The sequence below is a fragment of the Ranitomeya variabilis genome, chromosome 4 (assembly GCF_051348905.1).
Source record: "Ranitomeya variabilis isolate aRanVar5 chromosome 4, aRanVar5.hap1, whole genome shotgun sequence".
Classification (NCBI taxonomy): Eukaryota; Metazoa; Chordata; class Amphibia; order Anura; family Dendrobatidae; genus Ranitomeya; species Ranitomeya variabilis.
In genome coordinates, this window is record NC_135235.1 from 609309118 (window position 1) to 609582703 (window position 273586).

General features: G+C 45.2%; 1 protein-coding gene and 1 pseudogene across 1 annotated transcript; one reads left to right on the forward strand and one right to left on the reverse strand.

Annotated features, from left to right (window-relative positions):
- The first annotated feature begins 40511 nt into the window (after positions 1–40511).
- On the forward strand, positions 40512–239411 carry LOC143766021 (alpha-N-acetylgalactosaminide alpha-2,6-sialyltransferase 2-like). Its single transcript, XM_077253351.1, has 9 exons — positions 40512–40923; positions 156638–157028; positions 158907–159072; positions 159352–159517; positions 159603–159741; positions 169616–169719; positions 172266–172349; positions 213555–213654; positions 238224–239411. The coding sequence occupies exons 1-9, from the start codon at positions 40778–40780 to the stop codon at positions 238392–238394; spliced, it is 1467 nt and encodes a 488-aa protein (XP_077109466.1). The 5' UTR covers positions 40512–40777; the 3' UTR covers positions 238395–239411.
- Positions 166760–168730, reverse strand: LOC143769242 (ATP-dependent (S)-NAD(P)H-hydrate dehydratase pseudogene; annotated as a pseudogene).
- Positions 239412–273586: the final 34175 nt, after the last annotated feature.

The following is a 273586-nucleotide window of genomic DNA, read 5'->3' on the forward strand; positions in this document are numbered from 1 at the left end:
GGAGAGGGAGGTTATTGGTTAGGGCATTGGTCTGATAAACAAAGGGATTGTGGTGGTCAAACAATAAAGACTTTCCTTGTTTGGTTCATTTTATTTTGAAAGTGATTGGCAAAGTCCTCAGCAGAGATGAGGGAGGATGGAGGGGGCAATGGAGGGAGCAGGAAAGTGAAAAGTTTTGAATAACTGTTTGGGGTTGTAGGCTTAGGAAGAAACGAGGGTTGTGAGGTAGGCCTGTTTAACAGAGGTAAGTGCTGCTTTTAATGCGAGTGTTGCTTGTTTTAAAGCAGTGAAGTCATCCTACAAATGTGTTTTCTTCCAATACCGCTCTGCAACCATGGACACTTTCTGAAGCTTTTTAGTGAGGCTATTGTGCGAGGGTTGTCTATTGACTCATCGCACTCTGCCATGCCTGAGAGGGGCGACCCCGTCACTAGCTGATGCGAGAGTGGCATTGTAGAAAGCAGTGGCATTGTCTGTGTCATGGAGTGAAGATATGGACGTCAGTGGTAGAATAGAGTCGGAGAGTGCGTGAGTGTCTAGATGTGCGAGGTTTCTGTTGGGGTGTGCTAGTTGCTGGACATGGGTGGGAGGTGAGGAGGACAGTGATGGTGGTCAGAAAGGGGGAGAGGGGAGGTTGTGAGGTTAGATAGGGAGCAGAGTTGGGTGAAGATAAGGTCAAATGTATGTCTGGGTAGCTGTGGAGGACCACTGAGTAAGTCCAAAAGATGAAGTAAGCGACAGGAGTTTGAAGACTTTTCATTGACAAGTGTCAGTGGGGATGTTAAAATCAACTATGATGATGGTGGGAATGTCAGTAGAGAGAAAGTGAAAAATCCACGTGGAGAATTGGTCAATTAAGGCAGTGGCTGGGCCACTTGGAGATTGGAGGGAGAGTAGATGCGGACAGCGTTGACTTCGCATCTCGGCTTCAGGAAAATGGCCGCCGCGATCTCCATCTGCGCACGCGCGGCATCCCGCAGCCATTTTCCTGAAGCCCCGGGAAGCCGAGCACTACCATCTGCGCACGCGCGGCCTCAGGAAGATGGCCACGCCCACCGATAAACCGCTGAATAGCGCAGATCGCGCTCTTTTCCTTCAGCTGCACAGTGGATTCGCCTGTTGGGCATGCGCACACCACTACGCCACCAACGAAAAGATGAGCAGGATCTGGGGGAGAAACAGCGATGTCACCACGCCCATATGACCAGACCAGACCAGCGTGAGTGACAGCCCAAAACGGCGACTTTGCAAAGGTATTTCGGCAGCATAGGTGGGGAATAAAGGCACAAAAAATACACTAATGTAAAGCACAGCTCTGCCCCTATTTAACGCTATTTTTATCTCATCTTGAAAAAACGGGGTGACAGGTTCCCTTTAAAAATGTTCTCGTTTCACATATATATGAAGTCTTATTACACTCCAACCCTGTCAATAGATGCGTAATATGTCAGCTATGGTGGAAACAAAATGGAGATAATCCAGTCACGATTTCCTTTATCATGGTCCAATAATTGTAATGCCATAAGCATTATGTATAGGTGACCTGTCATTTGTTACACGGTGTTCTGCAGCCATAATAACTCCTGATTGTCAGATATGATTATGTATGATACTGTACATGGCACTTGTTACATATGTAAGAGGTCGCCTTGCACTTATTGTTCCTTTATAAGTTTCTGGATCGATGGAGTGAGCAGAGGCAGACATGTAGTAAATTCTGCCCTCTGGTGGTGGGGTTGAACTGCCTCTATAAAATACAGGCGGTGTAACCATAGTGGGTGCAAAAATTTTTAACGCACTTAGACCCCTGAGGTGTAATGTGGGCCATATATGACTCTGTACTGAAGAATACACCAGTATTAGGAAGGAGCCATGGAACAGATTTTACTTTGGGTCCAAAAATTACCCATTCCAGAAGTTTCCAAAACAATCGAATTTGACATGTCCCAGCCAGAAACGGAGGAGGGTTTAGGTAAACTCTGCAAAAAAGTCTCCCTTCTATGGGTGGTGATTAAATGGAACCATTTTAGTATGTCCACGGTGAAACCGATCAGTATTAGTTCAAAATCCAATTTTCAGTTCAGTTTTGTTTGTGCTTCAGAGCTGCTATTCACAAATGTACACAAAAGGCTATGGTCTATAGAAATCTGTATTTCGTTTTATACATATTGTAGTGAAGTGGGGTTGGTGCAGTGACAGGGGGTGTTACAACAGTCTGCATCCGAGACCGGTTGCTGAGGGCGACTGCACCACCATATCACGCTGTGGGGTGCCAGGCGTTCACTGCTTTTGGTTCTGCGTTACCTCACACTAGCTGGACGCTGCAGAGCCACCTACTCTGCTACTTGCAAAGCAAACGCTGACACAAACAAACCCTTTACTGCAGGGTTTTAACTGGAAACTGTGACCATGGGCCACTTGTAAGACCTGGCGTGGAGGGAATGAACTGCCCAAACACCATCCTGTGGTTCACTCCAAAAATAAAAGTCTTTTATGGGTTTTCCTGAACACAGCCTTGGCCAAATAGCTTGATCGGGTCCACACTTACTTTTATTTAGCCTTGTGATTCACAGGCGTCCTGCTGTGGACACAAGGCACTCCAGCGGGTCTAATAGAACTCCTTCCGCATCCTGGGGGATACATATCGATATAATGTTCCAATAAATGTGACGTTTTAACACCCCATATTTTTTGTGACCACTGGATCACCTTCTATACTTTTTGCGATGCTAGACCCAAGAACTGGAGTCACCGTGCACAGCACCCATTATGGAAAACCTCCCATACTGGTGAGCTGGTGTCTTCGCCTTTTTTTCAGCATATTTTATATGTACATGTATATGTGAGCGGAATGTGTAAATGTTTGTATTGTGTAGCCATGTGTTTAATATATAATGTATTTTTCGGAGTATAAGACGCACCGGACCATAAGACGCACCTAGGTTTTAGAGAAGGAAATTAGGGAAAAAAATTGAAGCAAGAAATGTGGTCAATTCTGTACTTAATATCCCCTATCCTAGTACATATGGTCCCCTAATTCCCATCCTGATACACATGTCCCCCTCATGCCTATCCTGGTATGCATGGCCCCCGTCATCCCTACCCTGGTATACATGGCCCCCTCATCCCTATCCTGGTATGCATGGCCATAATCCCAATCCTGATATGCATTCCTCCTAATCCCTTTCCTGGTATGCATGTCCCCATTATCTGTAGCTTGGTAGGCATGGCCCTCTCATCCTATCCTGGCAGGTATGATCCTGGTATGCAGGGCTCTCATCTCCTAGTATATATGGCTCCATCCCTATCCTGGTATGCAGGGCCCCATCCTTAACCTGGTATGATTGGCCCCCATCTTGGTCCTGATATGCATGGCCCCATCCTTATCCTGGTATGATTGGTCCCCATCCTGGTATGCATGGCCCCATCAGAAAACATAAAAAAAACCATTACACTTACCCTCCCGGTGCTCCATCGCAGCATCCTGCTCCGGTGCCAGAAGCTGATTTATGCTTGTGCTTGCACAGACGTCATGCGCTGCTTGCAAGTCGAATCACATTTGCTGAATTACTCAATGCTCTTGACGTGGGGACTGTGTGTGTGGAGAGCAGTGAGTATTCATTGCTCTTTAATAGCAAGCACAGTGTCAGCCGGAGCCTTTCTGCAGCTGCCGGCGGTCACGTGTGCCCCTACTTAAGATAAATGAACTTTCACCTCACTCCACTCCCATGGGCGTGCAGCGAGGTGAATATTCTTTTCTCTTAAGTAGCGGCACACGTGACCGGCGGCAGCTGCAGGAAGGCTCCGGCTGACACTGTGCTCGCTAGAGAGCAAGGAATACTCACTGCTCTGTGTGCACACAGTCACCGCATGCAGAGCATTGAGTATTCCGGCAGCTGCCCTTTGGCTTGCAAGCTGCGCATAACTTTTTTGCCATGCGCTGCTTAGGCCTCTTTCACACTTCAGTCGTTTGGCGTCAGTCACTTCCGACAAAGTGACGGATCGACGGATCCGTCACAATTGTTGAAAAAACGGATGTAACGGATCCGTTTTTTTGACGGATCCGTTACTCGGGGATTGTATATACTTTTTGGAGCATGCGCAATTGAAAAAAATTGAAAAAACGGATTGGGGCGACGGATCCGCCAAAAAACGGATCGCGACGGATCCGTCGCCCATAGGTGGCCATTCTATGAAATGACGGACACGACGGATCCGTTGCGATCCGCCATTTCAACGGAGACAAAAAACGTCTAGATGAACGTCAATGTCTAAATGACGTCCGCTAAATTTTGACGGATCCGTCGCATGACGGATGGAACGGACGACCATCCGTCGCAATCCGTCGCTAATGCAAGTCTATGGGGAAAAAAACGGATCAGTCAAAAAAAAAACGGATCCGTTTTTTGAGGAAAATGACGGTTTTAGACTGACGTCAAACAACTGAAGTGTGAAAGAGGCCTTACAAGCATAAAGCAGCTGCTGGCACTGGAGCAGGACGCTGTGAAAGAGCACTGGAAGGCAAGTGTAAAATGGGTTCTTTTAATAGGGCCATGCATACCATGACTGGGATATGGTTAATCATACCGGGATGCTATTAAATAGATATGAATATTCATTGCCCTCCACGATCATTGGTGTGGAATGCAGTGAATATTCTTTTCTCTTTAGCAGCGGGCACAGGAGTTAGCTGCAGCAGCCAGTTCCTGCTTCTGTGACCCGCTGTTCCGCCGATACTGCTTCTCCAATTCCCCACCACAGCCAGAGCCGGTACATCACATTTTAACTGAAAAAAAACAGAAATTTAGAAATTTTTGCTAATTTATTAAAAAAGAAAAACTGAAATATCAAATGGTCACAAGTATTCAGACCCTTTGCTCAGACACTCATATTTAAGTCACATGCTGTCCATTTCCTTGTGATCCTCTTTGAGATGGTTCTATTCCTTCATTGGAGTTCAGCTGTGTTTAATTAAACTCATAGGACTTGATTTGTAAAGGGCAACACCTGTCTATATAAGACCTCGCAGCTCACAGTGCATGTCAGACCAAATGAGAATCATAAGGTCAAAAGGAGTGGCTAAGGAGCTTAGAGACAGAATTGTGGCAAGGTACAGATCTGGACAAGATTAGAAAAGAATTTCTGCAGTACTCTAAGTTCCTAAGAGCACAGTGGCCTCCATAATCCTTAAATGGAATAAGTTTGGAGCTACCAGAAGTCGGGATAGGGGTGTGTTTGGGTTAGGGTTTCAGTTAGAATTGGGGGTTTCCACTGTTTAGGCACATCAAGGGCTCTCCAAACGCGACATGGCGTCCTATCTCAATTCCAGCCAATTCTGCGTTGAAAAAGTAAAACAGTGCTCCTTCTCTTCCGAGCTCTACCATGCACCCAAACAGAGGTTTACCCCAACATATGGGGTATCAGCACACTCAGGACAAATTGGACAACAACTTTTGGGGTCCAATTTCTCTTGTTACCCTTGGGTAAATAAAAATTTGGGGGGGCTAAAAACCCTTTTTGTGGGAAAAAAATGATTTTTTATTTAAGGCTCTGCGTTATAAACTGTAGTGAAACACTTGGGGGATCAAAGCTCTCACAAAACATCTAGATAAGTTCCTTGGGGGGTCTAGTTTCCAATATGAGGTAACTTGGGGGTTTCTACTGTTTAGGTACATTAGGGGCTCTGCAAACGCAATGTGGCACCTGCAGACCATTCTAAGTCTGCATTCCAAACAGCGCTCCTTTCCTTCCGAGCTCAGCCTTGCACCCAAACGGTGGTTCCCCCCCCCACATATTCGGTATCAGCATACTCAGGACAAATTGGACAACAACTTTTGGGGTCCAATTTCTCCTGTTACCCTTGGGAAAATACAAAATTGGGGGCTAAAAAATAATTTTTAGTGAAAAAAAAAAAGAATTTTTATTTTCACGGCTCTGCGTTATAAACTGTAGTGAAACACTTGGGGGTTCAAAGCTCTCACTACACATCTAGATAATTTCCTTAGGGGATCTACTTTCCAAAATAGTGTCACTTGTGGGAGGTTTCAATGTTTAGGCACATCAGGGGCTCTCCAAACGCGACATGGTGTCCCATCTCAATTCCAGTCAATTTTGCATTGAAAAGTCAAACAGCACTCCTTATCTTCTGAGCTCTGCCATGCGCCCAAACTGTGGTTTACCCCCACATATGGGATATTGGCATACTTAGGACAAATTGCACAACAACTTTTGGGGTCCTATTTCTTCTCTTACCCTTACGAAAATAAAAAAATTGGGGGCAAAAAATCATTTTTGTGAAAAATTATAATTTTTTATTTTTACAGGTCTGCATTATAAACTTCTGTGAAGCACTTGGTGGGTCAAAGTGCTCACCAGACATCTAGATAAGTTCCTTAGGGGGTCTACTTTCCAAAATGGTATCACTTGTGGGGGGTTTCAATGTTTAGACACATCAGGGGCTTTCCAAACGCAACATGGCATCCCATCTTAATTCCATTCAATTTTGCACTGAAAAGTCAAATGGCGCACCTTTCCTTCTGAGCTCTGCCATGCGCCCAAACAGTGGTTTACCCCCCATATGGGGTATTGGCATACTTAGGACAAATTGCACAACAACTTTTATGGTCCAATTTCTTCTCTTACTATTGCAAAAATAAAAAATTGGGGGCGAAAAGATCATTTTGTGAAAAATTATGATTTTTTATTTTTACGGCTCTGCATTATAAACTTCTGTGAAGCACTTGGTGGGTCAAAGTGCTCACCACACATCTAGATACGTTCCTTAGTGGGTCTACTTTCCAAAATGGTGTCACTTGTGGGGTTTCAATGTTTTGGCACATAAGGGGCTCTCCAAACGCAACATGGCATCCCATCTTAATTCCATTCAATTTTGCACTGAAAAGTCAAACGGCGCTCCTTTCCTTCCGAGCTCTGCCATGCGCACAAACAGTAGTTTACCCCCACATATGGGGTATCGGCATACTCAGGACAAATTGTACAACAACTTTTGGGGTCCATTTTCCCCTGTTAACCTTGGTAGAATAAAACAAATTGGAGCTGAATAAATGTTTTGTGAAAAAAAGTTAAATGTTCATTTCTTTTTAAACATTCCAAAAATTCCTGTGAAACACCTGAAGGGTTAATAAACTTCTTGAATGTGGTTTTGAGCACCTTGAGGGGTGCAGTTTTTAGAATGGTGTCACACGTGGTTATTTTCTATCATATAGACCCCTCAAAATGACTTCAAATGTGATGTGGTCCCTAAAAAAAATGGTGTTGTAAATACGAGAAATTGCTGGTCAACTTTTAACCCTTATAACTCCCTAACAAAAAAAAAATTTGGTTTGCAAAATTGTGCTGATGTAAAGTAGACATGTGAGAAATGTTACTTATTAAGTATTTTGTGTCACATATCTCTGTGATTTAAGGGCATAAAAATTCAAAGTTGGAAAATTGCTAAATTTTCAAAATTTTCGCCAAATTTCCATTTTTTTCACAAATAAACGCAGTTAATATCAAAGAAATTTTACCACAATCATGAAGTACAATATGTCACGAGAAAACAATGTCAGGATCATCAGCATCCATTTAAGCGTTCCAGAGTTATAACCTCATAAAGGGACAGTGGTCAGAATTGTAAAAGTTGGCCCGGTCATTAACATGCAAACCACCCTTGGGGTAAAGGGAAAAAACAAGGACATTTTTTTAATTTACCAAATGGCTGCAATGAATCAAAGAGTGAAAATTTTAAAGGGGTCTGAATACTTTCCGTTCCCACTGTAGATAAGCGTAATGTGCAAATGTGTGTTTAATGTATAAATATATTTGTATTTTATTTGTGTATATATGTGGGCGTAATATGTAAATGCATGTGTAATTTAAAAATGTTCCTATTTTATATGTGTTTGCCTGTAATATGTAAATGCATGTGTAATTTATTTAATTTTATTTTACTCACTTAACATATATAGCGCCATTAATGACCTGGCCATTTTTTGCAATTCTGACCAGTGTCCTTTTATGAGGTAATAACTCAGGAACACTTCAACGGATCCTATCGATTCTGAAACTATTTTTTCGTGACATATTGGGCTTCATGTTAGTGGTAAATTTAGGTCAATAATTTTTGCGTTTATTTGTGAAAAAAATTGGAAATTTGGCGAAAATTTTGAAAATTTCGCAATTTTCAAATTTTTAATTTTTATTCTGTTAAACCTGAGAGTTATGTGACACCAAATAGTTAATAAATACCGTATTTTCCGGCGTATAAGACGACTGGACGTATAAGACGACCCCCCAACTTTACCAGTTAAAATATAAAATCTTCTTAAAAGTCGGGGGTCTTCTTATATCTTATACACCCTATGTCGTCTTATAGGGCCGGTGAATATGTGCCTTTTGGGGGGGGGAGTGGTCCTGATGATGACGAGGGGGCGTCTCACAGGAAAGTGAGTATCCCCCATTACCTCATCATAGCGCTGCAGCGTGGGGTCTCTGTGCTGGGAGCGGCGGCTCCTCTTCTGCAGTGTGGGGCCTCTGGTGCTGTGGGGCGGCGGCGGCGTATCTTCATGCAGTTGGAGACGAGATCTGAATCTGAGCAGCGGCCATTTTCCCGGAGGCAGCTCAATAGGTGCGATGCGGTGGCCTCCGGGAAAATGGCCGCTGGGGGCGGCGCATGCTCAGATTCAGATCTCGTCCCGAGATCTCGGGACACGAGATCTGAATCTGAGCAGCGGCCATTTTCCCGGAGGCCACCGCATTGTACCGATGGAGCTGCCGGGGCCTCCGGGCTTTATGGAGATGCCGGAGGAGCCCCGACTGCATGAAGATACGCCGCCGCTGCCCCACAGCACCAGAGGCCCCACACTGCAGAAGAGGAGCCGCCGCCCCACAGCACAGCAGCCGCCGCTCCCAGCACAGAGACCCCACGCTGCAGCGCTATGATGAGGTAATGGGGGATACTCACTTTCCTGTGAGACGCCCCCTCGTCGTAATCAGGACCACTCCCCCACCCACCATATACACCTGGCGTACAAGGCGATACCCGGCGTATAAGACGACCCCCGACTTTTAAGAAGATTTTCAGGGGTTAAAAAGTCGTCTTATACGCCGGAAAATACGGTAACATTGCCCACATGTGTACTTTACATCAGCACAATTTTGGAACAATTTTTTTTTGTTAGGAAATTATAAGGGTTAAAAGATTACCAGCGACTTCTCATTTTTACAACAAAATTTACAAAACCATTTTTTTAGGGACCACCTCACATTTAAAGTCAGTTTAAGGGGTCTATATGGCTGAAAATACCCAAAAGTGACACCATTCTAAAAACTGCACCCCTCAAGGTGCTCAAAAGCATATTCAAGAAGTTTATTAACCCTTCAGCAGCAGAAGAAGATGGAAGGAAAAAATGAACATTTAACTTTTTAGTCACAAAAATCTTTTAGCAACAATTTTTTTTATTTTCCTAAGGGTAAAAGGAGAAAGTGGACCCCAAAAGTTGTTGTCCAATTTGTCCTGGGTACGCTGAAACCCCATATGTGGGGGGAACCACTGTTTGAGAGCACATTACGGCTCGGAAGGGAAGGAGCGCCATTTGACTTTTTGAATTAAAAATTAGCGCCATTCGTTAGCGCACACCATGTCACGTTTGGAGAGCCCCTGTGTACCTAAACATTGGAGCTCCCCCACAAGTGACCCCATTTTGGAAACTAGACTCCCCAAGGAACTTATCTAGATGCATAGTGAGCACTTTGAACCCCCAGGTGCTTCACAAATTGATCCGTAAAAATGAAAAAGTACTTTTTTTTCACAAAAATTTTCTTTTAGCCTCAATTTTTTTCATTTTCACATGGGCAACAGGATAAAATGGATCCTAAAATTTGTTGGGCAATTTCTCCTGCGTACACTGATACCTCACATGTGGGGGTAAATCACTGTTTGGGCGCACAGCAGAGCTCGGATGGGAAGGAGCGCCACTTGACTTTTTGAATGGAAAATTAGCTCCAATCGCTAGCGGACACCATGTCACGTTTGGAGAGCCCCTGTGTGCCTAAACATTGGATCTTCCCCACAAGTGACCCCATTTTGGAAACTAGACCCCCCAAGAAACTTATCTAGATGTGTGGTGAGCACTTTTAACCCCCAAGTGCTTCACAGAAGTTTATAATGCAGAGCCGTGAATATAAATTTTTTTTCCTCAAAAATGATATTTTAGCCCACAATTATTTATTTTCAAAAGGGTAACAGGAGAAATTGGACCCAAAAGTTGTTTTCCAGTTTGTCCTGAGTACGCTGGTACCCCATATGTGGGGGGAACCACTGTTTGGGCACACGTCGGGGCTCGGAAGGGAAGTAGTGACATTTTGGAATGCAGACTTTGATGGAATGGTCCGTGGGCATTATGTTACATTTGGAGAGCCCCTGATGTGCCTAAACAGTGGAAACCCCCAATTCTAACTCCAACCCCAACACACCCCTAAGCCTAATCCCAACCCTTCCCACAAATCTAACCCTAGCCCACCCCTAATCCCAACCCTAACCCTACCCCTACCCCAAATCCTAACCCTAACTTTAGCCCCAACCCTAACCCTAACTTTAGCCCTAATCCTAACCCTAATTTTAGCCCCAACCCTAACCCTAACTTTAGTCCAACTCACTTTAGCCCATCTCTAACCCTAATGGGAAAACTGGGGCGGGAGAAGGTGATCACTGGGGCAGGGAGGTGATCAATGGGGCAGGCGCGATCACCAGGGCAGGGGGATCAGTGGGGTAGGTGGTAGATCAGCAGGGCAGGGGGTAGATCATTAGGGCAGGGGGCAGATCAGCGGGGCAGGGGGCAAAACAGCAGGGTGGGGGCAATCAGTGGGGCAGATCTGCAGGGAAGTGGCCAAATCTGCGGGGCAGGGGGAGATCAGCAGGGCAGGGGGCAGATCAGTGGGGCAGGGGGCAGATCAGTGGGGCAAAACAGCAGGGTGGGGGCAATCAGTGGGGCAGATCCGCAGGAAAGGGGGCAGATCTGCGGGGCAGGGGGAGATGAGAGGGGCAGGGGGGAGATCCGCAGGGCAGGGGGCATATCAGCAGGGCAGGGGGCAGATCAGCAGGGCAGGTGGGAGATCAGCAGGGCAGGGGGTGATCAGGGGGCAGGGGGTGATCGGGGCGATCACTGGGGCGGGGGAGTGATCACTGGGGGCAGGAGGGGGCTGTCAGGCGCGGGGAGCTGAGGAGATGCAGCAGCAGATGGAGCCCGCAGCAGCAGCAGGGGGGTGATCAGAGGGTGATCACCGGGGCAGGGGGAAGGGAGCAGACTGTAGGGGTAGCAGAGGGGAGTACCTGGCGATGATGACAGCGATGATGGCGGCGGCGATCGCAGTGAGTATGAGCAGAGCAGCAAGCAGGCACCTCGCTGTTCAGCTCCCATGAACAGCATGTAGGTGGACAGCGAGGCAGCCATCATTTACTCCACCCATCCACACCTGAATGGAGATAGCAACACATGGATGCTAGCTCCAATCAGATCTGGGGGGTGGCAAAGTGGTCACCAGAGCGATTGAAGCCACAGGGGGAGCAAAGCCACTCCCCTCCCGGCCTCAAGTACAAGTCCCCCTGTTCCTGCGGGTTGGGTGAAATTTCAGTTGACCCTGTCACCCGACCCACATGAACAAGATCCCACCGTGACGCATACGCTGCGTCACAGGTCAGATTGGCACCGACTTTCATGACGCATACGCTGCGTCACAGCAGTCAGTAAGGGGTTAAGGCTGTGGTCACACTATCAGTATTTTACGTCAGTATTTGGCAGCAAAAACAAGGGGCGGGTGAAAAATACAGAAGTGGTGACGTGTTTCTATAAGGCTAAGTTCACACTGGGCGTTTTTGCTGCGTTTTTTCTGCAGCAAAACCTGAGTGCTGGGCAGGAAAGAAGCTGCGGCATAAACGCATGTTTTACTGCATTTTTGGTGTGTTTTTTCATGCATTTTTTTTCCATTTAATTCAATAGGTGAAAAACGCTAAGAAACACTGAAAGAAGTACGAATAAATAGATAAACTCGTGCACTGCCTTAGTATTAGTGGTGCTCAGGTAGGTTCCAACACCATAACCATATGTAAATAAACCTGGCACTCAACTTTCTTATCTGGAGATTTATTTTATTATCAGCAACAACAAAACGTTTCGGTCCCAAACTGGACCTTCCTCAGTTACGTGCTATGCAGAGGTTAGAAGAAAAAATGTGCCCATATAGGCAAATGATTGATAGTTTCCATGAAGATGCAGAGTATTGGTCTGTAAACTGCTGACTAGGCAAAGCCCGTGCAGGGATGGTGTGACCGACGCGGTGTCCACCGCTAGAGACTAGCGGTGGACACTGCGTCGGTCACACCATCCCTGCACGGGCTTTGCCTAGTCAGCAGTTTACAGACCAATACTCTGCATCTTCATGGAAACTATCAATCATTTGCCTATATGGGCACATTTTTTCTTCTAACCTCTGCATAGCACGTAACTGAGGAAGGTCCAGTTTGGGACCGAAACGTTTTGTTGTTGCTGTAATAAAATAAATCTCCAGATAAGAAAGTTGAGTGCCAGGTTTATTTACATATACACTGAAAGAAGTGACATGCTCTACATCCAAAAAACCTTGCAAAGCACAAACTACCGGGGGTAGCCGAGACCCCGGAGAACATGATCAGGGCCGGATCTTCCGCTGTCTGATCTTGTGATCACCATTATCACCTGCCAAGATCTGCCAGCCAGTACCCAGCAACAATAGGTAATTTTTCCTATTGTTTCCTTTTGATCCATGTTATAGAGCACCCGATGCAAACTGGAGAGATGGCATTTTTTTACTATATTTTTGCTATAAATAACATAAATATATTAATTGTTCATTCTGCAAATAAAAATGCCAGATATCTATTTAAAAGGTACATGTGTTTTGGCGTTTTTTTGTGATGGTTTTTAATGTCTGACTCTAACTAAAAATGTCACATGTATACACACATTCACTTATTCACATAAATGCAATGCAGACACACACACACACACTGTACTTTTCTAGATAGTGTATATATGTGATTTGTGTATACACTTTATACACACACAGAAATAAGATAGCAATTTCTTCCATTAGCAATTTCTTCACTGCTAGGCTAGCAGTAGCTTCAGCAGTGATTGCTCAGCTCTCCTGGCTGCATGCTGCAGCAGTCTCACCTGTCTGTGCTGGTGGGCGGGGCTTACTGCTGTCAGGCTCTAGGAGCACTGAGTGCAGGTCAGGGAAATGTCTGTGCTGAGCCTCCCTCCCCTCATCCTCACCAGAGACTCTGGGAGGGAGAGAGAGGGAAGAGATCCAGCCCGCACTCTGCTCTCTTATGCTGCAGTCTGAGCCAAAGATCCCCACCCTACATTGTACCAGGCAATATCATATAACTAAGGAGAACTGTGAGTCAAAAAATTGCCAAAAAATAATCTTAAATAAATTTTATTAACAAAATTATGCACAAAACAATAAAGACATGTACCATAATATGTAAAATCATGTGACAAATCCGTGAATACATCCAATAAACCAGAGATCACGGAACAGGACACTGCAGGGTGTACCAAACATGAATATCTGTACAAAAATGTGCGACTTAGGCTACGTTCACATTTGCGTTGTGCGCCGCAGCGTCGGCGCCGCAACGCACAACGCAAACAAAAATGCAGCAAAACGCATGCACAACACTGCGTTTTGCGCCGCATGCGTCCTTTTTTTCATTGATTTTGGACGCAGCAAAAATGCAACTTGCTGCGTCCTCTGCGCCCGGACGCGGGCGCCGCAGTGACGCTTGCGGCGCAAAACGCAAGTGCGACGCATGTCCATGCGCCCCCATGTTAAATATAGGGGCGCATGACGCATGCGGCGACGCTGCGGCGCAGACTGCAAATGTGAATGTAGCCTAATACATTGTCATCAAGTCTATCCGAATGTAGATAGGCTGTGGCACTTCAACAACAAAATATGACTTGTGCATTCAATGCCAGTGTACCAGGCAATGCAGGAGCTCAGCTTTTCTCTCCTCTTCTGATGGGTGGGGAGAGGTGGAGCTTAAATCGGGCAAGCAGCGATGCTGAGAAGAGAGAGACTGTCGGAGTCAGTGGCGCACCAGGGGATCCACCGATTCCCTGGTGGGCCAGTCCGAGCCTGACCATGTATTGGTACTTTTGGCAGTGTGGACAGGTGCCAAGTCCTGCTGGAGAATGAAATTTCCGTCTCCAAAAAGTTTTTCAGCAGAGGGAAGTATGAAGTGCTCCTGGTAGATTGCTACGCTAACTTTGGTCTTCTTGATAAAACACAGTGGACCTACACCAGCAGATGACATGGCTCCCCAAACCATTACTGATTGTGGAAACTTCACACTAGACCTCAATCAGCTTGGATTGTGTGCCTCTCCACTCTTCCTCCAAACTCTGGAACAGTGATTTCAAAATCAAATGCAAAATTTACTTTCATCTGAAACCAACACATTGGACCACTGAGCATCAGTCCAGTTCTTTTTCTCCTTGGCTCAGGTAAGACAATTCTGACGTTGTCTATTGGTTATGAGTGGCTTGACACAAGGAATGTGACACTTGAAGCCCATGTTCTGGATACGTCTGTGTGTTGTGGCTTTTGAAGCAATCATTCCAGCAGCAGTCCACTCCTTGTGAATCTCCCCCAAATTTTTGAATGGCCTTTTCTTAACAATCCTTTCAAGGCTGCGGTTATCCCGGTTGCTTGTGCACCTTTTTCTACCACACTTTCTCCTTCCACTCAACTTTCCTTTAATATGCTTGGATAAAGCGCTTTGCAAACAGCCAGCTTCTTTAGCAATGACCTGTTGTGGCTTACCCTCCTTGTGGAGTGTGTCAATGACTGCCTTCTGGACATCTGTCAAGTCAGCAGTCTTCCCCATGATTGTGGAGCCTACTGAAACAGACTAAGGGACCCTTTTGGGTTTTCATTGGCTGTAAGGGATAATCATCAACATTAACAGAAATGAACACATGAAATAGATCACTCTGTTTGTAAAGACTCTATATTATATACTGTATGAGTTTAACTTTTTGTATTGAAGAACTGAAATAAATTTACTTTTTGATGATATAATTTTGTGAGAAGCACCTAAAATCATAGAATCATAGAATGATAGAGTTGGAAGGGACCTCCTGGGTCATCTGGTGCAACCCCCTGCTCAAAGCAGGATTCACAAATTCATCCCCTTGAGATATTTGTAGACAGCTATTAAGTCTCCTCTCAGTCTTCTTTTTTGCAAGCTAAACATTCCCAAATCCTGCAACCGTTCCTCATAGGATATGGTTTGCAGACCGGTCAACATTCTGGTTGCTCTTCTCTGAACTTGCTCCAGTTTGTTGATGTCTTTTTTAAAATGTGATGCCCAAAACTGGACACAGAATTCCAGGTGGTCTGCCCAAAGAGGAGTTAGAGGGCAATAATGACTTTGTGTGATCTAGACTGTATGCTTCTGTTAATACATCCCAGAATTGCATTTGCCTTTTTTGCTGCTGCATCACACTGTTGACTCATGTTCAGTTTATGATCTATTAGTATACCCAAGTCTTTTTCACATGTGCTGTTGCTCAGCCCTATGCCTCCCATTCTGTAAATGCTTTTTTCATTTTTATTGCCCAGATGCAGTACTTTGCATTTTTCCTTGTTAAAAACCATTTTGATAGTTGCTGCCCACTGCTCCAGTTTATTTATATATTTTTAATCTTCTCTCTCTTCTCTAGTATTAGCTATCCTTCCTAGCTTTGTGTCATCAGCAAATTTAATTAGTGTACCCTCAATTTCTTCATCTAAATCATTGATAAAGATGTTGAATAAAACAGGGCCCTGGACAGAACCCTGTGGTACCCCACTTGAGACATTCTTCCAACTGGATGCGCAGCCATTTACGACCACTCTTTGGGTCCCATCACTAATCCAGTTATGAATCCACCTAACAGTTGCCTTGTGCATTCCATACTAATTTTTTCAATAAGGAAGGAATGAGATACTTTGTCAAATGCTTTGCTGAAGTCAACATATACTATATCTACAGCATTTCCCTGATGCACCCAGTCAGTGATTCTGTCATAGAAGGAAATTAAGTTACTCTGACATGACTTATTAGTTACAAACCCATGCTGATTCTGGTTAATCACTTTATTCTTATCCAGGTACGTGTGACATAAATTCCCCTTAAAATCTATAAACTTTAATCGAATATCTTAAAAATACCACTTCCCAGTGAAAACAGAAAAACTAAAAAAATGGGATACAGAGATACTAGGTGCACCTACCCTAGTAGATGGCCCTCCACTATCCTGCTGTCCCTGCCTAGCAGTGGAGGTTGGCACCCTGATAGAGTATTTGGCGCCCCCACTCCGCGGCGGCTGTAACCTGCTGGCCCTGTTAAATACCTATCCAGCTATAGGTGAGAAAACAATGAGCGGTTTAAAGATATGAAGAAAGCAGGAGTAGAAAAACTAAGGTGCACACTAGGTATAAGCAATGTCAACCTCCTTTTATGAAAGCCCACTAGAGGCAGTGTTCTGGGGACATATAGCCAATTGGGCTGTTTGAAATATTGATATAATCGTCCTCAGTACGGTTCTAAAAACAAAAGATAAGACATACAAACTTTGTGCATAGCTAGTGGGAAAAAGAAGATAATCATCTTTTCATTTTAAGGACAATAGGAGGAAAAACATAAAATGTAAATGACCTGGTTCAGTCCAGACAATAGACTGTGCATACCCACACCATCTAGCAAAGGTTACACATAATTTCTGATGACTGAAAAAGAGGAGGTGTATAAACACTATTGCATAAGTACTTACAGTCAAACAGAACACACTATAGGTGCCAATAAACGAACTTAGCAGGTGACAATAAATTACACCTGACGCACAGTATAGCGGACTATAGACATAGATGATAAAGAAAACAGCCAAAAGCAAAAAGATGGGAAATGTTCCCCAAAAATTAGAGCACTTAGCTGTAAGTAGAACGCCCCGACGCGTTTCCCCGTTAAACAGTTCCTCAGGGGGCAGAAACGGATGCAATGAACCGGAGGTCAAAGATGTGGGTGTCCTGATGACGGGACAGACCTGACTGAATCCCTGGGGAGGGGACCTATATGGTAGAAATAACGCCCCGCTGACCAATCAGCAGGATATTGAAAGTCCCACCTCTCCCCAGATTTCCGGAAAACACCAGGTATGATACAGCCCAGAGATATGGCCAAATGATATATGTAAGCCAATAAGAACATGTCCATATAGACAGGGAACTCCCACCCCCAATAGTCAACGGATCATTAATAACAGAAATAAATAAATATCGCACCAGATACTGAGTCCCTGATGAGTTTCATGCCACATGGAGCACAGCGGGCGCCGCCATTACACACGCACAGGCACTGGACAGCACATGCGCACGATCCCAATGAAGGTCCAGGAAGGCGGCGTCTGTGCGCCAGTGCTGAAACACTAGAGCACAACTCAAACGCCGCCATCTTTGGTGTGTTAGATTCCTATGCGCATGCGTCCGGTCACAGTGATGTAATGCCGCCGGCAATGAGTGGACCAGGAGGTGAGATAAAGACGGCCAGTGTGCATGAGTCGTCCGAAATTAACAGACCGGTGCGTGCGCTATCTGGACGCTATAAGGAGTGAAGACTCCGCTGGCAAAAGACAAACAAATAAAAGTGGCAAGAATAAAAATAGTAACGGGAGTATATGTGCGATAATAACAATAGGGAGATAAATAAATACAATTAGATATTAGTCATAATTGACCACTACAGAAACACTGTAGAAACATGGTATGGCGGTACGAAATCCAATAACCTCAAGGAACATGCACCGTGGGTCAGGCGCAGTAAATAGCATCTATGAACGTAAAACAAGTGTCAGGAATATGCTGTCCTACAGAAAACAGGAATAAGTAAGGGATTCATTCAGGCCTTTCGGTGACATCGATTGCATCCGGAATATCCATTCCGCCTCACGTCTGAGGAGGGCTTGATCAAAATTGCCTCCTCGAGTCCTGGGTTTTAACAATTCAATCATGCACAGAGTGATCCCTTTCAGGGTACCACCATGTGCCTGATTAATATGTCGGGCAAGCGGGGTATCCCTGTTGTGCCTGATGTCACCGAGATGTTCTCCAAATCTCGTTCTCAACTCCCTTTTAGTTTTACCGATATAGTCCAGGGGACAGGAACAAGTGATCTTATATACTACACCCATGGATTTACAATTGCCAAAGTCCCTAATGTCAAACCGTCTGCCATTAGCCGCACTTATGAAGTATTTAGTCTGTGTAACATACTGGCATCTAGAACAGTTTCCACATTTAAAGAAGCCTACTGGTCTCCTTTCAAGCCACGTGCCCGGTGTCTGCGGTCTTTGATAAAGGCTATGCACCAAGCGGTCCCCAATTGATCTCCCCCTTCTGTATGTAATGCTAGGTGTAGCAGGAATAAAATCCTTCAGATGAGGGTCAGCTAGGAGTACACCCCAGTGTTTTCTGATAATCTGGTAGATTTTATCAGACTGGTTGTCAAAGGTCCCTATCAGTCTGACCAGATCTGAAGTCTCCCCAGGTTTTTCCCGAGTTCTCAATAGGGTAGACCTATCACTATCAAGTGCTTCCTTATAGGATTTGAGGAGAACTTCAGAGGGGTATCCTCTCTCTCTGAATCTACGATGTAGCTCGCCAGCTTGCTTTTTAAATGTATCTACCTCGGAGCAGTTCCTGCGAATACGCAGAAACTGCCCCTTGGGTATGCCGCGCTTAAGGGGGGTCGGGTGATGACTGTGCCACTGTAGGAGACTATTTGTTGAGGTAGGCTTGCGATAGGTGTTGGTACTAATGCCCCCATTCTTGTTTTTCGAGATAGTGAGGTCCAAGAAAGCGATGGTGTGTTCATGATGTTCAGACGTGAATCTCATACCGATGTTATTATTGTTAATCTCTCTCACAAATCTCTCAAACTCGGCCCCTGGGCCAGACCAAAGAACGAATATATCGTCAATGTATCTGGCCCAGAGGCCAATGTAGGGCTGCCACCACCTCTCCTCATCCGGAAAGATAAATGTTTCCTCCCACCAGCCCAGGAACAAGTTGGCGTACGTGGGGGCACAGGGGCTCCCCATCGCTGTGCCCCTGAGCTGGTGGAAGTACTTACCATTAAAGATGAAAAAATTCCGGGTAAGGGTAAAGAGGAGAAGCTGCTGGACAAATTCGTTATGTTCAACACATTCAATGGCTCGTGTCCTCAAGAAATGGTCAACTGCCTTAGTGCCAATATCATGGGGGATGCTGCTATACAGCGCCTCCACGTCGATGGACGCTAGTATCATGTGAGGTTCCATAACAACATCCTCCAGCAGGCCCAAAAGGTGCAGGGTATCCCTCACATATGAGGGAAGTGATAAAACAAAAGGCCTGAGGATTTGGTCTACATAGATACCAATATTCTGAGATATTGAGTCAATCCCTGCTACAATCGGGCGACCTTTTAATGGATCCAAGCCCTTATGCACTTTTGGAAGGGCATAAAAGGTAGGTACACTAGGGAAAGTAGGAGCAAGGAAGGAGTATTCATTTTTAGATATCAATCTCTTATCCATAGCTTGATCCAAAATAGCCATAAGCTCATCAGAGTAATCTTTTGTGGGATCCCCAGATAAAATTTCGTAAGTTTGATGGTCACTAAGGAGCAAACCACACATCTGAAGGTATTTTGAATGATCTAAGATGACAAGGTTTCCACCTTTATCAGATGCTTTAAAGATAAGGTTGGTATTTTTTTCCAAACTTTTTAAGGCAATAGACTCTTTTACTGGTAGATTATGATCCCTGCACAAATGGCTATTGGAGATTTTGCACAGATCAGCTTCAACGAGTTTAACAAAAATGTCCACACTCGTAAGATCACTAATAGGTGGCATTCTCTTGCTCCTCTTCCTCAGGGATGTGAAGGGTCCTTCCCCCCTTCCCCTCTCATTTTCGTGTAAAAGACCTACCAGGGCATTATATCCATCAAATTCCGGATGCAATCGATGTCACCGAAAGGCCTGAATGAATCCCTTACTTATTCCTGTTTTCTGTAGGACAGCATATTCCTGACACTTGTTTTACGTTCATAGATGCTATTTACTGCGCCTGACCCACGGTGCATGTTCCTTGAGGTTATTGGATTTCGTACCGCCATACCATGTTTCTACAGTGTTTCTGTAGTGGTCAATTATGACTAATATCTAATTGTATTTATTTATCTCCCTATTGTTATTATCGCACATATACTCCCGTTACTATTTTTATTCTTGCCACTTTTATTTGTTTGTCTTTTGCCAGCGGAGTCTTCACTCCTTATAGCGTCCAGATAGCGCACGCACCGGTCTGTTAATTTCGGACGACTCATGCACACTGGCCGTCTTTATCTCACCTCCTGGTCCACTCATTGCCGGCGGCATTACATCACTGTGACCGGACGCATGCGCATAGGAATCTAACACACCAAAGATGGCGGCGTTTGAGTTGTGCTCTAGTGTTTCAGCACTGGCGCACAGACGCCGCCTTCCTGGACCTTCATTGGGATCGTGCGCATGCGCTGTCCAGTGCCTGTGCGTGTGTAATGGCGGCGCCCGCTGTGCTCCATGTGGCATGAAACTCATCAGGGACTCAGTATCTGGTGCGATATTTATTTATTTCTGTTATTAATGATCCGTTGACTATTGGGGGTGGGAGTTCCCTGTCTATATGGACATGTTCTTATTGGCTTACATATATCATTTGGCCATATCTCTGGGCTGTATCATACCTGGTGTTTTCCGGAAATCTGGGGAGAGGTGGGACTTTCAATATCCTGCTGATTGGTCAGCGGGGCGTTATTTCTACCATATAGGTCCCCTCCCCAGGGATTCAGTCAGGTCTGTCCCGTCATCAGGACACCCACATCTTTGACCTCCGGTTCATTGCATCCGTTTCTGCCCCCTGAGGAACTGTTTAACGGGGAAACGCGTCGGGGCGTTCTACTTACAGCTAAGTGCTCTAATTTTTGGGGAACATTTCCCATCTTTTTGCTTTTGGCTGTTTTCTTTATCATCTATGTCTATAGTCCGCTATACTGTGCGTCAGGTGTAATTTATTGTCACCTGCTAAGTTCGTTTATTGGCACCTATAGTGTGTTCTGTTTGACTGTAAGTACTTATGCAATAGTGTTTATACACCTCCTCTTTTTCAGTCATCAGAAATTATGTGTAACCTTTGCTAGATGGTGTGGGTATGCACAGTCTATTGTCTGGACTGAACCAGGTCATTTACATTTTATGTTTTTCCTCCTATTGTCCTTAAAATGAAAAGATGATTATCTTCTTTTTCCCACTAGCTATGCACAAAGTTTGTATGTCTTATCTTTTGTTTTTAGAACCGTACTGAGGACGATTATATCAATATTTCAAACAGCCCAATTGGCTATATGTCCCCAGAACACTGCCTCTAGTGGGCTTTCATAAAAGGAGGTTGACATTGCTTATACCTAGTGTGCACCTTAGTTTTTCTACTCCTGCTTTCTTCATATCTTTAAACCGCTCATTGTTTTCTCACCTATAGCTGGATAGGTATTTAACAGGGCCAGCAGGTTACAGCCGCCGCGGAGTGGGGGCGCCAAATACTCTATCAGGGTGCCAACCTCCACTGCTAGGCAGGGACAGCAGGATAGTGGAGGGCCATCTACTAGGGTAGGTGCACCTAGTATCTCTGTATCCCATTTTTTTAGTTTTTCTGTTTTCACTGGGAAGTGGTATTTTTAAGATATTCGATTAAAGTTTATAGATTTTAAGGGGAATTTATGTCACACGTTGTTGATTTCCCTTTTGTACTTATTAGTTTTTTATATGCTCTACTGACTTTATGGTATGGCGGGATTCCTCTCAGGTCCAATTGACACCAACGTGTGGGCACAGGATGCAGATATAGTTTTCTCTATTGGTAATGCGTCCCCTCTGAATACAGCTAATCCCTCCCTCCAGAACCTCTTCAAAGATATTTTTCTGTGCTACAAAGATAATATTAGATCATGGTGGGAGATAAAGGGGCTGGAAAATTATATTAAGAACAAGATTGTGCCCAAGGGATTGCGTATTCCAATCAGACCCTCCCCTCGCACCACTAACCCCTCCGTGTTGGCAGCCTGGACAAAGGAGTCGATTGACTCCTCTATTCGTTTCATGCAGATTATACTTGCGGAGGAGAATAGACTTTTTGAGGAATCTAGTAGCAAATTGAACTCATTAATTGAACAGGTCCAAAAACAAAAATCAGATCCTGAGTATACCAGAAGGGAAAATTTTCTACAAACATCTTTGGAAAAATTTCAGAATAGGCTTAAAGAGAGGAAGCACTCACAGTTCTCTAGAGATTTAAACGAATTTAAGGACAATAAGGCCTACGATTATCAGTCTCAGAATACTGTTGATATCTCCTCTTCTGATATTGATACGTCCGACACAGAACGGTCAGAACAAGGGGTCCCCCCTTTTCACAAATGGCGGCCAAACAAGAATCAATACAGACAGAGGGGAAGGGGTGGAAGGGGAAGAGGTGCAAGGGGACCCTTGGGCGGTTCTGGTTCTACACACCAGGCGTCCTCTTCCTCATCTTTTGGAACACCGTCTTTTTTAGACAACAGACCCTCAGCGAAATACGATCTGAGGAGACGACCCCAATAGCACAGGGTCAGATTATCAATTTGACTTCATTTTCATTTACGAGGGAGGAATATGCTGTCCTACGAAGGGGTTTGAACTTTGTCCCTACAAATACTTATAATTGTTTTAATTGGGTCAAGGATGTCAATCTCTTTGGCCGAAACCTCAAATGGAAACTGTTTTTCCAAAAAAACGATCTGGAGAAATGCAGGGAGTTGGGCCTGAATGAGGAGGACCTTGATGGATATAATGCCCTGGTAGGTCTTTTACACGAAAATGAGAGGGGAAGGGGGGAAGGACCCTTCACATCCCTGAGGAAGAGGAGCAAGAGAATGCCACCTATTAGTGATCTTACGAGTGTGGACATTTTTGTTAAACTCGTTGAAGCTGATCTGTGCAAAATCTCCAATAGCCATTTGTGCAGGGATCATAATCTACCAGTAAAAGAGTCTATTGCCTTAAAAAGTTTGGAAAAAAATACCAACCTTATCTTTAAAGCATCTGATAAAGGTGGAAACCTTGTCATCTTAGATCATTCAAAATACCTTCAGATGTGTGGTTTGCTCCTTAGTGACCATCAAACTTACGAAATTTTATCTGGGGATCCCACAAAAGATTACTCTGATGAGCTTATGGCTATTTTGGATCAAGCTATGGATAAGAGATTGATATCTAAAAATGAATACTCCTTCCTTGCTCCTACTTTCCCTAGTGTACCTACCTTTTATGCCCTTCCAAAAGTGCATAAGGGCTTGGATCCATTAAAAGGTCGCCCGATTGTAGCAGGGATTGACTCAATATCTCAGAATATTGGTATCTATGTAGACCAAATCCTCAGGCCTTTTGTTTTATCACTTCCCTCATATGTGAGGGATACCCTGCACCTTTTGGGCCTGCTGGAGGATGTTGTTATGGAACCTCACATGATACTAGCGTCCATCGACGTGGAGGCGCTGTATAGCAGCATCCCCCATGATATTGGCACTAAGGCAGTTGACCATTTCTTGAGGACACGAGCCATTGAATGTGTTGAACATAACGATTTTGTCCAGCAGCTTCTCCTCTTTACCCTTACCCGGAATTTTTTCATCTTTAATGGTAAGTACTTCCACCAGCTCAGGGGCACAGCGATGGGGAGCCCCTGTGCCCCCACGTACGCCAACTTGTTCCTGGGCTGGTGGGAGGAAACATTTATCTTTCCGGATGAGGAGAGGTGGTGGCAGCCCTACATTGGCCTCTGGGCCAGATACATTGACGATATATTCGTTCTTTGGTCTGGCCCAGGGGCCGAGTTTGAGAGATTTGTGAGAGAGATTAACAATAATAACATCGGTATGAGATTCACGTCTGAACATCATGAACACACCATCGCTTTCTTGGACCTCACTATCTCGAAAAACAAGAATGGGGGCATTAGTACCAACACCTATCGCAAGCCTACCTCAACAAATAGTCTCCTACAGTGGCACAGTCATCACCCGACCCCCCTTAAGCGCGGCATACCCAAGGGGCAGTTTCTGCGTATTCGCAGGAACTGCTCCGAGGTAGATACATTTAAAAAGCAAGCTGGCGAGCTACATCGTAGATTCAGAGAGAGAGGATACCCCTCTGAAGTTCTCCTCAAATCCTATAAGGAAGCACTTGATAGTGATAGGTCTACCCTATTGAGAACTCGGGAAAAACCTGGGGAGACTTCAGATCTGGTCAGACTGATAGGGACCTTTGACAACCAGTCTGATAAAATCTACCAGATTATCAGAAAACACTGGGGTGTACTCCTAGCTGACCCTCATCTGAAGGATTTTATTCCTGCTACACCTAGCATTACATACAGAAGGGGGAGATCAATTGGGGACCGCTTGGTGCATAGCCTTTATCAAAGACCGCAGACACCGGGCACGTGGCTTGAAAGGAGACCAGTAGTGTTGTGAATTTGGATTCTGGGCTCCCCCGGTGGCTACTGGTGGAATTGAACTGGTGTCTTCATCTTCTCTGTTCACCTGTTCCCATCAAGATGTGGGAGTCGCTATATAACCTTGCTGCTCTGTTAGTTGCTTGCCGGTCAACAATGTTATCAGAAGCCTCTCTGTGCTTGTTCCTGCTCCTAGACAACTACTAGATAAGTTGGACTCTTGTCCATGTTTGTTTTTGCATTTTTGTTCCAGTTCACAGCTGTAGTTTCGTTACTGTGTCTGGAAAGCTCTTGTGAACAGGAATTGCCACTCTGGTGTTATGAGTTAATGCCAGAGTTTTAAAGTAATTTCTGGATGGTGTTTTGATAGGGTTTTTAGCTGACCATGAAAGTGTCCTTTCTGTCTTCTGCTATGTAGTAAGTGGACCTCAAATTTGCTATACCTATTTTCATACTACGTTTGTTATTTCATCTTGATTCACCGCCAATACATGTGGGGGGCCTCTGTCTCCTTTCGGGGTATTTCTCTAGAGGTGAGCTAGGACTAATATTTTCCTCTGCTAGCTTTATTTAGTCCTCCGGCTGGTGCTGGGCATCTAGAATCAACGTAGGCATGCTACCCGGCCACTGCTAGTTGTGCGTTAGGTTTAGTTCATGGTCAGCTCAGTTTCCATCTTCCAAGAGCTAGGTCCTATATATGCTGATGCTATGATCTCTTGCCATTGAGATCATGACAGTTTGACCGGCCCACTAAAGGGTTAAAATCCTTGGCTGAGAAAGGAGAGAAATAAGTAGTCTGCTGAAATTTTTTTTTTTTTTTTTTTTTCTCTCCTTTGAATGGCTCTGTGTTCACCTGTTTGCAATGGATCTTCAGAGTGTAACTGCAGGTTTGAATAATCTCGCCACGAAGGTACAAAATTTGCAAGATTTTGTTTGTCATGCACCTGTATCTGAGCCGAGAATTCCTTTGCCGGAATTTTTCTCGGGGAATAGATCTGGGTTTCAGAATTTTCGAAATAATTGCAAATTATTTTTGTCCCTGAAATCTCGCTCTGCCGGAGATCCTGCACAGCAGGTCAGGATTGTGATTTCCTTGCTCCGGGGCGACCCTCAAGACTGGGCTTTTTCATTGACACCAGGGGATCCTGCATTGCTCAATGTGGATGCGTTTTTTCTGGCCTTGGGGTTGCTTTATGACGAACCTCATTTGGAGCTTCAGGCAGAAAAAACTTTGATGTCCCTATCTCAGGGGCAAGATGAAGCGGAAATTTACTGCCAAAGATTCCGTAAATGGTCTGTGCTTACTCAGTGGAATGAGTGCGCCCTGGCGGCGACTTTCAGAGAGGGTCTCTCTGATGCCATTAAGGATGTTATGGTGGGGTTCCCTGTGCCTGCGGGTCTGAATGAGTCCATGACAATGGCTATTCAGATCGATAGGCGTTTGCGGGAGCGCAAACCAGTGCACCATCTGGCGGTGTCCACTGAGAAGTCGCCAGAGAGTATGCAGTGTGATAGAATTCTGTCCCGAAGCGAGCGGCAGAATTTTAGACGGAAAAATGGGTTGTGTTTCTATTGTGGTGATTCTACTCATGTTATATCAGCATGCTCTAAGCGCACTAAAAAGCTTGGTAAATCTGTTTCCATTTGCACCTTACCGTCTAAGTTTATTCTATCTGTGACCCTGATTTGCTCTTTGTCATCTATTACCACGGACGCCTATGTCGACTCGGGCGCCGCTTTGAGTCTTATGGATTGGTCCTTTGCCAAACGCTGTGGGTATGATTTAGAGCCTTTGGAGACTCCTATTCCTCTGAAGGGGATTGACTCCACCCCATTGGCTAATAATAAACCACAATACTGGACACAAGTAACTATGCGTATTAATCCGGATCACCAGGAGATTATTCGCTTTCTGGTGCTGTATAATCTACATGATGATTTGGTGCTAGGATTGCCTTGGCTGCAATCTCACAACCCAGTCCTCGACTGGAAAGCTATGTCTGTGTTGAGCTGGGGATGTAAGGGGGCTCATGGGGATGTACCTGTGGTTTCCATTTCATCATCTATTCCCTCTGAAATTCCTGAGTTCCTGTCTGACTATCGTGACGTCTTTGAAGAATCCAAGCTTGATTCGTTACCTCCGCACCGAGAGTGCGATTGTGCCATAGATTTAATCCCGGGTAGTAAATACCCAAAGGGTCGTTTATTTAATCTGTCTGTGCCTGAACATGCTGCTATGCGAGAATATATAAAGGAGTCCTTGGAAAAGGGACATATTCGTCCATCGTCATCTCCCTTAGGAGCCGGTTTTTTCTTTGTGTCAAAAAAAGACGGCTCTTTGAGACCATGTATTGATTATCGGCTTTTGAATAAAATCACTGTTAAATATCAATACCCATTGCCGTTGCTGACTGATTTGTTTGCTCGCATAAAGGGGGCCAAGTGGTTCTCTAAGATTGACCTTCGTGGGGCGTATAATTTGGTGCGAATCAGGCAGGGGGATGAGTGGAAAACCGCATTTAATACGCCCGAGGGCCACTTTGAGTATTTAGTGATGCCTTTTGGTCTTTCAAATGCTCCGTCAGTTTTCCAGTCCTTTATGCATGATATTTTTCGCGATTATTTGGATAAATTTATGATTGTGTATCTGGATGATATTCTGATTTTTTCGGATGACTGGGACTCTCATGTCCAGCAAGTCAGGAGGGTTTTTCAGGTTTTGCGGTCTAATTCTTTGTGTGTGAAGGGTTCTAAGTGTGTTTTTGGGGTACAGAGGATTTCCTTTTTGGGATATATTTTTTCCCCCTCTTCCATTGAAATGGATCCTGTCAAGGTTCAAGCTATTTGTGATTGGACGCAGCCCTCTTCTCTTAAGAGTCTTCAGAAATTTTTGGGCTTTGCTAACTTTTATCGTCGATTTATTGCTGGTTTTTCGGATATTGCTAAGCCATTGACCGATTTGACTAAGAAGGGTGCTGATGTTGCTGATTGGTCCCCTGATGCTGTGGAGGCCTTTCGGGAGCTTAAGCGCCGTTTTTCCTCTGCCCCTGTGTTGCGTCAGCCTGATGTTGCTCTACCTTTTCAGGTTGAGGTCGACGCTTCTGAGATCGGAGCTGGGGCAGTGTTGTCGCAGAAAAGTTCTGATTGCTCCGTGATGAGGCCTTGTGCCTTCTTTTCCCGTAAATTTTCGCCCGCTGAGCGGAATTATGATGTTGGGAATCGGGAGCTTTTGGCCATGAAGTGGGCTTTTGAGGAGTGGCGCCATTGGCTTGAGGGGGCCAGACATCAGGTGGTGGTATTGACTGACCACAAAAATTTGGTTTATCTTGAGACTGCCAGGCGCCTGAATCCTAGACAGGCGCGCTGGTCATTATTTTTCTCTCGGTTTAATTTTGTGGTGTCATACCTACCGGGTTCTAAGAATGTTAAGGCGGATGCCCTTTCTAGGAGTTTTGAGCCTGACTCGCCTGGTAACTCTGAGCCCACAGGTATCCTTAAGGATGGAGTGGTATTGTCAGCCGTTTCTCCAGACCTGCGGCGGGCCTTGCAGGAGTTTCAGGCGGATAGACCTGATCGTTGCCCACCTGATAAACTGTTTGTTCCTGATGATTGGACCAGTAGAGTCATCTCTGAGGTTCATTCTTCTGCGTTGGCAGGTCATCCTGGCATTTTTGGTACCAGGGATTTGGTGGCAAGGTCCTTCTGATGGCCTTCCCTGTCACGAGATGTGCGAGGCTTTGTGCAGTCTTGTGACGTTTGTGCTCGGGCCAAGCCTTGTTGTTCTCGGGCTAGTGGATTGTTGTTGCCCTTGCCTATTCCTAAGAGGCCTTGGACGCACATCTCGATGGATTTTATTTCAGATCTGCCTGTTTCTCAGAAGATGTCTGTCATCTGGGTGGTGTGTGACCGTTTCTCTAAGATGGTCCATTTGGTTCCTCTGCCCAAGTTGCCTTCTTCTTCCGAGTTGGTTCCTCTGTTTTTTCAAAATGTTGTTCGTTTGCATGGTATTCCTGAGAATATCGTTTCTGACAGAGGGACCCAATTCGTGTCTAGATTTTGGCGGGCATTCTGTGCTAGGATGGGCATAGATTTATCTTTTTCGTCCGCTTTCCATCCTCAGACGAATGGCCAGACTGAGCGGATTAATCAGACCCTGGAGACATATCTGAGGTGTTTTGTGTCTGCTGACCAGGATGATTGGGTTGCTTTTTTGCCATTGGCGGAGTTCGCTCTCAATAATCGGGCCAGCTCTGCCACTTTGGTGTCCCCGTTTTTCTGTAATTCGGGGTTTCATCCTCGATTTTCCTCTGGTCATGTGGAATCTTCGGATTGTCCTGGAGTGGATGCTGTGGTGGAGAGATTGCATCAGATCTGGGGGCAGGTGGTGGACAATTTGAGGTTGTCCCAGGAGAAGACTCAGCTTTTTGCTAACCGCCGTCGTCGTGTTGGTCCTCGTCTTCATGTTGGGGACTTGGTGTGGTTGTCTTCTCGTTTTGTCCCTATGAGGGTCTCTTCTCCTAAGTTTAAGCCTCGGTTCATCGGCCCGTATAAGATATTGGAGATTCTTAACCCTGTTTCCTTCCGTTTGGACCTCCCTGCATCCTTTTCTATTCATAACGTTTTTCATCGGTCATTATTGCGCAGGTATGAGGTACCGGTTGTGCCTTCCGTTGAGCCTCCTGCTCCGGTGTTGGTTGAGGGTGAGTTGGAGTACGTTGTGGAGAAAATCTTAGACTCTCGTGTTTCCAGACGGAGACTCCAGTATCTGGTCAAGTGGAAGGGATACGGCCAGGAGGATAATTCTTGGGTGAATGCATCTGATGTTCATGCCTCTGATCTGGTTCGTGCCTTTCATAGGGCCCATCCTGATCGCCCTGGTGGTTCGGGTGAGGGTTCGGTGCCCCCTCCTTGAGGGGGGGGTACTGTTGTGAATTTGGATTCTGGGCTCCCCCGGTGGCTACTGGTGGAATTGAACTGGTGTCTTCATCTTCTCTGTTCACCTGTTCCCATCAAGATGTGGGAGTCGCTATATAACCTTGCTGCTCTGTTAGTTGCTTGCCGGTCAACAATGTTATCAGAAGCCTCTCTGTGCTTGTTCCTGCTCCTAGACAACTACTAGATAAGTTGGACTCTTGTCCATGTTTGTTTTTGCATTTTTGTTCCAGTTCACAGCTGTAGTTTCGTTACTGTGTCTGGAAAGCTCTTGTGAACAGGAATTGCCACTCTGGTGTTATGAGTTAATGCCAGAGTTTTAACCCCTTCCCGACATGTGACGGTATAGTACGTCACATGTCGGGACCCCCGCTTTGATGTGCGCTCCGGCGGTGAGCGCACATCAAAGTCGCGACATGTCAGCTGTTTTTTACAGCTGACATGTGCGCGCAATAGCGGCGGGTGAAATCGCGATCACCCGCCGCTATTAACTAGTTAAATGCCGCTGTCAAACGCAGACAGCGGCATTTAACTACCGCATCCGGCCGTGCGGCCGGATATGAGCGCATCGCCGACCCCCGTCACATGATCGGGGGTCGGCGATGCTTGTACATTGTAACCATAGAGGTCCTGGAGACCTCTATGGTTACTGATCGCCAGTGGCTGTGAGCGCCACCCTGTGGTCGGCGCTCACAGCACACCTGCATTTTAGCTACATAACAGCGATCTGATGATCGCTGTTATGTAGCAGAGCCGATCGGGCTGTGCCTGCTTCTAGCCTCCCATGGAGGCTATAGAAGCATGGTAAAAGTTAAAAAAAAAAGTAAAAAAAAATGTGAAAAAAATAAAAAAAATATAAAAGTTTAAATCACCCCCCTTTCGCCCCAATCAAAATAAATCAATAAAAAAAAACCCCAACCTACACAAATTTGGTATCGCCGCGTTCAGAATCGCCCGATCTATCAATAAAAAAAAAGCATTAACCTGATCGCTAAATGGCGTAATGAGAAAAAAAATCGAAACACCAGATTTACGTTTTTTTGGTCGCCACGACATTGCATTAAAATGCAATAACGGGCGATCAAAAGAACGTATCTGCACCAAAATGCTATCATTAAAAATGCCAGCTTGGCACGCAAAAAATAAGCCCTAACCTGACCCCAGATCACGAAAAATGGAGACGCTACGAGTATCGGAAAATGGCGCAATTTTGTTTTGTTTTGTTTTTTGCAAAGTTTGGAATTTTTTTTCACCACTTAGGTGAAAAATAACCTAGTCATGTTAGGTGTCTATGAACTCGTACTGACCTGGAGAATCATAATGGCAAGTCAGTTTTAGCATTTAGTGAACCTAGCAAAATAGGCAAGCAAAAAACAAGTGTGGGATTGCACTTTTTTTGCAATTTCACTGCACTTGGAATTTTTTTCCCGTTTTCTAGTACACGACATGGTAAAACCAATGATGTCGTTCAAAAGTATAACTCGTCCCGCAAAAAATAAGCCCTCAAATGGCCAAATTGACGGAAAAATAAAAAAGTTATGGCTCTGGGAAGGAGGGGAGCGAAAAACGAAAATGGAAAAACGGAAAAAGCTCCGGGGGTGAAGGGGTTAAAGTAATTTCTGGATGGTGTTTTGATAGGGTTTTTAGCTGACCATGAAAGTGTCCTTTCTGTCTTCTGCTATGTAGTAAGTGGACCTCAAATTTGCTATACCTATTTTCATACTACGTTTGTTATTTCATCTTGATTCACCGCCAATACATGTGGGGGGCCTCTGTCTCCTTTCGGGGTATTTCTCTAGAGGTGAGCTAGGACTAATATTTTCCTCTGCTAGCTTTATTTAGTCCTCCGGCTGGTGCTGGGCATCTAGAATCAACGTAGGCATGCTACCCGGCCACTGCTAGTTGTGCGTTAGGTTTAGTTCATGGTCAGCTCAGTTTCCATCTTCCAAGAGCTAGGTCCTATATATGCTGATGCTATGATCTCTTGCCATTGAGATCATGACACAGTAGGCTTCTTTAAATGTGGAAACTGTTCTAGATGCCAGTATGTTACACAGACTAAATACTTCATAAGTGCGGCTAATGGCAGACGGTTTGACATTAGGGACTTTGGCAATTGTAAATCCATGGGTGTAGTATATAAGATCACTTGTTCCTGTCCCCTGGACTATATCGGTAAAACTAAAAGGGAGTTGAGAACGAGATTTGGAGAACATCTCGGTGACATCAGGCACAACAGGGATACCCCGCTTGCCCGACATATTAATCAGGCACATGGTGGTACCCTGAAAGGGATCACTCTGTGCATGATTGAATTGTTAAAACCCAGGACTCGAGGAGGCAATTTTGATCAAGCCCTCCTCAGACGTGAGGCGGAATGGATATTCCGGATGCAATCGATGTCACCGAAAGGCCTGAATGAATCCCTTACTTATTCCTGTTTTCTGTAGGACAGCATATTCCTGACACTTGTTTTACGTTCATAGATGCTATTTACTGCGCCTGACCCACGGTGCATGTTCCTTGAGGTTATTGGATTTCGTACCGCCATACCATGTTTCTACAGTGTTTCTGTAGTGGTCAATTATGACTAATATCTAATTGTATTTATTTATCTCCCTATTGTTATTATCGCACATATACTCCCGTTACTATTTTTATTCTTGCCACTTTTATTTGTTTGTCTTTTGCCAGCGGAGTCTTCACTCCTTATAGCGTCCAGATAGCGCACGCACCGGTCTGTTAATTTCGGACGACTCATGCACACTGGCCGTCTTTATCTCACCTCCTGGTCCACTCATTGCCGGCGGCATTACATCACTGTGACCGGACGCATGCGCATAGGAATCTAACACACCAAAGATGGCGGCGTTTGAGTTGTGCTCTAGTGTTTCAGCACTGGCGCACAGACGCCGCCTTCCTGGACCTTCATTGGGATCGTGCGCATGCGCTGTCCAGTGCCTGTGCGTGTGTAATGGCGGCGCCCGCTGTGCTCCATGTGGCATGAAACTCATCAGGGACTCAGTATCTGGTGCGATATTTATTTCTGTTATTAATGATCCGTTGACTATTGGGGGTGGGAGTTCCCTGTCTATATGGACATGTTCTTATTGGCTTACATATATCATTTGGCCATATCTCTGGGCTGTATCATACCTGGTGTTTTCCGGAAATCTGGGGAGAGGTGGGACTTTCAATATCCTGCTGATTGGTCAGCGGGGCGTTATTTCTACCATATAGGTCCCCTCCCCAGGGATTCAGTCAGGTCTGTCCCGTCATCAGGACACCCACATCTTTGACCTCCGGTTCATTGCATCCGTTTCTGCCCCCTGAGGAACCGTTTAACGGGGAAACGCGTCGGGGCGTTCTACTTACAGCTAAGTGCTCTAATTTTTGGGGAACATTTCCCATCTTTTTGCTTTTGGCTGTTTTCTTTATCATCTATGTCTATAGTCCGCTATACTGTGCGTCAGGTGTAATTTATTGTCACCTGCTAAGTTCGTTTATTGGCACCTATAGTGTGTTCTGTTTGACTGTAAGTACTTATGCAATAGTGTTTATACACCTCCTCTTTTTCAGTCATCAGAAATTATGTGTAACCTTTGCTAGATGGTGTGGGTATGCACAGTCTATTGTCTGGACTGAACCAGGTCATTTACATTTTATGTTTTTCCTCCTATTGTCCTTAAAATGAAAAGATGATTATCTTCTTTTTCCCACTAGCTATGCACAAAGTTTGTATGTCTTATCTTTTGTTTTTAGAACCGTACTGAGGACGATTATATCAATATTTCAAACAGCCCAATTGGCTATATGTCCCCAGAACACTGCCTCTAGTGGGCTTTCATAAAAGGAGGTTGACATTGCTTATACCTAGTGTGCACCTTAGTTTTTCTACTCCTGCTTTCTTCATATCTTTAAACCGCTCATTGTTTTCTCACCTATAGCTGGATAGGTATTTAACAGGGCCAGCAGGTTACAGCCGCCGCGGAGTGGGGGCGCCAAATACTCTATCAGGGTGCCAACCTCCACTGCTAGGCAGGGACAGCAGGATAGTGGAGGGCCATCTACTAGGGTAGGTGCACCTAGTATCTCTGTATCCCATTTTTTTAGTTTTTCTGTTTTCACTGGGAAGTGGTATTTTTAAGATATTCGATTAAAGTTTATAGATTTTAAGGGGAATTTATGTCACACGTTGTTGATTTCCCTTTTGTACTTATTAGTTTTTTATATGCTCTTCTTATCCAGGTACTTACATACATGTTGTTTAATAATTTGTTCAAAGATCTTTCCTGGTATGGAAGTCAGACTCACCGGCCTATAGTTCCCTGGGTCCACCTTCTTCCCCTTTTTGAAGATAGGAACGACATTTGCTCTTCTCCAGTCTTCTGGGACTTCTCCTGTTTTCCAAGAATTTATAAAGATTATGGAGAGTGGTTCAAAAATTTCTTCTGCTATCTCCTTCAGTACTTTGGGGTGTAATTCATCTGGACCTGGAGACTTGAATTCATTTATGTTAGCTAAGTGTTTCCTCACTATCTTTCTGTTTATAGATACCCTGGATTCTTCTACTCCTTTAATAGGACAGTGAAGATCAGTTGATGTTACATTTCCTTTCTGAGGGAAAACAGATGCAAAATAGGAATTTAAAAGTTCGGCCTTCTCAACATTATTTCTTACCATTTCATCATTTTCATCCTGTAAAAATCCTATAGCATCTTTGACTTTTCTTTTACTTTTGACATATCCCCAAAATCCTTTTTTACTGCTTTTGACTTCTCTTGCAAGCCTTAATTCATTGTCAGCTTTAATAATCTGATTGGTGCCCTGCAGGTTCTGCAGACAGCATTATATTCTTCTTTAGATATGCCTCCTTTCGATTTGATAAACATTTCTTTCTTCCTTTTTAGCATGTGTTTAAGTTCCGTGTTCATCCATCCTGGTTTCCTTAAATGCTTTGTATTCTTCCCTCTTTTTGGAATTGTTAACGATTGTGCTTTAAGAATCTAATTTTTCAAGATTTCCCAACCTTCCTGGACATTTTTGGCCTTAAGGATATCCAGCCATTGGATCCCTGCGATTCTCTTTCTGAGTCCCTTAAAATCTGCCTTTCTGAAATCTAACCTTGAAGTCTGAGTCTTCACAGGTCTTCCTCTACTTATCCAAAATTCTAAAACAGCATGGTCCCTTCCTCCTACGGTCCCAGCCACTCTTACCTCCTCAGCCATTTCCTCCCTGGTTATAAGGATTAGATCCAAGGTAGCAGATCCCCTTGTTTTCTCCCCTACCTTTTGGAAGTTGTCAGTAAGAGAGGATAAGAATTTGCTTGACCTGTAAGTTTTACCTGAGAGAGATTCCCAACAAATGTCTGGATAGTTGAAATCTCCCATGACCACTATGTCACATTTTTTGGAGAACTTAGCCAGTTGATGCATAAAGAGTTAATCCATATCTTCAGCTTGCACAGGCGGCCTGTAGTAAATGCCTACAATGGTGTCCTTTCCGCTGTTCTCTCCTTGTATTCTTACCCAAACAGTTTCCACAGAACTCCCAGTCTCTGAAGCTTCAATCTCTGTGCAGATATACGCTTTTCTAACATGCAATGCTTGTTTGTTGCCCATGCGTTGTACATTTGTATAGAAACATTTTAGTTTGTGATTGGTTTCTCTTCCTCTAATATTTGTATTATTTAGATTTTTTTGTCTTTGTTCTTCCTTTCCACTTCATAATACCTGTATATGAAGAACTTGATACTCAAGTGTAATGGGAGAAAATAAATGTAATTGCAATCCACAGTAAAATATGACGTTTCGATCTGTTATAGACCTTCTTCAGACTGACAGATTACCAATAAGTATAAGATGCTGAAAACTTGTATGAAGTAAAGTGCGAGGTAGTAGTATAATAATTTGGTACGCAGTACATTATATATTATAGTATGTTATGTAAATGCACAGGAGCCCAAATCTGTCAGTGTCCACCCCTGTTCTAAGGTGTTTGCCAGGTTAGTTCATCGACAACACTTTCCTATGGCAACTGGGAACCTAACAAAAGCCACGAGTGTGCAATTATTAGGAAATGGCGTAGCTGTAACAACCCATAGAATAAAGTTAATTTAAAAGTAAAAAAAAATACTGCAGGGTAGCAATATTCTGATATTAGCCAATAGCTTACAGTCTATAAATGGCTTGTTCTCCTTAAGAGTGTCAGACTTTCGCAGTGGCAGTGACTAATGAGTTAATCATTGCATATTTCAAAAGATATATTAGCCTGCCCTGTAATATGCATTAATTAAATCTTGTACCTTGTCTCTTTAAGAAAGATGAGATGTAGAGAATTGTGGGTAGTTACAGAGAGGAGGGGGAGAAGTTACTTTCACTTTGTCATGCATGCAGAGACAAGCTTATGCAACCTGCTAAAGAGAAATAAAGATAATGAAGATTTACTAGTGTGGATTACTTACAAAGTGTGGACATTACAACTGGCGACGAGGATGGGATCGAAAATCTTCTGCTGCAGTGAGTACTAATCCCTATTTTACTGATCCACACGGCTGCACCACTGAAAAACTTCATCATGGCTGAATACTTACACAGTTTCCCACAGTTTGATATGACTGATGTCACTAATCTCTCCCATAACTGGAGAAAATGGTTGAGCAGATTTGAGAACTTTCTAGAAGCCATAGATATAAAAGAGGAGAAAAGAAAGAAAGCATTACTTTTACATTGTGCAGGCACAGGAGTCTATGATATCTACTGCACATTACCTGCATCTGAGACAGATACATACAGCGATTGCAGCAAAGCTCTCACTGATTACTTCAATCCCAAACAAAACATCAGATATGAGAGATACAAATTCAGAATTGCTAAGCAGCTTCCCGAAGAATCCATAGACACCTATGTCACACGACTGAGGGAGCTGGCACATGGATGTGCATTCACAGATATAGATGATGAAATCCTAACTCAGGTAATCGTCACCTGCTCATCTAACAAAATAAGGCGCAAAGCTCTGCAGCAAGATCTCTCTTTACATGAATTACTCAAAATAGCCCGTGCTACGGAAATAGCAGATCATCAGGCTACTACAATGGAGAATGGGGAAAAGTCACAGGTACATAATCTCGTGCATAAAAATACACAAGACAAGCAAACCCCGAAACAGAAAAAATGCTATAGATGTGGACAGGAGTTCCCTCACCGCCTGGACAGATGTCCAGCTATAGGACAGACATGCAATAAGTGTGGAAAAGGGAACCATTTGGCAGCTGTCTGCAGATCAGCACAATACAAGCCTTCTCTGCCTATGACACGGCCTGCAGATGTAAAAATGGTAAATCAGGATACAGAAGAAGCATCTGGAGCAGAAAACTATGTGTTCACCACCTCTGCCACTGGCTCTGTACAGTCCCCCTGTATCACACTCCCAATCTGCGACACCAATATCACGTTTACAATAGATACGGGAGCGTCAGTGGACATCATAGACAGCACTACCTATGAGCAATTGAAGACAAAGCCAGTTTTGCAGCAAGTACATACTAAAATCTTCCCATATGGATCTAAAATACCTCTAACTACCAGAGGGCAGTTTGATGTTGAACTGAGCTATAAAGACAATAAGCAGAGAACTACCTTTCATGCGTTACAAGGATCAGGAGGCTGTCTTCTCAGCTATCACACTGCCTTGAAGCTAGGTCTCATCCAAATTATCCATACCATAACTGATCCTGCGGACATGGATATACAAACCATGGTGAATAATTTTCCCTCCCTATTTAGTGGCTTGGGGAAACTAAAAGACTCTCAAGTACATCTTCATGTGGACGATAGTGTTCGCCCAGTGGCCCAGTCACATAGGCGCATTCCATTTCACCTGAGAAGGAAAGTAGAAAAAGAACTCCAATTCCTCATGGACGAGGACGTTATCGAAACCGTTACTGGGCCCACTCCCTGGGTCTCACCACTGGTGGTAGTTCCTAAACCAAAGGCTCCTGACCAGGTGAGATTGTGTGTTGACATGCGCCTACCCAACACTGCCATTCAGAGAGAAAGACATATCTCACCCACAATTGATGACATCATTCATGTGTTAAATGGAGCGACCGTCTTTTCAAAACTCGATCTCAATAAGGGCTATCACCAGTTAGAGCTGAGTCCAGAATCCAGATATTTGACAACATTTTCCACACATGTGGGCCTCAGAAGATATAAAAGATTGACTTTTGGGGTCTGCTCTGCAGCGGAAATTTTTCAGGATGCAATAAGGGGCGTTATTCAGAACATTCCAAATGCCTTTAATTACAGTGATGACATACTGGTGTTTGGCAAAACTCAAGCTGAACACAATCGTGCTCTATATGCCGTCTTTGAATGCCTCCTCTCTGCTGGACTCACCTTAAACAAGGAAAAATGTGAATTTGATAAAAATTCATTAGAGTTTTACGGTCATATTTTTTCGGCAAAAGGGGTACAACCTGATCCCAAGAAAGTGGAATCCATTAAATCAGCCTCAATTCCACAAGATGCCAGTGAAGTACGCTCGTTTCTTGGAATGGCCAGTTATTGTGCTAGATACATTCCAAACTTCTCAACAATTAACAGTCCATTAAGGGAACTTACAAAACAGAGTTGTGTTTTTCAATGGTCTCCAGACTGTCAAAATGCATTTGGAACAATTAAAACTGAACTTTGCTCAACAACCACAATGGCCTATTTTGATCCAGCTCTCCAAACTGAGCTAATTGTGGACGCCAGTCCCGTGGGGCTGGGTGCCATCTTAGCACAATATAAAGATAACAATCAAAATCCTCAGATTATTTCTTATGCAAGTAAAAGCTTAACAAGCACGGAACGGAAATATTCACAACCTGAAAAAGAAAGCTTGGCAGTTGTCTGGGGATGCGAACATTTTCACTTATTTCTGTATGGAGCTCCCTTCACTGTTGTCACAGATCATCAAGCACTCCTTACGATCTTTGGAAATCCCAGAGCTAAAATGCCTGCACGCATAGAACGGTGGGGTCTACGTCTACAGGACTACAACTACAAAATTGTCCACAAGCCTGGAAAATTCAGCAATCCCGCTGACTATCTGTCAAGACATCCGATGACTGATGATCTACCTGAGCATTCCGCCATTGAAGAATACATATGCTTCATTACAGCCCATGCAGTACCAAAAGCTCTTTCCATTGATCACTTTGTGAACGCCACAACAAGTGACAAGACACTACGTGCTTTAATACAAATCATCCGAAATCGAAGGTGGCATGAAATTCAAAGAGAAAAATTTCCCGATCCTGAGATTGATCTGACAGAATTAAAACTATTCTCAAGTGTACGGTATGAACTATCTGTCACTGAGGAATGCCTCATCCTTCGAGGTACCAAATTGGTTGTACCTAAGACTCTGCGCAGCTTAGTAATACAGATAGCGCATGAAGGTCATCTGGGAATTGTTGGCACAAAGAAATTACTCAGAGAAAAAGTGTGGTTCCCAAACATGGATCAATTGGTGGAAGAGAAGGTTAAACACTGTTCCACCTGCCAAGTTATCACTCCATCATCACAGCTGGAGCCTTTACAAATGTCACCTCTACCCACTGCTGTCTGGGAGGAGGTGGCAGTCGATATATATGGACCGTTACCAAATGGCCAATACATTCTAGTAACAATTGACGAATATTCCAGATACCCTGTCATTTCTTTTATCTCTTCAACATCTGCTACTAGTGTGATACCAGAACTGGATAACATATTTTCAGCATATAGCATTCCAAGAGTGGTCAAAACGGACAATGGACCTCCATTCAATGGACACGTGTTCACACAATTTGCTGAATACTTGGGGTTCAGTCACAGAAAAATCACACCGTGCTGGCCGCAAGCAAATGGAATAGTCGAACGCTTCATGCGCACCATGGGGAAACGAATCAAGGCAGCTAGCCTGGAGCACACCCCACTGAAACAGTCATTGTACAAATTCATGCGCAATTACCGCAATACGCCACATTCTACTACCAATGCTGCTCCAGCGCATCTAATGTTTGGCAGAACTCTGCATATACGAATCCCTGACATAGTCAGTCGTCCTGTACCAAGTGACTCCTCTGTGCGCTTAGCAGACTCTTCCAACAAACAAACCATGAAACACTATGCAGACAGAAGGCGAAGGGCACAGCCAAATGCTATCAAAAGAGGTGACGTCGTTGTGGTGCGTCAGAGACCAACCAACAAGACTTCAGCTGCATATTGTCCCGCAAAATATAACGTTATTGACAAGAAAGGCAGCATGGTCACGGCTGAGAGGGATGGACACTTCATAACTCGAAACTCTTCACATTTCAAAATTATTCCTCAAAATAATGACAATGGACATTCTCTGGGGGAAGATTCGGCACTCAACAGTGGAGAGAATCACCAGGAGGCAACAAGTTCTTCATTAATGGACACCATCGCTGAGCCCAGACGTTATCCATCAAGAGAGAGAAGGGCTCCATCCAGACTTATTGAAGAAGCGTGACTTCTTTTCTTTAACAGGGCAAAATGGACATACGTTTTCTTGGACATTTTTCTTGTTGCATCATTAGTTCATGTTATTTTATTTTAGCTTTATTCGTTTAAAAAAAAAAAAAAAAAAAAAAAAAAAGGGGATGTTGTAATATGCATTAATTAAATCTTGTACCTTGTCTCTTTAAGAAAGATGAGATGTAGAGAATTGTGGGTAGTTACAGAGAGGAGGGGGAGAAGTTACTTTCACTTTGTCATGCATGCAGAGACAAGCTTATGCAACCTGCTAAAGAGAAATAAAGATAATGAAGATTTACTAGTGTGGATTACTTACAAAGTGTGGACATTACATGCCCCAAAACACAGTGCTGTAGTGACCCGCCTTCCGCATAAGTGTCTGACACAGCTGCCTCTGTACTGTCCGGGAATGCTCTGCAGAGACTCACATCTTCAGATTACACACATGCACACACTGTATGCACACGCATGTTAGGACCTGTCATACACCACTGAGTGCGGAGCTGAAGAAGGGCAACACTACAGCACTACCAGTCCTGAGCTCACACCAGTGCCCTCACCTATGTACTAGGAATCCCACTGATAAGGCACTCACATGCTAAAAACTGAATCAACACGGTAAAAGCTGGAAGAATAAAAAATAAAATCTCAAGATGATCCCCTGCGTGAACCTACGATCGAAGTCCTTAATGAAGATCCTCCTGGCACTATGTCTGGTCACTATGGTAGGACTACTTCTTTCCCGCAAGGAACAGATAGTTAATAATATATCGCCACTGTGGCCTGCCTATTACAAGAGGTAAGAATGATAGGTGGGTGGTGGTGACCCTATACACTCTTATTGGACTTTTTTCCAGTTTTGATGGATTGAACACTAGGGCAGTATTTGTAATGCTGGGTATCAGATGGGTACCTGGTAAACTTGAAACTTGTGCTTCTAAGGGCTCAGAGACTGTGACCTTTAGGAAGTGAATGTGAAGAAACAGTAGCTGATGGGGCTTGTAGTTCCTCTCCGCTGTCTCAAAGTAAACAGTCATCTGTGCATCTTTGTGTTTGTGATGGGTTATGAGATTTTTTTCTTTTTTTTGTGATTAGCTGTATTTTTCTCTGTTCGTGAATGTATGTGTATGTTTTTTGTATGTGTGTGTGTGTTTTTTACCATTTATGTATGTGCATGTCAGTGATTTTTTTTAGTATGTGTACCTGTGTATTTTCTTGTATGTGTCTTTATTTTGTATGTAGATATGTATACATTTGTGTATTTGTGACTTTTTGTAACTGTATTGTATTTGTGTACTAGTAGAATAACCGCGGCTTCGCGGAAAATATGTTAAATTGTTGGTTATGGTAGCTAAAGTTAAATTTTCAGTGTCACCCTGAAATTTACATTTTCAGAGTGCTACAGTAATTTTTTTTTCCACTTTAAATTTTTAGAATTTTGGCATTTTACTAATTTGTCGTAACATTGATATGAACAACAACTTTTTTATTTCAACATTTTTATTGATATTACATATTCAATACATATTATGTAGTATAAACTATTACAACAATTTTTTTAACTATTTCTTTTATCAAAAAAGAAAATTTATGCACCTTACACAAAAATATAAAACATTTACACCCAATTATCAACATAGCGCAACCCTACCCCCTTCCCTCCAGTGTAATCTATAAGTAGTTCACGGACAAAAGAGTAAAATTAGTTTAGAGTTAACAACTATCTATTGTAGTGCTTTTTAGTAAACAATGTTTCTGGTTTTACCTTCAGGTGCATATATGAAAAGATTTTGGGGGTTACCCACTCTAGAGCAAGCAACGCACAAATGTCCATGTAAAAGACATGGGCTCTCTAAATTAATGCCGGCTACTTTAAGTGATTGACCTTCTGCTTTGTTTATAGTCATAGCAAGTGCAAGTCGAATTGGGGACTGCAAACGCTTAAAATTGAAGGGCATGTCGCTTGGTAGCAAAGGAATACGCTGAATGAAAACATTTGCTCCCTTAGAGTTTCCCATAAGAATAGTGGGTTCAATAACATTGGGCATGAGACTCTTAATGCACAATCTTGTGCCGTTACACATTTTTGGTGGGTCAAGGTTCCGAAGCAAAATTTTTTTGGCTCCTATTTTTAAAGTGAGCTTATGTGGTGGCATTCCGAGAGGCTCCAAAGAACTCAGGAACTCCAATGGATACATTATGGCTTGTTCACTCACCATGACTGACTCAATGGACATGTACAGTACAGACCAAAAGTTTGGACACACCTTCTCATTTAAAGATTTTTCTGTATTTTCATAACTATGAAAATTGTAAATTCACAATGAAGGCATCAAAACTATGAAATAACACATGTGGAATTTTATACTTAACAAAAAAGTTTGAAACAACTGAAAATATGTTTTATATTCTAGGTTCTTCAAAGTAGCCACCTTTTGCTTTGATGACTGCTTTGCACACTCTTGGCATTCTCTTGATGAGCTTCAAGAGGTAGTCACCGGAAATGGTCTTCCAACAGTCTTGAAGTAGTTCCCAGAGATGCTTAGCACTTGTTGGCCCTTTTGCCTTCACTCTGCGGTCCAGCACACCCCAAACCATCTCGATTGGGTTCAGGTCTGGTGACTGTGGAGGCCAGGTCATCTGGCGTAGCACCCCATCACTTTCCTTCTTGGTCAAATAGTCATTACACAGCCTGGAGGTGTGTTTGGGGTCATTGTCCTGTTGAAAAATAAATGATGGCTAAATGTAAACCGGATGGAATAGTGTTGTGGATTTGGATTCTGGGCTCCCCCAGTGGCTACTGGTGGAATTGAACTGGTGTCTTCTTCTTCTCTGTTCACCTGTTCCCATCAAGATGTGGGAGTCGCTATATAACCTTGCTGCTCTGTTAGTTGCTTGCCGGTCATCAATGTTATCAGAAGCCTCTCTGTGCTTGTTCCTGCTCCTAGACAACTACTAGATAAGTTGGACTCTTGTCCATGTTTGTTTTTGCATTTTTGTTCCAGTTCACAGCTGTAGTTTCGTTACTGTGTCTGGAAAGCTCTTGTGAACAGGAATTGCCACTCTGGTGTTATGAGTTAATGCCAGAGTTTTAAAGTAATTTCTGGATGGTGTTTTGATAGGGTTTTTAGCTGACCATGAAAGTGTCCTTCCTGTCTTCTGCTATGTAGTAAGTGGACCTCAAATTTGCTAAACCTATTTTCATACTACGTTTGTTATTTCATCTTGATTCACCGCCAATACATGTGGGGGGCCTCTGTCTCCTTTCGGGGTATTTCTCTAGAGGTGAGCTAGGACTAATATTTTCCTCTGCTAGTTTTATTTAGTCCTCCGGCTGGTGCTGGGCATCTAGAATCAACGTAGGCATGCTACCCGGCCACTGCTAGTTGTGCGTTAGATTTAGTTCATGGTCAGCTCAGTTTCCATCTTCCAAGAGCTAGTTCCTATATATGCTGATGCTATGATCTCTTGCCATTGAGATCATGACAGTTTGACCGGCCCACTAAAGGGTTAAAATCCTTGGCTGAGAAAGGAGAGAAATAAGTAGTCTGCTGAAATTTTTTTTTTTTTTTTTTTTCCTCTCCTTTGAATGGCTCTGTGTTCACCTGTTTGCAATGGATCTTCAGAGTGTAACTGCAGGTTTGAATAATCTCGCCACGAAGGTACAAAATTTGCAAGATTTTGTTTGTCATGCACCTGTATCTGAGCCGAGAATTCCTTTGCCGGAATTTTTCTCGGGGAATAGATCTGGGTTTCAGAATTTTCGAAATAATTGCAAATTATTTTTGTCCCTGAAATCTCGCTCTGCCGGAGATCCTGCACAGCAGGTCAGGATTGTGATTTCCTTGCTCCGGGGCGACCCTCAAGACTGGGCTTTTTCATTGACACCAGGGGATCCTGCGTTGCTCAATGTGGATGCGTTTTTTCTGGCCTTGGGGTTGCTTTATGACGAACCTCATTTGGAGCTTCAGGCAGAAAAAACTTTGATGTCCCTATCTCAGGGGCAAGATGAAGCGGAAATTTACTGCCAAAGATTCCGTAAATGGTCTGTGCTTACTCAGTGGAATGAGTGCGCCCTGGCGGCGACTTTCAGAGAGGGTCTCTCTGATGCCATTAAGGATGTTATGGTGGGGTTCCCTGTGCCTGCGGGTCTGAATGAGTCCATGACAATGGCTATTCAGATCGATAGGCGTTTGCGGGAGCGCAAACCAGTGCACCATCTGGCGGTGTCCACTGAGAAATCGCCAGAGAGTATGCAGTGTGATAGAATTCTGTCCCGAAGCGAGCGGCAGAATTTTAGACGGAAAAATGGGTTGTGTTTCTATTGTGGTGATTCTACTCATGTTATATCAGCATGCTCTAAGCGCACTAAAAAGCTTGGTAAATCTGTTTCCATTTGCACCTTACCGTCTAAGTTTATTCTATCTGTGACCCTGATTTGCTCTTTGTCATCTATTACCACGGACGCCTATGTCGACTCCGGCGCCGCTTTGAGTCTTATGGATTGGTCCTTTGCCAAACGCTGTGGGTATGATTTAGAGCCTTTGGAGACTCCTATTCCTCTGAAGGGGATTGACTCCACCCCATTGGCTAATAATAAACCACAATACTGGACACAAGTAACTATGCGTATTAATCCGGATCACCAGGAGATTATTCGCTTTCTGGTGCTGTATAATCTACATGATGATTTGGTGCTAGGATTGCCTTGGCTGCAATCTCACAACCCAGTCCTCGACTGGAAAGCTATGTCTGTGTTGAGCTGGGGATGTAAGGGGGCTCATGGGGATGTACCTGTGGTTTCCATTTCATCATCTATTCCCTCTGAAATTCCTGAGTTCCTGTCTGACTATCGTGACGTCTTTGAAGAATCCAAGCTTGGTTCGTTACCTCCGCACCGAGAGTGCGATTGTGCCATAGATTTAATCCCGGGTAGTAAATACCCAAAGGGTCGTTTATTTAATCTGTCTGTGCCTGAACATGCTGCTATGCGTGAATATATAAAGGAGTCCTTGGAAAAGGGACATATTCGTCCATCGTCATCTCCCTTAGGAGCCGGTTTTTTCTTTGTGTCAAAAAAAGACGGCTCTTTGAGACCATGTATTGATTATCGGCTTTTGAATAAAATCACTGTTAAATATCAATACCCATTGCCGTTGCTGACTGATTTGTTTGCTCGCATAAAGGGGGCCAAGTGGTTCTCTAAGATTGACCTTCGTGGGGCGTATAATTTGGTGCGAATCAGGCAGGGGGATGAGTGGAAAACCGCATTTAATACGCCCGAGGGCCACTTTGAGTATTTAGTGATGCCTTTTGGTCTTTCAAATGCTCCGTCAGTTTTCCAGTCCTTTATGCATGATATTTTTCGCGATTATTTGGATAAATTTATGATTGTGTATCTGGATGATATTCTGATTTTTTCGGATGACTGGGACTCTCATGTTCAACAAGTCAGGAGGGTTTTTCAGGTTTTGCGGTCTAATTCTTTGTGTGTGAAGGGTTCTAAGTGTGTTTTTGGGGTACAGAGGATTTCCTTTTTGGGATATATTTTTTCCCCCTCTTCCATTGAAATGGATCCTGTCAAGGTTCAAGCTATTTGTGATTGGACGCAGCCCTCTTCTCTTAAGAGTCTTCAGAAATTTTTGGGCTTTGCTAACTTTTATCGTCGATTTATTGCTGGTTTTTCGGATATTGCTAAGCCATTGACCGATTTGACTAAGAAGGGTGCTGATGTTGCTGATTGGTCCCCTGATGCTGTGGAGGCCTTTCGGGAGCTTAAGCGCCGTTTTTCCTCTGCCCCTGTGTTGCGTCAGCCTGATGTTGCTCTACCTTTTCAGGTTGAGGTCGACGCTTCTGAGATCGGAGCTGGGGCAGTGTTGTCGCAGAAAAGTTCTGACTGCTCCGTGATGAGGCCTTGTGCCTTCTTTTCCCGTAAATTTTCGCCCGCTGAGCGGAATTATGATGTTGGGAATCGGGAGCTTTTGGCCATGAAGTGGGCTTTTGAGGAGTGGCGCCATTGGCTTGAGGGGGCCAGACATCAGGTGGTGGTATTGACTGACCACAAAAATTTGGTTTATCTTGAGACCGCCAGGCGCCTGAATCCTAGACAGGCGCGCTGGTCATTATTTTTCTCTCGGTTTAATTTTGTGGTGTCATACCTACCGGGTTCTAAGAATGTTAAGGCGGATGCCCTTTCTAGGAGTTTTGAGCCTGACTCGCCTGGTAACTCTGAGCCCACAGGTATCCTTAAGGATGGAGTGGTATTGTCAGCCGTTTCTCCAGACCTGCGGCGGGCCTTGCAGGAGTTTCAGGCGGATAGACCTGATCGTTGCCCACCTGATAAACTGTTTGTTCCTGATGATTGGACCAGTAGAGTCATCTCTGAGGTTCATTCTTCTGCGTTGGCAGGTCATCCTGGCATTTTTGGTACCAGGGATTTGGTGGCAAGGTCCTTCTGGTGGCCTTCCCTGTCACGAGATGTGCGAGGCTTTGTGCAGTCTTGTGACGTTTGTGCTCGGGCCAAGCCTTGTTGTTCTCGGGCTAGTGGATTGTTGTTGCCCTTGCCTATTCCTAAGAGGCCTTGGACGCACATCTCGATGGATTTTATTTCAGATCTGCCTGTTTCTCAGAAGATGTCTGTCATCTGGGTGGTGTGTGACCGTTTCTCTAAGATGGTCCATTTGGTTCCTCTGCCCAAGTTGCCTTCTTCTTCCGAGTTGGTTCCTCTGTTTTTTCAAAATGTTGTTCGTTTGCATGGTATTCCTGAGAATATCGTTTCTGACAGAGGGACGCAATTCGTGTCTAGATTTTGGCGGGCATTCTGTGCTAGGATGGGCATAGATTTATCTTTTTCGTCCGCTTTCCATCCTCAGACGAATGGCCAGACTGAGCGGATTAATCAGACCCTGGAGACATATCTGAGGTGTTTTGTGTCTGCTGACCAGGATGATTGGGTTGCTTTTTTGCCATTGGCGGAGTTCGCTCTCAATAATCGGGCCAGCTCTGCCACTTTGGTGTCCCCGTTTTTCTGTAATTCGGGGTTTCATCCTCGATTTTCCTCTGGTCAGGTGGAATCTTCGGATTGTCCTGGAGTGGATGCTGTGGTGGAGAGATTGCATCAGATCTGGGGGCAGGTGGTGGACAATTTGAGGTTGTCCCAGGAGAAGACTCAGCTTTTTGCTAACCGCCGTCGTCGTGTTGGTCCTCGTCTTCGTGTTGGGGACTTGGTGTGGTTGTCTTCTCGTTTTGTCCCTATGAGGGTCTCTTCTCCTAAGTTTAAGCCTCGGTTCATCGGCCCGTATAAGATATTGGAGATTCTTAACCCTGTTTCCTTCCGTTTGGACCTCCCTGCATCCTTTTCTATTCATAACGTTTTTCATCGGTCATTATTGCGCAGGTATGAGGTACCGGTTGTGCCTTCCGTTGAGCCTCCTGCTCCGGTGTTGGTTGAGGGTGAGTTGGAGTACGTTGTGGAGAAAATCTTAGACTCTCGTGTTTCCAGACGGAGACTCCAGTATCTGGTCAAGTGGAAGGGATACGGCCTGGAGGATAATTCTTGGGTGAATGCATCTGATGTTCATGCCTCTGATCTGGTTCGTGCCTTTCATAGGGCCCATCCTGATCGCCCTGGTGGTTCTGGTGAGGGTTCGGTGCCCCCTCCTTGAGGGGGGGGTACTGTTGTGGATTTGGATTCTGGGCTCCCCCGGTGGCTACTGGTGGAATTGAACTGGTGTCTTCTTCTTCTCTGTTCACCTGTTCCCATCAAGATGTGGGAGTCGCTATATAACCTTGCTGCTCTGTTAGTTGCTTGCCGGTCATCAATGTTATCAGAAGCCTCTCTGTGCTTGTTCCTGCTCCTAGACAACTACTAGATAAGTTGGACTCTTGTCCATGTTTGTTTTTGCATTTTTGTTCCAGTTCACAGCTGTAGTTTCGTTACTGTGTCTGGAAAGCTCTTGTGAACAGGAATTGCCACTCTGGTGTTATGAGTTAATGCCAGAGTTTTAAAGTAATTTCTGGATGGTGTTTTGATAGGGTTTTTAGCTGACCATGAAAGTGTCCTTCCTGTCTTCTGCTATGTAGTAAGTGGACCTCAAATTTGCTAAACCTATTTTCATACTACGTTTGTTATTTCATCTTGATTCACCGCCAATACATGTGGGGGGCCTCTGTCTCCTTTCGGGGTATTTCTCTAGAGGTGAGCTAGGACTAATATTTTCCTCTGCTAGTTTTATTTAGTCCTCCGGCTGGTGCTGGGCATCTAGAATCAACGTAGGCATGCTACCCGGCCACTGCTAGTTGTGCGTTAGGTTTAGTTCATGGTCAGCTCAGTTTCCATCTTCCAAGAGCTAGTTCCTATATATGCTGATGCTATGATCTCTTGCCATTGAGATCATGACAGAATAGCATGCCGCTGCAAGATAATGTAGTAGCCATGCTGGTTCAGTATGCCTTCAATTTTGAATAAATCCCCAGCAGTGTCACCAGCAAAGCACCCCCACACCATCAAACCTCCTCCTCCATGCTTCACAGTGGGAACCAGGCATGTAAAGTCCATCCGTTCACTTTTTCTGCCTCACGCAAAGACACGGTGGTTGGATCCAAATATCTCAAATTTGGACTCATCAGACCAAAGCACAGATTTCCACTGGTCTATTGTCCATTCCTTGTGTTCTTTAGCCCAAACAAGTCTCCTCTGCTTGTTGCCTGTCCTTAACAGTGGTTTCCTAGCAGCTATTTTACCATGAAGGCCTGCTGCACAATGTCTCCTCTTAACAGTTGTTGTAGAGATGTGTCTGCTGCTAGAACTCTCTGTGGCATTGACCTGGTCTCTAATTTGAGCTGCTGTTAACCTGCGATTTCTGAGGCTGGTGACTTGGATAAACGTATCCTCAGAAACAGAGGAGACTCTTGGTCTTCCTTTCCTGGGGCGGTTCTCATTTGAGCCAGTTTTTTTGGAGCACTTGATGGTTTTTGCAACTGCACTTGGGGACACTTTCAAAGTTTGCCCAATTTTTCAGACTAACTGACCTTCATTTCTTAAAGTAATGATGGCCACTCGTTTTTCTTTACTTAGCTGCTTTTTTCTTTCCATAATACAAATTCTAACAACGTATTCAGTAGGACTATCAGCTGTGTATCCACCAGACTTCTGCTCAACACAACTGATGGTCCCAACCCCATTTTGAAGGCAAGAAATCCCACTTCTTAAACCTGTCAGGGCACACCTGTGAAGTGAAAACCATTTCCGGTGACAACCTCTTGAAGCTCATCAAGAGAATGCCAAGAGTGTGCAAAGCAGTCATCAAAGCAAAAGGTGGCTACTATGAAGAACCTTGAATATAAGACATATTTTCAGTTGTTTTACACTTTTTTGTTAAGTATATAATTCCACATGTGTTAATTCATAGTTTTCATGCCTTCAGTGTGAATTTACAATTTTCATAGTCATGAAAATACAGAAAAATCTTTAAATGAGAAGGTGTGTCCAAATTTTTGGTCTGTACTGTATGTGGTCGCTAGACCAGGCAGCCTTCCCTGAATTAGTATATTTATGGAGCTGACACTATCATTTTTAGGCGCTAGGATTGCACGTTCACAAAGCCACTGATGGTTGTTAAAATTGTTACAAATATCAGGGAAAACTTGGTTAATAAGTTCCATTACAGAAGATGTAAGTTCACAAAAATCTTCTGGAATGGAAATGAGACCAGTAGTGGTAGGGAACCTGTCATTTCCAAGGCATAGTAGCTGGTGTGTAAATTTGTCTGCAGTTGTATTTCCCATCAAATGAACCCGCATATTAGTAGTAAGAGTTTGCTTCTGCACATGTATCCACAGATAAGATTTTACACAGGCATTCAGCTCATCCGCTTGTGTTGCTCCCTAAAGAACAGGTAATGTCTAGCAGAAGTCACCTGCAAAAATTACAACAATTCCCCCATTAAACGATTAGTTCCCTGCAGATCTTTCAAGGAGCGATCAAGGGCCTCAAATGCTTTCTTGTGCGCCATGGTACATTCATCCCAAACAATTACTTTGCAAGTTTGTAATACCTTAGCTTTCCCAGAGCCCTTATTACAGACAGGAGTTTCTGAAAGAGCTAGATTAAAGGTCAATCCTAATGCTGAATGAGCCGTGCGACCTCCATCTAAAAGAGTGGCCGCAATCCCAGATGATGCAGCATCCAAGGCAATGTCATTATTTGAGCACATTTTTGCAAGTAGCAAATTATTTAAAAATGTTTTACCAGTACCTCCTGATGCATCTAGGAAAAATAGTCCCCCATTTCCACTGGAAATATGAGCCATAATTGCCATATAGGCTGATCTTAGTTTATCAACCGAGAGAAGCTTATTTAATATGACAAATTCTTTACATTTTTCCAAATCATAGCTTTTTTCTTGCAGAATATATCTGTTCATAATATCAAAGTCTGGTCGATTTGGTGCTGGTAAACCTAATTCTATTAAAAGTTTTACTATTGATAGATATGCACCTTTCTTCTAACATCAAGAGGGCTTTGTTGAATATGTCAGCAGTGAAATTTAACTAAGTCTGGATTAACTCTCCTTTGCACTCTAAGAATATCTTCACTAAGATATTCTTTGTATTTGTCCCAAAGTGCACAGGGATTGGAATGGACACAGGTTGTAAATATTATAGCAAACAGGTCTCTTAGTTGAGGTGGAAAGCAAGTGAGAGATGCTTCCTGCAATGTCATGTCCCAGTGTTGATCGTCTTTGATCAGACCACACTTTTGGCATGATTCCCTGTAAGTTTGACACAGCTCTCCATCAACTATTTTCAAATATGTGAAATAAGATGGCCCATGGACAGTGTGACGCAGTAATCGGAGGTAGTAACACTCTGCGTTGTTTGGATGCACTGTATACACACGTCCAAGAGCATCACTGGAACGTCCGTCCCATCCTGGGGCCCTTGCACCTTGTTTCCTCTTGCAAAATACTTTTCTCGATTTATTCCATGTATATTTTGGAACATCGGAAAATAATAAAGTCCTTGCAAATGGATCTGCTTGACATAGGAGAAAGAAAGCTGTCAATGTTGTATTGGGTGGTTGAGCAGCTCTTTCCTCTGCATTGCTGGGAGGAAAATAAACTCGTTGTCCATTTTCGAGATGGACACTTAGATGAACTACAGTCAGAGGTCTTTCATGGATGGGAATATTTAGTAATCGCCACACGGCTTCATTACTACTTATATACCTTCCCATCTGATACAGCATAATCTCATCAGATGTACATTTTGGATTCTCTGGCTGGAAAACTCCCACATCACTGCCCTTGTTAACATATTTGCAAATGTATTTCATTGACTTAACAGAGTTACAATATTCTACGTTAATGTGCGCTTCAAACATTCTTGAAAGCAGTGGAGAGAGAGGTACAACCCATCGATTATCCGTTTCAATATCTGTGTTTTGTTTAACCCTTTTTAATCTGATTGTTGCAGTATATCCTCCCTGTTCAGGTTTCCATCTTCTGTAAGGCTGGGTTCACATTACGTTACTGGCGTCCATTAGACAGACTACAATAAACCGCCGCATAACACGGTGTAACGCAGTCCATTAATGCCGCCATTGAGTCCAATGTCGGACACATCGCTAGCGCCCGCCCACAATGTGCGTGTGCTAGTGATGTGCCGTCATTGAGTGATGGACCCTGGGACGCAGGCTGCAGCGTTTCCGGGTCCGTCACTGCTAGCGCAGATAGAGCATCTGCTAGCTCTATCTGCGCTAGTGCAATGACACATCGGCACTTGCGCTAACAGCAGCCTGTTAACGCATGTGTTGAACGGGCTGCTGCTAACGCAATGTGAACCCGGCCTTAAGAGGATAACTATCATCTCCTGCTTGTGTTTCTACAATCAAGTTGCGACGATACTTTTTAGTACATTTTCCTTCCTTCATAACATGGCGATCTTGGGTTAAGTGGCCCACATGGGCCATGGATCATATTTTTAGAAATAGTTTCAAAAGTACCGGGTCCTCTTCTAGATTTGGAAGCTCAGCAGAAATAACTGTCAATTTGATCAGGGCATCTTATCCTTTAGCCATATCAGTAAATGAGCATGTGGATGACTTATTTTTTGCCACTCAATTGAATACATCCACCACTGACTTTCACCAAAAATGTAATACTTTGTAATTAACTTTCACCAAAAATGTAATACTTTGTAATTACGTCCATGAGCTTGGTCAGTTTTTGTTTAAAAACCCTTGCTGTTAAATCATGTCGATCAGAGGGGCCCTCACCATTCAGAAGCTCTTCCCTTATCTCTGGCCAAGTTGGATTACATGTAACTGTAATAATCAAATCATGGCGACCATATATCCGAACATATGTCATGGCGTCCTGAGCATACTCATGCATAAATCTGGGACTTCCAGTAAATGTAGCCGGTAAAATAAACATACCCCCTATGTCAGCCACGTTGCCATCATTAGCAACAGCATCCCTTTAATGAATGTATTCCTCCACTCTAAGTATTTGTTGGTTCAATATGTACAAAAGATGCTCACTTTCCACCTTGGCATTCATATCAACTATAAATTGATGATTGTAAAATGTGGTTAGATGACCCATGTCTGATCATTATTTGGTAGGCATAAAAGTCCATAGCTGATTTTTGTTATTGGTTGGCCTAGCAGTCTTGGGATCAGTCTGTGTTAGATTAAAGTGATAGCCATCTTGGTCATTCCAAAATATTATCGGATATTGCAGATCATCATATGATCTATGTGTTTCTGCATTTCGTTGAAGATTGTCGCTTCGTCGCTGAATAATTATATCTCGGCTTTGAAAGTCCTGTCCAACCATTACAATAGCTACTTCGTTAACAGTGGGAGAATTAAATCGCCTTTCATGCTCGCCAACCGGTGTCTTGTCTGCTCTTATTACAACTTGATATTCATCACTTGGCATTCTTTCTAAGGCTATTTTGAAAAGGTTTACTATCTGATTGTGCTGATGGAAAAATCTTTGAAAATTCAACACAATCTCTTTTTTTGTCTCAAGTGTAGCTTCACAACGTCTATCAGCTTGCATTTGTTCGTCTCCCAAAAAATACATTTGCAAAAACTTTGGATCGTCATTTGCTACAGTAAGCATTGAACCGATTTTGTGGTATATTTGGCCCTGGATTTTAAAAGTTGGCATAAATCCTGCTTCCTGGAGTACAGATGTCGTACCAAAGGATGTAATCCGGAAAGATGAATTGTATCTCCTAATATTTTGCAGAAAATGCTTGGACTCGGGAGTTGTTCCTGACATGTATGAAAGAAGTGGTTCAGGAGGTAGATCTAAAGGTGGCAAACTGACTTTGCCATTTGAGCAGCACACACCAGGCGATTCCAAGTTAAACTTCTTTGCTTGACAATGTTTGCATATTATGTCCATTTTGCCAATTATGACTTTCTGATGTGACCTATAGTCTTGAATTGGGTTGTAGTGAAATGCTTTCAAGCTCAAATCAGCCTGCCTACATCTTTGCACACGTTGCATATGTCATATGCGGTCATTTTCACAACGTTCATCCTTTTGTTCAGATGTTTCCATATTCCTTGCTTCAGCCTGCCTTATCCGATTCTTGTGAAGACGACATTCCCGTTGCTCTGATGTCTCAGCTGCCTTACATTTAGCCTGTCTCATCCGTTTCTTTTCAAGCCGCGAGTCACGTTGTTCACTTGTCTAAGCTCTTTGACACAATTTTGCTTTCTTACCCTGAACCTGCCCAATAGATGGAACCTGCCGAATAGGTGGAACCTGCCCAATAGAGAGGAAGAGAGCTAGAACTCTAGTGCCACCTATTGGAAGGTAGCAATACTACAAGTCAATGTTGACCGATTATCCTAAGTCATGTGGCAAGGCTCGTTAAAGGGTCAACATTGACTTGCAGGATTGCTACCTTCCAATAGGTGGCACTAGATTTCTAGCTCTCTTCCTCTCTGAAGAGACAATTTGCATAATTAGCATATTACCCAGAGGAGCATTGCGGCTTTAAGTCTTCTCATCTCAGCATGCTTAGCATGTCGATCTCCGCAAGGAGAAACAATACTTCTTGGATAATGGTCTGACGCTTCTCACACAGCCAAACCAGATCTCCGCTTTGCACTGATGAGGGACAGACCCCAAAACACAGTATCTGCAAATTGAGATTGTGGTTTGACTATTATCCTAAGTCATGTGACAAGAGTCGTTAAAGGGTCATCATTGACTTGTAGGATTGCTGTCACGGCGCCACCTGCCGCTCACTCTGCGCGCCTACATACTTACCGGTCCCGGCGTGCTCCAGCGGTGTGTGCGCGCCTTCCGGTCTCTTCACCACCGGTCCCTGGCTCTCATCGGGTTCATGTACGAGCCTCTCACAGCGCACTTCCTCTCTGTGGTCTGCAGATGTTCCGTTCCAGCACTCTATAAATCTGGAGGATCTTGACCCGGAAGTTCTGATGCACTCGGTCTATTTAAGGTAACTCCTTCCTCTGCTCCATGCCTGATTGTCATTTGTCCTCATTTGACCCAGGTCCCTCTGTACCTTGCTCTGTCCTGTGCATCTGCCATACATTGCTCTGTCCTATGCGTCCGTCATACCCTGTCTGTCCTGTTTCCACCATACCCTGCCTGTCCTGTGTTTCCGCCATACCCTGCCAGTCATGTGTTTCCACCATATCCAGTCCGTCCAGGGAGTCCTCCATATCCAGTCTGTCCTGGACATTCGCCATAACCTGCCTGTCCTGTGTTTCCGCCATACCCTGCCAGTCATGTGTTTCCGCCATATCCAGGGCGTCCTCCATATCCAGTCTGTCCTGGACATTCGCCATAACCTGCCTGTCCTGTGTTTCCACCATACCCTGCCTGTCCTGTGTTTCCGCCATATCCGGTCTGTCCTGGGCATCCGCCATATCCTGCCTATTCTTAGTCTCAGTCATTGACAGTCTGTCCTGTGTCTCTGTTATAGCCAGTTCTGCGTCTTTTCCGCTCCTACTTCCTGTCTCCGGGGTATCAGCTTCTGCGGCAATAGTCTCCCTCGGGCCTGCCCCTAACACTCGCTGTATTGGGGGTGGTCCACCAGGCCAGCTCACCCTTGGGAGGTTCGTTGTCATGATTCTGCGGGTTCACTTTAGGAGGTCCGAAAGATCTGACAATTGCTATCTTCCAATAGGTGGCACTAGAGTTCTAGCTCTCTTCCTCTCTGAAGAGACAATTTGCATAACTAGCATATTACCCAGAGGAGAATTGAGGCTTTAAGTCTCCTCATCTCGGCATGCTTAGCATGTCGATCTCCGCAAAAAGAAACAATACCTTTTGTTTACATGTGTGTTAGTATTTATGTTTGTGTATAAGTGTATGTTTTTATATGTATGTGAATTTTGTATGTATGTGTGTATCAGGTGTGTTTTTGTATGTGTGTTAGTATTTATAAATATAAATAGCTATGGCGTGCAATAAGCAACACCATTCCTGTACCCTCAGGCAATAACAACACAATATAGCTATGGAGGATATCCCAATATTAAAACATAACCTTTAATATTATAGAATTTAAAAATCTTAGATACCAACAAAACACAAACACAAACCAAAAGTGCTCAAGTGAACAGTGCTAAAAGATAAAAATTGGATCGGTCTTACCAATGAACGGCCGTATCAATATAGCAGTTTGCTTCTCAATCTCCAAAGCTGGAGAGTGGTGATCCAAAAGTATGGGCAAGGGGTGGAGGTAAGTTTGCTTCCACTATCTTCCCTGTTGTGCCCCTGCAGAACTCCTGTCCTCACAAGGACAGGCCCCAAATGAGCCCTACTATGGACAACCACCATATAATGTATATACCCAATGTCTCTTTTCTCCCTATGCGTTTCAACTCCAATAATGGAGAATCATCAGGGGAGTTCCAATAGAAATAGGTGCCAATAGGCACAGCCAAGAATCCAGCAAAAAGTCCGTATATATCATGGGTTTTTCTGTAGTTGACTCTCTTTGACAGTAAAGTCACTCTCGGATTTAAATTTTTTTGTAATGTCAATTTGCTGTTTTAATTTATCATTCAATTCCTCAAGATTATTTTTTTCTTCATTGGCTAAAATCTGCATAAACCTCAGAGAGCTACAGGTTGCCTCTTTCTCCCAGAGGCTCATTAATTGGGGGGTCCTGCATCGTACTGCTGGGAGCAAGGGGATACGTAGCCAGGGCTGGACTGGCCATTTGGCAATTCTGGCAAATGCCAGTAGGGCCGGTCTGGTTGTGGGCTGCCTTGTGTGCTATGTTGTTAACAGAATCAATGTTCTCAACACACCCATATTGTTAACAGTTGTGACGGAACACAAAGCCGGTCACTCCGTCACTTACCTCAGCATGCCGTGGGTATAATTGGAAATATTGGTCTTGTAGTAAATCTTCCTTTCCTCCATCCAGGGTAATATTAGTGATATATCTCACCTGGTTCATGGGGACGGGGACAACATGGGCCTGTGTGATTTCAAATGCCAGGGCTGAATTTCATCCCCAGTCCGTACCTGTACGTAGCCCTCTTGGGACAATCCCGCTCTTAATATAATTCTCCAGGCTCTGTAGTTCCCACCAGGAGACTATCTGCTCCCTATAGACCCTGCTCAAGTCCTTAAACGCTGCAGCATAAGTGGGTGTATACTTTTTTTGAGAAAATGCTTTTTCTGAAAAAATGTCCTTGGCCTCAGTAAGCCATAACTCTGTATGCGGGCCTGTCGCTAAGAAACCAGCCATAACAAAATACACAGGTCACTATAAATAGCTATGGTGTGCAATAAGCAACACTGTTCCTGTACCTTCAGGGAATAACAACACAATATAGCTATGGAGGATATCCCAATATTAACCCCTTACTGACCTCGGACTTACTATACCGTCCGAGGTCAGCTCCCCTGCTTTGATGCAGGGCTCCGCGGTGAGCCCGCATCAAAGCCGGGATATGTCAGCTGTTTTGAACAGCTGACATGTGCCCGCAATAGGCGCGGGCAGAATCGCGATCTGCCCACTCCTATTAACTAGTTAAATGCCGCTGTCAAACGCAGACAGCGGCACTTAACCACCGCATCCGGCCGGGCGGCCGGATATGACGTCATCGCCGACCCCCGTCACATGATCGGGGGTCGGCGATGCATCAGGAAGGTAACCATAGAGGTCCTTGAGACCTCTATGGTTACTGATCCTCGGCAGCTGTGAGCGCCACCCTGTGGTCGGCGCTCACAGCACACCTGCAATTCTGCTGTGTAGCAGCGATCTTATGATCGCTGCTACATAGCAGAGCCGATCGCGTTGTGCCAGCTTCTAGCCTCCCATGGAGGCTATTGAAGCATGGTAAAAGTGAAAAAAAAAAGTTAAAAACAATGTGAAAAAAATAAAAAAAAATAAAAGTTTAAATCACCCCCCTTTCGCCCCAATCAAAATAAATCAATAAAAAAAAAATCAAACCTACACATATTTGGTATTGCCGCGTTCAGAATCACCCAATCTATCAATAAAAAAAAAGCATTAACCTGATCGCTAAATGGCGTAACGAGAAAAAAAATCGAAACGCCAGAATTATGTTTTTTTGGTCGCCGCGACATTGCATTAAAATGCAATAACGGGCAATCAAAAGAACATATCTGCACCAAAATGGTATCATTAAAAATGCCAGCTTGGCACGCAAAAAATAAGCCCTCAACCGACCCCAGATCATGAAAAATGGAGACGCTACGAGTATCGGAAAATGGCGCAATTTTTTTTTTTTTTTTTAGCAAAGTTTGGAATTTTTTTTCACCACTTAGGTAAAAAAAAAAACTAGTCATGTTAGGTGTCTATGAACTCGTACTGACCTGGAGAATCATAATGGCAGGTCAGTTTTAGCATTTAGTGACTGCACTTTTTTTGCAATTTCACCGCACTTGGAATTTTTTTCCCGTTTTCTAGTACACGACATGGTAAAACCAATGATGTCGTTCAAAAGTACAACTCGTCCCGCAAAAAATAAGCTCTAACATGGCCAAATTGACGGAAAAATAAAAAAGTTATGGCTCTGGGAAGGAGGGGAGTGAAAAACGGAAACGGATAAACGAAAAATCCCAAGGTCATGAAGGGGTTAAAACATAACCTTTAACCCCTTCCTGACATCTGACGCACTATCCCGTCGAGGTGGGGTGGGCCCGTATGACCGCCGACGGGATAGTACGTCATACGCGATCAGCGGCGCTCACGGGGGGAGCGCCGCCGATCGCGGCCGGGTGTCAGCTGATTATCACAGCTGACATCCGGCACTATGTGCCAGGAGCGGTCACGGACCGCCCCCGGCACATTAACCCCCGGCACACCGCGATCAAACATGATCGCGATGTGCCGGCGGTGCAGGGAAGCATCGCGCAGGGAGGGGGCTCCCTGCGGGCTTCCCTGAGCCCCCCGCAGCAACGCGATGTGATCGCGTTGCTGCGAGGGTCTTACCTCCCTCCCTGCAGCTCCCAGACCCGGATCCAAGATGGCCGCGGATCCGGGTCCTGCAGGGAGGGAGGTGGCTTCACAGACGCCTGCTCAGAGCAGGCACTGTGAAGCAGCCTGCACTTTCCTCAGATCGGTGATCTGTCAGAGTGCTATGCAAACTGGCAGATCACCGATCTGTATTGTCCCCCCCTGGGGCAAAGTAAAAAAGTTAAAAAAAAAATTTTCCAAATGTGTAAAAAAAAAAAAAAAAAATATTCCAAAATAATGAAAAAAAAAAAAATATATTATTCCCATAAATACATTTCTTTATCTAAATAAAATAAAAAAAACAATAAAAGTACACATATTTAGTATCGCCGCGTCCGTAACGACCCAACCTATAAAACTGCCCCACTAGTTAACCCCTTCAGTAAACACCGTAAGAAAAAAAAAAAAAAAACGAGGCAAAAAACAACGCTTTATTACCATACCGCCGAACAAAAAGTGGAATAACACGCGATCAAAAAGACGGATATAAATAACCATGGTACCGCTGAAAACGTCATCTTGTCCCGCAAAAAACGAGCCGCCATACAGCATCATCAGCAAAAAAATAAAAAAGTTATAGTCCTGAGAATAAAGCGATACCAAAATAATTATTTTTTCTATAAAATAGTTTTTATCGTATAAAAGCGCCAAAACATAAAAAAATTATATAAATGAGATATCGCTGTAATCGTACTGACCCGACGAATAAAACTGCTTTATCAATTTTACCAAACGCGGAACGGTATAAACGCCTCTCCCAAAAGAAATTCATGAATAGCTGGTTTTTGGTCCTTCTGCCTCACAAAAATCGGAATAAAAAGTGATCAAAAATGGTCACGTGTCCGAAAATGTTACCAATAAAAACGTCAACTCGTCCCACAAAAAACAAGACCTCACATGACTCTGTGGACCAAAATGTGGAAAAATTATAGGTCTCAAAATGTGGAGACGCAAAAACTTTTTTGCTATAAAAAGCGTCTTTTAGGCTGGTTTCACACTTGCGTTTTTATCTGCATGCGTTTTTTAAAAAAACGCATGTGTGAAAAAACGCATGTAAACGTGGTAAAACGCATGCGTTTTTAGACGCATGCGTTTTTATAGAAAAACACAAGAAAACAAACAAACAAAAAAAACCCTACCCCTAACCCTACCCCTAACCTGAAATACGTGGCACTAAAATATACGTTTATATACGTATATAAGTGCCACGATATTTCAGTGGCCACGTATATAAGTGCCACGTATATAAGTGCCACGTACTTAAGTGCCACGTACTTAAGTGCCACGTACTTAAGTGCCACGTATTTACGTGCCACGTATTTACGTGCCACGTATTTACGTGCCACGTATTTAAGTGCCACGTACTTAAGTGCCACGTACTTAAGTGCCACGTATTTACGTGCCACGATATTTCAGTGCCACGTATAACCACATAGTTATAGTATTTATAGTACGTGGCACTGAAATACGTGGCACTGAAATATCGTGGCACTGAAACACGTGGCACTGAAACACGTGGCACTGAAACACGTGGCACTTAAATATGTGGCACTTAAATATGTGGCACTTAAATACGTGGCACTTAAATACGTGGCACTTATGACTGTCAGAAAATGTTCATTAAACGGTTAGAGGTGAGGTTAGGGGTAGGGTTAGGGTTACCGTTGGGATTAGGGTTAGGGGTGTGTTTGGGTTAGGGTTTCAGGTAGAATTGGGGAGTTTCCACTGTTCAGGCACATCAGGGGCTCTCCAAACGCGACATGGCGTCCGATCTCAATTCCAGCCAATTCTGCGTTGAAAAAGTAAAACAGTGCTCCTTCCCTTCCGAGCTCTCCCGTGCGTCCAAAAAGGGGTTTATCCCAACATATGGGTTATCAGCGTACTCGGGACAAATTGAACAACAACTTCTGGGGTCCAAGTTCTCTTGTTATCCTTGGGAAAATAAAAATTTGGGGGGCTAAAAATCATTTTTGTGGGAAAAAAATATGTTTTATTTTCACGGCTCTGCGTTGTAAACTGTAGTGAAACACTTGGGGGTTCAAAGTTCTCACAACACATCTAGATAAGTTCCTTGGGAGGTCTAGTTTCCAATATGGGGTCACTTGTGGGGGGTTTGTACTGTTTGGGTACATCAGGGGCTCTGCAAATGCAACGTGACGCCTGCAGACCAATCCATTTAAGTCTGCATTCCAAATGGCGCTCCTTCCCTTCCGAGCTCTGTCATGTGCCCAAACAGTGGTTACCCCCCACATAGGGGGTATCAGCGTACTCAGGACAAATTGGAAAACAACTTTTAGGGTCCAATTTATTCTGTTACCCTTGTAAAAATACAAAGCTGGGGGCTAAAAAATCATTTTTGTGAAAAAAAAAAAGAATTTTTATTTTCACGGCTTTGCGTTACAAACTGTAGTGAAACACTTGGGGGTTCAAAGTTCTCACAACACATCTAGATAAGTTCCTTGGGAGGTCTAGTTTCCAATATGGGGTCACTTGTGGGGGGTTTGTACTGTTTGGGTACATCAGGGGCTCTGCAAATGCAACGTGACGCCTGCAGACCAATCCATTTAAGTCTGCATTCCAAATGGCGCTCCTTCCCTTCCGAGCTCTGTCATGTGCCCAAACAGTGGTTACCCCCCACATAGGGGGTATCAGCGTACTCAGGACAAATTGGAAAACAACTTTTAGGGTCCAATTTATTCTGTTACCCTTGTAAAAATACAAAGCTGGGGGCTAAAAAATCATTTTTGTGAAAAAAAAAAAGAATTTTTATTTTCACGGCTTTGCGTTACAAACTGTAGTGAAACACTTGGGGGTTCAAAGTTCTCACAACACATCTAGATAAGTTCCTTGGGAGGTCTAGTTTCCAATATGGGGTCACTTGTGGGGGGTTTGTACTGTTTGGGTACATCAGGGGCTCTGCAAATGCAACGTGACGCCTGCAGACCAATCCATTTAAGTCTGCATTCCAAATGGCGCTCCTTCCCTTCCGAGCTCTGTCATGTGCCCAAACAGTGGTTACCCCCCACATAGGGGGTATCAGCGTACTCAGGACAAATTGGACAACAACTTGTAGGGTCCAATTTATTCTGTTACCCTTGTAAAAATACAAAGCTGGGGGCTAAAAAATCATTTTTGTGAAAAAAAAAAAGAATTTTTATTTTCACGGCTTTGCGTTACAAACTGTAGTGAAACACTTGGGGGTTCAAAGTTCTCACAACACATCTAGATAAGTTCCTTGGGAGGTCTAGTTTCCAATATGGGGTCACTTGTGGGGGGTTTGTACTGTTTGGGTACATCAGGGGCTCTGCAAATGCAACGTGACGCCTGCAGACCAATCCATTTAAGTCTGCATTCCAAATGGCGCTCCTTCCCTTCCGAGCTCTGTCATGCGCCCAAACAGTGGTTACCCTCCATATATGGGGTATCAGCGTACTCAGGACAAATTGGACAACAACTTTTGGGGTCCAGTTTATTCTGTTACTCTTGTAAAAATACAAAAGCTGGGGGCTAAAAAATCATTTTTGTGAAAAAAAAAAAAGAATTTTTATTTTCACGGCTCTGCGTTATAATCTGTAGTGAAACACTTGGGGGTGCAAAGCTCTCAAAACACATCTAGATAAGTTCCTTAGGGGGTCTAATTTCCAAAATGGTGTCATTTGTGGGGGGTTTCAATGTTTAGGCACATCAGGGGCTCTCCAAACGCAACATGGCGTCCCATCTCAATTCCAGTCAATTTTGCATTGAAAAGTCAAATGGCGCTCCTTCCCTTCCAAGCTCTGCCATGCGCCCAAACAGTGGTTTACCCCAACATATGGGGTATCTGCGTACTCAGGACAAATTGCACAACGTTTTTTGGGGACCAATTTCTTCTCTTACCCTTGGGAAAATAAAAAATTGGGGGCGAAAAGATCATTTTTGTGAAAAAATATGATTTTTTATTTTTACGGCTCTGCATTATAAACTTCTGTGAAGCACTTGGTGGGTCAAAGTGCTCACCACACATCTAGATAAGTTCCTTAGGGGGTCTACTTTCCAAAATGGTGTCACTTGTAGGAGGTTTCAATGTTTAGGCACATCAGGGGCTCTCCAAACGCAACATGGCGTCCCATCTCAATTCCAGTCAATTTTGCATTGAAAAGTCAAATGGCGCTCCTTCACTTCCGAGCTCTGCCATGCGCCCAAACAGTGGTTTACCCCAACATATGGGGTATCTGCGTACTCAGGACAAATTGCACAACATTTTTTGGGGACCAATTTCTTCTCTTACCCTTGGGAAAATAAAAAATTGGGGGCGAAAAGATCATTTTTGTGAAAAAATATGATTTTTTATTTTTACGGCTCTGCATTATAAACTTCTGTGAAGCACTTGGTGGGTCAAAGTGCTCACCACACATCTAGATAAGTTCCTTAGGGGGTCTACTTTCCAAAATGGTGTCACTTGTAGGGGGTTTCAATGTTTAGGCACATCAGGGGCTCTCCAAACGCAACATGGCGTCCCATCTCAATTCCAGTCAATTTTGCATTGAAAAGTCAAATGGCGCTCCTTCCCTTCCAAGCTCTGCCATGCGCCCAAACAGTGGTTTACCCCAACATATGGGGTATCTGCGTACTCAGGACAAATTGCACAACATTTTTTGGGGACCAATTTCTTCTCTTACCCTTGGGAAAATAAAAAATTGGGGGCGAAAAGATCATTTTTGTGAAAAAATATGATTTTTTATTTTTACGGCTCTGCATTATAAACTTCTGTGAAGCACTTGGTGGGTCAAAGTGCTCACCACACATCTAGATAAGTTCCTTAGGGGGTCTACTTTCCAAAATGGTGTCACTTGTAGGGGGTTTCAATGTTTAGGCACATCAGGGGCTCTCCAAACGCAACATGGCGTCCCATCTCAATTCCAGTCAATTTTGCATTGAAAAGTCAAATGGCGCTCCTTCCCTTCCAAGCTCTGCCATGCGCCCAAACAGTGGTTTACCCCAACATATGGGGTATCTGCGTACTCAGGACAAATTGCACAACGTTTTTTGGGGACCAATTTCTTCTCTTACCCTTGGGAAAATAAAAAATTGGGGGCGAAAAGATCATTTTTGTGAAAAAATATGATTTTTTATTTTTACGGCTCTGCATTATAAACTTCTGTGAAGCACTTGGTGGGTCAAAGTGCTCACCACACATCTAGATAAGTTCCTTAGGGGGTCTACTTTCCAAAATGGTGTCACTTGTAGGAGGTTTCAATGTTTAGGCACATCAGGGGCTCTCCAAACGCAACATGGCGTCCCATCTCAATTCCAGTCAATTTTGCATTGAAAAGTCAAATGGCGCTCCTTCACTTCCGAGCTCTGCCATGCGCCCAAACAGTGGTTTACCCCAACATATGGGGTATCTGCGTACTCAGGACAAATTGCACAACATTTTTTGGGGACCAATTTCTTCTCTTACCCTTGGGAAAATAAAAAATTGGGGGCGAAAAGATCATTTTTGTGAAAAAATATGATTTTTTATTTTTACGGCTCTGCATTATAAACTTCTGTGAAGCACTTGGTGGGTCAAAGTGCTCACCACACATCTAGATAAGTTCCTTAGGGGGTCTACTTTCCAAAATGGTGTCACTTGTAGGGGGTTTCAATGTTTAGGCACATCAGGGGCTCTCCAAACGCAACATGGCGTCCCATCTCAATTCCAGTCAATTTTGCATTGAAAAGTCAAATGGCGCTCCTTCCCTTCCAAGCTCTGCCATGCGCCCAAACAGTGGTTTACCCCAACATATGGGGTATCTGCGTACTCAGGACAAATTGCACAACATTTTTTGGGGACCAATTTCTTCTCTTACCATTGGGAAAATAAAAAATTGGGGGCGAAAAGATCATTTTTGTGAAAAAATATGATTTTTTATTTTTACGGCTCTGCATTATAAACTTCTGTGAAGCACTTGGTGGGTCAAAGTGCTCACCACACATCTAGATAAGTTCCTTAGGGGGTCTACTTTCCAAAATGGTGTCACTTGTAGGGGGTTTCAATGTTTAGGCACATCAGGGGCTCTCCAAACGCAACATGGCGTCCCATCTCAATTCCAGTCAATTTTGCATTGAAAAGTCAAATGGCGCTCCTTCCCTTCCAAGCTCTGCCATGCGCCCAAACAATGGTTTACACCCACATATGGGGTATCAGCGTACTCAGGACAAATTGTACAACAACTTTTGCAGTCTATTTTCTCCTGTTACCCTTGGTAAAATAAAACAAATTGGAGCTGAAATAAATTTTGTGTGAAAAAAAATTAAATGTTCATTTTTATTTAAACATTCCAAAAATTCCTGTGAAACACCTGAAGGGTTAATAAACTTCTTGAGTGTGGTTTTGAGCACCTTGAGGGGTGCAGTTTTTAGAATGGTGTCACACTTGGGTATTTTCTATCATACAGACCCCTCAAAATGACTTCAAATGAGATGTGGTCCCTAAAAAAAAATGGTGTTGTAAAAATGAGAAATTTCTGGTCAACTTTTAACCCTTATAACTCCCTAACAAAAAAAAATTTTGGTTCCAAAATTGTGCTGATGTAAAGTAGACATGTGGGAAATGTTACTTATTAAGTATTTTGCGTGACATATGTCTGTGATTTAAGGGCATAAAAATTCAAAGTTGGAAAATTGCAAAATTTTCAAAATTTTCGCCAAATTTCCGTTTTTTTCACAAATAAACGCAAGTTATATCGAAGAAATTTTACCACTATCATGAAGTACAATATGTCACAAGAAAACAATGTCAGAATCGCCAAGATCCGTTGAAGCGTTCCAGAGTTATAACCTCCTAAAGGGACAGTGGTCAGAATTGTAAAAATTGGCCCGGTCATTAACGTGCAAACCACCCTTGGGGGTGAAGGGGTTAATATTATAGAATTTAAAAATCTTGGATACCAACAAAACACAAACACAAACCAAAAGTGCTCAAGTGAACCAGTGCTCAAAGATAAAAATTGGATCAGTCTTACCAATATGAACGGACGTATCAATATAGCAGTTTGCTTCTCAATCTCCAAAGCTGGAGAGTGGTGGTTCAAAAGTATGGGCAAGGGGTGGGGGTAAGTTTGCTTCCACTATCTTCCCTGTTGTGCCCCTGCAGAACTCCTGTCCATCTTCATTTCTGTACTGTTGGGTCCCCCCCCCCATATCCCCTTTCCCACCCCCTCCCACTTTTTCTTCCCCAACCCCCTTCACCGTTTCAGCACTAATCCCATATTCTTAATTTTTTCTATATGTGGGTGTACACACTATTTTACTGGTCTGGCCAATTATAACCCTGGAGAATGAGTCTTTAGCAACAGAAACGACCAAAGGAAACAAAATTAAAGAAAAATGTGTTAAATTTGACCCCATGGTAAGAGAGCCACTGCCCTTTCCTATGGTAGCCCTTTCTCCATATATGGACTTAGTGTGGGCTCTATTTTAGAGTTAAATGCCACCAATAGTTTGGACTGCCTCATATTCTTGGAATCAATTTTTATGCCACTTAGGTTTTCTTTTTGTCCTCAAAATGGTATTACCTGTCTTACTCCTATGTAGCATAACTTATGTGTGGTCCGATTTTGTTTTCTGCCTCTATCGCGGTAGTGAGCATGTATAACATGCATTGTTTGCAACGGTACATAGGGAATTATCTTTTCCATAGGTGCCCATAATTTGACAATGCTCCCGGTTCCTATGGTAACGCCTGTGGTCATGGCCACACTGACCATGGCTATTTCTGCCTCCGCAGTCTCCACTAGCCTAATGCACCTAGGACTGCGGCTTCAGTACACCCAGAAATGACGCGGCCAATATGGCGTCACTGTTTCCGGTGTGCAGGGCTCCACGCTTGTTGGGAATACCCCTTACATCTGGTGGATTGAAATGACGCACACAAAATGGTGTCGATACTGCCGGTTAGCATGCGTTCCAGCCACCGGAGCACAATAGCCGGTTGGCGACACACGTGCTGTCGTGCACGGTAGGCTTACATTTCGCAATCTCTACCTTCTCTTGTTAATATGGGGGATGATCGCAGGCATAACTTTATACGTGGGGGGCGGATCTGAGTTTCCGGGCACATTTTAAAAGGAGATCATTTGGAGATGGCATTGAGGACTTATTTTAAGCTGCAGACACAGCTAGCCACTCTGACCTATGGGTACCTAGCCACTGCGGGACCCATCATATATACGGACTTTTTTGTTGATTCTTGGCTGTGCCTATTGGCACCTATGTCTATTGGAACTCCCCTGATGATTCTCCATTATTGGAGTTGAAACGCATATGGAGAAAAGAGACATTGGGTATATACATTATATGGTGGTTGTCCATAGTAGGGCTCACTTGGGGCCTGTCCTTGTGAGGACAGGAGTTCTGCAGGGGCACAACAGGGAAGATAGTGGTAGCAAACTTACCCCCACCCTTTGCCCATATTTTTGGACCACCACTCTCCAGCTTTGGAGATTGAGAAGCAAACTGCTATATTGCTACGTCCGTTCATATTGGTAAGACCGATCCAATTTTTATCTTTTAGCACTGGTTCACTTGAGCACTTTTGGTTTGTGTTTGTGTTTTGTTGGTATCCAAGATTTTTAAATTCTATAATATTAAAGGTTATGTTTTAATATTGGGATATCCTCCATAGCTATATTGTGATAGTATTTATAAACACTGATGACCAAAAGGGTAACAATGTTTTGAACTTTTGACTTTCAGGCTCCATTTCTCACCATTTACTACTGCTTTGAACGTGAGAATACCATCATTTTATAGACAATCATCTTCGCTATCTCATACATAAATTTAACTTGCAGCTATTTAGCATATGATTAGTTATGGAGATTCTTGTCATGTAACTGCATTGTTACTGTTACTTACATTGTTACTTAAATTTTATTTTTTATTATTTTGTAAATCCACCTTTGGCTTTTAACACTGCCTGAATCCTTCTGGGCATGCTCTCGATTAGATTCAAGCATGTCTTGACCAAAATCTGATTCAAGGTCTTTTCTACAGGTTCCCAAAATTGGTGCATACTGGTCGACTTACTTGGTTATGTATACAGTTTTTTCTTCAATTCTATCCACAAGTCTATGATTGGGTTGAGGTCTGGGGACTGTGGGGGCCAATTCAGCATATCTACTTCATTGTCATTGAACCACTTCTTCTCCAAGTTTGACATATGCTTCAGGTTGTTGTCCTGCTGGAACACTATGTCATCCTTTTCATACCTATAGTACCTGAGTGTGCGAAGTAACTCTTCTTAGAGGATATTTCATATAGCGCAGCATTGAGACCACCATCGATCCTGGTCAACACCTTTTCCTGTGAGACCTCATATCATCAGGCTTCCTCCAGCAAAACTTGACTGTTCCTTCAATTTCTTGATCCATTAGATCCCTTTTCCCTTGTTTCTTCCAGATGCTTTAGCACCCATCAGAGCCTAGTCTATTGACTTTTGTCTCATCGCTCCAAATCACCTGTTTCCAATATTCTACTGTCCATGATTTGTATCTTTTTTAAAACTCATTCTGATGCTTCTTATGACGATATTAAAGTTGAAGCTTCTTCACCTTTTTTTGGGGCATCATTCCAGACATGTGTAATGTGTGTTGCACGAAGCATATGAGCCACCTTCACTACCGTGTTTGACGCACTAGAACTGATAGACCTTTGGATGAGCCGACAAGTTGAGTTTGATATTTTGCCTGGATGTCCACTGAGCGAGTGTACTCGTTACTCGGGTGGTCTCAGAGTATTTGTAACTAGTGATGAGCATTCCGATACTGCAAATATCGGGTATCGGCCGATATGTGCTGTATCGGAATTCCGATACCGAGTTCCGATATTTTTGCGATATCGGAAATCGGAATCGGAAGTGTGTGGTGCGTATGGTTCCCAGGGTCTGGAGGAGAGGAGACTCTCCTTCAGGCCCTGGGATCCATATTCATGTAAAAAATAAATAATACAAATAAAAAATATTGATATACTCACCCCTCCGGCGGACCCTGGCTCTTAGCGGTGCCTCCGTTCCTAAGAATGCAGGGAGCGAAGGACCTTCGATGACGTCGCGGCTTGTGATTGGTCGTGTGAGCGGTCACGCGACCAATCACAAGCCGCGACGTCATCGAAGGTCCTTCACTCTGCATTCTTAGGAACGGAGGCAGACGCTTGGACCGGTGAGAGCCGGGGCCGTCGGAGGGGTGAGTATATCAATATTTTTTATTTTTATTCTTTATTTTATACATGAATATGGATCCCAGGGCCTGAAGGAGAGTTTCCTCTCCTTCAGACCCTGGGAACCATTCCGATATTTTGTGTCCCATTGATATGCATTGGTATCGGGTATCGGTATCGGCGATATCCGATATTTTTTGGATATCGGCCGATCCAATCCGATACCGATACCTTTGCATATCGGAAGGTATCGCTCAACACTATTTGTAACTGCTCAGAGATTTCGTTTTCATTGCCTCAGCCCCTTGATTTACAGCTGATAGACAGCTTGAATACATGTGGGGATTCCCTAGCAACCAGGCAACCCCCACGTGTACTCAGGCTGGCTAGCAGCCATAAATCAAGCAGCTGTGTCAACAAAAACTAAATCTCCGAGCAGTTACAAATTCTCGGAGACAACCTGAGCATGCTCGGGAAAACCTGAGCATGCTCGGGAAAACCTGAGCATGCTCGGGAAAACCTGAGCATGCTCGGGAAAACCTGAGCAATGAGTACACTCGCTCATCACTAATATCCACCTCTTGGCTTTTGAATGGATTCTTCATTTCGTATTCTTCCAACTGTCATGTCACTCACATGATGCAGTTTGGAAATGTTCTCGGTCAAGAGACTGCTATCGATGAGCTGGATGATGCAGTTACTCTTTTCTTTGGAAATTGTCTTCATGGCTGCTCCTGGATTTTGAATCAGTGGCCTTTCGCTTGGGAATCAACCTAATAATACACTGAGCTATTAGAGAATGTGAGAAAAGGTTGTATTATGTTGTATACAGGAAGAATAAGATTTTTCCATCACCAAGAGCAAAACAGTAGCAATGTATTGTCATGACAAGAATCTCCATAATTAATCATATGCTAAATAGTTGCAAGTCAAATTTATGTATGAGATATCCAAGATGATTGTCTGTAAAATGATGGTAGTCTAACAATCAAAGCAGTAGTGGATGATGAGACATGGAGCCTGAAAGTCAAAAGTCCAAAACATTGTTACTGTTTTGGTCATCATCAGTGTATGTGTGTATGAATGTATGTTGTATGTATGTGTGTTAGTATTTCTGTATGTTTGTACAGATGTATGTTTTTGTATATACAGCTCTGGCAAAAATTAAGAGACCACTGCAGAATGTTATAAAAATCAGCTTCTCTACATGTCTGACAGCCATTCTATTCCAGTGTCAGTTGAATTCCAACCAGAGGACATCTCATTCTACTTAATGTACTTCTGATTAGGTGATCACCTGAACCAAATCATATTCAACGAAGGAAAGTGTAAAAAAAACCCTGCTGTGGTGTTCACAATCCTCTTGCAATAGGACAAGCTGGATGGCAAAACAAGTGCTAGTAATATCCAAAAAGTAAAAGAAATGAAAAATAACTTTTAACCATGGTAAAGGAGTTAAAAAGAAAAGTCTTGAGTGAGGAAAAGAAGGGCTCAATTCTGGCTTTACTAGCAGAGGGATACAGTGAGAATAATGTTGCCTCTATCCTTAAAATTTCTAAGATGGCAATCCATTACAATAAGGTCAAGCAGCAGACATTGGGGACAACAAAGCTACAGACCAGCAGAGGGCAAAAACGACTCTCCACTGACTGAGATGACAGTCATATTATTCGAATGTCACTCAGGATGACATAAAGTGACCTACAAAATGAATGGCAAATGGCAGCTGGGGTGAAGTGCACGGTAAGAACAGTTCGTAACAGGCTCCTAAAGGCAGGACTAAAGTCATGTAAAGCTAGAAAAAAGACTTTCATCAATGAGAAGCAAAGGAGAGCCCCATTGAAAACCTCTGGAATGTAACCAAGAGGAAGATGGATAGTCACAAGCCATCAAACACAGATCTGCTTAAACTTTTGTATCAGGAGTGGCATAAGGTCACCCAAAAGCAGTGTGAAAGACTGGTGGAAAGCATGCCAAGACGCATGAAAACTGTGATTAAAAATCATGGTTATTCCACAAAATATTGATTTCTCAACTCTTCCTGAGTTAAAACATTAGTATTGTTGTTTCTAAATGATTATGAACTTGTTTTCTTAGCATTATTTGATGTCTGCAAGCAATGCATTTTTTTGTTATTTTGTCCATTTCTCATTTTCTGAAACTAAATACAAAATTTAGTGCTTGGAAATTCGAAGACATGTTGACAGTAGTTTACAGAATAATAGAGCAATTTACATTTTACGCAAAAATATACATATAAAGAGAAACATCAGACAAACTGAAAATTTTAGTTTTAGTATTTATGTTTATGTGTATTTGTGTTTTAAGGTGGCCAAACACGTTAGATAAAACTAGGTTGATGGTTGAACAACAGTAATCTGATACAGGATCCTTACGTCGCTCCAGTCGTACGCCTTATAGTCCACAGTTACAGATGTTAAACCTACCCATGCAGTACATGTCGTCCAATGACATAAGGCGAAAAATGAATAATTTTTCTTTGAATATTCTTTTCTCGATCGTTCGTGGCTGAAAGATCTTTTGGTTCGTGAAAAATACAGCATTCTTCATTTCGAGACAACGATGGTCGGTGATTGGATGGCTAAATTTCACCTGATCAGCATTTGCTAAGGGCAAAATCGTCCATTTTCATCAACTTTGATCTAATGTGCATGGGTTCTCTTAAAATAAATCGAATTACATTTGAGCTTGATGGACATTCTGGGTATTGGGAGCTTATTATGATTGTATGTGTGTAATGTGTAAGTGAATGTGTGTATCATGTGCGTATATGAGTGTATGTCCATCTGTGTGCTTTTATGGAAGAATCTTATTGTATTATATGTGTATACTACATGTAGATCTGTGAATAATGTGACTATGTATGACTTGTGAGTATTAAATGTTTGTGTTTCTGTGGGTGTATTGCTTTGGTATCTGTGTTTTTATGTGCCTATTATATGTGTGATAAGTATACATTACTTATGTTTGTTTAATATGTGTACTATGTATTTGATGTAGAAGATGAGCTGTGAAGCAGTAGGCAAAATGGATCAATGTAGTCAGTAACAGGGGCACAGATCTAATGAGACAAGGATTCTCCTGTTTTTTAGTGTTGGTCTACAAAATAAAGGTAAAGCCCAAGTCTGGTGTTAATTCACACCAATAGAACCAACTGGAGACCATCATCCTCAATAATGGAGTCTCTTTTGTGCCTTGAGACAGTTTTCTTCCTCTAATGTATGCACCCTATACACCCTCATAACCCAGTATTGAATCAGCCCAACACCTGGACTGATCAGGTAAAGAAGGAATGATAAGACCCGCGGTGTGTCATTCCCAAAAAAATCCAGGAACTACTTTTTGGGAATATCGAGCTTTTCTCCATTCCTTATAACTCACGCAGCTTTTTCTTGTCTGTTTTATGTTTCTATATATTATGTGCCAATATGAGCTCTTTAGAAGTGTGTGGTTTATGTGTATTATATGTGAGACGTAAAGGTGTGTTATGTGTATATTTGTATGTTTTATGTGTACTGTTATGTGTATGTGTGTACATTATGTGTATTCCGTTTACATGATAATTTGTGTATTTGTGTATTATTTGTGTGTAGGTGATGTGTGTTTTTATGTGCATCATTCTGTATGTGTATTATGCTTCTGCTTTTATCTGTATATAGCTATGACTTTATATGTTTCTATATTATGCTCTTAACTTATTTTATATGTGTACTGTAAGTGTGTATATGTGTGTACACTATATCTAGGTGTTAGTCCGTGTGTCCTATTTTGTTTATTCTAGGTGTGTCTATATAATTGTATTATGTACTGTATATATATGCATATTTATTATTGTATTTCAAATCTATATACCGTATATATAAAACATGGTTATGTGTGTATGTAATATGTCTATCTCTGTGTATTATAGTGTGTTTTATATGTGTATATTCTGTGTCAGTTTATATTTATATTATAATATATTTATACATGTGTACATTGTATGTAGGTGCTTACATGTATGTTCTATTTTGTGTATTATAGTTGTTTATATATATACTGTATATGTTATGTCTGTATATTTATGTTTATTTATTTGTGTGTTTTATATGTGTTTCACATGGTTTTGTGCAATTATAGGTATATTAAGTGTGTGTATGTAATATGTATATTCGTGTATTATAGTGGATGTGCATCTATTTAGTTTCTGCTTGTATCTGTGTACAAGTGTGACTTTATATGTGTGTATGTTATATGTATCTCTGCCAGTTTATATTTGTATTATAAGTATATATATGTGTACCGTATACCTAGATGTGTGTGTATAAGTGTGTCCCATACGTGTATATTATAGGTATATTTAATTGTACTATGTAGATGTGTATTTATTTCTGTATTCCTGTGTTTTATAAAGGGTCGGACTGGGGTGTCTGGGGCCCACCAGGGTTATGGACTCTAGGGGCCCACCCTACAGCTATATGCAAACATCTGTCATTATAGTGGAGCATCAGCTGTAAAACACCGGTGGCTGCTGCACATCTACTGTGTGCCCCAATAACTGGGATGTATAATTACGGTAGTTTACATTAATGGGGTTCTTGGTTAAAACAAGTTATCACCGATCCATGGGCTCCACAGGATAGGTGATCGCTTAGGTCCGACCATTAGAAACTGCACCGATCGGAAGAATGGGGAGGTTTTATCCCTGACAGGACACTTTTATCACTATTTTAAAATGCAGCGGTAGGTGGGATGTCTGACCACAGCTCCAATCATTCTCTTTGGGGCTTCCAGAAAAAAACAAGTGCAGCCACAGAGTGAATGAATGGATCAATGATCTAGTTGGACATGCCACTCCAGTCTAATGGGGATAAAAAGTTCCACATTTTGCCGAATGGGTCCAAGCAGTCAGACCCCCACCAATCAATACGTTATCACTTATCCTGTGGAGAGATGATTACTTTTTTCCACAGGAAACCCCCTGTAAGTGCATCTCCGCCGCTGTGTGCAAAGCATTAAAACTCTAATGAAAATGAATCTTCTCCTAATATCAGAGAGAACAAATGACCGCCATACACAACACAATCCACTCTACCAAGACCAATATTACCACATACAGGAAGAAATACCACCACACCATGACCAGACCACATAGTGACCGAATAATACTACATACAAGGGACAAATACCGCCACACCATGAACAGATCACATATTACCACCACATAGTGACCAAATAATATGACATATTAGGGCAGCACGGTTCAGAGGTTACCACTGCAGCCTTGCAGCTCTGGAGTCCTGGGCTCAAATCCCACCAAGGACAACATCTGCAATAAGATTGTATGTTCTCCCCGTGTTTGCGTGAGTTTCGTCTGGGTACTCTGGTTTCCTCCCACATTTACAAAGACATACTGATAGGGAATCTAGATTGTGAGACCCATCGGGGACAGTGGCAATAATGTCTGTAAAGCGCTGTGAAATTAATAGCGCTATATAAATGAGTAAAAATAAATAAAAATAAATATTACCAGCATATAGGGACCAAATGATACCACATACAAGGAGAAATACTGCCACGCCGTGACCAGACCACAAATTACCAACACATAGTGCCCGACTACTACAATATTGATTATGAATACAAACCACAATACTAACAACACTGTTATTACCACCAGTGACAATGTACACAATACCTCTGTATATAGTGTCAGTGCTCAGATAATACAGTGTATAGTGTATGGGTAATACAGTGATCACCAGTGACATTATACACAGGAGCTCTGTATATAATGTCAGTGTACAGGTAATACAGTGACCACCAGTACCATTACACACAGAAGCTCTGTATATAGTGTCAGTGTACACATAATACAGTGATCACCAGTGACATTATACAAAAGAGCTCTGTATATAGTGTAAGTGTATAAGCAACACACTGACTCACCGGTGACATCTCTAGTTGAGGTCTTTTTTCTTCATCCAGTGCAGACCGCCATTACTTCTTCCAGTAAAGACTCGTCTCTGCAGAAAATAACACAGTTAGCTATAGCTGATCGCTTCCAGAGCACATTCCCCACTATTTTCCTCGACTTCTATACTATGTCAGATGAAGAAAAAAAAGACATAGTGCCATCCTGCTCAGTAGCAGGACCCTTTTGTTCTCTCCATGGAAGACAGTAAGATCAAAAGTATATTACAGCAGTAATAATGTCCCCTGATTGGCCCCTACAGCAATTATGTCCCCATTTGCCACCATAAACCAATAATGTATGTTCCTCATCCTGACCTCAATACAGTAATTATGTCACCCCTTTATTTAATAAGGTGCCAGATCCTTGGCCCCTTTATTTAATGTCTCCATCTTGGACCCCAATGTCCACCTTAATAAGGTCCCTATCCTGGGCCCCTTCCAGTAATAATGTCCTCATCCTGGGCCCCTTTATTTAATGTACCCTCCCTGGGCCCCTATATCCGTCCCTATGGCCACTACCTTGCCTAACAACAGAGGGGGGGATTCTTCTCACCTTCTTGTGCTCCCCAGCATCCTCTTGTGGCTTCATATTCGGCGTGGTCGTTACAATGGCTGCCGACTGCAGCTGCGACAGGGCGCTCTGCTCTGTGACAGGCCGCACGCTGACGTCACATAGCAGTAACATTGAAAGGCCGTCGGCCTATCAAAGGCTGCAGGAGTCATTTACCAAAACTGCTATGTGACTTCAACACATGGCCTGTCACAGAGCAGAGTGTCCTGTCACAGCTGCAGCCGGCATTCATCTTGACGTGCATTGTCGCCAGGGTTGGCTCCAGGTTTTCATGGGCCTCGGGCGAAAGAGTATCAGTGGGCCCCTGTAACACATGCCATGATTCCTGGTGCACAAATAAAAAAACAGATATAGTACAATATATAGGCACCACACAGTGCGCCATACAGTATTATGGTCAACACATAGTGCTCCATACAGTATTACGGGCACCTCATAGTCCTCCATACAGTATTATGGGCAACCACATAGTCCTCCATACAGTATTACGGGCACCTCATAGTCCTCCATACAGTATTATGGTCAACCACATAGTCCTCCATACAGTATTATGGGCACCTCATAGTCCACCATACAGTATTATGGTCAACACATAGTGCTCCATACAGTATTACGGGCACCTCATAGTCCTCCATACGGTATTATGGCCAACCACATAGTCCGCCATACAGTATTATTGGCCCCATATAATGCTCCTCCATACTGTATTATTGGCCCCATATAATGCTCCTCCATACAGTATTATGGGCACCTCATAGTCCTCCATACAGTATTATGGCGAACCACATAGTCCACCATACAGTATTATTGCCCCATATAATGCTCTTCCATACAGTATTATTGGCCCCATGTAATGCTCCTTCATACAGTATTATTGGCCCCATATAATGCTCCTCCATACAGTATTATGGGCACCTCATAGTCCTCCATATAGTATTATGAGCCCCATGTAATGCTCCTCCATACAACACATCATGGGCCCCCTTTTCCTACATACAGTATTGTGGGCCCCGTGCTTCTCCACACAGTATTATGCCCCCCAGCTCTTCCACACAGTATTATGCCCCAGCTCCTCCATACAGTATTGCGGGCCCCCAGCTCCTCCACACAGTATTATGCCCCCCCACCCCCTGCACAGTATTATGCCCACCCCGCACAGTATTATGCCCACCCCTGCACAGTATTATTGCCCCCTGCACAGTATTATGCCCCGCACAGTATTTCCCCCCCAGCTCTTCCACACAGTATTATGGGACCCCCGCTCCTCCACACAGTATTACGCCCCCCAAGCTCCTCCACACAGTATTATGCCCCAGCTCCTCCATACAGTATTATGGGCTCCCCGCTCCTCCACCCAGTATTATGCCCCCCCCGCACAGTATTTCCCCCCCAGCTCCTCCACACAGTATTATGCCCCCCCCCGCACAGTATTATGCCCACCCCCTGCACAGTATTATGCCCCCCGCTCAGTATTATTGCCCCCTGCACAGTATTATTGCCCCCTGCACAGTATTATTGCCCCCTGCACAGTATTATGCCCCGCACAGTATTTCCCCCCCCCAGCTCCTCCACACAGTATTATGCCCCCGCACACAGTATTTCCCCCCCCAGCTCCTCCACAGTATTATGCCCCCCGCACAGTATTATAACCACCCCCTGCACAGTATTATGCCCCCCGCACAGTATTATTGCCCCCGCACAGTATTATGGCCCCCCTGCACAGTATTATGCCCCGCACAGTATTATTGCCCCCTGCACAGTATTATTGCCCCCTGCACAGTATTATGCCCCGCACAGTATTTCCCCCCAGCTCCTCCACACAGTTTTATGCCCCCCCACACAGTATTTCCCCCCCAGCTCCTCCACAGTATTATGCCCCCCGCACAGTATTATAACCACCCCCTGCACAGTATTATGCCCCCCGCACAGTATTATTGCCCCCTGCACAGTATTATTGCCCCCCTGCACAGTATTATGCCCCGCACAGAATTTCCCCCCCCCCAGCTCCTCCACAGTATTATGCCCCAGCACAGTATTTCCCCCCCCAGCTCCTCCACACAGTATTATACCCCCCCTCCCCCTGCACAGTCTTATGCCCACCCCGCACAGTATTATTGCCCCCCCGAAGAGTATTAAGCCCCCCTTCCCTGCTCCTCCATAAATTATTATGGGCCCCCGCCCCAGTCAGACATAAAGAAAAAAAAAATCCTCGTCACCTCTCCCGTTCCCGGCGCAGGTCCGGTGCACTCAGCGTCTCTCCGGCTCTGCCACACTCAGGACAGAGAGGCTGAGCGCGCAGTGATGACGTCATCGCACCCTCTGCCCTGAGACCTCGCAGAGTCAGAGGGCGCTGAAGACGCTGCAGCTGCCACAGGAACCAGGAGTGGTGAGTATTAGAAGGGGGGTCCGATGTCAGTGGCACCGGGGGGGCCCATGGTCGTGGTGGTGGTCGGCGCTGCCCGAAGATTTAAAGGGCCCACGTCTTTTTTTTTTCTTCCTCCTCCTCCTCTCTGGGTCGGGGCCCACGGGGCATTTCACGAGTATCCCGGTGGGCCAGTTCGACCCTGGTTTTATATGTGTATTTTATGCATGTATGACATGTATGTGTGCACTGTATGTGTATATCTATGTTTTGTAGAATTATTTGTTTTATATGTGTGTAAAATGTGTGTATTTTTGATGCATGTCTGTGATTATATGTGTATAGTATTTTATATGTGTATGTGTGCACTTTATGCGTATGTTTTTTGTAGAATTGTTTGTTTTATATGTGTATGAAAAGTGTGCATTTTAGATGTTTGTGTTTATATGTGTGTAGTATATGTGTCTTTTATATGTGTATGTGTGCACTTTATTTGTACATCTATATTTCGCAGAATTGTTTGTTTTATATGTGTGTGAAATGTGTGTATTTTAGATGTTCGTGTTATATGTGTGTAGTATATGTGTATTTTATATGTGTATGTGTGCACTTTATGCATATACCGTATATACTCGAGTATAAGCCGAGAATTTCAGCCCATTTTTTTAGGCTGAAATTGCCCCTCTCGGCTTATACCCGAGTCATACCCAGGGGTCGGCAGGGGAGGGGGAATGGCAGCTGTCTAATAATACTCACCTGCTCCTGGCGCGGTGTCCCTGGTTCCCCGGCGCCGGCAGCTTCTTCCTGTAGTGAGCAGTTACATGGTACCGCTCATTACAGTAATGAATATGGACCCCACTCCACTCCCATAGGGGTGGAACCACATATTCATTACTGTAATGAGCAGTACCATGTGACCGCTCAAAGCAGGAAGAAGCTGCCGGCGCCGGGGAACCAGGGACCTGCCAGGAGCAGGTGAGTATAATGCAGTGCGCGATATTCACCTGTCCCACATTCCACCACCACCGGCCGCCACTGCGTCTTCCCCGTCCTCTGCACTGACGCTCAGGTCAAAGGGCGCGATGACGCAATTAGTGTGCGGGAAGACGCAGCGGCGGCCGGCGGCGGTGGAACCGAGAGCAGGTGAATATAGCAAGTGCCGGGGGTGAGTATGTGATTTATTTATTTTTTATCGCAGCAACAGCATATGGGGCAAATGTCTACATGGAGCATCTTATGGGGTATAATCAGTGTTTGTGCAGCTTTATATGGGGCAAATGTCTACATGGAGCAAATGTCTACATGGAGCATCTTATGGGGCATAATCAATGTTTGTGCAGCTTTCTCTGGGGCAAATGTCTACATGGAGCACCTTATGGGGCATAATCAGTGTTTGTGCAGCTTTATATGGGGCAAATATCTTTATAGAGCATCTTATGGGGCCATAATCAACGTTTGTGCAGCATTATATGGGGCAAATGTCTGTGTAATGGGGTCTACCGTGCTGGAGTACCTCTTTAGTACCACCCCGTGTTTCAGGAGGTCCACTCTGCTTTGGCTGGAGTCTGAATGAAGGACGCTGGCTGGAATTCCTTGGTTACATGGGCGCATATAAAAGATCACTGCTTCTCCACGTATTTCCAGTGTGACAACGCTTTACTCAAAGGACACAGAATATATATCACACAGATACAGAGGGTGGGCCTATTGAAAAGCGGCAGGCCAGACATACATTACAATACGCCCAGGTGGCCGGAGCCTGACGATATTTACTGTGGGAATTACAAAGGTGGGGGAGGTCAGAAGGGGGATATCTTGTCCCCTCTGCCCAGGGCGCAGCCTGTGCGCTGATGCATCTCACATGGAACCTATTATACAAACATATAAATGCACAACATATTCTGAGTGCTGGGGGGTTCCGTAACAGTCTGTATAGAGCATCTTATGAGGCCATAATCCGCATTTGTGCAGCATTATATGGGGCATATTTTAACCCCTTCATGACCTTGGGATTTTCCGTTTTTCCGTGTTCGTTTTTCGCTCCCCTCCTTCCCAGAGCTTTTTTATTTTTTATTTTTCCGTCAATATGGCCATGTGAGGGCTTATTTTTTGCGGGACGAGTTGTACTTTTGAACGACATCATTGGTTTTAGCATGTTGTGTACTAGAAAATGGGAAAAAAATTCCAAGTGCGGTGAAATTGCAAAAAAAGTGCAGTCCCACACTTGTTTTTTGTTTGGCTTTTTTGCTAGGTTCACTAAATGCTAAAACTGACCTGCCATTATGATTCTCCAGGTCATTACAAGTTCATAGACACCTAACATGACTAGGTTCTTTTTTATCTAAGTGGTGAAAAAAAATCCAAACTTTGCTAAAAAGAAAAAAAAAATTGTGCCATATTCCGATACCCGTAGCATCTCTATTTTTCATGATCTGGGGTCGGTTGAGGGCTTATTTTTTGCGTGCCGAGCTGGCGTTTTTAATGATACCATTTCGGTGCAGATACGTTCTTTTGATCGCCCGTTATTGCATTTTAATGCAATGTCGCAGCAACCAAAAAAGCGTAATTCTGGCGTTTCGAATTTTGTTCTCGCTGCGCTGTTTAGCGATCAGGTTAATGCTTTTTTTTTTATTGATAGATCAGGCGATTCTGAACGCGGCAATACCAAATATGTGTATGTTTGATTTTTTTTTTATTGATCTATTTTGAATGGGGTGAAAGGGGGGTGATTTAAACTTTTATATTTTTTAATTTTTTTTCACATTTTATTTTTACTTTTTTTTTTTTACTTTTGCCATGCTTCAATAGCCTCCATAGGAGGCTAGAAGCTGGCACAACGCGATCGGCTCTGCTACATAGCAGCGATCATCAGATCGCTGCTGTGCAGCAGAAATGCAGGTGTGCTATGAGCGCCGACCACAGGGTGGCGCTCACTGCTACCGGCGATCAGTAACCATAGAGGTCTCAAGGACCTCTATGGTTACTATTCAGGAGCATCGCTGACCCCCGATCATGTGACGGGGGTCAGCGATGCGCTCATTTCCGGCCGCCCGGCCAGAAGCGACGGTTAAATGCCGCTGTCTGCGTTTGACAGCGGCATTTAACTAGTTAATAGCGGCGGGTGAATCGCGATTTCACCCGCCGCTATTGCGGGCACATGTCAGCTGTTCAAAACAGCTGACATGTCCCGGCTTTGATGAGGGCTCACCGCCGGAGCCTGCATCAAAGCGGGGTATCTGACCTCGGATGTACGATCCCGTCCGAAATCAGAAGCATCTTATGGGGCCCATCATAAACTGTATGGAGCATTATATGGGGCTCCTGATTCAATATGGATATTCAAAAACACTTGACCTACTGATGTCTCAATTAATTATTAGGGGGGTCGGCTTATACTCAGGTCGGCTTATACTCGAGTATATACAGTATATATTTTTTGTAGAATTGTTTGTTTAATTTGTGTTTATTTTAGATGCATATCTGTGTTTATATGTGTATAGTATATGTGTATGATACATGAGCATTACATGTGCATGTGTTTAGGTCGGTATGTTGCATCCATTATAACCAGTCCATGACCAGTGGAGATTACAATCTAATTTCCCTCACGCTCCCATCGGGGTTATTTTAATGAAAGCCACATGTGATAAGTATATTTTTGGATTATACGAAGGATCCAGAGTATATAGAATCTTGCCTATCACGGGGGAAATAGAGATGTCATAGATAAATAAAAATCATCAAGCTGCCTGCCAAGTCCTAAAGTGTAAGATAACCCTTCAGGTAGGGAAGTGCTTCGATAGCAATTCCTTAAATATATTTGTTCCTGCAGCTGATGAGAACCATAAGAAAAATATTATTAGGGTTAGAATGTTTCTATTTAGGCAATTTCCCAATAGAGAGCTAAAAACTCATAGCTGAAAAGCCAGTTCCACAGCAGAACAGAGTATTTCAGGAACCAAGTGCGCTGCTATAACCTGTTCACCCATGTAATTATGCTAGTGAGGACAGGACTATAATTATGAAGTGAGGAGCGGAATGAAGTGATTGGTCACCTCCCCCCACCCCCATTCAGTTAGCGGAGAAGCAGGCCCACAGCAGAACAGAGTATTTCAGGAAAGGAGTGTGCCGATCTTGTAGGGGGCAGTATCCTGCTCACTCCTAACTGTCATTTGAAGACATCAATGAAGTCAAATGTCAGGAATTGCTTACTAGGGATCAAGCCCACAGCAGAACAGAGCATTTCAGGAAACTAGTGTCCTCATATTTCTTCCTTTGCATTTGTGTGACTTGGTTCTGCAATGTCCTAATATGAGGAGGTAATTATAGACAAGTGGGAGCTCTCTTGTTGATGCCAATGGTGGAAGGAAAGGATTCTATTGGCAGCACAGAGTATTTCAGAAGAAGAGTGTTCTGATTTCGCAGTGACTTGTTCATTATTCTGTTAGTGAGGAAAGGCCTGTGATGAGGCGGTACTAGGCAGCATGGTCAGAAAAGCAAAATGGAAAAAGTCACGTAGGCAAAGGAACAGGCACTGAGTAAAGCAGCACAGATATTTCAGCAGACGTAAGTAATTTCTGCGGAATTAGTGGTAATAATTACTGTAAAATCTATAACTACATGCAGTTGGGCCATTGTCTTTGAGGATAGGAATGAATATGACAAATTCACATTAGAGAGAGCAAAGGTCTCAGTAGCACAGAGTATTTCAGGAAAGGAGAGTGCTAATTCTGTACGAAACAGTGACCTGTTGCAGCCTTATACAGGACTGTGTGGTTGATAACCCACAGATGCCGGAGGAGACTGATAATGACGTCAATGCTCTTCATTATATGAAGTCCATTGTTTGCTGTATCAATGGCTCTCTTGTGGCTCCATGTCTTGGGATCTCCTTCCCCACACTTATTATTGGTGTGTAGAGCGTCTTCTAAGGGCAGCGCAGGCGACAATTGCCACAAATGATGAAAAAAAACATTTAATTTCATGTCAAAGTAAAAGAAGAGTAGCATCCATTATGTTTCCACATAATGGATGGCTCACTGCCTCCTTTGGCCTCGCTCAATGGTCCTTCGCAGCCACTAACAAAGATGGCCACACGCTGGACCTTATCTTCACCCGCCTCTGTTCCCTTACTAATCTCACTAACTCACCCCTTCCCCTGTCTGACCACAACCTACTGTCATTCTCTTCCCTCTCCTCTCCTAGTACGCAACCCCCACTCCACATACTCACTCACCCTCGCAGAAATCTCAAAACACCTCAATTTCCAATCACTCTCTGAGTCTCTTCTCCCTGTAAGGCCGGGGTCACACTTAACATATCAAAATACGGTCCGTTTTTTACGGCCGAAATACGCAGAAAAGTTCCTGAACAGTGATCTGTATTCAATGCGAGGATGCGATTTTTTCTCCAAAAATTATCGGTGTGTCATCCGTATGGCATCTGTACGACGTGATTTTCTCGCCGGCTTTCAAAATGGACATAGAATGGATCCATGGGCTCAAATATTCGTGAAAACATATATGCAGTCTATATATATCTATCAGCATACAGGGCATATAATCCTATGGAGCATCTTATGTGCCTTTTCTGGGGTGGCTGGGGGCAGATGTTTTTAGCCGGGGGGGGGCAATAACCATGGTTCCTCTCTAGGCTATTAATATCTGCCCTCACTCGCTGGCTTTCCCACTCTGGCGGAGAAAGTTTGCACGGGAGCCCATGCCATTTTTTTCCGTGATTTAACCCTTTATTTTAACACCTAGAGCTCCCAAATTTTACACACAGACACTTCTAACATTATTAGTGAGGAATATGTAAAAATATAACGGATATGAAATGGTTTACTGTATGTAAACCATGTCTCATATCCTGTCGAGTTTGAGATAGCAGGAGATATCAAAAGCCGGCAATTGAATTACCGGCTTTTTTGCTATCTAGCTCTGTATTAAATATAAATAAATATATATATATATATATACATATATATATATATTTATCTGTGTGTCAATGACATATATATATATATATATATATATATATATATATATATATACACTAGATGGTGGCCCGATTCTAATGCATCGTATATTCTAGAATATGTATGTACATTGCGCTTAGCACAGCCACATAGTATATAGGAAAGCCACGTAGTATATAACACAGCCACATAGTATATAACACAGACAGCCACATAGTATATAACACAGCCACGTAGTTTATAGCACAGCCACGTAGTATATAGCACAGCCACGTAGTATATAGCAGCTGCATAGTATATAGCACAGCCCACGTAACACAGACAGTCACGTAGTATATAGCACAGACACGTAGTGTATAGCAGCCATGTAGTATAAAACACAGCCCATGTAATATATAGCACAGCTCACGAAGTATATAACACAGGCCATGTAGTATATAGCACAGCCCACATAGTATATAACACAGCCCACATAGTATATAACACAGGCCATGCAGTATATAACACAGGCCACACAGTATATAACAAAGGCCACGTAGTATATAACACAGCCCACACAGTATATAATACTGCCCACGTAGTATATAGCAGCCAGGCAGTATATAACACATCCTACATAATATATAGCACAGCCCACGTAGCATATAGCACAGCCCACGTAACAGAGACAGCCACATAGTACATAGCACAGCCACGTAGTATATAGCAGCCACGAAGTATATAGCAGCCACGTAACATATAGCACAGCCCACATAATATATAGCACAGCCACGTATTATATAGCACAGCCCACGTAGTATATAACACAGCCCACGTATATAGCACAGCCGCGCAGTATATAGCAGCCACGTAATATATAACACAGCCCACACAGTATATAGCACAGCCCACGTAATATATAACACAGCCCACGCAGTATATAACACAGGCCACGTAGTATATCACACAGCCCATGCAGTATATAACACAGCCCACGTAGTATATAGTAGTGTGGGCACCATATCCCTGTTAAAAAAAATTAAAAAAAATTGTTATATACTCACCCTCCGGCGTCCAGCGAAGCTGTGCCGATGCGCGCGATGCTGCCGCATTGCGAAATGACCCAGATGACTTAGCGGTCGCGCAAGACCGCTAAGTCATCTGGGAAATTCCGCAATTCATCATTGGAAACAGAAGCTGGTGGCAGCATCGCGCGCATCGGTGGAAGGCGGAAGGTGAACATAGCACAATTTTTTTATTTTTTTTATTATTTTTAACATTATATCTTTTTACTATTGATGCTGCATAGGCAGCATCAATAGTAAAAAGTTGATCCAGGATGGGGTGACACACTGGCGCTGACTGGAGGGGAGTAGGGAGGGGGCACTGACTGGAGGAGAGTAGGGAGGGGCCAATTCGCAGTCGGACTAAGCCTGTCGCTGATTGGTCGCGGCCGGCAGCGACGTGGGATTTCCATTACAGACAGACAAACAGACAGACAGACGGAAGTACCCCTTAGACAATTATATAGATAGATATCTACCTATACTATGTGTAGACATTTATTTTATCTATTCTATTCTAACCTGTCAATGTGATTTTACTGTACACCGTACTGAATTACCGGCTTTTCTATAGAACACATGCATGGTCCGTGTGTAATCCGCATTTTTCTCGCCCCCCATAGCCTTTCATTGGCAGATTTTTACGCAATACGCTGACAAACGCAGCATGCTGTGATTTTCTCAGCCCGTAAAATACGGCCGAGAAATATACGGCTGATGGGAGCTGCCCCATAGAGAAACATTGGTCCATGTACAGTGCGTTGTTTTTGCGCCTCTCGCACGTCCGTATTCCTCTCTAGTGTGACCCCGGCCTAACAGACATAGCTTCCCTTCATGACACATGCTGCGGACACTTTTTATAACACCACAATAACAGCAACACTTGACTCAGCTGCCCACGCATAGCAAAACTCGTACAATCAGCAGGCAGCCCTGACCAAAGAACTGAGATGGACGTCCAGGGTTGCTGAGCGGAGTTGGAATCGATCCCGCTCTACTGAGCACTTCATCTCATACAAGCAGTCCCTAGCCAGCTTCAAGTCCACACTCACTGCCGCAAAACAAACTTACTTCTCATCTCTCATATCCTCCCTGTCTCACAACTCTAAACAGTTTTTCAACACTTTCAATTCTCTACTCCGTACCCCAGCACCTCCCCCCTCTCCTCTCATTTCTGCTGAAGACTTTGGCTCTTTCTTTAAGCAGAAGTTTGATACAATCAGAGAAAGCTTTGGCCCGCAACACCCAATGCCCCTCTTAGCTGCTCAACCCTGCTCCTCCAAAACCAACTTCTCCACCATGACAGAAGATCAGCTCTCCACCCTCCTGTCAAGATTACATCTCACCACTTGCACGATTGACCCGCTCCCCTCCCACCTCTTCCCTAACCTCGCCACAGTCTTCATCCCAACCCTAACACACCTCTTCAACCTCTCACAACTGGTGTCTTCCCCTCATCCTTCAAGCATGCCAAGATCACATCCATCCTCAAAAAGCCCTCCGTCTACCCATCCTCTGTGTTTAGCTATCGCCCAATATCTCTTCTCCCTTATGCCTCAAAACTACTGGAACAGCATGTCCTTCTTGAACTGTCCTCCTACCTCTCCTCCTGCTCCCTCTTTGACCGCTAACAATTTGGCTTCTGACCGCATCACTCAACTGAAACTGCCCTAACTAAAGTCACCAATGACCTACTAACCACCAAGACCAAGCGGCACTACTCTGTCTTCCTTCACCTGGACCTGTCTTCTGCCTTCGACACTGTTGACCATTCCCTCCTGCTACAGATTCTCTCATCTCTTGGCATCACAGACTTGGCCCTATCCTGAATCTTGTCATATCTAACAGACCGAACATTCAGTGTCTCCCTCTCCCACACCACCTCCTCACCACACACCCTGTGTGTCGGTGTTCCCCAAGGCTCAGTCCTAGGGCCCCTGCTCTTCTCCATCTACACCTTCGGCCTGGGACAGCTCATAGAATCCCATGGTTTGCAGTATCATCTCTACGCCAATGATACGCAGATCTACCTATCTGGACCTGACCTCACCTCCTTACTCACCAAATCCCACAATGTCTGTCTGCTATTTCAGCTTTCTTTTCTGCTCGCTTTCTAAAACTGAACATGGACAAAACAGAATTCATCATCTTTCCCCCTTCTCACTCTACCCCTCCATCAAACCTATCCATCAATATCAATGGCTGCTCACTTTCCCCGGTCCCACATGCTTCATGCATCGGGGTGATCCTCGACTCTGTCCTCTCTTTCAAGCCTCATATCCAAGATCTTGCCTCCTCCTGCCGACTCATACTCAAAAATATTTCCCGGATACGTGCATTTCTTGACCATGAAACCATAAAAACGATAGTGTACGCCCTTATCATCTCCCACCTCGATTACTGCAACCTCCTACTCTCTGGCCTACCCTCTAGCACTCTGGCACCAATCCAATCCATCCTACTCTCTGCTGCCCGACTAATCCACCTGTCTCCCCATTATTCCCCATCGTCTCCTCTCTGCCAAGCCCTTCACTGGCTTCCTATTGTCCAGAGGCTCCAGTTCAAAACCCTTATTATGACATACAAAGCCATCCATAACCTGTCTCCTCCATACATCTGTGACATGGTCTCCCGGTTCTTACCCACACGCAACCTTCGATCCTCTCAAGATCTCCTGCTCTACTCCTCTCTTATCTCTTCTTCCCACAACTGCATACAAAACTTCTCCCGTGCTTCCCCCATACTCTGGAACTCTCTACCCCAACACATTAGACTCTCGCCTACCACGGAAACCTTCAAAAAGAAGCTGAAGACCTACCTCAAGCCTACAATCTGCAGTGATCTTTAGTCTGCTGAACCGCCGCACGACCAGCTCTACCCTCTCCTAGTGTATCCTCACCCATCCCCTGTAGACTGTGAGTCTTCGCGGGCAGGGTACTTTCTTCTTCTGTACTTGTTTTTGCCTTGTATTGCTCATGTTTATTGTGCTTGTCTATATTTGCCCCTTTTCACATGTGAAGCGCCATAGAATAAATGGCGCTAAATAAATGTATAATAATAATAATTTCCAGTTGCCCCTTTAATTAAAAGCTCAGTCCATAACATTGGTGAAAAAAATTACTAATTTGTGAGGTTGCACTGTCTGATTAGAATCTAAGACAGTTTGACATTTACTTAACGGGATTCTATACTTTTGATAGTTTTTTTGGTTTGTTTGATCATATGGTGACTTCTGGCGATCAGCTGCGATCGACAAGGGAACCTGGCAGCAAGTGTTCAATTCTCAAGCAGTGCCACCGCAGGTGGAATGAAGTATTGCACAGTGCCTATTGTTGGGTCCTCCAGAGCTGCTGTCAGGTTTTTCTACAGTTTACAGCTAATCGTCACATTAGCAGGTAATAATTTGGAGACGCTTCTGATAACTGGGGGCCCTACTGGTTATCACCAAACAGAAATAACAAAGGAATCAATATTTACAGGATAATTTTAATAGGAAACTGTCAGTGTAGTCAAGCTATACTGCCATGCTCATAATGTAATACTGATGGGCTCCCACAATACAACAAGCTATGTTTTACTCTGAAATACTGCGGCGCTTCAAAGAAAACTCATGAGTAGTGTTGAGCATTCCGATACCGCAAGTATCGGGTATCGGCCGATATTTGCTGTATCGGAATTCCGATACCGAGATCCGATACTTTTGTGGTATCGGGTATCGGTATCGAAACAACATTAATGTGTAAAATAAAGAATTAAAATAAAAAATATTGCTATACTCACCTCTCCGACGCAGCCTGGACCTCACCGAGGGAACCGGCAGCGTTGTTTGCTTAAAATGCGCGCTTTTCCTTCCTTCCGTGACGTCACGGCTTCTGATTGGTCGCGTGCCGCCCATGTGGCCGCGACGCGACCAATCACAGCAAGCCGTGACGTAATTTTCAGGTCCTTCTAGGCATTCAGTATTTTAAAATTACGTTCCGGCTTTGTGATTGGTCGCGTTGCGGTCACATGGGCGAGGTGACGCAAAAATGCGCGCGTCTCCTGCCTCCCGTGACGTCACGGCTTGTGATTGGTCGCGTCGCCCATGTGACCGCGACGCGACCAATCACAAAGCCGGAACGTAATTTTAAAATACTGAATGCCTAGAAGGACCTGAAAATTACGTCACGGCTTGCTGTGATTGGTCGCGTCGCGGCCACATGGGCGGCACGCGACCAATCAGAAGCCGTGACGTCACGGAAGGAAGGAAAAGCGCGCATTTTAAGCAAACAACGCTGCCGGTTCCCTCGGTGAGGTCCAGGCTGCGTCGGAGAGGTGAGTATAGCAATATTTTTTATTTTAATTCTTTATTTTACACATTAATATGGTTCCCAGGGCCTGAAGGAGAGTTTCCTCTCCTTCAGACCCTGGGAACCATCAGGGATACCGTCCGATACTTGAGTCCCATTGACTTGTATTGGTATCGGGTATCGGTATCGGATTAGATCCGATACTTTGCCGGTATCGGCCGATACTTTCCGATACCGATACTTTCAAGTATCGGACGGTATCGCTCAACACTACTCATGAGTCTGGCACAGCTTGTGGCTTCTCTCCACCCGACTCGGCTTGATTGACAGGAAGCCTGCCAGTATTTCATGTTGCCTGCAGTCAGGGCACCATGGGTCTACTGACAGGTTCCCTATAAGATCGTGGTCACGCTTTTAAGACAGATATTCACAAGAGCGGGTATCCTCAGGGAGGAATGATAGGTATGTGTGAGAGGGGTGATCTTCAGGATATTAGCTCACAATTTTCTGCACCCAATAATGTAATAGCCGTATGATAGACATGTAACAGACAGGACGGTGTTCACACCTAAAGTAAGGAGGGAAGCAGATGACTTGTGTGTGCCGAGTGGATCAAAGTAATAGTCACTTCAGAGGAATAAGGCAGAGGGCACATGACGAGCCTTGTGTAAAAGAACCAGGGAAATCTATCTATCTATCTATCTATCTATCTATCTATCTATCTATCTATCTATCTATCTCATATCTATCTATCTATCTCATATCTATCTACCTCATATCTATCTATCTATCTATCTATCTATCTATCTATCCCATATCTATCTATCCCATATCTATCTATCTATTCCATATCTATCTATCTATCTATCTATTCCATATCTATCTATCTATCTATCTATCTATCTATCTATCTATCTGTCCCATATTTATCTATCTATCCCATATCTATCTATCTATCTATCTATCTATCTATCTATCTATCTATCTATCTATCTCATATCTCTCTATCTATTTATCCCATATCTATCTATCTATCTATCTATCCCAAATCTATCTATCTATCTATCTGTCTATCTATCCCATATCTATCTATCTATCTATCTATCTATCTATCTATCTATCTATCTATCTGTCTATCTATCCCATATCTATCTATCTATCTATCTATCTATCTATCTATCTATCTATCTATCCCATATCTATCTATCTATCTATCTATCTATCTATCTATCTATCTATCTATCTATCTCATATCTATCTATCTATCTCATACCTATCTATCCCATATCTATCTATCTATCTATCTCATATCTATCTATCTCATACCTATCTATCCCATATCTATCTCTCTCTCTCTCTCTCTCTATCCCATATCTATCCATCTGTCCCATATCTATCTATCTATCTATCTATCTATCTATCTATCTAAACTTCAAAAAAACAGGCAGCACTCCATTATTTCAGTGACGTGCAGGATTTAATCAACCTACATGTCTGGGCGACGTTTCAGCTCCAAATGAGCTTTTCTCAAGCAGTGGGTGTATCCACATAGTCTATATTTATAAGTATCTTAACCATCCTTAATTGTATCTAATTATAATATACATTATAAAAAGTGCATTAAGTATTCTTATTAAAGGGCATCATTACATATTACCATATTGATATAAGGTGCACCAGTGCAAACGTGCTTAGTGTTCAAGTACTCACTTAAAATATAATATACTTTTCTTATTGCCTCCTCAGATTGCATTTTATGTTGCACAATAAACCGCTGTCTTTTTTATTATATTATATTTACACTCACCCTGGAGGGCGCATGTGACCATGGAGGACGCAGTATCCATTATCAGGCGTTGCGCATGTCCGAGCACGTCATCATCCTGGAATGGATTACTAACCAACAAGCTCCTCTTTGTGGCATTCACAGACTGCGCATGCGCCCATACGCTCTGAATCGCCATATTTGTTGTGGCATTTTAATTATAAGGTGTTCTCTCCCTCGTTTCAAAGTTATCAATACATACGCGATATGCACACATATTCTAATAAATTTCTGATTCAATGCAAGCCTTCTTTGTGCAGTGTTAATTACCTTATGGACTTAACAGGTGTATGATGCCACCCTGACGCAGCGGACGGCACCTTATTCAGGCTGTCTCCGGGAGTCACATAGTGTCTAAATGTTACAATTAACCCCTCCGGGTCAAAATGTCATGAATATGACCACTAAAGGTAGTAACACCACTGTCCTTGGTTATTCACTTGCACCTACTTAATTGCTTGCATTTAAATAACATTACAAGTACATATCAGAGGTTTTTTACATATTTTTTATTGCTTTCAACTTAGTAATCCATTCACTTCAGAAAAAATCTTTACTTTTATCAAAGCAGTGTACATATATATTAGTTGGGGAAAAACCTTCTACAGAAATAAATAATCAATTTCTGAAAAAAAAAAAATTTGTAAAAAAGTCCTTTGTAAAAAAAAAATTTTGCAAAAAATTTTTTTTCATTGAGTTTTTGCCCTCCATGTAATCATGCTTCCCCCAGGTTGGTGTCTTCCAAACTTACACAGCAACGCATCTGAAAAGCAAGCAAAACATTTAAAATCAAGGGTATATAACATTATATCCCTCCTTAAAAATAACAACAAAGTAAAAACAAAGTTCTTACCCACAAGTTCTCATATTTACTATCTGACAAAAAACATATACCTTATTCCATATAACAGTATGTATCTTGAAAACTACGTTTAGCCAAGGCGTGGGATTCAAATTTTTAACAACAGGTTCTCTGTTTGTGTGTAGGAAAACCACGCCCATTTTTAAGCCACACCCATTTACACACCTTTTCCTCAAACATATACAAGTAGGCGCAGTCAAACCATACCTCCCAACTTTTGAAGAAGGGAAAGAAGGTAAAGTTTGCGGCACGCGCAGCGGCAAATTTTGGGCCACGCCTCTGACCACACCCATTTCACAACTAGTCACACCCATATCCACATCCCAACCACACCCATTTAGCACTGCTGATCACACTGTTTCATAAGCAATAATTATAAACAAAAAATATGGCCACACAGTGCTCCATACTGTATAATGGCCACACCGTGCTCCATCCTGTATAATGGCCACACATGATGCTCCATACTGTATAATGGCCACACATAGTGCTCCATACTGTATAATAGCCACACATTATGCTCCATACTGTATAATGGCCACACATGATGCTCAATACTGTATAATGGCCACACATGATGCTCAATACTGTATAATGACGACACATGATTCTCCATACTGTATAATGGCCACACATGATGCTCCATACTGTATAATGGCCACACATGATGGTCCATACTGTATAATGGCCACACATGATCCTCAATACTGTATAATGGCCACACATGTTGCTCAATACTGTATAATGGCCACACAGTACTCCATACTGTATAATGGCCGCACATGATCAATACTGTAGTATAATGGCCACACATGATGCTCCACACTGTATAATGGCCACACATGATGCTCAATACTGTATAGTGGCCACACATGATACTCCATACTGTATAATGACCACACATGATGCTCCATACTGTATAATGGCCACACATGATGCTCAATACTGTATAATGGCCACACAGTGCTCCATACTGTATAATGGCCACACATGATGCTCCATACTGTATAATGGCCACACATGATGCTCAATACTGTATAATGACCACACATGATACTCCATACTGTATAATGGCCACACAGTACTCCATACTGTATAATGGCCGCACATGATGCTCAATACTGTAGTATAATGGCCACACATGATGCTCCATACTGTATAATGGCCACACATGATATTGTGTACAGTATAATGGCCACACATAGTTACTCCACTCCGTACACCTCGTACACACACGGCTCCACTCCATACACCTTGCATACATGGCTCCACTCCATACACCTAGTACAGACACATGGCTCTGCTCCGTACACCTTGCACACACGGCTCCGCTCCATACACCTCATACACACACGGCTCCGCTCCGTACACCTCATACACACACAGCTCCACTCCGTACACCTCATACACACGGCTCCGCTCCATACACCTCATACACAGACATGGCTCCGCTTCATGCACCTCAGACACACACAGCTCCACTCCGTACACCTCATACATACACACTGCTCTGCTCCGTACACCTCATACACACACACTGCTCCACTTCGTACACCTCATACACACACGGCTCCGCTCCGTACACCTCATACACACACGGCTCAGCTCCGTACACCTCATACACACACTGGTCCACTTCGTACACCTCATACACACACACGGCTCCACTCCATACACCTCATACACGGCTCCGCTCTGTACACCTCATACACACATGGCTCCGCTCTGTACACCTCGTACACACACACACGGCTCTGCTACATCCACACTGTAAACAACTCCTGACCCCATACATAAGCTTACCGTCATCCAGCACCATGACAATCAGCACAGCAGAGTCCTGTAATACACAGAGGCCCCTGATCATGTGACTCCTGACTCCTCCCCTCCTGTGACCTCATCACAGGTCCTGTGCGCACAGAGCAGCGGCAGCCATATATGTGGTGTTCGGCTCTCTGCACCTGGAGCCTGGGATGCGGTTCTGCACAGTGCAGGACAAGGACAGTTGGGAGGCGTGGTACCAGATCGCGGCTACTTTTTTAACAAGCAGTTCCATCGAACCGAGGAGAACCGGCTGAACCCCACCCTTGGTTTAGCCCCCTAGGTTTAAGTGTATTGAGCTCGTAGATCCACATAAGTTCTCTCTTTTTCAAAATCTGTTCCCTATTGCCCCCTCGTCTCTAAATTGGGACTGCATCAATTATTTTACACTTAAGTTCTTTTTCAGAGTGATTACATTTAATGAAGTGTTTAGGGACTGGGAGGTCCATTCTCTTTTTCCTTATGGTTGTAACAACTCTGCTGGCATCACGGCATGGCCTCGCATTTCTCACACTATCTTACCCACTGCTCCAGGCCATGATGTGGTTTCTGTTTCTTGCCAGCTCCATGTTCTGTGTCTCTGCTCTCTGCATGCTTCATAGTTCTGTGTATAGAGGGGCGGCGCCTGAACTCTCTGGTTCTTATAGGAATCAGGTGCATCTGTCCAATCTGTTCCTGACCAATTGCCAGGAGACCTCCAGTATTTAGTTCAGCTCCACCCAGTGGTCTGGGCCTGTGCAATGTGTTAGCTCAGTTAGTGTCTTGCTTCTGAGTTTGCCTGGCCTTTCTCTGAGTTACTCCCTCTCTGGAGGATTCTCTGTGTTATTTCCTTGGTCTTGTTGTCCGCCCACCAGGAGGCAGTATATCCTGGTCCCAGTGTCTTTGTCCTTGTGTCTTCTTCCATTGCCTTGTCTGTACTTAGTCTTATCTCTGTCTCCTAGTCTTTGGCTTCCTTCCCTGTTGTCTTTCCTTGTATTCTCAGTCTGCTTTCTCTCCGCACTCTTGCAGCACTGCCTGCTCTGAACCTTTGTTACTTTACCTCTGCTCCTCACTTCTGCGTTTCTGCTCCTTTCTACTCAGCTTATCTTCTGCTGTTGCAGTTATCCCTTGCTGCAGCTTCTCTCCACATTCTTTGTGGCTCTGCTCAGCTTTGCTGCAGAGACCCCTCCCGCAGCACCTCTCCGCTCCTTGCGGTTCTACCTGGCTCCGCTCCTTGCGGTTCTACCTGGCTCCGCTCCTTGCGGTTCTACCTGGCTCCGCTCCTTGCGGTTCTACCTGGCTCCGCTCCTTGCGGTTCTACCTGGCTCCGCTCCTTGCGGTTCTACCTGGCTCCGCTCCTTGCGGTTCTACCTGGCTCCGCTCCTTGCGGTTCTACCTGGCTCCGCTCCTTGCGGTTCTACCTGGCTCCGCTCCTTGCGGTTCTACCTGGCTCCGCTCTTTGCGGTTCTACTTCTCCTGCACTTGGCTCTGCCGCCAGCTCTTGGCTCCGCCTCCTGCCTGTCTGCACTTGGCTCCGCCTCCAGCTCTTGGCTCCGCCTCCTGCATTTCTGTTCTTGGCTCTTGCTCCTGTGCTTTCGCTCTGCATCCGCTCTTGCGGTCTTTATCTACTTATTCCTAGGTCCTCGTGTCTGAACAGGTTCTTACCCGTTCTACATACCTGCCTGCAGACCGGTCCCTACCGGTTCTTCCAGTGTACCAGTCTTGTCCACCAGTCCTGCCAGAGAGCCAGCCGTGCCCGCCTGCCTACCAGAGAGCCAGCCGTGCCCGCCTGCCTGACAGTGTTCCTGTTGTACCCGTCTGCCTGCCTATGTGCCAGCCGTGCCCGCTTGCTTGTCTATGTTCCGTTCCCCAGTGGGATCAGCAGCCACAACCAGACTCCACCCTGGAGTGGTACCTGGTAGCTTCCTATTGCACAAGTCTGACCTCACCATCAGAGGCTCCAGCGAACACCTAGGAAGCTACTTAGTTACGCCCCTTCCAGGGAGGTTTGGTCTGTGGTCCAGTGGGGCCACTCCCCCGCACGCCCGCGCCAACCAGTCTGGGCGCGAGCATGACAGTTTGCACAGGCCATGGCCTCCGCTGTATCCCATGTCCTACCGCTCGCAGAGCATGATGAACTTTTTTCCTGCCCATATGAGCAACCTGAAAAATTTGTTCCACCAAGGGTGGTTCAGATTGAAGAGACCTCTGACCCAATTATTGTCTCTAATGCTCTCTTCAAGCAACTTCAGGCCTATGAGGAGGAGCACTACCCAGCTGACCCACCTAGGTTCTATGGGAATCCTGAAGAATGCCAGGGGTTCCTGAAGCAGTGCTTACGCTACATCCTGCAGAATGCAGCTTGTTTTCCCTCTGACTGGGTCAAGGTGGGTTACATCATGTCCTACCTGGCCGAAGATGCTCTAATATGGATAACTCCCCTCTGGGAAGCAGGGGATCCTATCGTCATGAACCTAGGGGCCTTCCTAGTGGCCTTCCGTAAAGTATTTGACAAGCCTTGTCCTGCTGCTCCTGTTAAGTCTTCCCCATCCAGATCCGAGAGGCGCTCCAGACGGGCGAAACCCGTGAAGAAACCCCCACGTCAAGCCATGACCGTCTGTGACCCTCCTGTTCCTCTACCCGTTAAAGCAGCTACCTGTGTGAAGCCTAAGAAGGTTGTTGAGAGTGGGCTGGCAAAGCAGCAGCCTGAAATCGGCCATAAGAAGGGCATACAATGTCACTGCTGTTGTGAGGAACACCTGGATGGCCTCTGTCCAGGGGATCTTAAGCTCCAAAACCTCGGGCCAGTTGGAGAGGCTGCCCCTGGCGAGAGTACTTCCTCTCCATCTAAGTTAATGACTGTTTCTCTGCCTTCTGGGAGCTTTGGTGTGTCTAAGCCGCCTGTCATACGGAGTCGGTGTATGGTCTCCGTTCTTCAGCTCCAGAACCCAGTGTGGGCGTTGCCTGATAATGGCCGAACCCTGCTAAAGAGCAGTCTAGTCCTGCAAGGACAACTACAGCTCCAAGTTGGAGCCTTATACACGAAGAAGTTTGTTTTCCGTATGCTGTCTGTTATGCCCATGGGTCATTCTAAGCCAAGGACTCTACCACCCGCTCTGGTCAAGAGTTGCAGTAAGGTGCTTCGTTTGAACTTACCCAGTCTTGAGAAGTGTCTGGTTCCCATGCGTCAAAGACACTCAGCAGTGACATCTTCTTCTGCTGGTCTGCTAGTCGTCGAGTCAAGTTGTGCTGACGTCACCGAAGATGGGGAAACGGTGACTATGTCTCCACACATCTCCAGCGACTATACCAGTAAACACTTAGTCGTCGAGTCAAGATGTGCTAATGTCACCGAAGATGGGGAAGCGGTGACTATCTCTCCACACATCTCCAACGACTTTACCTGTATTCCGTTCCTAGGAACATCCCCGCCGCTTGGACGATTTCTTCTGGATAACGGGCAGAAGATGGTTCCTATGTTTATACCTTCTGCGTCCTTGTCGCCGGCTGGTGAAGATTTCAAAACAGAAGTTTGTTCACCTCAAATTTTCTCTGACCCGGTGGAGCTGATGCTCTCCACACTCATCTCTAGTGACTTTTCCTGTGTTCAGTATCCGGGAGCTTCTCTACTACCTGTTGGGCAAAATTTGAACCCTATGAGACGGTTTCCAGTTTCCAAGTGTCTGGCTGGTGAAGATATTAAGACGGCAGCATTCAAGTCCCTGTTACCTATGTACCTGGAGGAGGTGGTCCTGCTCATTGTGGAAGCTAACCCTGTTGAGTACCAAAAGACTTTGTTTTCTGAGATACCTGGTGACCCTCCTGCCACCTTCTACCCTGAAGATGTCATGTTGGCCTGGACTATGTGTGTTCCCATCCTTCTTCTACAAGTTATTCTGGCGGGCTTGAAGAAGAGGGGCCGTAAAGGGGGGGGTACTGTAACAACTCTGCTGGCATCACGGCATGGCCTCGCATTTCTCACACTATCTTACCCACTGCTCCAGGCCATGATGTGGTTTCTGTTTCTTGCCAGCTCCATGTTCTGTGTCTCTGCTCTCCTGCATGCTTCATGGTTCTGTGTATAGAGGGGCGGCGCCTGAACTCTCTGGTTCTTATAGGAATCAGGTGCATCTGTCCAATCTGTTCCTGACCAATTGCCAGGAGACCTCCAGTATTTAGTTCAGCTCCACCCAGTGGTCTGGGCCTGTGCAATGTGTTAGCTCAGTTAGTGTCTTGCTTCTGAGTTTGCCTGGCCTTTCTCTGAGTTACTCCCTCTCTGGAGGATTCTCTGTGTTATTTCCTTGGTCTTGTTGTCCGCCCACCAGGAGGCAGTATATCCTGATCCCAGTGTCTTTGTCCTTGTGTCTTGTTCCATTGCCTTGTCTGTACTTAGTCTTATCTCTGTCTCCTAGTCTTTGGCTTCCTTCCCTGTTGTCTTTCCTTGTATTCTCAGTCTGCTTTCTCTCCGCACTCTTGCAGCACTGCCAGCTCTGAACCTTTGTTACTTTACCTCTGCTCCTCACTTCTGCGTTTCTGCTCCTTTCTACTCAGCTTATCTTCTGCTGTTGCAGTTATCCCTTGCTGCAGCTTCTCTCCACATTCTTTGTGGCTCTGCTCAGCTTTGCTGCAGAGACCCCTCCCGCAGCACCTCTCCGCTCCTTGCGGTTCTACCTGGCTCCGCTCCTTGCGGTTCTACCTGGCTCCGCTCCTTGCGGTTCTACCTGGCTCCGCTCCTTGCGGTTCTACCTGGCTCCGCTCCTTGCGGTTCTACCTGGCTCCGCTCCTTGCGGTTCTACCTGGCTCCGCTCCTTGCGGTTCTACCTGGCTCCGCTCCTTGCGGTTCTACCTGGCTCCGCTCTTTGCGGTTCTACTTCTCCTGCACTTGGCTCTGCCGCCAGCTCTTGGCTCCGCCTCCTGCCTGTCTGCACTTGGCTCCGCCTCCAGCTCTTGGCTCCACCTCCTGCATTTCTGTTCTTGGCTCTAGCTCCTGTGCTTTCGCTCTGCATCCACTCTTGCGGTCTTTATCTACTTATTCCTAGGTCCTCGTGTCTGAACAGGTTCTTACCCGTTCTACATACCTGCCTGCAGACCGGTCCCTACCGGTTCTTCCAGTGTACCAGTCTTGTCCACCAGTCCTGCCAGAGAGCCAGCCGTGCCCGCCTGCCTACCAGAGAGCCAGCCGTGCCCGCCTGCCTGACAGTGTTCCTGTTGTACCCGTCTGCCTGCCTATGTGCCAGCCGTGCCCGCTTGCTTGTCTATGTTCCGTTCCCCAGTGGGATCAGCAGCCACAACCAGACTCCACCCTGGAGTGGTACCTGGTAGCTTCCTATTGCACAAGTCTGACCTCACCATCAGAGGCTCCAGCGAACACCTAGGAAGCTACTTAGTTACGCCCCTTCCAGGGAGGTTTGGTCTGTGGTCCAGTGGGGCCACTCCCCCGCACGCCCGCGCCAACCAGTCTGGGCGCAAGCATGACAATGGTATATCGGTGGTGGTTCATCATAACCTTAAATTCACATATTGTTTCATCGATATACCATAAGTTACATGGACATATAAGAAGATATATATCATAGTCTGAATTGCATGTCAAATATTGTTTAATCTCATAGTGTTGAGCGATACCGTCCGATACTTGAAAGTATTGGTATCGGAAAGTATCGGCCGATACCGGCAAAGTATCGGATCTAATCCGATACCAATACCCGATACCAATACAAGTCAATGGGACTCAAGTATCGGACGGTATCCCTGATGGTTCCCAGGGTCTGAAGGAGAGGAAACTCTCCTTCAGGCCCTGGGATCCATATTAATGTGTAAAATAAAGAATTAAAATAAAAAATATTGATATACTCACCTCTCCGACGCAGCCTGCACCTTATCGAGGGAACCGGCAGCCTTCTTTGCTTAAAATGCACGCGTTTACTGCCTTCCGTGACGTCACGGTTTCTGATTGGTCGCGTGCTGCCCATGTGACCGCGACGCGACCAATCACAACAAGCCGTGACGTAATTTTCAGGTCCTGAATGCCTAGAATTCGGCATTCAGGACCTGAAAATTACGTCACGGCTTGTTGTGATTGGTCGCGTCGCGGTCACATGGGCGGCACGCGACCAATCAGAAGCCGTGACGTCACGGAAGGCAGTAAACGCGTGCATTTTAAGCAAAGAAGGCTGCCGGTTACTACCAGGGCGCGTCAGAGGGTGAGTATATCCCTATTTTTTATTTTAATTCTTTATTTTTTACATGGATATGGATCCCAGGGCCAGAAGGAGAGTTTCCTCTCCTTCAGACCCTGGGAACCATACACTGGGAACTTCCGATTCTGATTCCCGATACCACAAAAGTATCGGATTTCGGTATCGGAATTCCGATACAGCAAATATCGGCCGATACCCGATACTTGCGGTATCGGAATGCTCAACACTACTCATAAGTTTTCCTGTTTCAGGATGCTGGAACGTGGATCCCTTGATCATATGTGCACAATTTTCACAATTTAGGCACGGAAAACATCCTTTCTTCCTCCTACCCGTCACTGTCTCTTGGGTACTTTTTTCATTGATCCTAAATCAGATTTAATCAAGTAATCTCTGATATTTTTATGCTTTCTATATGAATATAGTGGTGGCATCTCAAATTCTTTTATCCCTGGGAGACATCTCCCCAACATGCCCCAGTGTTTTTTTATTATATTGGCCACCTCCTACTTTCTTCCACATACGTTGTCACCAGCAGAATCCGATTTAACTGTTTATTTCTATTACATTATTCTGTTGTTAGTTTATTAATCAATTCCCTCCAATCTTGTTTTAGTACCCTCTCTTTAGTAATTTCTAATAGACCCTTAGGATATCCTCTATTCTGAAATTTATATATTAACCTGGGGGAAGCATGATTACATGGAGGACAAAAACTCAATGAAAAAAATGTTTATACAAAACATTTTTTTTACAAAGGATTTTTTTTACAATTTTTTTTTTTTTTTTTTACAGAAAATGATTATTTATTTCTGTAGAAGGTTTTTCCCCAACTAATATATATGTACACTGCTTTGATAAAAGCAAAGATTTTTTCTGAAGTGAATGGATTACTGACTAAGTTGAAAGCAATAAAAAAATGTAAAAAACCTCTGATATGTACTTTTAATGTTATTTAAATGCAAGCAATTAAGTAGGTGCAAGTGAAAAACCAGGACAGTGGTGTTACTACCTTTAGTGGTCATATTTGTGACATTTTGACCCGGATGGAGGGGTTAATTGTAACATTTAGACACTATGTGACTCCCAGAGACAGCCTGAATAAGGTGCCGTCCGCTGCATCAGGGTGGCATCATACACCTGTTAAGTCCATACGGTAACTAACACTGCACAAAGAAGGCTTGCATTGAATCAGAAATTAATTAGAATATGTGTGCATATCGCGTATTTATTGATAACTTTGAAATGAGGGAGAGAACACCTTATAATTAAAATGCCACAACAAATATGGCGATTCAGAGCGTATGGGCGCATGCGCAGTCTGTGAATGCCACAAAGAGGAGCTTGTTGGTTAGTAATCCATTCCAGGATGATGACGTGCTCGGACATGCGCAACGCCTGATAATGGATACTGCGTCCTCCATGGTCACATGCGCCCTCCAGGGTGAGTGTAAATATAATATAATAAAAAAGACAGCGGTTTATTGTGCAACATAAAATGCAATCTGAGGAGGCAATAAGAAAAGTATATTATATTTTAAGTGAGTACTTGAACACTAAGCACGTTTGCACTGGTGCACCTTATATCAATATGGTAATATGTAATGATGCCCTTTAATAAGAATACTTAATGCACTTTTTGTAATGTATATTATAATTAGATACAATTAAGGATGGTTAAGATACTTATAAATATACACTATGTGGATACACCCACTGCTTGAGAAAAGCTCATTTGGAGCTGAAACGTCGCCCAGACATGTAGGTTGATTAAATCCTGCACGTCACTGAAATAATGGAGTGCTGCCTCTTCTGCATCTATCTATTCCATATCTATCTATGTCTATCTATCTATGTCTATCTATCTATCTATCTATCTATCTATCTATCTATCTATCTATCTATCTATCCATCCCATATCTATCTATCTTTCCCATATTTATCTATGTATCTATCTATCTAATATGTATCTATCTTTCCCGTATCTATCTATCTATCCCGTATCTATCTATCTATCTATCTATCTATCTATCTATCTATCTATCTATCTATCTATCTAGAAAAAGAAAACAAAAAGCAGCACCAAAAGAAAACAAAGGGTGCAAAAAATCCTTCCAGGTATATACCAAACCTCATGCTATAATCCAGAAAAATGAAGGCAGCACTACAAAATCAATCAATCTATCTATCTATCTATCCCATATCTATCTATCTATCTATCTATCTATCTATCTATCTATCTATCTATCTATCCATCCCATATCTATCTATCTTTCCCATATTTATCTATCTACCTATCTATCTATCTGTCCCGTATCTATCTATCTTGTATCTATCTATCCCATTTCTACATGGGCGGACATACCGCCAGTTCAACCGGTGCAGCTGCATCAGGGCCTGGAGGCTCTGGGGGGCCCCTGCAGGGTGGCTATTAATGAGGGCAATCTGGCCAGTTTAACCAGCCCCAAGGCTCCGGGGGGCCCCTGGCCAGACTGCCCTCATGTGCGGCGGGCAGGGAGCAATCCCTACAGCTCCTCTGCCTGCAAGAGAAAATGGCAGCAGAGCGGAGCTGCAGGGAATGGATCCATCCTGCTTCCTGCCCGCGCTTCCTGTCTCACACAGCAGCAGCTGAATGACATCATCATTCAGCGCTTTGGCTGTACGAGACAGGAAGCTGCCGGCGATGGTGGGGCTTCAGGATACCATGTGCAGAGGTGAGGTGTGTGTGTGTCTATACGTATGCAGAGAGGTGAATGGTGCTGTGTGTGACTGTGTGTGTGTGTGTGTGTATGCAGAGAGGTGAATGGTGCTGTATGTGTCTGTGTGTGTGTGTAGGTGGAGGAGGGCAATGATGGGGGTGATGGGGCAGAAGGCAATGATTGGGTTGACAGAAAGGGCAATTATGGGGGTGATGGGGCAGAAGGCAATGATTGGGTTGACAGAGAAGGCAATGATGGGGGAGAAAGCAATTATGGAAGTGGTGGAAAGGGCAATAATGGGGGTGGTGGGGGAGGAGTAAATGATGGAGGTGGTGAATGGGCAATAATGGGGGTGGTGGTGAGGAGTTCACTTTTATTATTCACATATATATGTAAAACCTAAACCCAATATTCAAATTTGGTTAGATACCATACAAATAGAAAAATTATAATAACCAAATAGTTACCTAACAAGGTCCTAAATTAAGCCTACTGCTCACGCCTGCCTTGCTGTGGAGGTTGTGAAGTAAAAAATCACTGCACTCGTACTATGGAAAATGTTTCTTTTAGGTGAAACGTTTGTGCCTATCGCTCCACCACAGCACTGTTTCAATAAATATTTTTCACCTAAAAGAAACATTTTCCATAGTACGAGTGCAGTGATTTTTTTACTTTATGATTGATGGGACCTTTGGCTCCGTTCACTGGCACCGTCGCATTCACAACAGTCGAGTGCTAGCCCTCTACGCTCTCTATATTGCTGTGGAGGTTGGCACCCTAAGAAACGATTTTTTTGGCTCCCCCACTCCATGCAGTTTTAAGATGTACCATTCATTACTTTATGAATCGGACACATATGAGATCCTTAGAGAGGACCCTAACTTGGGGTATAGGGAGGAGTTAATTGATATTCTGAATCAAGCTAAGGAAAGGGGTTTATTGTCTCATAATGAATGGAATTTTTTGGCACCAAATAACCCAGTTAAACCAACTTTCTATGCCCTACCCAAGGTGCATAAGGGCCTTGAACCCCTTAAGGGTCGCCCAATTGTGGCAGGAATTGACTCACTGACACAAAACAGTGGGATATATTTGGATAAGATTCTGAGACTTTTGTCACATCGCTGCCCTCTCATGTCCGTGACACCTCACATCTCCTCAATCAACTGCAGGGGATTACTGTGGGAGCTGCCACTTTTGTGGCATCCATAGATGTGGAGGCTCTTTACAGCAGTATCCCGCATGATTGCGGGATGAAGGCTATTGTCCACTACCTACAGACAAGAGTAATTGAATGCTGGGAGCATAATCTATTCATAGAGGAACTCTTGTATTTTTGTTTGACCCATAATTACTTCCTTTTTGACGGCAAGTACTTCCACCAGCTCAGGGGTACTGCGATGGGGAGCCCATATGCCCCCACGTACGCTAAAATCTTCCTGGGCTGGTGGGAGGAAGCCCAAATTTTTTGGGAAGAGGAAGACTGGTGGAGTTCATACATCAGCCTCTGGGCCAGATACATCGATGACATCTTGGTGTTCTGGACTGGCCCGGAGGCAGAGCTCCGCCGTTTTGTTGAGACCATCAATATTAATACTATTGGGCTTTGGTTTACCTATGAATATCATGACAGGAGTATAAACTTTTTGGACTTGACTATCTCTAAGGAACTTGATTGGAGTATTAGCACATGTACATACCGAAAACCCACATCTACAAATAGCCTGTTGAAATGGACAAGTCACCATCCGGTCCCCCTTAAGAGGGGGATACCTAAGGGGCAGTTCATGCGTATCAGGAGAAATTGCTCGGACAAAGCTATATATAGGAGTCAGGCAAGGGATTTGTATCAGAGATTTAGGGCAAGGGACTATCCCTGTGAAGTACTGGATGGCCCTTTCAATGAAATCCTTAAGACTGATAGGCAGTCCCTGCTAAGAACTAAGGATACCCGGAGCAGTCGTGAGAATGATGTGGTTAGATTGATTGGCACCTTTGATGGGCAATCATAGAGGGTCTACCAGGTGTTAAAAATGCACTGGGGGATCCTTTTGGCCGACCCTAATTTGGAGAAGTTTATATTCCCTAGGCCAAGTGTAACATATAGGAGGGGAAGGTCGATAGGTGATCGGCTGGTGCATAGTCTCTATCAAAGACCAACAAAACCAGGAACCTGGTTAGACAGAAGACCTATGTTTTTTTTTAGATGTGGTAATTGCACAAAGTGCGGTGTTATGGCTCAAGGAAAGACCTTTAAGAGTGCAGCAAATGGGAAGATGTTTACAATTAGGGACTTTGGAAATTGCAAGTCCACTGGTTTGGTATACAAAACTACTTGTACCTGCCTGATAGACTATATAGGTAAGACCCTAAGAGAACTGAGGGTGAGGGTAGGTGAGCACTTAGGTGATATAAGAATGAACGTGATACGCTGGTTGCTCACCATATGAACGATTTTCATGGTGGAAACCTAAAAGAAATTACCTTCAGTATGATTGAGTTGGTCAGACCAAAAATTAGAGGAGGGGATTTGGATAAGATTGTACAGAGACGTGAGGCTGAATGGATCTATAGGTTGCAATCGCTTTCCCCAAAGGGTTTTAATGAGTGTCTTTCTTATACATGCTTTATTTGAATATTATTGGTCATCACCAAGGTCTCTTTAAATTTGGTGGGAGGGTATTTGTGGCATCCTTATGGTCCTATAAAATATGGTTGGAAAATATGCCGTCTGGACTCCATATCTCTGCATGTTTGAACATGTCCCATATTTGAGGGTTATTATTTGGTATATCTTTTGATACTTTATATATATTTTTTTACATTTTATTTGACATTGAGCTATTTAATGACATTGCTGGCCCCAAGTGCTTGGGAGAAAGGAGCTACTAATGATATCCTAGCTAAATATAGGTGTGAGGGTGATCTCTTAAAGTGAGATCAATATGATTGCTTGTACCTGACCAAATATAAGCTGAGTGCTAGCTTAGAGGCTCAGAATGCATCAGACACACAGACGCACACTTCCTCTCTCAGTCAAGGTTTGTGCCCAACTGAACTTTATTCTGAACAAAGGATGATACTAGAAACAGGAAATGGGGGAGGTCGCACAACTTCTGAATAGTTAGTGTCACTCTGATTGGTTCATTCCAACTTCATTTTCAACTTCACTTCCATATATGGTATTCAGTTGATTGTCCAATACCCAGCGACGTCTTCACATTCCGAAAGTTCCTTCCAGTGTGCTGCTGATCAGGAAACAGACTCCATCTTGCTACACCATATCTGAACTGACTTATATAAGGTTTAATAATTGATTTCATTAGCCATTTTCTCCTTCATATAGGCACAAAAGAGTTATTGGTGGTTTTATTAGTATATCTTCTCATTTGAGAGAAAACACTATTCTGTATATTTCCTGTGTTGGCTAACTTGATAAGCATGAATGGTATGTTGTAGCTTCGTAGTCTTTTCAAAAAACACCGAATTTGTGGCAGCCGCTTTGTATTCTGGGTCCGCAGGATATTTTTCTAGTGCTGATCGTAGTGTGCAGTCTTTCCAAATATGGTGGAGCGCGCCACGTTTGATAGTTACCCGGAACAGGAAGCATTTGATGTTCGGGGGGAGACTGTGTTCCACCTGGAACGCTTAACAGTGCACAGAATCGAGGATGCGTTTTAAGGGATGGAACAGAGTAACAGAACAGGTACCCGGAACGGGAAATGGTGAGACGCCCGACATAAATAACAGTGTAACACTGTGAATGGCGATAAATTATGATGTTATATATAGGAGCATACCGGAAGGTATAGGGTATGTGTGAAAGATAAAATAAAGGTGTTTTGTTCTGAATATATTGATTTTGGGGTGGTGCAGTGCCAGTTTGACTCGGTTGTGATCCAGCCTGACATTGGAAGGGGCGGGGCTTATTATGGCGCGAGGATTCAATGGGGGTTATTTATGTCCGCAATCCACATATTTTGACCGCCGGCTTATGCTATTCATCAACATGGCATCTGGCATCATGAACATCTAGATTATTTCCTCCTGATGAACCGTGACAACGGGGAAATGCGTCGGGTGATACCAACACAAGCTAAGTTGTTTTTTTCTATATTGTTCCATATTATTACTTTTTGGCTGACTTATGACCCTGAGTAGAGTCTGGTTTTATATGTGTCTAAAGAGTGATTACATGCTGTGTCGAGAGTGCCAATATCATTGGGGTCATCTCAGTTCATGATGGGTCCCTAATAGGAATAGTCAGCTTATTACGAATTAAATTATCATTTGTCAGCATATCTAAACTATGTGCATTGTGTTGGTATAGTTTTTTGCTATTCAGAGGTGCCTGTCAAGGCCTAAACGGAAATTGTTCTGGTTATTAATGACTAGATGGTAGCCCGATTCTAACGCATCGGGTATTGTAGAATATGTATGTAGTTTATTTATGAAGATTTTAGAATAATGCAATTTATACACAGGATTCGGCCGGACTGCACCTGTCGCTGATTGTTCGTGGCTGGCCATGTAGTATATAGCACAGCCACGTAGTATATAACAGCCCATGTAGTAAATAGCACAGCCACGTAGTACATAGCACAGCCACGTAGTATATTGCACAGCCACGGAGTATATAGCACAGCCCACGGAGTATATAGCCCAGCCCACGGAGTATATAGCACAGCCCATGGAGTGTATAACAGCCCACATAGCATATAACACAACCCACGTAGTTTATAACAGCCCACGTAGCATATAACACAGCTCACGTAGTATATAACAGCCCACACATGCAGTATATAACACAGCCCACGTAGTGTATAACAGTCCATGTAGTGTATAACACAGCCCATGTAGTGTATAACACAGGCCACATAGTATATAGCACAGCCCACGTAGTTTATAGCACAGCCACGTAGTATATTGAACAGCCCACGTAGTATATTGCACAGCCCACATAGTATATTGCACAGCCCACGTAGTATATTGCACAGCCCACATAGTACATTGCACAGCCCACGTAGTACATTGCACAGCCCACATAGTACATTGCACAGCCCACATAGTACATTGCACAGCCCACGTAACACATTGCACAGCCCACATAGTACATTGCACAGCCCACATAGTACATTGCACAGCCCACGTAGTATATAGCAATGTGGGCATCATATCCCTGTTAAAAAAATAATTAAAATAAAAAATAGTGATATCCTCCCCTTCCGTTGGCCCCCGGATCCAGGCGAAGCGTTTACCGATGCTCCTCGCTCGCTCCGGTCCCAAGAGTGCATTGCGGTCTCAAGAGATGATGACGTAGCGGTCTCGTGAGACCGCTACGTCATCATCTCGCGAGATCGCAATGCATGGAGTGGTCACCGGAGCGTTGCAAGGAGCGGGAAAGGCCTGTTCTGGATCCGAGGGGCCGACGGACGGTGAGTATATAACTATTTTTTATTTTTTTAATTATTTTTAACATTAGATCTTTTTACTATTGATGCTGCATAGGCAGCATCAATAGTAAAAAGTTGGTCACACAGGGTTAATAGCAGCGTTAACGGAGTGCGTTACACAGCAGCATAACGTGGTCCGTTAACGCTGCCATTAACCCTGTGTGAGTGCTGACTGGAGGGGAGTATGGAGCGGGCACTGACTGCGGGGAGTAAGGAGCGTCCATTTTGCCGCCGGACTGTGCCCGTCGCTGATTGGTCGCGGCAAAAATCAGCGACTTGGGATTTCCGTTACAGACAGACAGATAGACAGAAAGACGGAAGTGACCCTTAGACAATTATATAGTAGATTAATATCTATTTTTCACCACTGCTCTTGGCTATATTGTTTTCCCCTCCATATTGATAGGGTGATTGTAGGGAAGAGAGGGAGAGTCTGTGCTGAGTGGGGGCGCCAAAAAATCATTTCTTAGGGTGCCAACCTCCACAGCAAGGCAAGCGTGAGCAGTAGGCTTAATTTAGGACCTTTTCAGGTAACTGTATTTGGTTATTATAATTTTTCTATTTGTATGGTATCTAACCAAATTTGAATATTGGGGTCTAGGTTTTATATATATATGTTAGTAATAAAAGTGAAGTTTTAAAGGGATTACATGTATGTATAAGATTTATAAATTCCTGATTTGATATAGTTTTAGAGTGATATATGGGTGGTGGGGAGGAGGAAATGATAGAGGCAGTGTAATGGGCCATGATGGGGGTGCTGGAGCAGAAGGCAATTGATTGGGTTGACGGAGAGGGCAATGATGGGGGTGATGGGGCAGAATGCAATGATTGGGTTGACAGTGGGGGCAATGATGAGGGTGATGGGGAGAAAACAATGATGGGGTGGTGGAAAGGGCAATAATCGGGGTGGTGGGGGAGGAGTAAATGATGGAGGTAGTGAATGGGCAATAATGGGGGTGGTGGGGAGGAGGAAATGATGGAGGCAGTGTAATAATGGGTAATGATGGGGGTGGAGGGGGAAAAGACAATGAGTTGTGGTGGTAGAAAGGGCAATGATGGGGAGGAGGAAATGATGGAGGTCATGGAATGCGTAATGATGGGGTTGATGGGGAGGAGGAAATGATGGAGGTTGTGGAATGGGTAATGATGGGGTGGTGGGGGAGAAGACAGTGATGGAGGTGGTGGAATGGGCAATGATGGGGGTGGTGCGGGCGGAGGAAATGATGGAGGTCGTGGAATAGGTAATGATGGGGTGGTGGGGGAGAAGACAATGTTGATGGCGGTGGAAAGGACAATGATGGAGTGGTGGGGAGGAGGCAATGATGGAGGCGGTGGAATGGGCAATAATAGGGTGGTGGGGAGAAAGCAGTGATGGAGGTGGTGAAGAGGGCAATCATGGGAGTGGGGGGAGGAGGAAAATGAGGGGTGTGGGGGATTGGGATGGGAGGAAGGGGGATTTATAATGGATTTAGGAAGAGGGGGATGTGGAGGAAGATGTTATTATCAATTATTATGTCTAACACAGTCACTTATTATAAAGTGTACTCACTTATCATGTATAGCACAGTCCGTTAGTATAGTGTACTCACTTATGTACAACACCATCCTAAGTTACACAGTTTCCTCTTTTGTTATGTATAACACCGTCCCTTATTACATACCATCCTCTCTAGTTATATATGGTGCCGTCCCTTATTATATAGCTTCCTCTGCTGTTATGTACAGTGCTGCCTCTTACATAGTGTATTCTTGTTATTTTTGTTATTCACAGTGCCCTCTTTTATTACGTACTCCCCTCTCTTGTTAGATGTAAAATGACTACTGATGGAGGAGCCGGTGACCAGATGAAAAGTCCATCAGCTCCTCCTTTAGAAAAGAAGCTTTCCCATGCTCCATCAGCCATCATTGCATTATACAGCTAACAAGACAGGACGGTATGTAATAAAACAGGGTTCTATATAATCCAATATGTAAGGGACGGCAGTATACATAATAAAGGAGACTATGTAATATATACATGTATGTGTGTGTGGCTCCTCTTTTTTACATCTTTTTTGTGCTCTTTCCCATTTTGTTTACTATATACTGTAATATATCTACACTGCTCAAAAAATAAAGGGAACAGTAAAATCCCACATCCTAGATATCACTGAATGAAATATTCCAGTGGTAAATCTTTATTCATTACATAGTGGAATGTGTTGAGAGCAAAAAAAACCTAAAAATTATCATAGTAAATCACAGCTAATATCCCATGGAGGTGTGGAGTTGGAATGATGCTCAAAATCAAAGTGGAGAATGAAGTTACAGGCTGATCCAACTTCAGTGGAAATGCCTCAAGACAAGGAAATGATGCTCAGTAGTGTATGTGGCCTCCACGTGCCTATATGACCTCCTTGCAACGCCTGGCTCCTGATGAAGTGGCAGATGGTCTCCTGAGGGATCTCCTCCCAGACCTGGACTAAAGCATCCGCCAACTCCTGGACAGTCTGTGGTGCAACGTGACGTTGGTGGATGGTGCGAGACATGATGTCCCATATGTGTTCAACCAGATTCAGGTTTGGGGAATGGGCGGGCCAGTGCATAGCTTCAATGCCTTCATCTTGCAGGAACTGCTGACACACTCCAGCCACATGAGGCAAGGCATTGTCCTGCATTAGGAGGAACCCAGGGCCAACCGCACCAGCATATGGTCTCACAAGGGGTCTGAGGATCTCATCTTGGTACCTAATGGCAGTCAGGCTACCTCTAGCGAGCACATGGAGGGCTGTACGCCCCTCCAAAGAAATGCCACCCTACACCACTACTGACCAACTGCCAGGTTGAAGGATGTTGCAGGCAGCAGATCGCTCTCCATGGCGTCTCCAGGCTCTGTCATGTCTGTCACATGTGCTCAGTGTGAACCTGCTTTCATCTGTGAAGAGCACAGGGCGTCAGTAGCGAATTTGCCAATCCTGGTGTTCTGTGGCAAATGCCAAGAGTCCTGCACGGTGTTGGGCTGTGAGCACAACCCCCTTCTGTAGACGTTGGGCACTCAGACCATCCTCATGGAGTCGGTTTCTAACCATTTGTGCAGACACATGCACATTTGTGGCCTGCTGGAGGTCATTTTGCAGGGCTCTGGAAGTGATTCTCTTGTTCTTCCTTGCACAAAGGCTGAGATAGCGGTCCTGCTGCTTTGTTGTTGCCCTCCTACCGCCCCCTCCACATCTGGTGTACTGGCCTGTCTCCTGGTAGCGCCTCCAACCTCTGGCCAGTACGCTGACAGACACAGCAAACCTTCTTGCCACAGCTTGCATTGATGTTCCATCCTGGATGAGCTGCACTACCTGAGCCACTTGTGTGGGTTGTAAAGTCCATTTCATGCTACCACGAGTGTGAAAGCACAACCAACATTCAAAAGTGACCAAAACATCAGCCAGAAAGCATTGGTACTGAGATGTGGTATGTGGTCCTCACCTGCAGAACCACTCCTTTATTGTGTCTTGATAATTGCCAATAATTTCCATCTGTTGTCTATTCCATTTGCACAACAGCATGTGAAATTGATTGTCAAACAGTGTTGCTTCCCAAGTGGACAGTTTGATTTCACAGAAGTTTGATTTACTTGGAGTTATATTCTGTTGTTAAAGTGTTACCTTTATTTTTTTGAGCAGTGTATATATATTGTTTTATCACCTTAAAAGGAGGGGGGGCCCAGAGACATTTCCTGTGCAGGGGCCCCAAGCTGTCTGTGTCTGCCCCTGCATATCTATCTATCTATCTATCTATCTATCTATCTATCTATCTATCTATCTATCTATCTATCTATCTATCTGTCTATCCCATATCAATCTATCTGTCTATCCCATATCTATCTATCTATCTATCTATCTATCTATCTATCTATCTATCTATCTATCTATCTATCTATCTATCTATCTCTCTTTATCTCTCTCTATCACATATCTATCCCATATCTATCTATCTATCCATCCCATATCTATCTATCTATCTATCTATCTATCTATCTATCTATCTATCTATCTATCCATCCCATATCTATCTATTTATCTAATAATGTTCAGAAAAAAAGGCAGCACTCCTTGCTTAAAGTGAATATTTGTGGTTTAATTTAGACCCACATGGCAGGTGACGTTTCGGCTCATGTCGAGCCTTTCTCAAGCAGTGAATCATATGTAGCAGTGAGTTTAAATACATGCAGTAATTGCTCATAATCTTTACAAAAAGTACATCATCCAATAAATGTTATTAATAAAGTGCAGCTGTGCTTAGATATGTTTAAAAGAAACTCACCCTGATGGGACCACAACAAAACACACGGAGGACTCCTCTTTCCTAAGATCGGCGTGCTCAAATCTCTATTGCGCATGTGTAGACGCTTTCAACCAATGTAATTCTATGTGTGTCAAATTCCCATTTGGCGCTTGCACACTGCGTAATTCCAGACGTCTAGGCGCCATCTTAGATGGGGAAGGAATGCATTCTTATGACTATTGCACAATAAATCTCTATTATCTTGCAGCGCTTGTATATTCTATCACTTAAAGCATGTTAGCGCCACTTATAATGTGGATATATTATATGGGTATAGGGTTTAAACATCTGAGCATATGAACTATGTAAAGCACCCTGGTATACCTGACAGTGCCTTACACAGGCCACCTCCTGCAACCAATGGTATCCTCGGGAGACATTTAACCTATTAGGGTCAAAGTGTCTCGACCAAATTCCATATAGGTGTTATTGTTATGTCCAGCTTTGTTTACCACTGACCCTTATTTTTCATGTATTTCATTCCTTTTTTATCTCCCTTTTGTAATAATTGGAATTGACTCCTAAACAACTTAGGGGACTGTTGGGGTATCCACACCCGGTCCAGGACTCCCTTATTCCTGCTCTTGGTAAGCACGATTTACTCCCTGCTGTTGATATGATGTTCATATGATGGAATGGGTTGATAAACTACCGCAGGGCAACGTAGCTTGCTATTGATGTGCAATTTATGACTGCACTTGCACCTTATTAAATGCAATATTTGCACAAATTGATCAGGGATAATCGTTGGAGCCTATACTGTATGCTCTCCTGCATTTAATCTTGTGATTTCTTTTTTTGATTGTTCTTATTTAGTATATAACTTTGTGACTAAAATTTTCTATTTTTATACCTAATTGCTCCTAAAATTCTCCTGGTTTATATATGTATATAACACCGTAATACATTATCACACTGTTAGGTGTCAAGTTCCCACCTCTGCACAGGGGGAATCTCAAACCATCTCCGCTGCGGTCTCGCATTCTTCTCCTGCCGCAGTGGAGTCTGCTCAGCGGAGACGTTGGTCCCAGCGTCTTGCTCAGTCTCACTCTGTGCATAAGGTTACTGCTGCTTTTCCAGCTTATGCTATTGAAGCCAGTGCTGGGCAGCGGCGAGCAGACACTTTTTGGACTAAGTCCTGCTTTTCCCCTTCTGAGCATGCCCAGGGCAAAATCTCCCATTGGAGATCGAGGGTCACATGCTCAGATACTGCAGCAGATCCCATTGGTCCTCCAGGAAGGTCCTGAAGGTGCTCAACTTCTGTGGCAGCTTCCCATTGGTCCTTCTGGGAAGGTCCTGTACATGCTGCAGCTATAAAAGGTTCGCATGACCGCACGGCCATGCGCTAGTGTACATTTGTATATGTGTGGGTGTTGATGAGTGCAAATCGTCCTTAAATATCCCATCCCTATTGAATGACTGCTCGCGTAAGGTGGATAATTGATATCTAGCGCCCGACTTAGCTATCAGCACTAAACACACAAAACAGCGTCTATTGCTGTGACCGCCAGTGCAGCGCCGTGCGCTTTCACAGCGCTTTCCTGACCCAAGCCTGGGTGGTTAGTGGCGTCCGCCAGTGCGGCACCGCACGCACTCTCGTGCATCCTTATTAATATTATTTCTTTCTCTCTGACACCCCAGTTGCGGTGTCGAGCGCAAGAGGTCTATATGAACTCAAATCCTTTGTCTTGGGATTGAGTTCTGGGACTCCTTGCTTGCGCTCTTGGTGCGGTACCGCAGCCCTGTGACGCAACAGGGTTCACTTCCTCCACACAGGGTGAAGTTAACCCGTGTGTGTATCCACATTGTACCGCCATACAGCCCGTCATTACTTAGCAGCAGGTTCCATCTCTGCACGGTGGACCCCAGGCTGCAAAAGCACCTTACTCTATCTTCCTAATTATTTGGTGCGTTCCGCTAGCCCTAACACATACCTACTCTAGGTGGCTGTTATAGCGTAGCGGTTAAGGTGCACAACCACCAATCTGGTTCTGTCCTGTTGGAAATAATATAACCATAGTAGTCCTTGGGCAAGACTACTAACATTATAGTGCCTACCTCAATAAACATGAGTGTCACAAACAAAGAGTCATGCCGGCTCGGATATCGCCCGGATTAACAAGGTCTGCGTCAGATGTTGAGGGACCAGGACAATCTGATGATAAATAGGCTACTGGAACAAACCATACCTTACCATGGACAAGGCAAGAGAACCTGGATCTGATGAAATGCTACTATAACAGCAGACCAAAGGAGAGGAGATATATGAAGTGTATGAGGAAACTCTGGATGGATACAAGACCTGCATGTCCACTGACTGAGAAACAACTAGAAAAATGTTTAGAATTGAGAGTCCTCAGTGGTTTATACCTTTTAATGGCTAACTGAAAAGATGGTAACAAATTGCAAGCTTTCGAGACTACACAGGTCTCTTCATCAGGCATAGACTAACACAAATTCTGAAGAATCACATATTTATGCACAACATAGCACAGAAAAAATAGACAAAAAAAAAAACCATGGATAAGACAGGTGGCATGAAGCAGAATTACCATGAGTGATAAACAGTTATGTCCGTAAAATGTTGGGCCAGTTCTTAGATAAGGAATGTTTTATTGTCCTCTGATTGGGGTCTCTGTTGTGATGACGCCTCATAGTCTGAGGGGCAAGTTCCTTAGTTGATGTAAAAAGACATAAATCCATGTGACACATTCATTCCACCACTAAGACAGTCAAAGGTCGTCATCAGTTTATATTCCCAGACTCTTCTGTCTCTCTGAGTTTTGAAGTTACCTTTTAACACAAGTAATTTCATGTCCATAATGCTATGATTTGGGAGACAAAAATGTATTGCCACAGGTAGATCCATTCTTTTTTTTCTGTGCTATGTTGTGCATAAATATGTGATTCTTCAGAATTTGTATTATATTGGCTATCACAAGGAAGAACAGTGTTGATCATGAAGGATCCTCACAAAGGAACAGTTCCATCCAATTATTGCCCAATAACCTGCCTTACAAACCATGGAAACCCCAGAAAAAGTGGTGGAGAATGAAAGGGCTAAAATCCTGTGGGACTTCAAGATCCAGACTGATAAGCAGGTGTTGGCTAACCAACCAGACATTGTGATAGTAGACAAGGATCAGAAGACAATGATAATAGATGTGGCAGTGCCAAGTGACAGCAACATCAGAAAGAAGGAATATGAGAAGCTGGAGAAATAGCTGGGCCTCAAAGGAGAACTGAAGATGTGGAAGGTGAAGGCAACAGTGATTCCAGTGGTGAAACGTGCACATGGAGCAGTGACCCCTAAGTTGGAAGAATGGCTATAACAGATCCCAAGAGCAACATCTGAGCTCTCTGTCCAGAAAAGCGCAATGCTGGCAACAGCTAAGATCCTGCGCAGAACTCTAAAACTCCCAGGCCTCTGGTAGAGGACCCGAGAATGAGAAAGGACAACAAAGACCACTCGCATTGGGGGTGAGAAGGAAGTTTTTTTTGTTATACCAAGATGTCCTCCATCCTGGTATATATGTACCTTATCCTTGGCCCCATCCTGGAATATATATCCCCCATCCTGGTATATATGTCCCTTATCCTGTGCCCCATCCTGGTATATAATAAATAATAATATATCCCCTATCTTGGTAGGTATGTCCCCCATCTTAGTATATGTTCCTCGTTCTGCAGCTGTTCTTTAATGGATAAAAAAATAAGTAATTATACCTCCATTTGGTTCCCCCACCGGGCGGCATCCTCTTCTGATGCCAGCAGAGAGAGACGGGAGTGCAAGATGTCACTGCCATGTGCCCCAAGTCACGTGCATGCCGACATTAGCTGATGGCCTCTGACTGTCCGGCATTGTTTGCACGGACCTGATGGGTTTCTGCTCCGCAACACACTTCAGCTGAATTTTGAATCAAATTGAAGGTTGTGTTGGCACAGACGGGCCCCTCTGGACTGTGACTGGACCATTTACACACATGAATATGAATTGATCCAAACCTTCCATTGTAGCCCTGGTAGTATGTTTAGTGTTGTTGCACTTCAGTAAGGTAAACCTTCGACCCATTCTCAAGTCTTTTGCAGCCTCTAACAGGTTTTCCCTCCAGGATTTTCCTGTATTTAGCTTCATCCATCTACCTATTAACTCTAACCAGCCTCTCTGTCCCTGCTGAAGAAAAGTATCCCCACAGCATGATTCTGCCACCACCATGTGTGATGATGGGGATGGTGTTTTCAGAGTGATGTGCAGTGTTCATTTGCTGCCACACAGTTTTGCATTTAGCCCAAAAAGTTCTACTTTAGTCTCATCTGACCAGAGCACCTTCTTCCTCATACTCGCTGTGTCCCCTATGGGGCTTATTGCAAATTTCAAATAAGACTTCATATGGATTGCAGTCAAAAATGTCTTCCTTCCTGCCATTCTTACATAAAGGGCAGATGTGGAGTATACGACTAATAGTTATCCTGTGAACAGATTCTCCCACCTGAACTGTGGATCTCTGTAGCTCCTCAAGAGTGACCTTGGTCCACAGGACCCGTGACTACTTCTTTAATTAGTGCCCTTCTTGCTTGTAATGTCAGTTTAGGTGGACACTGGACAGCCATGTCTTGGTCAGTTTGCAGTTGTACCTCTTCCACTTTTGGATTATGGATTGAACAGTGCTCTGTAAGATGTTCAAAGCTAGGGCTATTTTTATAACCTAGCCCAGCTTTACTCTTCTCCACAACTTTATCCTTGACCTGTCTGGTAAGTACCTTGGTTTTAAAGATGGTGTTTGATCCCTAATAATCTCAAACAAACCTCTGCATCTTGATAGAACACTTGCACCTATACTGAGAATAAATTACACACAGGTGGACTCAATTACTAATTATGTGACTTCTAGAGCCAATTGGTCACTCGGGAATTTTTTTTAGGGGTATCAGACTACAGGGGCTGAATACACATGCAAGTCTCAATTTTCAGATTTATATTTTTAAAATATTTAGAAGACCATGTATCATTTCCTTTACACTTCACAATACTTGCTATTTTGTGTTGGTATATCACATAACATCCCAATAAAATACATTTAAGTTTGTGGGTGTAGCGTGAAAAAATGTGGAAAAGTATGAATACTTTTTCATGACACTGTATACGGTGATTCTAGTTTAAAGGACCATTCCAGCATTTTTTTTACTTCAAGTGTGGAGTGGTGCTAATAATCTAGGTTCCCTGACCCTAGTCGTATACTCTCCAGCTATTGTCTTCAGCTCATCCCAGCGCTGCTCCAGTCCCACGCCTCCATCTTGTGACCAGAACTTCTGACTGACCTGTCTCTGACTGTTTCTGGTCCCTGCCTTTTATGTTCTTGTAAATCATGCATCTATTATCTTTATTTCTTATCAGTATACGTCATATTAACTTTTTTTATCTAGTCTGTGATTAGGCTGGTCCTTTTCCAAATACAAGCCCTACCAAACAGTATGGTCCCCCACAGGCCTCTCACACACACTATGATGGTATGCAGCGCCCCCAAGGCAGCAGGGTCGAGGGGTACCCGGTACCGGGCCTCTGAGTCTCGGTCCTGGGGTTGTCACGGTGGCTAGACCCGGTCCGTGACCCTGCTGAGGGGCGCCCAATGAAAGGTGTGGGTGGTGATGATGTAGTGGTGTGGTGCAGGTCGTGGTGAATAACGAGGACACCAGGTTGCAGTCTCTTTACCTTTTTACTGAAGGTTTGGAGGTACCCAATCCAGAACACTGTTAACCGGGCTGTCTGCGACCGGCCGGTCCGAAGGCACATCAGGAGTCCCCTTAACAGGTGGGAATCAGCGTCTACCTTCTAGCGCCTATGTGTTGTAGTCCTTCCCTGCTGAGCACCCCGGGATAGTCCTCACAACTGATTCTGTCTGTCTCTGATCTTCGTTCTCTCCATCCCCCAGATGATATGGTTAGGACGCACCCGTATGACGGGGTAGGCCTGGAGTTCTTCCGGGACCCTAGAGTCGCCCCTCTCCCACAGCTGCCTCTGTTGTCTGCTTAGGTGATTTGGGTGAGACAGCCAACCTATAATTGACTGTCCTGCCGTGGTTTGCAGTAATGCTTAGAGTCTCTTACTTGCTCGGCGTTCCGGCCACCGACTGTTTGCGCCTCAGAAGGATGTTGCCTCGATCTTACAGCACGACTCCTTCTGGTCCTATCGCCTCTTTGCTGTATTCCCGTTTTTCTCACTGTTTGTCCTTTCTTAGGAATCTGTCAGGATCCCATCCCTGACAGGTCCTCTCTCTAGCTCTTCCCTCTTACTTCTCCCTGTCTTGTTGTCCAACCCCCAGTTTTACCAAAGTGTGAGGAGTGGCCTACTAGATAGAACCACTCCCCCTGGTGGCCGGAGTGTGAAGTGTAATGTGTGTGATACCTGGTCAGGTGAACTCCTTTAGTGCAATCAGACGTAACATCACTCCCCTTAGTGGCAGAGCGACGTTACTGCAACGACCAGGACTCTGGGGCGCTGCACTCCCCCTCGGTTAAATCCAGTACTCCCGGACTGGGAAAACAAGAACAACAATACATGTTAACAGAAAACACACAAAATTTTGAAATATCATAAACAATTAAACATAACAGTGCTTCCCTTTCTGGGAGGTGAGGACTCTTGAACGTTGCAAAAGTTAGGTCATGCACAGTTTATGACTCTCAGTTCAGTGGTTGAAACAGCGGGGACCCCGGGTAAACAAAGGGGTCCCCTTTTAGAAGTTTTTGGAGCAATTCACTGTCCATTACTCCGTTTGTCCATTTTAAAACCTGTAACAAAAGATATGTACACAAACATTTTCAACTAAATAGCAGCCCTCATTAATATCTCCAAGTTTTGTAGCGGAGGGGAGTTTGATTCTGAGTGCTGGGTGTAGACCTTCGCAGCGCAGGGGTTGCTATTGGCCTAACAGGGCCCGCTATGCTTGCTACCGCTATTGTAATGCACTGTCTTCTAGCTACGCTTCTAGTGAGTCTGGGTAGCACTGGCAGGCTGGAGCTCTCAGGGCTGCTGCTAGCAACAGTGGGTACGGCAGGTTCGCCGATAGCAGAGGGAGGATTTGCCAGTTCAACGGTCGGCACGGCATCTTCAGGTAGGGCTTGTTGAGGTTGCGGGGCCGGATGATCTGGTACCACCATTGGTTCTGGTGGCTTCGGCTGGTGGAACGTTAGAACAGGTACCACGATGGCCTGATTTATCGGAGTCCAGGACTGGGGAAAGTCACCAAGGACAGTGTGGATCATCTTCTCCTTTTCTACAGGTGGGGAGGTTCCTGGATCCATTTCCCTCGCTCTCAGCTTATCAGGGCAGGCTTTAAGGTGGTCCCTGGATATCGCCGTCGAGGTCTCCCCTCCATCCTTGCTGATGAGGCAAACCTTCGTGTTGTCGAAATCGGATGGCAGGACGGTATACGGTTCCGCTTCCCATTGGTCGTCGAGTTTGTGTAGCCTCCTCTTTCGTTTGAGTACGTGCTCACCAGGTGGCAAAGGAATTGCATGGGCATGCTGGTTGTAGTCCCTTTCCTGTTTTTGCCTGGCCTGAGCAAGGCTTCTTTCCACGCACTCTTGTACCTTGCGGTACCTTTGCCGCCTCTCGGTATCCCAATCGGCATCCGGCGATGTATCTTCGGGGGTTAGGACCCCCATGTCCAGATCAACGGGTAACTTGCTAGACCTTCCTCGCATCAGGTACGCTGGAGTGCAGTTGGTGGAATTTACTGGGATGTGGTTATATATGTCCACCAAGTCAGGCAACTTCGTTGGCCACAGGCTCCGTTCCTCTACGGGCAAGGTCTTTAGTAAGTCGATCACCACCTGGTTCATCTTTTCGCACATCCCATTGGTTTGGGGATGGTACGGTGTGGTTCTGATCTTCTTACACCCGTACAGTTGGCAGAACTCTTGGAACACTTCCGCTTCGAATGCTGGTCCCTGATCGGTCAGTACATTCTCCGGGTAGCCATGGTGTTGTGAAATTGGATTTTGGGCTCCCCCGGTGGCCACTGGTGGAATTGAACTGGTGTGCATCATCCTCTCTGTTCACCTGTTTCCATCAGGATGTGGGAGTCGCTATTTAGCCTTGCTCCTCTGTCACTTCCATGCCGGTCAACATTGTAATCAGAAGCCTTTCTGTGCATGTTCCTGCTGCTAGACAACTCCCAGCTAAGTTGGACTTTAGTCCTTGTTTGTTTTTGCATTTTGTTCCAGTTCACAGCTGTAGTTTCGTTTCTGTGTCTGGAAAGCTCTTGTGATCTGAAATTGCCACTCTGATGTTATGAGTTAATACTAGAGTCTTAAAGTAATTTCAGGATGGTGTTTTGATAGGGTTTTCAGCTGACCATGAAAGTGCCCTTTCTGTCTTCCTGCTATCTAGTAAGCGGACCTCAATTTTGCTAAACCTATTTTCATACTACGTTTGTCATTTCATCTAAAATCACCGCCAATATTTGTGGGGGCCTCTGTCTGCCTTTCGGGGAAATTTCTCTAGAGGTGAGCCAGGACTATATTTTCCTCTGCCAGGATTAGTTAGTCCTCCGGCCGGCGCTGGGCGTCTAGGGATAAAACGCAGGCTACGCTACCCGGCTACTGTTAGTTGTGCGGCAGGTTTAGTTCATGGTCAGTTTAGTTTCCATCCTTCCAAGAGCTAGTTCTTATGTTTGCTGGGCTATGTTCTCTTGCCATTGAGAACCATAACAGTTTGACCGGACAAAAAGGGTTAAATTAATTGACAGAGAAAGGAGAGAAAAGAGAAGTCTGCTGAAGATTTTTTTTTTTTTTCCTTCAGTTCTGAGTGTGCTTGTAATTGAATCTCTTGCAAGTCTGCCTATATTGCAGCCTTTCTCTCTCTCTCTCCTTCTAATCCTGGAATGGCTCTGTGTTCACCTGTTTAAAATGGATATTCAGAGTTTAGCTGCAGGTTTGAATAATCTCACCACGAAAGTTCAAAATTTACAAGATTTTGTTGTTCATGTTCCTATATCTGAACCTAGAATTCCTTTGCCTGAATTTTTCTCGGGGAATAGATCTTGCTTTCAAAATTTCAAAAATAATTGCAAGTTGTTTTTGTCCCTGAAATCTCGCTCTGCTGGAGATCCTGCTCAGCAGGTCAGGATTGTGATTTCCTTGCTCCGGGGCGACCCTCAGGATTGGGCTTTTGCATTGGCTCCAGGGGATCCTGCGTTGCTCAATGTGGATGCGTTTTTTCTGGCCTTGGGGTTGCTTTATGAGGAACCTCAGTTAGAACTTCAGGCGGAAAAGGCCTTGATGTCCCTATCTCAGGGGCAAGACGAAGCTGAAATATACTGCCAGAAATTCCGTAAATGGGCTGTGCTTACTCAGTGGAATGAGTGCGCCCTGGCAGCGAATTTCAGAGAGGGTCTCTCTGATGCCATTAAGGATGTTATGGTGGGGTTCCCTGTGCCTGCGGGTCTGAATGAGTCCATGACAATGGCTATCCAGATCGATAGGCGTCTGCGGGAGCGCAAACCTGTGCACCATTTGGCGGTGTCTACTGAGAAGACGCCAGAGAATATGCAATGTGATAGAATTCTGTCCAGAAGTGAACGGCAGAATTTTAGACGAAAAAATGGGTTGTGCTTCTATTGCGGTGATTCAACTCATGTTATATCAGCATGCTCTAAGCGTACTAAGAAGCTTGATAAGTCTGTTTCAATTGGCACTTTACAGTCTAAGTTTATTCTATCTGTGACCCTGATTTGTTCTTTATCATCTATTACCACGGATGCCTATGTCGACTCTGGCGCCGCTTTGAGTCTTATGGATTGGTCCTTTGCCAAACGCTGTGGGTATGATTTGGAGCCTCTTGAAACTCCTATACCCCTGAAGGGGATTGACTCCACCCCATTGGCTAGCAATAAACCACAATACTGGACACAAGTAACTATGCGGATTAATCCGGATCACCAGGAGATTATTCGCTTTCTTGTGCTGTATAACCTACATGATGTGTTGGTGCTTGGATTGCCATGGCTGCAATCTCATAACCCAGTCCTTGACTGGAAAGCTATGTCTGTGTTAAGCTGGGGATGTAAGGGGACGCATGGGGACGTACCTGTGGTTTCCATTTCATCATCTATTCCCTCTGAGATTCCTGAATTCTTGACTGAATATCGTGACGTTTTTGAAGAACCTAAGCTTGGTTCATTACCTCCGCACCGGGAGTGCGATTGTGCCATAGATTTGATTCCGGGTAGTAAATACCCTAAGGGTCGTTTATTTAATCTGTCTGTGCCTGAACATGCTGCTATGCGAGAATATATAAAGGAGTCCTTGGAAAAGGGACATATTCGTCCTTCGTCATCTCCCTTAGGAGCCGGTTTTTTCTTTGTGGCTAAGAAAGATGGCTCTTTGAGGCCGTGCATTGATTATCGGCTTTTGAATAAAATCACGGTTAAATATCAATATCCGTTGCCACTGCTGACTGATTTGTTTGCTCGCATAAAGGGGGCCAAGTGGTTCTCTAAGATTGACCTTCGTGGGGCGTATAATTTGGTGCGAATCAGGCAGGGGGATGAGTGGAAAACCGCATTTAATACGCCCGAGGGCCACTTTGAGTATTTAGTGATGCCTTTTGGTCTTTCTAATGCTCCGTCAGTTTTCCAGTCCTTTATGCATGATATTTTTCGCGATTATTTGGATAAATTTATGATTGTGTATCTGGATGATATTCTGATTTTTTCGGATGACTGGGACTCTCATGTCCAGCAAGTCAGGAGGGTTTTTCAGGTTTTGCGGTCTAATTCCTTGTGTGTGAAGGGTTCTAAGTGCGTTTTTGGGGTTCAAAAGATTTCCTTTTTGGGATATATTTTTTCCCCCTCTTCCATCGAGATGGATCCTGTCAAGGTTCAGGCTATTTGTGATTGGACGCAACCCTCTTCTCTTAAGAGTCTTCAGAAATTTTTGGGCTTTGCTAACTTTTATCGTCGATTTATTGCTGGTTTTTCTGATGTTGTTAAACCATTGACTGATTTGACTAAGAAGGGTGCTGATGTTGCTGATTGGTCCCCTGCTGCTGTGGAGGCCTTTCGGGAGCTTAAGCGCCGCTTTTCTTCCGCCCCTGTGTTGCGTCAGCCTGATGTTGCTCTTCCTTTTCAGGTTGAGGTCGACGCTTCTGAAATCGGAGCTGGGGCGGTTTTGTCGCAGAGAAGTTCCGATTGCTCCGTGATGAGACCTTGTGCTTTTTTCTCGCGTAAATTTTCGCCCGCCGAGCGGAATTATGATGTTGGGAATCGGGAGCTTTTGGCCATGAAGTGGGCTTTTGAGGAGTGGCGTCATTGGCTTGAGGGGGCTAGACATCAGGTGGTGGTATTGACTGACCACAAAAATCTAATTTATCTTGAGTCCGCCAGACGCCTGAATCCTAGACAGGCGCGCTGGTCGTTGTTTTTCTCTCGGTTTAATTTTGTGGTGTCCTACCTGCCGGGTTCTAAGAATGTTAAGGCGGATGCCCTTTCTAGGAGTTTTGAGCCTGACTCCCCTGGTAATTCTGAACCTACAGGTATCCTTAAGGATGGAGTGATATTGTCTGCCATTTCTCCAGACCTGCGGCGGGCCTTGCAGGAGTTTCAGGCGGATAGACTTGAGCATTGCCCACCTGGTTGACTGTTTGTTCCTGATGATTGGACCAGTAAAGTCATTTCTGAGGTTCATTCTTCTGCGTTGGCAGGTCATCCTGGAATCTTTGGTACCAGGGATTTGGTGGCAAGGTCCTTCTGGTGGCCTTCCCTGTCTCGAGATGTGCGAGGCTTCGTGCAGTCTTGTGACGTTTGTGCTCGGGCCAAGCCTTGTTGTTCTCGGGCTAGTGGATTGTTGTTGCCCTTGCCTATCCCGAAGAGGCCCTGGACGCACATCTCGATGGATTTTATTTCGGATCTTCCTGTTTCTCAGAAGATGTCTGTCATCTGGGTGGTGTGTGATCGTTTCTCTAAGATGGTCCATTTGGTTCCCCTGCCTAAGTTGCCTTCTTCTTCCGAGTTGGTTCCTCTGTTTTTTCAAAATGTGGTCCGTTTGCATGGTATTCCGGAGAATATCGTTTCTGACAGAGGTACCCAATTCGTGTTTAGATTTTGGCGAGCATTCTGTGCTAGGATGGGCATAGATTTGTCTTTCTCGTCTGCTTTCCATCCTCAGACTAATGGCCAGACCGAGCGGACGAATCAGACCTTGGAGACATATTTGAGGTGTTTTGTGTCTGCAGATCAGGATGATTGGGTTGCTTTTTTGCCTTTAGCGGAGTTTGCCCTCAATAATCGGGCCAGCTCTGCCACCTTGGTGTCTCCCTTTTTCTGTAATTCGGGGTTTCATCCTCGATTTTCTTCTGGTCAGGTGGAATCTTCGGATTGTCCTGGAGTGGATGCTGTGGTGGAGAGGTTGCATCAGATTTGGGGGCAGGTAGTGGACAATTTGAAGTTGTCCCAGGAGAAGACTCAGCTTTTTGCCAACCGCCGGCGTCGGGTTGGTCCTCGGCTTTGTGTTGGGGACTTGGTGTGGTTGTCTTCTCGTTTTGTCCCTATGAGGGTTTCTTCTCCCAAGTTTAAGCCTCGGTTCATCGGCCCGTACAAGATATTGGAGATTCTTAACCCTGTGTCCTTCCGTTTGGACCTCCCTGCATCTTTTTCTATTCATAATGTTTTTCATCGGTCATTATTGCGCAGGTATGAGGTACCGGTTGTGCCTTCCGTTGAGCCTCCTGCTCCGGTGTTGGTTGAGGGCGAGTTGGAGTACGTTGTGGAAAAAATCTTGGACTCCCGTGTTTCCAGACGGAAACTCCAGTATCTGGTCAAATGGAAGGGATACGGTCAGGAGGATAATTCTTGGGTGACTGCCTCTGATGTTCATGCCTCCGATTTGGTCCGTGCCTTTCATAGGGCTCATCCTGATCGCCCTGGTGGTTCTGGTGAGGGTTCGGTGCCCCCTCCTTGAGGGGGGGGTACTGTTGTGAAATTGGATTTTGGGCTCCCCCGGTGGCCACTGGTGGAATTGAACTGGTGTGCATCATCCTCTCTGTTCACCTGTTTCCATCAGGATGTGGTAGTCGCTATTTAGCCTTGCTCCTCTGTCACTTCCATGCCGGTCAACATTGTAATCAGAAGCCTTTCTGTGCATGTTCCTGCTGCTAGACAACTCCCAGCTAAGTTGGACTTTAGTCCTTGTTTGTTTTTGCATTTTGTTCCAGTTCACAGCTGTAGTTTCGTTTCTGTGTCTGGAAAGCTCTTGTGATCTGAAATTGCCACTCTGATGTTATGAGTTAATACTAGAGTCTTAAAGTAATTTCAGGATGGTGTTTTGATAGGGTTTTCAGCTGACCATGAAAGTGCCCTTTCTGTCTTCCTGCTATCTAGTAAGCGGACCTCAATTTTGCTAAACCTATTTTCATACTACGTTTGTCATTTCATCTAAAATCACCGCCAATATTTGTGGGGGCCTCTGTCTGCCTTTCGGGGAAATTTCTCTAGAGGTGAGCCAGGACTATATTTTCCTCTGCCAGGATTAGTTAGTCCTCCGGCCGGCGCTGGGCGTCTAGGGATAAAACGCAGGCTACGCTACCCGGCTACTGTTAGTTGTGCGGCAGGTTTAGTTCATGGTCAGTTTAGTTTCCATCCTTCCAAGAGCTAGTTCTTATGTTTGCTGGGCTATGTTCTCTTGCCATTGAGAACCATAACACCATGGGGCCTACAAAAGTACTGCTGGAAAGCCTTGGCGGCCGTCCTGGCCGTTAGATCCTTGACAGGCACAACCACCAAAAATCTGGATTAGTGATCCACGATGGTAAGAGCGTAGACATAGCCTGACCGGCTAGGTGTCAGCTTCACATGATCCAGCGCGACCAGTTCGAGCGGCCGCTTGGTGATGATAGGCTGCAAGGGAGCCTGTTGGCTGCCACGGTCCCTCCTGCGTAGGCTACATGGACCGCACTCTCGACACCACTTCTCAATGGCTCTCTTCATGCCAATCCAATAGAACCTCCCTCGGAGTAGCCTCTCCAACTTCTTCCAACCGAAGTGTCCGGCTCCATCGTGGTAGGCTCCCAGAATCATGGGCGCATCTCGCCTTGGCACTACTATCTGCCATACCAATTCGTGAGAACGTGGGTCGATGCTTCTCTGGCACAGCTTGCCATCATGGATAAACAGTTTGCTTCTCCCCTTCCACAGCTGTTGGGTCTCCTGTGGATCATCTGGGCCGGGATGCAACCCTGCCTGCGTCAAGAGCTCTTTCACCCGACGGACCGCGGGGTCACCATCCTGGGTCTCCGCCCATCCGTGGTGGGGCAGGGGATTCAGCGTGGCATCCGGTTGGTTCTTGTGTCTGTTCTTCACATGATGGGAGTTCTGAGTGGCTTTGGGGCGATGGAATGCAGGCAGCTCCACCTCTTCAAGTGCCTCCGAGTCTTCCCCCGTTTCTGGCAAATTGAGCATTCGGGACAAGGCATCGGCATTTGCATTCTTGTGTCCTGCCCGGTACTTGATGGTGAAGTCGTAGTTGGACAGCCGGGCCATCCACCGCTGTTCCAAGGCCCCAAGTTTGGCGGTATCCAGATGCATTAGCGGATGGTTATCCGTGAAGACGGTGAATTTCGCTGAGGCCAGGTAGTGTTTGAACCTCTCTGTCACTGCCCATACGATGGCAAGGAATTCCAGCTTAAAAGAACTGTAGTTGTCAGGGTTCCTCTCCGTGGGACGAAGCTTCCTGCTGGCGTAAGCGATTACCCTCTCCTTGCCTTTCTGGACCTGGGACAGCACGGCTCCCAATCCTACATTGCTGGCATCCATGTACAGCACAAACGGTTGGTCGTATTCGGGGTAGGCCAGTACCTCTTCTCCCGTCAGTGCCGACTTTAAGCAAGTGAAGGATCCCTCCAGCCCCTCGTTCCAATCAAATGGGGTGTTCCTCCCCTTGGTCTTCTTTGATTGGCCCACCAACAGGTTTTGCAAGGGCGCGGCCTTCTTGGTGAAGTCCTTAATGAACCTCCGGTAATAGCCTACCAGCCCGAGGAACTGCCGGACTTCGTGGAGGTTGCTGGGCTTTGGCCAGTCCTGGATCACCGTGACCTTGTCGGGGTCTGGGGCCACTCCTTCGGCGCTCACCACATGGACCAGGTACTGCACTTTTGGTTTCAGCAGATGACATTTGGACGGTTTCACCTTTAAGCCAAAGTTGGACAGGGCTTCAAACACCTCAGCCAGGTGCTTCAGATGGTCTTCGTAGGTCTTAGAGAAGACAATGACATCATCCAAATACATTAGTACGGTTTCAAAGTTCTTGTGCCCCAGGCAGCACTCCATCATCCTCTGGAACGTCCCCGGGGCATTGCACAATCCGAAGGGCATGTAGTTAAATTCACAGAGACCCATCGGTGTCGTGAAGGCCGTCTTCTCTTTGTCCGCCTCCGCCACGGGAACCTGCCAGTACCCACTGGTGAGATCTAAGGTAGAGAAGTAGTTAGCAGATTTTAAGGCAGCCAGAGACTCCTCTATCCTGGGCAGTGGGTATGCGTCCTTATGTGTAATGCGATTCAACTGCCTGTAATCAACACACATCCTCATTGTACTATCCTTCTTTTTAACAAGGACTAATGGAGCTGCCCAGGGGCTACAACTGTCTCTCACCACCCCAGCCTCCTTCATTTCTCGCAACATGTCCTTGGCACACTGGTATTGAGCTGGGGGTACAGGGTGATATCTCTCTTTTATGGGTCGGTGATCTCCCGTGGGGATGTGATGTTGGATCCCTTTCACCTGTCCAAAATCTAAGGGGTGTTTGCTGAATACCTGCTCGTACTCGTGAACCACCCTGTAGGCCCCCTGTTTCTGATGTAGAGTCAGAGTTTGGGGTAGAGTCAGTGCCCCCATGCAATTCCCGACACCAATCTTTCGAGTGCCCTGCGGAACCGTTGTCCTCCGCCACGTTTGACGGGACCAAGGGTTCAGGTGTCTGTATCACACTATTATTGACAGCGAACAGTTTGGCGAGCGTGGCATACTTGGTGAGGTGGACCTCTTCCTCCCCACAATTGAGGACACGTACGGGCACCCTCCCCTGGCGGACGTCGACCACCCCCCGGGCTGTCAGGATAGTAGGCATATTGTCTGAATATACGGGTTCCACCAAGGCCTGGTAGTCCTTACCCCTGAGGCTTATAGCTGCCGGACACCATATTAACATCTCACTCCTGGGGGGTATCGCGATGGGGTTTGAATCACTCACAGTGACACGACCAATCTCACCACCAGTCAGCTCTACCTGCTGTCTTTGCATCAGAGCTCTGATTTCTTTTTGCAGGGCGCGTTGTTCACTTTGGCCAGCGGTTTCTGCTACCTGTTGCAACAAAACAATAACTTCTGCAAGACAATTTTCTATAACATTAGTACCGATAGTCATCATGGGATTACATTCTCGGCGATCAATATCAACAATCACAATCCCTTGGCTTTTCAATTCCACCCGCCCCACCTTGATGGTGACCTTTTTATACCCCACTTGTGGCAACGGCTGACCATTACTGGCTATTATGGTGAAATCGTCATCGGGGCCACGAGTAATATCGGTGTCCTCCCAATACCGTTTATAAAGCACGTAAGGCATAGTCGTCACCTGAGAACCGGTGTCCAGCAAAGCGTTCATGGGGATACCGTCAACCACTACAGGAAGAACTGGTCGCCCTCCAATGTATTTGGCTCTCCAATGCTGCGGGCCTGACCGTCCTACTCCTGGGGGTTGGCCCTTTGCCCCAGGGGTTTCTCATTTAAAGGACAGTACCTTGCAAGGTGGCCCACCTGATGACAGCGGCGGCAGATGGGTCGTCCGTCCCGATGGAAGCGATCGTCGTCCCGGCCTCTGGTCGGCGGAGTCCTCCTCTGTCGCATCCAAGGGACATCCTCTGGTCTGGAGGCCAGCTGGATCTTCTCCTTGGGGGCCTCCTGTAGGGACTGCACCATCCGGGCCAGGGCAGCAACACTCTTAGTCAGCTCCTGCATCTGGAGGCAGAGTCCTGCAGGGGAGTCGTCCTCTAGGCTCTGGGCATCGGCCTCGGCGGTGACTGGGGCATCCGACGCCACCTCCTGGTGGTATGTGAGAGCGGGACGCCTGGGAGGCGCTGCACGGCTGGGCTGTCGCTCCTGCAACGCCTGGATAGCTTTATTCTTGAATTGCGCAAAAGTCAAGTCTGGATTTTGCATGGCCAGAAAGTGCAATTGGCCCCGTTGGTGACTGCACAGGAGCCCCTCAATGAACCGCTCCTTCAGGAGTTTATCCTCATCCTGCATGCTGTCGGGGTCACTCTGCTTAATGGCCCGCAGCGCCTCCTGTGTTGTGAACTCTGTTCTGGAACTCCCTCCTGTGGTCAGGAATGGTATTTCTGTGGGTTCTGTCCGTGGGTTCCCTCTGGTGGCTGAAAGTGGAGCTGCTGGTCTGGAGGTGGCTTCCTCAGCTGCATCGTTTAAGACTGGGCTGGTTCCTCTATTTAACTCTGCTCAGATCGTTACCTGATGCCAGTTGTCAATGTATCTGTACTGGTTCAGATCTCACTTGGATCTCCTGATGACCTGTCTACTTCAGCAGAAGCTAAGTCCCTGTTAAGCTCATTTGTTGTTCATTTGTATGCTGAATATATTTCTGAGTACCTGCTAAGTTTTGTCCAGCGGGCTATCATGATATTGTCTTGCTAGCTGGAAGCTCTGGATTGCAGAGTGGCACCTATCGCGCCGTGAGTCAGCGCGGGGGGTTTCTTGCTCACTCTGCGTGGCTTTTTGTAGTTTTTTGTGCTGACCGCAAAGATCCCTTTATCTATCTTCTGTCTATTTAGTAAGTCGGGCCTCCTTTGCTGAAACCTGTCTCATTCCTATGTTTGTGCCTTCCTCTTAACTCACAGTCAATATATGTGGGGGGCTGCTCTTTTCCTTTGGGGAATTTCTCTGAGGCAAGGTGAGGCTATATTTCTCTTTAGGGGAAGTTACCTCTCAGGCTGTGAAGAGTCGTCTAGGCAGAGTCAGGTACGATCCACGGCTAATTCTAGTGTGTGTGATAATAGATTAGGGCTGCGGTCAGCAGAGCTCCCACTTCCCAGAGCTCGCTCTATTTTGCAGTTTTGACTATCAGGTCATTCCCGGTGCTCCTAACCACCAGGTCCAGCTATAACACTCCTGGAGATTAAGGGCATAGTCCCGTAAGCTATCCTGCGGTCTCTGTTTGCATCCATAGAAAGTCAGTTTAATTTCTGTAGCAGTGCAGGTATCGAAGGTGGCTTTAAGCTTTGCAAAAACCTGCTGTGCAGTTCCCTTATCCGCGGCGGGCCAGGACTTCACTTCTCTCAGAGCCGCCCTGAAGAGTTGGCCGATTATCATATGAACCTTCTGAGGCTCCGTCAGGGGATAGAACTCGAGCAGACTGCAGATTCCTTCTTTAAAATCAGTTAATGTGTGCGACTCCCCGGAGTATCGCGGGAGCCAGGCCGCTCCGGGCAGGTACGGCATAGAGAAGGGCATTATGGCCTTTGTGGTAGCGGCAGTGTCCGACTGACTGATGGGGGCAGCGGGCTCTGCGGCCACCTGTGGTGGTATTAGGGCCGCGGCTACGTCCGCTACGGGGACCGGAGCTGCCCCTGTGTTCACGGCTGCCTCCGCTCCCCCTGACTCAGACATGGCTGTCCCTTCCTCCCACTAACCTGCTGGAGGTCAGAGTTCCTCTTCCGGGGTTGGCACTTTACCGCGCTTTCTCGTTCCGCGCTTCTTTTTGACCGGTTCCGCCCACGAAGCTAAGGCTCCTCCCTCCGTGCGCGGTGATTGCGAATTGTGGCGGGAACTCTTGGCGCAATAACAATGCACAGTGTCATGATTCCCCAATGGCATGGGAACATCAGAAACACAAAAATAACAGACTAGCTCTCGGGTGATGGAAACTCAAGCTGACCGTGACCTAAATCTACCACACAACTAACAGTAGCCAGGAAGCATTCCTACGGCTGCCTAGATGCCATGCGCCAGCCGGAGAACTAACTACGCCTGGAAGAGGAAGGAACAGACCTGGCTTACCTCTAGTGAAATTCCCCAAAGATGATAGTAGCCCCCACATATATTAACGGTGAGTTCAGAGGAAAAGACATACACAGTATGAAGGTAGATTTAGCAAAGCGAGGTCCACTTACTAGATAGAGGAAGGATACAAAAGAGGACTTCACGGTCAGCTGAAAAACCCTTTCAAAAACCCATCCTGAAATTACTTTAAGACTCCTGTGTCAACTCATCACACAGGAGTGGCAATTTCAGTCCACAAGAGCTTCCAGTAACAGGAAATGACAAAACTGTAAACTGGACAAAAAATACAAAACAAAAGGACAAGAGTCCACTTAGCTGATCAGCAGACTAGTAGCAGGAACATGCAACTGAATGACTCAGGTTACAATGATGACCGGCAAGGAAGTGACTGGAGAGCAAGGCTAAATAGGGAACTCCCAAAACAGATGGAAGCAGGTGAGCTGAGGCAGAAAAGCACACACAAGTCTCCAGTACCACCAGCCACCACCAGGGGAGCCCAAAAAGCGGATCACAACAGTACCCCCCCCCTTAAGGAGGGGGCACCGAACCCTCACAAGAACCGCCAGGGCGACCTGGATGAGCCCTATGAAAGGCACGAACCAAATCCAAGGCATGAACATCAGAGGCAGTTACCCAAGAATTATCTTCCTGACCATAGCCCTTCCATTTAACCAGATACTGGAGTCTCCGCCTGGAAATACGGGAGTCCAAGATCTTCTCTATAACGTACTCCAATTCACCCTCAACCAGCACAGGAGCAGGAGGCTCAGCAGAAGGAACCACCGGCACCTCGTATCTCCGCAACAACGACCGATGGAACACATTATGGATAGCGAAAGATGCCGGAAGGTCCAAACGAAAGGAAACAGGGTTAATAATCTCCAAAATCCTATAGGGACCGATGAACCGAGGCTTAAATTTAGGAGAAGAAACCCTCATTGGGACAAAACGGGAAGACAACCACACCAAGTCCCCAACACGAAGGCGAGGACCAACCCGACGCTGGCGGTTAGCAAACCGCTGAGTCCTCTCCTGGGACAAATTCAAATTGTCCACCACTTGTTCCCAAATCCGATACAACCGATCCACCACAGCATCTACTCCAGGACAATCCGAAGACTCCACCTGACCAGAAGAAAAACGGGGATGAAACCCCGAATTGCAAAAGAAAGGGGAAACCAAAGTGGCAGAACTAGCCCGATTATTAAGAGCAAACTCCACCAACGGCAAAAAGGCAACCCAATCGTCCTGATCCGCAGACACAAAACACCTCAAATACGTCTCCAAAGTTTGATTAGTTCGCTCCGTCTGGCCATTAGTCTGAGGATGGAAGGCAGACGAAAAAGACAAATCAATGCCCAACCTGGCACAGAATGCCCGCCAAAATCTAGAAACGAACTGGGTACCCCTATCAGAAACGATACTTTCAGGAATACCATGCAAGCGAACCACATTTTGAAAAAACAAAGGAACCAACTCAGACGAGGAAGGCAACTTCGGCAATGGCACCAAATGAACCATCTTAGAAAAACGGTGACACACCACCCAGATAACAGACATCCTCTGAGAGACAGGAAGATCAGAAATAAAGTCCATCGAGATGTGCGTCCAAGGCCTCTTCGGAATAGGCAAGGGCAACAACAACCCGCTAGCCCTAGAACAACAAGGCTTGGCCCGAGCACACACATCACAAGACTGCACAAAAACACGCACATCTCGAGACAGAGATGGCCACCAGAAGGATCTAGCCACCAAATCCCTGGTACCAAAAATTCCAGGATGACCCGCCAGCGTAGAAGAATGAACCTCCGAGATGACTCTACTGGTCCAATCATCAGGAACAAACAGTCTACCAGGTGGACAGCGATCAGGTCTATCCGCCTGAAACTCTTGCAAAGCACGTCGCAGATCTGGGGAAATAGCGGATAATATCACCCCATCCTTAAGGATACCTGTAGGTTCCGAATCACCAGGGGAATCAGGCTCAAAACTCCTAGAAAGGGCATCCGCCTTCACATTCTTAGAACCTGGTAGATATGAGACCACAAAATTAAACCGAGAGAAAAACAACGACCAGCGCGCCTGTCTAGGATTCAGGCACCTGGCAGACTCAAGATAAATCAGATTCTTGTGATCAGTCAAAACCACCACCTGATGTCTAGCACCCTCAAGCCAATGACGCCACTCCTCAAATGCCCACTTCATGGCCAAAAGCTCCCGATTACCGACATCATAATTTCTTTCGGCGGCAGAAAATTTTCGAGAAAAGAACGCACAAGGTCTCATCACTGAGCAATCGGAACTTTTCTGCGACAAAACCGCCCCCGCTCCGATCTCGGAAACATCGACCTCAACCTGAAAGGGGAGAGAGACATCGGGCTGGCGCAACACAGGGGCAGACGAAAAGCGGCGCTTAAGTTCCCGAAAGGCCTCCACAGCGGCAGAGGACCAATTGGCAACATCAGCACCCTTCTTGGTCAAATCCGTAAGAGGCTTAGCAACACCAGAAAAACCAGTTATAAATCGACGATAAAAATTAGCAAAGCCCAAGAACTTCTGAAGACCCTTTAGAGAAGTAGGCTGCGTCCAGTCACAAATAGCCCGAACCTTGACAGGGTCCATCTCAACAGAAGAAGGGGAAAAAATGTACCCCAAAAAGGAAATCTTTTGAACCCCAAAAACACACTTAGAACCCTTTACACACAGAGAATTCTCCCGCAAGACCTGAAAAACCTTCCTGACCTGCTGAACATGAGACTCCCAGTCCTCAGAAAAAATCAAAATATCGTCCAAATACACAATCATAAATTTATCCAGATATTCACGGAAAATATCATGCATAAAGGACTGAAAAACTGAAGGCGCATTAGAAAGGCCGAAAGGCATTACTAAATACTCAAAGTGGCCCTCAGGCGTATTAAAGGGGTTTTTCCACTCATCCCCTTGCTTAATTCGCACCAAATTATACGCCCCACGGAGATCAATCTTGGAGAACCACTTAGCCCCCCTTATGCGAGCAAACAAATCAGTAAGCAGCGGCAACGGATACTGATATTTGACAGTAATTTTATTCAGGAGTCGATAATCAATACAAGGCCTCAGCGAGCCATCCTTTTTAGAGACAAAGAAAAACCCAGCTCCTAAAGGTGATGAAGAAGGACGAATATGTCCCCTTTCCAGGGACTCCTTAACATGCTCTCGCATGGCAGCATGCTCAGGTACAGATAGGTTAAACAAACGACCCTTTGGAAATTTACTGCCTGGAATCAGATCTATGGCGCAATCACACTCTCTGTGGGGAGGGAGAGAACCAATTTTAGGCTCTTCAAAAATATCCCCAAAATCCGACAAAAATGCCGGAATCTCAGAGGGAATAGATGACGAGATAGGAACCAAAGGTATGTCCCCATGAGCCCCCCGACATCCCCAGCTTAACACAGACATAGTTTTCCAGTCCAGTACTGGGTTATGAGATTGTAACCATGGTAATCCAAGCACTAAAACATCATGTAAATTATACAACACGAGGAAGCGAATCATCTCCTGATGGTCTGGAGTCATACGCATAGTCACTTGCGTCCAGAACTGTGGTCTATTACAAGCCAGAGGTGTAGAATCAATACCCTTCAGAGGTATAGGAACTTCCAGAGGCTCCAAATCAAACCCACAGCGCCTGGCGAAGGACCAATCCATGAGACTCAGAGCGGCGCCAGAGTCCACATAGGCATCCACGGTAATAACTGATAATGAACAAATCAGAGTTACAGACAGAAGAAATTTAGACTGTAAAGTGCCAATAGAAACAGACTTGTCAACCTTCCTAGTACGTTTAGAGCATGCTGATATAACATGCGCGGAATCACCACAGTAGAAGCACAAGCCATTTTTGCGCCTATAATTCTGCCGCTCGCTTCTTGACAGAATTCTGTCACATTGCATTTTCTCTGGCGTCCCTTCAGAAGATACCGCCAAATGGTGCACGGGTTTGCGCTCCCGCAAACGCCGATCAATCTGAATCGCCATTGTCATGGACTCATTCAGACCTGTGGGCGTAGGAAACCCCACCATGACATCCTTAACGGCATCAGAAAGGCCCTCTCTGAAATTTGCCGCTAGGGCACACTCATTCCACTGAGTAAGCACAGACCATTTACGAAATTTTTGGCAGTATATCTCAGCTTCATCTTGCCCTTGAGACAGGGCTATTAAAGCTTTTTCAGCTTGAATCTCCAAATTAGGTTCCTCATACAGCAACCCTAAAGCCAGAAAAAACGCATCCACATTGAGCAACGCAGGATCCCCTGGTGTCAATGAAAATGCCCAATTTTGAGGGTCACCTCGCAGCAAAGAAATCACAATCTTAACCTGCTGAACAGGATCTCCAGAGGAGTGAGGTCTGAGAGAAAGGAATAATTTACAATTACATTTGAAATTCAGAAACCGAGATCTATCTCCGGAAAATACCTCTGGTGTAGGAATCTTAGGTTCAGAAATAGGAGTACGTATAACATAATCTTGTAAATTCTGAACCTTCGTAGCAAGATTATTTAAACCTGCAGCCAAACTCTGAGGGTCCATCCTTAAACCGGAGAGATCAGAGCCATTCAAGGATTAGAAGGAGAGAAAGGCAAGGCTGTAAATAGAGCAGAAATACAACTGAACCAACTAAGTAGAAAACATGAGAGGGAAAAAAAAAAAAAATCTACAGACTTCCTTTACTCTCCTTTCTTCAGCCAATTACTTTAACAGTGGCCGGTCATACTGTCATGATTCCCCAATGGCATGGGAACATCAGAAACACAAAAATAACAGACTAGCTCTCGGGTGATGGAAACTCAAGCTGACCGTGACCTAAATCTACCACACAACTAACAGTAGCCAGGAAGCATTCCTACGGCTGCCTAGATGCCATGCGCCAGCCGGAGAACTAACTACGCCTGGAAGAGGAAGGAACAGACCTGGCTTACCTCTAGTGAAATTCCCCAAAGATGATAGTAGCCCCCACATATATTAACGGTGAGTTCAGAGGAAAAGACATACACAGTATGAAGGTAGATTTAGCAAAGCGAGGTCCACTTACTAGATAGAGGAAGGATACAAAAGAGGACTTCACGGTCAGCTGAAAAACCCTTTCAAAAACCCATCCTGAAATTACTTTAAGACTCCTGTGTCAACTCATCACACAGGAGTGGCAATTTCAGTCCACAAGAGCTTCCAGTAACAGGAAATGACAAAACTGTAAACTGGACAAAAAATACAAAACAAAAGGACAAGAGTCCACTTAGCTGATCAGCAGACTAGTAGCAGGAACATGCAACTGAATGACTCAGGTTACAATGATGACCGGCAAGGAAGTGACTGGAGAGCAAGGCTAAATAGGGAACTCCCAAAACTGATGGAAGCAGGTGAGCTGAGGCAGAAAAGCACACACAAGTCTCCAGTACCACCAGCCACCACCAGGGGAGCCCAAAAAGCGGATCACAACAGCACAGTCTTTGCAATAAGTCACAGTCCAAGCACAATAAATCACAGTTCCAAGGCACACATGACCTGATTCTTCAGGCTTAAGTAGATCCTGTTCGTGACGCCAAGTTGCAGCGCCCCCACGGCCGCTGGGTCGAAGGATACCCAGTACCAGGCCACTGAGTCTCGGTCCTGGGGTTGTCACGGTGGCTAGACCCGGTCCGTGTCCCTGCTGAGGGGCGCCCAATGAAAGGTGTGGGTGGTGATGATGTAGTGGTGTGGTGCAGGTCGCGGTGAATAACGAGGACACCAGGTTGCAGTCTCTTTACCTTTTTACTGAAGGTTTGGAGGTACCCAATCCAGAACACTGTTAACCAGGCTGTCTGCGACCGGCCGGTCTGAAGGCACATCAGGAGTCCCCTTAACAGGTGGGAATCAGCGTCTACCTTCTAGCGCCTATGTGTTGTAGTCCTTCCCTGCTGAGCACCCCGGGATAGTCCTCACAACTGATTCTGTCTGTCTCTGATCTTCGATCTCTTCATCCCCCAGATAATATGGTTAGGACGCAACCGTATAACGGGGTAGGCCTGGAGTTCTTCCGGGACCCTAGAGTCGCCCCTCTCCCACAGCTGCCTCCGTTGTCTGCTTAGGTGATTTGGGTGAGACAGCCAACCTATAATTGACTGTCCTGCCGTGGTTTGCAGTAATGCTTAGAGTCTCTTACTTGCTCGGCGTTCCGGCCACCGACTGTTTGCGCCTCAGAAGGATGTTGCCTCGATCTTACAGCACGACTCCTTCTGGTCCTATCGCCTCTTTGCTGTATTCCCGTTTTTCTCACTGTTTGTCCTTTCTTAGGAATCTGTCAGGATTCCATCCCTGACAGGTCCTCTCTCTAGCTCTTCCCTCTTACTTCTCCCTGTCTTGTTGTCCAACCCCCAGTTTTACCAGAGTGTGAGGAGTGGCCTACTAGATAGAACCACTCCCCCTGGTGGCCGGAGTGTGAAGTGTAATGTGTGTGATACCTGGTCAGGTGAACTCCTTTAGTGCAATCAGACGTAACATCACTCCCCTTAGTGGCAGAGCGACGTTACTGCAACGACCAGGACTCTGGGGCGCTGCAGGTACTATAGCCCCCAATCAGCATGATTGCACACAACCCCAAATACAGTATGATGTCACCTCAGCCAAACACATAGTATGATGCCCCACAAGTACTGAACAACAATGCAAAAAAAGAAAACATACAGTGGGGAAAAAAAGTATTAAGTCAGCTACCAATTGTGCAAGTTATCCCTCTTAAAAAGATTAGAGAGGCCTGTAATTGGTGTAGCGCCCCCACTGCCGCAGGGCCGAGGGGTACCCGGTACCAGGCCTCTGAGTCTCTGTTCTGGGGTTGTCACGGTGGCTAGACCCGGTCCGTGACCCTGCTGAGGGGCGCACAATGAAAGGTGGTGGTAAGGTGCTGATGTTACGGTGCGGTGTAGTGCCGGTCGCGGTCAATAACGAGGACACCAGGTTGCAGTCTCTTTACCTCTTTACTGAAGGCTTCTGAGTCCTCAATCTGGAATACGGTTAACCAGGCTGCGCAAGTCCGGTCGGTCCGATGGCACCTCCAGAGTTCCCTTTGCAGGTGGAAATCTGTGCCTACCTTCCTGCGCTTGTGTGTTGTGGTCCTCCCCTGCTGTGCTTACGGGATAGCACCCACAACTGTTGTGTCTGTTTCTCGTGTTCCCTCACAACTCGATTCTGATGTTCTCCCTCTATGTCCCCCTGATCTTACGGTTAGGACGCACCCGTATGACGGGGAGGCTCGGAGCTCTTCCGGGACTCTAGCGTCGCCCCACTCCTGTTGTTACCCCCCTTGTGTCTTCCTGGGTCTGGGTGAGACAGCCCGCCTGTAACTGACTGTCCTGCCGTAGGTTTGAAGTTTGGCCTGGAGCTCTATACTTCCTCGGCGTTCCGGCCACCGGTTATGCGCCTCAATAGGATGTTGCCTCGTCTTACAGCACGACTCCTACTGGTATTCTCCTTGTTGCGTTGATCTCGTTTCTCACTCAGCACAATAAACTTCGCTTCTTATCCTTTCTTGGGGTACCGCCGCTATATCGTGCAGGCACGGTCCCGTAACGTTCTCTCCGTTTGCTAGGCCTCTGTCAGGATCCCACCCCTGACAGGGACCCCTCCGAATCTTCCCCTACAACACCCTCTGCCACAAGGTGTTGCCTGGTTCCAACCCAGTCAGCTTTCTCTTCTAACTTCCTGCCTAACCCCCAGTTTTACCAGATTGTGAGGAGTGGCCTAATGAATAGAACCCTTAGCTCCCCCTGGAGGCCAGACTGTGAAATGTATTGGTGTCTGTGATACCTGGTCAGATGAACTCCTTCAGTGCCATCAGACGTACCATAGCCCCCCTTAGCGGTGGAGCTACAGTACTGCAACGACCAGGACTCTGGGGCGCTGCACTCCCCCCGGTTAAATCCAGTACTCCTGGACTGGGAAGAAAACAACAATACATGTTAGCAAAAAGACATACAATTTTTAAAATGCAAGGACAAGTAAACTTTTTAACAGAGCTTCCCTTTATGGGAGGTGAGAACACTTGAACGTTACAAACATGGTTAAACACTTTAAATAACAGACTATAAATAACTTCTCTTACCCAACCGGGTATTCTACTAAGTGCAAAATCTTTGAACAATAATTCAACATTGCCTTTAAGGACGTACTCGCTAAATCCACTAAAGACCTTCTTATAACACATTATAAGGCTATTCAACGTTTATGCATTCTCCTACTTTACGTCTGCAGGACCGCCTGTCCTAACTGCTCCAGACCTACTGCCTCTCCTTTCTGCACAGGACCGCCCCTTTCCACCCGGGCCTACTGTCCTTCCACTACTATACACAGTATAGAACATATCATTTTTCTTTCAGTTCAAGATCACTGAGCCATTTCTGTATGGCTCCTAGGAGGACTCACTAACTAACCCCGTACGGGTTCACTTCCTGTCCTCGTTCTTCTATCAACATCATTAAACATTTCTTACAATCAACTAGTTAGCTACATTTAACTTTCACATATCAGCATTATTACTTTTCCTTTTAGAGCATCATCATTCTCTAAGTACTATCAATAAACATCCCCTTTAACAGGGGACCAAGTCTCTATGAGGTAGTGCAACTTCTCAAGCTGCAAGTCTGTTCGCAATAAGGACTCCGGTAATGTCTTCAAAAACAGTATCTTCGCCAAGAGTCCTTTTCTTGTATAAAACCAGTAGAGAGCACCTTTAAGAAGGTGCAAACTATTTACAACATCAGTTTTTGAATCATTCACCGTCCATGATTCGGCAGTCCTTTGATAACTGTGCAAAAATAGAAAACAAACAAAAACAATAGGGATCCCGGGTCAACAAAGGGATCCCTTTAAGAGTTAACCCTGGACGGGTTTTAGCAGCAAAACAGTAGAAAACGATGAACTTATTTACAATTCAATAAAGCATTTTTGCTTACTCATTACTCAGTTTCTGGCAGCCCCCACCGAGGCTTTACCTGGCAGGTGGCCCTCTGCGGCCCAGACAGGCTGGACTCCAAGTTTACTCCCGCGGCCAGGTGTACCCAGCGGGTTCAGGTCTTCTGCACGACCAGGTCGTGCGCTGCGATGAGTGTCTGCGTGGGTCGATGCATGATGCTGGCGGCGGCGGCAGCAGCGGCTTCAGCGGCAAGCTCCTCCCCCTCGGTTCGGGATACCGCCAGAACAGCTGTGCAGCGCTGCATATACCGGGCCCACCAGCTGCTCCCCTTTAGGTGCCGGCGATACGTTACCACATTGTCATGATTCTCAATGGCGAGAGAACATAGCCCAGCATATATGAGAACTAGCTCTTGGAAGATGGAAACTATACTGACCATGAACTAAACCTGCCGCACAACTAGAAGTGGCCGGGTAGCATGCCTACGTTTTTTTATCCCTAGATGCCCAGCGCCAGCCGGAGAACTACCTAATCCTAGCAGAGGAAAAGACAGTCCTGGCTCACCTCTAGAGAAATTTTCCCAAAAGGCAGACAGAGGCCCCCACATATATTGGCGGTGATTTAAGATGAAATGACAAACGTAGTATGAAAATAGGTTTAGCAAAATCGAGGTCCGCTTACTAGATAGCATGAAGACAGAAAGGGCACTTTCATGGTCAGCAGAAAACCCTATCAAAACACCATCCAGAAATTACTTTAAGACTCTAGCATTAACTCATAACACCAGAGTGGCAATTTCCGCTCACAAGAGCTTTCCAGACACAGTAACGAAACAGCAGCTGTGAACAGGAACAAAATGCAAAAACACACAAAGACAAAAGTCCAACTTAGCTGGGAGTTGTCTAGTAGCAGGAACATGCACAGAAAGGCTACTGATTACATTGTTGACCGGCATGAAACTGACAGAGGAGCAAGGTTATATAGCGACTCCCACATCCTGATAGGAGCAGGTGAACAGAGGGGATGATGCACACAAGTTAAATTCCACAAGTGGCCACCGGGGGAGCCCAGAATCCAATTTCACAACAGTACCCCCCCCTCAAGGAGGGGGCACCGAACCCTCACCAGAACCACCAGGGCGATCAGGATGAGCCCTATGAAAGGCACGGACAAGATCGGAGGCATGAACATCAGAGGCAGTGACCCAAGAATTATCCTCCTGACCGTATCCCTTCCATTTGACCAGATACTGGAGTTTCCGTCTGGAAACACGAGAGTCCAAGATCTTTTCCACAACGTACTCCAACTCACCCTCAACCAACACCGGAGCAGGAGGCTCAACGGAAGGCACAGCTGGTACCTCATACCTGCGCAACAATGACCGATGAAAAACATTATGAATCGAAAAGGATGCAGGGAGGTCCAAACGGAAGGACACAGGGTTAAGAATCTCCAATATCTTGTACGGGCCGATGAACCGAGGCTTAAACTTAGGAGAAGAAACCCTCATCATAGGGACAAAACGAGAAGACAACCACACCAAGTCCCCAACACAAAGCCGAGGACCAACACGACGACGGCGGTTGGCAAAAAGCTGAGTCTTCTCCTGGGACAACTTCAAATTGTCCACCACCTGCCCCCAAATCTGATGCAACCTCTCCACCACAGCATCCACTCCAGGACAATCCGAAGATTCCACTTGACCGGAGGAAAATCGAGGATGAAACCCCGAATTACAGAAAAACGGGGACACCAAGGTGGCAGAGCTGGCCCGATTATTGAGGGCGAACTCCGCCAAAGGCAAAAAAGCAACCCAATCATCCTGATCCGCAGACACAAAACACCTCAAATATGTCTCCAAGGTCTGATTAGTCCGCTCGGTCTGGCCATTAGTCTGAGGATGGAAAGCAGACGAAAAAGACAAATCTATGCCCATCCTAGCACAGAATGCCCGCCAAAATCTAGACACGAATTGGGTCCCTCTGTCAGAAACGATATTCTCCGGAATACCATGCAAACGAACAACATTTTGAAAAAACAGAGGAACCAACTCGGAAGAAGAAGGCAACTTAGGCAAGGGAACCAGATGGACCATCTTAGAGAAACGGTCACACACCACCCAGATGACAGACATCTTCTGAGAAACAGGCAGATCCGAAATAAAATCCATCGAGATGTGCGTCCAAGGCCTCTTCGGGATAGGCAAGGGTAACAACAACCCACTAGCCCGAGAACAACAAGGCTTGGCCCGAGCACAAACGTCACAAGACTGCACAAAGCCTCGCACATCTCGTGACAGGGAAGGCCACCAGAAGGACCTTGCCACCAAATCCCTGGTACCAAAGATTCCAGGATGACCTGCCAACGCAGAAGAATGAACCTCAGAGATGACTCTACTGGTCCAATCATCAGGAACAAACAGTCTACCAGGTGGGCAACGATCAGGTCTATCCGCCTGAAACTCCTGCAAGGCCCGCCGCAGGTCTGGAGAAACGGCAGACAATATCACTCCATCTTTAAGGATACCTGTGGGCTCAGAATTACCAGGGGAGTCAGGCTCAAAACTCCTAGAAAGGGCATCCGCCTTAACATTCTTAGAACCCGGTAGGTAAGACACCACAAAATTAAACCGAGAGAAAAACAACGACCAGCGCGCTTGTCTAGGATTCAGGCGCCTGGCAGACTCAAGGTAAATTAAATTTTTGTGGTCAGTCAATACCACCACCTGATGTCTGGCCCCCTCAAGCCAGTGACGCCACTCCTCAAAAGCCCACTTCATGGCCAAAAGCTCCTGATTCCCAATATCATAATTCCGCTCGGCGGGCGAAAATTTACGGGAAAAAAAAGCACAAGGTCTCATCACGGAGCAGTCGGAACTTCTCTGCGACAACACCGCCCCAGCTCCGATTTCAGAAGCGTCGACCTCAACCTGAAAAGGAAGAGCAACATCAGGCTGACGCAACACTGGGGCGGAAGAAAAGTGGCGCTTGAGCTCCCGAAAGGCCTCCACAGCATCAGGGGACCAATCAGCAACATCAGCACCCTTCTTAGTCAAATCAGTCAATGGTTTTACAACATCAGAAAAACCAGCAATAAATCGACGATAAAAGTTAGCAAAGCCCAAAAATTTCTGAAGACTCTTAAGAGAAGAGGGTTGCGTCCAATCACCAATAGCCTGAACCTTGACAGGATCCATCTCGATGGAAGAGGGGGAAAAAATGTATCCCAAGAAGGAAATCTTCTGAACCCCAAAAACACACTTAGAACCCTTCACACACAAGGAATTAGACCGCAAAACCTGAAAAACCCTCCTGACCTGCTGTACATGAGAGTCCCAGTCATCCGAAAAAATCAGAATATCATCCAGATACACAATCATAAATTTATCCAAATAATCGCGGAAAATGTCATGCATAAAGGACTGGAAGACTGAAGGGGCATTTGAAAGACCAAAAGGCATCACCAAATACTCAAAATGGCCCTCGGGCGTATTAAATGCGGTTTTCCACTCATCCCCCTGCTTGATTCGCACCAAATTATACGCCCCACGGAGATCAATCTTAGAGAACCACTTGGCCCCCTTTATACGAGCAAACAAATCAGTAATCAGTGGTAACGGATATTGATATTTAACCGTGATTTTATTCAAAAGTCGATAATCAATACACGGCCTCAAAGAGCCGTCTTTCTTAGACACAAAGAAAAAACCGGCTCCTAAGGGAGATGACGAAGGACGAATATGTCCCTTTTCCAAGGACTCCTTTATATATTCTCGCATAGCAGCGTGTTCAGGCACAGACAGATTAAATAAACGACCCTTAGGGTATTTACTACCCGGGATCAAGTCTATGGCACAATCGCACTCCCGGTGCGGAGGTAGTGAACCAACCTTGGGTTCTTCAAAAACGTCACGAAAGTCAGACAAGAATTCAGGAATCTCAGAGGGAATAGATGATGAAATGGAAACCAAAGGTACGTCCCCATGAGTCCCTTTACATCCCCAGCTTAACACAGACATAGCTCTCCAGTCGAGGACTGGGTTATGAGATTGCAGCCATGGCAATCCCAGCACCAAAACATCATGTAGATTATACAGCACCAGAAAGCGAATAACCTCCTGGTGATCCGGATTAACACGCATAGTCACTTGTGTCCAGTATTGTGGTTTATTACTAGCCAATGGGGTGGAGTCAATCCCTTTCAGAGGTATCGGAGCCTCCAATGGCTCCAAATCATACCCACAGCGTTTGGCAAAGGACCAATCCATAAGACTCAAAGCAGCGCCAGAGTCGACATAGGCGTCCGCGGTAATAGATGACAAAGAACAAATCAGGGTCACAGATAGAATAAACTTAGACTGTAAAGTGCTAATTGAAACAGACTTGTCAGGCTTCTTAGTACGCTTAAAGCATGCTGATATAACATGAGTTGAATCACCACAATAGAAGCACAACCCATTTTTTCGTCTAAAATTCTGCCGCTCGCTTCTGGACAGAATTCTATCACATTGCATATTTTCTGGCGTTTTCTCAGTAGACACCGCCAAATGGTGCACAGGTTTGCGCTCCCGCAGACGCCTATCGATCTGAATAGCCATCGTCATGGACTCATTCAGACTCGCAGGCACAGGGAACCCCACCATAACATCCTTAATGGCATCAGAGAGACCTTCTCTGAAAATCGCCGCCAGGGCGCACTCATTCCACTGAGTAAGCACAGACCATTTGCGGAATTTTTGGCAGTATATTTCAGCTTCATCTTGCCCCTGAGACAAGGACATCAAGGCCTTTTCCGCCTGAAGCTCTAAATGAGGTTCCTCATAAAGCAACCCCAAGGCCAGAAAAAACGCATCCACATTGAGCAACGCAGGATCCCCTGGTGCCAATGCAAAAGCCCAGTCTTGAGGGTCGCCCCGGAGCAAGGAAATTACAATCCTGACCTGCTGTGCAGGGTCTCCGGCAGAGCGAGACTTCAGGGACAAAAACAATTTGCAATTATTTTTAAAATTTTGAAAGTGAGATCTATTCCCCGAGAAGAATTCAGGCAAAGGAATTCTAGGCTCAGACATAGGTGCATGAACAACAAAATCTTGCAAATTTTGTACCTTTGTGGCGAGATTATTCAAACCTGTAGCTACACTCTGAAGATCCATTTGAAACAGGTGAACACAGAGCCATTCAAGGATTAGAAGGAGAGGAAGAGAGGAAGGCTGCAGTATAGGCAGACTAGCAAGTGATTCAATTAAGAGCACACTCAGAACTAGAGGGAAAAAAAAAAAAAAAAAAAAAATTGTAGCAGACTTCTTTTTTCTCTCCTTTCTCAGCCAGTAATTTAACCCTTTTTTGGGCCGGTCAAACTGTCATGATTCTCAATGGCGAGAGAACATAGCCCAGCATATATGAGAACTAGCTCTTGGAAGATGGAAACTATACTGACCATGAACTAAACCTGCCGCACAACTAGAAGTGGCCGGGTAGCATGCCTACGTTTTTTTATCCCTAGATGCCCACCGCCAGCCGGAGAACTACCTAATCCTAGCAGAGGAAAAGACAGTCCTGGCTCACCTCTAGAGAAATTTTCCCAAAAGGCAGACAGAGGCCCCCACATATATTGGCGGTGATTTAAGATGAAATGACAAACGTAGTATGAAAATAGGTTTAGCAAAATCGAGGTCCGCTTACTAGATAGCATGAAGACAGAAAGGGCACTTTCATGGTCAGCAGAAAACCCTATCAAAACACCATCCAGAAATTACTTTAAGACTCTAGCATTAACTCATAACACCAGAGTGGCAATTTCCGCTCACAAGAGCTTTCCAGACACAGTAACGAAACAGCAGCTGTGAACAGGAACAAAATGCAAAAACACACAAGGACAAAAGTCCAACTTAGCTGGGAGTTGTCTAGTAGCAGGAACATGCACAGAAAGGCTACTGATTACATTGTTGACCGGCATGAAACTGACAGAGGAGCAAGGTTATATAGCGACTCCCACATCCTGATAGGAGCAGGTGAACAGAGGGGATGATGCACACAAGTTAAATTCCACAAGTGGCCACCGGGGGAGCCCAGAATCCAATTTCACAACACCACATCCCCCGGCTTCAGGAAGGACTTGGCGTCGCCTCCACACAGGCAGGGCTCCACTTCGTCCCGGGTGATGCGGACTCTCAGGGCTGTTCCAATCTCCTGCACGAAGCCCTTTCCTGTCTGGGGCAGGTAAACAATTACGACGCCCCACTTCGGCAGGGAGCCCTCCAGCAGCTCACCTCGCGCCTCCCGCTCCACTTCCCACTGGAACTCCGCAATCAGGTGGTTCCTGTATTCTCCCCAAGGGAAGGGCCCCATGTCTGGCCCCCCCGGTTCTTTGGGACCAGGCGGCGGGAATGCTGGGGCACCAGTGGCCGCAGCGGCAGCCGGGTCTGGTGCAGAGGTGAGGCGGTCTCCCTGGGGGTCGCGGCACTCAGTACCCCTACCTGGGGTGACTCTTCCGGCGTCACTCCATTCCCCTGGGGGAGGCACATGGGATGGGGACCGCGCAGGCAAAGGATGCCCCATCGACAGCTCCCACAGATCCAAATCCTCCAGCGGGGGCATATCGGAATAATCCTCTGGTGACGGGGGTCGACGCGGGGCCATCCTTTTCTGCAGGCCTTCTCTGGTCTCCAGTCCCACCTCATCTGAGTCATAGTTTCGTTTCTTCGGTCTCTGCCCGCCACAGAAGATCAGGAGGCGGATCTCCCCTGTTGACGGGCCCGTCCTCAGGATGCAACAATATTTAGACTGGGCGGCCATTGTCCTTCGCGCTCTTCAGCTTGTCTACGCCCACTTCCACGCCTCTCTTCTTCTCCTGCGCTCTCCTCAGCGCTGTAATGGCGGCGGTTTTTGGCGGTAAATGGCAAGGCACAGTCTTTGCAATAAGTCACAGTCCAAGTATAATAAATCACAGTTCCAAGGCACACATGACCTGATTCTTCAGGCTTAAGTAGATCCTGTTCGTGACGCCAAGTTGTAGTGCCCCCACTGCCGCAGGGCCGAGGGGTACCCGGTACCGGGCCTCTGAGTCTCTGTTCTGGGGTTGTCACGGTGGCTAGACCCGGTCCGTGACCCTGCTGAGGGGCGCACAATGAAAGGTGGTGGTAAGGTGCTGATGTTACGGTGCGGTGTAGTGTCGGTCACGGTCAATAACGAGGACACCAGGTTGCAGTCTCTTTACCTCTTTACTGAAGGCTTCTGAGTCCTCAATCCGGAATACGGTTAACCGGGCTGCGCAAGTCCGGTCGGTCCGATGGCACCTCCAGAGTTCCCTTTGCAGGTGGAAATCTGTGCCTACCTTCCTGCGCTTGTGTGTTGTGGTAATCCCCTGCTGTGCTTACGGGATAGCACCCACAACTGTTGTGTCTGTTTCTCATGTTCCCTCACAACTCGATTCTGATGTTCTCCCTCTACGTCCCCCTGATCTTATGGTTAGGACGCACCCGTATGACGGGGAGGCTCGGAGCTCTTCCGGGACTCTAGCGTCGCCCCACTCCTGTTGTTACCCCCCTTGTGTCTTCCTGGGTCTTGGTGAGACAGCCCGCCTGTAACTGACTGTCCTGAAGTTTGGCCTGGAGCTCTATACTTCCTCGGCGTTCCGGCCACCGGTTATGCGCCTCAATAGGATGTTGGCTCGTCTTACAGCACGACTCCTACTGGTATTCTCCTTGTTGCGTTGATCTCGTTTCTCACTCAGCACAATAAACTTCGCTTATCCTTTCTTGGGGTACCGCCGCTAAATCGTGCAGGCACGGTCCCGTAACGTTCTCTCCGTTTGCTAGGCCTCTGTCAGGATCCCACCCCTGACAGGGACCCCTCCGAATCTTCCCCTACAACACCCTCTGCCACAAGGTGTTGCCTGGTTCTAACCCAGTCAGCTTTCTCTTCTAACTTCCTGCCTAACCCCCAGTTTTACCAGATTGTGAGGAGTGGCCTAATGAATAGAACCCTTAGCTCCCCCTGGAGGCCAGACTGTGAAATGTATTGGTGTCTGTGATACCTGGTCAGATGAACTCCTTCAGTGCCATCAGACGTACCATAGCCCCCCTTAGCGGCGGAGCTACAGTACTGCAACGACCAGGACTCTGGGGCGCTGCATTGGCATCAGAGGTAGACCACAACTATGAGAGTCAAAATGAGAAAACAAATCCAGAAAATCACCTTGTCTGATTTTGCAAGATTTATTTTGCAAATGGTGGAAAGTAAGTATTTGGTCATTAACAAAAGTTCATCTCAATATTTTGTTATATATCCTTTGTTAGCAATGACAGAGGTCAAATGTTTTCTGTAAGTTTTCACAAGGTTGGCACACACTGTTGGTGGTATGTTGGCCCTTTCCTCCATGCAGATCTCCTCTAGAGCAGTTATGTTTTGGGCCTGTCACTGGGCAGCACGGAATTTCAACTTTATCCTTGACCTGGCTGACTAAATACTTTTTTCCCCACTGTATACTACTCACCTGGCCCCGTTCCACCAATGTGCTGCTCCTATCTGTGTGCAGCAGGCATTATCTAATGCTGTGCTGAATCTCAGTCATACAGGCTAGATGGTGGAACAGGAGCCATTGGCCAATTCCCACATACTGGTCAGTAATTTGTATCACACATACTTTTTGTGAGGAAACAGACAGTGTGTGCAGTGCATACACACTAGAGAGGAAGAGGACTGTACCGAAGAAGATTGTGCTTACCACGCGCACACTCCAGAGGCGGAGGGAAGGAGAGAGTAGCAGGCTGCAGAGGCGGTGTGAAGAGACACTGACAAGGACCTGGAAGGTCACGTGACCAGAACAGGAAGGTCCTAAAGACAAGAGCTAGCACCTGGGCTTACTGGGTGGCGCAAGGCTGAAAATAAGAGCTGGGAAAGCCGGGAGCAGAGTCAGACAAGCCAGGATCAGTAACAGGAGGACAGCGCAGGACAAAAGGAGTGAGACAAAAATGTAGTTAGGTGTCAGGCCGCAGTCAATTAACCATAGAACTGAACAACACAGTACCGAATCAGTACAGAATCACCAGGCAATAGCAAAGTGGGGGAAAGACTGGATCAGCAACAGGAAATATTCTCGCAGAGCCAGGCACAAGGCACAAACACACAAAACACCAGGGTCAACTTAACTCACCTGAGGTCAGGAGTATAACTGACAAGGACTCCAGCTAACCAAGGCTATAAAAAGCCCCCCCTGAATCAGAAAGAGGCCACAAATAACTAACCCCTGGCACGTCAGTCCGAAAACTACCATCTTTTTACTAGATCTGTAGTGCCTTTATTCCAGCACATAAAAATAAAACGTCATAAAAAGCATTAAGTATAAGAATTAAATGGCAATACAGAAATATAGGTAACCAGGTGGTATCTGCAGGGCCACCATCAGGGCATTCCTGCCCTGACAGGTGTATGGGGCCCAATCAGCAGAGGGGGCCCGCATCAGGCTCTGTCTCTTATGCTGATTGGGCCCCAGCAGCAGGCTTCTGCCTGTGCAGTAACTGAACCTGCATCCGAGACACAGGTTCAGTTACTCTATTGCTGTGCGGGCCGGGCACGCGCGGCAATAGTTAAAGCCGCCAGCCAATCAGGGGCTGGTAGCTGACGTCAACGCGCACGTCGCCGGTGTGTGACATCATTGTCATTCGCAGGCAAGTGCGCGCTTGAAATGCCTGGAGGGATCATCATCGCCACAGGAGCGCGGCTAGGTAAGGAGAACTTTTTCTTATTGAAAGTGGCAAGCCGCAATATGTTTCACAGGCAGGATAGAGACACATGGACCATGGGTCTCCATCCTGCCTGGGGCAGAATGGAGTCAAGGGGCAGAATGGAGACACGGGGGCAGGATTGGAGACACAGGGGCAGAATGGAGACATGGGGGCAGGATTGGAGACAAGGGGCAAAATGGAGACACGGGGGGCAGAATGGAGACAAGGTGGCAGAATGGAGACAAGGGCAGAATGGAGACACGGGGGCAGGATTGGAGACACGAGGGCAGAATGGAGACATAGTCCAGGATGGAGACAGATGGGGCAGGATCGAGACAGATGGGGCAGGATCATGGGGCAGGATGGAGACACATGGTCCAGTAACATGGGGCAGGATGGAAACAGATGGTGCAGGATCATAGGGCAGAATGAAGACACGGGGCAGGATGGAGACAAGTGGCAGAATGGAGACAAGGTGCAGAATGGAGACAAGGGGCAGAATGGAGACACGGGGCAGGATTTGAGACACGGGGCAGAATAAAGACAAGGAGCAGAATGGAGACACAGGGCAGGATTGTAGACATGGTGGCAGAATAGAGACATAGTCCAGGATGGAGACAGATGAGGCAGGATGGCGACAGATGGGGCAGGATCATGGGGCAGGATGGAGACAGATGGGGCAGGCACATGGGGCAGGATGGAGACACATGGTGCAGGATCATGGGGCAGGATGGAGACAGATGGTGTAGCATCATGGGGCAGGATGGAGACAGATGGGGCAGGAAGGAGACACATGGTGCAGTAATATGGGGCAGGATGGAGACAGATGGTGAAGAATCATGGGGCAGGATGGAGACAGATGGTGTAGGATCATGGGGCAGGATGGGCCAGTATCATGGGACAGATGGGGCAGGATCATGGGGCTGATGGGGCAGGATCATGGGACAGATGGGGCAGGATCATGGGACAGATGGGGCAGGATCATGGGGCAGGATGGAGACATATGGTGCAGTAATATGGGGCAGGATGGAAACAGATGGTGCAGGATCATGGGGCAGAATGAAGACACGGGGAAGGATGGAGACAAGTGGCAGAATGGAGACAAGGTGCAGAATAGAGACAAGGGGCAGAATGGAGACACGGGCAGGATTGGAGACATGGGGCAGAATAGAGACAAGGAGCAGAATGGAGACACGGGGCAGGATTGGAGACATGGGGGAAGAATAGAGACATAGTCCAGGATGGAGACAGATGAGGCAGGATGGAGACAGATGGGGCAGGATCATGGGGCTGGATGGAGACAGATGGGGCAGGTACATGGGTCAGGATGGAGACAGACGGTGTAGGATCATGGGGCAGGATGGAGACAGATGGGGCAGGATGGAGACAGATGGGGCAGGATCATGGGGCAGGATGGAGACACATGGTGCAGTAATATGGGGCAGGATGGAGACAGATGGTGCAGGATCATGGGGCAGGATGGAGACAGATGGGGCAGGCACATGGGGCAGGATGGAGACACGGGGCAGGATTGGAGACATGGGGGAAGAATAGAGACATAGTCCAGGATGGAGACAGATGAGGCAGGATGGAGACAGATGGGGCAGGATCATGGGGCTGGATGGAGACAGATGGGGCAGGCACATAGGTCAGGATGGAGACACATGTGCAGGATCATGGGGCAGGATGGAGACAGACGGTGTAGGATCATGGGGCAGGATGGAGACAGATGGGGAAGGATAATGTGGCAGGATGGAGACACATGGTGCAGTAATATGGGGCAGGATGGAGACAGATGGTGCAGGATCATGGGGCAGGATGGAGACAGATGGGGCAGGCACATGGGGCAGGATGGAGACACGTGGTGCAGGATCATGGGGCAGGATGGAGACAGATGGGGCAGGATCATGGGACAGATGGGGCAGGATGGGGAGATCATATGGGGCTGGATAGGACATCACATGGAGGCAGGATGGGAGATCATATGTCTGGAGCCAGGAATGAGACACACCGGGGTCCAGGATGGGGGATATTATTACAGCAGTGAGGTATTTATTTTATTTTTTGAGGATACTGTTTTAAAAGGGGGAGGCGGTCCTGCTACTGTGCAGAGCAACACTGTCGCCTTTTTTCTTCATCTGGTGTAGTTTAGAATTTTGGAAAAAAATAATATGTTCTGCAAGTGGTGCTCTAGATAACTGTGTTATTTCCTGCAGAGACAAGCCCTGGCTGGAAGAAGTGATAGCGGTCTGTGCTGGATGAAGATAAAAAGCAAACATGAAGGACTTCACCTGGAGAGGTCACCGGTGAGTCAGTGTGTTTCTTGTACACTGACACTATACACTGTATACTATATACAGCGGTCCTGTGTACAATGTCACCAGTGATTACAGTATTACCTTTACATTAAACACTATATACAGAGATCCTGTGTATAATGTCACCGGTGATCACTGTATTACCTGTACACAGACGTTGCATACCAAGTATACATCTCCTGTGTATAATGGCAGTTATGGTGATAACAGTATTGTGTTTTTTTATTACTGATCAGTATTTTAGTACACAGTCACAATGTGGTGGTAATATGTTGTCCGGCCATGGTGTTTCGGTATTTGTTCCTTGTATGTGGAATTATTGGTCATCATGTGGTGGTAATATGTGGTCTGGACATGGTGTGGCGGTATTTGTTCCTTGTATGTGGAATTATTGGTCATCATGTGGTGGTAATATGGTGTCTGGTCATGGTGCGGTGTCCCCTGTATGCGATATTATTGGTCATTTTAAAAATTGAGAAATATACCTAAATTGTATTGGATATTTTAACAAATGATCAATAGGATAGAGTAGAGTAGGGCCTGGCCAAAACAGTTTATTTTGTCATGGTGACTGCTTAAAAAATCTTTTGACTGTGGACAGTTCAAGGGGTGGAGGCGGGGCTGGGGTGGTGCCTAGGCGGAGTCTCGAGCAGGCCCCGGAAATGTTGCCAGTATGGGGCCCCGAGATTCCTAGTGGAAGAGCTGGGTTACGGTATCTCCACCACAACAGTCAAACCAGCAAAGGTCTGGAACATCTGTGAACAGTGGGGTCTTCTGATGGCTACAGTCCATATTAAGGGTGGGGGATCCATACAACTCTTACAATTTTTAGCTTTGTAAAAAGCCGACTTTTTGTGTGCTAAAAAAACTCTTTAAAATGCCAACTGTGGCCAGGCGACACAAGGGATTCATATAAATATTTTATCATTTTTCACAGCTCTTTTAATCCAGGGGGCTGCTAGTTTTTCCTCCATCAGATGATTGCACGGTGTGTGGTGTGACAGACCCTGAACAAGCAGTGGGTTTTGTTAGATTTGAGCACTGGAACTTGAAGAATTATGATTAGAGCTCTGCATATAAATAAAGAGTAAATTAAGGATTTAACCGCTGATGCATCTTGACAAAATATTGCAGCTGATGGGTATGTATGGTGTAATAATGAAGCAGGGATACAGATCAACATGGGTAGGGTCAGTGAACCTTTACCCATTAGCATCTAAGGAAAGCAGTGCAATTGATCATAATAAACCACACAATGGACCCTGAGCGTTTGCATTTCTATCAAAGTAAACCTGCTGCTGAGTAGATGTAATGAGGAAGAACAAGTGGGATTTCCAGAAATGGTTGAGGCTGCTGTCTACAACTGAAAACACATGTCAGTTATCGTATATCTAGCCATATGACCTCAGAGTCAACATAATATTGTCTGATTCATTCCATACACTTATCTGACTGATGAGTGACAGATCCATGAAGGTGAACATGTTGTAAATAAGAGTTAATTATGGCCCGGCGGCAAGTTTTCATATCCCCTACAGCACTCTTGCAGGGCAATTAAGATTCACATAATTCTGATTCAAAATTGTTAGTTCTAATACACTTATTGACTTATACACTAGCTCCTCTGGATTAAAGCTGGGCATGCACATGAGATAGTTGTTGGGCAAATCATTCCATATTCGTTTGGCAGACAGCTATCTTTCCCATCTACCTCATACAGATAAACTCTACGTTTCACTGAGTGTTCATGCATTTTCAGTTTGAGAGAAGAGAAAGTCCAACTGCCCGATCCTTACGCCGAATTGGTGGGTTTGGCTGACAGTCATCTAATGTGTATGATACATTAATTGGCACTTTTTATAATGATCTAAAATCTACCTCTTGTAAAATCAGAAGCTCAGGCTTTTTCTCAGCCCTTCTTCCATGCTTTTTTTTCTCTTTACTGAAGATCTCCCCATTCAGATTGACTGAGATGTAAAAACACAAACCCACCTTAAATTTAAGAGAAATGTACCTAGAGAGTTGACTGCCCCATTCAAGGGCTTACCCACTGTGGGGCAGGGGGGGCAGCTGCTTCCCCTTGAAGCAGGGGCGTGTCACGCACCTATCATGATGAGGCCTGGCCACCTGTTTTTCCTGCCGCTGGCCCTTTAAGTCTTCGGGTACGGCAGCTTTATATGTGCGAGCATCAGTGAGTCAGTGGCCCGAGTGCCCTGCACATAGGGGTTAAGAACGCCTGACGTTGAACGGCAGGATGTTCTTTGTGGGCGGAGAGAGAGCGCTCTGCTTTCCCTGTCTCCTGCCCCTGGCTGCAGCGCGCCGCTGAACATATCAGGATCAGGTCTTAGGCATCCGGAGGAGCTCCTAGTACTCACTCGCTCCTGAGGCAATCACTATAGGTGCTGAGCTGGGGCCTGGGGCTGGGCTTATGTATATAGAGGGGCTGGCTGTGACTGGGCTGATGTATATACAGGGGCTGGAGGCAGGCTGGACTGATGTATATACAGGTCACGTGCTGGGGCTGGCTGTGGCTGGGCTGATGTATGTATATAAAGGGGCTGGCTGTGGCTGGGCTGATGTATATACAGGGGCTGGGGGCTGGCTGGTCTGATGTATATACAGGCGCTGGGGGCTTGGGCTGATGTATATACAGGGGCTGGGCTCAGTGTGCTGGGGCTGGTGATGATGTATATACTGGTATGGGGCTCATTATACTGTATGGAGTATTATATTGGGAACATTATACTGCATGGAGCAATATATGGGAATCACTATTCTGTATGGAGCAATATACGGGGCATGTATTGAGTGCTATGTGGTGCCCATAATAATGTATGTAGCAATATATGTGGCTTATTATTTTGTACGGAGCAATCTATGGGGCTCATTATTCTGTATGGAGTAATATATGGGGCTCATTATACTGTATGGAGCAAAATATGGTACCCAAAATACTGTGTGGAGCAATATATGGGGCTCATTATACTGTATGGAGCAATATATGGGGCATGTTATTCTGTATGGAGCGCTATGCGGTGCCCACAATACCATATGGCGGACAATATGGTTCCCATAATACTGTATGGAGCAATATATGGGGCTCATTATTCTGTATGGAGCATTATATGAGGCATGTTATTCTGTATAAAGCGCTATGTGGTGCCCAGAATACTGTATGAAGGGCTATACTGTCTGATTTATGACCTATTGTAGAATGTACAATAGTTATCACTCATGTAATGTATGGGGGGACTGTATATGAGATGGGAGCCCTATCGGGTGATGTTTATGTTTTTGTGGGGGGGCGTCGTTTTGAAGTTCACCTCAGGCAGCGGTGTGGCTAGGTTCACCCCTGGCTATAAGTAAAAAAATATATTATTATTATTCTTCCTGCACTTTATACTTACCTCGCAGCGCTCCCCCGGTGACCACCGGTGTCTTCTGATCCCATGCCTGGGCCGCAACGAGCATGGGTTCTAGGACCCGGAAGCACCATGTGACCAGTGATGTCACCCAGTCACATGGTGCTGTTTAAGGTTCTGTGCCAGGTCCTACAGTGCCGAGATGAGGAGCGATCACCGTGGGTACCCAGCGAGCGAGGTGAGTAAAAAGTACAGAAAGAAAGTGCACTGCTATAATTACATATAATTTTCTTCAGGATCCAAGAAGTATCATTTCTCCTTGTGGAGAGTGACATGTTAAGCATGTTGAGGTGAGGAGACTTAAAGCCACAATGCTCCTCTGGGAAATATGCAAATTGTCTCTTCAGAGAGGAAGAGGACTAGACCTCTAGTGTCACCTATTGGAAGTAGCAATCCTAACAGTCAATGTCATGAGGAGCATTGCGGCTTTAATCACCTCAACATGCTTAACATGTCACTCTCCACAAGGAGAAACGATACTTCTTGGATCCCGTTCAGACGCCTCTCAATCAGCCAAACCAGATCTCCACTTTGCACTGATGAGGGGCAGTACCCCGAAACACAGTGTCTGCAAATTGAGATCTGGTTTGGCTCTTATCCTATGTCAGGTGACAAGGCTCGTTAAAGGGTCGACATTGACTGTTAGGATTGCTACTTCCCATAGGTGGCACTAGAGTTCTAGTCCTCTCTGAAGAGACAATTTGCATATAATTTTCTTAAAATTTTCGTTTCATTCACCTTTTGCATTCTAAACTTTTACAACCTGTACGACCATGGCATCCCCCCTAGTTTTGATCCTGGGTACGCCCATAGCCCCATTGTCTAGACTGTTCATGAAGGACTTTAACTTCTATTGCAATAGGCTAGAGGCCAACCTCTTGGCCCCCTTATTAGAGGAGAACTTAATCGCCAACTTTAGAATTTTGTAAGTATTTTGATTGATCTCAAGAAAGTATTCAACTTGCCTGAACTTCATGTGATCCCTTTTCACAGACAAATTGACCTGATAGAAAACTACATTGGTTCTAAAGAAATAGAAAAAAAAGAAAGACCAGAGATGACCATACAGCATTCTACAGAGTCTCTACAATCTGAGGATACCAACACAACCTCCTCACCAAAACCAATTGAAAATGTTAGAGAGTCATCTTCAGTCACCAGGAAAAATACAAAAACAACCTCAAAACCTCTAAATGAGTCCATCAAGCTACAAAATAAGTCAGCAAAATCACATGTGACCACCCAAAGACCAAATTTTAAGACCAAACCACAGAATGCAATAACTACAAAACCTACACCAGAGCCAACCAAAAAGAGTTCGCCCTCAACAACCTTTAGCTACTTGGGAAATAACTATGCGACTGATGACACGCACGTCCATTCTGTAAGTCTAAACTTTTGAAATGTGAATGCTGCAAATTAATTTTTCCAATGTTTGATATCAGATTTTAGTTGATTGTTGCTTGTCAGTGTTGGTGAAGGGTTGAACACATTCGAATTTTACTTGCTTAAGGATGCTCCAGGGGCATGTGGGAAATCATGATACATGGATGGGATGGAGGGGAAAGATTATGAGGTTCATGGAGCTGCCTCTTCTTTGGAATGACATCTAAAGATGGTTTCCGAGAAAAAATTAGGACCTAAACCTTACAAGGCTTTTCCTCCATTCTGGAACGGAGAGTGCAGGTTCACAAACCCCCATAGTCAAATGGGTGATAACATCAATAAGTCTCATCTTTTCCCATAGCATCTGTAGAACCTGTATCAATGACACATTAGCCCCTAAATATATAACCCTGATATTTCTCATTGTTACAACTGCTACATGGCCACCTAGATATTAAGGTGGCCAACATTAATTAATTTTGGTAATAAAGTAATCTAATGTAAAATGTGTTGTAAATCTTATTTATTTCTTATTTATTTTGGAAACCATCATCAAGCTGTTGAAGGATCTGGTTTCCTCTTAAAAATATCAGTAGGCTGTTGATTGATATGCTTTCTTGTTATTAATTAATACTTAACTTATTAACACCTCAGTACCTCTGAATCCATGCAACTGCTGTTTATGGATCTTATTATGGCTCTGTGACTTTCAGCAGTAGCGGAACCTAGGAGCTCTGATAGATATGTTCTGTGTACAAGTTTCTTCTGTAAATATGAATCACCTGGTGATATATTCACGTCACCAGACACCTTGACACAGACAAAGAAGTACTGAGAGGAGAGAACAAATAGTTTCCAAAGATGTAGCTGATTGAGTGATTGAGGAAGAAAAGTTGAAAATTCTCACATCCTGGAGCAGAACTGATGACTGTGTCACTAGTAAAGGCTTACATCATCGTTATTACTGAGGACGGGTGAGGACAATAGGAAGGTAAATTTGAATGTCCACCAAGCCTTGGTTGAAGAACATGGGAATGTGGGCAAATTTGTACCAGGGCATATTGGGATGTCATGCTGGATTGACCAATACTGTACATATACTTAAATCAAACGACCCCTTTTCATAGATGTCACAGACAAGATTGGCTTTTTGTTGAAATGGAGCCAAGTGTAGCATATTCTATTGACTCAACCACCATAGTATACCAAATAGTGCCCCCTAAAAATGATACTATCCATGCCAAAGGATTCACAAATAACACAACCCAATCAACAGTGACCACCCAAAGCCACCCTGGTTTCTAAAGTAATTTCCTGACAAAGTGTGCATCTGCTATTAGCCAGACTGGTAACAGCAGCTTTGTAGGACTTGTCATAGTATTACATGGACACAATTTATGTTAATAAAGACCACAACCAACTTTTGGTAAAAGAGGCCCCGTGATGACTAGTTGATATCACTGACACCGATGGGAAGCAGAAAACAAATCTTTAAACTCTTCTAAATGGACAAACATAGACAACCAGATTGGATTATGTTTCATGTTGTCTGACAACATTGTGAACCCAATCTTCGCATTCACAAGTCAAGTATCTCCCAATCAGCCATGTTAAGGCACAGCCAAAAAAAGGTTTCTTATACTAGGAGCCTCTATATGAGTTCTTCCTTCTTTTGTCTCAGGTCAGTGAACAGCCTACTACTCAAAGAATAAAAAGTTAATTGTTTGGGCCAGGGCCAAGATAAGGTCTTCAAGAAACCATCAAAGGAATAGTTGGGAAATATATGGGTATCAAACAATGGTCTTTCAAAAATATAGAAACCTTTCAACAACCTCTATACATAATCAGTGAGTTCTTCACCTTCACATCTCCACAGAAATGTCCAAACCGCATCAGAGATAAGCTCCAGAGCAAGGAGTTCCAAAATATGTTTTTGGAAAAAATACCAGTTTTGCAATGGAAGAAACATGCTCAAAAGTCGGAATACGAAAGACTTAAGAAATACAATGGAGCTCAAGGATGGATGGGAGTCCCCTGGGAGAGTAAGTTTCTTACTTATTCCATAGACCGTATGTTCTCTGTCTACATCTAAAGCATCACAAAGAGTTGAAACTGTGACTAAGATGCTCCAAAATGGACATATACACTAGTTGTCTTTATCAAAGTCCTCACCAGATTCTTAAAACTCCAAAATCATACATTTTCATGTGATCCTTTACTTCCTTAAGCAATAATCTACCCATGTAACAGACAATGTCATGATAGTCATCCTGATGGAAACTGTTCACCTAACTAATATGTTCTTGCATTTATTTCACCAGTTATTAATCAAACTCTGAATCTGCTGAACTCTACGGGTAATGCCTACATGTTCGACACCTGGCGAGGGCAGTCACCTTGTATTCGATGCGCCGTGGTGGGCAATGGTGGCATTTTAAATGGATCTGGAATGGGACAAGAGATTGATTCCCATGACTATGTCTTCAGGTATGGTATAGATTCATGTAAAAATGCTTCAAGGAGGCCATAAATGATGCTTTTCTCATCTTCTAGTTATTGGCTTATCTTGCAGGATGAATGGCGCCATTACAAAAGGTTTTGAGAAGGACGTTGGCAATCGAACTTCATTTTTTTCTTTCTCTACAAATACATTGATGAACTCGTTAATTGCATATGGCAAAGGTGGATTCAAGGCAGTTCCTAGAACACCGGTAAGATATACACATTGGTCAGCATTGTTAGCTGTAGTTTGACAATAGGCATCTTAGCAACACGCTAAAAGAGTCACCCTAAGACTATGTGCCCAAGATCCGGATGTAGCAGAACTTTGAAGGCAGCATATTTTCGCTTTGTCCAAAACACTGCCTTCTATTCAATGCAGGTAAATCCGCATGTGTTCATTGAACCGTGTGGATTTTCAGCATTCAATACATTCTATTGTTTAAATTTCTGTTGCAGGGAGGAATTGACATGCTGCGGTCCTGGAAGACACACCACATGTCAGTGTCCGTGGGTGATCCGCAGGTGCACATTCACGCATAGTGGAAACTACATCTGGGTTGCATGGCTGAGCAGTGGCATGATTTGACCGCTTGGCCGGGAATCCAAGAGAAACTGAGCGACCAGAGCTCAGCACTGTATCTGAGTTCTCAGGCTGAGCTCAGTGTCTCCTGAATTCACAGCTGAGAGGTTGCATCATGCCACTGCTCAGTCATGCAATCCAGATGTACCTGAGTTGGCCTCTTCATGGGACAAATAGTGTTGGACAGGTGAGGAATATGGTGTTTTATTATGCTCATAGCAAGTGAGCATTTCTGCTACACAAAGCAGGGCTGAAGCTCTGCTGTGTGTCTGAGGCCGGCGTCACACTCGGCGTAAGACAATACGGTCCGTATTTTACGGCCGTAATACGGCCGAAATACGGTGAAATGTTCCCAAAATAGTGATCCGTAGTCAGGGTGTGTCAGCGTATTTTGCGCATGGCATCCTCCGTATGTAATCCGTATGGCATCCGTACTGCGAGATTTTCGCGCAGGCTTGCAAAACCGACATCTAATGGATTTATGTGCTCAAATGTTCGGGAAAACATATATACAGTATATATATATATATATGTCATTGAGACACATATATATATATTCTGTATTTAGATTTCATTCAGCGCGATATGTGTTAAAAGCCGGTAATTCAATTGCCGGCTTCTCATTTCTCCTGCACAAACCCGACAGGATATGAGACATGGTTTACATACAGTAAACCATCTCATATCCCCATTTTTTTTGCATATTCCACACTACTAATGTTAGTAGTGTGTATGTGCAAAATTTCAGCGCTGTAGCTGCTGAAATAAAGGGTTAAATGGCGGAAAAAATTGGCGTGGGCTCCCGCGCAATTTTCTCCGCCAGAATGGTAAAGCCAGTGACTGAGGGCAGATATTAATAGCCAGGAGAGGGTCCTTGGTTATTGGCCCCCCCGTGGCTAAAAACATCTGCCCCCAGCCACCCCAGAAAAGGCACATCTGGAAGATGCGCCTATTCTGGCACTTGGCCACTCTCTTCCCACTCCCTGTAGCGGTGGGATATGGGGTAATGAAGGGTTAATGCCACCTTGCTATTGTAAGGTGACATTAAGCCAGATTAATAAAGGAGAGGCGTCAATTATGACACCTATCCATTATTAATCCAATTGTAGGAAAGGGTTAAAAAACACACACACACATGATTTAAAAGTATTTTAATGAAAAAAACACAGCGGTTGTTGTAATAATTTATTGTACTCTCAGTCCATCAGGAACACCCTCGCTTGGAAAAATAATAAACGCACAAGATACATACCTTCTGCTGTCAGATCAGGTCCCACGAAGTAATCCATCTGAAGGGGTTAACTAATATTACAGGCAGAGCTGCGATAAACCGCTCGCTCGTACCTGTAATCCCCGGGTGCTGAAAGGAAAGCAGTGATCTATACTTACATTCAGTTGCGGTGATGCGCCCCTGCTGGATGTTCTCATGAACTGCAGCCTGGGAACTTTTTCCCACGCTACAGGTCATATGAGGACATCCACCAGGGGGCGCATCACCGCGAATGAATGAAATGTAGGTCAATGACCTACATTTCCTTCAGTCGCGGTGATGCGCCCCCTGGTGGATGTCCTCATATGACCTGTAGCGTGGGAAAAAGTTCCCAGGCTGCAGTTCATGAGAACATCCAGCAGGGGCGCATCACCGCAACTGAATGTAAGTATAGATCACTGCTTTCCTTTCAGCACCCGGGGATTACAGGCAGAGCGAGTGGATTATCGCAGCTCTGCCTGTAATATTAGTTAACCCCTTCAGATGGATTACTTCGTGGGACCTGATCTGACAGCAGAAGGTATGTATCTTGTGCGTTTATTATTTTTCCAAGCGAGGGTGTTCCTGATGGACTGAGAGTACAATAAATTATTACAACAACCGCTGTGTTTTTTTCATTAAAATACTTTTAAATCATGTGTGTGTGTGTTTTTTAACCCTTTCCTACAATTGGATTAATAATGGATAGGTGTCATAATTGACGCCTCTCCATTATTAATCTGGCTTAATGTCACCTTCCAATAGCAAGGTGGCATTAACCCTTCATTACCCCATATCCCACCGCTACAGGGAGTGGGAAGAGAGTGGCCAAGTGCCAGAATTGGCGCATCTTCCAGATGTGCCTTTTCTGGGGTGGCTGGGGGCAGATGTTTTTAGCCACGGGGGGGGCCAATAACCATGGACCCTCTCCTGGCTATTAATATCTGCCCTCAGTCACTGGCTTTACCATTCTGGCGGAGAAAATTGCGCGGGAGCCCACGCCAATTTTTTCCGCCATTTAACCCTTTATTTCAGCAGCTACAGCGCTGAAATTTTGCACATACACACTACTAACATTAGTAATGTGGAATATGCAAAAAAAAAGGGGATATGAGACGGTTTACTGTATGTAAACCATGTCTCATATCCTGTCGGGTTTGTGCAGGAGAAATTAAAAGCCGGCAATTGAATTACCGACTTTTCACTAACACCGCTGCGTATTTCTCGCAAGTCACACTGCTGGTCAGTGTGGAATCCGTATTTTTCACGCCCCCATAGACTTTCATTGGCGATTTTTTTGCGCAGTACGCTGACAAACGCAGCATGCTGCGATTTTGTACGGCCGTAGAAAGCCGTATAATACTGAACCGTAATATACGGCTAATAGGAGCAGCCCCATTGAGAATAATTGTGCCGTATGTTATGCGAGTTTTACGGACGTAGTTTCTGCGCTCTTACGTCCGTAAAACTCGCCAGTGTGACGCCGGCCTAACACAAGCGATCAGGAGATCGCAGCTTCTAGTCTCCCATGGAGACAAATGAAGCTAGTAGAAAGTAAACAAAAATGTTTTTAAAAATATTTAAAAATTATATAAAAGTTTAAATCACCCCTCATTTGCCCCATTCAAAATAAAACAATTTAAAAAATATATAAAATACACGTATTTGGTATCGCCAGGGTCAGAATTATCCAATCTATCAATATATAAAAAAATTAACCCGTTCTGTAAACGGAGTAACAAGAAAAAAAGACTCCAGAATTGCGCTTTTTTTGGTCGCCGCAACATTTTATTAAAATACAATAACTGTAGATCAAAAGATCGTATCTGCACCGAGATGGTATCAATAAAAACATCAGCTTAGCACACAAAAAAAAGCCCTCACCCAGCCCCATGTCACAGAAAATGGTGACACTACAGGTCTCGGAAAATCTCAACTTTTTTTAATGAACTTTATATTTGTTTTTCACCACTTAACTAAAAAAAAGAACCTATACTTGTTTAGTATCTCCGAACTCGTAATGACCTGGAGAATCATAATGGCAGGTCAGATTTAGCATCTAGTGAACATGGTAAAAAAAAGCAACAACAAAAGATTGTGGAATTGCACTTTTTTAAAAAAGTTATGGCTCTGGGAAAAAGGTGAGCAAAAAACGGAAACTCAAAATCAGAAAGCCAAAGGAAGATGGTGAAGGGCTTAAATAAATAAATTAAACTTTTTTTATAAGCAGTTAAGCTAAAGCAGATAGATGTGGGCTGCATCCCACAGTCGTCAGCTTTATCTTGGCTGGTTATCAAAATTAGAGGGTGTGATGGTGGGATATGGTATGTGGATATCATTTTATTTGCATTAGTATTTTACTGATTTTCATGGTGTTCTCTTGTAGGATGAGTTATTTGCTAATTGATGAATGGCTGTGGTTGCTGTCTGTTATCAGCCCCCACAGTACTGCATTGTTGTCTTCTCACAGGGTCAATGAATAATCCTGCTTGCTAATATGCTAATGACATATTGAACTAGCTTGTTGAAACAATGAGCCCCTGAGACCTGAGACCTTCCCCCTCCTGACCTGTGAATGAGGAGGGGGACTTTTAAAATATCAGGGAGGTGAGACAGAGATCAGATCCTGTGTGGAACTATGATTGATCACAGCACCTCAAAGAGAAAGAAGCATATATGGACTATGTTATCCTCTGCCTGCTGTATTGTTGGACTCTCATCTCCCAGGGCTTTTATCCTCTTACTGAACTGCATTCGGCTTCTGGACTATCTTATCCTTTGTGTGGTGGATTGTTTATGGACCTTTTCGTATTTTTGCCTAAATAAATGTCTTGGGATTGTTCACTCTTCTCTTGCTCTGTTGATTGTGTGATACCGGAGAAGGACCCCGTGACAGAGGGGTCCCCATGCATTATTTTATTTCAAATTGTTTAAATAAATTATAATAAAAATGGTGTGGGATCACTCTTATTTTTTGATAACCAGCCAAGTTAAAGCGAACAGCTGGGCGTTGGCATTCTCCGACTGGGAAGGGGCCATTAATATTGACCCTACCCAGCCTTAAAATAGGAGCCCACAGTTGCCCCAGAAATGGCGCATCTAATAGATGTGCCAATTCGGGCACATTGCCCGGCTCTTCCCACTTGTCCTGATGTGGTGGCAAGTGGGGTAATATTTGTGGGGTTGATATCAGCTTTGCATTGTCAGCTGACATCAAGCCCACAGGTTAGTAATAGAGAGGCGGCTATAAGACACCCCCATTACTAACGCTATAGTAATTGAAATATTAACAGACTCCTTTATTGGAAATAAACACTCACCACCCTCTTTTACCCATTTATTATTGTAAAATTAAAAATAATAAAACACCATATTCCTCACTTGTCCCATGACAATCCATTTGTTCCATGAAGAGGCTGACTCAGCTACATCTCGACTGAATGGCTGAGTGGTGGCATGATGCAACTGCTCAGCCATGATTGCAGCAGTCACTGAGCATTTCTTAAATTTTGTTTATTTATTTATTGCACAGCCGCCGGCGGATGAATACTTTCAACATTGTACATCTGCTCTCGGTGCCATCAACGAGACCAGGCATAGGATGATGAGAGTAATACTTTCATCAGCCAACGCCTGTGACCAAGGGTAACCTTTTTACCACCTGTCACAGCTGATGACTCATATGCTGTCATCTGTATGACAGTGAGGGAACCGCAGTGCTCTGACCGGTGGTAAGAAACTTACCGCAGATCAGAGATGGTGTCTCTTGTGTTGTCACACAGATGACAGCGTGGGAAATGCCAGATGTTCGGGATGTCAAACCCGAACAGTAACATGGACTTCAGGGAGAAGATGTTCGGTATGAACCTCGAACTTTACTATTTGAGTTCGCCCATCCCTAGTTCCCTCATGCAAACCACATTTTATTGTTAATGATACTAGATGGCTTTGCCCTGCCCACTAGGATTTCTGTGATCCCTGTGATTAATGTGGTCCCTATTGCAATACTTATTTTGTAGCATATTTTACTGTGTGTGGTATACCGTCCATGAGAAAAGGGGAGAACTCTGCCTCAGATGGTGTCCAACTGTGACTAAAGGGGCATATGATATTACAATAGGCCTGGGGAACCACTAATGGAGTAGTCCTAGTATTGTAAGCAGGGGTGGAACTTTAGGTTGTGCAGACGTTGCGGTAACAGCCGACCAAGCTGCCCAATCATGATCAGACACATTTGTGGGGACAATACTTCAAGTTATACCTCTAAATGTGACTATGGGGCTCATTTGTGTGCATAACTAGAAGTGGTATAGGGTGTCTGGCCAGGATATTCAAGACTTATGTCTGAAAATTCCGATCACAGAATGAGAGCTTGTCATATGGACCCATCTGTCCATGCTTATCACTAATTTGGAGAGAGTGTCACTTGAGATCTTCCTGGAGACACTTAGTAAATATTGTGGTTTACTTGTCATTCAATGAAAGATAATGTTTTGGGGGGGTTTTGCTTGTTTTTTTCCCCAAAATGACAGAATATTTATTTTACTTTCGTTTAAAACAACTGTAACCTAGAACTGTAGGTCTTTTACATAAGTAAAAATCACCTAATTTAAAGACAACAGAGCTTTTCACAGGATATATTATCTTACGTTCCTGTAAAGATTTTCTATAATTGCATACAAACTATATGTATTTATAACAATGCATTAGAAGCTCTGACAACATTTCAGAGGACTCATTACAAAGTGGAGACAAATGAAACCTAATTGCAGGCACTTATTACCATGGGCAAGTGGGAGTCACTGGGCAGTGATCATCTACAATTAAAGATCTAGTCCAGAACCTCAACATTGATGGCCCGTCACCAGGACAGGCCATCAACGTCTGATGGGTGGGGGTACGAGACCTGATACCAACACCGATCAGCTGTTCCCAATGACGGACAGAAGTGCTCAGTTGTGGACCTGTAGAACACAACTTCTTCAACTGCACAGTGGTGATGACCAGGTACTGCACATCTTCCCACAATCCAGCTGAGGCCACTATATAGTTAACGGAGCTGTGCAGTTCTGATGCCCACCGACACAGATGTCGCACCCAAACTGATCAGACACCAATACCCTACCCCAAGAACAGGCCACCAACGCCAAAATCTCGGACAACCCCTCTACTGCCTTTCATTTCTTTCTATGAAGTTCATTATCAGAGCACCCATATATAACTGTATATCCTAATAGTGTTCAGAGGTGATTGGATTTTCTTCCTGTCATTTTGTGACTGTTCATCTTCTGCCTGAAATTCAGTGCTCTTTTTTTGGTAAAGGGTAAAACAAAAATTTGGAGTCTTCAGTAGGAGTTCCTCCTTGCAGGAGAATACAGTGTTGCATAGTTTCCCTATGGCTACTGCATAGGAACAAGTGTCTTTTGTGCATTCTAGTGCCAATCCTATGCATAAAGCAGTCACTTGTTCAGAACAAGCAGATCAGGTTTCAAAGAGCTTGTTAAAAGCTGTCCCAACTTCCGAAATCATGTCATTCGTGGGTGGTAATGGAACGGCCATATTTCTGAAATGCTTGATGATTGCACTGCCTTGTAAGAGAACAGGCTCCGAATGCTGCCATCACAAAAGAATTCTGACCATTTATTTTTTCTGGTCCAGCAAGAAATGCCCAGTGTACCAAGACGCCAAGAGAACCAGCTAAGAGATCACCCTGTCCTCTGCAGCACCGGCAGCTACCTTCATGATTGCACACTAAAACTTTAACCCCGTCTGAGATTAGATCCCACTCTCCTTTCTTAACAATAGTAATATTGCCCATTGCTTGGCTGAGCTTGAGTACACTTCCATGCTGATCGCTACTATCCACTGGCTCAGTGAGCACCACTTCATACAGCCGACTGAACTCCATGAAGTTTGGGGTGAGGACAACCCTCTTAGCCTTGAAAAACAGAAGGTTGATTTGAAATCAGCCAAAGTCCATCTGCATCTATAACCAGAGGAATACCTTTCGCCTTGCCTTTTTCAATAATACCCTTTGTGGTGTCCAGTATGGAATCATTTATTCCCAACCCGGTCCTATTACTAGAGTGTGTAGTCTTAGAAGCCATTTTTCTATCTCATGCAATGCATTGGGATGATCAAGAACTGGATGTGCAATCAGCTCTGGACTGTAGACTTTATCACAATTGCTGCATCTTTGGTACAAAATACCTTGGATAAATCTGCACCCACTTTAAGTACTGAAATTGCTGCAAAGTACAGAGAACCGGTATATTCTTGACAGCCTCCAATGATGCCAATCTTTCCAGCTTGATCTTTGTGCTTTTTAGATGCAAGTGGGGGTATGATATTTCTGACCAGCTGGAAGATATTCTCCATGTCCTTGGCTGGCCGTGTGGGACACAGAGAGAACGATCTCTCTGGAACTATTGGAGGAGAAAATGGTGAAGCAGTAGTAAAGTGCACTGAGTCCCCATACGTCCGCACATTGCCTCGCATGGGGCTGCTGACACGGCTGTGCCCGCCCATCTGAGCACTGGAGGAGATGCCACTCAGAAACTGTCCCAGCATCTGTAACATTTGGATTTCCCGATTGTGCTCAGATTCTCACCACTTGTCTTCAATCTGCAGATGCTGTTCGTCATACTTGTGAAACTTTTCCTCTTCATTCACGCTCTGCTGAAGGAAACGCTCCATCATCTTGTCCAAAGTAAAGCTTAAGTGGCGCTTCTTAAACTTTTTAAGCTGAGGTATCTGAGATTGATTTGCCTTAGCATGAACAGATTTATAACCCTCTTAAGGGGGAAACGGGATGGCGAAGCTGGGGCCATCTTCCACCTTGATGGGCAGCTCCATGTAGCAGGACGATTCTTCCCTCGAGTCCTCAGTGAAATTGTCTTGGGAGGACTTCCCCCCGTCCCCCTCCCTGGGGAGCTCTTCCTCGATGTCCTCATCCTCAGGGTTTGCAGGAAGCTCCTCTCTGCTGGGGGTGTTCTGGGCAGAGGAGCAGGATCCCGAGGGGCTCGGCACCGGTAGCCGGGGCCAGCCATGTGCGCAGGATGTGGTTCATCTCATCGTAGTAGCAGCAGATCTTCCGGGAGTGTCCATTCTTCTGGACGCCCTCCCGGGCCTGGAAGTACTGGTGCCTGAGGCCCTTGATGTCGATGTGGCACTGCTCCAGTGTACGCTCGAAGCCCAGCTCGCTGAGCCACCCAGCCACATCCCGGTACACATGGCTGTTACGGAAATTCCCATCCAGGGTCGACTGCATGTCGGATTCCCCTCAGATGTGCAGCCACAGTCGGGTCTCCATGTCCGACCACAGGAAGCCCCGGGTGCTTGTGATGAGCCGTTGCATACACACCAACATCCCGTCCACCCGCATAGTCCCAGGATACATGGAACGGAGTACACGGAGCTCTCACATCCGCAGCCAGCACCCCCGCGAGGCCACCGTCTCCGCTCAGCAGACGTGCCTGGCACACACATTGGAAGATAATGTTTTTATTAGATTTTTACTGAAGCTCATTGGCAAAAACTCAAACCTTATATACAGCTCTGGCAAAAATTAAGAGACCACTGCAAAATGTTTAATTTGTCTGATTTTTCTCTTTATAGGTAGATTTTTGAGTAAAATGTAAATTGTTATTTTATTCTATAAACTTCTGACAACATGTCTCCAAATTTCCAAGTAATACATTTTGTATTTTTTTCTGAAAAAGAAAAATGGTCAAAATAAAAAAAACAAACAGTGCTTTCAGACCTCAAATAATGCAAAGAAAACAAGTTCATAATAATTTAGAAACAACAATACTAATGTTTTAACCCAAGAAGAGTTCAGAAATCAATATTTTGTGGAATAACCATGATTTTTAATCACAACTTTTATGCGTCTTGGCATGCGTTCCACCGGTCTTTCACTCTGCTTCTGGTGCAAGAATTTAAGCAGTTCTTCTTTCTTTGATGGCTTGTGACTATCCATCATCCTCTTGATTACATTACAGAGGTTTTCAATGGGGTTCAGCTCTGGAGATTGGGCTGCCCATGATAGGGTTTTGATGTGGTGGTCTCTTAATTTTTGCCAGAGCTGTATTACATCTAGTCTAGGGCCTCAGAGTCTCCTTTTGTACTTTTCCACATGCTCCGCCCCAGAGGAACCTCTTAATGAATGCCTGTGTAGCTAAATTAGGCTGTAAGCTTAGTATTTCATCCTGATCATTACCAGGTTCCTAACTATAAACCTTAACTTCCACAGGAAACACGCTATGTCGTTTTACCAGATCACGACAGAGACTATTTAATAGTGTTAGGAGCTCTCACCAACACCATCATCGATAAAGGAAAAGACAAAGGAAGAAAGTAAGTACAGTAATTTCAATTATGTACAACTGGATTTCCTGTTAAGTGGAGCAGACATTTTAAATGCTTCACATTACTTATCCTTAATTTCAGTCTGTGTTATACTCCAGAGCTGCAGTCATTCATAACTGTGGAGTCTTCAGACCTGAAATCTTCCCAGGCATGTCACCCTATTCTAGTAACCATGCAGGAAAATCTAACTTTTCAATTCCAAAACTTTAGCTCAGAAAAGATGTTACATGTTGAGTTTTGGTGCAGTCTGGCGACAACCTTGATGACTGTTTCTAATAAAGAAGCTGACACAAATATCAGTGCCAAACCACAGACATAGAAGAAGTTGAGCCCAGATGCCCCAGTACAGTATTTCCTGCTCAATGCAGAAGTGGCCATGTTTGATTCTTTTCTGTGGCTCATTGGTTAGCACCGTTACTCTGCCCCGGGTTCAAATCCCACCAAGGCATTTGCGTGGGTTTCTTATGGGTTTTCCGGCATTCTACCACACTAGGACATACTGATAGTGAATTTACAGTTACGTCCATATATATTTGGAGAGACAACACTTTTTCCTAATTTTGGTTATAGACTTTACCACAATGAATTTTAAACAAAACAATTCAGATGCAGTTGAAGTTCAGACTTTCAGCTTTCATTTGAGGGTATCCACATTAAAATTGGATGAAGGGTTTAGGAGTTTCAGCTCCTTAACATGTTCCACCCTGTTTTTAAAGGGACCAAAAGTAATTGGACAGATTAAATAATTTTAAATAAAATGTTCATTTTTAGTACTTGGTTGAAAACCCTTTGTTGGCAATGACTGCCTGAAGTCTTGAACTCATGGACATCACCAGACGTTGTGTTTCCTCCTTTTTGACGCTCTGCCAGGCCTGTGGTGGTTTTCATTTGCTGTTTGTTTGTGGGCCTTTCTGTCTGAAGTTTAGTCTTTAACAAGTGAAATACATGCTCAATTGGGTTGAGATCAGGTGACTGACTTGGCCATTCAAGAATATCCCACTTCTTTGCTTTAATAACCTCCTGGGTTGCTTTGGCTTTATATTTTGGGTCATTGTCCATCTGTAGTATGAAACGACGACCAATCAGTTTGTCTGCATTTGGCTGGACCTGAGCACACAGTATGTCTCTGAATACCTGAGAATTCATTCGGCTGCTTCTGTCCTGTGTCACATCATCAATAAACACTAGTGACCCAGTGCCACTGGCAGCCATGCATGCCCAAGCCATCACACTGCCTCCGCCGTGTTTTACAGATCATGTGGTATGCTTTGGATCATGAGCTGTACCACGCCTTCGCCATACTTTTCTCTTTCCATCATTCTGGTAGAGGTTGATCTTGGTTTCATCTGTCCAAAGAATGTTCTTCCAGAACTGTGCTGGCTTTTTTAGATGTTTTTTAGCAAAGTCCAGTCTAGCCTTTTTATTCTTGATGCTTATGAGTGGCTTGCACCGTGCAGTGAACCCTCTGTATTTACTGTCATGCAGTCTTCTCTTTATGGTAGATTTGGATATTGATACGCCGACCTCCTGGAGAGTGTTGTTCACTTGGTTGGCTGTTGTGAAGGGGTTTCTCTTCACCATGGAGATTATTCTGCCATCATCCACCACTGTTGTCTTCCGTGGGCGCCCAGGTCTTTTTGCATTGATGAGTTCACCAGTGCTTTCTTTCTTTCTCAGGATGTACCAAACTGTAGATTTTGCCACTCCTAATATTGTAGCAATTTCTCGGATGGGTTTTTTCTGTTATTGCAACTTAAGGATGGCTTGTTTCACCTGCATGGAGAGCTCCTTTGACCACATGTTTACTTCACATTAAAACCTTCCAAATGCAAGCACCACACCTCAAATCTACTCCAGGCCTTTTATCAGCTTAATTGAGAATGACATAACGAAGGGATTGCCCATAGCTGTCCATGAAATAGCCTTGGAGTCAATTGTCCAATTACTTTTGGTCCCTTTAAAACCAGGGTGGCACATGATAAGGAGCTGAAACTCCTAAACCCTTCATCCAATTTTAATCTGGATACCCTCAAATGAAAGCTGAAAGTCTGAACTTCAACTGCATCTGAATTGTTTTGTTTAAAATTCATTGTGGTAATGTCTATATCCAAAATTAGAAAAATGTTGTCTCCTTCCAAATATATAGACGTAACTGTATATTGTGAGCCCCAATGGGGACAATGCCGATGTCTGTAAAGTGCTGTGGAACTTCTTTTTGATTTTACCTCTCCATTTGACTATATAAAGAGTGGAACTTTCAGGGATTGGTAAAAGGGGTAATCATTCTCCCAAGAGGTGAAATCCTGCAGGAGGATCCTAATATCATGTAAGATATTAAAAAAAATAGTAGTGACAGGGGGCCAAGGTGCAAACCAACTAAATCTAATTAAACCTCACTAAAAGATGCTTTTTAATTACTGTAGATATTTATTAAAAATGAAGAAATAACAGAAAAGATAAAAAAAAGAGGGACTTTCTCCCATCAGGCATTTATTATAGCCATAGGTTAACCCCCTTCTTCTTTATGTCCATAGCCCTGCCAGATATTTTGGGAAGAACCTGACAACAGAACATTTTAAGATCCTGCACCCTGACTTTATGCGTTACTTAAGAAACAGGTGGGTTCCTTACCTTCACTGGCTATAAATACAGCTCTGGCAAAAATGAACAGACCACCACATTAAAACACTGTCATGGGCAGCCCAATCTCCAGACCTGAACCCCATTGAAATCCTCTGTAATGTAATCAAGAGGATCATGGATAGTCACAAGTCATCAAACAAAGAAGAACTGCTTACATTGTTGCGCAAGAAGCAGTGTGAAAGACTGGTGGAAAGCATGCCAAGACGCATGAAAGCTGTGATTAAAAATCATGGTTATTCCACAAAATGTTGATTTCTGAACTCTTCCTGAGTTAAAACATTAGTATTATTGTTTCTAAATTATTATGAACTTGTTTTCTTTGCATTATTTGAGGTCTGAAAGCACTGTTTTTTTATTTTGACCATTTTTCTTTTTCAGAAAAAAATACAAAATTTATTGCTTGGAAATTTGGAGACGTTGTCAGAAGTTTATAGAATAAAACAAGAATTTAATTTTACTCAAAAATATACCTATAAAGAGAAAAAAATCAGACAATCTGAACATTTTGCAGTGGTCTCTTAATTTTTGCCAGAGCCGTATATGCATAAATGTGAATATAAGTACAGGGGTGGAAAGTATTTGATACACTGACGATTTTGCAAGTTTTCCTACCTACAAAAAATGGAAAGGTCTGTCATTTTTATCGCAGGTACACTTCAGCGGTGAGAGACAAAAACTTTAAAAAAAAATCACATTGTATGATTTTTACATCATTAATTTGCATTTTATTGCATTAAAGAAGTATTTGATACAATAGAAAAACAGAACTTAATATTTGGTACAGAAACCTTTGTTTGCAATTACAGAGATCAGACGTTTCCTGTAGTTCTTGACTAAGTTTGCACACACTGCAGCAGGGATTTTGGCCCACACCTCTATGCAAGTCTTCTCCAGATCTTTCAGGTTTAGGGCGGTCTCTGGGCAACATTGAGTTTCAGCTCCCTCCAAAATTTCCAATTGAGTTGAGGTCTAGGCCACGCCAGGACCTTGAAATGCTTATTACAGAGCTACTGCTTAGTTGCCCTGTGTGTTTCGGGTCATTGTCATGCTAGAAGACCCAGCCACGACCATCTTCAATGCTCTTACTGAGGGAAGGAGGTTGTTGGCCAAAATCTCACCATACATTACCCCATCCATCCTCCCTTCAATATGATGCAGTTGCCCTATCCCCTTTGCAGAAAAGCACCCCCAAGGTATGCCGTTTCCCCAACCATGCTTCACAGTTGAGACGGTGTTCTTGTGGTTGTACTCATCCTTCTTCCTCCAAACATGGTGAGTGGAGTTGATACCAAAAGGTTCTATTTTGGTCTTATCTGACCACATGACATTGTCCCATGTTTCCTCTGGATCATCCAAATGGTCATTGGCGAACATCAAATGGGCCTGGACATGTGCTGGAGTGAACAGGGGGACCTTGTGTGCCATGCAGGATTTTAATCCACTAAAGCGTAGTGTGTTACTAATGATAATGTTTGATACTGTAGTCTCAGCTCTCTTCAGGTCATTGACCAGGTCCTCATATGTAGCTCTGGGCTGACTCCTGATCTTTCTCAGAATCATTCTTACCGCACGAGGCAAGATCTTGCATGGAGCACCAGACTAAGCAAGATTGATAGTCATCTTGTGTTTCTTCCATTTTCTAATAATTGTGCCAACAGTTGTTGCCTTCTCACCAAGCTGCTTCTCTATTGTCCTGTAACCCATCCCAGCCTTGTACAGGTCTACAATTTTGTCCCTGGTGTCCATAGACAGCTCTTTGGCCTTGGCCATGGTAGAGAGGTTGGAGTGTGATTAGAGTGTGTGGACAGGTGTCTTTTATACAGATAACAAATTCAAATAGGTGCAATTAATACAGGTAATGAGTGCAGAGTAGGAGGGCTTCTTAATGAAAAATTAACAGGTCTGTGAGAGCCAGATTTCTTGCTGGTTGGTAGATGATCAAATAGTTAATTAAGTTGCATTTTGTTACATGACATACCTAGAAATCATACAATGTGATTTATATACATACATATATACATACAGTGGGCATGGAAAGTATTCAGACCCCTTTACATTTTTCACTCTTTGTTTCATTTCAGCCATTTGGTAAATTTCACATTAATGTACACTCTGCAAGTTATCTTGACTGAAAAAAACAGAAATGTAAACATTTTTGCAAATTTATTAAAAAAGAAAAACTGAAATATCACGTTGTAAGTATTCAGACCCTTTGCTTAGACACTAATATTTAACCCCTTTCTGGCATTGGATGTACTATTCCATCCATGTTACCTTGGACTTAATACCCATGGACGGAATAGTATGTCAAATGCGAACAGCAGGGCTCCCGGGGGAGCGGGGCTGATCGCGGCCGGGTGTCAGCTGATTGTCACAGCTGATACCTGTTACTAAGTGCCAGGAGTGGTCACGGACCACTCCCGGCAATTTAACCCCCGGAACACTGCGATCAAACATGATCGCAGTGTACCGGAGCCAGCAGAAGAGCTAACAACCCCTCTGCTTTTGGATCGGAGACCCCGCGGCATGCCGTGTGGTTCCGATCGCTCCCATGGTAACCCGAAGTCGTCATGATGACATCTGGGTTACCAGAGCTGAGAGACTTCCTGTCATGCACAGTGCATGTCAGGAAGTCTCTAAGGTCAGTGTGCAGGGATTGCAGCACCGACAGCTTCTATAGCATGCAGATCTGCATGCTATAGAAGCGATCAGCTTGCACACAATGAGTGTCCCATAGTGGGACACAGTGTAAAAGTAAGAATGAATTTTAAAAAAATGTTTAAAATATTTATAAAAATATATATAAAAAAAAATAAAAAAATAAAAACTTATTCTGTCACTAAAATAAATTTTTGAATTAAAAAAAATCTAAACAATAAAAGTACACATATTTAGCATTGCCGCGTCCGTAACGTCCCGACCTATAAAACTGTCCCACTAGTTAGCCCTTTAGTGAGCACCATTAAAATAAAAAGCAAAAAAGCAATGCTCTATCATCATACCGCCGAATCAAAAAGACAGATATAAATAACCATGGTACCGCTGAAAACGTCATCTTGTCTCGCAAATAATAAGCCCCCATACAGCTCCATCACCAGAAAAATAAAAAAGTTATAGCTCTCACAATAAAGCGATGCAAAAATGAAATGATTCTTTGTTATACAAAATAGTTTTTACTGTATAATAGCGCCAAAACATAAAAAAATATAAATGAGGTATCGTTGTCATCATACTGACCCGAAGAAAAAACTGCTTTATCAATTTTGCCACACGCTGAACGGTATAAACGCCCCCCAAAAGAAATTCATGAATTGTTGGTATTTGTTCATTCTGCCTCACAAAAATCAGAATAAAAAGCAATCAAAAAATGTCATGTGCCCGAAAATGGTACCAATAAAAAGGTCAACTAGTCTCGCAAAAAAAAAGACCTCGCATGACTCTGTGGGCCAAAATATGGAAAAATTATAGCTCTCAAAATGTGGTGATGCAAAAACTATTTTTTGCAATAAAAAGCGTCTTTTAATGTGTGACAGCTTCCAAACAGATAAAAACCCGCTATAAAATGTAAATCAAACTCCCCTTTATCACCTCCTTAGTTAGGGAAAAATAATAAAATAAAAAAAGTATTTACAGTATCTTCATTTTCCAATTAGGGTTAGGGCTGGGGCTAATGTTAGGGTTAGGGTTGGGGCTAAAGTTGGGATTAGGGTTTGGATTACGTTTACGGTTGGGATTAGGGTTATGGTTGGGATTTGGGTTAGGGGTGTGTTGGGGTTAGGGGTGTGGTAAGGCTTAGGATTAGGGTTATAGGTGTGTTCAGGTTAGAGGTGTGGTTAGGGTTATGGTTAGTGTTGGGATTAGGGTTGGAGTTAAAATTGGGGGGTTTCCACTGTTTAGACACATCAGGGGCTCTCCAAACGCGATATGGCATCGGATCTCAATTCCAGCCAATTCTGTGTTGAAAAAGAAAAGTCTTAGTTACTCACCGGTTAACGGTGTTTTTCGGAGTCCATGACAGCACTACGGAGAGAGGGGATCCGCCCTTCAGGAACAGGAAACCTACAGATACATAAGGGCGGCACCTCTCCCACGCATCAGTTGGTTTACAGAGCACAAGAGGACCACCAAGGTTAATAGCATACATAATAAACAATGATACAAATAACTAACTATTCACTACCCGTGAATTATATAAATAAAGGAAGAAGTGTACACCCAGAACTTAAGAAGACGGGAGGGTATGTACAGGTGCTGTCATGGACTCCGAAAAACACCGTTAACCGGTGAGTAACTAAGACTTTATCGGTCGTCCATGACAGCACTACGGAGAGAATTACAGAGAGTAACTAACTAGGGAGGGACTACAGCTTGCAGCACCCTTACACCAAACGAAAGGTCAGAAGAGGCACCCAAGTTCAATCTATAATGGTTATAGAATGTGTGTGGAGAAGACCAAGTAGCAGCCTTACAAATTTGGTCGATCGACACCTCCAATCTTTCCGCCCACGAAGCCGCCATAGCTCTAGTGGAATGCGCTTTCAGACCTTCAGGCGCCGGCTTGCCCTTTGAGATGTATGCCAGCGAGATAGCCTCCCTGATCCATCTAGCTAAAGTAGATTTTGATGCCCTGTGACCCTTCCTACTACCCTGATAGGACACGAATAGGGCGTTATCTATCTTCCAGGGATCAGTTACTGCCAGATATTCCAGGATACATCTTTTTACATCTAAAGTGTGTAGCTTCCTTTCCTTATCGTTAGTAGGATTGGGAAGGAAGGATGGAAGAACAATTTCCTGTGTTCTGTGGAACCTGGACACTACTTTAGGAAGATATGCTGGATCAGGGGATAGTATCACTCTATCATCCCTAAGCTGCATGTAAGGGGGAACCCTGGATAATGCTTGGATGTCGCCTATCCTACGCGCCGATGTTAGGGCCACCAGGAAGGCTACTTTAAGTGATACATTTTTAATAGAGGCTGATGCAATTGGCTCAAATGGGGCCTCTGTCATGGCTGAGAGGACTAGGTTCAGGTCCCATGGCATGACCCTATTCTTCACCATTGGCCTGGACCGTTTTGTCGCTCTGATGAATCTGCTGACCCAGTGATTTTCAGCAATGTTGCAGCCAAAGAGGGCCCCTAAGGCTGATACCTGCACTTTAAGTGTATTTGGGGATAACCCCATATCTAACCCTTTCTGTAAGAATTCTAAAATCTGGTCTATTGGTATTGACTGACCAGCTATTACCCCCGAGTTTTGAAGGAACCTCTTCCAGATCCTAACATAAATCTTTGTGGTGATTATTTTTCTGCTCTTCAGTAGAGTGTTAATGAGGCCCGGAGAGAACCCCCTATCCTTTAACAGCGCCCGCTCAAAATCCACGCCGTCAGATGAAGGCCAACCGCCCGAGGATGGTAGACTGGGCCCTGGGACAGGAGATCCGGGATGTCTGGCAAGACCCATGGGTCGGATATCGACATAGCCCTCAGGCATGGAAACCACGTCCTTCTGGGCCAGAAGGGGGCAATTATTATCACTGTGGCTTTGTCCTTCCTGATTTTCCTCACCACCAGAGGAAGTAGAGACGGGAGGAAAGGCGTAGGCTAGCCTGAAGTTCCAGTCTATGAGGAGGGCGTCTACTGACAGAGGATTTTCTCTGGGGTTGAGAGAGCAGAATTGTGCCACTTTCCTGTTTTCTTTTGTGGCAAACAGGTCTATTTCTGGTTGACCCCATCTTTCCACGATGAGGTTGAAGATGGAGTCGTTCAGGGACCACTCCCCCTGCCTCAATGTGTTGCGGCTTAAGAAATCCGCTGTAGTGTTTTCTGCCCCTCTTATGTGAAGAGCCGTCAATGAGAGAAGATGTTGCTCTGCTAGATGGAATAGATGATCTGCTACGCACATTAGGGATTTGGAACGAGTCCCGCCTTGGTGATTTATGTATGCCACGGCGACCCGATTGTCCGAGAATACCCGCACGTGGTGGCCCTGTAGATAGACAAGGAGTGATTTAACTGCCTGTTCCACAGCCGTTAACTCCTTTAGGTTGGAAGACATTTCTATCTGATCCTGATCCCAAAGCCCCTGGATCAATGTATCCCCCATGTGAGCCCCCCATCCAGAAGGGCTAGCGTCCGAGGTGACTATACGAGTTACATTATATTCCCAGGGGACCCCTGTGGACAGGTTCTCTTGGACTAGCCACCATCCGAGGGATATAATAGCGTCTTGGGATAGGGTCATCAGGCTCTCCAGACATCCCCCCAACCTTTTTTGTTGTAACAGCACCTCGCCCTGAAGTATCCTCGTATGATACTGGGCCCATCGGACCGCTGGAATACAGGACGAGAGAGAGCCCAACAGAGACATGGCGGGGTTTTTAGAGGCATTCAGCACCTGAAGGTGCAGGCGATCAATTTTCTCTTGAGGCAAACGGCATTCCTGAACCTGGGAATCCAGGGTCAGGCCTAAAAATCGCTGCACCGTCATGGGCTGTAAGCGTGATTTTTTGACATTTAGCATCCACCCCAGACGCTCCAGAGCAGACATCACTTTATGTAACTGCTCCAGACAGTGATCCACCGTTTTACCTACGATAAGGAGATCGTCCAGGTAGGGGATTATTAGAATGTTGGACTCATGCAAGTGAGCCATAACCTCCGCCATAACTTTGGTAAACACTCGAGGGGCGACCGATATACCAAAGGGGAGGGCCCTATACTGGAAGTGTCTGATTACCCCATCCAACCTTACCGCCACCCTCAGGTATCGTTGGTGACCTGCATAAATGGGGATATGGTAATAGGCGTCCTTCAAATCCAATACTACCATAAAGCAGTTTTTAAACAGCAGCTTTATTGCGGTGTTAATAGTTTCCATCTTAAATGATTGGACGGTCAGGAAATTATTAAGAGCCCTAAGGTTAATAATTGTTCTGAAGGAGCCATCAGGTTTACTTATTAGAAATAGAGGAGAGTAGAATCCTCTACCCTGTTCTCCTTCCGGAACCTCTGACAGGACATTCTTACTGAGCAGGTCGTGAACTTCTGCTTCCAGGGCCGCCTGTTCTGCTGGAGAGGACCTGAGTGGGGTAACTCTGAAGAAGTTCTGAGGGATGGAGGAGAACTTTAGCCGCAGACCCGTGGCTATTAACCCCAAAATCCAATCACTACTGGAGATTTTGGACCAGGCCGGGTAGAAGGCAGATAGTCTACCTCCCACCGTGGCGACTAGTCATTGGGGTGGTTTTTTGACCTCACGGGATGGCTCCTGACGTCCTCCACCTCCAAACATAAATCCAGTACCTTTCTTCTTTTTCTCATCCCATCTGCTCTGGTCTCTGGCTGGTCTCCTCCGAAAGAATCTTTTCCCTGTGAAGGGACGCCTGTAAGAGGTAGCTGGTAGATTGAGAAACTTTTTCTTCTCGTCTCCAGCTTTCTCCAGCAGTTCGTCTAGGACTGGACCAAACAGGTATTCCCCTTCGCATGGGATAGAGCACAGACGGGATCTGGATTGAAGGTCACCTGGCCAACATTTCAGCCATAGGGCCCTGCGTGCTGCGTTTGATAGTCCGGCCGCCCTAGCCGCCATTCTTGCCGAATCCGCAGATGCGTCCGCAAGAAAGGCAGCGGCATTCTGAATTGTTGGCAGGAATTTCAACATAGAGTCTCTGGAAACACCGCCTTCCAACTTAGACCCTAGCTGATCCAGCATCGATCTGGCTGCACATGTCGCAGCTACAGCAGGTCTCAGGGCACCCGCCGACATCTCCCATGTCCCTTTAAGGAATGAGTCAGCCTTCTTATCGAGAGGGTCCTTTAGGGAAGCCATGTCGTCGAAGGGGATAGATGATTTTTTAGACGCCTTAGACACCGCTGCGTCCAATTTCGGCGCCTTATCCCATGTATTCACCATGGGGTCCTCAAAGGGATATCTGCGTTTAAAGGCAGGTGGAAAAGAGCCTTTCTTCTCCGGTTTTTTCCATTCCCTTTTGATGAGGTTCTGGACCTTGTCATTGAGCGGAAAAGACCTACGTTTTTTAGGGTCTAGACCGCCAAACATTAGGTCCTGTGTAGAGAGTTCTGGCCTTTCATCAGCCACCCCCATGGTGGATCTAACTGACTTAATAAGTTTGTCCATTTGGTCCAATGGGAAACAGAACCGGTTAGACTCCTCTTCCGAAGAGGACGCTGAGGAGACAGAGGCGTCTGACTCATTCTCCCTACTAGGGCCAGCGGACAACTCCGACTCTGAGGCGCTAGGCTCCCTTCTTCTTTTTGAAGACTCCCCCCGGGACAGGGATTTCAGGGAATCTTTCACCTCCTTCCTGATAATCTCCCTAAGGCTTGATGTGAAATCAGGAGACTCTTCCGCCACCTATGGGAGCGGAGAAAAAGGCTATGTAATTTATCTGGTGCTACCGCTATCAGTGTTCCCATCAATTTATTTCCTACCGTCTGCCGTACACACGACTGACAAAGTCTCTTAGGGTAGGCGTCTGGCAAAGGGCAAGCGCATAGCGCGCACTCCTTGTTTTTTGATTTACCAGCGCTTTTTTTCCCCTACGGAAATAAACATAGGAAAAGACTGCATCAGGGTACATTCACGAAGATCTCTTACCCAGGCAGTAGCGGTAGGTACCGGATTACTGGGGGGTCGGTCCAGATCCTTCTGCTTAGATCTGCGACTGGTCTGGTTACTGCGTCCGCGGGTCTTCAGCTGGGGGTTCGCATGGGACTTCTCCGAGGATCCATCCTGCTCCTGCTCCAGCAGACCGACGGCAGCTTCCGGCTCATCCATAGCTGCAGATGGGCTCACAAGCAGTGCTGCAGCATTCTGTTTGGCTATAAATAGCCCTCCCCCGGATCCGGAATCAGTGCAGGTGTGTGGCCAAATCCACCCCCCCGACTTGCAGGTGACTGCTCCACCCCCCCCTGCACCCAAACGCCCCCCCCCCCCCGCCCCCGCCGCATGCAGGACAGCGGCGTTTTTAGAAAAAAAACGGCCGGCGTTTGACTTCCGGTTTTGGCCCCGCCCCCTGCGCGTCACTTCCGGTTTCGGGCAGAACGCTCAGAAACGTGCCCGGAAGCTGGGGAACGGTGCCGCCGGACCATCCAGCCGCCCCCCCGCTACGCCACCGCCGCTTCCACGGCCGCAGCCCAGCGGTGACCGCGGCAGAGGCCGGCGTCCGACCCCCAGCTCCGGTCCCGAATCGAAAGGAGCACACAGGACGCCGCGCTGCACCGCACCGACGGGGATCAGAGTGGGGAAGACCGAGGCCCAGGGGGGAGAGCGGACCCCGGGGGGGGACATACTCACCTACTGACCACTGGGGATGGACCTCCTCCGGACGTCGCTCCACACTGCACCGCTCACTGTCGTGGAGCCCTACCCGGACCCGCCGTGGCGCTTCCAGGGACCCGCACTGCCCGAGGTAGGAGACCCCCTCGCTACCTGGGTCGGACAGCCGGCCTGGGTATTGATAGGAGAAACGAAGTCGTATCTGCAGGGAATCCTGTCCTCCAGGAACAGGAAACCAACTGATGCGTGGGAGAGGTGCCGCCCTTATGTATCTGTAGGTTTCCTGTTCCTGAAGGGCGGATCCCCTCTCTCCGTAGTGCTGTCATGGACGACCGATAAAATGGTGCTCCTTCCCTTCCGAGCTCTGTTGTGCGCCCAAACAGTGGTTTACCCCCACATATGGGGTATCAGCATACTCAGGATAAATTGGACAACACATTTTGGGTTCCAATTTCTCCTGTTACCCTTGTGAAAATAAAAATTTTGGGGCTAAAAAAAATTATTTTTGTGGGGAAAAAATTATTTTTTATTTTCACGGCTCTGCCTTATAGACGTTCTCACAACACATCTAGATAAGTTCCTTGGGGGGGTCTAGTTTCCAAAATGGGGTCAATTGTGGGGGGTTTCTACTGTTTAGGCACATCAGTGGCTCTGCAAAGGCAACATGATGCCCGCAGACCATTCCATCAAAGTCTGCATTCCAAAATGTCACTACTTCCCTTCCGAGCTCTGCCATGTGCCCAAATGGTGGTTCCCCTCACATATTGGGTATCAGCATACTCAGGACAAATTGCACAACAACTTTTGGGGTCCAATTTCTCCTGATATCCTTGGGAAAATAAAAACAAAATGGGGGCTAAATATATTTGTGGAAAGAAAATATTTTTTATTTTCACGGCTCTGCGTTATAAACTTTAGTGAAACAATTGGGGGTTCAAAGTTCTCACAACACATCTAGATGAGTTCATTGGGGAGTCTAGTTTCCTATATGGGGTCACTTGTGGGGGCTTTCTACTGTTTAGGTACATCAGTGGCTCTGCAAACGCAACGTGACGCCTGCAGACTATTCCATCAAAGTCTGTATTCCAAAACGGCTCCCCTTCCCTTCCGAGCTCTGCCATGCGCCCAAACCGTGGTTTCTCCCATATATGGGGTATCAGCATCCTCAGGACAAATTGCACAACAACTTTTGAGGTCCAATTTCTCCAGATACCCTTGGTCATAAGTATTCAGACCCTTTGCTCAGACACTCATATTTAAGTCACATGCTGTCCATTTCCTTGTGATCCTCCTTGTGATGGTTCTATTCCTTCATTGGAGCCCAGCTGTGTTTAATTAAACTGATAGAACTTGATTTGGAAAAGCACACACCTGTCTATATAAGATCTCACAGCTCACAGTGCATGTCAGACCAAATGAGAATCATGAGGTCAAAGGAACTGGCCATAGAGCTCAGAGACAGAATTGTGGCAAGGCACAGATCTGACCAAAGTTACAACAGAATTTCTGCAGTACTCAAGGTTCCTAAGAGCACAGTGGCCTCCGTAATCCTTAAATGGAAGAAGTTTGGGACCACCAGACCTGGCCACCCAGCAAAACTGAGCAATCGTGGGAGAAGAGCCTTGGTGAGAGAGGTAAAGAAGAACCCCAAGATCACTGTGGCTGAGATCCAGAGATGCAGTAGGGAGATGGGAGAACGTTCCACAAAGTCAACTGTCACTGCAGCCCTCTCTCTGGACCTCAGACTTGGCCAAAGCTTCACCTTCCAACAAGACAATGACCCTAAGCACACAGCTAAAATAACAAAGGAGTGGCTGCAGAACAACTCTGAACATTCTTGACAGGCTCAGCCAGAGCCTGACCTATACCCAACTGAACATCTCTGGGTTTGGAAAGACCTGAAATTGGCTGTCCACCAACGTTCACCTTTGAACCTGATGGAACTGGAGAGGATCTGCAAGGAAGAATGGTAGAGGATCCCCAAATCCAGGTGTGAAAAACTTGTTGCATCATTCACAAGAAGACTCATGGCTGTACTGGCTCAAAAGGGTGCTTCTACCCAATACTGAGCAAAGGGTCTGATTACTTATGACCATGTGATAGTTCAGTTTTTCTTTTTTAATAAATTTGCAAAAAATACTACATTTCTGGGGGTTTTTTCAGTCAAGATGGGGTGCAGCGTGTACATTAATGAGACAAAATGAACTTTTTTTAATTTACCAAATGGCTGCAAGAAGCAAAGAGTGAAAAATTTAAAGGGGTATGAATACTTTCCGTATCCACTGTATATACGTACACAAACATACATACATATACAGTGCCCTGAGAAAGCATTCATAACCCGTGAACTTTTCTTTATTTTTTCACGTTGCATTCACAAAATCTAATGTATTTTATTTCGATTTTATGTGATATACCAACACAAAGTAGTAAGTATTTCTGAAGTTTTATAAAACTCTATATGGTTTTCTATAAAAAAAAAATATGTCTGAAAATTTGGACATGCATTTGTATTCAGTCTTTTTGGGTATGTCAGAACGTTTTTGGGATAAATGCAAAACATTATGTGTAAATATTTTTCCCAGCAATATGCACTCCTGAAGGATGATAATGGAACTCAGTATTCTGATTCAAGGATGATTTTTATTTAAAACTAAAATACAACCGGTTTCGACTTCTTAGAGTCTTCCTCTGGTATAACGTCATTGCATTGCTGAAGCTGCTTTAACTCCTGCTATTCCTGTTGAAACTGCTGGATAAGGAGTTTTAGTCTCTTAGTTTCTGCTGCTGCTGCAACTGCGGATTGGCCCTGACCAATTGCTTAACAAGCTCCTCCATGCTTTCAAACTGTGTTCACAATGTTAATCAGATTCAATCTTTACACTGCAATCGTTTGTGTTATTTCATGCCCGCATTCTCCACCAATTGCAGGGATTCAGTTGGCATTAGGTAGGGTTCACACAGGCTTTAGAGTCATAACAATGTAACATTTATTTCTACTGGTTGTGATATCATTTTAGAGCAACATTTTCGTGACTATTATGGGAATGGTACAGTTATGGGCAATGTGCCTGATATTATGATGGCACAAAAATTGGCACTATTATTGGAGAATTTCTCCTTTAAATCACTGACTATTGAGAGTGAAAAGGTGGTAACTGTAATTATGAAATCAAATCAGCATGTGTCCAATAATACCTATGGCACTTCATTAAAATGTATCAACATGTCCCACATCAATAAATGTATGAGACAAAGAAGAGATCCCAAAAATATATAAAATATACCGTAAATCAATTTTTATTAATCAAATCCACAAGACAATAGACAACAATAAAAGATAGTAATAATACAAGCAAAATGCCGTTTAGAGGACACCAGAAAAAAAAACCCCACACACAATAGGATCAAAATCAATTAAACGCTTCTTATATCCACAAATTAGTGGTATATAATATTAGCAAATTTGACATGGATGTTAAATATGAAGACATTACTAAGAAAATAATATTTCCTCAAACTATTATGCCAAGTCACAATAAATAATTAATCAATTAATCATCAGATATCAAAAAATCCTTCACCAGTCATGTATTGCACCATCACATGGAGACGTGGAGAAACTGTCCTTCCAAACAATCATGCAGTCTCCATTAAATATACACTTATTCTTTTGCCTAGTGAGTGTTTCTGGGATTCAAACATATGGCATAATGTGGGTAAAATAAGCACCTAGAAATTGGTGCAGAAATAAATATTTACCTACGGTGTGGATGCTCCTGGTGTCCCCTCACCCCGACACGCATTTCGCCGCCTGCTTCTTCCGGGGGCATGTCGAGGTGAGGGGCGGCCGTGTCTTTAATATGACCGCTAGCCAATCGGAGGTTCTGGGCGCCGAACAGCTGATGCGGCGCATGATGCAACTCCCCGCCTCCTCCGTCATACTTCCCAGCAGCGCTCATGGCACGCACGCTACCATATGCGTGTCAGTGACAATACAAGAGCGCTGGCCGGAAGAGACGGAGACCGCGGTGGGTGCGCATGCGCACTACTAAGCGGCTTTCCCAGACCTACCGATATGCGAGAAAAGAGTTTAAAGTGTCAAAAAAAAAACCTTACAAATGGGATATTAACACTATAATTACCCTAAGATAACAGGAAAGCTTTATATATGGAATATTAGCACTATGGTTACCCTAATATATTGGGGACATACGGACTTGCCTAATACTGATGTGCAATAAAACATGTGCAATATTTATTTTATTTTAAAATCTCCCAAAGTGACCAATGTCAGCTTTTTTTCTTTTCTCTGATATTTGAATAAATTATACCTAATTTATGATCCCCCTAAAATACTAGTGAAACCTAAAGTGACCAAAGTGCTCTAAGGAATACAAATATTAATACTCTCTATATAGTGACCAAGTGTACTAAAAAATAATAAAAAATAAAAAATAATAAAAATAATTGTAATAATAAAGTAAAAAATAATAAAATAATAAAAATAAAACTAAAAAAGTGACTTGGTGCCATGATATCAATTTCAATAAATAAAATCATAGTCCCTATAAATAACCCGGGACATAAGTTACATTCAGAATACAGTAGCATAGTGTATAATTCATATTCATTTATCCCATATATATATGTGAACAGTCTTATTATATTCGGGAAGGTGCATCATAAGAACATTTATTTTATTAAAAAAGTCTATAAACTAATTTATAATAACCCTAATATAGACTAAAGTGACCTAGTGCTCTGAAATATACAAATATTTCTACTCTCTATAGAGTGACCAAGTATACTAAAAGATGATAAAAGTGACTTTAGTGCAATTGTGCAATGATATCTATATACAAAAAATAAATAAATTCATAGTCCCTATACAAAGACCAGGGACATAAATAGCATTATAATGCAGTGACATAGTGCATAGATTCATATCGATTTATCCCATATAAAAACAATCTTATGATATTCAATAAAATGACTATATCATAAAAACTCTGTAAAAATCTGTAAGTGCATAATGCTCCTATACATCCTGTGAAGTGATTATGTGCATAAAAAGACCTATACATGTATAAATATATTATACCTAATCATATTGTGATATAATAATAATAATAGTAACCAATCCCAAATAATAAGAAAACAAGGTAAATCTTCATCCAGTGGTGTGTTCTTCTTGTTAAAAGGACAAATGACAAACAGATCATATCCCAATTCTCTACCAAAGTCACACTCAACAATTCTCATAGATGACTCGAAACTTGGTGACTCATATTGCTGAAAACTACAAAATAAAGAATAGGGCAAGTATTAAAATAAAACAATAATAATAATATCAACTCCATAATATTGCAATATTACATTTAATATAACAAACACGGAAAAAGGAAATCACGAGAAAGCCCCCCCCCAACACCCATTTATTAGTTAAAAAGGATGCCAACTACAAAAAAGCCAAGAAACCCATATTCTCATCAAGTCCAGCCGGACTCAAAGTGCCCAGACGATAGATCCAGTGACATTCTAATTGTGCAAGAGCTTTTCCAATGTCTCCTCCTCTAAATCCCAGATCCACCTGGTCAATAGCTTTGATGCGTAGGCCACGAGGGTTACACTTATGATATCTTTTAAAATGTCTCGGGAGTGTCTTCAACAGAGTTTCATTTTCAAATGTAGTAGCTTTTTCAATATCTAAGACATGTTCCCTGACACAAATTTTTAGTTCCCTTGTGGTCAACCCCACATAAACTTTCCCACATGGGCACTCAGCATGATAAACTACCCCTTTTGAGGTACATGTGAGATGCCTGCGGATTTCAAAATGACGTGATCCGTCAAAATTCCCAAATTTTTGGGTTTTGTCCAAATTCCAACAGGCCTTACACAGACCACATGGGAAAAAAACAGGGGTCAAAGATTTGGTGCTCAAATTTCTTTTAGAGTCATAATGACCATGTACCAGGAGATCTTTGAAATTTGCTGAGCGTCTTGCAACACATAAAGGAGACGCCGGCAAAATCTTTTGTAAGGTTGGATCTGTTAGTAAAACCTTCCAATGTTTATGAATTACCTCCTGCAAATTGCGCCACTGACTATTAAAGGTGGAAATAAATCGAACTTGCCTGTTCTCCTCCTTCTTCTTGGATTGTTGATTATATAATAAATCATTTCTTGATACAGATTCAGTTCTTTTGTATCCCCTTCTTATCATCCTTCGACTGTACCCTCGATCTTCAAATCTTCTGGTCAGTTCCACACATTGTTTCTCAAAGCCTATTTGATCCGAACAGATCCTTTTAGCTCGTAGGAACTGACCTATAGCTATACCTCGGATTGTACTGGCCAGATGGGATGAATTTGCTTGAAGGTATGAGTTTGTAGCCGTCGGCTTCCTATACACGTCAGTATAGATAGTTCCATCACCAGATGTCTCAATCCATATGTCCAAAAATTCAAGACACCTGCCGGATTTAAAAGTAAGCTTCACATTGATATCATTGTTATTCAAATTCTTCATCAGATTTTGCAAACCATTTTCCGTACCCTCCCAGACAAACATAATGTCGTCTATATATCTCATCCAACTGTGGACACCCCCTATTTCTTCAATTTTATCTCCCAAAAAGATATCTCTTTCCCATGCCCCAAGGAATAAATTAGCATATGAGGGGGCACATGCTGCACCCATTGCCGTACCTTGTAGCTGGAGATAGACCTTGTTGTTAAAGGTAAAAATGTTGTGTTTCAAAACGAACTCGAGGAGGGTCAGGATGAGATCTGCAAAAGAATCTTCAATATTGCCGGAGCGTAGGAACAAGGCCGTTGCCGCCAGGCCATCACTAAATCACTGTTTGATCGAAGAATAGAGTGCTTCTAAGTCTGCTGTCACTAAAATCTGATTATCTTCTAATTGTAGTTGATCGATTCGTTGTAAGGCTTGACTGGTGTCCCTAATAAAGGAAGGTAAGGTGGATACAATCGGTTTCAGAAAGTGGTCAATTACATTACACACAATTTCACATAAACCCTCATTCCCGGCCACAATAGGTCTTCCTGGTGGATCCAAAGCATTTTTGTGTACCTTGGGAATGAGTTAGAGGGTAGGCATTTTAGGTTGGTAATCCCGAATCCGATCCAAAAAGGCCTTTAATATGAGTCCTTTTTCAAAAGCTGTTTCTAGAATAGATGTAAGGCTCTGTTGGAAAGAGGAAATAGGGTTAAATGTAAGTTTTTTATAACATTTTTCATCATTCAAAAGTTTATAGGCCTGGTTCTCATACATTCTCTTCGGCTAAATTACCAAATTCCCCCTCTTTGTCTGCTGGCTTCAAAATTACATCATCCCAATCCCACAGCTCTTTCAAGGCTTCTCTTTCTTCTTTGGACAAATTGTCCCCATTTCTTTGCATCAATGCTAAAGATTCAATATCCTTCGTTACCAGGCATGTGAAAATTTCCACCGCAGGACACAGGCTGAGGGATGGAAAGTTTTTTGACTTGGTGAATAGATTAGAAGGAATGGTGCTCACCTCATGCACATCAATCTCTTCCACCAGCGACTCCAAAATGCTAATTACTTCACTTTGCCCAATTACCATAGGGGATTTGCTGCCGATGTTTCTGGCTTATGATGCAATTTCTGGAGTATGATCTTCCTGGCAAACAAATTAAGATATTTTACCGCAGTAACGGAGTCTAAACGGGAAGAACTGGAAAAATTAAGTCCTCTTTCCAAAAGTTTAACTTGGGTGACTGTCAAAACACGGTCAGAGAGATTAATCACCTTCAATTGGTCCTTTGACTTTTTTGTTTTTGAGATTTTTGAAAAATATCAGGATATTTCCGTCTACCACCACTTCTCAAGTGGAAATCTCTGTTGTATCCCATTTCACTAGTAGACATACCACTTTCACTTCCTGATACGCTTGACACATCCGACCTGTCCCTCGATATCAGTTGTGTTGGGTTTTCTCCGTTCTTTTGTTGTTGCCAACAATAGATTTTTTGTGAGTCAGTCTTTGGTGTCTCTCAACAATTTTTTTGAGTTTTCCCCGGCTAATGTCATCTTCCCATTTATCAACCTCCTTTCCCAATTCTTTCAACCAAGTTTCCAAAGATTCCTTAGACATACTGGTTTGAAGCGTCTTGTACAATGACTCCAAATCCCCATCAATGTTTTTTAGAATTAAAGTATTGTGGTCCACAATAATCTTTATAAAATCTAAGGAACATGTGGCTGCTGTATCTTTCCATCTAGTGATCAATTCTTCATTATTTACCTCAAAAGTAGGATAGAGCTGTATCCTCAGACCACGCGAGACAATCTTTTTATCCAAATAATTTTCTAAGGCCGCCCGATTCCACCACATCTTAGTTTTCATCTGCCGGTCACATTTCACAGGATGCCAATGCTAATCAGAAGGAACTTATGTTTAAATATAAAAATGCCCTCCAGAAGAAAACTAAGATGACATTAGCCGGGGAAAACTCAAAAAATTGTTGAGAGACACCAAAGACTATGACTTACAAAAAATCTATCATTGGCAACAATAAGAGAGGAGAGAAAACCCAACACAACCGATATTGAGGGACAGGTCGGATGTGTCAAGCGTATCAGGAAGTGAAAGTGGTATGTCTACTAGTGAAATGGGATACAACAGAGATTTCCACTTGAGAAGTGGTTGTAGACAGAAATATCCTGATATTTTTCAAAAATCTCAAAAACAAAAAAAGTCAAAGGACCAACTGAAGGTGATTAATCTCTCTGACCGTGTTTTGACAGTCACCCAAGTTAAACTTTTGGAAAGAGGACTTAATTTTTCCCCTTCTTCCCATTTAGACAGACTCCTTTACTGCAGTAAAATATCTTAATTTGTTTGCCAGGAAAATCATACTCCAGAAATTGCATCACAAGCCAGAAACATCGGCAGCAAATCCCCTATGGTAATTGGGTACAGTGAAGTAATTAGCATTTTGGAGTCGCTGGCGGAAGAGATTGATGTGCATGAGGTGAGCACCATTCCTTCTAATCTATTCACCAAGTCAAAAAACTTTCCATCCCTCAGCCTGTGTCCTGCGGTGGAAATTTTCACATGCCTGGTAACGAAGGATATTGAATCTTTAGCATTGATGCAAAGAAATGGGGACAATTTGTCCAAAGAAGAAAGAGAAGCCTTGAAAGAGCTGGAGGATTGGGATGATGTAATTTTGAAGCCAGCAGACAAAGGGGGGTAATTTGGTAATTTGGCCGAAGAGAATGTATGAGAACCAGGCCTATAAACTTTTGAATGATGAAAAATGTTATAAAAACTTACATTTAACCCTATTTCCTCTTTCCAACAGAGCCTTACATCTATTCTAGAAACAGCTTTTGAAAAAGGTCTCATATCAAAGGCCTTTTTGGATCGGATTCGGGATTACCAGCCTAAAATGACTACCTTCTACCTCATTCCCAAGTTACACAAAAATGCTTTGGATCCACCAGGAAGACCTATTGTGGCCGGGAATGAGGGTTTATGTGAAATTGTGTGTAATGTAATTGACCACTTTCTGAAACCGATTGTATCCACCTTACCTTCCTTTATTAGGGACACCAGTCAAGCCTTACAACGAATCGATCAACTACAATTAGAAGATAATCAGATTTTAGTGACAGCAGACATAGAAGCACTCTATTCTTCAATCAAACATAGTGATGGCCTGGCGGCAACGACCTTGTTCCTACGCTCCAGCAATATTGAAGATTCTTTAGCAGATCTCATCCTGACCCTCCTCGAGTTCGTTTTGAAACACAACATTTTTACCTTTAACAACAAGGTCTATCTCCAGCTCCAAGGTACGGCAATGGGGGCAGCATGTGCCCCCTCATATGCTAATTTATTCCTTGGGGCATGGGAAAGAGATATCATCTTGGGAGATAAAAATGAAGAAATAGGGGGTGTCCACAATTGGATGAGATATATAGACGACATTATGTTTGTCTGGAAGGGTACGGAAAATGGTTTGCAAAATCTGATGAAGAATTTGAATAACAATGATATCAATGTGAAGCTTACTTTTAAATCTGGCAGGTGCCTTGAATTTTTGGATATATGGATTGAGACATCTGGTGATGGAACTATCCATACTGACGTGTATAGGAAGCCGACGGCTACAAACTCATACCTTCAAGCAAATTCATCCCATCTGGCCAGTACAATCCGAGGTATCCCTATAGGTCAGTTCCTACGAGCCAAAAAGATCTGTTCGGATCAAATAGGCTTTGAGAAACAATGTGTGGAACTGACCAGAAGATTTGAAGATCGAGGGTACAGTCGAAGGATGATAAGAAGGGGATACAAAAGAGCTGACTCTGTTGTGAAATTGGATTCTGGGCTCCCCCGGTGGCCACTTGTGGAATTGTACTTGTGTGCATCATCCCCTCTGTTCACCTGCTCCTATCAGGATGTGGGAGTCGCTATATAACCTTGCTCCTCTGTCAGTTTCATGCCGGTCAACAATGTAATCAGAAGCCTTCTGTGCATGTTCCTGCTACTAGACAACTCCTAGCTAAGTTGGACTTTCGTCCTTGTGTGTTTTTGCATTTTGTTCCTGTTCACAGCTGCTGTTTCGTTACTGTGTCTGGAAAGCTCTTGTGAGCGGAAATTGCCACTCTGGTGTTATGAGTTAATGCTAGAGTCTTAAAGTAATTTCTGGATGGTGTTTTGATAGGGTTTTCTGCTGACCATGAAAGTGCCCTTTCTGTCTTCATGCTATCTAGTAAGCGGACCTTGATTTTGCTAAACCTATTTTCATACTACGTTTGTCATTTCATCTAAAATCACCGCCAATATATGTGGGGGCCTCTGTCTGCCTTTTGGGAAAATTTCTCTAGAGGTGAGCCAGGACTGTCTTTTCCTCTGCTAGGATTAGGTAGTTCTCCGGCTGGCGCTGGGCATCTAGGGATAAAAAACGTAGGCATGCTACCCGGCCACTTCTAGTTGTGCGGCAGGTTTAGTTCATGGTCAGTATAGTTTCCATCTTCCAAGAGCTAGTTCTCATATATGCTGGGCTATGTTCTCTCGCCATTGAGAATCATGACAGTTTGACCGGCCCAAAAAAGGGTTAAATTACTGGCTGAGAAAGGAGAGAAAAAAGAAGTCTGCTACAATTTTTTTTTTTTTTTTCCCTCTAGTTCTGAGTGTGCTCTTAATTTAATCACTTGCTAGTTTGCCTATGCTGCAGCCTTCCTCTCTTTCTCTCCTTCTAATCCTTGAATGGCTCTGTGTTCACCTGTTTCAAATGGATCTTCAGAGTGTAGCTACAGGTTTGAATAATCTCGCCACAAAGGTACAAAATTTGCAAGATTTTGTTGTTCATGCACCTATGTCTGAGCCTAGAATTCCTTTGCCTGAATTCTTCTCGGGGAATAGATCTCACTTTCAAAATTTTAAAAATAATTGCAAATTGTTTTTGTCCCTGAAGTCTCGCTCTGCCGGAGACCCTGCACAGCAGGTCAGGATTGTAATTTCCTTGCTCCGGGGCGACCCTCAGGACTGGGCTTTTGCATTGGCACCAGGGGATCCTGCGTTGCTCAATGTGGATGCGTTTTTTCTGGCCTTGGGGTTGCTTTATGAGGAACCTCATTTAGAGCTTCAGGCGGAAAAGGCCTTGATGTCCTTGTCTCAGGGGCAAGATGAAGCTGAAATATACTGCCAAAAATTCCGCAAATGGTCTGTGCTTACTCAGTGGAATGAGTGCGCCCTGGCGGCGATTTTCAGAGAAGGTCTCTCTGATGCCATTAAGGATGTTATGGTGGGGTTCCCTGTGCCTGCGAGTCTGAATGAGTCCATGACGATGGCTATTCAGATCGATAGGCGTCTGCGGGAGCGCAAACCTGTGCACCATTTGGCGGTGTCTACTGAGAAAACGCCAGAAAATATGCAATGTGATAGAATTCTGTCCAGAAGCGAGCGGCAGAATTTTAGACGAAAAAATGGGTTGTGCTTCTATTGTGGTGATTCAACTCATGTTATATCAGCATGCTTTAAGCGTACTAAGAAGCCTGACAAGTCTGTTTCAATTAGCACTTTACAGTCTAAGTTTATTCTATCTGTGACCCTGATTTGTTCTTTGTCATCTATTACCGCGGACGCCTATGTCGACTCTGGCGCTGCTTTGAGTCTTATGGATTGGTCCTTTGCCAAACGCTGTGGGTATGATTTGGAGCCATTGGAGGCTCCGATACCTCTGAAAGGGATTGACTCCACCCCATTGGCTAGTAATAAACCACAATACTGGACACAAGTGACTATGCGTGTTAATCCGGATCACCAGGAGGTTATTCGCTTTCTGGTGCTGTATAATCTACATGATGTTTTGGTGCTGGGATTGCCATGGCTGCAATCTCATAACCCAGTCCTCGACTGGAGAGCTATGTCTGTGTTAAGCTGGGGATGTAAAGGAACTCATGGGGACGTACCTTTGGTTTCCATTTCATCATCTATTCCCTCTGAGATTCCTGAATTCTTGTCTGACTTTCGTGACGTTTTTGAAGAACCCAAGGTTGGTTCACTACCTCCGCACCGGGAGTGCGATTGTGCCATAGACTTGATTCCGGGTAGTAAATACCCTAAGGGTCGTTTATTTAATCTGTCTGTGCCTGAACACGCTGCTATGCGAGAATATATAAAGGAGTCCTTGGAAAAGGGACATATTCGTCCTTCGTCATCTCCCTTAGGAGCCGGTTTTTTCTTTGTGTCTAAGAAAGACGGCTCTTTGAGGCCGTGTATTGATTATCGACTTTTGAATAAAATCACGGATAAATATCAATATCCGTTACCACTGCTTACTGATTTGTTTGCTCGTATAAAGGGGGCCAAGTGGTTCTCTAAGATTGATCTCCGTGGGGCGTATAATTTGGTGCGAATCAAGCAGGGGGATGAGTGGAAAACCGCATTTAATACGCCCGAGGGCCATTTTGAGTATTTGGTGATGCCTTTTGGTCTTTCAAATGCCCCTTCAGTCTTCCAGTCCTTTATGCATGACATTTTCCGCGATTATTTGGATAAATTTATGATTGTGTATCTGGATGATATTCTGATTTTTTCGGATGACTGGGACTCTCATGTCCAGCAGGTCAGGAGGGTTTTTCAGGTTTTGCGGTCTAATTCCTTGTGTGTGAAGGGTTCTAAGTGTGTTTTTGGGGTTCAAAAGATTTCCTTCTTGGGATACATTTTTTCCCCCTCTTCCATCGAGATGGATCCTGTCAAGGTTCAGGCTATTGGTGATTGGACGCAACCCTCTTCTCTTAAGAGTCTTCAGAAATTTTTGGGCTTTGCTAACTTTTATCGTCGATTTATTGCTGGTTTTTCTGATGTTGTAAAACCATTGACTGATTTGACTAAGAAGGGTGCTGATGTTGCTGATTGGTCCCCTGATGCTGTGGAGGCCTTTCGGGAGCTCAAGCGCCGCTTTTCTTCCGCCCCAGTGTTGCGTCAGCCTGATGTTGCTCTTCCTTTTCAGGTTGAGGTCGACGCTTCTGAAATCGGAGCTGGGGCGGTGTTGTCGCAGAGAAGTTCCGACTGCTCCGTGATGAGACCTTGTGCCTTTTTTTCCCGTAAATTTTCGCCCGCCGAGCGGAATTATGATATTGGGAATCGGGAGCTTTTGGCCATGAAGTGGGCTTTTGAGGAGTGGCGTCACTGGCTTGAGGGGGCCAGACATCAGGTGGTGGTATTGACTGACCACAAAAATTTAATTTACCTTGAGTCTGCCAGGCGCCTGAATCCTAGACAGGCGCGCTGGTCGTTGTTTTTCTCTCGGTTTAATTTTGTGGTGTCTTACCTACCGGGTTCTAAGAATGTTAAGGCGGATGCCCTTTCTAGGAGTTTTGAGCCTGACTCCCCTGGTAATTCTGAGCCCACAGGTATCCTTAAAGATGGAGTGATATTGTCTGCCGTTTCTCCAGACCTGCGGCGGGCCTTGCAGGAGTTTCAGGCGGATAGACCTGATCGTTGCCCACCTGGTAGACTGTTTGTTCCTGATGATTGGACCAGTAGAGTCATCTCTGAGGTTCATTCTTCTGCGTTGGCAGGTCATCCTGGAATCTTTGGTACCAGGGATTTGGTGGCAAGGTCCTTCTGGTGGCCTTCCCTGTCACGAGATGTGCGAGGCTTTGTGCAGTCTTGTGATGTTTGTGCTCGGGCCAAGCCTTGTTGTTCTCGGGCTAGTGGATTGTTGTTACCCTTGCCTATCCCGAAGAGGCCTTGGACGCACATCTCGATGGATTTTATTTCGGATCTGCCTGTTTCTCAGAAGATGTCTGTCATCTGGGTGGTGTGTGACCGTTTCTCTAAGATGGTCCATCTGGTTCCCTTGCCTAAGTTGCCTTCTTCTTCCGAGTTGGTTCCTCTGTTTTTTCAAAATGTTGTTCGTTTGCATGGTATTCCGGAGAATATCGTTTCTGACAGAGGGACCCAATTCGTGTCTAGATTTTGGCGGGCATTCTGTGCTAGGATGGGCATAGATTTGTCTTTTTCGTCTGCTTTCCATCCTCAGACTAATGGCCAGACCGAGCGGACTAATCAGACCTTGGAGACATATTTGAGGTGTTTTGTGTCTGCGGATCAGGATGATTGGGTTGCTTTTTTGCCTTTGGCGGAGTTTGCCCTCAATAATCGGGCCAGCTCTGCCACCTTGGTGTCCCCGTTTTTCTGTAATTCGGGGTTTCATCCTCGATTTTCCTCCGGTCAAGTGGAATCTTCGGATTGTCCTGGAGTGGATGCTGTGGTGGAGAGGTTGCATCAGATTTGGGGGCAGGTGGTGGACAATTTGAAGTTGTCCCAGGAGAAGACTCAGCTTTTTGCCAACCGCCGTCGTCGTGTTGGTCCTCGGCTTTGTGTTGGGGACTTGGTGTGGTTGTCTTCTCGTTTTGTCCCTATGAGGGTTTCTTCTCCTAAGTTTAAGCCTCGGTTCATCGGCCCGTACAAGATATTGGAGATTCTTAACCCTGTGTCCTTCCGTTTGGACCTCCCTGCATCCTTTTCGATTCATAATGTTTTTCATCGGTCATTGTTGCGCAGGTATGAGGTACCGGCTGTGCCTTCCGTTGAGCCTCCTGCTCCGGTGTTGGTTGAGGGTGAGTTGGAGTACGTTGTGGAAAAGATCTTAGACTCTCGTGTTTCCAGACGGAGACTCCAGTATCTGGTCAAATGGAAGGGATACGGTCAGGAGGATAATTCTTGGGTCACTGCCTCTGATGTTCATGCCTCCGATCTTGTCCGTGCCTTTCATAGGGCTCATCCTGATCGCCCTGGTGGTTCTGGTGAGGGTTCGGTGCCCCCTCCTTGAGGGGGGGGTACTGTTGTGAAATTGGATTCTGGGCTCCCCCGGTGGCCACTTGTGGAATTGTACTTGTGTGCATCATCCCCTCTGTTCACCTGCTCCTATCAGGATGTGGGAGTCGCTATATAACCTTGCTCCTCTGTCAGTTTCATGCCGGTCAACAATGTAATCAGAAGCCTTCTGTGCATGTTCCTGCTACTAGACAACTCCTAGCTAAGTTGGACTTTCGTCCTTGTGTGTTTTTGCATTTTGTTCCTGTTCACAGCTGCTGTTTCGTTACTGTGTCTGGAAAGCTCTTGTGAGCGGAAATTGCCACTCTGGTGTTATGAGTTAATGCTAGAGTCTTAAAGTAATTTCTGGATGGTGTTTTGATAGGGTTTTCTGCTGACCATGAAAGTGCCCTTTCTGTCTTCATGCTATCTAGTAAGCGGACCTCGATTTTGCTAAACCTATTTTCATACTACGTTTGTCATTTCATCTAAAATCACCGCCAATATATGTGGGGGCCTCTGTCTGCCTTTTGGGAAAATTTCTCTAGAGGTGAGCCAGGACTGTCTTTTCCTCTGCTAGGATTAGGTAGTTCTCCGGCTGGCGCTGGGCATCTAGGGATAAAAAACGTAGGCATGCTACCCGGCCACTTCTAGTTGTGCGGCAGGTTTAGTTCATGGTCAGTATAGTTTCCATCTTCCAAGAGCTAGTTCTCATATATGCTGGGCTATGTTCTCTCGCCATTGAGAATCATGACATGACTCTGTATCAAGAAATGATTTATTATATAATCAACAATCCAAGAAAAAGGAGGAGAACAGGCAAGTTCGATTTATTTCCACCTTTAATAGTCAGTGACGCAATTTGCAGGAGGTAATTCATAAACATTGGAAGGTTTTACTAACAGATCCAACCTTACAAAAGATTTTGCCGGCGTCTCCTTTATGTGTTGCAAGATGCTCAGAAAATTTCACAGATCTCCTGGTACATAGTCATTAGGAATCTAAAAGAAATTTGAGCACCAAATCTTTGACCCGTTTTTTTCCCATGTGGTCTGTGTAAGGCCTGTTGGAATTTGGACAAAACCCAAAAATTTGGCAATTTTGACGGATCACGTCATTTTGATATCCGCAGGCATCTCACATGTACCTCAAAAGGGGTAGTTTATCATGCTGAGTGCCCATGTGGGAAAGTTTATGTGGGGTTGACCACAAGGGAACTAAAAATTTGTGTCAGGGAATGTGTCTTAGATATTGAAAAAGCTATTACAATTGAAGATGGGACTCTGTTGAAGACACTCCCGAGACATTTTAAAAGATATCATAAGTGTAACCCTCGTGGCCTACGCATCAAAGCTATTGACCAGGTGGATCTGGGATTTAGAGGAGGAGACATTGGAAAAGCTCTTGCACAATTAGAATGTCGCTGGATCTATCGTCTGGGCACTTTGAGTCCGGCTGGACTTAATGAGAATATGGGTTTCTCGGCATTTTTGTAATTGGCATCCTTTTTAACTAATAAATGGATGTTGGGGGGGCCTCTCTCGTGTTTTCCTTTTTCCGTGTTTATGTTATATTATATGTAGTATTGTAATATTATGGAGTTGATATTATTTTTTGATTTTAATACTTTCCCTATTCTTTATTTTTTAATCTTCAGCAATATGAGGCGCCAAGTTTCGAGTCATCTATGAGAATTGTTGAGTGTGACTTTGGTCGAGAATTGAATTGGGATATGATCTGTTTGTCATTTGTCCTTTTAACAAGAAGAACACACCACTGGATGAAGATTTACCTTGTTTTCTTATTATTTGGGATTGGTTACTATTATTTTTATTATATCACAATATGATTAGGTATAATATATTTATACATGTATAGGTTTTTTTATGCACATAATCACTTCACAGGATGTATAGGAGCATTATGCACTTACAGATTTTTACAGAGTTTTTATGATATAGTCATTTTATTGAATATCATAAGATTGTTTTTATATGGGTATATCGGTAGGTCTGGGGATGCTGCTTAGTAGTGCGCATGCGCACCCACCCCGGTTTCCATCACTTCCGGCCAGCGCTGTTGTATTGTCACTGACATGCATATGGTAGCGTGCGTGCCATTGAGCACTGCTGGGAAGTATGACGGAGGAGGCGCGTCATGCGCCGCATCAGCTGTTCGGCGCCCAGAACCTCCGATTGGCTAGTGCTCATATTAAAGACACGGCCGCCCCTCACCTCGACATGCCCCCGGAAGAAGCAGGCGGCGAAACGCGCGTCGGGGTGAGGGGACACCAGGAGCATCCACACCGCAGGTAAAAATTTATTTCTGCACCAATTTCGAGGTGCTTATTTTACCCACATTATGCCATATGTTTGCATCCCAGAAACACTCACTAGGCAAAAGAATGAAGTGTATATTTAATGGAGACTGCGTGATTATTTGGAAGGACAGTTACTCCACGTCTCCATGTGATGGTGCAATACATGACTGGTGAAGGATTTTTTGATATCTGATGATTAATTAATTATTTATTGTGACTTGGCATAATAGTTTGAGGAAATATTATTTTCTTAGTAACGTCTTCATATTTATATTTTATATATGGTTGGGATCTCTTCTTTGTCTCATACATTTATTGATGTGGGACATGTTGATACAAACTGTAAATATGAGCATTTTCAATGAGAGATGGATTTTTTCTCGTATTGGATTTTCTGTCTCTGTGTGTGTGCAGTGGTGTGTCCTATTTATCAGCTCTGAAAGGTATCTACACAGCAGATTATTGACCTAAGTATTAGCCTGTAAGATAAAAGGACTGGACTGTTCCCATCTGCACCTGCTCTACAGAAATACCTCCAAAAGGAATTTGAAGTAAAGGAGGTCTCCATGGAATAAGGCTCTTAATATGAGGACTATTAGAAGAGACTTTGACTTACTTGGAAGTCAGAGAACAAGTAGACAAAAATGGTGGCACAATGGTGGGTAGGCTGAGATCTCTTTCACCTAGTTAGGTGACATCACCAGGCTCAAACACTAGTGGAAAGGTAAAGCATGGAAACTCCAGGCTCTCAGTAGTTATACCAATCTAAATATTAGACATTGCCATCAGGAAAAAATCTACCATGAAGACTCCGCTAGTATAGGAAGTGACAACCAAACCATTGTGAGGTCACTATCTTCCATACTAATATTACACGAATGATTACCCCAGCTCTGTCATAAAGGGTTCTTGTGCTTTGAGCTCTTCTGACAAGTGTTATGAATAATGAGCACAAGATACTTAACAACAATAGTATATTCTTCACCACAAAAGAAATAAAGACAAATGAGATCCGTCTCGGAAGGATATCCGTCCACCACCTGCCAAATATTGTTCCTGAGCAAACAGAACTAATTAATTTGATTCTTGGAACATGTATTGTGTATTATATAGAAATGAGACATTCATAATATATTATGATTTATATTTTGGTTGACAGGAGACAGTATTGTAGTAGCTATATTCTTCTATATAGGAGCAGTATAAGCTACAGTCACACTACCAGTATTTGGTCAATATTTTTCCTCAGTATTTGCAAGCCAAAACCAGGTGAGAAACAGTCAGAGGATAAGTATATTAGAAACAAGCACACAAATTCTGCATTATTGACCCACTCCTGGTTTTGGCTTGCAAATACTGAGGAAAAATATTGACCAAATACCGATAGTGTGATTGAAGCCTTATAGTAGTTATATTCTTATGCAGAGGAGCAGTATTATAGAAAAGAAAATTGGATCAGCAAACTGAATTTCAAAAAATTCTTTATTTCATTTATTTAAAAAAAAATTAGTCCAGACAGATGGTAAATCATGTAGCATTCTTAAACGTTTCTGGCCGTAGCCCTTAGTCGTAGAATATAGCTGTGCTACAACAACGGAAGTTATACAGTACAGACCAAAAGTTTGGACACACCTTCTCATTAAAAGATTTTTCTGTATTTTCATGACTATGAAAATTGTACATTCACACTGAAGGCATCAAAACTATGAATTAACACATGTGAAATTATATACTTAAAAAGTGTGAAACAACTGAAAATGTTTTATATTCTAGGTTCTTCAAAGTAGCCATCTTTTGCTTTGATTACTGCTTTGCACACTCTTGGCATTCTCTTGATGAGCTTCAAGAGGTAGTCACCGGGAATGGTTTTCACTTCACAGGTGTGCCCTGTCAGGTTTAATAAGTGGGATTCCTTGCCTTATAAATGGGGTTGGAACCATCAGTTGTGTTGTGCAGAAGTCTGGTGGATACACAGCTCATAGTCCTACTGAATAGACTGTTAGAATTTGCATTATGGCAAGAAAAAGCAGCTAAGGCTGGTTTCACACTTGCGTTTTTATCTGCATGCGTTTTTTTAAAAACGCATGTGTGAAAAAACGCATGTAAACGCGGTAAAACGCATGCGTTTTTTAGACGCATGCGTTTTTATAGAAAAACACAAGAAAACAAGAAAAAAACAAAAAACCCTAACCCTAACCCTACCCCTAACCCTAACCTGAAATCCGTGGCACTGAAATATGTGGCACTGAAATACGTTTATATACGTATATACGTATATAAGTGCCACGATATTTCAGTGGCCACGTATTTAAGTGCCACATATTTAAGTGCCACGTATTTAAGTGCCACGATATTTCAGTGTCACGTATTTCAGTGTCACGTCTTTCAGTGCCACGGTATTTCAGTGCCACGTATTTCAGTGCCACGCATTTAAGTGCCACGTATTTACGTGCCACGATATTTCAGTGCCACGTATAACCACGTAGTTATAGTATTTATAGTACGTGGCACTGAAATACGTGGCACTGAAATATCGTGGCACTGAAATACGTGGCACTGAAATATCGTGGCACTGAAATATCGTGGCACTGAAATATCGTGGCACTGAAATACGTGGCACTGAAATACGTGGCACTGAAATATCGTGGTTAGTGTTGAGCATTCCGATACCGCAAGTATCGGGTATCGGCCGATACTTGCGGTATCGGAATTCCGATACCGGGATTCCGATACTTTTGTGGTATCGGGTATCGGTATCGAAACAACATTAATGTAAAAATGTGTAAAAGAGAGAATTAAAATAAAAAATATTGCTATACTCACCTCTCCGACGCAGCCTGCACCTTACCGAGGGAAGCGGCAGCGTTCTTTGTTTAAAATTTGCGCTTTTCTTTCCTTACGTGAAGTCCCGGCTTTGTGATTGGTTGCGTCGCAGTCACATGGGCGACGCAACCAATCACAGCAAGCCGTGACGTAATTTCAGGTCCTCAAGGATTTTAAAATTACGTCCCGGCGTTGTGATTGGTTGCGTCGCAGTCACATGGGCGACGCAACCAATCACAGCAAGCCGTGACGTAATTTCAGGTCCTTAAGGATTTTAAAATTACGTCCCGGCTTTGTGATTGGTTGCGTCGCAGTCACATGGGCGACGCAACCAATCACAAGCCGTGACGTCACGGGAGGCTGGACACGCGCGCATTTTAAAATGCGCGCTTGTCCAGCCTCCCGTGACGTCCCGGCTTGTGATTGGTTGCGTCGCGATCAACCAATCACAAGCCGGGAGGCTGGACACGCGCGCATTTTAAAAAGCCAAAATGCAAACATGCATTTACGTAAAAAAAAAAAGAAAGTCCTCAAACATGGACAACCCTTTTTTACTTCCGGACTGCCCATGGATTATAAGCGTCCTGTTTGGTCTGCGTTCTACTCTGCAGTGAAGTGACGCTCTACGAAATGCTGTTACTGCAGCTGTAAGCAATTGTGCCTCTATGGGAGAGGGAAGCTGGCTACAGACATTTTAAAATGCGCGCGTTGTCCAGCCTCCCGGCTTGTGATTGGTTGACCGCGAAGCAACCAATCACAAGCCGGGATGTCACGGGAGGCTGGACAAGCGCGCATTTTAAAATGCGCGCGTGTCCAGCCTCCCGGCTTGTGATTGGTTGACCGCGAAGCAACCAATCACAAGCCGGGACATCACGGGAGGCTGGACAAGCGCGCATTTTAAAATGCGCGCGTGTCCAGCCTCCCGTGACGTCACGGCTTGTGATTGGTTGCGTCGCCCATGTGACTGCGACGCAACCAATCACAAAGCCGGGACGTAATTTTAAAATCCTTGAGGACCTGAAATTACGTCACGGCTTGCTGTGATTGGTTGCGTCGCCCATGTGACTGCGACGCAACCAATCACAAAGCCGGGACTTCACGTAAGGAAAGAAAAGCGCAAATTTTAAACAAAGAACGCTGCCGCTTCCCTCGGTAAGGTGCAGGCTGCGTCGGAGAGGTGAGTATAGCAATATTTTTTATTTTAATTCTTTCTTTTACACATTAATATGGTTCCCAGGGCCTGAAGGAGAGTTTCCTCTCCTTCAGACCCTGGGAACCATCAGGAATACCATCCGATACATGAGTCCCATTGACTTGTATTGGTATCGAGTATCGGTATCGGATTGGATCCGATACTTTGCCGGTATCGGCCGATACTTTCCGATACCGATACTTTCAAGTATCGGACGGTATCGCTCAACACTAATCGTGGTACTATGACTGTCAGAAAATGTTCATTAAACGGTTAGGGGTGAGGTTAGGGGTAGGGTTAGGGTTTGGATCCCTTTATCACCTTGATGGTGGTGGGTGACTTTTCAGTGTGTTTTCTTGTGTTTTTCTAAAAAAACGCATGCGTTTTTAACGCAAACGCATGTGCTTAAAAACGCATGCGTTTACATAGACAGCAATGCATTTTTTTGCCGCGAAAAAACGCATGCGTTTTTTCGCGGCAAAAAAACGCTGCAAGAAAATACTACAGGTAGAATTTCTGAAAATGAACGCATGCAGAAAAAAAACGCATGCGTTTGAAAACGCGACCAAACGCATACAAAAAACGCATGCGTTTTCAATGTTAAATATAGGGAAAAAAACGCATGCGTTTTTTTGTGCAAAAAACGCTGCAGACAAAAACGCAAGTGTGAAGCCACCCTAAGTAAAGAAAAATGAGTGGCCATCATTACTTTAAGAAATGAAGGTGTCAGTCCGAAATATTGGGAAAACTTTGAAAGTGTCCCCAAGTACAGTTGCAAAAACCATCAAGCGCTACAAAGAAACTGGCTCACATGAGGAACGCCCCAGGAAAGGAAGACCAAGAGTCACCTCTGCTTCTGAGGATAAGTGTATCCGAGTCACCAGCCTCAGAAATCGCAGGTTATCAGCAGCTCACATTAGAGACCAGGTCAATGCCACACAGAGTTCTAGCAGCAGACACATCTCTACAACAACTGTTAAGAGGAGACTTTGTGCAGCAGGCCTTCATGGTAAAATAGCTGCTAGGAAATCACTGCTAAGGACAGGCAACAAGCAGAAGAGACTTGTTTGGGCTAAAGAAAACAAGGAATGTACATTAGACCAGTGGAAATCTGTGCTTTGGTCTGATGAGTCCAAATTTGAGATCTTTGGTTCCAACCACCGTGTCTTTGTGCGACGCAGAAAAGGTGAACGGATGGACTCTACATGCCTGGTTCCCACCGTGAAGCATGGAGGAGGAGGTGTAATGGTGTGGTGGCATGCTATTCCATCCGGTTTGCATTTAGTTGGACCGTCATTTATTTTTCAACAGGACAATGACCCCAAACACACCTCCAGGCTGTGTAACGACTATTTGACCAAGAAGGAAAGTGATCGGGTGCTACGCCAGATGACCTGGCCTCCACAGTCACCAGACCTGAACCCAATCGAGATGGTTTGGGGTGTGCTGGACTGCAGAGTGAAGGCAAAAGGGCTAACAAGTGCTAAGCATCTCTGGGAACTCCTTCAAGACTGTTGGAAGACCATTTCCGGTGACTACCTCTTGAAGCTCATCAAGAGAATGCCAAGAGTGTGCAAAGCAGTAATCAAAGCAAAAGGTGGCTACTTTGAAGAACCTAGAGTATAAGACATATTTTCAGTTGTTTCACACTTTTTTGTTAAGTATATAATTCCACATGTGTTAATTCATAGTTATAATGCCTTCAGTGTGAATGTACAATTTTCTTAGTCATGAAAATACAAAAAATCTTTGAATGAGAAGGCGTGTCCAAACTTTTGGTCTGTACTGTATATAGAGAGAGAGGCACAGCCTCCTATGACATCATGATAGAATTAACATAAACACAATACACCTCTTTTTATCTATAAGAATATCTTTGCAGCTATGCGATAGCTCAAAATGTAATATTCAAATCAAGCAAAGCTCCGGAGTGCGACTTCATGAATATATATAAAAAAATGCAAAACATTATACTGTATATAAACGGCAGTTGAATGAATTGTCCATAATGACTCCAAACCGTCTGTGTAGAGATACTGCCATAATGAAGTCTTATTTCTATGAATAGATAAAGTCCTAAAAACCAAACAATAAATACAATAAATATTTGGTTATAGGTTCACAAAATGATTTTACATTAATGATGTATATGGCATAGTAATATTTTAGAGCAAGATGGACAAATAGCCTAATGTGAATAAATACATATGAAATGAAGCACGTTCACACTACATAATGCGAAGTGGACAAATTGCCTCAGGTGCAAATAGATACCTATGGAATAAAGTATATTCGCAATACAAAATTTGAAGTGGACGCATAACCTATAATCCGAATGAATATACACTGCTCAAAAAAATAAAGGGAACACTAAAATCCCACATCCTAGATATCACTGAATAAAATATTCCAGTTGCAAATCTTTATTCATTATATAGTGGAATGCGTTGAGAACAATAAAACCTAAAAATCATGAATGTAAATCACAACTAATATCCCATGGAGGTGTGGATTTGGAATGATGCTCAAAATCAAAGTGAAAAATCAAATTGCAAGGAAATGATGCTCAGTAGTGTGTGTGGCCTTCATGTGCCTGCATGACCTCCCTGCAATGCCTGGGCATTGTCCTGATGAGGCGGTGGATGATATCCTGAGGGATCTCCTCCCAGACCTGGATTACGGCATCAGTCAGCCCCTGGACAGACTGTGGTACAATGTGGCATTGGTGGATGGAACGAGACATGATATCCCAGATGTGCTCGACTAGATTCAGTGCTGGGGAATGGGCAGGCCAATCCACAGCATCAATGCCTTCATCATGCAGGAACTGCTGACACACTTGAGCCACATGAGGCCTAGCATTGTCATGCATCAGAAGGAACCCAGGGCCCACTGCACCTGTATATGGTTTCACAATGGGTCTAGGGATCTCATCCTGCTACCTACTGGCAGTCAGGGTACCTCAGGCTAGCACATGGAGGGCTGTGCGGCTCTCCATAAAAGGCCTCCCCACGCCATTCCTGACTCATAGCCAAACCGGTCATGCTGGAGGATGTTGCAGGCAGCAGAATGCTCTCCATGGCATCTCCAGACTCTGTCACATCAGTCACATGTGCCTCAGTGTGAACCTGCTCTCATCTGTGAAGACCACAGAGCACCAGTGTCGAATCTGCCAATCTTGGTGTTCTGTGGCAAATAGCAATCGCCCTGCATGGTTTGGGTCCCTTCTGGTATTGGCGCCCTGGACACGCATCACCCCAGACGCCTTAGCATTCTTCTTTAATTTGCGCCACTGTTTCCACCAGGATTTGACGACACGTAAGAGCCAGATCTGCCCGAACCCATTCTGACAGTGCTCACCTCAAGGATGTGCTGTGCAGTCCCAGAATGAATTGCTCCCGCAGTATGTCTTTAGAGCCCATGCCGCCAAATACATCCGCCTCCATTCTCTGCACCACCGCTAACACTTCTTGCAGTGCTGTTGCATACTGAGAAATTCTTTCTTCTTCCCGCAGCAGCCTAGAGAAAAATTTGGCGCAAAGGTGTCCGGCGCTAGCAGTCTCACCGTAGATCTCTTCCAGAAACTTCACTAGCTCCTTCAGAGTACTGCGGGTGAGTTCTGGTTGTAGGCAGACGTTTCCATGGGCTTCTCCCTCTAGGGCAGTTAAAGCAATGTCCTCTTCAAGGTCTGGGCTGATGTTATAAATCTTCAGGGTACTTTGCAGCCGGGAAACCCAGTCGGACAGTGGCATATTATTGCCGTCAAACTTTTGTAGCACACTAAATATGGTGCCCATAGGGAGTGTCCTGGCAGGGGTTCCACCAATGCCCACAGCATCTCCATTAACATTCCTGCCGTTGCTGTCTGCTGCCTCTATCTTGGTGACAGTACCCTGCTCGCAGCGCCACTTGAAGCGATGGCCGTGGGGCCACCACGGTGCAAGAAGACTACCGTACACAAGATGAGGTGTAAACAACAGAGGGTAGATTTATTGGAAGGCAAGGAATGAAGTGGATGAGGAAGATACAAACAGGGGTATGCAATGGCAAAAGATAATTTACAAGAGTTATATTCTTTAGCTTGTCCGTAAAATAGCATGGTGCTCCAACAGTTACAGACACAATATATGTCACACAAGTAAATGCAAACAATAAACAAAGAATAATGCTACTCAACGTATAACCTCCTTGGACTTTACTAAGCAGGCCTCATGGCTGCCTTGTTCTGACTAGTGAACCCTACACTAGGCCCTGACATGTGCACAAAACAGGAACAAATTCACGGTGATGTTGGGGACTCAGATCCAGTCCTGGGGGGCCCTCAGCAGTCTAGTACAGTGGTGCACATGGCTTTCTGCCAGCTCCGTGAAACGTGGTCTTCTCCTTGCTTCGGGGTCCTGGAGGTGCTCCTGGAAACTGTAAATCCCTTTCTCGGTATCTTCATGGCTTCTCAAACTCACACGGGACAGCCACTTTTGCTGCACCTGGAAAAGTCTGTCAAATTTCACAAGTCCACTCCGTTACAGGCTGTGGGTTCTCTCTTGCAGCAAACAGCACAAAGTTCTCTCTGCAGCAGGTTCAGTTCTCACACGCTGTTCAGGCTCCACCCCACCCTCTGCTCAGTCCAGTTCATTCACACAGTCTATTGCAGGGGAGAAGCAGAACATTCCAAAATGCCAGAAAAGGGGGTGCAGTCTCTTAAAGTGACAACGTGCTCCTTACTGTCCATAACAGCACCACCCTCTTACACATTGACAAAATGCAAAAGTGACAAAAACAGCCAAAAAAGGATGAGAACAGAGAAACGGTCTGTGGTCATCCCCTGTAAAACTACTCCTTTATAGGGGTTGTCTTGCTAATTGAACCATCAATAGACTTTCTGTTATAGCCCCTTTCATGAAGTCTCTTTGTAATATTGCAACTTTCACGTGTAAAGGAATCATCATTAGAGGATATCCTTCTGGCTCTGATGAATTACCCATATGGAATTGATTTGGTGGTGTGCATGGGATGGCAACTGACAGCACATAATGTGGTGTTACCGCTGATCGGTTTTCGGTAGATAGTGCTATTGATGCAATTATCACTACTATAACCTGAAAGAGTGAGGTCTAAAAAATCTACCCGAGTACAAGAAAAAGTAAAAGTAAACCACAGATTAATGTCATTATCATTAAGATATTGTATAGAGAATGGCACGGTCGCCGTGTCACCCTTCCATATGAGTACTATGTCATCCACATAGCGACCATACCATTAAATACAACCATAGAAAAGATTCGATTCAGAAAAAGTATAAAGTTGCTCCCACAAAACTACAAACAGAATAGCAAGGGACGGTGAAAAGCGAGAGCCCATCGGTGCTCCTGTTACTTCAAAGTAAAATTTTTAAAGGAAGGAGAAGATTTGGGAATATTAAATAGCAAAACAAAAAAATTTATGTCAAAAGATGCTCCATCCACACCACGTTCCTATGATAACCAACTAAAAGAATTTATTCTCAGAGGTATTTCTTATTCATTGAAATATAATTTCTTTATGTTTAATTCACAATTTTACTTATAGATAAAAACAGGTGTATTGTGTTTATGTTAATTCTATCATGATGTCATAGGAGGCTGTGCCTCTCTCTCTATATATATATAACTTCCGTTGTTGTAACACTGCTATATTCTACGACTAAGGGCTAAGGCCAGAAACAGGTAAGAATGCTACATGATTTTACCATCTGTCTGGACTAATTTTTTTAAAAATAATGAAATAAAGAAGAATTTTTGTATTGAAATTCAATTTGCTGATACTTTCCTAACTTATCTGATGGTCAAAAGGAATCTGAATCCTAACTGCAGTATCAGAGGCTACCTACCATATAATACACGGTGAGGCACCATTCCCATTCTTTTGTTTGCTTTTTCTCATTTGAGTAGTATTATAGTAGTAATATTCTTATACATAGGGGCAGTATTACAGTAGTTATATTCTTGTACATAGAGGGTGGTATTATAGGAGTTATAATCTTGTACAAAGGGGGCGGTATTATAGTAGTTATATTCTTGTACATAGGGGCAGTATTATAGTAGTTATATTCTTGCATATAGGGGCAGTATTATAGCAGTTATATTCTTGCACATAGGGGCAGTATTATAGTAGTTATATTCTTGTACATGGGAGCAGTATTATACTAGTTATATTCTTGTACATATGGGCAGTATTATAGTAGTTATATTCTTGTACATAGGAGCAGTATTATACTAGTTATATTCTTGTACATAGGGGCAGTATTATAGTAGTTATATTCTTGCACGTAGGGGCAGTATTATAATAGTTATATTCTTGTACATAGGAGCAGTATTATACTAGTTATATTCTTGTACATAGGGGCAGTATTATAGTAGTTATATTCTTGTACATATGGGGCAGTATTATAGTAGTTATATTCTTGTACATATGGGGCAGTATTATAGTAGTTATATTCTTGTACATATGGGGCAGTATTATAGTAGTTATATTCTTGTACATATGGGACAGTATTATAGCAGTTATATTCTTGCACATATGGGGCAGTATTATAGTAGTTATATTCTTGTACATAGGAGCAGTATTATACTAGTTATATTCTTGTACATAGGGGCAGTATTATAGTAGTTATATTCTTGCACGTAGGGGCAGTATTATAATAGTTATATTCTTGTACATAGGAGCAGTATTATACTAGTTATATTCTTGTACATAGGGGCAGTATTATAGTAGTTATATTCTTGTACATATGGGGCAGTATTATAGTAGTTATATTCTTGTACATATGGGGCAGTATTATAGTAGTTATATTCTTGTACATATGGGGCAGTATTATAGTAGTTATATTCTTGTACATATGGGACAGTATTATAGCAGTTATATTCTTGCACATATGGGGCAGTATTATAGTAGTTATATTCTTGTACATATGGGGCAGTATTATAGTAGTTATATTCTTGTACATAGGGGCAGTATTATAGTAGTTATATTCTTGGACATAGGGGCAGTTGTTGTGAATTCCGTTCTTGGGCTCCATCCTGTGGTTGCGAATGGTATTTTTGGGAGTTCTGCTCTTGGGCTCCCTCTGGTGGTTTCAAGTGGAACTTAGCAGCTGCTTTCACTAATCGGTTCCCTGGCCTTGTTATTTAACTGGGCTTTTGGCTGTAGTGGATGCCAGCTGTCAATGTTTTTCCTGTGGATTCAGTTCTTTCCTGGAAGTTCTCTGTTGGCCAGTCCATTTCAGCTTAAGATAAGTCCTGATAGTTTTTGGGTGTTTCCCTGCTTATGACCTTCTGTTCAGTTTAAGTTATGTCTCTTTTGTCCAGCTTGTCATTATGAAATATTTCGGCTAGTTGGAAGCTCTGGGGTTGCAGATTTGCCCCTCCACACCGTGAGTCGGTGTGGAGGTTATTTTTGTAAATTCTGCGTGGACATTTAGTTTTTATACTGACCGCACAGTAGCCTTTTCTATCTCTGTCTATTTAGATAGTATTGGCCTCCTTTGCTAAAATCTAGTTTCATTTCTGAGTTTGTCATTTCCCTCTTCACTCACCGTCAATATTTGTGGGGGGCTATCTTCCTTTGGGGGTTTCTCTGAGGCGAGATAGTTTTCCGTTTCCATCTTCAGGGGTAGCTAGTTCTTAGGCTGTGAAGAGGCATCTAGGCAGAGATAGGAACGCTCCACGGCTATTTCTAGTGTTGGTGTTAGGAGTAGGGATTGCGGTCAGTAAAGCTACCACCTCCTCAGAGCTAGTACATTATTTGTTTTACCCACCAGGTCATTTCACTGCTGCTCCGTAATCACTAGGTCATATTAGTGATTACTGTCTGTGGAGCTGCCACCTCCTCTGAGCTTGTCCATGATTGGTTTTATCCACCAGGTCATCTCAGTACCGCTCCGTAACCACGAGGTCATAACAGGCAGTATTATAGTAGTTATATTCTTGCACATAGGAGCAGTATTATAGTAGTTATATTCTTGCACATAGGAGCAGTATTATAGTAGTTATATTCTTGTACATAGGGGGCAGTATTATAGTAGTTCTATTCTTGTACATAGAAGCAGCATTATAGTAGTTATATTCTTGTACATAGGAGCAGTATTATAATAGTTTGTTCTTGTACATAGGGGCAGTATTATAGTAGTTATATTCTTGTACATAGGGGCAGTATTATAGGAGTTATAATCTTTTACATAGGGGGCGGAATTATAGTAGTTACATTATTGTGCATAGGAGCAGTATTATAGGAGTTATATTCTTGTACATAGAGGCAGTATTATAGTAGTTATATTCCTGTACATAGGACCAGGTTGGAACGGAACGGAATGGGATGGAAAATCAGCCCTGGCACACAAACCAAAGAAGCCCACATGCAAATCAATTAAATAAGGGGTATCTTTTCTATGCAGTCTTTTCTGTACAGTTTGTGGGTGAGAACACTAAGGGAGTTAAATAAGTGAAAAATGATAATATACGCCCCTCCTTGACTTTAAACGTTGGGAGATGCGACTGCACAAAATGCCCCGTGACCGCACTGACATTTTTGGTTTTGAAAAGAAAAAAAAATATTACAACATGCTGTGAGTGGCTCCAAAATTTGGACCACGCACACCTGTACAAGTCTGTGGGTGCGTATGACACATCAAACCACAGCGAGCACCGAGAATGGAGAAGATGAAGAAATTTTCTTCTTCTACTCCGCACCTGCGATACTATTATCTCATGCCAGAGAATCAGATCACCCTAAACTGACACTGACGAAACTCAGATCAGAGTGTGATCAATGTCATTACCATAATCGATCCAATTCTCTTGCAATCATCAATCGTGTGAGCGAGCCTTTAATGTTATAACCACATAGAAAAAATTAAAGGCGTTGTCCCTCCACTAAAAACGGCCAGACCTCCTGCCAGATTTGCACCAGGAGTTTATTTCTTATTCCTGCACACAATATAATGGTATGTTGCATTCAGTAGGCATGTCAAAACGACGCACGGGGAGGCATCCCCATACAACGAATTTCCCTGCGTACACATTGTTAAATATAGGTATGCAAGACGCATGCAGATCTATGCATATCTTAAGGAAAGAAGTATGCAGGCCTATGCTGCGCACAGAAATGCTAATGTGAAACCGGCCTAAGGGAATGAGTCACATACATTTTTTTTTTAAATGACCATTAATACCACATACAAGGGACAAATACTGTCACACCATGACCAGACCACATATTACCACCACATAGTGACCAAATAATACCATATACAAGGTACAAATACTGCCACACCATGATCAGATCACATATTACCATTACATAGTGACCAAATAATATAATATATTCTTGGACATAGGGGGCAGTATTATAGTAGTTATATTCTTGTACATAGGGGCAGTATTATAGTAGGTGAAGCAGAAGTCCAGTGTGGGTTATATCCATAAAAAAATTACTTTTATTCAATTTTCATTAAAAGCATATTTTCCAAAAATCCATCTTTATATCCAGAGACACAAAAACGGGTAATTCATACCAGTGACAGTCACAAGCTTAATGTGCATTTAAAATAATACGCGTTTCAATGGTCAATGGTTGAAATGCATATGATTTTAAATGCACTTTAAGCCTGTGACTGTCACTGGTATGAATTACCCGTTTTTATGTCTCTGGATATAAAGATGGATTTTTGGATTTGTGTGCTTTTAATGAAAATTGAATAAAAGTTATTTTTAATGGATATCATCCACACTGGACTTCTGCTTCACCTTCATACTACTTGCAGCTCAGCATGATCCGCGAGGGGGAATGAGAGGAGGTGAGCTGATCTTTGTTGCTTTTCTTTTCAGTATTATAGTAGTTATATTCTTGTACATAGGGGACAGTATTATATTAGTTATATTCTTGTGCATAGGAGCAGTATTATAGTAGTTATATTCTTGTACATAGAGGCAGTATTATAGTAGTTATATTCTTGTACATAGGGGCAGTATTATAGTAGTTATATATATTCTTGTACACATGGGACAGTATTATAGTAGTTATATTCTTGTACTTAGGGGCAGTATTATAGTAGTTATTCGATGACTATGCTCACATGGTGCTAATTTGTGCTCACTTAGGACCATAATCTGGCTTTGACTGGAAGTGGTGTTATAGGCCTCAAATCGTCAGATTAATTTTTGTTTTACTTTTACAGGTTCCTCTATCACTCGATTTTAAAAACAAAAATGCGTAACATTTATCGCCCGTCCACCGGAGCCTCACTGCTGTTGGCTGCAATACACACTTGTGACCAGGTGAGTGAGCACATTTTTGATAGGCATCATGGTTACTATAAAATATCACTAGCCTATACATCCCCTTCCATGTGCTTTATTAGGGCATTTTGATGTCCTAAAGGGATGTCTACAGTTCAGGACCTTCCTGGATTAATCAGGTCGTCTTACAAAATAGAACTGTCACCCTGGAGGAGCAGGACCATCCATGTATGGCAGGCTATGGTGGCCACTAATTCTCTAAAGGTACCTTCACAATAAGCGACGCTGCAGCGATATCGACAACGATGCCGATCGCTGCAGCGTCGCTGTGTGGTCGCTGGAGAGCTGTCACACAGACCGCTCTCCAGCGACCAACGATGCCGAAGTCCCCGGGTAACCAGGGTAAACATTGGGTTGCTAAGCGCAGGGCCGCGCTTAGTAACCCGATGTTTACCCTGGTTACCAGTGTAAATGTAAAAAAACAAACACTACATACCTACATTCGCGTCCCCAGGCGTCCGCTTCCCTGCACTGTGTAAGCGCCGGCAGTAGCAGGGCACAGCGGTGACGTCACCGCTGTGCTTTGCTTTCCGGCCGGCACTGACACATTCAGTGCAGGAAGCTCTGAGCAGCAGCGCGGACGCCGGGGGACGTGACAGACATCAGAGGGTGAGTATGTAGTGTTTTTTTTTCTACTTTTACAATGGTAACCAGGGTAAATATCGGGTTACTAAGCGTGGCCCTGCGCTTAGTAACCCGATATTTACCCTGGTTACCATTGTAAAACATCGCTGGTATCGTTGCTTTTGCTGTCAAACACAACGATACACGCCGATCTGACGACCAAATAAAGTTCTGAACTTTCAGCAACGACCAGCGATATCACAGCAGGATCCAGATCGCTGCTGCGTGTGAAACACAACGAGATCGCTATCCAGGACGCTGCAACGTCACTGATCGCTGTCGTTATCGCTGCAAAGTCGTTTAGTGTGAAGGTACCTTTAGTTCTTTGTTTGATAAAATTGATACCAGTAGGCTGATGCTGATACTGCATTTTCACTGGGGATGCTTCACTGCCATAAACCATCAGAGATGCTCATATTACCCCATAGGAAGCTGACATTAACCGCATTTGCCCTAACTCACCCAAGTAGCTGCTATTAATCCCATCTATTATAGCCCATCATGGTTGCTGGCATTAGATCTAAATTCCATAGACCACGGGAGGGTGTTAGCATTACCTCTTTCTATCCTGGACCCCCAGTGATGCTAACATTAACCCTATTTACTGTAGACCACAATAGGTGCCAACAAAAAGCCCATATGGTCTAGACCACCAGGATTGCTAGCATTAAATCCAACTTCCCTAAACCATCAGGGAGGCTGGCATTAACCCCATCTGCCCTAGACCACCAGTATTGCTGGCATTAAATCCAACCTTCCTAAAGCACCAGGGATGCTGATATTATTAGCTTCATTTGCCCTAGACCACCAGGGTTGCTGCATTTAAACCCAACCTCCCTAGACCACCAGCAAGACTGGCATTTAACCCCATCTGCCCTAGACCACCAGATATTTTGGCAGTAACCTCATCTATATATATAAGAGGCATCGTGATTACTCGCTAATCCTGCCCCCTACACAGTAGCTCCGCCCCCACCACATCACCACACATAACCTGCCCCCACCCCATTACCACACACAATCCCGTCCCCCAACACATCACCACACATAATCCCGCCCCCCACCACATTACCACACACAATCCGCACCACATCACCACACACAATCCCGCCCCCCACAAATCCAGCCCCCCACCACAAAACCACACATAATCCTGCCCCCACACATCACCACACATAATCCCGCCCCTTAAAAACATCACCACATATAAGCCCGCCCCCAACACATCACCACACAATCCCGCCTCCCCAAACACATCACCACACATAATCCCGCCCTCCCACCTCATCACCACACAGAATCCCCCACCACATTACCACACAATCCCGCCCCCCCACATTACTACAGATAATCCCGCCCCCTCCACATTACTACAGATAATCCCGCCCCCCCACCACATTACCACACATAATCCCGCCCCTCACCACATTACCACAGATAATCCCGCCCCCTACCACATTACCACACATAATCCCGACCCCCCACCACATTACCGCACATAATCCCGCCCCACCACCACATTATCACAGATAATCCCGCCCCCCACCACATTACCACACATAACCCCCCCACCACCACATATAATCCCGAACCCCACCCCATCACCACACATAATCCCGCCCCCCCACCCCATCACCACACATAATCCCGCCCCCCCACCCCATCACCACACATAATCCCGCCCCCCCACCCCATCACCACACATAATCCCGCCCCCCCACCCCATCACCACACATAATCCCGCCCCCCCACCAAAACACCACACATAATCCCGCCCCCCACCGCATTACCACAGATAATCCCGCCCCCCACCCAGTACCACACATAATCCCGCCCCCCCACCACCACACATAATCCCGCCGCCCACCCCATCACCACACATAATCCCGCCCCGAACCCCATCACCACACATAATCCCGCCCCCCCACCCCATCACCACACATAATCCCGTCCCCCCACCCCATCACCATACATAATCCCACCCCCCCACCAAAACACCACACATAATCCAGCCCCTCACCACATTACCACACATAATCCCACCCCCAACCCATAACCACACATAATCCAGCCCCCCCCACATTACCACACATAATCCTGCCCCCCACCACATTACCACACATAATCCCACCCCCAACCCATAACCACACATAATCCAGCCCCCCACATTACCACACATAATCCCGCCCCCCACCACATCGCCACACATAATCCCGCTCCCCCACCACATCACCACACATAATCCCACCCCCCACCCCATTACCACACACAATCCCGACCCCCCACCACACTACTACCCATAATCCCGCCCCCCCACCACATTACCACACATAATTCCGCCCCCCACCACATCACCACATAATCCCGCTCCCCACCACCACACATAATCCCGCCCCCCACCCCATCACCACACATAATCCTGCCCCCCATCACCACACATAATCCCGCCCCCCACCCCATTACCACACACAATCCCGCCCCCAACCACACATAATCCCACCCCCCACCCCATTACCACACACAATCCCGACCCCCCACCACACTACTACCCATAATCCCGCCCTCCACCACATTACCACACATAATTCCGCCCCCCAACACATCACCACACATAATCCCGCCCCCCACCACCACACATAATCCCGATCCCCACCCCATCACCACACATAATCCCGCCCCCCACCCCATCACCACACATAATCCTGCCCCCCCACCCCATCACCACACATAATCCTGCCCCCCCACCCCATCACCACACATAATCCCGCCCCCCCACCAAAACAGCCCACATAATCCCGCCCCTCACCCCATTACCACACATAATCCCGCCCCCCCACCACACATAATCCCGACCCCCACCCCATCACCACACATAATACCGCCCCCCCACCCCATCACCACACATAATACCGCCCCCCCACCCCATGACCACACATAATCCCACCACCCCACCAAAACACCACACATAATCCCGCCCCCCGCCCCATTACCACACACAATCCCGACCCTCCACCACACTACTACCCATAATCCCACCCCCCCACCACTGTTATGACCTGGTGGTTAAGAGGCCACACTGATATGACCTGGTGGCTAAAACGCAACATGGGACGAGCTCTGAGAAGGTGGTATCTCTACTGGCCGCAGTCCCTAATCCTAACAACAACACTAGTAATAGACGTGGGATGTTCCTGACTCTCCCTAGACACCTCTTCACAGCCTAAGAACTAACTACCCCTAAAGAAGGAAATAGAAAGCTATCTTGCCTCAGAGAAAACCCCTAAAGAAAAGACAGCCCCCCACAAATATTGACTGTGAGTGGAGAGGGAAATGACGTACACAGAAATGAAATCAGATTTCAGCAAAGGAGGCCAAATACTAAACTTGATAGACAGAGAGGAAAGGATACTGTGCGGTCAGTATTAAAAACTACAAAATCCACGCAGAGTTTACAAAAATGAACTCCACACCGACTCACGGTGTGGAGGGGCAAATCTGCTTTCCCAGAGCTTCCAGCTAGCCTGAATATGACATAGTGACAAGCTGGACAAAAAGAGACATATTTGCAGAGCAATAGAGTCCAAGCAAATGGACAAACAAGAACTAGCAAAAACTTATCTTTTGCTGACAAGGACAGGCCATATGACAAATCCAAGAAGAGAACCAAATCCAACCAAGAACATTGACAGCTGGCATGAACTAAAGCCCAGAGCAGGTTTAAATAACAAACCCAGGCAAGGCGATTAGTGAAGACAGCTGCTACAGCTACCTAAAAGAGCAGCAGTTCCACTCGAAACCACCAGAGGGAGCCCAAGGGCAGAACTCACAAAAATACCATTAGCAACCTCAGGAGGGAGCTCCAGAACGGAATTCACAACAGTACCCCCCCCCCCCTTGAGGAGGGGTCACCGAACCCTCACCAGAGCTCCCAGGCCGATCAGGGCGAGCCAAATGGAAAGCACGAACCAAATCGGCAGCATGAACATCAGAGGCAACAACCCAAGAATTATCTTCCTGGCCATAACCCATCCACTTGACCAGATACTGAAGCTTCCACCTCGAAAAACGAGAATCCAAAATCTTCTCCACCACATATTCCAATTCCCCCTCCACGAACACCGGAGCAGGAGGATCAACGGAGGGAACCATAGGTACCACATATCTCCGCAACAAGGATCTATGGAACACATTATGAATGGAAAAGGAAGCTGGAAGGGCCAAACGAAAAGACACCGGATTGATAATTTCAGAAATCTTATAAGGCCCAATAAAGCGAGGCTTGAACTTAGGGGAAGAAACCTTCATAGGAACATGACGAGAAGACAACCAGACCAAATCCCCAACACGAAGCCGGGGACCAACACACCGACGACGGTTAGCAAAACGTTGAGCCTTTTCCTGAGACAACATCAAATTGTCCACCACATGAGTCCAAATTTGCTGCAACCTGTCCACCACAGAATCCACACCAGGACAGTCAGAAGGCTCAAGCTGCCCCGAAGAAAAACGAGAATGAAAACCAAAGTTACAAAAGAAAGGCGAAACCAAGGTAGCCGAACTAGCCCGATTATTAAGGGCAAACTCGGCCAACGGCAAAAAGGTCACCCAATCATCCTGATCAGCAGACACGAAGCATCTCAAATAGGTTTCCAAGGTCTGATTGGTTCGCTCCATTTGGCCATTTGTCTGAGGATGGAATGCTGAAGAAAAAGACAAATCAATGCCCATTCTAGCACAAAAGGACCGCCAAAACCTAGAAACGAACTGGGAACCTCTGTCAGACACAATATTCTCCGGAATACCATGCGAACGAACCACATGCTGAAAAAATAATGGAACCAAATCAGAGGAGGAAGGCAACTTAGGCAACGGTACCAAATGGACCATCTTAGAAAACCGGTCACAAACCACCCAGATGACAGACATCTTCTGAGAAACAGGAAGATCAGAAATAAAATCCATGGAAATATGCATCCAGGGCCTCTCAGGAATAGGCAAAGGCAAAAGCAACCCACTGGCACGGGAACAGCAAGGCTTAGCCCGAGCACAGGTCCCACAGGACTGCACAAACGAACGCACATCCCGCGACAAGGAAGGCCACCAAAAGGACCTAGCCACCAAATCTCTGGTACCGAAAATCCCAGGGTGACCAGCCAACACCGAACAATGAACCTCAGAAATTACCCTGCTAGTCCATCTATTAGGAAAAAACAGTTTCCCCACAGGACAGCGGTCAGGTTTATCAGCCTGAAACTCCTGAAGTACCCACCGCGAATCAGGGGAGATGGCAGAAAGAATCACCCCCTCCTTGAGGATCCCAGCCGGCTCAAGAACTCCCGGAGAATCAGGCAAAAAACTCCTAGAAAGGGCATCAGCCTTCACATTCTTAGATCCCGGAAGATACGAGACCACAAAATCAAAACGTGAGAAAAACAGAGACCACCGAGCTTGTGTAGGATTCAACCGCTTAGCAGACTCGAGGTAAATCAGATTCTTATGATCAGTCAAGACCACCACGCGATGCTTGGCTCCCTCAAGCCAATGTCGCCACTCCTCAAATGCCCACTTCATAGCCAACAACTCCCAATTGCCAACATCATAATTACGCTCAGCAGGCGAAAACTTTCTGGAGAAGAAAGCACATGGTTTCATCAAAGGGCCATCAGAATTTCTCTGAGACAAAACGGCCCCTGCCCCAATCTCAGACGCATCAACCTCAACCTGAAAAGGGAGAGAAACATCTGGCTGATGCAACACAGGGGCAGAAGTAAAACGACGTTTAAGCTCCTGAAAGGCCTCAACAGCCGCAGAGGACCAATTCATCACATCAGCGCCCTTCCTCGTCAAATCGGTAAGAGGCTTCACCACACTAGAAAAATTAGCAATAAAGCGGCGATAAAAATTGGCAAAGCCCAAAAATTTCTGAAGGCTCTTTACAGATGTAGGTTGAGTCCAATCATGAATGACCTGGACTTTAACAGGGTCCATTTCAATAGCCGAGGGAGAAAAAATGAAACCCAAAAAAGAAACCTTCTGAACTCCAAAGAGGCACTTAGACCCCTTCACAAACAACGCATTAGCACGAAGGACCTGAAATACCATCCTAACCTGCTTCACATGAGACTCCCAATCATCGGAGAAAACCAAAATATCATCCAAATACACAATCATGAATTTATCCAGATAATTCCGGAAGATATCATGCATAAAGGACTGAAATACCGATGGAGCATTAGAGAGCCCGAAAGGCATCACAAGATATTCAAAATGGCCTATTAAATGCTGTTTTCCATTCATCACCTTGTTTAATACGCACAAGATTATACGCCCCTCGAAGGTCGATTTTAGTAAACCAACTGGCACCCTTAATCCGAGCAAACAAATCAGAAAGTAAAGGTAAAGGGTACTGGAATTTGACAGTGTTCTTATTGAGAAGGCGATAATCTATACAGGGTCTCAAGGAGCCAACCTTCTTGGCAACAAAAAAAATCCCGCTCCCAACGGTGACGAAGACGGGCGAGGACTCCTTTACATAACTCCGCATAGCGGCATGCTCTGGCACAGACAGATTGAAAAGTCGGCCCTTAGGGAACTTACAGCCAGGAATCAAATTAATGGCACAATCGCAGTCCCTATGAGGAGGCAGGGAACTGGACTTGGGCTCATCAAATATATCCTGGAAATCCGACAAAAACTCAGGAACTTCAGAAGAAGGGGACGAGGAAATGGACATCAAAGGAATATCACTATGTATCCCCTGACAACCCCAACCAGTTACAGACATAGATCTCCAATCCAGCACTGGATTATGTACCTGTAACCATGGAAAACCCAGCACAACAACATCATGCAAATTATGCAACACCAAAAAGCGAATATTTTCCTGATGTGCTGGAGCCATGTACATGGTTAACTGTGTCCAGTACTGAGGTTTATTCTTGGCCAATGGCGTAGCATCAATCCCCCTTAAGGGAATAGGACTCTGCAAAGGCTCCAAGGAAAAACCACAGCGCTTGGCAAATTCTAAGTCCATTAAGTTCAGGGCAGCACCAGAATCCACAAATGCCATAACAGAAAAGGACGACAATGAGCAAATCAGGATAACAGACAAGAGAAATTTAGGCTGTACAGTACTAATGGTAACAGACCCAGGGACCCTCTTAGTACGCTTAGGGCAATCAGAAATAGCATGAGCAGAATCACCACAGTAAAAACACAGGCCATTCTGACATCTGAATTTCTGCCTTTCTGCTCTAGTCAAAATCCTATCACATTGCATAGGCTCAGGACTCTGCTCAGAGGACACTGCCATATGGTGCACCACCTTGCGCTCGCGCAAGTGCCGATCAATCTGAATGGCCAAAGACATTGACTCATTCAGACCAGCAGGCGTAGGAAACCCCACCATAACATCTTTAAGGACTTCAGAAAGACCCTTTCTGAAAATCGCTGCCAGGGCATACTCATTCCATTTTGTGAGCACAGACCAATTCTAAATTTCTGGCAGTATACTTCTGCTGCTTCCTGACCCTGACACAGAGCCAGCAAAGTTTTTTCTGCCTGATCCACAGAATTAGGCTCGTCATACAGCAATCCGAGCGCTTGAAAAAATGCATCAATATTGAGCAATGCAGGATTTCCTGGCTCAAGGGAGAATGCCCAGTCCTGCGGGTCGCCACGCAGCAAAGAAATAACAATCTTCACCTGCTGAATGGGGTCACCAGAGAAACGGGGTCTCAGAGCAAAAAACAATCTGCAATTATTTTTAAAGTTCAAAAATTTAGATCTATCCCCAGAAAATAAATCAGGAATAGGAATTCTAGGCTCTAATACCGGAGTCTGGACAACATAATCTTGAATACTCTGTACCCTTGCAGCGAGTTGATCCACGTGCAAGGACAGACCCTGAACCTCCATATCAGCACCAAAATCCTGAACCACCCTGAGATTAAGGGGAAAAAAAAGACAAAACAAGCTACAAAGGAAAAAAAATGACTCAGAACTTTCTTTTCCCTCTTTTGAGATGCATTTAACACATTGTGGGCCAGCTGTACTGTTATGACCTGGTGGTTAAGAGGCCACAATGATATGACCTGGTGGCTAAAACGAAACATGGGACGAGCTCTGAGAAGGTGGTATCTCTACTGACCGCAGTCCCTAATCCTAACAACAACACTAGTAATAGCCGTGGGATGTTCCTGACTCTCCCTAGACACCTCTTCACAGCCTAAGAACTAACTACCCCAGAAGGAAATAGAAAGCTATCTTGCCTCAGAGAAAACCCCTAAAGAAAAGACAGCCCCCCACAAATATTGACTGTGAGTGGAGAGGGAAATGACGTACACAGAAATGAAATCAGATTTCAGCAAAGGAGGCCAAATACTAAACTTGATAGACAGAGAGGAAAGGATACTGTGCGGTCAGTATTAAAAACTACAAAATCCACGCAGAGTTTACAAAAATGAACTCCACACCGACTCACGGTGTGGAGGGGCAAATCTGCTTTCCCAGAGCTTCCAGCTAGCCTGAATATGACATAGTGACAAGCTGGACAAAAAGAGACATATTTGCAGAGCAATAGAGTCCAAGCAAATGGACAAACAAGAACTAGCAAAAACTTATCTTTTGCTGACAAGGACAGGCCATATGACAAATCCAAGGAGAGAACCAAATCCAACCAAGAACATTGACAGCTGCCATGAAATAAAGCCCAGAGCAGGTTTAAATAACAAACCCAGGCAAGGCGATTAGTGAAGGCAGCTGCTAAAGCTACCTAAAAGAGCAGCAGTTCCACTCGAAACCACCAGAGGGAGCCCAAGGGCAGAACTCACAAAAATACCATTAGCAACCACAGGAGGGAGCTCCAGAACGGAATTCACAACACACCACATTACCACATATAATTCCGCCCCCCACCACATCACCACACATAATCCCGCCCCCCCACCACATCACTACACATAATCCCGCCCCCACCACATTACCACACATAATCCAGCCCCCCCACCCCATTACCACACACAATCCCGACCCCCCCACCACACTACTACCCATAATCCCGCCCCCCCACCACATTACCACACACAATTCCGCCCCCCACCACATCACCACACATAATCTCGCCCCCCCACCACATTACTACACATAATCCCGCCCCCCACCACATCACCACACATAATTCGGCCCCCCCACCCCATCACCACACATAATCCCGCCCCACCACATTACCACACATAATCCTGCCCCCTGCACAGTAGCTCCGCCCCCCACCACATCACCACACATAATCCTGCCCCCCACCCCATTACCACACACAATCCTGCTCCCACCCCATTACCACACACAATCCCGACCCCCCACCACACTACTACCCATAATCCCGCACCCCCACCACATTACCACACATAATTCCGCCCCCCACCACATCACCACACATAATCCCTCCCCCCACCACATCAATACACATAATCCCGCCCCCCACCACATTACCACACATAATCTCGCCCCACCACATTACTACACATAATCCTGCCCCCCACCACCACACATAAGTCGGCCCCCCCACCACATGAACACACATAATCCCGCCCCCCACCACATTACCACACAATCCTGCCCCCTGCACAGTAGCTCCGCCCCCCACCACATCACCACACATAATCCTGCCCCCCACCCCATTACCACACACAATCCCGTCCCTCAACACATCACCACACATAATCCCGCCCCCACATTACCACACACAATCCGCACCACATCACCACACACAATCCCGCCCCTCACAAATCCAGCCCCCCACCACAAAACCGCACATAATCCTGCCCCCACACATCACCACACAAAATCCCGCCCCTTCAAAACATCACCACATATAAGCCGCCCCAACAAATCACCATACAATCCCGCCCCCCCAAACACATCACCACACATAATCCCGCCCCCCCACCTCATCACCACACAGAATCCCCCACCACATTACCTGTTGTGAAATTGGATTTTGGGCTCCCCCTGTGGCCACTGGTGGAATTGATCTGGTGTGCATCATCCTCTCTGTTCACCTGTTTCCATCAGGATGTGGGAGTCGCTATTTAGCCTTGCTCCTCTGTCACTTCCATGCCGGTCAACATTGTAATCAGAAGCCTTTCTGTGCATGTTCCTGCTGCTAGACAACTCCCAGCTAAGTTGGACTTTAGTCCTTGTTTGTTTTTGCATTTTGTTCCAGTTCACAGCTGTAGTTTCGTTTCTGTGTCTGGAAAGCTCTTGTGATCTGAAATTGCCACTCTGATGTTATGAGTTAATACTAGAGTCTTAAAGTAATTTCAGGATGGTGTTTTGATAGGGTTTTCAGCTGACCATGAAAGTGCCCTTTCTGTCTTCCTGCTATCTAGTAAGCGGACCTCAATTTTGCTAAACCTATTTTCATACTACGTTTGTCATTTCATCTAAAATCACCGCCAATATTTGTGGGGGCCTCTGTCTGCCTTTCGGGGAAATTTCTCTAGAGGTGAGCCAGGACTATATTTTCCTCTGCCAGGATTAGTTAGTCCTCCGGCCGGCGCTGGGCGTCTAGGGATAAAACGCAGGCTACGCTACCCGGCTACTGTTAGTTGTGCGGCAGGTTTAGTTCATGGTCAGTTTAGTTTCCATCCTTCCAAGAGCTAGTTCTTATGTTTGCTGGGCTATGTTCTCTTGCCATTGAGAACCATAACAGTTAAACCGGCCCTAAAAGGGTTAAATTAATTAACAGAGAAAGGAGAGAAAAGAGAAGTCTGCTGAAGATTTTTTTTTTTTTTTTTTTCCTCAGTTCTGAGTGTGCTTGTAATTGAATCTCTTGCAAGTCTGCCTATATTGCAGCCTTTCTCTCTCTCTCTCCTTCTAATCCTGGAATGGCTCTGTGTTCACCTGTTTAAAATGGATATTCAGAGTTTAGCTGCAGGTTTGAATAATCTCACCACGAAAGTTCAAAATTTACAAGATTTTGTTGTTCATGTTCCTATATCTGAACCTAGAATTCCTTTGCCTGAATTTTTCTCGGGGAATAGATCTTGCTTTCAAAATTTCAAAAATAATTGCAAGTTGTTTTTGTCCCTGAAATCTCGCTCTGCTGGAGATCCTGCTCAGCAGGTCAGGATTGTGATTTCCTTGCTCCGGGGCGACCCTCAGGATTGGGCTTTTGCATTGGCTCCAGGGGATCCTGCGTTGCTCAATGTGGATGCGTTTTTTCTGGCCTTGGGGTTGCTTTATGAGGAACCTCAGTTAGAACTTCAGGCGGAAAAGGCCTTGATGTCCCTATCTCAGGGGCAAGACGAAGCTGAAGTATACTGCCAGAAATTCCGTAAATGGGCTGTGCTTACTCAGTGGAATGAGTGCGCCCTGGCGGCGAATTTCAGAGAGGGTCTCTCTGATGCCATTAAGGATGTTATGGTGGGGTTCCCTGTGCCTGCGGGTCTGAATGAGTCCATGACAATGGCTATCCAGATCGATAGGCGTCTGCGGGAGCGCAAACCTGTGCACCATTTGGCGGTATCTACTGAGAAGACGCCAGAGAATATGCAATGTGATAGAATTCTGTCCAGAAGTGAACGGCAGAATTTTAGACGAAAAAATGGGTTGTGCTTCTATTGCGGTGATTCAACTCATGTTATATCAGCATGCTCTAAGCGTACTAAGAAGCTTGATAAGTCTGTTTCAATTGGCACTTTACAGTCTAAGTTTATTCTTTCTGTGACCCTGATTTGTTCTTTATCATCTATTACCGCGGATGCCTATGTCGACTCTGGCGCCGCTTTGAGTCTTATGGATTGGTCCTTTGCCAAACGCTGTGGGTATGATTTGGAGCCTCTTGAAACTCCTATACCCCTGAAGGGGATTGACTCCACCCCATTGGCTAGCAATAAACCACAATACTGGACACAAGTAACTATGCGGATTAATCCGGATCACCAGGAGATTATTCGCTTTCTTGTGCTGTATAACCTACATGATGTGTTGGTGCTTGGATTGCCATGGCTGCAATCTCATAACCCAGTCCTTGACTGGAAAGCTATGTCTGTGTTAAGCTGGGGATGTAAGGGGACGCATGGGGACGTACCTGTGGTTTCCATTTCATCATCTATTCCCTCTGAGATTCCTGAATTCTTGACTGAATATCGTGACGTGTTTGAAGAACCTAAGCTTGGTTCATTACCTCCGCACCGGGAGTGCGATTGTGCCATAGATTTGATTCCGGGTAGTAAATACCCTAAGGGTCGTTTATTTAATCTGTCTGTGCCTGAGCTTGCTGCTATGCGAGAATATATAAAGGAGTCCTTGGAAAAGGGACATATTCGTCCTTCGTCATCTCCCTTAGGAGCCGGTTTTTTCTTTGTGGCTAAGAAAGATGGCTCTTTGAGGCCGTGCATTGATTATCGGCTTTTGAATAAAATCACGGTTAAATATCAATATCCGTTGCCACTGCTGACTGATTTGTTTGCTCGCATAAAGGGGGCCAAGTGGTTCTCTAAGATAGATCTCCGTGGGGCGTATAATTTGGTGCGAATTAAGCAGGGGGATGAGTGGAAAACCGCATTTAATACGCCCGAGGGCCACTTTGAGTATTTGGTGATGCCTTTTGGTCTTTCAAATGCCCCTTCAGTCTTTCAGTCCTTTATGCATGACATTTTCCGTGATTATTTGGATAAATTTATGATTGTGTATCTGGATGATATTTTGATTTTTTCGGATGACTGGGACTCTCATGTCCAGCAGGTCAGGAGGGTTTTTCAGGTTTTGCGGTCTAATTCCTTGTGTGTGAAGGGTTCTAAGTGCGTTTTTGGGGTTCAAAAGATTTCCTTTTTGGGATATATTTTTTCCCCCTCTTCCATCGAGATGGATCCTGTCAAGGTTCAGGCTATTTGTGATTGGACGCAACCCTCTTCTCTTAAGAGTCTTCAGAGGTTTTTGGGCTTTGCTAGCTTTTATCGTCGATTTATTGCTGGTTTTTCTGATGTTGTTAAGCCATTGACTGATTTGACTAAGAAGGGTGCTGATGTTGCTGATTGGTCCCCTGCTGCTGTGGAGGCTTTTCGGGAGCTTAAGCGCCGCTTTTCTTCCGCCCCTGTGTTGCGTCAGCCTGATGTTGCTCTTCCTTTTCAGGTTGAGGTCGACGCTTCTGAAATCGGAGCTGGGGCGGTTTTGTCGCAGAGAAGTTCCGATTGCTCCGTGATGAGACCTTGTGCTTTTTTCTCGCGTAAATTTTCGCCCGCCGAGCGGAATTATGATGTTGGGAATCGGGAGCTTTTGGCCATGAAGTGGGCTTTTGAGGAGTGGCGTCATTGGCTTGAGGGGGCTAGACATCAGGTGGTGGTATTGACTGACCACAAAAATCTAATTTATCTTGAGTCCGCCAGACGCCTGAATCCTAGACAGGCGCGCTGGTCGTTGTTTTTCTCTCGGTTTAATTTTGTGGTGTCCTACCTGCCGGGTTCTAAGAATGTTAAGGCGGATGCCCTTTCTAGGAGTTTTGAGCCTGACTCCCCTGGTAATTCTGAACCTACAGGTATCCTTAAGGATGGAGTGATATTGTCTGCCGTTTCTCCAGACCTGCGGCGGGCCTTGCAGGAGTTTCAGGCGGATAGACCTGATCGTTGCCCACCTGGTAGACTGTTTGTTCCTGATGATTGGACCAGTAAAGTCATTTCTGAGGTTCATTCTTCTGCGTTGGCAGGTCATCCTGGAATCTTTGGTACCAGGGATTTGGTGGCAAGGTCCTTCTGGTGGCCTTCCCTGTCTCGAGATGTGCGAGGCTTCGTGCAGTCTTGTGACGTTTGCGCACGGGCCAAGCCTTGTTGTTCTCGGGCTAGTGGATTGTTGTTGCCCTTGCCTATCCCGAAGAGGCCCTGGACGCACATCTCGATGGATTTTATTTCGGATCTTCCTGTTTCTCAGAAGATGTCTGTCATCTGGGTGGTGTGTGATCGTTTCTCTAAGATGGTCCATTTGGTTCCTCTGCCTAAGTTGCCTTCTTCTTCCGAGTTGGTTCCTCTGTTTTTTCAAAATGTGGTCCGTTTGCATGGTATTCCGGAGAATATCGTTTCTGACAGAGGTACCCAATTCGTGTCTAGATTTTGGCGAGCATTCTGTGCTAGGATGGGCATAGATTTGTCTTTCTCGTCTGCTTTCCATCCTCAGACTAATGGCCAGACCGAGCGGACGAATCAGACCTTGGAGACATATTTGAGGTGTTTTGTGTCTGCAGATCAGGATGATTGGGTTGCTTTTTTGCCTTTAGCGGAGTTTGCCCTCAATAATCGGGCCAGCTCTGCCACCTTGGTGTCTCCCTTTTTCTGCAATTCGGGGTTTCATCCTCGATTTTCTTCTGGTCAGGTGGAGTCTTCGGATTGTCCTGGAGTGGATGCTGTGGTGGAGAGGTTGCATCAGATTTGGGGGCAGGTAGTGGACAATTTGAAGTTGTCCCAGGAGAAGACTCAGCTTTTTGCCAACCGCCGGCGTCGGGTTGGTCCTCGGCTTTGTGTTGGGGACTTGGTGTGGTTGTCTTCTCGTTTTGTCCCTATGAGGGTTTCTTCTCCCAAGTTTAAGCCTCGGTTCATCGGCCCGTACAAGATATTGGAGATTCTTAACCCTGTGTCCTTCCGTTTGGACCTCCCTGCATCTTTTTCTATTCATAATGTTTTTCATCGGTCATTATTGCGCAGGTATGAGGTACCGGTTATGCCTTCCGTTGAGCCTCCTGCCCCGGTGTTGGTTGAGGGCGAGTTGGAGTATGTTGTGGAAAAAATCTTGGACTCCCGTGTTTCCAGACGGAAACTCCAGTATCTGGTCAAATGGAAGGGATACGGTCAGGAGGATAATTCTTGGGTGACTGCCTCTGATGTTCATGCCTCCGATTTTGTCCGTGCCTTTCATAGGGCTCATCCTGATCGCCCTGGTGGTTCTGGTGAGGGTTCGGTGACCCCTCCTTGAGGGGGGGGTACTGTTGTGAAATTGGATTTTGGGCTCCCCCTGTGGCCACTGGTGGAATTGATCTGGTGTGCATCATCCTCTCTGTTCACCTGTTTCCATCAGGATGTGGGAGTCGCTATTTAGCCTTGCTCCTCTGTCACTTCCATGCCGGTCAACATTGTAATCAGAAGCCTTTCTGTGCATGTTCCTGCTGCTAGACAACTCCCAGCTAAGTTGGACTTTAGTCCTTGTTTGTTTTTGCATTTTGTTCCAGTTCACAGCTGTAGTTTCGTTTCTGTGTCTGGAAAGCTCTTGTGATCTGAAATTGCCACTCTGATGTTATGAGTTAATACTAGAGTCTTAAAGTAATTTCAGGATGGTGTTTTGATAGGGTTTTCAGCTGACCATGAAAGTGCCCTTTCTGTCTTCCTGCTATCTAGTAAGCGGACCTCAATTTTGCTAAACCTATTTTCATACTACGTTTGTCATTTCATCTAAAATCACCGCCAATATTTGTGGGGGCCTCTGTCTGCCTTTCGGGGAAATTTCTCTAGAGGTGAGCCAGGACTATATTTTCCTCTGCCAGGATTAGTTAGTCCTCCGGCCGGCGCTGGGCGTCTAGGGATAAAACGCAGGCTACGCTACCCGGCTACTGTTAGTTGTGCGGCAGGTTTAGTTCATGGTCAGTTTAGTTTCCATCCTTCCAAGAGCTAGTTCTTATGTTTGCTGGGCTATGTTCTCTTGCCATTGAGAACCATAACAATTACCACACACAATCCCGCCCCCCCACCACATTACTACAGATAATCCCTCCCCCTCCACATTACTACAGATAATCCCGCCCCCCCACCACATTACCACACATAATCCCGCCCCTCACCACATTACCACAGATAATCCCGCCCCATACCACATTACCACACATAATCCCGCCCGCCCACCACATTACCACACATAATCCCGCCCCACCACCACATTACCACACATAATCCCGCCCCCACCACATTACCACATATAATCCCTCCCCCCCACCACCACACATAACCCGACCCCCACCCCATCACCACACATAATCCCGCCCCCCCACCCCATCACCACACATAATCCCGCCCCCCCACCAAAACACCACACATAATCCCGCCCCCCACCCCATTACCACAGATAATCCCGCCCCCCACCCCATTACCACACATAATCCCGCCCCCCCACCACCACACATAATCCTGACCCCCACCCCATCACCACACATAATAGCGCCCACCCACCCCATCACCACACATAATCCCACCCCCCCACCAAAACACCACACATAATCCCGCCCCCCACCCCATTACCACACACAATCCCGACCCCTCACCACATTGCCACACATAATCCAGCCCCCCCACCACATTACCACACATAATCCCACCCCCCACATCGCCACACATAATCCCGCCCCCCCCCACCACATCACCACACATAATCCCACCCCCCACCCCATTACCACACACAATCCCGACCCCCCACCACACTACTACCCATAATCCCGCCCCCCCACCACATTACCACACATAATCCAGCCCCCCACCACATCACTACACTTAATCCCGCCCCCCCACCACATTACCACACATAATCTCGCCCCCCCACCACATTACTACACATAATCCCGCCCCACCCAACAAAACCACACATAATTCGGCCCCCCCACCACATCACCACACATAATCCCGCCCCCCACCACATTACCACACATAATCCTGCCCCCTGCACAGTAGCTCCGCCCCCACCACATCACCACACATAATCCTGCTTCCCACCCCATTACCACACACAATCCTGCTCCCACCTCATTACCACACAATCCCGACCCCCCACCACACTACTACCCATGATCCCGCCCCGCACCACATTACCACACATAATTCCGCCCCCCACCACATCACCACACATAATCCCGCCCCCCACCACATCACTACACATAATCCCGCCCCCCCACCACATTACCACACATAATCCCGCCCCCGCCACATCACCACACATAATTCGGCCCCCCCACCACATCACCACACATAATCCCGCCCCACCACCACATTACCACAGATAATCCCGCCCCCCACCACATTACCACACATAATACCGCCCCCCCACCACCACACATAATCTTGACCCCCACCGCATCATCACACATAATCCCGCCCCCCCACCAAAACACCACACATAATCCCGCCCCCCCACCACCACACATAATCCCGACCCCCACCCCATCACCACACATAATCCCACCCCCCCACCCCATCACCACACATAATCCCACCCCCTCACCAAAACACCACACATAATCCTGCCCCCACCCCATTACCACACACAATCCCGCCCCCCCACCACATTACCACACATAATCCAGCCCCCCCACATTACCACACATAATCCCACCCCCAACACATAACCACACATAATCCAACCCCCCACATTACCACACATAATCCCGCCCCCCACCACATCGCCACACATAATCCCGCCCTCCCACCACATCACTACACATAATCCCGCCCCCCCACCACATTACCACACATAATCTCGCCCCCCCACCACATTACCACACATAATCCCGCCCCCCACCACATCACCACACATAATTCGGCCCCCCCACCACATCACCACACATAATCCCGCCCCCCACCACATTACCACACATAATCCTGCCCCCTGCACAGTAGCTCCGCCCCCCACCACATCACCACACATAATCCTGCTTCCCACCCCATTACCACACACAATCCTGCCCCCACCCCATTACCACACACAATCACGACACCCACCACACTACTACCCATAATCCCGCCCCGCACCACATTACCACACATAATTCCGCCCCCCACCACATCACCACACATAATCCCGCCCCCCCACCACATCACTACACATAATCCCGCCCCCCCACCACATTACCACACATAATCTCGCCCCCCACCACATTACTACACATAATCCCGCCCCCCACCCCATTACCACACACAATCCTGCCCCCACCACATTACCACACACAATCCGCACCACATCACCACACACAATACCGCCCCCCACAAATCCCACCCCCCACCCCATCACCACACATAATCCCGCCCCTCACCCCATCACCACACATAATCCCGCCCCTCACCCCATCACCACACATAATCCCGCCCCCCACCCCATCACCACACATAATCCCGCCCCCCACCAAAACACCACACATAATCCCGCCCCCCACCCAATTACCACACACAATCCCGCCCCCACCCCATTACCACACATAATCCCGCCCCCCACCACATCACCACACATAATCCGCCCCCCAACACATCAGCACACATAATCCTGCCCCCCCACCCAATTACCACACATAATCCCGCCCTCCACCCAATTACCACAAATAATCCTGCCCCCCCACATCATCACACATAATCCCGCCCCCAACACATCACACTATTGTTATTAACTTTATTTTCAGTTAATTTACCACCTGCGTAAGCACTATTGAATGTTTTCATTATTTGCTTTAGTTTAATCACCAGCAGCGTAAATTAGATAGCAATGAGCGTGCCGAGCGTTAGCTGGCTGGAAACATCTAGTCTGTCATAGACCACCAAGGTAGCTTTCATTAAATCCTACTTCCCTTGACCGCAAGGGTTGCTGAGGTTAACCTGGACCATCAAGGATACTGATATTAACTGCTTTACAACATTAACCACCAAACATGTTGGCAGCTTCATTACATCCTGAAAGTCCAGAAACCAGCAGGGAAGCTAGCATGAACTGGCATAGATTCACTGCATCTTAGATAAAAAAAAGAATAACAATTAAAAAAAGGATTTTCTTTTTGCAAAACCATGCTCTTGAAAATACAACACCCTTTTATCCTGTCAGTATTTTGGAAGGTAGCAACTTTTATTACTTAAGGTACCTTCACACGAAGCGACGCTGCAGCGATAGCGACAACGATGCCGATCGCTGCAGCGTCGCTGTTTGGTCGCTGGGGAGCTGTCACACAGACCGCTCTCCAGCGACCAACAATGCCGAGGTCCCCGGGTAACCAGGGTAAACATCGGGTTGCTAAGCGCAGGGCCGCGCTTAGTAACCCGATGTTTACCCTGGTTACCAGCGTAAAAGTAAAAATAACAAACAGTACATGCTCACCTGCGCGTCCCCTGGCGTCCGCTTTCTGTACTGTGTGAGCGCCGGCCCTAACAGCAGAGCGGTGACATCACCGCTGTGCTTTTACTTTCACTTTAGGGCCGGCGCTCTGTCAGAGCAGGAAGCGGACGGCAGGGGACGCGCAGGTGAGTATGTACTGTTTGTTTTTTTTACTTTTACGCTGGTAACCAGGGTAAACATCGGGTTACTAAGCACGGCCCTGCGCTTAGTAACCCGATATATACCCTGGTTACCAGCGTAAAACATCGCTGGTATCGTTGCTTTTGGTGTCAAACCTGACGATACACGCCGATCTGATGACCAAATAAAGTTCTGAACTTTATTCAACGACCAGCGATATCACAGCAGGATTCAGATCGCTGCTGCGTGTCAAACACAACGATATCGCTATCCAGGACGCTGCAACGTCACGGATCGTTGTCATTCTCCTTGTAAAGTCGTTTCGTGTGAAGGTACCTTTAGTTGATCATAATTAAAATAATAGTGGATGCGGTTACAGCCTTCAAGACAAACATTAATGTGTGAGACGTCTAGAAGGAATCATTGTTTGTCTAAGGAAGTGCAGAGAAAGAAGGAAGAAACCACAAGTCAACAATGTGGAGTACGTGTGCTAAGGAACAATATGGCGACCCTATGTAAACAGTTGTGACATGATCGACACCTACAGGTTGGAAATGGAACTGAAAGATGTCAAGACTGATAATGGAAAAAATAGGTGGTGTCTAAAATCTCGAGAGGACCACCACCACTTTTATGGTCTTACTAGATGGTGGCCTGATTCTAACACATCGGGTATTCTAGAATCTGTATGTAGTTTTTTTATGAGGATGAATACACAGGATTCAGTCGGCTGGCCGGGCGTGACCAATCAGCAAAGCATGGTTCAAATCCCATGCCAATTCGCGGACGGACTGCACCTGTCGCTGATTGATTGGGCGCAACCAATCAGTGAAGCCAGGGCCGGCTCCAGGTTTTTGATGGCCCTGGGCGAAAGAGCCTCAGCTGGCCCCCATTTAACATATACCAAGATTCATGATGCACAGATACAGCAGAGAAATATAGCACAGCCACGTAGCATATAACACAGCCCAGGTAGTATATAACACAGCCCACGTAGTATATAACACAGCCCACGTAGTATATAACAGCCCACTTAGTATATAGCACAGCCCATGTAGTATATAACACAGCCCACATAGTATATAACACAGCCCACGTAGTATATAGCACAGCCCACATAGTATATAGCACAGACCAGATAGTATATAGCACAGCCCACGTAGTATATAGCGCAGCCCACGCAGTATATAACACAGCCTACGTAGTATATAACACAGCCACGTAGCATATATCAGTGTGGGCACCATATCCCTGTTAAAAAAAGAATTAAATAAAAAATAGTTATATATTCACCTTCCGGCGGCCCACGGAACCAGCCCAGGCCTTTAGCGATGCTGCCGCCAGGTCCATTCCCAGTGATGCTTTGCGGCAATAACCCGTGATGATGTAGTGGTCTCGCGAGACCACTGCGTCATCTGGGGTCATTACCGCAAACCATTACTGGAACCAAGGAGCTGGAAAAGTTGCCAGGGACGCCGGAAGGTGAGAATATCACAATTTTTAAAAAAATATTTTTAACATTACATGTTTTTACTATTGATGCTTCATAAGCAGCATCAATAGTAAAAAGTTGGTCACACTTGTCAAAAGCAGTGACGAACCCGGAAATGCGGAAGGCAGTGTTTCCGGGTCCATCACAGAATGACGGCACATCACTAGCGCATGCCCAGTATGGCATGCAGTGGCGATGCGCCCGGTAACAGGGTTAATGGCAGCATTAACGGACTGCGTTACACTTCGTTATGCCGCAGTGTAACGCAGTCCATTTAACGGACTGCTAAAACGCTATGTGGGCTGTTGTGAATTAGACTTTTTGGCTCCCTCTTGTGGTTACTAGTGATATGACTCTGGGATTTTCTTCCCTCAGTTTGCACCCACCTGGGTCGTTAGTACAGAGGTGTTGCTATATAAACTTCCTGGATCCTTAGTCCAGTGCCTGGCATCGTTGTAATCAGATCCTTTCTGTTTGCTCCTATCTGCTGGTCCTGGTTCGTGCAAAATTAAGCTGTCTTGTTTCTTTGTTTTTTGGGTTATTTGCTTGCTCTCATTTTTGTCCAGCTTGTACTAAATGTGATTCCTGACCTTGCTGGAAGCTCTAGGGGGCTGGTGTTCTCCCCCCGGGCCGTTAGACGGTTCGGGGGTTCTTGAATTTCCAGCGTGGATATTTTTGATAGGGTTTTTGCTGACCATATAAGTTATCTTACTATATTCTGCTATTAGCTAGTGGGCCTCTCTTTGCTAAATACCTAGCTCATTCTTACGTTTGTCTTTTCCTCTTACCTCACCGTTATTATTTGTTGGGGGCTTGTATCCAACTTTTGGGGTCTTTTCTCTGGAGGCAAGAAAGGTCTTTCTTTTCCCTTCTAGGGTTAGTTAGTTCGCCGGCTGGCGCGAGACGTCTAGAATCAACGTAGGCACGTTCCCCGGCTGCTGTTATTTGTGGTGCTAGGATTAGATATATGGTCAGCCCAGTTACCACTGCCCTATGAGCTGGTTTTTGTGTTTGCAGACTTAGTAATTATTTCTGCGACCCTCTGCCATTGGGGTCATAACAGTGGGCGCTGACTGGAGGGAGTATGGAGGGGGCACTGACTGGAGGGGAGTAGGGAGGGGCCAATTTGCGGCCGGACTTTGCCTGTCTCTGATTGGTCGCGGCCGGCTAGGCGCGACCAATCAGCGACGCGGGATTTCCATGACAGACAAACAGACAGACGGAAGTGGACCTTAGACAATTATATATATATATACTGTAGATATTCTCTAACTGGGTCGCTGTGACTAGTGGGGTACTGCAGGGGTCGGTGTTGGGACCTATTCTCTTCAAAATATTTATTAACAATCTGGTAGAAGGTTTACACAATAAAATATAGATATTTGCAGATGATACAAAACTATGTAAAGTCATACAAGAGAAGATAGTATTCTGCTACAGGTGGATCTGGGTAAGTTGGAAACTTGGGCCGAAAGGTCCGACACCTTGCATTATGGTGGTCACCAGGCACACACTGCACATCTCTCCCTCTCTGGTCTCTGCTGTTGGCAGCGGGCGACAGCGGACACTGACCTGGGCAATGCTGGTGCTCCCAGGATTGAGCACTTCTCTCTCTGGCTTCTACAGCATGCCTGGCCTTTCTCTCTGCTCTGTGTGCATGGCTGTGCTCTGTGTGCACGGCTCTGCTCTGCTCTGTGTGCATGGCTCTGCAGGTGACAAGGCCCTCTATATGTGGCCTGTCGCAGCAGTGGTACTCTCTGGTGGGAGCAGGAGGAGCAGAGCGTGCCTCTCACAGCTTTGCGTGCTGCACTCCGTTGGCGTCAAACTCCTCTGCAGCACGCACTTTTGGCTTTTATCCCCCCTGCTGCTGTGCGCTCTTTCCTCCTGTCTGTCCCCACCTTCCTGGGTTTGCAGAAAGGTCCGTCTCTAGAGCTTCCCCCAGGCAACTGGGGAAGGTCCGGCTCACTCAAGCTTCTCCGCGGGAACAGGGGATGCAGCCTCAACCGTTCCGGCCCCGGCAAGCAAGTAGCCGCCGAGCGGTCGCCCCCTTACAGGGGAACTACAATACTCGAGTAGCAAAATTAGGATTATTTAGTCTAGAAAAAAGACCAATGAGGGGCGATCTAATAACCATATAAGGGGACAATACAAATATCTCTCTGAGGATCTGTTTATACCAAGGAAGGTGAAGGTCACAAGGGGGCATTCTCTGCGTCTGGAGGAGAGAAGGTTTTTTCACCAACATAGAAGAGAATTCTTTACTGTTAGGGCAGTGAGAATCTCGAATTCCTTGCCTGAGGAGGTGGTGATGACGAGCTCAGTTGAGGGGTTCCAGAGAGGCCTGGATGTCTTCCTGGAGTGTAACAATATTGTATCTTACAGTTATTAGGTTCTTTAGAAGGACATAGATCTGGGGATTTATTTTGACGGAATATAGGCTGAACTGGAAGGACAAATGTATTTTTTGGCCTTGCTAACTATGTTACTATGTATGGAGAGATATTCCAGTATGCTTGGGAACTACAGTATACAGCTCCTTCAATGTTACCTTTGTTCTCTGTGCTGCCTCTATGATTAATGCCCTTCTTGCTCGGGCTGAGGGTTTTGGTGGGTGGCCCTATTTGGCAGGTTTGTTGTGGTACCATGTTCTCTCCATTTGATGATAATGGATTTGACTTGTACTTTTCACCAACTTTATCCCTGACTTGTTTGGAGATCTCCTTGTCTTCATGGTGTTGTTTGGTTAGTGGTGCCTCTTGTTTAATGGTGTTGCAGCCTCTGTGGCCTTTCAGGAAAATTATGTATATACTGACAGATCATGATACACTTAGATTGCACACAGGTGGACTTCCTTTGATTAAACATGTGACTTATGAAGAGATAAAAGCGCCAAATAATTGGCTGTGGTGTGCCACAGTTCTCCTGGTAGTCACCCTAAACAGAGGTGTAGACATTGAGGTTGCAGGGGCTGTCATCAAGTCATGGCACTATGCCCTATCATTATGCCGTTTCTTTTTTTCAATTCACTATTTAGTTTGTATTCGTAGGTCCTACAAATAGTTCCTCATTAACGCATCAAGATTAATTTGTATTTTGATGTAACCCCTTCTCATGTACAGCACCATGGAATTAATGGTGCTATATAAATAAATATTACTAATAATAATAACCCCCGCCTCTTTTTTCCTGCCAGGTCAGCGCTTATGGATTCATGACGCCAAGCTACCAGAAATATTCAGACCACTACTTTGACACCACCTACCACAAGGTCGTTTTCTATGGCAACCACAGTTACCGTAAGGAGATGATGCTCTGGCAGAAGCTGCATGAGGCCGGGGTGATAAAGCTGTATATGAGGGGCTAAGGTGTGAGGCATCATGTGAATCAAAATGGCCACCTCAGGAAAAGGGTAAGGAGGCTACAGCTCTCCTTTTATGCACTGGTGGATAGGACATTGGTGGTACCAACCGAGTGACTTGCTCTCATTAGAACCTGCCTTTAAAGGTTAGGCTGGGCCTTCAGCTAGGACCAACATGCTGTTCCCAGCAGACTAAATGAAGGGTCCTTTGGTTTTTTTTAATTTCCTAAATTGAAAAGATGAAAAGCTTTCTGCATAAATTAGAATAAATTATTGGTAAATAAGTCCCTGTAACCACTGCTTCCCCAGACCCCAGAACATCATCTCTTGCCAATTATACAGGGCAAATCATTTAATCGAGAAAGGATCTAATCATCTGGACTTTAATATTCCACAAAGGTTGATGATCGAGTTTCCAATAATCCAGAACGGTTTATAATCTGGGTCAAAACTATAATATTGTGTGAACCAGAAGTAGAAGATCCGAGCAGAGAGAACCGATGAGGAAATTCTGGATTAGAATTCAGTTGATCGCCAAAGGGAGTGTATCGCCATTTTATGTTAATAATTATTGATTATGTAATCAATTATTTTTCTAACAAAATTGAATGTCATGTTTTAATATTTATTTCTTGGTACATTTTTTCTGCAGCCGCTGGAGGGCTGCCATTTTTTTATTTGCTGGTGTCTGAACACAACACTTAAAGATCTCAAATACGGCAGCTTCAGGATATAGGATGTTAGTTGTTGTCCGACCACATTTTATACTGTGGCTGCCTAAGCTGAAAACTGTCGCCCCATATGCTGTCCAGTCCACAGCTGCTGGCGGAGCCTGGTGACATTTTGTTGTGGTACAGAGCGGTGCTTTAAACAACAATTTCCGACTGTCACCGATTACAGTGTTCTGCAGCGAGCGGTGACAGAAGGTACAGGGCAGTGGCGGTGAGCAGAGGTCGGCAGCCTGGTGTTCAGGGCCGTATTTGCCACTAGGCACTTGAGGGCATGTGCCTAGGGCTGGATGATGCGGGGGGGCAGCACCTGAGCAAGTTTTGTTTTTTTTTAATTGAAGTCCAGGGTCACCTCCAGACCGACTGCCCCCCCTGCCGCCCACCCGCCTGCCCCCTGCCTCATTGAAGACGTCAAACTCACCCTACTCCAGCGATGCCTGGTCTCAGCGGCGGCAGCTCGTCCTGTGTGAGCGGTCACGTGGTACCGCTCATTAATGTGATGAATATGGATGCATATTCATGACCTTAATGAGCTGTACCACGTGACCCCTCACGCAGCAAGAAGGTGCTGCGCCGAGCAGAGATGGAGAGATGTTCATCGCGGTGTGGGAAAGGTGAATATGACAGCCGGGGAGGACGGGGGGTAGGATGAAGGAGGACCGGGAGCCGATCTATGCAAGATGGGAGCAGGAGCCGAGCCATGCATACTGGAGGGGAGGGGAGGTAAGCCATGCATGCATGATGGAAGGGGGGAGATGAGTCATGCATACAGGATGGGAGGGGGTGTGAGATGAGCCATGCATACAGGATGGGAGGGGGGTGAGATGAGCCATGCACCCAGGATGGGGGGAGAGATGAGTCATGCACACAGGATGGGAGGAGGGGGTGAGATGAGCCATGCATACAGGATGGGAGGAGGAGGTGAGATGAGCCATGCATACAGGATGGGAGGGGGTGAGATGAGTCATGCTTACAGGATGGGAGGGGGGGTGAGATGAGCCATGCACACAGGATGGGAGAGGGGGGTGAGATGAGCCATGCATACAGGATGGGAGGGCGGGTGAGATGAGCAATGCACACAGGATGGGAGGGGGGGGAGATGAGCCATACACACAGGATGGGAGTGGGGGAGATGAGCCATGCACACAAGATGGGAGGAGGAGGTGAGATGAGCCATGCATACAGGATGGGAGGGGGTGAGATGAGTCATGCATACAGGATGGGAGGGGGGGGTGAGATGAGCCATGCACACAGGATGGGAGAGGGGGTGAGATGAGCCATGCATACAGGATGGGAGGGGGGGTGAGATGAGCCATGCACACAGGATGGGAGGGGGGAGATGAGCCATGCACACAGGATGGGAGTGGGGGAGATGAGCCATGCACATAGGATGGGAGGGGGGAGCTGAGCCATGCATACAGGATGGGAGGGGGGGTGAGATGAGCAATGCACACAGGATGGGGGGGTGAGATGAGCCATGCACACAGGATGGGAGGGGGGGTGAGATGAGCCATGCATACAGGATGGGTGGAGGGGGTGAGATGAGCCACGCATGCAGGATGGGAGGAGGGGGTGAGATGAGCCATTCATACAGGATGGGAGGGGGGGTGAGATGAGCAATGCACACAGTATGGAAGGGGGGGTGAGATGAGCCATGCACACAGTATGGGAGGGGGGGTGAGATGAGCCATGCACACAGGATGGGAGGGGGGGAGATGAGCCATGCATACAGGATGCGAGGGGGGAGATGAGCCATGCATACAGGATGGGAGGGGGTAAGAGATGAACCATACATACAAGATGGGAGGGGGGAGATGAGCCATGCATACAAGATGGGAGGGGGGAATTATACAGTATGGAGCATCATGTGTGGCCATTATACAGTATGGAGTATCATGTGGGGTCATTATACAGTATTGAGCATCATGCGGGGTCATCATACAGTATGGTGCATCATGTGTGCCCATTATACAGTATTGAGCATCATGTGGGGTCATTATACTGTATGGAGCATCATGTGTGGCCATTATACAGTATGGAGCACTGTGTGGCCATTATACAGTATGGAGCATCATGTGTGGCCATTATACAGTATGGAGCACTGTGTGGCCATTATACAGTATGGAGCACTGTGTGGCCATATTTTTTTGTTTATAATTATTGTTTATGAAACAGTGTGATCAGCAGTACTATATGGGCGTGGTTGGGCCGTGGCTATGGGTGTGACTAGTTGTGAAATGGGTGTGGTCAGAGTCACGCCCTAAAATTTGCCGTGACGTGCTATGCAAACTTTGTCCCTCTTTCCCTTCTTCAGAAGTTGGGAGGTATGATACCGCATTTGCCAGATCACGGCAAGAGCCGCAAATCCCATAGGGAATGAATGAGGCCTAACGCAGTGTTGCCGTAAGTGATCCGTTACGTGGCAGATGCGGAAAAACTGCCGGATCTGCTGCAAAAGGCTACTTTCACATCAGCGATTTTTGACAAACTCACTGCCGATAGTGTCATACGCACCAAAGGGGGAGGCAGCACTAAAAGTGCCTAGGGCAGCAGAAACTCTGGCCCTGCTGGTGTTGTACTACTAATCCCAGGCTACCGAGCTGTTCTCAATGCATCATGTGTCATACACTCTACTGAGCCATGTATCTAATCCCATCATGTGTGATACACTCTGCTTACCTAATCTAATCCTGAGTTTTATACAATGTATCTAATCCAATCCTGTATAATACAGTTCGCTGAGCTCTACATCTAATCCTGTCATGTGTCATAGTCCACTGAGCTCTGCATCTAATCCCTTCCTGTTGTACACTTTGTGTATGTATCGCCTAGACCGGGTTACTCAGGTCGTCGGATTCAGGGGGTCACATGGACGGCAGCCATGCCCAATGTCTGTGCTCCAGGGAGAGTGAAATAGGGATTAAAAATAAAAAGATAAAAAGGAAAACAAAATTTAAAAAGAAGAGTTTGCGACGCCAGTTGGAGTGTTCGGCTGTAAGATGGCCGGCATTGCAGATGATCCCTGGAGGGTAGGTGATAATGGCAGTGCAGGTGTTTAACCCTCTCTAACTAGGGCTGGCCCCCAGGGATAGTGATGGAAGTAGATGGTGCAGAGTAAGAAGGCAGGAGACAGGGAAAGTCACATTACCATTTACTGAAGTCCAGATGCAGTTTCAGAGGATGGAATACAACTCTCACCAGGTATACAGTCTGCTCTGCATGGTGGGAATTATCTCTATCTGCTGTAATTCAGTATGAACTCCCTGCTGCTCTAATCCCTTCTGGGACAAAGGTTTCCTGGAGTCTGAAACTTCCAGTACAGCCACGTACTCACTGTGTTTTCTCCACCGGCAGCCCGCAGCATGAATCCTATATGAAGGATATGTTTGATCGTGCACAATCCCTCACTGATTCTCTGTTGCTATGGAGCTCCTGGGAAAACCACACAGCATCTCAGCTTACCACCCAACTCTGGAAGCCTGGATGGCATAGGTGCTGATGCTCTGATCCTTCTCAGCACTGTCCCTGGAGAGAGCACATGTCTCTCCTCCATGAACATTCTCCATTTTCTTTTTACACACTGTTTCCTCACAGACTAACTATGCTCCTGCCCTCCCAGTTATTGTATCTCTGCAAAGCTCTAAGCTTCAGAGTATAGGAGCAGGATAAATTGTGTGTGCAGTTGTCCCCAGCAGAGAAAGCATAACTCCCATCATTTACAATACACATATAAAATAGTACGTTTGACCATTTTGTGGTGCCACGGACACAGGGCGCTACATGTATCTAATCTAATTCTGAGTTTTACACAATGTATCTAATCCAATCCTGTGTGATACAGTCCGCTGAGCCAAACATCTAACCCCATCCTGTGTGATACGTTCCATTTATCTAATCTCATGTGTTTTACACTCTGTATCTAATCCAGTGTAGATGTATGACATGTAAACCCTCGTGTTTCTTCTGCAGTGGCCACTACTATCACAAGTTGCCTGTGTTTTTTTGCTCTGACTGAGCACACACGGGACTCCCTCGTTACCAGATCCCCATTTCACCCTTAGAATAGTACATAAAACTCACTTATGTGACTTTACAATAATCCAGACACCACGATGATGACGGGTCAAGGAATTTACTGTGATTTAGAAGCCCGTGGAGAAGTTCTGGTGTAATAGCAGCCATGTAAGGCTACTTTCACACTGGCGTTTTTTTCAATACGTCGCAATGCGTCGTTTAGGGGAAAAAACGCATCCTGCAAAGTTGTCTGCAGGATGCGTTTTTGCCCCATAGACTAACATTAGTGACGCTTTGCGACGCATTGACACACGTTGCAACCGTCATGAGACGGTTGCGCCGTGTTGTGGCGGTCCGCCGGGAGCAAAAAACGTTACATGTAACGTTTTTTGCTGCCGACAGTCCCCTTTTTCCGACCGCGCATGCGCGGCCGGAACTCCGCCCCCACCTCCCCGCACTTCCCCACACCTCACAATGGGGCAGCGGATGCGCTGGAAAAATGCATCCGCTGCCCCCGTTGTGCGGCGCATTCACTGCTAGCGTCGGTAACCTCGACCCGACGCACTGCGACGGGCCGAGCCCGACGCTAGTGTGAAAGAAGCCTAAATTGTCTCTGGCACTTACCCCCAAAAAAGTAACTAAGATCGGTTTGAGTGAAATTAGTAAAAATAGTGGGAGAATCATGGACTTGAGTGGATTTTTTTTATTTTAGATGAAGTGCACAAGTATTATTATCAAATCTGGTAAAATGTTGAATAAATTATTAATTAATTTTTGTTTTTCTTGGGTTAGTTTTGAGAATAATGAGATTGTATTTTGTAAGATTTAAATCATACATTTTTGTATTTTTGTAAAAAATGAGTCTGTGTCATTGGTTTCCATCCACAAGGCAGCTTTCAAAAATTGTCTCCTCCATTTTAGAAAAGACAATGGTCGTCTCCTTTTATCCTTTAGCAGAAAGTTGCACGAATCTCCAGAAATTTGAGTCAGGTACATGAGCTCAATTCAGAGTAGGGGAGTAGGGGCAATTTGATGCCAATTAATCTGTCAGTAATTGGTTAAAAAAAAACTCTTAAAGGGAACCTGTCGGCCCCAAACGCTGTGAATCTGCAGATATGGAGCTAATATGCTGGTAATAGTGTACTAAGCCGTGCCGCAAATTCATTGGAAGTCCGACTACTGAGAGGAAATAAACTCAATTCCTCCCTCTAACCTCCAGGTTTCAGTCATGGAGGAGCGACCAGCGTGGCTTCAGCACATAGTGAGTGGCGGCTGAAACTGCGCACGACCCTGACAGCCGGCTGTGTACTGATGCACTTCTGAGCAGGCTGTCAGTCAGTGCTGGGGGAGCAGTTACAGCCGTCTCTCACTATGCACTGAGCATTGACTGAAGCCATGCCGGCTGTTCCTCTATGACTGAAAGCCAGAGGCTGCCGGGAAGAAGAGAGTTAACCCCTTCATGGCCGGAGCTTTTTTTGTTTTTCGTTTTTCGCTCGCCTCTTTCCCAAAGCCATATCTTTTTTATTTTTCCTTCAATATGGCCATGTGAGGGCTTATTTTTTTCAGGATGAGTTGTACTTTTGAAGAACATCATTGGTTTTACCATGTCGTGTAGTAGAAAAGAGGAAAAAAATTCCAAGTGCTGTGAAATTGAAAAACATGTTTTTTTTGTTTTTTTTTTCTCGGTTCACTAAATGCTAAAACTGGCCGGCCGTTATGATTCTCCACGTCATTACAAGTTTCGTACACACCAAACATGTCTAGGTTCCTTTTTATCTAAGTGGTGAAAACAAATTCCAAACTTTGCTTTAAAAAAAAAAAAAAAAAATGCGCAATTTCCTGTAAGACAATGTAAGACTTTTCTTACTGAGTGTATTGGGGGACACTCGCTTGGCTGCGATATTCAAGCACACGGGCACGGGTTTTAAAAACAAAGCAGTCCATACGGTTTATTAAGCCTCATAAACCGGGTTATGCACAGTTCATAGAACATCACAGGCACCAACTGGTGATATTAACTTGCATCTTCAAACACTTTAACTACAGGTTTGACTCACGGACACTAAACATGCTGGTCCTCACTGACCAGTTGCCGTGGGTTACCACACAGTCCAGGTTACAAGCACCAACAGCTTGTGGAGGTACCTTATGGGAGCTCCTGCTCCGTCTGCTGACTCCTTGTCAGTCCTCTCTCCTGGGGAAACTGCCTTACGGGGTTCACCAACTTGCCTGGCCGGCACACATCAGTCAGTCCAGAGCCTCCGAAGGACTGTAGCTTCCCCAAGTTCCACTGTGTGTTGCTCAGGGGTCCTGGTACACCTCCCAGGACCTCTCACGCCAGCATGTGCTCTCCAGGAAGCCTCCTACCAGGTCTTCCAGCACAGGGGCATACACAGCCCACACACAGCGCTCAGGAACCCCCTGTATCCTCACCACTCAGGTCCACTCACTGGAACCACACAGGAACCCAGGGACCCCGTGACCCACACCCTGGTCACGTTATGTACCTGTAGCCACACCCACAGTAATGGATCACATGGCTGGTCACGTGATCCTGACATCACTGCAAGTCTATTCTCACGGCCTCAATACAACTCCGTGCACATACCGGGGAGACCATGCAGCGCCCTCTACCTGTTACAGGGGTCACTGCATCACATATCCCCCCCCTCTGTTCAAACTTGTGGGGTTGAACACCTGTCATACACGTGGGGTCACGAGACATGTCACGCACGTTACCTTGCCCTATCAGTCGAGGGAACCGTCCCCAGCGGTCAATGTGTATATTTTGAGTTTTAGCTCTCAAGCCACCATCTATTTGTGTCAACAGACCTTTGGTCACCACATTTTTCCTGTACGCCCCATCACCCGACTTTCCTCTCCACGGCCGGCACCCACGGTTGGTGCGGTCATGAGTCCTACTGACGGTCAAACCGACTGTCTGGTCTAAGTCGGACCCACTTAGTATACGACAGGAACTACTGTCCAGGTCTCTCAGTCTCATACTGGGAGTAGAACTACTACTTGCAGATTCTCGACGTTCTTGCCTTGCTGAAAGTCTCCGGCAACCTGCCATTTCATTATTTGGAGGGTCCCTTCTGTTCCCTTTTCCTTGGGAAGAAGGCGGCCGCCACCTCATGTTCTGCAGCTGTTTATTGACCTGCCGTCTGTACAGTCTTAGCTGCTCTATTTCTCTCAGGTAGGCCACGCGATACCTCAGGAGCATCCGGATATTCGCTAGACTCTCCTTGGACCCAACAACCAGGAACGACACCATTCCATGTTCACCCACCTGGGCCTCGTCTTCAGCCGGAATCCTCAGTCTCTTCACACCGGACACATCCACCATCTCCTGCATCACTTTCCCAAATCGGCCAATGAGCTTCGCTACCAGAGCTCTGGGCACTTGGACTGTGTCCTCTACCAAGCCCAGACGACTTTGAGCTTTCCTGGCTTGCTCCAAACAACGAATGGCCTCACCATTCCCCAACAGGACCATCTGTTTCGTGCGGAGGCACCGTAGGTGCATGTCCCTCAGGACAGCCACCCTCTTCACTGTGACTTCCTTAGTAGACAGTATCACCAACTGTTTCGTCTCCAGTGCCCAGTGCACACTACACGCTTCCACTGCCTTTTTAAAGGCCTCATGCACACCCTCGCGGGTACATGCATCTTGCGCCTCTATGGGTACATCTATCACGCATTTGAAGAGCGGAGTCTCACTTTCTTCAAGAACAGATGGCTCCTGCCTTGCCATGGACCTTTCCATCAAGACACCTGTCACAACCGGGTGACCATCTTGTTCTGCTTTTAGCGCCAACTCCTCTTCAGCTTTACCCTCTTCCAGACCCCGGGTCAAGATGGGCATTAGCAGCTTCACCTCGTTACCACTCTGGTACTGACACGAGAAGTCTGCGACCACCACCTCTTTTCCTTGTAGAGGGCCTTTCAGTGCTTCTCTGAGCACGTCAATGTCTTCCTTTAGGGTCTGATACACACTTTGCCATCTGAACAGGTGACCTCTGAGCTCAGAGACTTCCTTCTCCAGCTCATCCACTCTGCGCTCAGCCGCTTGTCTCAGGACCCTTTCTCGTTCGACATGGTCGTTCACCGTCTCTTTAATCAATTCTATCTCGCTTTTCCCATCCTCTGAATTGGTGAAACATCCATCACTTGAGGAGGTATTTACTTCCGGCACCATTTCCTTGGTGGCCTCCTCCACTTCTGCACCCTCAGACTCTGCACTGTCAGGGTCGGCCCTCTCTTGGGTCTCAGCGGTGACGTCATTAGGTTCATCCCTTTTCCCTGGGACTTCAGAGTACTTCATACACCCCAGGTCCTCAGCATCTTCCGTCAATTCCTCACACGGAACAACCGGTTCAGCCCATTTGGCTCTTTTACGTCTCCGGCGACGGGAGGAAGAATTGCCTGAGTCAACCTTATTACACTCTTTTCCACTGGCATCACCGTCTGAATGGGAGTCACCACCAACCATCACCACAGGTCCTGGACCCCGTCCTCCACCCGTTACCACAGGTCCTGGACCCCATCCTCCACCCGTTACCACAGGTCCTGGACCCCGTCCTCCACCCATTACCACAGGTCCTGGACCCCGTCCTCCACCCGTTACCACAGGTCCTGGACCCCGTCCTCCACCTGTCACCATGGCACATGCGCTTGTTACTGGCCATGACTTGTCACAGTCACCCCCAGAGTCTGTGTCACACTCCACAGTACGATGACCCCGCAAGTCACTCTCTGTCTGGGTGTCAGCTCCACTTGTCTTATCCACCAGACCACTACCAGTCGCATTGTGGCACACTTCAGGTGACGTCAGGTCAGTTAGTTGGGCAATTGCACCTTTTCCCTTGGTCAGGCCTACCTTAGGACTGTCACCTCTAGGGGGCGCGTTCTCAACATTACTACCACCCATCCACATTATATCCACAAACACGTCACCCTTTTCCCAGAATGCTTCCAAATCTTGTCCTATTACCATAGGACACGGCAAGTCCGGGATTACAGCCACCTCATGGTATGTGGAAACTCCAGCTGTGACAACGTAGAGAGTGGCTACCTGAAGACGTTTAGTGTCGCCAGGTGACACAGAATTCCCTGGAAGGGTTCTCAGCAAAGACGCTTCTCTCCCCGGGTCCATCAACCCCTGCACACACACTCCATCCAGCCAAAAAGGACACAGTCGTGACTCCTCACTGATTGCCGCCCCTTTTTGGCTCCGCCCCCTTTTTGGGCAAGTGCTGTGCTTTTTGACACCACCCCTGTCCGGGATTCAGCCCCCCTTCGGGATTCCACCCCTTTTTGGGCCATTACCCCTGTTCGGGTTACCGCCCCTTTTTGGGTCTCCGCCCCCTTTTGGGCAACCATCCCCGTTTGGGCCACCACTCACTATTAGGGACACTCCCCTCCCTGGGATACACCCCATGGACTTCCCCTTGGCACTCAGGCCCCAGTTCACACAGTACACCCCTCTGTTCCTGGGCTTGTACTGGCCCTGCACAACCTGAAAGGAAAAAAAATTTTTTTTTTTTTTTTCCTATGTCACTTCACCAGCTCCTGCTGGTACTGCCACAGCTCCCGCTGCAGTCACATACAACCGGCAGCTCCGGCTGCCAACCACAAGCCACTGCAGCTCCGCCTGCTGTGGAACCTCTTGCCGCCACTGCAGCTACGCTCCACAAGGCTCTACCGCCGACTTCGTGGACCTGCCCAAACCACAGGACGCCGCTTGTCCCCTTCATAACCCCGCCGAGTTACAGCCAGACGCTTGTCAGCTTCGTAACCCCGCCGAGTTACAGCCAGACGCTTGTCAGCTTCGTAACCCTGCCGAGTTACAGCCAGACGCTTGTCAGCTTCGTAACCCCGCCGAGCCACAGCAATTAACTTTACCACGTGTGCGTGCTGGATCGCTGCCCGCATTCGAAACACCAAATGTAAGACAATGTAAGACTTTTCTTACTGAGTGTATTGGGGGACACTCGCTTGGCTGCGATATTCAAGCACACGGGCACGGGTTTTAAAAACAAAGCAGTCCATACGGTTTATTAAGCCTCATAAACCGGGTTATGCACAGTTCATAGAACATCACAGGCACCAACTGGTGATATTAACTTGCATCTTCAAACACTTTAACTACAGGTTTGACTCACGGACACTAAACATGCTGGTCCTCACTGACCAGTTGCCGTGGGTTACCACACAGTCCAGGTTACAAGCACCAACAGCTTGTGGAGGTACCTTATGGGAGCTCCTGCTCCGTCTGCTGACTCCTTGTCAGTCCTCTCTCCTGGGGAAACTGCCTTACGGGGTTCACCAACTTGCCTGGCCGGCACACATCAGTCAGTCCAGAGCCTCCGAAGGACTGTAGCTTCCCCAAGTTCCACTGATTGTTGCTCATGGGTCCTGGTACACCTCCCAGGACCTCTCACGCCAGCATGTGCTCTCCAGGAAGCCTCCTACCAGGTCTCCCAGCACAGGGGCATACACAGCCCACACACAGCGCTCAGGAACCCCCTGTATCCTCACCACTCAGGTCCACTCACTGGAACCACACAGGAACCCAGGGACCCCGTGACCCACACCCTGGGCACGTTATGTACCTGTAGCCACACCCACAGTAATGGATCACATGGCTGGTCACGTGATCCTGACATCACTGCAGGTCTATTCTCACGGCCTCAATACAACTCCGTGCACATACCGGGGAGACCATGCAGCGCCCCCTACCTGTTACAGGGGTCACTGCATCACATTCCCGATACCCGTAGCTTCTTTATTTTTTGTGATCTCGGGTTGGGTGAGAGCTTATTTTTTGCGTGCCGAGCTGTCGTTTTTAATTATACCATTCTGGTGTTTTTACTTTTTTATTGCTACGCCGTTTAGAGATTATGTTAATCCTTTTTTTTAAAGATAGATCGGGCGACTCTGAACGTGTTGGTTCCAAATATGTGTAGGTTTGATTTTTTTTTTAATTGTTTTTTTTTAAACACATTTTTTTTACTTTTGCCATGCTTCAATAGTCACCATAGGAGGCTAGAAGCTGGCACAACTCGATCAGCTCTGCTACACAGAGGGGATGTCAGATCGCCTCTATGTAGTAGAGTTGCTGAGTTACTATGAGTGCTGATCACTGGGTGGCGCTCACAGCAATCTGGCACTGACAACCATAGAGGTCTCAAAGAGACCTCTGGTTGTCATGCCGACAAACCGATGACCCCCGATCATGTGACGGGGTCACCGATGTGCATATTTCCGGCCCGAGGGCCGGAAGCACGAATTAAATGCTGCCGCCTATACCTTGTGCCAGTCATTGCACTGGTTACCCATCCACTCCAGAGTTCAATATAAACTTATCACTCTCACCCACAAAGCGCTCCATGGTCCAGCACCACCCTACATCTCCTCCCTTGTCTCAGTCTACCACCCTACCCGTGCCCTCCATTCTACTAATGACCTAAGGTTAACATCCTCAATAATCAGAACCCACATACTGGTTGGGTCCATGCAAATCCACTTCAGAATATTCATTTTGTATTCCCGAACTCCTTTGTTTTACACATTGGCAGGAAGGCCAGCCCTGCTGCATTGCCATATGCACCCCATTATGCCTTGGAACCCACATAGTGGATGGGCCCATGAAAGTCCACTTCACAATATTCATTTTGTATGCCCATACTGCTTTGTTTTACACATTGGCAGCAAGGCCAGCCCAGCTGCATAGTCATATGCACCCCATTACGCCTTGGAACCCACATACTGGATGGGCCCATGAAAGTCCACTTCACAATATGCATTTTGTACTCCTGTACTCTTTGGTTTACACATTGGCAGGAAGGTGACAATAATCCCTTATTACCCCATATGCCAACGCAACAGGGCAGTGGGAAAAACCGGGCAAAGCTCCATAATTGGCGCATCTAAAAGATGCGCCTTTTCTGGGCAGCTGCGGGCTGCTTTTTTTACGCTGAGGGTGCCATATCCATGGCCCCTTACCAGCCTGAGAATAGCAGCCCGCACCTGTGAGTTTTGCAGGGTTGGTTGTAAAATATAGGGGGGACCCCATGTCGTTTTTTCTTTCATTCATTATCCCCGGCTCGCAGTGCTGGATGACAGCTGGCTTCAGCACCACAAGCAGGGGACAGCGCTTACTGTAGCGCTGCTTCCCGGCAGCCTTCCGTGTGGTCCTGATGCGGCACACGGGCAGCACACTGCTGCCGCAAGTGTGCCACGTGAGCACACTGCTGCCGCTCATGTGCCACATGAGCACACGGACACGGATAACTCCGGTACCATGTTCTCCGGTACTGCAATTATCTGGACGTGTGAAACCACCCTTACTTCAAAACGCTCAATTGTATTATTTAATAAGGCTGTAAGGTATTCCATACATCTTACATCTTGTATTCATAGCTGAAGTTCATTCATAGATGGGGTTGCGTCGACTTAAACTCTAATGTTATTATTTAATTCCAACTGCAAATCATGTGCAATTCCACAATAGTTTTGGGGGCTTTTTATTTACCATGTTCACTATACTGTAACATTGACCTGGCAATATGGTTCTCCTGGTTAGTATGATTACGCAGATACCAAACATGTATTGTTTTTTTTATTTAAGTGGTGAAAATAAATTTGGAAATTCATAAAAAATAAAAATAAAAAAGAAAAAAGAAAGAAAATTTTGCTTGTGTCATCATTTTGTGTATCTAATCTAAGTCTTCGAGTGCACTGTAAGGAAGGGTTAAATATGTCATGCATGCCTTAGTTGTGTTACATTCCTGTATGATCTAATATAACCTCAGCATTATGTATATTTTCTGCATCATCTATTCTATAAATGTTGTAATAATTTGGGATTGTCTGCTAGATACATTCTGTTTTGTACCCTTATAATTGCATCATGAATGTTATTGTTCTTTTATATGTTCTAATATAGCTATTGACGCTACACATTCCCCTTTACTTTTCTTCCACACAGCTCCTTTATTCTTATTTCTTCCTGCCCCACTTCTATTCTTAACTTTGCCCCACTTTTGTCTTTCTATTATTTCACAAGTTTGTTGACTCTGTTTTGTCCTTCAAACCAAACATCCTATCCCTAATCACGTCCTGACGCCTCCAACAGTGATGAATGAGCATGCTCGAATATTGTGTTATCTGAACATGCTTGGGTGATGTCTGAGTTTCTTGGGGCTGCTCAAGTAATATTTTCCTTCAGCTGTTAGGCAACTGCAACACTTGCGGGAATTGCCTGTTTGTTAGGCAAGCCTTGCATGTGTTGCTGCTGTTTAACAGCCGCGAAACATGCAGCTGCAAATCATGCAGCCGCGGGGACTTTAACATATTACTTGAGCATGTCCGAGATACTCGGTTAACACCCGAGCATGCTCGCTCATAATTAGCCTCCAACTCACAACATTTTTCTAATCTATACCTTCCTTAACTCCAAGTCAACAAAAATTCCAGGGCATAATCTCATCATCATGTCTCACCTAAATTACTTCAGCATTAGTGATGGGCGAGCACTAAAATGCTTGGGTGCTCGTCGCTCGGGTCGAGCAAATTGGAATACTCGGGTGCTCGGCCAGAACAACGAGCCCAATGTAAGTCTATTGGAGATCTGAGTATTTTTACCGCGATCCCCCCGGGGGTCCTTTTAAGGTCTAAAATTGTCTGAAAATGATGTAAACACTGCTCAAATGACACAGGAACGGAACATCATGGGGATCGCCCCTGGTAGCATTCCTGACTATAAGGGTACCGTTACACAAAACGATTTACAAACGATCACGACCAGCGATGCGACCTGGCCGTGATCGTTGGTAAGCCATTGTGTGGTCGCTGGAGAGCTGTCACACAGACAGCTCTCCAGCGACCAACGATGCCGAGGTCCCCGGGTAACCAGGGTAAACATCGGGTTACTAAGTGCAGGGCCGCGCTTAGTAACCCGATGTTTAAACGGGTTACCATCGTAAATGTAAAAAAAACAAAAAAAAACCAGTACATACTCACATTCCGGTGTCCGTCAGGTCCCTCGCCGTCTGTTTCCCGCAGTGCCGGCCGGCGGCCGTAAAGTGAAAGCAGAGCTCAGCGGTGACGTCACCGCTGTGCTCTGCTTTCACTTTACGGTTATATTGTATTGTATTATTGTTGTTAACTCATTTGAGAAATACCATTTGAATAATAAAATTATATATATTTTTAAAATAAAATGCGTATTGGGATCTATATACTCCGTTCTGTCGTTTCATATATATTGGGGAGTATCCTATACTGTCCCAGAAGTGTGGGCATAAATATTGGGAGAGATTTAACTTTTTTCTCTTGGCCACAAGCTTATGATAATAATTTCTGTGAGTTTTGTGTTGAGGTTAATGACTTGCCAGTAAGGCCAAATAATTAATCCCAGACAGAAAATCTCCTCCCCCACTTAGGCGTAGTTCAGACACAGCGTTTTTGAAGTGTTTTTCAACTTTAACATTGCTTTCAGCCACTACAAATGCATTCACTGGGAAATGTCATTGAAACATTTAACACCCCTAGCTGGCCATGTGGTGTGTGACACATAAGCAGACCCATCTTGTTTCGTTTATGAAGGAGGGACTCTTAAAGTTACAGAGCCTATTTTTACTGGTGCATTAGGCGGCATAAATCTTCTTAAAGGGACATTATTAAACTGTGGGTCTCCTAAGCTGCTGTAGCCTAGGGTGTGAGTGGATGGGCTGCCAAGAATTACGATGCACCACAATACCCCTTTTATAAGATTATTCCCATAGTCCTATGTTTAGCAGCGGCTAAAGTCACTCCAACATTATATCAAAGCATATTCTAATATGGTAGGTGCCACAAAAGAAACGAAGAGAAAATATGAATAAAAACAATATATTTATTTGTGAAATTTTTTTTAAATAATTATTTTATAAAACAATTATTAAGACAGAAAATAGGGGAACGGAAACCTCCAAATACCAGGGGAGACTTGTAAAGCACAATACCAGACAATGCAGTAAGCTAAAGTAATACAGACCTTAATGTCATTAATGCTTATAGCTCAAGAATGTATGCCCAGTAGTGTACAGCGCACCGAACTATATATATGTGAAGTATTATATAAAGATGCTGTATTTACCACATATAGCAATACAGAGGCAGATATACCCAGAAGTGCAGCGTTACTTGCTAAAAAATACCTAGGAAGTGATAAGAACACTATGCTGCCTTGCTAAGTGGGAGAATATAGAGCACAAAAGGGAGTAAATTACCTGCAAGTTCAGTTGAAGGATGTTCCGGATCTGTGCGCTATGGTCAGGGCCGGCGTTAGGGCCAGGCAGACTAGGCAGCTGCCTGGGGCCCCCACTCCCATGGGGGCCCCCAGCATCTACAGCAGAAGCTTCACTGAAAAGAGCATTATCAGTGAAGCTTCCGATGTAAAGACTGGTTAAGGACCTGTAGTGACATCACGATCAGGTGACCTGCCATGTAACCATGATGTCACCACAGGCCATGTACTACTCTGGGACTGTCTGGACTCTGGATGTTACTGGCACAGTGGCAGGGAAGAAAGAGCGTGCAGTGAAGCACAGGAGCAGCGGCAACTGAACCTCCCCCAGAGTGATAGAAGAGCTCATTGGCCAGTGCTCCTGTCCTCCTGCAGGGAGCCTCTGAGGGGAGAGACGTAGAAACGCCAGCTACGAACCTGAGCTGTGAGGTAAGTAGTGCTGCACTGTGTGTGCTGCTCCTGGTGGAAATGGCTCCTGTCCTGATGTCAGCTCCTCCTGCTCTTGTTGTCGGCAGTCCCAGCAGAGCAGAGGGCAGGGAGGTGTCTGCTGGGACTGTGCTGCTGGGAGCAGGAGGAGCTGCATCAGATAGTGTGGAGCATCTTATTCCCTCCAGCATGAAGCAGTGTGTGTGTGTGTGTGTATCTGAGGTGTGTGCAGTGTGTATAGTGTGTGTTATGTGTACTATGTGTACTGTGTGCTGTCTGTGAGATATGTGTATGTGTTTATGTGAATCACATGTATCAAATTTGTTGTGCAGCATGTGTGTGCCATTTATGCATGTGTGTATAAATGCGTGCTGTGTGTGTGAATATATAAGTGCGTGCCGTGTATGTGTGTATAAATGTGTGCCATGCATGTGTGTGTATAAGTGCGTGCCATGTGTGTGTATGAATAAGTGTGTGCCATGTATGTGTGTGCGTGTGTGCCATGTGTGTGTATGAATAAGTGTGTGCCGTGTGTGTATATAAGTGTGTGACATGTATATGTGTATATAAGTGCATGCCATGTATGTGTGTGTGTGTATAAGTGTGTGCATATATGTATGTCTGTGTGTGTATAAATGTGTGCCATGTATGTGTGTATAAGTGCGTGCCATGTATGTGTTTGTGTGTGCATAAGTACATGCCATGTGTGTGTATGTATGAATAAGTGTGTGCCATGTATGTGTGTGTATATAAGTGCATGCCATGTATGTGTATAAGTGAGTGCCATGTATGTGTGTGTATAACTGCGTGCCGTGTGTGTGTATGTGTATATAAGGCCTCTTTCACACGTCCAGATAATTCCGGTACCGGAGAAATCGGTACCGGAGTTATCCGTGTCCGTGTGCTCACGTGGCACATCAGTGTGGCACACGTGCGGCATCCGTGTGCCGCCTGTGTGCCGCCTGAGCACCACATGGACCGTGCAGGAGAGACAGCGCTACACTAAGCGCTGTCCCTCCTGTGTGGTGCTGAAGGCGGCATTCATTTCTTCTCCCCCGCAGGAGAGAAGAGATGAATGATCAATTTTTTGTTTTTTTTTGTTAACAATAAAGTTGCTGGGACCTCCTGCCTCACATCCCCAGTGCGCCGCCCGGCCCCTTGCAGAAGAAATACTCACCTGGCTCCCGCGATGTCTCCTCTCTCCCCTCAGCGCTGGCCCCTTCTCCTGTGTGAGCGGTCACGTGGGACCACTCATTACAGTGAGGAATATGCGCATATTCCTCACTGTAATGAGCGGTCCCACGTGACCGCTCACACAGGACAGGCTACCGGCGCTGAGAGGAGAGAGGAGTCATCGCGGGAGCCGGGTGAGTATTTCTTCTGCAAGGGGCCGGGCGGCGCACTGGGGATGTGTTATGACCTGGTGGTTAAGGAGCAACACTGATATGACCTGGTGGTTAAAGAGCAACATGGGACAAGCTCTGAGGAGGTGGTAACTTTACTGACCGCAATTCCTAATCCTAACACCAACACTAGAAATAGCCGTGGGACGTTCCTGTCACTCCCTAGACGCCTCGTCACAGCCTGAGAACTAACTACCCCTAAAGATGGAAACAGAAAACTATCTTGCCTCAGAGAAATTCCCAAAAGGAAAGATAGCCCCCCACAAATATTGACTGTGAGTGGAGAGGGAAATGACATACACAGAAATGAAAACAGATTTTAGCAAAGGAGGCCAATTCTAATCTAGATAGACAGAAATAGGAAAGGATACTGTGCGGTCAGTATTAAAAACTAAAAATCCACACAGAGTTTACAAAAAGGATCTCCACACCGACTCAAGGTGTGGAGGGGCAAATCTGCTTCCCCAGAGCTTCCAGCTAGCCTGAATATATCATAATGACAAGCTGGATAAAAAGAAACATAACATGAGCTGAGCAATAAAGTCCAAAGCAAATGGACAACAAAAGAACTAGCAAGAACTTATCTTTTGCTGAAATGGACAGGCCAACAGAGAAATCCAAGGAAAGATCTGAATCCAACCCTAAAACATTGACAGCTGGCATGAACTGAAGACCAGAGCCAAGTTAAATAGCAAGGCCAGGAGAGACGATAAGTGAAAGCAGCTGCTACAGCAAAACTCAAGGAGCAGCAGTTCCACTCGAAACCACCAGAGGGAGCCAAGGGCAGAACTCACAAAAGTACCATTCACAACCACAGGAGGGAGCCCAAGAACGGAATTCACAACAGTACCCCCCCCCCTTGAGGAGGGGTCACCGAACCCTCACCAGAGCCCCCAGGCCGATCAGGACGAGCCAAGTGAAAAGCACGAACCAAATCGGCAGCATGGACATCGGAGGCAACAACCCAAGAATTATCCTCCTGGCCATAACCCTTCCACTTAACCAGATACTGAAGCTTCCGCCTCGAAAAACGAGAATCCAAAATCTTCTCCACCACATACTCCAACTCCCCCTCAACCAACACCGGAGCAGGAGGATCAACGGAGGGAACCATAGGCGCCACAAATCTCCGCAACAAAGATCTATGGAACACATTATGAATGGAAAAAGAAGCTGGAAGGGCCAAACGAAAAGACACCGGATTGATAATTTCAGAAATCTTATAAGGACCAATAAAGCGAGGCTTGAACTTAGGGGAAGAAACCTTCATAGGAACATGACGAGAAGACAACGAGACCAAATCCCCAACACGAAGCCGGGGACCAACACACCGACGACGGTTAGCAAAACGTTGAGCCTTTTCCTGAGACAACGTTAAATTGTCCACCACATGAGTCCAAATCTGCTGTAACCTGTCCACCACAGAATCCACACCAGGACAGACAGAAGGCTCAACCTGCCCCGAAGAAAAACGAGGATGAAAACCAAAGTTACAAAAGAAAGGCGAAACCAAGGTAGCCGAACTAGCCCGATTATTAAGGGCAAACTCGGCCAACAGCAAGAAGGTCACCCAATCATCCTGATCAGCAGACACAAAGCATCTCAAATAGGTTCCCAAGGTCTGATTGGTTCGCTCCGTTTGGCCATTTGTCTGAGGATGAAATGCTGAAGAAAAAAACAAATCAATGCCCATTCTAGCACAAAAGGACCGCCAAAACCTAGAAACAAACTGGGAACCTCTGTCAGACACAATATTCTCCGGAATGCCATGCAAATGAACCACATGCTGAAAAAATAATGGAACCAAATCAGAGGAGGAAGGCAACTTAGGCAAAGGTACCAAATGGACCATCTTAGAAAACCGATCACAAACCACCCAGATGACAGACATCTTCTGAGAAACAGGAAGATCAGAAATAAAATCCATGGAAATATGCGTCCAGGGCCTCTCAGGGATAGGCAAAGGCAAAAGCAACCCACTGGCACAGGAACAGCAAGGCTTGGCCCGGGCACAAGTCCCACAGGACTGCACAAAAGAACGCACATCCCGCGACAAGGAAGGCCACCAAAAGGACCTAGCAACCAAATCTCTGGTACCAAAAATCCCAGGATGACCAGCCAATACTGAACAATGAACCTCAGAAATTACCTTGCTAGTCCATCTATCAGGAACAAACAGTTTCCCCACTGGACAGCGGTCAGGTTTATCAGCCTGAAACTCCCGAAGCACCCGCCGCAAATCAGGGGAGATGGCAGAAAGAATCACCCCCTCCTTGAGAATACCAGCCGGCTCAAGGACTCCCGGAGAATCAGGCAAAAAACTCCTAGAAAGGGCATCAGTAGTGTTGAGCATTCCGATACCGCAAGTATCGGGTATCGGCCGATACTTGCGGGTATCGGAATTCCGATACTGAGATCTGATACTTTTGTGGTATCGGTATCGAAACAACATTAATGTAAAATTAAGAATTAAAATAAAAAATATTGCTATACTCACCTCTCCGACGCAGCCTGGACCTCACCGAGGGAACCGGGAGCGTTCTTTGCTTAAAATGCGCGCTTTTACTTCCTTCCGTGACGTCACGGCTTGTGATTGGTCGCGTGCCGCCCATGTGGCCGCGACGCGACCAATCACAGCAAGCCGTGACGTAATTTTCAGGTCCTCAATGCCTAATTCTAGGCATTCAGGAATTTAAAATTACGTTCCGGCTTGTGATTGGTCGCGTCGCGGTCACATGGGCGACGCGACCAATCACAAGCCGTGACGTCACGGGAGGCAGGAGACGCGCGCATTTTTAAAATTACGTCATGGCTTGTGATTGGTCGCGTGCCGCCCATGTGACCGCGACGCGACCAATCACAGCAAGCCGTGACGTAATTTCAGGTCCTCAATGCAGAAATAGGCATCAGGACCTGAAATTACGTCACGGCTTGCTGTGATTGGTCGCGTCGCGGTCACATGGGCGGCACGCAACCAATCACAAGCCGTGACGTAATTTTAAAAATGCGCGCGTCTCCTGCCTCCCGTGACGTCACGGCTTGTGATTGGTCGTGTCGCCCATGTGACCGCGACGCGACCAATCACAAGCCGGAACGTAATTTTAAATTCCTGAATGCCTAGAATTAGGCATTGAGGACCTGAAAATTACGTCACGGCTTGCTGTGATTGGTCGCGTCGCGGCCACATGGGCGGCACGCGACCAATCACAAGCCGTGACGTCACGGAAGGAAGTAAAAGCGCGCATTTTAAGCAAAGAACGCTCCCGGTTCCCTCGGTGAGGTTCAGGCTGCGTCGGAGAGGTGAGTATAGCAATATTTTTTATTTTAATTCTTTATTTTACACATTAATATGGATCCCAGGGCCTGAAGGAGAGTTTCCTCTCCTTCAGACCCTGGGAACCATCAGGGATACCGTCCGATACTTGAGTCCCATTGACTTGTATTGGTATCGGGTATCGGTATCGGATTAGATCCGATACTTTGCCGGTATCGGCCGATACTTTCCGATACCGATACTTTCAAGTATCGGACGGTATCGCTCAACACTAGGCATCAGCCTTCACATTCTTAGATCCCGGAAGATACGAGACCACAAAATCAAAACGGGAGAAAAACAGAGACCATCGAGCTTGTCTAGGATTCAACCGCTTGGCAGACTCGAGGTAAATCAGATTCTTATGATCGGTCAAGACCACAACGCGATGCCTGGCTCCCTCAAGCCAATGACGCCACTCCTCAAATGCCCACTTCATAGCCAACAATTCCCGATTGCCGACATCATAATTACGCTCAGCAGGCGAAAACTTTCTGGAGAAGAAAGCACACGGTTTCATCAAAGAGCCATCAGAACTTCTCTGAGACAAAACAGCCCCTGCCCCAATCTCAGAAGCGTCAACCTCAACCTGAAAAGGGAGAGAAACATCTGGCTGACACAACACAGGGGCAGAAGTAAAACGACGTTTAAGCTCCTGAAAGGCCTCAACAGCCGCAGAGGACCAATTCATCACATCAGCGCCTTTCTTCGTCAAATCGGTCAGAGGCTTAACCAAAGGTTCTTCACAGATGTGGGTTGAGTCCAATCATGAATGGCCTGGACTTCAACAGGGTCCATTTCAATAGCCGAGGGAGAAAAAATGAAACCCAAAAAAGAAACCTTCTGAACTCCAAAGAGGCATTTAGACCCCTTCACAAACAACGCATTAGCATGAAGGACCTGAAATACCATCCTGACCTGCTTCACATGAGACTCCCAATCATCGGAAAAAAACAAAATATCATCCAAATATACAATCATGAATTTATCCAGATAATTCCGGAAAATATCATGCATAAAGGACTGAAACACAGATGGATCATTGGAGAGCCCGAATGGTATCACAAGGTATTCAAAATGGCCTTCGGGCGTATTAAATGCTGTTTTCCATTCATCACCCTGTTTAATACGAACAAGATTATACGCCCCTCGAAGGTCGATCTTGGTAAACCAACTAGCCCCCTTAATCCGAGCAAACAAATCAGAAAGCAAAGGTAAAGGGTACTGGAATTTGACCGTGATCTTATTGAGAAGGTGATAATCTATACAGGGCCTCAAGGAGCCATCCTTCTTGGCAACAAAAAAGAACCCCGCTCCCAACGGTGACGAAGACGGGCGAATATGCCCCTTCTCCAAAGACTCCTTTACATAACTCCGCATAGCGGCATGCTCTGGCACAGACAGATTGAAAAGTCGGCCCTTAGGGAACTCACAGCCAGGAATCAAGTTAATAGCACAATCACAGTCCCTATGAGGAGGTAGGGAACTGGACTTGGGCTCATCAAATATATCCTGGAAATCCGACAAAAACTCAGGAACTTCAGAAGAAGGGGAAGATGAAATTGACATCAAAGGAATATCACTATGTATCCCTTGACAACCCCAACTAGTCACAGACATAGATTTCCAATCCAGCACTGGATTATGTACCTGTTACCATGGAAAACCCAGCACAACAACATCATGCAAATTATGCAACACCAAAAAGCGAATATTTTCCTGATGTGCTGGAGCCATGTACATGGTCAACTGAGTCCAGTACTGAGGTTTATTCTTGGCCAATGGCGTAGCATCAATCCCCCTTAAGGGAATAGGGCTATGCAAAGGCTCCAAGGAAAAACCACAGCGTTTGGCAAGTTCTAAGTCCATTATGTTCAGGGCAGCGCCAGAATCCACAAATGCCATAAAAGAAAAGGACGACAATGAGCAAATCAGGGTAATAGACAAGAGAAATTTAGGCTGTACAGTACTAATGGTAACAGACCTGGCGACCCTCCTAGTACGCTTTGGACAATCAGAAATAGCATGAGTAGAGTCACCACAGTAAAAACACAGCCCATTCTGATGTCTGAATTCCTGCCGTTCAGCTCTAGTCAAAATCCTATCACATTGCATAGGCTCAGGACTCAGCCCAGAAGACACCGCCATATGGTGCACCACCTTGCGCTCGCGCAGGCGCCGATCAATCTGAATGGCCAAAGACATTGATTCGTTCAAACCAGCAGGCGAGGGGAACCCAACCATAACATCTTTAAGGGCTTCAGAAAGACCCTTTCTGAAAATTACTGCCAGGGCATACTCATTCCATTTTGTGAGCACAGACCACTTTCTAAATTTCTGGCAGTATACTTCTGCTGCTTCCTGACCCTGACACAGAGCCAGCAAGGTTTTTTCTGCCTGATCCACAGAATTAGGTTCATCATACAGCAATCCGAGCGCTTGAAAAAATGCGTCTACATTGAGCAATGCAGGATTCCCTGGCTCAAGGGAGAATGCCCAGTCCTGCGCGTCGCCACGCAGCAGAGAAATGACAATCTTCACCTGCTGAATGGAGTCACCAGAGGAACGGGGTCTCAAAGCAAAAAACAATCTGCAGTTATTTTTAAAGTTCAAAAATTTAGATCTATCCCCAGAAAACAAATCAGGAATAGGAATTCTAGGCTCTAAAACCGGAGTCTGGACAACATAATCTTGGATACTCTGTACCCTTGCAGCGAGTTGATCCACACGCAAGGACAGACCCTGAACCTCCATATCAGCACCAGAATCCTGAACCACCCAGAGACTAAGGGGGAAAAAAAGACAAAACAGGCTGCAAAGAAAAAAAAAATGGCTCAGAACTTTATTTTCCCTCTTTTGAGATGCATTCAACACATTGTGGCCAGCTGTACTGTTATGACCTGGTGGTTAAGGAGCAACACTGATATGACCTGGTGGTTGAAGAGCAACATGGGACAAGCTCTGAGGAGGTGGTAACTTTACTGACCGCAATTCCTAATCCTAACACCAACACTAGAAATAGCCGTGGGACGTTCCTGTCATTCCCTAGACGCCTCGTCACAGCCTGAGAACTAACTACCCCTAAAGATGGAAACAGAAAACTATCTTGCCTCAGAGAAATTCCCAAAAGGAAAGATAGCACCCCGCAAATATTGACTGTGAGTGGAGAGGGAAATGACATACACAGAAATGAAAACAGATTTTAGCAAAGGAGGCCAATTCTAATCTAGATAGACAGAAATAGACAAGGATACTGTGCGGTCAGTATTAAAAACTAAAAATCCACGCAGAGTTTACAAAAATGATCTCCACACCGACTCACGGTGTGGAGGGGCAAATCTGCTTCCCCAGAGCTTCCAGCTAGCCTGAATATATCATAATGACAAGCTGGACAAAAAGAAACATAACATGAGCTGAGCAATAAAGTCCAAAGCAAATGGACAACAAAAGAACTAGCAAGAACTTATCTTTTGCTGAAATGGACAGGCCATCAGAGAAATCCAAGGAGAGATCTGAATCCAACCCTAAAACATTGACAGCTGACATGAACTGAAGACCAGAGCCAAGTTAAATAGCAAGGCCAGGAGAGACGATAAGTGAAAGCAGCTGCTACAGCAAAACTCAAGGAGCAGCAGTTCCACTCGAAACCACCAGAGGGAGCCCAAGGGCAGAACTCACAAAAGTACCATTCACAACCACAGGAGGGAGCCCAAGAACGGAATTCACAACAGGATGTGAGGCGGGAGGTCACCTGCAAACTTTATTTTTAACAAAAAAGAACAAAAACTTGATCTTTCATCTCTTTTCTCCTGCAGGGGAGAAGAGATGAATGCCGCTTTCAGCACCACACAGGAGGGACTGCGCTTACTGTAGCGCTGTCTCTCCTGCGGGCGGTACGTGCACACGGAGGAGAGTGCACACTGTTCTCCGTGTGCACGTGTGCAGGACGTATTGCTGTACGTGCTACCGGAGAAACACGGACATGTCTCCTTGTTTTGCACACAGACACACGGTCTGTGAAAACACGGAGACATGTGCATAGACCCACTCATTTGAATGGGCCTACGTGTGTCAGTTTCTCCAGTACGTGAGAAAACTGTCAGTACACGTACCGGAGACACTGACGTGTGAAAGAGGCCAAAGTGTGTGCCATGTATGTGTGCATAACTGCGTGCCATGTGTGTGTGTGTGTGTGTGTGTGTGTATGTGTATATTAGTGTGTGCCATGTATGTGTGTGTGTATATATGTGCGTGCCATGTATGTACAGTATGTGTGTGTATATAAGTGCTTGCAATGTATGTGTGTATAAGTGTGTGCCATGTACATGTATGTGTGTATAAGTGTGTGTATAAGCATGTGCCATGTAGGTGTGTGTGTGTTTAAATGGGTGATGTGTATATATATATATGTAATTTTTTGCATTATTCTAACTTGAATATATGTTATTAGTATATGTAGATGGCTGGGTATAGACACACAGTGATAGTGTGCGTTTCTGTGTCATGCACATTTTTAAATACTGGCTGAACAGGGAGTTTATGTATAAACATGTTGGTAATCGTTCACGATTTAGCAAAATGCTCATTTATAGGACATTTCATAACTTTCCCATATTATTATAAAAAAATTACAGCACATCCTGCACCCAATGTATTATATAATGTATTTAAGGGGTCAGAGTCTGTCCATTCTTCATTAGTGTAAAGAGGCCGAGAGACAAGAGCCAAACGACTTCAATATTGTCGATCACACGCATCGAATGGTCTGAATTCAACGCATGTCAATACAACCAAAATGTTTGAGTGTCATGGTGCAATATGTGAGCATTAGGGACCTCATTTTAAACTTTTGCCTAGGGCCCCACTTTGGCTAAAACCGGCCCTGGCTATGGTAAGAGTGCAGTCAAGGCTCCCCTACGCCCGACAAGCGCCGTTTTGCAATTAGCTTCTTCGAAAGGGGAGCGACATTCTTAAGATGTCCAGGGGGACTCCTGAAAAAGTGTGGCATTGAATTCAAGGCCTGCCCTGCTAGCAATTCATATGCACCCCATTAAGCCTTTGAACCCACATACTGGATGGGCCCAGGAAAATCCACTTCACAATATGCATTTTGTACTCCGGTACTCCTTTGTTTTACACATTGGCAGCAAGGCCAGCCCTGCTGCATAGTCAGTCATATGCACCCCATTACACCTTTGAATCCACATACTGGATGGGCCCATGAAAATCCACTCAAATTTTTTAATGGTATGATGCTTAGCTCTTTGCAGAATTATTTACAGGAGAATTTGGCAATTTTGTTTGCCATGTTTTTAACACTAAGGCTCAGATACGGCTTTAAAAAAGGCTAATACTTGCAATACAACGCAATTTTATTGCAAACTACAAAATTCAAGGACTAGCATGATTGAATAGTGTGAGTTTGTACTCTTTTGTATATGATAAACATACAAAGGTTAATAAGTACATATAAGGATTAAATAAATATAGTGATTACGTATATATGAAGATTAACTTCATACAGTCTACTTAGATCATCACCAAGAGACTTTTAAATATCATCCGTCTGGAATATCAGAGAAGCAACACAAAGACAGAGAACTCCTGGGAGATTATCTACACTTCATGGGCGTCCCCAATTATGCAGGTATCAGCACACTGTACATGTACAGGCACCCCAGTTTTGGCATCTGTCTTAGTCATGTTTCTCTGGTCTTATATAGTGATTTACAATATGTAGTAACTCTAGTTTTACCCAGACTTGAAGTGGCCACTTTTCAAGGTTGGACGAAACTGAGATGTCATGGAGTCATCAGACCAGGGGCCATAAACCCCTAGAAAATAAAAGCCACAAGGATTTAGATCAATCCACCACAGGCACAGTTTCAGTAAACCTTAATGTTTTACAATGACAGACAGCAAACATATAGAGGCTTAGAACGGTTTGTGAAGTGAATAAACAAACATTTGTCAAGATTGCGTTACTATGAGCATTGTCTGTCGGACAGGTTATAGGATGTTTCGCCCCCAGCAGTTCACCCCCAGCAGTTCACCCCTGGGTACATTTTGCCCCCGCACATTTCGACCTCAGCATTTGGCCCCAGGACGTTTCGCCCCGCATATTTAACCCCCGCACATTTCGCCTCCAGCAGATCGCCCCCGGCAGTTCACCTCTGGGTACGTTTCGCCCCTGCACATTTTGTCCCCAGCATTTGGCCCCCAGGACATTTCACTCCTGCACATTTCACCCCGCACATTTCGCCCCCAGCAGTTTGCCCATTTCACCCCCAGCTTTTCGCCCCTGGGTGTTTCGCACAAGGCAATTCAGCCCTGACAATTTGCCCCCGGATGTTTGTACCCTTGTGGCTCATGAATTCCCATCAGTCATCAATGTTTCGCCCCCAGCAGTTCGCCACCAGCAGTTTGCCCCGGATGTTTGTACCCTTGTGGTTCATGAATTCCCGTCTGTCATCAATGTTTCACCCCCAGCAGTTCGCCCCTGGATGTTTGTACCCTTGTGGTTCATGAATTCCCATCCGTCATCAATGTTTCGCCCCCAGCAGTTCGCCCCCAGCAGTTTGCACCCTGTTGCCGCTGCGCCGCCGCAAGGTAAAACACAGGGCCCTATGTGTGGGGTGCGATGATGCCAGATGTGTGCAATGAACACATCCGGCATCATCGCGTCACAGAAGGGGGTGGAGCGGGTTTGCCGCTCCGTCCAAACCCCGGCCATCCTGAAGGTGGACACGTACCCTAAGACAAAATTTCAGTTGTTTCACACTTTTTTGTTAAGTATATAATTGCACATGTGTTAATTCATAGTTTTGATGCCTTCAGTGTGAATGTACAATTTTCATAGTCATGAAAATACAGAAAAATCTTCACACATGTTAATATTTTCTTAAAACGTTTTTGCTTTGTCCCAGGGTGGACAAGCAGGGGCTTGTAAGCCACCTCCCTGCAGGACCTGGACGGACCCCCGCGGCCATCTTAGGCTACTTTCACACTTACGTTGTTCAGAACCCGTCACAATGCGTGGTTTTGTGAAAAAAAACGCATCCTGCAAATTTTCCCGCAGGATGCATTTTTTCCCATAGACTTGTATTAGTGACGCATCGTGACGTATGGCCACACGTTTTGTCTGTCGTTCACTGGTTGCGTCGGAATTTGGCGGCCTGTCGTCTGGAAAAAACATTCAAAGGAACGTTTTTCTGTGTGTTGTATCCTGTTTTTCCGACTGCGCATGCCCGGCAGGAAATCTCTCTCTCTGTCTTTTTCCTCCCTGGAACTGCAGACGGAAATGTGGAAGGACACACTTCCGTCGGTACGTCGTGCCGACGCTTTGTGATGGCCAAGTACCGATGCAAGTGTGAAAGTAGCCTAAGATACGGGGCCTGCAGGGAGGAGGACGGTGGAGACACTCAGAACAACGCAATGCTTCCCTATGCCGCCGGAAAGCTGTGACCATGTTTGATCGCAGTGTTCTGGGGGTTAATGTGCCGGGAGCGGTCCGTGACAGCTCCTGGCACATAGTGCCGGATGTCAGCTGTGATAATCAGATAACACCCGGCCGCGCTCCCCCCGTGAGCGTGGCTGATTGCATATGATGTACTATCCCGTCGGTGGTCATACGGGCCCAGACCACCTCGATGGGATAGTACGTCTAATCTCAGAAAGGGGTTACATTTTTCACTCTTTGTTTCATTGCAGTCATATGGTAAACTCAAAAAAGTTAATTTTTTCTCATTAATGTACACTCTGCAGCCCATCTTGACTGAAAAAAAACAGAAATGTAGAAATTTTTGCAAAAGTATTAAAAAAGAAAAACTGAAATATCATATGGTCATAAGCATTCAGATCCTTTGCTCAGTATTGAACAGAAGCACCCTGTCACGGGGCAGAAATAGGAAAACAGGAGATGAGGAATCTGGGCCCCTGAACTGCCCCTCAGGCTAGGGGAAGCCCTGTCTTTCCTTAACTTGGGGGTACCCTTGAAGGTAGGGAGGCCCAAGTCACCGACCTGTCCCTGTCTCCTGTTAAACCCTGAACTACACCCCCAACCCCCACCCCAGGAGGTGAACAGTGTAAACAGCACCACAAAGCAAATAAACAGGAATAAACAATATGAGAGTGAGGGGAACATGATACCAAAAGGTGAATGCACAAACTACAAAGTAACAAAACTCAGAACTTAGCTTGTGCACGCCGCTGCAGACTCCACAACACAGATAGTACAGCAACTGAGCTCCAAACACGACTTGGCTGACACCAGGGAGCAGCTACTGCGAGGTTGGTCTCCTGAAAGGATCTGTATAACCAACAGTCAGCTGATGCACCAGGTGACCTTATAAAGGATGGTGGGAGTGGTCACAAACATCAGCTGACCCAGCAACAATGCAATGCAATAACACCAGTGGCCACCGGGGGGGGGGGGAAACTGCATTAACCACCAATGACCAGAAAGGAAAAAAGGTTTAAATCAGAGGGAAACCAGATCTGCCACAGATCCAAATGGATCGCCCACACGTGTAGGGCATTGGGGTACTTGGTACCGGGTCTTTCTCTCTTGGTTCTGGGGATGTCACGGTGGCCCGACCCGGTCCGTGGCCCTTCTGAGCGGCGTCCAATTAAAGGTGTAGTTTGGTGTTCGTGATGCCACCTGTGGTATTCGGTCAGGGTGAGCGACGCTGCTAGGGGTCCGCTGGGGTGATGGAATGGCAGCTAGATGGTATACCTTTCCACAGGTGAAGTATGTCCCCAGGGCTTCCCAGATGTGTAGGTGGTGATGGTGGACGATGTAAGGCGCAATGAATAACGAGGACACAAAGGTTGCAGTCTGTTTACCTTTTACTGAAGACTTCAGGGTCCACAGTCCAGAGTACCGCTCACAGGGCAAGCAGAGTCCGGCCGGTCCGATGGCACATCCAGAGTTCCCTTATCCAGGTGGAAATCAGTAGCCTTCCTACTAGCGCCTGTGTGTTGTAGTACCTCCCTGCTGAGCACCACAGGATAGTCCTCACAACTTTCGTGGATGTTTCTGATCTTCTCTCTCTCTGTCCCCCAGATGGTATGGATAGGACAACCCGTATGACGGGGTAGGACTGGAGCTTATTTATGGGGACCCTAGTGACGCCCCTCTCCCACAATTTGCCTCAGTGTCTTCTTAGGTATTAAGGTTGGGCAACCAACTTGGAATTGACTGTCCTGCCGGTCTCTGAAGTAATACGTAGAGTCAATTACTCCTTCGGTGTTCTGGCCACTGGCTACGCGCCTCAGAAGGAGGTATTATCTCCTTGTGCTGTGACTTCGTTTCTCACTCTCCACAATACACTTCTCTTCCTGTCCTTTCTTAGGATGCTGCCGCAATGGGTGCAGGCGCAGCTCCGTAATGTTCTATCTCGTGCTTGGCCTCTGTCAGGATCCCACCCCTGACAGGGACCCTCTGTCTGCAGCTCAGATGTTCCTCCTTTCCCCCTGTCTGCCTGACAGGTCCTCTCTGGGTCAAACCCAGGTAGCTTCTGCCTGACTTCCTATCCAACCCACCAGTTTTACCCGTGTGTGAGGAGTGCCCTAATAGACAGAAGCAAGGCTCCCCCTGGTGGACTGGAGTGTGAAGTGTAGTGTGTGACTTGTGATACCTGGTCAGGTGAACTCCTTTAGTACCATCAGACGTAATATCACTCCCCCTGGTGGAAGAGCGACATTACTGCAACAACCAGGACTCTGGGGCGCTGCACTCCCCCCCATTAAATCCAGTACTCCGGGACTGGGAAAAGAAGAACAACAATACATGTTAGCAAAAAGACATACAAAATTTTTGGAAATGCTTTGAACAAATAAATTTAACAGTGCTTCCCTTTATGGGAGGTGAGGACACTTGAACGTTACAAACAAGAACATATTTACATTGTGCAATAAACGGATTGGAAACAGTTATTGTCTATCTACTAAGTGCTATAACAATAATTTAACATTTTTCTTTCTCTAAGTACAAAGTCTATAAACCATCTATCTATGGCTCTCTAGAGGACTCACTAACCCCTACAGGCTTTAGCAGCAGAAAGTCACGGTCGGCATCCTCCTCTCAGTTGCAGGGCTCCACCTCGTCTCGGTTGACGTGCACCCTCACCAGCAACCCGATCTGGATGCACCCCCTTCCCTCCTGGGGCTGGAAGGTCACGACGACATCCCATTTCGGTGGGAGGTCGTCCTGCAGACCGGTCTGAACCCCGTGTCCAGATTCCTCCTTCCACGCCGCTATCCGGTGCCGCCGATACTCCATCCAAGGGAGGACCCTAAGGTCCGGTTCTCACGACCCATTACCGGGCAGCGATGCAGTCGGATCCTCCGCAGCCGCAGCAGGCGATGGAGCGGACGCGGGAGACAGGTGAATCCCGGAGGCACGGCCAGGTCTGGTGCCTGCATGGGGATAAACTTCACAGCTGCCAGTCCACTCTGCAGATGGGAATGCTGTAGCCATCAGCGATGCAGGCCGCATCCCCTTTTGAGCGTTTCTCCAACAGGAAACCAGCTGCCGGGACTCGGCCATGGTCAACCAGCTGCCCAGAGGCTGGCCGTCGGGCCCATCCGCGGAAGACTCCGGAGAGGTCACCCCCCTCTGCGATGGTGAACCGTAGTCCTCCTCCTCCGATGGGGGCCTGTGTTGGGCCGGAGCGTTCCCAGGTGGACGCCTTGGGGTCGCCATGTTGATCTCTTCCTCCTCCTCATTTTCCTCCCGTGCTCTCTTTCGGGGGCAGCCCGTCACCTTGGTCTCCACCCTCCATAGAGAATCAGGAGGCGGATCTCAGCACAATACATTGATAGAACCATGCTAATATATGTTTTTAACCTCAAGAGTCATCTTTGAGACTCCTCTCATCTACTGGCGCTCCTACAAAATATCCCTTGGAAAGCCAGTTAGGTCTTTTTAACCATGGACGTTGCATCACTATATTCCAATATCCCACATGATGTGGGACTACTGTGTTTTTATCACTTTCTTAGATTTGATGAGAGACTCTACTTTACAAAAAAACTTTTTAGCCAAAGGACTAGAATTTATATTAAAGAATAATTATTTTACGTTTGAAAATGAGTTTTACCATCAAACAAATGCGGCTGCAATGGGCTCAAAAGTAGTGCCTACATTTGCAAATCTTTTCATGGGGTTTTTTGAAGAAATATTTGTTTTTAATGAAATTTGGCAAAAAATATATTGTATTTTATAAGATATTTATTGATGACCTAATTTTTATTTGGGACAATACAGAAAACAATATCAATGATTTTATCCAACAAATGAAGAACAACAACTGGAGTATCTCTTTTACTGCCTTTTATGATGCTTTTAGTATTAACTTTTTAGATGTCACTCTTTTCGTAGAAAATAACAAACCTTTTTTAAGAAAGTAGACTCTAATAGCTATATCCACTTCAATAGAAGCTTATAGAACTAGTCACCATGGTAACGTGCAATACAACGACCATCCGTACCAAAAAAGTGACCACTGACCCTTAGGGCCTATCATCAAATATACATAGCACAAAAGAAAAAAAGATGAAATGACGGTCCAACTCAAAAAAATAAATACAAATAAACTTTTATTTATACATAATATGACCAAAGTGCAGGGAAGGAAAATCGGCACTAACAGAAAAACACTGAAAGCAGCAGCAGGAGGCGCATGCCCAGGACCATGTCCACTAAGTACATATTAGTCTAAAAGACAAGGTTCTCGTAAAAAATAACTAAGTAGACGGTACAAAATAATCACTAGAAAATTAGGAAAAATAACACAAAAACCCAGTATTATTCAATACATATAGATTGCGGCAAGAAAATCGATAATCCGCAACAATGCATAGCTGTAATCAATTGGCGAGAGATCACACAGCCACAAGACCATTCAAACTAGAGTGATATATGCAGGATAGCTGCAATGGGTATGACCGTACACATGTGGAAACAAGATCACCAAAGATCTGGCTACAGCTAGTGTGCTTGTAATCATATAGCAAAAAATCATTGAAACTAATAAAAAGATAACACACGCTGAGCTCATAGAAAGCACTAAGGCCAACCATGTATGACAGTAATACCCTGTAATATACCAGCCACTAGAATCGCTGAAGTAACTCACCGCACAAAGAAGACAATGGTACCTGGAGGCATATATCACTCTAGTTTGAATGGTCTTGTGGCTGTGTGATCTCTCGCCAATTGATTACAGCTATGCATTGTTGCGGATTATCGATTTTCTTGCCGCAATCTATATGTATTGAATAATACTGGGTTTTTGTGTTATTTTTCCTAATTTTCTAGTGATTAGTTTGTACCGTCTACTTAGTTATTTTTTACGAGAACCTTGTCTTTTAGACTAATATGTACTTAGTGGACATGGTCCTGGGCATGCGCCTCCTGCTGCTGCTTTCAGTGTTTTTCTGTTAGTGCCGATTTTCCTTCCCTGCACTTTGGTCATATTATGTATAAATAAAAGTTTATTTGTATTTATTTTTTTGAGTTGGACCGTCATTTCATCTATATCCACTTCAGTAGTGGGCACTATCCAAAATGGCTGAAAAATATTCCAAACAATCAATTTCGCCATATCAGAAGGAACTATACCACTGATACTGATTTTAAACATCAGTCTGCTATTCTCAGGAAAAAAATTTAACCCAGAAATATCCCTCACATTTGGTAAAATATGCCTTTAAAAATTCTTTGAAATTGGAACAGACAACGCTCTTAGAGAATAATTTTAAAAATAGTACTGATAGTAAATTTTGTATGAATTTTAATACTCAATATAGCAATCAACATAAGGAAATCTGCAAGGTTTTTCAGAAAAATTGGTACATCCTACTTGATGACCCTATCCTCAGTAAAAATCCTCCCAAGAAATCCAGGGATAACGTACCGGAGAGCACCAACTATCAGGAGCATCATAGCACCTAGTCGCGTCAAGCCAGTAATCAACAGCCATGAGGGGCATATTTCAAACACTATTAAAGGGGCTTTTAAATGTGGAACTAAGAACTGTTTATGCTGCCAGAATATTGGGCATAAGACGATGGATATCATCTCCTTTTCCACTAAAGAAAAATTCAAAATACCCTACTTTCTAAACTGTAATTCTGAATGTGTTATTTATATGATTGAATGCCCCTGCGGAAAGCAATATGTAGGAAGAACTACACAACAACTTCATCTACGTCTGAATTCCCACAGACATAACATAAGAAAAGGTCTTCTTACCCACGGTCTTTCGATACATTATACCTTAGTTCATAATAAAGATTATAATAACTTAAAAATTATTCCTATAGATCATATCCCTGCTCACACTCCAAATAGGATTAGAAAACTAAACAGGAAAGAGGTGTATTGGATCTACAAATTAAGAAGCCTCAAACCACAGGGTCTTAATGAGATCACAGAGGTTTTTATTTAATTTATTAATAGAGGTGGATATATGTATTTATTGATACATTTTTATAAGTATGGGCGTTTTTAATATTTAATATATATATATATATATTTTTCTATGGGAGTTTTTTAAGAATTCCACCAGGAATACATGATGGGTTAATTGTTGCAAAAGATCTTTTTCATGTTTCGTAAGGGAAGTATGTTCATGCATTTTAAATATATTTCATTTACTCCTTTATGTCCAATAAGCTTTTTAAATTTAGAAATTTTTAAGCGCTCTACAGTAAGAGGATTAAATAGTCGGGGCTGCGGTTTGAATCAGTGACACCAGCTAGGTAATGGTATCCCTTGGTATATGTTCTTTTTTTTTTTTTTCCCTGATACACCATAATTATAAATATAACTTCAATCCTGCAGAGCTGGTGAGAGAAATCACTAAACCGGTTTTTTTTTCCTCACTATCTCTACTCAGAAAAACAGTAGTTTTACAGAGCATCAACTCCTCTTCTCTTTACGGGCTGTCCCTGGACCCCAGTATAATTTTATAAATAATTTCTGGGGTATTTTTAAGATCTATATATTCTCG

Bases quoted from the DNA above. Each gene is read 5' to 3' on its own strand.
- LOC143766021 (XM_077253351.1), top strand. From the start codon at position 40,778: ATGATCCCCTGCGTGAACCTACGATCGAAGTCCTTAATGAAGATCCTC. The intron at 159,073-159,351 runs GTAAGTTTCTTA...TTATTTCACCAG, and splicing joins GATGGGAGTCCCCTGGGAGA to TTATTAATCAAACTCTGAAT. The intron at 213,655-238,223 runs GTGAGTGAGCAC...TTTTCCTGCCAG, and splicing joins CAATACACACTTGTGACCAG to GTCAGCGCTTATGGATTCAT.